Below are 263,087 nucleotides of genomic sequence, written 5' to 3'. Positions count from 1 at the left end.
AATGCATAGAAACAATATGAAGATCCCTTACGAACTAACAAATGGTTCTAATACGATGAATTTTAAGCAGAAACTTAAAACAATGTATAAAACCAGGTGTACCTGCGAGCGATATCGGTGGCGACGGATAAGGTTCAGTAGACAGGAACAATGCGTACTGGTGTCAGAGAGCCGACTAAGCTGAATATTGTCGATGGAGTAATAGGCGGCGTGGTTTCGGAACGACAGACGAACAGACGGGCAGACGGGGCGAGGTGCGCTTAGCCAGAATGATAGAGCGTGGGCTGACAACTTTATTGAGTTCCCGCTCACCGCACTGCCCGCCCAGCCTCCCCCAGGCGCTACATTCATATTCCACTATTTCAACAAGCCTGTAAATTCACCGTTGCAATTTATTTGTTTCCTCATAATTATTCGGAAGTCCGTGCGATACGATTTTTTCAAAGCGTTTTAATAACGTTTTAAAAAAGTTTGACTCTTAATAGATAAATAATGCATTTTGTTTAGCTTATTAATTACACACACATCATCAAGGATCCCCAAAACAATCCTTTTCAGGACTCAACCACAAACAGCCTTTTGCCATACGCAATGATAATGATAGTAAGTGTATTCAGTTCAAAAGGCTATCCATGTAGTGTGATGTATTCGTCGACTCGGGTACAAAACTATTGAATTTGACTTTGAGTTTGCATTCATGTTGGGATCATAGAAAATTGACATTAGGTGATTTCCAGGATTTTTTCCCACTCTAATATAGCTGGCGAGTGGGTGGGTATACACCACTGCCTACCCCTGTCGACAGCAGGAATGCAGATGTGTTATTACGTTACGTTATGTTCACTCCTGATACAGACGGCACGAATGTTGTTAACATTTAATTGTGAGGAGGTTTGTTTGAGTGTCTTGTCCTACTTAATGAAATCTGGGATTAGTGCGTGGTGTTGTGTGTTTGAAGTGGCGTAATAACAAGTGCGGCGACGTTATTAGGTGGCGCTCGCGCCCTCCACACGTGCTAGACACGGATATTGTCTGCTCCACGGAAACCTTGCTATATTACGTTCTAGGAACGCAAAATAAACAACGATTCAATTTCATGAAAAAAATTAGTAAGGTAACTGTCATTACGATTAATATAATTGTTATATATATCTATCTTTATTTATAATTCATTATCAACATTAATTTCAGTTGTTAGTATAATTATTGTTGTAATTTTTGTTGTTTATTATTGTTGTATTATTATTTTATAATTAACAATTTCAATTGTATACTTTATTCAAAATATTTCGTGTAACCATGGGATACACTTACCTACACATATAATTTATAGTAAAAGAGAGCCACGATAAAATAATATTTAACAAGCACACATTCGGTTTGAAACGTACCTACTCACAAAAGACTATTTTGACAGCTGTCAATCTCATAGTAAACAGAAGCCGGCAAGGAAAATTAAACCATAACTACGGCATTGAGAATACGTTAAAATTGACTTCTCTGCAGAGTTAGTTATTTACTAGAATCGTGTATTTAAAGGAAACAATGTTTAGCAACCGTAGCAGACGCAGACATAACAGTAGGTACCTAGACTAGACTAGAGAGCTAAGTAAGCAATTACGGAGAAAGTTTGGATCAGAGCAGTTAAGGTTGGTTACATCGGACGGGTAAGGTTGGAGAGCAGCCAACAATGCACCAGAGTACCAGAAACACACCCACCAATATTCATTCCCAATAAGCACTTATTAGCCATGCTTTTTTCCTTTGGCTTGACTTATTGTAGATTTGCACGAAGCGTTGAAAGACAGGATTATATTTGTTAAAACTGCTACCACGTTGAGGTTACGTCGAAGTGTTTGCCGCGAGCTGACTGGCCGCATCTATGGCTAGGAATAATCGGGTCGTCCGGATCGTATTATTAGCAATGCAATATGCCCCGAACAATGATATTACATATATGCCAGCCACATCAACGGCACATGCAACTCGGAATAAAATTAGAACACAATAATTAAGTAGTTAACGCAATTGTTGGTTTCACAAAAACTTAATAATAAAGCTGTATAATTTGAATGACCTATTATAAAAGTATCAGAGAAATGATCAGAATTACATCTATACGATACGTTAGCAGAACTGTGGAGGAGACAAAACTTAAAGATAATGGCAAGCGTAGGGGCAGTGCTACGTCGTAGCAGACGTAGCAGAAGTCAAAGTAAGTTTGCTACGCAGGACGAGTTATGTATTAAATTATATTAAAATGAGTTATGGTATATACTTATAAAATATAATAATTAATAATATTATTATATTATAATATATTATCCTACATGCAGGTTTAGGCACAATAAAGAAAAAGTTGATTCGAATTTTGCATTTCGGTATGCAAAGAAAAAAGTTAAGTACGCTAATTCTCAAACCATTTCGAGATGTAATTAGCTTTGTCTCTCTATTTTTAGCCGGATAGTGATTATTTTAGCAATAATCGAGTATTTATTTGACCTTAAGTGACCTCTCAAGGCAGTATGTTTACCCAAATTGTTGCCAAATGCCGTTTATAATAAATAATAAAATTTAATATAATCTGGTCATCACTAGGGTAAGGTGTCCCACGAGTGTGCGGTTAGCAAACTTAATGAAATAACTTCAATAATAATGAGGATCACTAAGTCCGAAATGAAAAATCTATCTATGAGAGCGGACCGTGACATATCCTACGTCATTGACTACCACGATGGGACCAGTTTATAGTTGTCACTGTTTGAATAGGCTTTCGAAAAAAATAGGGTTGCCTCACTTAATCCTGGAGCGTTTTGTGTAGGAGGATACGTGACATTTTTTGGTGAAATTTACGTCATCGAATACTACCTGGAGACCTGGCCCATTCGGTAACGGTTATCAAGAAGTGCAAAAGAACTGGATTGTTTCGTCCTACCCTGGAGCATTCAGCAATCGGTCAAATATAAGAGTGGCAAAAAATATAATTTACGTCCTCGACTACTCTTACTATGGGATATTTTACGTACTTACCGTTATTTTACTGTATCTGCACCGTTCTGCCAATTTTATACCAATGTAGTTTTAATTTCGTACTAATGTCCTGTATTATTAAAATGTCAAACAACACCAGTTCTCATCACGGAAAAGCGTCAGCATTATTTGACGGGAAACTGACATGGAGAAATTCAAAGAATTTTTCAATTTTCATTTGTGAATCAATCCGGAGAAGAAGCGTTCGTCAGCCGGCTACTAGAATCAAACATTCATAGGGCTGTCACTTGCAGATTGCCGCTGTCTGAATTATTAAAGACTCCGACTTCAACATTTACTTTGTACGGGCTCCCAGGGCTACAATATTTTACTTCACCCACACAACACATCTCCATTGCACGGTGATGGTGTTTACCTTATCGCGCCCGTAACCTATATTGGGGTAGGCCGAGCCACTAATTCAAATTCAAATTAAAAAATATCTTTATTCAGTAGGTAACATAGTTATACTTTGAATCGTCAATTTTTGTAAATGAACGTCACTACTGCAGCTTCTCACAACCTTTACAGCCGGCAAGACGTTCTTTAAAAAAAAACATAAAATATTGTTATACAATATAGTAGTTTGGCTGCCTAATGTCAGTTCTAAATAATCCCTAACCTTTTTTACAAACTTTCTGTTCAATTACTATTACTATGTTACTACCACTTATGTTATTGGTACATAGTATACTATAAGGTAAAGGTATATCATTACGTCCAGCTGCCGATTAAACATTATTATTATTGTAAGTACTTACTTATATCAATCTGCTGCATTACCGCTGTCACAGTCAGACCCCGAGGGTGGCGTGGTAAATTTAATATTGCTACTCAGTGTTCCCGGATATCATCGCTTTATAGTGAAAACCGCGTAAGCGCCTTTTTGAAAAATCACATTCTGATATGTGATGTTCTTTAACAAAACCTCGATTTCTATCACTTATCTTCTTTCCAGGAAAAAAATGAGACGACAAAATATACCTTAATACCATTGGAACTAGCGTGTCTATTGTGAAAGTTGACAAAAATCACATCCAAATGTGTGTTTTAAAAAGGCGCTTACGTGTTTTTAAGGCATATGTCATGTAAGTAATGCCTGTTCTCGTCGTACAAAGCTAAGTGTCCTAATTTTCCGAGCTGATGAGCCTAGGATACCTAAGTGTACAGGCAATGAATAGGCAGATATTATTTTAAATGAGTATGACTTTATAAATGAATTATTCAGGCAATTTAATCAACTGTATTGAAACACAATTTACGTTTTTAATTGACAAGCTCCATTGTACTTACTTAAATTTGTACTTTTAAATTATACGGAAGTTGGAGATTTGAAGAATTTTTATATTTTATATGACTGAAATTACACTACCTCCATTGTTTAAATGCTGTAGACGGAGATCCGTGTCTTACGAGAACGATAATATTATCATCCTCTCATATTTTTATGCTCCGCATTTTACAGGATTTTTTAATTTCACTTGTATGTAAGTGACTGAATTTTTAACCAGATTTATTTGATTAAGTATGTTTTGTCATGCCACACCAGAATTCTTAAAAAGGAACCCGTCATTAAACATATCTTAATCTTAGTTTATGCTTGGCATAAAAAGTTACACCAGGTTTATTTGTAAAGCCGATTATTAAGTACAAAGAGCAACACGGGAAAGGACAAGACATACGCAGGCTTTCCCCTCTGCGAACCTATATGTCCCCGGGACAGGTAGTTCTATAAAAACTAGTTGCAGTCGATGCGCGCTAGACTAAATCCAGGAGCGTGGCTGAAACTGACGTACTCGAAAAATACGGTTTTTTGTTGCAAAAAAGGATTGGGATTGTCAAATTTACAATAAGAGAGCGTTGGCTTCATATTTTAAACCTGATATCCCTGAACGCATTTTTGAATTTATCGATATTGAATATTGAATGGTCCTTTTATCGACAATAGGTACAACCATAATGTGACGTCTCACACCTTCTCGCCCCGTAAAAGTGGCAGAAAAAACTGTATTGACAACTAACGCTATGGCTACTCCCCTCCGGTCCGCGGAGGTCCTCTATGATTAAGTACTTAAAAATTATTGCTACATAAATTAAAATTTGATTTTAGAAACCTTCGTTTCTTTGGCACTATGTCTATCTAATATTGATAGTTCATTCGTATGACTTCTTAAATGTAATCCTAGGTAGTAAATAAATCCCAACAGTTGGATTATGTTTTTTAATGTTCTATTTTTGTAATGAAACTATGGCACGGAGTTTGATTACGTTTCAAATAATATGTAGTGAGAAGAATCTCTGGAGTACAACGTTGAAGGTTTTATTACGATACGTTATGAGGCTGAGCTAAGTATATCAAGAAAACGTATTTCAACAACATCTCGTGGGAGATTGAGAAAACTAATTTATTTAGAAAATCTCATCATAAAGTTGTAGTTCAGTTTTAAATCAGTTTTTAATAAATTTTTGCCCTCTTGTGTTGTTTTAATTCCTTGTATGTGCAATAAGGTATTGATATGTTATGTTTATGTAATTTGTGTGAATTGTGTTATGTGTTGGTATATTTATACAGCTAAGAGTAGAGTTGGTTGAACATATGGCCCTAAACTTGCAAAACTTTTTGTATGGAAATAAACGTGGTAATCTGATATTTACTAATATTAGGTTTAAACAGTAATTAGTGCTTAAGGATATTTAATGAAAAACCTTTTATATTGTAGCTAAGCAAGATGATTTTTTGTTCTCCATAGCATATAATGAAGCATAATTCGTAATTACTGCATTGCTTAATGGTGAGTCCTACAGTGGGACTAATCAGTAGGACTACTAAGAATAAAGGGACTCTCCTCTCCGTCCCGCACCAAATCGTATCAGGCGTCAAACTAGATTTACCTCACCTTCTCTGGGTCTTCTCTGGGTAAGGTCACCGAATATGTTCAGGATGACTATCCTGATAGTCTTATCAGACAGCTATCTGTCTAGCTTGCTCTTCGAGATTACACTAATAATTAATGTTAAGACATCCGGGAAGTACGTCTGGAGCACTGGTGATCCCGAAACACAGGCTCTGGCTTATCTCGGGCGCCAGTCACCACTCGTACATACCCTTCAATTGTGCATTGTTTTATGTAACCCACCTATGTACATTGTGGAGAACAAATAAAAAGATTTTATTATTATTACACTCGGACCACGGTAAACAAGCACAAGATTTATGTATGCAATGTCCGAGCTGTGCTATTATTGTTTGCTTTTATCTCATACCATTTTAATAAAATTAAGTTTTCATTATTTCGTGCCTATTATGTTTTAATGGACAGGATTTCATAAAAGCGCACGTAGTGCGGGGGACAAGTTCTCAGAACACCGACCGCAGCGTGCTGTGCCGTGCAATATTTAATGGGTGAATTTACGCCACCGAAAATCATATAAATTATACGAACAGTTTTGACACACTTATGTAGGTACTTTTACTTACCTCTGTATTTTTAGTAACTAGATAATCAGGTGTTCGATGGTATACGTAATAACATGAATCATTATCTTGTTTTATGCTTAGTTATTTTCGACTGATATATTAAATACTTTCTTAATATGGTGAATACGGACTTTCATAGATTTGGGCATACATTTTTTGAGCTCATTCGTTATGGGTTCGCAAAGAGAACTTGGTAATGTTTTCATGTTTTTGGTGGGATTGTACGCAATATCAGTAGCCTCGAGCGTTTATACGTATTTTAATTAGAGATTACAATAATTTATCCTCAGTGGTCCACTGGATATTGAGCACTGAGTATTGAGCTCAGTATCCGGAAGTGCCGGGTTCGAATCCCACAACGAGATTCTCATTCAGGATACATCACAAATATCACTTTGTGATCCCTAGTTTTCTTACAATGCAGGCTGATTGCTCGATTGTATGAAAACAGTTTTACTTAAGTAGGTAAGTATGTAGTTGATACATACTTATACGTCTCATGTCGTACAACTCAATAAATCATTAAGATTTCTTCAACATAATTTGTACCCGTAATCGACCCATATAAATTATTCTCATTATTCCAGGACAAACACTAAGCGTACAACATTCACGGGCTCGATATCTCACTTTAATTAATATTACACAATGACATGGTATAATAAGACCAGGTGTGCTCAAAATTGACAGCATTATTGATAGCATTTCAAAGTTAGCCCAGCTGATGTCATCCGACAATGCGCTGCCATTTCGTAAAAAATAAATTACCCCGTCCAATGTTTTTTTCTTTTAGTAAAAGATTTACGTACAGTTTTAATGATTTTTGTATATGTGACAAATAATAGTAATTGAATACATTAGACTAATTCTCTTAATTTTCAATAATAAAATTTACGTCTTTGGAATGTTGGAGATACCAATTGAATGGTAAAACTTCACCAATGGGCTAGCAATGGCCGCTTGTCATAGGGTTAAACATACCTGGTTTTCTTGTACCATGATATTACATACTTACATCCAAACATAAACTTGCGCTTAATCTCTAATGGGGTGGGCGAGCCACAAGTAATCAGAAGACAACTTGCAGCTAGGTACTAAGTAAGTATTATGAAGTTCTATGATCGATACGATAAATCGTGTGGTGAAAGGTAAACGGGTTAATCTATCAATCAATAATTGGGTCGTGTACTAGGTTGAAGAAACATTATGAAATTCAGACTACTAAATAAAGACAGATGTACAATCTAAACCCAAGGAGAAACATTTTCTTTTTTCTATCTTTAACTTTTTTATGAATTTTTCACCAAGAAAAACGTAATAATTCCGATATTTTATCACGTTTTTCTATGACGCCAAAAGTGTGCTTTTTCATACCAATTCCATATAGTAATTCCTTATGGTTGTCTGGAAGAAATCGCTTTAATCTTTAATTAAATTTGCCATGTACTTAGTTAAAAGTCTTTTTGTAATTATTTCTTATTATTTCGGTGCAATAAAGTGTATTTGTATTGTATTATAATTTCGTGTTTTGACGTTTAGTAAAAAGGCGGTAAAAAGCGTAAAAGGTAACTGATTTGACTAGTTGGAAAATAGCCTATTCTTTATTCCACAAAATATAAACTCAGGACATATACAGACGAATAAAGTAAGCACAATAGGCGGCCCTGTTGCTAAACAGCAATTTCTTCCAGGTAACATTACGGTGAAAGAAGTTTATGCATTGGGCTTATCGCTCAATAATAATATCATAATACCTGTTAATGAAGAAATCTTAAATACGAGCTTTAATTATAGTTTCGCGTGTTCATACGCATCTGAGAACTGAGAGATCACATCAAACGTTACCTGTGTAAGGGAACAATCCCGATGACCTACATAACAAACATTCCAATGTTACGCTTCAGTGTCTTTGAACCAGTAGTATCTACCCCTTCGAAGCCTACAGAGTTTCGTACGTTCGTTCTTTAGCAACATATCCATAAATTGTATTGATTGCATCACACCTGTTATCTGTAACAGAAGCGTGTGTAAGAAGTACAGTCCTATCTATTTTTATGTGTTGAAATGGAACTAAAAGAAAAAAATAGAAAATTACTAATAATAAATCAATCTGTTTTCAAGATTCGCGGCTGAAAGATTGCATCATAAATATGGCGCGCTACTGGTGATTCTAACACAAATTCATAAGTTGGGAGCGCAAATAACCAAGTCCAAACTCCATTTTACGAGCGCCTGTAAAGAATGTCAGTAGTGATTGGCAATGTTCGCAAAAATGCAATGTCTCGGAAATGAGGCATCAAGTTTTACAGCCGTTAGAGGGTTATAGCCCGCCATGTCAAGTCATCAAGCCAAATTACGCTCACGTAGGCAACGTGCGCAAAAGGCCCTCGACGGGAATTTTGATAAGATTTGCTTCACGATAAACTGCAAAAATGTGGTAATTGAATTGTTATAATACACCCGGTTTTGTGAGCATTTCACGTAATACGTACCGCAGCATGTAATACTTACAATACTTTTTCCTGAGAAGAAATCTTATGTTTAAGCAAACAGAAACTGTCTGTTACCTACCCACGTCTTTACCACAAAACAGTGTTTAGCATTAATACTTGCTGCATACAAAGCTAGCACCAAGACTGTTCCTGGCCTGGGAATTTTACGGAAGTTCGAGTTTGTATGCACGAATTCACACAGAAATCCGTCGCGACGCGGTTTTATTCATACATAACCCCGTTCTCCGCCCACCACATGGCACTACCCCTGTTTGTCAGTTTTAGATACTTATGTTTAAAAGAATTACTGCAATGAAAAAATAATTAATTAAATAAGGCCTTTGGTGGTTTGATAATGGCTTATTTATAGACACGCAACCTGCGCGCAGATGAAGACAACACACGAGCGCAACTACACGATCAACTAAGTTATTTAATGCAGTTGTTATTTAAACTAAAGCTAACATTACGGCTGCGCTAGAGAGCGGCGCATATTCATGATCAATGGGCATTAAGTGCAACTCACTAGATATGTCGGTACATGTCGCTAATACAATTACAACCTCCGCTGCCAACATATTTACGTCTGCGCTCGACAACGGCGCATATTCATAGTCAATTTCCTTAACAATTGTTCTGTAACATAGTTTAAAGTTTGGCGCACGAGACGAGAAACTTTTGACAAGTTTGATTGAAATAGAGCTAACGTGTTTTGCTAAATTTATTGCCGGCCTCTTTTGACTAATGTTCGGGTTCCATTCTAACAGGTTGCTACACAAATAAAAACAGTATAATATTTGTGTCCACTACTGCCGCCGATGAGAGCCCTGAGCGCTCCTCATAATTCTGTTGAAACAACTACTCAAATAAAGGGCAAACTAACCAAAATCTTAGCAAACGAGGTACTAACACCTAAGTCATCTCAAAACTCCCTCTATAAGTCCGTATGTACTAAATTCTCCCTGGAGTATTATTCCTTTAAAATATTTTTTTCGTCCAACAGCTATCAATCATATCAAATTGAGTTTACAAAAAATGGTCATCATTTTCGATTTGGTGAACAAATAGACCGAATTCCCATAATTAGCGCGAGACGTTAGCACCGCAAAGGTGGGAAGTTGCTAAATTAATGGCGCACAGTTCGCCGAGATTAGCGCTCTTATTCAACTTGCGAAAAGATTCTCCATCGCCCCGACCATTAGCTCAACATGGCAGCCCCTAGCTCACCCCGCTTGCTAATAATAACACGAAGTTCACATTACAAACTTGTGCACAACAATCCTTATGCTTAATTGGCTTGTTATACTGAAGATACTTCAGTGAAAAAGTTAAAACCAGATGAGCACGAGTTGTACGAGTGTTTTATTGTGTGATGTTATCCGACGGTTCGGAGGAATCGATTTGAAAGTTACTTATAAAAAACTGCACGCCCAAGATGCACGTGGGTACGTATACACTTTTTGTGCAGATACAAAGGGATACACGATATAAAGAGACACTTACTTTGTTTGGACCGAGCAAGTTTACCGAGCTCCTCATTATGAGATAACGTATTCCGTCGTTGTCGTCCTTGATGTCAGGTAAAATTAATTTGCAGCACCTTTTAACAGAGAGTCACTGGAACCGGTCCCTCCGGGTGAGGGAAATTTATACGCCACATTGCCTATTCAAAAAGGTCTCCTGACAAAAATAAATGAGGAGGCCGTAGTGAAGGATAAAAACATAAATGATGCAGTGTTCAGACGTGCTGCACGCTCGCATCGATTGCCGTCTGGGAGTTCTGAATTCAAAATTAGATTTAAAAAAATTCAAGTGCATTTTGTGTACTCGGAAATACTAAATTTAATTCGACGTGGAGATGGAATATTGAAATATACTCACTGGAAATATCAAATCGAGAATAAACGATTAAGTAATGCGCTCTACTAGATGTATATCTAGTAGAGCGCATCTTAATTTAGGGGTGCGACTAGTGATTTTTATGTGAGATGAAGAAGTCTGTTAATAAATCTCGGAAATATTTTAGCTACTATGTTATGCGGGATTAGAGGCATCTCGGGTCGCGCGAGCCAAGCGGGACTTTAAATTAAGGGTGTTTGCGTCGCTCCGACGCTGCGGTTAATGTATTACAGAGGACAAACTTAATAAGGGCGAGACACGGTGCTGGTGCCCCGTACAGCTGGTACCCTTGCAAATATTGCCTAAATTGACCCATAACTGTAGGAGACGTACTTACCCTGTTAATTTTTGTTAACAATATGCCTACTATTTTGCTGACCTTGCTGAAAAAATATTGAATAATAATATTGAATTCAATGCATTTGTAAACTGCGCTCCACCTAGTCAAAGTCGACAGAGTAATTAGGCGAGCTCATCTGGCGGGTATAATTGCGAGAGGGCCTGCGCCCCACTGGGCGCAGGCCCTCTCGCAATTATAGAGCGCTGTAGAGCGCTGCCCAACGCTGCACGACGCTGCATGATGATGTTGACCAACGCAACCCGAGGTTGTACGACGCGGCACGATGTTGCCCGACACCGCCGCGATATGCCACCGCAGCCGGTTGCCGCCCTCCGTCGACATCCGTAGCCGTGCACCATCGCCCGTCGCCCGGTGGAATAGAATGCGGAACAATATTTCACGATTCAGTGACTGCCCCTTCCCGGAAATCCTCCTCCTTCAATTATTTCCGGGGCTTTTTGCGGTATTGCTGCACCTTAACATAGCTTGGCGTTGGACTTGACCACTGCTGTTGCAAAATTAACTTAAGTGAACGAAATGGAAGTTAGTTGTATCTAACAATTTTAGCCCTTAAGTAGGTACCTATCAACTAAAAAAATTGCCATTTTATAATTTGTTACGCCAACAATTGGCACCTGTGTCGGTAGGATTTATAGCAAAAGTTTGTACTCAAGTATTCCTAGTTACCCACTTCCCGGGGCAGTGGGTACACTAACGATCTTTATTTTTTTTATTTATCTCCAGTCCCATCTATGTTTTCAAAAGAACCTACTTACCTAAATAATATGTAAGTACCTACTTACTTCTTATTGTGTATTGAAATCTAATTCAATAGAGGTATTATATTGAACTTCCTCTAGATATAACAACGGGGTACGAGAAATCAAAAGATTATTCTTAGGTTTTTTTAAGTAAGTATATTAGAAGTTTCTTAAACATGTTCTAGAACAATCATAATATAACATACTTATGGTCATTTGTGGTTAATTTACCGGCCAAGTGATAAAAATGCAAAACAAAATTTACTTTTGAGGTGTTATCTTGGGATACGGTGGATCTACTTTTTGAACCTGTATCTACCTCTATTAGTGGATGTCAAATAACACTTTCACTTGCAAAAGGTCAGCTTACCTAACTTGATTTGGACAGGTCAGGTTTTTTACAACGCGGAGCACATGAATTCTGTAAGATCCAAACATGAATTCGAATACAAATTCGAAAATCATTGGTAAAGGCCAGTGCTGGATTTGAACCTGCGACCTAACAGTGGAAATCAAGCGTTCTTCCAACCAGTTTGATAAGTACTTACCTACAATATTTATATAGTACTTATTATAAGGTTTGTAATTCGTGGTGAATATCAAACAAATCTTGAATAACCCACGTTTAGAGAACGAAGGGATATTAATACTTTCTTATCCGTGCTGTAGTTGGATAACAGTGCGCAGAAGTTAGTTCAGTTTGCGTCCAGCTCTTATTTCCTCGAAGTCTTATAAAAGAACATCCTCTTCCAGAGCTTCAATCTTAATACTATTTAAAATTACAATAAACATCTTCAATAGGATGGTAAAATTCTTCTTAATAATCAAAATCATGGGGATGAAAGTGCAACATTGGCACAATGATTTTATGAATGAAGAATTGGGGATACAATTGCATGCCCGATATAATTACTATTGTGGTGAAAACTAACGCAATGATGTAATACGTATCGGAATATAAGGCGGCATCCCTTCTTTTTGATAACATGTATTTCTTGCGATAATCAACCGAATTGGCGTAAACTTTTATTTCTCCCACGCGTGTGTACATCTTCGTCACAAATCTTGATCGATCAATCCTTAGAAGTATATCACAAGTATAAAAAACAAGTTAAGTACGTTAGATATTGTAAGTGACGTAAAGTAATGGCAAGTCAAGTGGCAAGTAATGGCGTAGTGGTTATATCCTCTTTGGTACTGGCAACAAACTTAGCGGAACACGGACCTCCGCAGAGTGATTATATTCTCTTTGATGGCAACGACAAAAAGAAGATGATGATGTTGCTATATAATTATTTATCTTTTCGAAAACGGCAAATGAATTGAGCCATACAGTTACAACAACGATGAGGAATCGCCTGCAATCGCGAATACAATATGTAATTTTATTCCAGTGCTTTATTCACATAATGTTTTTTGATCCTTTTGTTGAAGGTCATAATCGGTAGCATCCGATGTTGCTATATGCACGTAGCCCATATTTCTTTTTTCATAACTAAACAGTCACTACTAGTAAACAGTCAATAATACTGACGTCATTTGTATATTCATAGTTGGGTAGTTTCTTAGATCGAAGATAAATTATGAAATTTTGATTTTATTAAATAAAAACAGATCTAAAGGTGACAAAAAACGTATTCTTTTTTTCTATTTAAATTATTTAAGAATTTTAATTAAAAAAATGTAATAAAAAGTGCGACATTTTGTGACGTTTCTCTATGACAGGTTGCTTTTTCATACAAATTCCATAGTAATTTCGTGTTTAGACGTTTAATAAAAAGTAACTGATTTGACTAGTTGAAAACTTTAGACTAGATAATAGAACACTTTTTACACGTGTTGTTGTCTTGTCATAAACATAAATCCTTTGATACAATAATTATCTTGATATCTGTCGATAGTGATAAACACTGAAGGAGGGAAACTTCGACCCTGCCTGCGGCATTACAATTTGGCAACTGAAGTGTTTGCTGTAGCGAGCTTATTGCCCGCCTTATGGCTAGAGTAATCGGGTAGTAACGATTGTACTTACTTGGGAATTTCCATAAAAAAGGTTTATACGATCTTCTCTCAACCGGCGTGCATGTATGTAACGATTGAAGAATGCAGAGGAAGCAAGAGAAAGAGAAGTACCTATGTCAGGATCGAAGCAAATGAAATTCTATAGTCTCTGCTGCTTACCCCGGTGGGAAATAGGCGTGAGTTTATATATGTATTTTAATTTATAACGAATAGAACAAACCGGTAACGAAAAATCTGGGTACTTATTTATTCTACTGCGGACAATATTTTATGTAGGACAAAGACAAACTATATTACTATAATTGTGTATTGAGTACGATTTATGAAGTAAGTATACATACAAAATATTTTTATGGAAGGTATTTTAGTTCATTTTTAAAATCCCATTAAATACGGGGTGACTGGGCGGCAGCACGTATGAATTTTATAATTTATGTGCCAAGTAAATATCGGCGCGGCAGTGTGCTGCCACAGTCAAATATAGTCAGTGGGGTCGCTCGTTTAAGCCTGATTTTTCACATTTATTCGTAAAGTGGATTCCGGCTTCTAGAGCGAGATTCTAGTGACGGTGTGCGACGCGATGCGATGCGCCACGGCACCAGCGATACATACTTAAAGCGACTGAAAAGTTTGTGACGAGCCGGCACTGCTCTTGTCGAGCTACGAGTAAGTATACTCCTATTTCCATCTACCTACACCAGGCAACAAAATAAACTAACAATCCCGACGACAACAAACAAACAAAGTGTCGACGGGTCTACTGTGACTGTAGGTACACTGTGGCGAGGAACGTGCGAACGCACAACACGGATGCCTTACCGGCCGAGTCCGGATTATATATTAGCGACGGTTCATCTGTTTGCTTCCAATAATTGCTCTCCCTTGGCATTTCCTCCAACATATTGAAGACTCCCTTTTCGATCTAAAATCCGAAATTTCATTTATTTGGAAGCTTGCAGACACCGGTTTATTTGGCGAACGAGCGTCGCCAAATAAACCAGTGTCTGAAAAATATTTTCATTAATTAATATTCCAAAATTAATTAATGGAGAAACACATTTTAAAATATTGGATTGGTTCGTACTACACGTACGATTATGAATTTTACGATCGTAATAGTAAGTATACTTAGTAAGTAGGTAGTACGGACAAATATCGTTAATAACAATAAAAAATGATTTGTGAATTGTGACTAATACGATGTTAACTCTGTTTAATATGATCGAGGTAAACAAAAAGTTTGAAAATGATTATTTTTCCAACTAAATTGCGTTTCCTCAAAATATAACGATGACTTGAATTTTGCCGGAGGGATAACGTTGAAAGTTTGGCAGCCCGCGCGCGGAAAACAAAAAATATTACAAGAAAATTTTGCGGCGAACTGGCCTGGAAGTAGGCGAGTATTGAAATATTTTTGTACCTACCTCAAACTCCTTTAGCGGGAATATCGCCCTCTGCTACTATACGTATGGTAATACGCGCCCCCACACGCCCCGCGGGGTGGCTGCGGTATAATGAAGTTACGAGAAGAATTCTCATCCCGCAGAACACTTCCCCTGCAGGGAAAGAGGTAAGACATTAATAAAATAATACACTTTGAAATTGTTGATACGTTGATCATCAATTTGACAATAAAGGTGTTAGCACATATTACATAATACGACGATCTAAGCGTTGTTTCTCGTTGTTCTTAGTAAAATCATATTTTATGTTTAAGCTGACCCGCCTAAATATATCGCGTTTGATCTTAATGAGCGAGCAGTCGACGGAATTGTTTCGGATCCCTCGGCTGTCACACCCCGTGATGAGGGAACAAGGGCCCGTCGCAAAAAAGGGTAACTTGTTCGGAAATGTTCACAATATATCAGCTCAAAGTGACGATCCTTTTGCAATTCCAATCGGAAATATACCGACCCCCGATATCAGCCGCCGCTACGTTCGCTTGATAAGGGACGCTTAGCAAATTCTTATTTACCCGATACAGGGTATTTCGCCGATACCACCAGGAAAATCTTACACAAAAAATTAAACACGATTTTTGGTATGCTGTTTGGACCTCTTAGGGTAGTGTAAAACTAATTTTGCATAAAATGAAAGTTGTACTACCTGCGTAACACGTAACTGCAAAATTATCGGACTGTTTTCAGTTTTCGTAAATTTTTGCTACCAAGGACTTATTTTATGACAAAAGTCTCTGCAGTTTGATGTTACTTCCTTTTGTCTCTTACTCGGTGGGAAATAAGCGTGAGTTTATGTATGTATGTTACTTTGATTCTCCAAATGACGACGATGAAAAAAGCAACCGAAAATAGACAGTACTTTACTAATTCCTTTGTAAAAAAAGATTTAAAACTTTAAATTTTTTTGCCGTACTTACAGACAAATAAATAAATGTTGGATGTTCAATTGATGTTCAACGGTATTCTTCCTGAGAATGTAAATCGGAGTCAGTTGAAAACGAGCAATTAAACAACTTGCTATCTAAATGGTTTTCCTCCGTTATTTATTTATTCATGGAAATTCTTTTAGCGGATGTTGAGTAGGGATTCAACGACTAATTGAAAAATCAGATCAAGGACTGGCAAATAAATATTAATGTCTGTTTGGAAAAAAGTTGTTATACTTAACTAATTGTTTTGCATTTTTCCCTCTCCTGCTGATATAGGACTTTCAATGAGAATTAATTGAAGAGCTCAAGTGGATAGTTTGTATAACGAGATCACTACACTCACTCAAGTAAAATAGTCTGACAAAATGGCTTGCAGCGAGTTATCTACTTACTCAGTGATTGACGCTGCCAAATGACTTCGTTCCCTTTCTCCTATAAAGTAGCGGTTCTAAAACACCTGAGGTTAATTGACTTATAAAGAGTTCGATTCCATAACAGTATAATGTGCAGAATAATCAAGTATTTAAGCAGTATGTTACACTTTAAATCAAGAGATAAAGAGGGAAGTACAATAAAAAAAACAGTATAAGTATTAAGATCCACCACAGCACTCATACTTCCTCACAAACAGACATTCTGGGCATGGGGCGTAGGCGCTCATAAGGAATAAATATTCACCTACTTGTTCAAAATTGAAAGAAAGCTAATTTCCCTAAATCTAAAAATGTAATTCATATAAAACTAGCCGTACTTATGTTTCAGTTGGAGAAGATTGGAGGAGTTTTAATTTTACAGCAAACTGCAGAATAGCCATCTCACTGGTCGTTAGCTTTGAACAGCAGACAACAAGATGTTGCAAGTTTCTTGCGTTGGTTTGTTCCCTAAAATTTCTGCCGAATACCCGTCGACCATTACAAGTTTCAGCGAGTACGATACATCTACAAATACATAAAAGTATAATAGTATGCATAATGCTATAATACGTCACATTACTATTATATTGGCCCCTTATACATATTGGCCCCGATTCCTACAGAGACGCTCCTTTGAAAAGTAAAGGGACTGATGATTGACAACTGGTAATTTTAACACGAATGAATAATCCCGGCGAATCATCATCATCGTGCTGTCATCTTAATTCTGTCGGGTTATATTGATCAATATAGGATTTTGTGTGAGTTTTTTTTTTAGTTTCTGCCTAAAATTGACGTGGGTTGTTAAAATGTATGCTTGTCGATTACCCGTCCCTTTTCTTTTCGGCGGATAAGATAATGACAGGCATAACTTAAAATAAAATTTGATGGTGTGTACTGGAATCAGCCACATTATAAAATGTAACCTTAATATCTACCCATCATGATTCTCTTTCAGTATTTGGTGATAAAACATTACCTATTACTTCTTAAAATTCGTGATAATTACGGGCTCGGAGGCAATCAAATTAACCTTAATGAGATTGAAAGATCCCCGATTAGTCTTCGTTAGCGACCGGCGACTGTCTCTAATAAAAATGCGGCTAATCGCTAACAAAAAATACTCTTAAAACAAACAAACATTTATTGCACAGCTATTGTATCAATTGACGAAAAAGTCAATAGTTTGCATACAGAAAAAATCACAATCAACATATATTTCCAATAGAACAAGCACGTGAAATGAAGCAAATTCGTGCAGCGAAAAATAACAATCCTTTGTGCAATAATAATAATTTACACCTAAAAGTTTGCTCTGTGCCGTGAGCTCACACGTTTTTTGCATTGTTATGTATTCTGTGGTTGTACGTTTAGTATAATCTGTTAAATTAAAAATAATGATTGTTTACTTTGTAGCACTATGTTTTGTATTTGGTGTGTCATAGCACGTGAGGTTGAAATACGGCGCGGATTTGAAGCAGGATATAAGTTTAGTGGGCAGTCGCTCGTTTGCGCTGCAGAAACCTCGTAATGCCCGCACCTGCTACCATCGACTTGTGCTTTCATATATAACTGTCCACTCAGCTATCCAACTTAAGCCAGGAGCTATAAACTTGTTGTTACTTCTCATATAACAACGTTACGTATTACACTATGACATATTATTTAGTAAATTTTGTCTGCCTTGTACTTAATTGAACAACTCAAGGTATAATGCTCAATAATCCTCATTCTTTCCTTTAGAAATTATATAAACTACCATATTTTACGAGGAAGTAAATGTACCTAAGAAGGAAAATAACAATTTACTTATGATATTTTTGTATCATCAGTCGTGCGTCAGCCCACACAAAGTTTATTTTTTTAATAGTTTTGCCCTCTGGAAATCATTATAAAGACGGTGTACCTGGGCGAAGGTGATACATTCGTCATCATATTGTCAGGGTCTAGTTTTGTAAATATTTTCTATGAAACCAGAAAATCTTTTAAAGTAGAATAGGTAAGTACTTATTATTTTTCATAAATGAATTACTTAAGTAATATTTTAGTTATGTTTTGCAATAAAAAATACACTAAAAATGCCTACATGTACCTATAAAATTTGAGAGCAGACCTCGATTTCTCTGGGATCCCATCATCAGATCATGATCTGAATATCATCATCATCATGTCATGACATGCTGACAATGGGCCACCAGGAAACCATACTTTTTGAATAAAAAAAATAATTCTCCAAATCGGTTGAGGCGTCTTCGAGTAATCGGGAAACTTATATAAAAAGTAAATCCTGTAGAATTGAGAACCTCTTCCTTTTTTTGAAGTCGGTTAAAAATACGTTGTGAAAGAGAGCCAATAAAAAAGGCAATCAGAGGGAAGGCGGAGGCGCCGGTGCCTCAGGGCAGATTTCTGCGGATGAGACACGTCCTAACGTATTTATTGAGTTCGCTAAGCACTTGATTGGATGTTGCTTGAGAGAAGGTGCTGTCTACTCCGGGTACATTGTTTTACTTACGATTTACTGCATTATTACGTCTAGATGGATAGCTTCACCAATATACTCAGTAGCCAGATCTTAGAATTGATCAATCATGATGTGCTCGATCGTTTCATGAAATGGACATATTTCATGAAATAGAATGTCACTCTTTCCCCACATCATGATGTAGTTTGGCCAGATCAATGAATACCAAAACATTTAACGATATGAGCAATTAAATATATGATTACTTCATGATATGGCCAAACGTTGGCAATCACATCCTAAAATTAGTAACATTATCCACTGGTAGTTGCGCTGGTGTCAATTATACTTAATACTTAATTGATATTATAATCGATGAATTAATGTAATTGTACAATTTTCCACATCGATAGTATGGATTAGGTAAATAACCTAAGAAATTAATCGATCATTCGCATTTTTATTACACCACCAGCACCGCCTACATTAATGATATGGCCAAACGTGGATTGAAATATCATTAAACGTTGACGTTTCAACGGCATGGTCAAAATAAGTTGGCTATTTCATGAAATGGTCAAATAAATAATCAATTCTAAGATTTGGCCACGACATATCCATAACACAAGTGTCGTTACCCTTTTGTTTTTGCATTATGTATTCTGTGGTTCTACGTAAGTACAGTATAATTTGTTTGAGGCAATATCCATATTTATATTAAATAGGTAGTCAAAGGGTACTGTAGTAGATAATACAAAACTTGTTATTGAACTCAGCTTACAAATAAATATTCACTTGAATAATTGGTTTTCACGTAAGCTTTTGTTGCCAAGTAAATTTGAAATACGGGAACGATATGAATACTACGAGTATTAATAGATTGGAAATTTTCCTTCATACTCTTCCTCGTATTCTTCAGGTTACATTTAAAAATGTTGATCGGAGGGCTTCCTCTACCTAGCTGCTTGATCTTTACTCTCTGTGTGTGTGTGATTATTTAAGTAACGCGTGTTTTAATCAGCGTGAAGCTATATAAGAATTGTGGAGTATAAATAAATAATAATAAATAATAAATAAATAAGTATAGTAAGTATATAAACATATCTCACATCATATTATATCTCTTTTATCTCTTTGTGTAGAGATAAGCTTACCTGTACTAATTGTTATACAAAATACTACAAAAAGACAAAATACTTTATTTGTAGAAAACCAATACACTATTATAGGTGATTGGAGCCTCCTTTTAAGCGTAGCGCCTGTATCAGGAGACACCGCTCTTCCCGAAAAACACATTGTAGGTACTACAAATAAGTAAAATAAACAACCAAATGTAACTTACATACTATAGGTAACAAATGCGTGAAAAAATTATAGGTGATTGTGTGTGTGTGTGTTTGTGTGTGTGTATGCTTGAAATAATCCTACCCTTTTATTCTATTATTTTTAAGAAAGCCTCTATCTGTTCGTAATTTTTAGATTTAAGCCATTTAGAAATAATGATTTTACATTCATAATATATTTTATCATATATATACACTTCTTTATTAATTTTATTATACAGGTATGCCGATCTGACATAAAATTGTCTCCGCGCAAAACAAGTTTTAACTCTTGGAACATTAACGATAACGTCTTTTCTGCGTTTATTTTGTATTAAAGGGTTGTAAGTTATACTATTATGTTTTTTCAAAATGCAATGCAAAATGTACAACTGCCGAATAGTAAGAAGGTTACATTCCTTATATAAAGATTCTGTAGAAAATCTCTTTTGCTTAAAATACATGACTTTAATTAGGGACCTCTGTGCTCTCTCTAGGTCAAGAAGACGAGACTTGACTGCACCTCCCCATACTGGAATGCAATAGACTATTACAGACTGTACAAGAGATATATAAATATAGTTTAGAAGGTTATAGGAGGTATTGGTATTTTTTAAGCATGATCTTCTGGGCACAACGTGTCGTAAGGATTTAAATAACCAAGATAGTTTTCTTACTCTAGTAATCAGGTGTTCAAGGTGAGGATACCAGGACAGTCTGTAGTCAACCATTACTCCCAGGTACTTTACCTCAGAGACTCTGTCAATGATTGGACAGCAGCAGATCGAGTTACCTACAGTTTGTCCGCAGGAATGTATTTTTATGCAGAGGTCTGCCTTAGGTAGAGTGCGAGCATCAATACCAAAGCAGACGTAATTTGTTTTGGACGTGTTCAAGGTAAGTAGATTACCTCTCAGCCATCGAGCCACCTTAGCCAAACCCCTCTCCAAATTAGTTTTAACTTCGTCCCAAGTATTACCATTAAAGACAATGGCAGTATCATCTGCATAGGCAAAAGTTTTTGCATTTTTGATGGTCATGTTACAAAGGTCGTTAATGTATACTAGAAATAGGGTAGGGCCCAAGACGCTCCCCTGAGGCACACCATATGTAACTTCTTCGTATCCACTAACGCAATTTTCGATTTTGACGGCTTGTTTTCTGTTACTTAAATAGTCTCTAAACAAATCCAACGCTACACCTCTGATCCCAAGCCTCTCCAACTTTGCAATAAGTATGGGAATAGAGACGGTGTCAAACGCGTTTTTCAGGTCAAGAAACACTGAAATACACCTGCCGCCACATTCCAGATATTGCGCTACAAGAGTACTCAATGCGACCACTGCATCCTCAGTTGATTTTCCCCGTCTAAAGCCATATTGTGAGGAGGAGAGTATGTCATACTTGTTCATGTAACTTATTAATCTAGAGTTGAGTAATTTCTCTATGATCTTTGAAATGGCTGGTAGAACCGAGATTGGTCTATAATTGTTGACACTGTCTCTATCCCCCTTCTTAAAGACTGGTGTTATAATAGAGCGTTTCAGTGGCAATGGAAAAATCCCTTTGGAGAAACAGAGGTTTGCGAGGTGTGTAAGTATTGGAATTGTCTCGTTTTTAACCAATTTCAAGAAAGTTATGGGTATATTATCCCATCCAGCGGCGCTATCTGATTTGAGACCCATAAGAACATTATTCACTTTGTCACAGTCCGTTGGTAATAGCACAAATGTATTAGGTTGTAACGGGATGTTATCGAAAATCACATTTGGATCTATATTGTGGTTCGTCTGTATGCATGACGCTAGCTGATACCCAACATTAGCAAAATAATTATTGATGTAAGCTGCTGACTCTTTAGAAGACGGTTTTAGGTGTAGTAATTCTGAGTTTTGACTATTTATTTTGTTAGTGTAGGTTATCGTTTTAATGTTTTTCCACAAAAGTTTATTATTATTTAATGATTTTGTAAGCAATTCTTGTTCATAATTACGTTTTAATTTTTTGATAAGATTGTTACAATAGTTTCTGTATCTAATATAGGTTCTTTTATTTATCTCATTATTAGGGTCAATCTTTAGTTTCTTTTGTAGTTTATTACGATTTTTTATGCATCGCAGTATACCTGGGGTGATCCATGGTTTGATGATTTTTGCCCTTGGTACTCTAACAGTCAAAGAGTTTCGTTCAAGAGTTTCAATTAGCTTACTGATTAAACTTTCAGCTACCATAGTAGGATCGTCACAAGCTAATAATTCCTGTGAATATCACTGTTTTGTAGATATGTTACGGCCTTTTCATAGTCGATTTTGATTCTAGTTTTAGTCACAGATGGACGTTGTTTTATTTTGGTAACTGAGAGAAATACCGTTTTGTGATCTGTGATACTAGTCTCTAAAATAGCAATAGTTGCAGACAATTTTATTTTATTTAATTTAAGCATCACGTGATCCAAACAATTCTTATCGTTGGTTTTAAATGAGTGCCCCGCTAGTATTCCGTAGTTCGACAACATATTTAGGTACATGATTCGGTTTTTATGTTCATATGGATATTCATCGCGTTTAAGTTTTATATTAATACTAGATGTCGCGTGGTTCGCTCGCAGCAAGCTGCTCGCGTGTCCTGTATTAGTTCGAAGCTTTGTATGGCGGCCATTTTGTTTTCGTGAAATCAAAAAAGTTCTAGGTGCTATAGTTTTGCCAGGCCGTAGGGTGTCTCCCTGATGCGGAGCAGTTTTCCAAGATGACGTTCCGATCACACCCCTATACATCATTTTTACACCCGAGACATTTTCTGGAAAAACAAAACTTTGTATGGCGGCCATCTTGTTTTTCCGCCATTTTGGTTTTTTTTCACCGGCGATTGGATTTGACCAAGATTTAAATAGGTTTCGTGAAAACAAAAAAGTTCCAGGTGCGATAGTTTTGCCAGGCCGTAGGGTGTCTTCCTGATGCGGAGCAGCTATCGAAAACCCAGATGTATTGTCATACTTGACATGACGTTCCGATTACACTCCTATACATCATTTTTACCCCCGAGGCATTTTCAGGAAAAACGAAAAATTTGTATGGGGGCCATCTTGTTTTTGCGCCATTTTGTTTTTTTTTCACCCACGATAAAATTTGACCAAGTTTTAAATAGGTTTTGTGAAAAAAGAATCGATCCAGGTGCGATAGTTTTGACAGGCCATAGGGTGCCGCCCTGATGCGGAGCAGTTTTCGAAGATCAAGCAGTATTTAAATACTCGACATGACGTTCCGATCAAAACCCTCGTACATAATTTTTACTCCCGAGGCATTTTCGGGAAAAACGAAAATTTTGTATGGCGGCCATCTTGTTTTTCCGCCATTTTGAATTTTTTTCACCGGCGATTGGATTTGACCAAGATTTAAATATGTTATGCGAAAAAAAAAATGCTCCAGGTATTATAGTTTTGCCAGGCCGCAGGGTATCTCCCTGATGCGGAGCAGTTTCTGAAGATCTAAAAGTATTTCTATACTCAAAAAGACGTTCCGAATACAACCCCATACACAGTTTTTACCCACGAGACATTTTGTGGAAAAATAAAATTTTGTATGGCGGCCATCTTGTTTTTCCGCCATTTTGTTTTTTTTTCACCCACAATAGAATTTGACCAAGATTTAAATAGGTATCGTGAAAAAAGAATCGTTCCAGGTGCGATAGTTCCGCCAGGCCGTAGGGTCTCTCCCTGATGCGGAGCAGTTTTCCAAGATCTGGAAGTTTTCCTATACTCATCGGAAAATTTGGATCACACCCCCCATACATCATTTTCACCCCCCGACGCTCCTTCTGGGAGAACAATTATGTCAGTGAGTGAGTGAGTCAGTCAGTCAGTCAGTGGGTTTGCAGCTATATATAATATAACTAGATGTCGCGTGGTTCGCTCGCAGCAAGCTGCTCGCGTGTCCTGTATTAGTTCGAAGCTTTGTATGGCGATAGAATTTGATAGGTCTCGAAGTTCTAGGTGCTGATAGTTTTGCCTGGCCGTAGGGTGTCTCCCTGATGCGGAGCAGTTTTCCAAGATGACGTTCCGATCACACCCCTATACATCAATTTTACCTCTGAAACATTTTCTGGAAAAACAAAATTTTGTATGGCGGCCATCTTGTTTTCCGCCATTTTGATTTTTATTCACTGGCAATTAAATTTGACCAAGATTTAAATAGGTATCGTGAAAACTAAAAAGTTCCACGTGCGATAGTTTCACCAGGCCGTAGGGTGTCTCCCTGATGCGGAGCAGTTTTTCAAGATCGAACAGTTTTTCCATAGTCAGCTTGACGTTTCGATCACACCTCCCATACATCATTTTTACCTCCGAGACATTTTCTGGAAAAACTAAATTTTGTACGGCGGCCATCTTGTTTTTCGCCATTTTGTTTTTTTCTCACCGGCGATTAAATTTGACTAAGAATTTAATAGATTTCGTGAAAACAAAAAAGTTCCAGGTGCGATAGTTTCGCCAGGCAGTAGGGTGTTTCCCTGATGCGGAGCAGACATCGGAAACCCAGACGTATTTTCATACTCGATATGACGTTTCGATCACACCCCTATACATTATTTTTACCCCCGAGGCATTTTAAATCTTGATTTTCCGCCATTTTGATTATTTTTCACCAGCGATTGGATTTGACCAAGATTTAAATAGGTTCTGTGAAAAAAGAACCGTTCCAGGTGCGATAGTTTCGCCAGACCGTAGGGTGTCTCCCTGATGCGGAGCAGTTTTCCAAGATTTGAAAGTATTTCCATACTCAACAAGACGTTCCGATCAAACCCTCATACATAACTTTTATCCCTGAAGCTTTTACTGGAAAAAAGAAAATTTAGTATGGCGGCCATCTTGTTTTTCCGCCATTTTGTTTTTTTTTCACCGGGGATTGGATTTGACCAAGCTTTAAATATGTTACGCGAAAAAAAAATTGCTCCAGGTTTTATACTTTTGCCAGGCTGTAGGGTGCCGCCCTGATGCGGAGCAGTTTTCAAAGATGAAGAAATATTTTCATACTCATCAAGACGTTTCAATTACAACCCCATACATAATTTTTACCTCCGGGACATTTTCTGGAAAAACGAAATTTTGTATGGCGGCCATCTTGTTTTTCCGCCATTTTGTTTTTTTTTCACCCACAATAAAATTTGACCAAGATTTAAATAGGTTTTGTGAAAAAATAATCGTTCCAGGTGCGATAGTTGCGCCAGGCCGTAGGGTCTCTCCCTGATGCGGAGCAGTTTTCCAAGATCTGGAAGTTTTCCCATACTCATCGGAAGATCTTGATCACACGCCCCATACACCATTTTTACCCCCCGACACTCCTTCTGGGAGAACAACCCTGTCAGTGAGTCAGTGAGTGAGTCAGTCAGTCAATGGGTTTGTAGCTATATATAATATAACTAGATGTCGCGTGGTTCGCTCGCAGCAAGCTGCTCGCGTGTCTTGTTTTCCCGCCATTTTTTTACCGCGATAGAATTTGACCAAGACTTGAATAGGTCTCGTGAAATCAAAAAAGTTCTAGGTGCTATAGTTTTGGCAGGCCGTAGGGTGTCTCCCTGATGCGGAGCAGTTTTCCAAGATGACGTTCCGATAACACCCCTATACATCGTTTTTACACCCGAGACATTTTCTAGACAAAAAAAAATTTTGTATGGCGGCCATCTTGTTTTTCCGCCATTTTGTTTTTTTCTGCCTGCGATTGAGTTTGACCAAGATTCAAATAGGTCTTGTGAAAGAAAAATTGGTTTAGGTACGATAGTTTTGCCAGGCCATAGGGTGCCGCCCTGATGCGGAGCAGCTTTCCAAGATCGAGAATTATATCCATACTCAACAAGACGTTCCGATTACATCCCCATACATAATTTTTACCCCCGAGACATTTTCTTTAAAAGCAAAATTTTGTATGGCGGCCATCTTGTTTTTCCGCCATTTTGATTTTTTTCACCCACAATAGAATTTGACCAAGATTTAAGTAGGTTTTGCGAAAAAAAACTTGATCCAGGTGTAATAGTTTTGCCAGGCCGTAGGATGCCGCCCTGATGCGGAGCAGTTTTCGGAAACTTGGAAGTATACTCGTACTCTACATGATGTTTCGATCACATCCCTCATACATCATTTTTACCTCCGAGGCATTTTCAGGAAAAACGAAAATTTTGTATGGCGGCCATCTTGAATTTCCGACATTTTGATTTTTTTTCAACTGCAATTAAATTTGACCAAAATATAAATAGGTTTCGTGAAAAAAATATTGCTCTAGGTTTTATAGTTTAGCCAGGCCGTAGGGTGTCTCCCTGATGCGGAGCAGCTATCGAAAACCCAGACGTATTTTCATACTCGACACGACGTTCCGATCACATTCCTATACGTCATTTTTACCCCCGAGGCATTTTCAGGAAAAACGAAAAATTTGTATGGCGGCCATCTTGATTTTCCGCCATTTTGATTTTTTTTCACTCATGATAGAATTTGACCAAGATTTAAATATGTTTCGCGAAAGAAAAATTGCTCCAGGTTTTATAGTTTTGCCAGGCCGTAGGGTGTCTCCCTGATGCGGAGCAGTTTTTCAAGATCGAGCAGTATTGAAATACTCAACATGACGATCCGATCACATCCCTATACATCATTTTTACCCTCGAGGCATTTTCAGGAAAAACGAAAATTTTGTATGGCGGCCATCTTGTTTTTCCGCCATTTTGGTTCTTTTTCACCGGGGATTGGATTTGACCAAGATTTAAATATGTTTCGCGAAAGAAAAATTGCTCCAGGTTTTATAGTTTTGCCAGGCCGTAGGGTGTCTCCCTGATGCGGAGCAGATTTTGAAGATAGAGAAGTGTTTTCATACTCCACAAGACGTTCCGATTACATCTCCATACACAGTTTTTACTCCCGATGCATTTTCTGAAAAAACAAAATTTTGTATGGCGGCCATCTTGTTTTTCCGCCATTTTGATTTTTTTCACCCACAATAGAATTTGACCAAGATTTAAGTAGGTTTTGCGAAAAAAAACTTGATCCAGGTGTAATAGTTTTGCCAGGCCGTAGGATGCCGCCCTGATGCGGAGCAGTTTTCGGAAACTTGGAAGTATACTCGTACTCTACATGATGTTTCGATCACATCCCTCATACATCATTTTTACCTCCGAGGCATTTTCAGGAAAAACGAAAATTTTGTATGGCGGCCATCTTGAATTTCCGACATTTTGATTTTTTTTCAACTGCAATTAAATTTGACCAAGATATAAATAGGTTTCGTGAAAAAAATATTGCTCTAGGTTTTATAGTTTTGCCAGGCCGTAGGGTGTCTCCCTGATGCGGAGCAGTTTTTCAAGATCAAGCAGTATTGAAATACTCAACATGACGATCCGATCACATCCCTATACATCATTTTTACCCCTCGAGGCATTTTCGGGAAAAACTAAAATTTTGTATGGCGGCCATCTTGTTTTTCCGCCATTTTGGTTTTTTTTCACCGGGGATTGAATTTGACCAAGATATAAATAGGTTTCGTGAAAAAAATATTGCTCTAGGTTTTATAGTTTTGCCAGGCCGTAGGGTGTCTCCCTGATGCGGAGCAGTTTTTCAAGATCGAGCAGTATTGAAATACTCAACATGACGATCCGATCACATCCCTATACATCATTTTTACCCTCGAGGCATTTTCAGGAAAAACGAAAATTTTGTATGGCGGCCATCTTGTTTTTCCGCCATTTTGGTTCTTTTTCACCGGGGATTGGATTTGACCAAGATTTAAATATGTTTCGCGAAAGAAAAATTGCTCCAGGTTTTATAGTTTCGCCAGGCCGTAGGGTGCCGCCCTGATGCGGAGCAGTTTTCGAAGATCGAGAAATATTTTCATACTCAACCAGTCGTTCCGATTACAACCCCATACACAGATTTTACCCCCGAGACATTTTCTGGAAAAACGAAATTTTGTATGGCGGCCATCTTGTTTTTCCGCCATTTTGATTTTTTTTCACCGACAATAAAATTTGACCAAGATTTAAGAAGGTTTTGTGAAAAAAGAATCTTTCTAGGTGCGATAGTTTCGCCAGACTGTAGGGTGTCTCCCTGATGCGGAGCAGTTTTCCAAGATTTGGGATTTTTCCCATACTCACCGGGAGGTCCCGATCACACCCCCCATACATCATTTTGACCCCCCGACGCTCCTTCTGGGAGAACAATTATGTCAGTGAGTGAGTCAGTCAGTGGGTTTGTAGCTATATATAATATAACTAGATGTCGCGTGGTTCGCTCGCAGCAAGCTGCTCGCGTGTCTTGTTTTCCCGCCATTTTTTTACCGCGATAGAATTTGACCAAGACTTAAATAGGTCTCGTGAAATCAAAAAAGTTCTAGGTGCTATAGTTTTGCCAGGCCGTAGGGTGTCTCCCTGATGCGGAGCAATTTTCCAAGATGACGTTCCGATCACACCCCTATACATAATTTTTTCACCCGAGACATTTTCTGGAAAAACAAAAATTTATATGGCGGCCATCTTGTTTTTCGGCCATTTTGTTTTTTTTTCACCGGCGATAAAATTTGACCAAGATTAAAATAGGTTACGTGAAAACAAAAAAGTTCCAGGGGCGATAGTTTCGCCAGGCCGTATGATGTCTCCCTGATGCGGAGCAGCTATCGAAAACCCAGACGTATTTTCATACTTGACATGACGTTTCAATCACATTTCTATACATAATTTTTTCCTCCGAGGCATTTTCAGGAAAAACTAAAAATTTGTATGGCGGCCATCTTGTTTTTCCGCCATTTTGGTTTTTTTTCACCGGGGATTGAATTTGACCAAAATTTAAATATGTTTCGCGAAAGAAAAATTGTACCAGGTTTTATAGTTTTGCCAGGCCGTAGGGTGTCTCCCTGATGCGGAGCAGTTTTTCAAGATCGAGAAAAATTTCCATAGTCAACGGGATGTTCTGATTACAACCCCATACACAGTTTTTACCAACGAGACATTTTTTGAAAAAACAAAATTTTGTATGGCGGCCATCTTGTTTTTCCGCCATTTTGATTTTTTTTCACCGACGATAAAATTTGACCAAGATTTAAGAAGGTTTTGTGAAAAAAGAATCGTTCCAGGTGCGATAGTTGCGCCAGGCCGTAGGGTCTCTCCCTGATGCGGAGCAGTTTTCCAAGATCTTGAAGTTTTCCCATACTCACCGGAAGGTCCCGATCACACCCCCCATACATCATTTTGACCCCCCGACGCTCCTTCTGGGAGAACAATTATGTCAGTGAGTGAGTCAGTCAGTCAGTCAGTGGGTTTGCAGCTATATATAGTATAATAATATAATTTATATCTCCTGTGATTATGAGATTTTTCGTCGCAATTAAAGTGGCTAGATGAGCATCAAGTGAGTCTACAAATGGTTCTGCATTTTGGTTAGAGGGAGATCTATAAATACCTAGTACGATAGTGTCCAATACTTCGAGTTGAAGACAAGAAGCATGTGTAATTCTAATTTCCTTTACCTTGTGTTTCAAACTACTTTTAATATAAATGACAACCCCATCATTTTGATTCTGCTGCCACTTTGTGCAATATACGAGGTAATTATGTAATGTCGGTAAAGGTTTATTCCCATTCAGTCTACATTCCGTTAGTATTATGATGTCAGTTTCAAAAGTGAAGTTAGCTAATGTAAGAGTAAAGTCATCAAAGTTACAATAAATACTTCTTATGTTTTGTGTAATTAGAGTAAGGTCAGTGTTTTTTATTTGTATTTGTTTATTAAGATCTGTCGGACAACAGACAATTGAGGTTGCTACTTCCATCTGATCCAAGTCATTTACAGTTTGTAGTCGGTCATCCATTAGAATGCGGTAAAGATAGGTATACTCGTCATAATTTCAGGGCCATAATTTATAAAGTAAAGGCAATTTAAATAGCTTAATAATGTTGGGGAGGCATGTTTGTTTCTTTCTGTGTGTGAGTATATATGTGAGGGTATATGTGAGGTTACATGTGAGGCTATATGTGAGTGTATATGTAAGTGTGTATTTGAGTGTATTCCATTATTTTTAACAATGTTTTCTTTATATATTCCTTGTGTCTATTTTATTGTGTACTTACAATATAACGGTGCTAATTCCTGTAAAACAGTGTCATTTTCTCAAAAGGAAAGGGACGGATGATTGACAGCTGTTAATTTTTAAATTTATGAGGGAATGAATGAATAACCCGGGCAAATCAAATGGGCATCACGCTGATATATGCAACCCGTTTGCTGTTTCCGTCGAGTTATTGGCCAGTATACAATTTTATACAATTTTAACAGCCTCCGTGGTCTAGTGGTTAGAGCGTTAGGCTCACGATCCGGAGGTCTGGGTTCGATTCCCGATGGGGACATTGTCGAAATCACTTTGTGAGACTGTCCTTTGTTTGGTAAGGACTCACCTGATTGTCCCAAAAAAGTAAGATGATTCCGTGCTTCGGAGGGTACGTTAAGCCGTTGGTCCCGGCTATTAGCCGTAAAAACACCTCCACCAACCCGCATTGGAGCAGCGTGGTGGAGTATGCTCCATACCCCCTCCGGTTGGTTGAGGGGAGGCCTGTGCCCAGCAGTGGGACGTATATAGACTGTTTATGTTATGTGTATACAATTTTGGGATGGTTTTTTAAATTTCTGCCTAAAATAGAGGTGTGTTCCATAAATTTTCTGTCGATTACCCGTCCCTTTCCTTTTCGGATAAGTAAATGACAGGACCTGTAACTTAAACTAAAATTAGATGGTGTGTACTGGGGGGTTAAAATGGCCACATCGAAGCTATTCATCTAAGAAAGCAATATTGCAATTTGACATTTGTTTGCATTGCGCACTTACTTTTACATGTGCAAAAGTCAAATTGCAATATTGCTTTCTTAGAGGCTTCGTGGGATTGATGGTTATTATAACGACTGCTAATGCAGCCGGGACCACCGGCTTAACGTGCCTTCCGAAGCACGGAGGAGCTCGAAATGAAAACTTTTTTTTGTGGTCACCCATCCTATGACCGCTATAGGCACAATGGCTTCGGTGTGGCCATTTTAACCCCCCTGGAATCAGCACCAATATCACTATTTAGGTATTGTCGGTCAGTTATTCTCGGTCACGAGACCAACGTTACGTTTTGATTGGATTTGGCTTTATTTTTAAGATCGTTAGTTCAAAAATAAAACGCTGTATTGTTTGGCTGACATGCCGTCTGTTCCGTTTTATATTTGGTAAAAATCAGTGGGATAGGGTTTCAACGATATACAATTTCAACCGAACGCTTCAACACCAGCAACGAAAAATTGGTAGGTACATACCTAAAAATTACGGATAGCTTTGATTGCTTTTGCTGAAGATACCTACCTACTTAGTATTTACCATGATAGAATTCACATCCCGTAATTTAAAAAAAGTCCATGTCGTTAACCAACAACGAAAAGGAGAAGTCCTTAAGCATAAGAAATATCTTAAGAAAATCTATACTTATAATAAATCTGTAGAGAGGTCAATTCTGTACATTAAATATTTTTTCAAAATAACTATCAGGGGGTGATAAGTGATCGATACTGATGCCAAAAATGCAATCAGTAAAATTTTTGTCTGTCTGTCTGTCTGTCTGTCTGTCTGTCTGTCTGTCTGTCTGTCTGTCTGTCTGTCTGTCTGTCTGTCTGTCTGTCTGTCTGTCGGTCTGTATGTTCCTTATAGAAACAAAAACTACTGGACGGATTTTAATGAAACTTGGTACAATTATTCTTCACACTCCTGGACAGGTCATAGTATACTTTTCATCACGCTACAATCAATAGGAGCAGAGTAGTGAAGGGAAATCCTTTTGTATGAAAAATCTAAACCACTCAAGTTAGACGTTTGAAATTTGACATGCAGGTACCTTAGATACCGTAGAGGTGCACTAAGAAAGGAATTCCCGAAATTCCTACGGGAACGAGAATTCGCGGGAAAATCCTTTTGTATGAAAAATCTAAACCACTCAAGTTAGACTTTTGAAATTTGGCATGCAGGTACCTTAGATAACGTAGAGGTGCACTAAGAAAGGAATTCCCGAAATTCCCACGGGAACGGGAATTAGCGGAAAAATATTTTTGTATGAAAAATCTAAACCATTCAAGTTAGATGTTTGAAATTTGTCATGCAGGTACCTTAGATACCGTAGAGGTGTACTAAGAAAGGAATTCCCGAAATTCCCACGGGAACGGGAATTAGCGGGAAAATCCTTTTGTATGAAAAATCTAAACCACTCAAGTTAGACGTTTGAAATTTGGCATGCAGGTACCATAGGTACCGTAGAGGTGCACTAAGAAAGGAATTCCCAAAATTCTCACGGGAACGGGAATTAGCGGGAAATACCTTTTGTATGAAAAATCTAAACCACTCAAGTTAGACATTTGAAATTTAGCATGCAGATACCTTAGGTACCGTGGAGGTGCACTAAGAAAGGAATTCACGAAATTCTCACGAGAACGGGAATTAGCGGGAAAATCCTTTTGTATGAAAAATCTAAACCACTCAAGTTAGACGTTTGAAATTTGTCATGCAGGTACCTTAGGTACCGTGGAGGTGCACTAAGAAAGGAATTCCCGAAATTCCCACGGGAACGGGAATTAACGGGAAAATCCTTTTGTATGAAAAATCTAAACCATTCAAGTAAGATGTTTAAAATTTGGCACGCAGGTACCTTAGACACCGTAGAGGTGTACTAAGAAAGGAATTCCCGAAATTCCCACGGGAACGGGAATTAGCGGGAAAATCCTTTTGTATGAAAAATCTAAACCACTCAAGTTAGACGTTTGAAATTTGGCATGCAGGTACTTTAGTAAACTTAAAGCTTAGTTGCAACAGGATATTACAAAATTCCCACGGGAACGGTAGTTAGCGGGAAAAAACATTTGTATGAAAAAATCAAATCTCAATAAAAGGAGAAACTGACTGACTCAGTGACTGACATATCAACGCATAGCCTGAACGGCTAAATGTAGGCATTTGAAATTTGGAAGGGACATAGCTTAGGTACCGTAGAGGTGCACTAAGAAAGGAATTCCCGGAATTCCCACGGGAACGGAAATTAGCGGGAAAATCCTTTTGTATGAAAAATCTAAATCGCTTAAGTTAGACGCTTGAAATTTGGCATGCAGGTACCTTAGTTAACTTAAACCTTAGTTGCAACAGGATATTGCAAAATTCCCACGGAAACGGGAGTTAGCGGGAAAAAAACATTTGTATGAAAAAATCGAAACCGCGTAAGATAGATGTTTTCAATTCAATTCAATTAAATTATTTATTGCATTCCATGTAGTACAATGGGGTGTTACATAGGCATAGGAACTAAAACGTGGACCCTGTAGGGCACAGCAACGTTGAAGGGAAGAGAGGAAGTGTGTATTAAAATTAAAACTCAATGAACAATCAATTAAAAAAAAATCAATTCAATCAATTGATTCAATCTAGCATGCATGCATACCTTAGTAAATATAAAGTTTATTTTTGGCTGTATTTTGAAAAATGGGAGTTATTGGGAAAAAAATTGTATGAAAAAATCTAAACTGCATAAGTTAGATGCTTGAAATTTGATATGCACTCCCACACACACAAAGATCTCTCTCTTATATAACACGCCACGCGGACGAAGTCGCGGGCAAAAGCTAGTCATATATAAGTAGTTAGGTAGGTAATGGCATAATATATCTTACTTTCGCTTTTGGTAGGTATAAATTGTAATAGAAACGTTTTTAGAGCAATAGAATAGCAGTCTGAATTTTTAATTGTAAAATCCGCAATGACTTGGTACAACTGATCAGTATCAGACGTACTTAGATATTACGGAGTGCGAAATAAGTAAGTCTTTTTGAAACTTTGTATGTCAGAGACGACTTTGATGAGAGCGAACAGGGGGGTTAAAATGGCCACATCGAAGCAATTAATCCAAGAAAGCAATATTGCTATTTGACATTTGGTTGCATTGTGCACTTACCGTTACATGCGCGAATGTCAAATTGCAATATTGCTTTTTTACCTGGTCGTAACTTGTATGGCACTAGGATCTCGTGACGTCACATATTCCTAGAGTCCTTTCTTTCTAACTCTATGATTTGAAATGGTACTTTTTCTCGTCATTACGATATTAATCGATGACTTCTGAAAATGTTATCATCATCAACCCATTAACGTCCCCACTGCTGGGGCACGGGCCTTCCCTATGGATGGATAGGGCGATCGGGCCTTAAACCATCACGCGGGCCCAGTGCGGATTGATAGTTATTATAACGACTGCTAATGCAGCCGGGACCACCGGCTTAACGTGCCTTCCGAAGCAGGGAGGAGCTCGAAATGAGAACTTTTTTTTGTGGTCAGCCATCCTATGACCGGTCTTTGCGAAAGTTGCTTTACTTCAACAATCGCAGACCGAGCGCGTTTGCCGCTGCGCCACTGAGCTCCTCGCTGAAAATGTTAAATAGGCACAAAGTAGTAAAATACCTAATTATGCCTTTACTATTATTTGAACAGCACTGAAAATCTTTCTGTACGTTGACAAAAATAACTCTTTAAGAGTTATTTTAGAAAAGACATCAACGAGAACACTTTTTCAACGCTACACGAGCGACCATTTAAAAATATCCCTTGGTTTACATCACATTAATTAATACATGCCACCGCTAATGGGCATTAGGAACTCATCTCATTAAGAGGAGGGGGCAATGGAGCTGGAGCCTCATTTACCACGCCCCAGGCTGGAGAAGGCTAAGTAGCTAATTGTGTTATTTATTAGGTAGCCCATTATCAGCACATATTGAATTAGATTGCGAAGCGTAAGAGAATTATTACGCGCGTCAACGGATTGATCAGAAACAGCCTTAGGGCTAGCGCCGCGGGTAGGTACCCGTCTTATTACTACCTCACGTCTATTCAAACTGATGCACTTTTACAAAGTGCTATAAGTACCTACGTGGATTTTTTGCCGGTTCAAGAGTTTCATAAAGTTGTGCCTGATGCAGACGCGATTGCGTCGTCTTTGATAAAATAAGAAGCTTAAAATGAGTGAGCAACAAAATAGTTGTGGAATTGTGAAAAGACACCGCATCTCGCACGCGAGTCGCGAGTCGAGAACTCCCAAAGCAGTTTACATCATCGTCTTCCCTTTGATAATATTTCTCGTAAGTATGTGACAATTCCTTATTTACCAATGAGTACTTTCAAAAACAATCTTTTGGGAGACAAAATTCTTCAGTTTTAAAAATTACGGTTTTGTCCGATACTAAGTAGTTTCTTTTACAAAAATAACTATTTATTTGAATTAGTACCTACTTAGATAAGTAATTTACAAGTAGTAGTAGGTAAGTAGCGTAGATAAGTATGTATCTATCGTCCATTTGTGTAAATTTGTTTTGTATGTTGTGTGCAATAAAGTATATTTGATTTGATTTTGATAAGTAGTAGTAACCTACCTAACTACCTATTTTTGTTTTCGATGTCACAGCAGCTTTGTGAACAATGCATTAACCAACGATTAACCACTTAAATAATTCATGCATGCAGTTCCTACTTCTGTGCCTGTGAGTTGGACAGCTTTATTTTGTTTTGTTAATTTATTTATTTGTGTCCAATAGCTAAGATTTTTCGCCTGATTGAAATAAAGACAATTTTATTTCCTATAAAATATTTTCGAAAGTAAGTAGTTATCTATAACTCTACTGTTTTGTGACTTTACTGACGTAAGTGCCGCTGTTGGCTTGGTACAGGCCGCCCATTTTACTCTACCACGCTGCTCCATAGAAGATGCCAGTCATCAGATAGAAATCCGAATGGCGTTAATGATGTCACCAACAGAACCCATAGAAGCCAAATTAGAAGGAATGCAGGTCAAGCAACCTACTCTAAATTTATTACAGTTATCGTCAGCCGAGCCTGTCATAAAGTCTAACAGAATCAGCATTTGAAAACCTCTGCCTTCGAGAAAATTGAGCCGATAACAGCGTCTTATACTGGCTTGGAAGAAGTGATTCGTGCTAAAAACGAGATGGCCATTGCTTGGGCGATCTTTTTACTAATCATTCTCGCTCCGTAAGTGACAAGTTGAAACTATGATGAGCTAGACACATAAATATTACCTCAGTCTATTTTATCTTTCAATCATGAGCTACCCAAAACTAGTTATCTAAAAATGGTGTCAGAGGGGTGTACCCAGGCCCAGCTAGGTAGCTCGACGAGGTATTCTTTTTTTTTTATTAAGTTTAGCAGTAATTTGGCACAGACTTATACCCTTATTCCAAGATGTTAACTGGCTAGTGGGGTGCCCAAGGAATTTTGCAACAGCACACATCCTTTATCCCAGCTCTGTGAGCATCAAAATTTACTCCTACGTTATTTTATTAGAAGTGGAAAATATAATTTTTAAACAATAATTTTCATTAATATTTCATAACTTCTGTATAATTTGTATAGGTAGATATTTTAAAATAAACTGTACATCGTGATGGTTCTGACATTGTCTTATAGCAAATATGTAGGTAACATAAAAATACCGGGTTTTAGTTTTTAAACTTTTATTTAAGTATATTATTTTGGGGTCTTATTTATGCAAGATTTGGAGATAAAATCTATCCGGATATATCTGAATAGTCATGTTATTTAATGTTATAAATACAAGGAAACCCGCAAATAACAAATTGTAATATATAATATTTGAAATTCACAAATTAAGCCCTTTCATTTGATACCCAACACACTAATGAACGTCAGGACCGCCTATGTAGTATCACATATAATATTATGTTAATAAAATATCCTTGATGATATACGTATCGTATGATGACGAAAAAAGATTGAAATGCGATGAAAATGTAACACTAATCAATAAACAAATGACTACTTTTGGAAAAGTATTCCATATTTTTTTTAATAAAATCAATTTGAAATTAGAATTCTTAGCCTAACATAAATTATTTTGATTTGAAATGGCCAGTACTTACTGTAGAACGGTAATTTCATAGGTAGACCTAATAACATTGTAGAGGTAGTATTATTTAATTGTATTATACGCATTATATTGAGTATTTATTATATTAACTTTAATTTACTACTTCTTATTTATTTCTTGTTGCACCATCCCGCATCCAAGTTTAGTAAATATTTGTTTCCTGGTAGTGGTTGTCTGGAATAAATTGTTCTAGAGCAATAAGGCCGCCCAAGTTGTACTGTATTCATGTCTGCGAATATGTAAAATGCTGCGAATATAATATAGAACTGTGAATGTCAATTATCCGTATAAAGTGCATCTGTAATATTATTTTTCACAATTTCGTCGCCTGATCTTTTTGCGTCTTTAGATAGTAGATACATTCATTACAATACGATATTCACGACGAGGTGACATTAAAAACAGCTCGTGGCGTAAAAATCCTTTAAACCGCTGCGTAATCTGGCTCATTTAAAATATGATTTACCCGGTGCTGCTAGGTTGGTGTCCCTCATTATAGTGGCTCTACAACTTTACAATGAAATGAAAAGCCAGGTTGCTTATTGTATACCAGGCGGATATATATAACAGGCGAGAAGGATAGCAAAAACTTTTAAACAAATTTCACCTAAGATTAGACGCTTAATTTCATCACAGGTTTAATTTCCTCGAGCATCGACTTACCGGCAAGTTTTGCGAGAAATCCCGCTGACTGTTGCAGTAAATATCTTTCCGCATGCTAGAAACGGATTCGCGTTTTTATAATTCCACTCCATTACGAAAATGTAATCCATTAGTAGTTTTAACAGACAGACTTTCACGGAGAGAGCTTCAGTTTAATCCGATATAAGAAGTAGTGGCTCGGTATTTGATTCCAGTCCATAAATACACTTCAGTACCTACAGACATTCTCATATTGCCGATAAACATGATCGTGCTGTTGGAATGACTCATGTTTGAATTCTATTGCGATGGATTCCAAAGAGATATCAGTCGTTTACAATTTGATTTATTCGTATTGATTCCTTACCCAACTGAAATGAAATAGATATGACAATGCGCGACACTGACATAACAATCCAAAGAACACCAAGATAATTAAAGCACATAATAACGGGTTCTTACCGCGTTTAAATGGGGATATGAGACTCCCGATATTTCGACACTGTTGCAAGTGCCATGATCACGGGATGACCCGTTATTATGTGCTTTAATTATGATAATAGCCGCGTAAACTTAAAACACCAAGATAGCCAGCCAAGAAGAAAATAAATAAAACAATAGTTTAGATCAAATCATCTAATTGATGTATAATATGTTACTATAGTTAGACAGGCATATCGTAAATCGTTTCATCTGAATAGAATTAAACTAGTGCATTGAATAGAGGCCTAAAGTGAGTACGTAGTGTGGAACATCACTTAAGAGCGCAAGGGCGGCGCGATTTCCAAGAGTACTTCACTTTGCTTTTATGAAGGCACTTTGCAAATAAGAAATGTCCTTTCACCAGCAACTTTAGTTTCCTTGGAAAGCTTAGGTTAGTTGTAAAGCATCTTCGTGCCTCTTATTTGACGTCACATGTAAAGTTACAAGGATCTCAATTTATTTTCCACACAGCACCCTTACCAGTGTAAAATAAACAAGCAATGAACTAAGTACTTAACAGTTAATCACAGTGCAATCGAATAATCTTTTTCTTATCGTGTCGATGGCAAACTAAACGTCATTTAATTTTATTTTAAGTTATACTTACCTGTCATTTTCTTATCCGCCAAAAAGGAAAGAGACGAGTATTTGACAGGCATAAAAATGGAACACACGAATAATTATAATTTGATAGTTTCAGTTTTCACCGCATATTCGCCTAAGTCTCCCTACGTATCCTTTGCCCGGATAAAGTACTTATTGTGTTCTATAAAATAGGTAATCGCCTAAGAATATACATGTATAGTGTTCTGAATTACCTACCTAATTACGTACACGCTAAATGACCATCGACTAAAAAGCTTAAAACTATAATGGTTTAGTTAGACTTGATAAGTACTGAAGCTTTTCGTAATCTTTTGCAACTGGACTAAGGCCCCTGAATAGTTTTAAATAGGGTCTAAATCTAACTAAACCTTGACAAAAGGATACAACAGCGAATCTAGATCTAGAGCACACGTACGTGCATCGTAATAGACGCAGATCAAGGTCAGCCCGCGCGTCTTACGTCCACGTCCGACGTCCTTTCCCGCGGGAGCTGCGCGACAGATTACCATGCACCATTGACGATACAACCAAATGGACGCTTAGCGATTGTTTTTTCACATACTTAAATCATTGTGTCAACTACCTGAGATAAGGGAGGAATTGTAACTGGCTCACTCAAGATTTTAGACACACCGAAAGACCACGGAAGCGGTTGCGATTGGCTGAACATTGTCAGGGCAGTATCTTATATCTGACATATTTGTCATAATGTTGACAGACCTTGCCTGTTTTAGGAGTCTAGAGGACGTATCCTCTATGCCATGCACTTAATGCATGCACCGGAAACGGATCCTTCGTGACGTATGGTGAACATTGTCTCTGAAAGTATGCCACATCAACGCGCATGAGAAAGCCCTTGTGAAAAACAAAAGAGAACACTAGCCCTTTTTTATTTTTGACTTTACACTTTAAAACAAATAATATATATTATTAGTGCCGATTCCAGTAAACATAATTTAATTTTATTTTAAGTTATACCTGTCATTTTCTTATCCGCCAAAAAGGAAAGCCTGTTACCTAAAACTGTAAGTAATAAAACAATGGCCCCGATTCCTGAATAACTACGAATATAATTTGTAATTATCAATTATTAATTAACATTACTTACGACATAGCAGCACTTATTTTGCTTCCTCCACAGTCATCAATCGGTATCGGTAAGTACTTACTTACTTTCATAATATTGTTAATAAAAGAGATGTTTTCATTTAATTTAAAAACATGAACATTACAAAGTTTGTGGGCGCAAGCTTTTATCTTACGGGTCAATAAAATGTTTAAACCAAAGATACAATTCATATTACTTTCCAGGATTGCAAAGGTAGAGAAACGACATAGGGTACAGTCATGAGCAATATAATGTACCCACTTTAGGACTCTGTCGCACTAATATATTTGACATTTAGTGAGACTTACAGTTCAATTTGTCAAAAAAGTTAATGTGACTATGGTACCAAAGTGTATACATATTAATGCTCGTGACCGTACGTACACGCTAACGAAGTCGCAGAAAACAGCAATTAGGTAGAGGGAGCTTTCATTACATACATAACATAAACTGCCTATATACGTCCCACTGCTGGGCACAGGCCTCCCATCAATCAACCGGAGGGGGTATGGAGCATACTCCACCACGCTGCTCCACTGCGGGTTGGTGGAGGTGTTTTTACGGCTAATAGCCGGGACCAACGGCTTAACGTGCCCTCCGAAGCACGGAATCATCTTACTTTTTCGGACAATCAGGTGATTCAAGCCTGAAAAGTCCCTACCAAACAAAGGACAGTCTCACAAAGTGATTTCGACAATGTCCCTATCGGGAATCGAACCCGGACCTCCAGATCGTGAGCCTAACGCTCTAACCACTAGACCACGGAGGCTGTTACTAGACCACGGAGGCTGTTCATGGAGCTTTCATTAAAATGCGACAATAATAGTGGAATGAGACGTTTGGTAAGGTTGGGCATACCACTCACCTGCTGTTGCATGGACAAATTGGAGCGGAATACATAATGCAGCCGTCGGATATGCTTCACGGCCGTTCCATTTACGGCACACAACCATCCTCTACACACGGTACACGGCCATTCTACACAGCCACAATATACCATCTATTGACACTTCGTCCAAGATGCGTGACACCACACAAACAGGATGCTCGACTTGCATGTAACTAAACCAGCATCCAACTCCTTCACTCCAGTACACGAACATATCAAGACCGTCCAACTTGGAAATTATTGGAAAACTCTCAACCGTAAGTTACTGCCTTATTCTAGACAACTGCTTACAAAGATACTGACACTAAGTACCAACAGATAGAATACTTTATTCATACTTTTTTTAGCCGTTAAAGCACCTCCACCAACCCGCAGTGGATCAGCGTAATGGAGTATGCTCCATACTCCCTCCGGTGGATTGAGGAGAGGTCTGTGCCCAGCAGTGGAACGTATATAGGCTGTTACTTTATTGTTAACTTAGTTACTTATTTTCTTTTTTGTGTTAAATGATATACGTAGTTTCCAGTATTTGTACCCGGTTAATGACAATAGGCTCACCGAAGAGTGGATGTAATACACGTCTGCAACCCTTCGGAGATGCAGGCGTGATGCTATGTTACATTATTTTTTTAACTAGGTTACTAAGTCGTCTCAGCCTGTACAAATAATATTAAACAATATTTTAAATCGGCCGACCAACTGGCTCAATAAGGGGCGAAAAGTGGGCCAGTGCAGCTCTCGTAAATACGATAATGGCACGCACGGTCAACGATAAGTTCACGGGCGATACAATCTGCGCCGGATCTGCGCACTGCACAATTTTATTATTAACACCGCCTCTTTCATACACCGCGCTCAAACGCACAACAAAGTCGCGCGGCCTGCTACATACAGCACGATGCAATTTATCCATAAGCTTTCACTTCTTAGAGTATTTCCCTCATTCAGCGCTTATCGCTATCGACCCACTAGGGTCGATTAATTCTTTCAAATATTTTTCCTCTCAGACGACGCCCTGAGCCGAGGTTCGTGCCCAACTGGGCACCCTCAGGCCTGTTGTCTTAAACGTTGTACCGGGTGAGAGCCTTCAGCGCTCCCCATTTGTCCGGCCAAGTAGTTAATGCCATCTGCGGCAAATCTACAATAAGTCACGTCAAAAAAAAAAAAAAAAAAAAAAAAAAAAAAAAAAAAAAAAAGTTCTTAGAGTCGTAGTACTTATAAAGTAACATAAGCTTAAGCACGTCTATTTTTCGAAATTGTTCTATGGATTTCCATTTGTTCCGATGTTGACAGTATTTTCCTACTTTCTCTACATTAATTGATTGCTTTTTATCGCACTATCATTTGATATCATTCAACACCGCGTCAGGTGGTCAGTGTCGCATTTACAGCAAAACACTTTTCAGCTTGAAGTGTTGATTTAGTTTCTTCTCATTTGTGTGTAAACTGTTTAGGTAATTTACTTCAGTGTTTCAATTTTCACCGAAATTAATTAAACTGTCACGAGCATGCAACGCTGATACTCGTATTGCACATAATGAGACGACGCGCGACGTCGGGACTGTCAAGACTGTCTCCGTTTAAAACAGCCCTAAGTACGTAACCTAACGTTACCCAAGCATGCCAATGCACTTATTCCACAATCTTGGATCTTAGAAGTTAGATTTTTTATATTTTGCACCGTCGCAAACTTGCTCATGAGTAAAATTGACATAGGTATTGATAACAAAGGTCTGAATTTTACAAGATAAAGGCACTAAGGTTACTAAATATACACCTTACACTAGTAACAGATCAATGGAACGACCGGCGACGGGCGTGGGCGAACTAATATTTTTAGACCATTTAAATAATATAAAGTTTAGGTACTTACTTACATCTAATTAAAAATAAAGAATACCTACTTAGCTGTAGCCAATTTTTGCGACAAAATATCGTGTCGTACGAAATATTTAATGTAAATAATTAAAAATGTGTCTTTAATAATTGCGAGTTGAGTGTGGAACGGGCAGCCGGGCTGTTGCAGGGCGCAAATTTGTACAAATAGTGTAAGTAATTTGTCGCGAGAGCCACACCGGGTGTCGGTTCGCCCAAATGAAGACAAAAAGCCCTTTCGACCCTTTAAATAAATCTTGTCATACAAATACAAATGTCACTTAAGTAATGTCGCCCTTAGCGCTCGCAAGGTTTCCCGTTGAACCCGTTATCATGGCAGTCATGTAGCTGTCAGACAATCGCTGTCTGGATCTGAAGACTCCCGACAAAGCTGGTGCGAGGATAAACCAAGTTTACAAACATATTTACCTGCTAACATTGCAGTTTATACTTTGTACAGGGGGGTTGAAAAGGCCACATCAAAGCAATTCATCTAAAAAAGCAATATTGCAATTTGACATTTGTGTGCATTGCGCACTTACTTTTATATGCGCAAATGTCTAATTGCAATATTGCTTTTTTTCCCACCTCATCTTACGTGACTTTGAACAGAAAAGGTCAATTTCTCTTTGAATAGAACGGCTTTGAAACGGGGCAGGCGTCACCGAGAATTTCACCACACAAATCTCAAAACAACATCAAAGCTTGTAATAAAATCCATATAAGTTCCGTAGTTTTTGCCTAATAAAATTTTGTCATCAGACGTTAAACCGGTGCCAACAACGGTTTTCATACAAAATTGACTCGATACTTTCTTATTCATATTACACCAAGAACAGAAACATAAACACGAACCAGAAAAGGTCTAACAGAAAGCTCGGTAAGGTCTACGAATAAATAATGGTAAGGTCTTCTTCTATCGTGTGGGTCGTGAGGTGGATTACCAACCCCATCAACCCTGGTGTCAGCGTTACGTTGAGCCGCCAAAGGCCCCTGACATGGCTTATGTACATGTACATACATGTCATGTACATGGCACGTTAAACCGTTGGTGAAGTAGTCACCGGGACCAACGGCTTAACGTGCCTTCCGAAGCACGGATCATCTTTCTTTCAGACAATCAGGTGTTTAGCCTGTAATGTCCTATAACCAAACTAGGGATCACAAAGTGATTTTCGTGATGTGTCCCCATCGGGATTTGAACCCGGGACCTCCGCATCCGGAGGCCGTTCGGGCCGATACTATTATGTAAGTACTTATTGCAGTACAATGTTTAGAATCGCATTATCCCTAAAAGAATCACAAATTTGTTCAAATTGCTGTAATTGATGAAGAGATGGACTCCTACATGGGCGACGGGCAGATAACTTATCAATAGAATAGAATAGAATAGAAATAGTTTATTATGAAAGGACGCCACACACAAAAAGAAAGACAACAATATCATATCTTATTTCCACTAAAACAATTACAAAAAAGCAAGAAGGATGTTAGTCGAAATGATCATAAGGTGGTGGTGGACGTCCTGAGATAAAAGGGCCTCACTCAGCACAAGATCACTATGCAATTAATCAATCCCGACGACCCGATTACTCCAGCTATAGAGGCAGCCAATCAGCTCGCGACAAAAAACACTTCAGGACCCCGATACCGACCCCGCCGTCGTGGTCGACGATTTCCCTCATGCGTCATGGATCATTTGTTGTTAGTTAGATATTCGTATAGAAAAGGACATCATTTATTGGAATGCATAAAGTCACGTCCATAGTCACTAACGGGGTGGAGAGAGCCACAAGCCATCAATAAGGGAATCCGCAGCGGCTCAGGGCGTGGCGTCGTCAGAGAGCGTCATTAATATTTTTTAACGATAACAAATATACCTTTCTTAAAAGTGTGCAAAAAATGCGCTCCCTAAAAAAAGCATCCATTATTAACTTCTGATGCGATGCTCCTAGAAAAAATGAAAAAAGTGCGCTACTCAAATGACGTACCTAACTAGCTATATGCAATTTCAAAAATGTAAAAAGAACGTATGTTGTATGTCGGCAAACTCACTCAATTACTTTTGAACGGTATTTTTTATGGAAGGTGTAGGGTTAACAAACAGTATACTCGCAAACAGGGTGTTTGTCAATGACACCGAATTCCACTGAGGGGGACATCCCCCCGAATGACATGAATCAGCTGACTCACATGAATCAGCTCATGATCCTGAGTTAATAATTATCAAGTGGAATTTTCCATCGCAAAAGCATGAAATTGAAAATAATTAAAAATAAAAACCGGCCAAGTGCGAGTCGGACTCACGCACAAAGGGTTCCGTACCATTGACTAGGTAACCAACGGTAGGTACACACATTTGTTACTAACACATTGTATACACAGACAGCATTGCGGTGTCTAGAAATTTATGCAAAAAATACGCAACTCAAATTATGTACCCAGAAATGCAGTTCGAAAAATTCATCCTATTACTTATTAATTTTTAGAGACGTCGTCGCGTCGTGTCTTATAAGAAAGTGAACGAATTGGTCTTTGATAGACAAGAATGGAGAATGCTACACCGACAAGAATGTGGCTCTTAAATTAGTGATGTGATGAATTTTTGGAGGGCATTTTTGTGCTGAGGGTAAGAGTAGTTATATCGGAGGCTGAGTCGTGCCGCAGTGCAGACTGCCACGCGCCGCCACGATGACCTACATTCGACAATGCAAGCGCTATGTTATTCATCCCCTGTACCATCACCACCCCCCACAATACGTTTGAAACACATCTCCTACACGAGGAATGGCGTACCGACGGCATAATGTTATTACATCATTACGACTTTATTACGGCATTAGATGAGGAGTAAATTATTCAACTAAGTGATTAAGTAGTTATTTTTAGTGTGTATTTAGTGTATTTTAGTGGATGTTTTAGTGTATTCGTATTAGTTGTTTTTAGTGTATTTGTTGTAGTATTTTTTGTGTTACTACTTCCTATCGTGTAGGTTGTGAGGTGGAATACCAACCTCATCAAACCTGGTGTCAGGGTTATTACTGAGCCGCCAAAGGCCTCTGACATAGCTCATGTAACGACTACATACTTACATCAGTAAGTAGTAACCTGGACCAACGGCTTAACGTGCCTTCCGAAGCACAGATCATTTTACTTTCGGACAATCAGGTGACTGTAACGCCCTAACCAAACTAGGGATCACAAAGTGATTTTTGCGTTGGTCTCACAATCCGGAGGCCCCGGGTTCGAATCCCGGTGGGGAGATATCAGTTTGGTCAGGACATTTCGGGCTGATCACCTGATTGTCCGACAGTAAGATGATCCGTGCTTCGGAAGGCACGTTAAGCCGTTGGTCCCGGTTGCTACTTACTGATGTAAGTATGTAGTCGTTACATGAGTCATACCAGGGGCCTTTGGCGTCTCAATAATAACCCCACCAGGGTTGATAAGGTTGGTAATCCACCTCATAACCCACACGATAAGAAGATTCTATACAATCGTCAAATTTGGCACTTATGCTTATAGTGCAAACTATAAAGTAAAACAACAAATAAAGAATCGGCCAAGTGTGAGACGGACAACACACCAATAAGATAAACATAAACTGTGTTTTATACTTACTAGAATCATGACCATTATACTATTGTTTTAAAATAACACCCATTCTAAAAATTCATTCACAAAAAAATGTAATTTATAAAATTATTTCAACAAATAATACCGCGACCTGAAATCATGATCAACATTGGGGGTAGGCAGAGTACTATGTGAACCTTTATTTAAGTGAGTTTCAATTAAAAATTAAAAGGTCACTGTGGTTCACTGGCTTGCTTCACAAACGAGGAGAGCCGGTTAGAAATCCGGTACCCGACTTGCACCAAGGAGTTATGAAATTAATTTATCTTAAGTGCAGTTTTCACACAGTTGGCTCGACCATTATAGACGGCGATACGGCTCATCACCTATCACGCTGGTCTAACAGAAAGCTCGGTGAGGTGTGGGCACTTAGTACATCTTGTGATGAATGTACCTCTGACTACCCCATTTGGCATATAGTCGTGAGTTTATGCTATGTTAATTAAAGTTAAGTGCTTCGTAATATCTCGAAATGTACATACTTACATACACATAAACTCAGGCCTAGTTCCCACCGGGGTAAGCAGAGGCTATGGAATTCCATTTGCTTCGATCTTAACAAACTTCTCTTACTTCCTCCACATTCATTAATTGTTTCATACACGCAGGCCGGTTCTAGTAGATCGCATCATACTGAACCTTTTCTAAGGACATCTACAATTTGGTCAATGTACAGCCTTCTAGATCTTCTTCAGGCAGCCACCAACCTTCGCTTTATATACTGCAACTCGAAACGTCTTCAAAATATTTTATAACGACGCATTGCGCTACGCTATTTTTTTTAAGTTACAGAGGGTATTATGGTATTATAGAGGGAATGAGAAGAATGATTCAGACCATGATTCTGAATTGATATCAAGAGGATTTTCCTGTCGGAAAATTTATGAAAATTTTAGTGTCTTTTTTAATTATTTTCCGTTCCATACTTTTGCTACTGAAAATTCCACTTGATATCAAGTATCAACTTATAATCATGACCTGAATCATCCCTCAAAGTTTTCGTTACGATGTCACTAACACCCTGTACACGGCACTCTTGGTACGCGAGTCCAACTCACACTTTAATTTATTTCCTCAAATGCTGACCACCACCACCACGTACCGAGAGTAGTGATGGGCAGGGAAAGAAAAAATTGGGTGGGAAAGAAAAAATATCGGGAAAATATGGGAAAATAAAATAAACACCCGAAAAATTCCCGAATCATGGGAAAATATTTTTTATTTAATTATTTTTAATCTTATTATTATTTGTATCTCGTTTCCATGTCTCGGGTCGGGTCTGTCATGGAGTCCCGGACTTTTGGAAGGCGTGCGTGGGGCCGAAGCCAACACGTAGAGGCCCCTTAAGACAATTTACTCTAAATGTGTTGTGACACCAACCGGCGATTATCCCTGTATGCACTATGGGAGTGCACCCAAAGACAATCCCTGGTTCGTGTAGGACTATTGCAGATTATGGGAACAAAAGGAACTGGGCTATTGGGTTGGGGGTTAGTGAACCGGGATACTGGGGCTATGGGGGACTATGGCGCCTGCTCGACCAATGTTAATAACAGAGATATATTGGGCAGGCGGTGACTCGTCACTCACTGGTTGGGCCACCTATCTAGCCGACGCGACTGGACGGCAAGGCAGCAACATGGTTGTGAGCATCTCTGGGTGTCAAGAGGTGTACACCGCTTTCTGCGAGGCGGTTTACCCGCCTTATCAACTCGCGACTTATGCATCTTTCACTTCCACCCTGCGAGCGTATAGCTCTAACGCCCCACTCTGGCTGGCCAATGAAGGCAAGCCAGAGGTGAGAGTCCTGCGGCCCCCGCTAAGGTCCACTCCGGCCAGCCAGTACTGTCACCATCTTTGTTGCTCTTCTTTGGACTCTCTCTAGTAGTGCAATGTCCTTCCTATAGTAAAGTCTCCATATTTGAAACCCATGTTCTAACAGCCATCTGACGTAAGTAAGTTTTGTAAAGCCTAAGAAACAATTCCGTATCTATATGATAAAAAGCTTTTCTAATTATGTATAAGAGGGAGTTATCCTTCTTAGTGATTCCAATAATGTGTTCGTCCCACTTTAGATTATGTGTTATCGTTATGCCAAGGTCATTTTGTTTTTTAACACACTCGAGAGGTTTTGAGTCAATGGTGTAACTCAACGTGGGGTGGTTACTGCCAACATGCAACACAGTGCATTTGTCTACGTTTAATGTGATTAGCCAATCTCGGGTCCAAGCAATTACTCTATCAAGATCATCTTGGATTATATTATGGCTAATAAGTGGATTCCCCGTTATTTTCGTATCATCTGCAAAGAGTGATATATCAGACATGATACCATGTTTAAGATCTGTAAGGTAGATACTGAATAAAATAGGTCCTAACACCGATCCCTGCGGCACACAGCTGAGGACTTTTCTGGGAACAGAGTATGATTCTCCGATGCGCACAGAGAATATGCGATTTGACAGGAAGTCTAATCCACTTCACGACATTGCCTCTGATTCCAAAGGGCTCTAATTTAGCAATCAATCGTGTGACAGGAACTCGATCAAAAGCTTGTTCATAGTCCAAGTAAATAATATCTGTAGGTATTCGTGCCTCCCAATTTCTTGCACAAAACCATGTTGCTCCTCGATGATGACATTCTCTCGTGCCAAAAGCATCCTATATATCCTATAATATGTAGATATCTTTGCATGGAATTATTAAAATTGAACATTCCATTCAAAATATATTACAAAGGAGATCGTCGGCTTTCCATACTTTGGCCGGCCCAAATTTGAAAGTGCCGGTCAGAGAAAAAAAATGTGTCAAACTTTTCGAGTAGATTGTTCTGAACATTTTTTACTATGACACCAGACGTGTATGACCATTAGTTTGGCTTTAATTGGATTTTAAAAATCTCGATTTTTCATACATTTTGTAAAAAATAATATTATGTCCGTTGGGAAAAGGAGGTATACAGGCGTATTACAAAGGACCGTTAGAACATTTATTAGTATAGCGCCAAACTTCTATGACCATTATTTTGACTTTTATTGGAATTTACGTTTTAGTTCAAATGTGAAAAATGCCGACCAGCAAAAATATCATGTTGAGAGTATCGAGTAGATGCCTGTTAACATTTTTTTCTATAGCGCCAAACTTGTATGACCATTAGTTTGGCTTTTAGTGTATTTTAAAAATCTTCATTTCTTATTTATTTTGTATGAAAATAAAGTGCTTTGGGTAAAAAATGCGGTACGGCGGATTAAAAAGGGCCTTTAGAACATTTAATAATCTGGCGCAAAACATTTTTGACCGTTATCTTGACTTTTTATTCGTCTCTCTTTCCGTTTTGGTTCAAATGGGAAAATGTCAGCCAGCGAAACAAAATAAGTCAAATCTTTTGGTAAACGACTTGAAACGTATTTTTACTATACTACCAAATGTCGACTTTGGCTTTTATTGGACTTTTTAAAAAAACTTTTTTCTATACATTTTAACAATGACAACAAGCAGAGCTTTCCCAATGACTAGTTATTAGTCAGATAAATACTTTGTGTTTTTGTTTTGAGTGTTGTTAGGTGAACTTCTATATTAATACTATCTGATTTTAGATATGACGTTGGCTGTAGTTTTTGCATTCGACTCAACGTTACGGCCTAAGTTTAGGTTGAATTATGGTATTGATTCACCTTGACCGTAAATGGTTACCACCCTCCAAAGATAAGCTTGCCATCTAGTGACGAAACTCGTATTTTGGCATGACGTCTGAAGTATCTGTTAGGGAAAACAGGAGTCGGGTAGTTGTACTTTGCAAGTATGCCTATCACAATGTCCTAGCTTCTTAAGCGTGTATCACCATCAGGTAATGTAGTGGTCAAACGCAAACCTATTTTTCAAAAGACGACCACCATATTACGCCTTTAGCAAGATAGTTCCATTATCACTAGATAAAACTTTTTTTTTATTTTTGAAAAATCGAATTAAGTTCAAAATATTGGTCATAGTCGTTTAATGCCATAGTAATAAACATTCTGACGATCCTTTAAATAACGCGCCTGTTATATTTTATTTTGAATTATACAAAATGAAACAAAATTCAAGTTTTTTTTTAAATCCAACAAAAGCCAAACTAATTAATGGTCATACATGTTTTTGTCATAGTGAATAATGTTTACAGGTATCTTCTCGATAGCTTTGACATGTGTTTTTTGCTGACCGGCACTTTTCACACAGAAACTATAACGTAAAGTCCAAAAAAAGTCAAAATAATGGTCATAGACGTTTGGTGCCCTAATAATAAATGGTCAAATGGATAAGTTCTAACGGGATATACAAATATTGTTCCATGGCCGGCACTTCACATTTTCACCAAAAATGTATGAAAATTCAGTTTTTTTTTAATTCGAATAAAACCGAAAATATTGACCCTACAGCTTTGGTGCCATAGTAATAAATGCTCAGACGGATAAGTTCTAAGGATAATACCATTATTGTTACTTGGCCGGCACTTTACATTTTCACCATAAATGTATGAAAAATACAGTTTTTTAAAATCGAATAAAACCGAAGATATTGACCCTACAGCTTTGGTGCCATAGTAATAAATGCTCATACGGATAAGATCTAACGGAATATAGCAATATTATTTTTTGGCCGGCACTTTGACTTCTGGGCCGAAATCCGATGATCTCCTTTTAGTTTTTTAAGAGTTCATACGACACTACGACAGAAAATAAATTGGGCATAAGTAGGCATACATTATATTTAAATGGTCTTTGTTGGAAATCCTTACTTTTAATACAAATATATGCGATAAAAAATATTTTCCCTTGAAATGGGAATTTTTCGGGTTTTTTCCCTCAGAATTGGGAAAATTCCCAAAACGCGGGAATTTTCCGGGTAAGAACCCAACACTAACCGAGAGACATTAAAATTTGAGTGACACTTAAGTAGGTACTTAATTCATTCCTTTTAAAATTGTACGTAAAATCGACACTAAAAAACAATGATGTCTCAAACGGTGGTACGTCAAGATTAATTGTTGGCACGTAATAACGTGTTATAATGTAGCAAAGGGCACGTTGAACATTTGGAAAGTGGCATGTAGATGTATCTATTAAGGGTTTGCCTCCCCTGTCCTATACTGTCGGGTCGAGACGCTGATTACTGCGCCACCCTATTGATTGCGCTTCCTATTTCTCATCGAGTATAATTTATGATTTGTTGAAACACCTCGCAACCGTTCTGATTCTGCTTAAAACCTATACAGTGACAATCAGCAAGAAACGAACTTTGTGTATTGATCGGAATAACATAATGATAGATAGCGTGCGGTGTAGCGCCTGAAAGCAGATATTTTAATGAAGCTGTCACGACCATTATTTTTACATTATCATACGTAACAAACAAAACAGCCTTTGTACGAGTAAACTCTGAAATGCCCACGCTGCTTCACTGCTGGTTAGTGGAGGTATTTGTAGCTACCGTTTTGAAAAATCGCTAGAGATTTCAAGGCCTCCGACTTGGTTTAATGGTTTATTCACCTAATTAACATTTACTGCGGCGATAACAAGTATTAAGTATTAAATAAAACAAAGAGTTCGCTCGAGATTAACATTATATCCGCATAAAATATAAACACTGGGAGCAGTGTGTAATGTAAATCCTCGTGGTGGCGGCGGCGCGGCGGGTAATCTATTTCCTTGAGTGTTTATTCATGCTTCAATTTATTGTCCCCGTACGATCGTACTTCTAAAGAGGATCTGTATTTTCTGGATAAATATAAAAGGAAATGATAATATGATGTACATTCTCATAAATCCATACATACCATAATCATAATCATATAATTTATTGAGTTACACATGGAAGAAAGTTGGTAACATACGGTGAGTAAACATAATATGAACCCGGAACGGGCACAGCAATTTAAAAGAGTTACAGTTTCATATTTTTTAAGCTTAAACATAATAAATAAGAATAAGTACTTATATAATTTAGACATAAAAGTAACTTAAAAGAAAACTACGTATCATTAAAAATAGGAGTAAGTATAAAAGCTTTTGTCAATTAGGTACTGTTATAAGCTTCTTTTGAAATTATTTAAATCGGTGATGTCTTGCAAGGCTTTCGGAATCTTATTATATATTTTTACAGAAATATGTATTTTAGAAGTAACTTTGTCTGTCTATCTGTCTGGCCAGCTTAACCGATTTCAGTTCAAAATTGGTATGAATATAAATCGAGATCCAGGCAAATGCAGGGTAGTTTTTATTCCGGATAACCATTTAGGGAATGAAGTGGGGTGGAAAAAAAAACGTGCCGCGCGCGATAACCGAACTTCACGCGGACGGAGCGATGAGTGAAAAGTTAGTATGAAATAAGTCCCTCATCTGTACATCTGCATCGAATTAACATGTTACTTAATGTGGTGGTTGATTGACTTTTAAAGGATTAATTTCTAGTTCTACATAATTATACTTACCTACTTTATAAGTTTTTAAAGTTTCGTAGCGGGAATTTACAAAATGTGAGTCGGTACTGCGCTAAGAATCCAACTATTTTCCTCAGCATCAGGTACATAATAAGACTGACACAAGTTTCTTCTTAGTACATGAATTATTATTTGATTTCTGTATAATAATAATACTGATTGTCGGATTACAACACAACTGTCTCATTATATCACACGCCGTTTTTATTTAAAGCAAAGTTTATACAGGGTGTTAGTGACATCGTAACGAAAACTTTGAGGGATGATTCAGACCATGATTCTGAGTTGATATCAAGTGGAATTTTCCGTCGCAATAGTATGAAACTGAAAATAATTAAAAAAAACACAAAAGTTCTCATGAATTTTCCGACAGCAAATTCCACTTCATATCAACTCAGAATCATGGTCTGAATCATCCCTCTTAGTATTCGTTACGGTGTCACTAACACCCATACCTACTTGTATAGCTACCTGTATGTACTTGTATGGGAGGTAAGTGACATCGTAACGAATACTGAGAGGGATGATTCAGCTCATTATTCTGAGTTAAAAGCAAGTGAAATTTTCCATTGCAAAAGTACAGAATTGAAAATAATTTTAAAAAACTAAAAACAAATCATGAATTTTGCGACGGAAAATTCCACTTGATATTAACTCAGAATCATGGTCCGAATCATCCCTCTCAGTATTCGTTACGATGTCACTAACACCCTGTATACACATTTTCATTAAAGGTTCAGCCCCCAACTCAGAAGCAAACGTTGCTATTTTTTCAATCGCTAACGTAGGTATAACCCGATCGCATACTTTACTAACCGTGGTTGCTAGACAATTAGCACGATTTATAGAATCCTTTGCAAATTGGCGCAGCCCTCTGAAAAGAAAGCAGATGTTCGACAACTAATACTGTGTAAGTAGATCCTATATATTATATACGTATATTTAGATCACAGTACATATCACTCAATGATTGTTATTAAATATCTTACGCCTACATGGTAACGTAATGATCTAATGATACATGTGAGATAACTTATTTCTCTTCCCCATTTCCTTATTATGTGGCCAGCATATCGGGAGCCATCCGAAAATATCGCGATCCCTCCTTAGAAACAGGAACTGAGTGTCGTAATGTAATTGGATGTGTACGAGACTTTATACGGGGTAATGCTCCAAGGTCCGGCGGCGGCGGCCCGGGCGGAGCGCGGAGCGGCGGCGGGCAGTGCGCGCGGACTCCTACTCGCCGCGACACCATCACTCGACCGACCAGCCCTCGACGAGGCACTGCCTGCGCGACTCAAAGGTACCAAAACTTATTCATTTATTTTAAAAATTATTTAAAATAAAAAATATTTCCTTTGCAAAACTTTTTAAAAGCAAATACCTACAAAATGTTTCAAGCCGAAGCGAATGCAACTATTTAAAGTTAGTTTTGTGAAATTTCATTAGTTTCCACTTAATACGACTCCTTCATTACGCTAGAAGTTTAATTTTGTACGGAACGGGTGCGCACTAAACATAAAATTTTGTGACTCAGATGGCGGCGACACTACTGAAGTTTAGCCTTTCACCGGCGAGGGTGCTGCTCGCGAGCTCTGCGGTTTTCATTATGTTGAGTGGTGAGTGGATGAATCCAGCTCTTCACATTATCTCACCAATTTTCCTCACACCCACTTCTGTTCAAAGTTCCGTGACAAATGTTCTCAAGTTCACAATGTATATCCCAAACGGAAACATTTTATTATTTTACTTTCTAAACTCTGGTAATACTAAAATATTAGCTACACTTTTTCATCTTCCTTTCTTTCTCGTGCATGAAAAAATAAATGTACTTACTTAAGTATTTTCTGATTTCAAACAGGTTGAACAGATATTCGACGCGAAATTAATTAAAACTGAGTAATAAAATTAGTTTTTATTGAAAGTGTTTTAGTTTGTGTGATAGTAAAAAAACAGCTTTATATTGCCAAACTTCCTTCGCGCTACCACAGACATCTATCGGTTAGTGTGATGTTAGTAAATAAGTAATTGCGAAATTGTTGATGACATATTTAAACAAAGGTTGATAATTGTGGGACCTCATCAAATCATAAAATCCTAACAAAGAGGCACATAGGTTACCTAGTTACATGTATTTTGTTGCAATACTAGAGCCCGTAACTATTAGTACTTACATTATCAACTTATAATGTACATACTTATTGTTGGTGAGCTTGTATTTTTTATAATACTTACTTATTATTATTTTTTTTACTATAAGTACCTACCTCTCTGAAGCTTCAAAATTTCATATACTATGGCGAATTTCTTATGTACTTACTTACTTGTAAAACATGTTATGTACATAAGTATCTTATTTACTAAAAGAAACATCCTTTTTTAATATTCTTACTTATTTATATTCCATAGTTCGTAGACATGAAAGTATAATATAAAACGCTACTTTTTACGCAGGTGGATCAAAAAATATTTGCTACCTACTTAAGTCTTTGAAGAATTCATGAGCCACGTACCTACGTCCCAACCTTGGCCACACTTGCCGGTTCTCATAACCGAACCAACTTTTAAACTTGATAAATACAATCAAATGTATAATATAATATACACACTACTTCTTATAACATATTATACATATTATAAGAAGTACTTACACATTATTTTATATAAATACACATTACTTCTTAAAAATGACTTGAACAGCTTGGGAATATGGAGCATGCTCCTGATTCAGATAGGCATTTGAAATCTTTTCAGGGTTCGCAGGTGTCCCCGTGATTGACGTGGTATTTGATATGATCTTTAAACCCTCTCTGGTTATCCTTTCAATCATTCGGAAATTACACGCGCTTTGCATTTTTGTCAGATTAGTCGGTATTTGGAAACTGAAATAGGTTCATACGGATAAAGTATATACGAAAAAATACTTAGTTGAACAATAAAAGACCTAATAATAAAAGCTTTATTTCGGACATAATAGATACAGGCATATAAAGGCATTTCGTACGTAAATGATTATAATATCTAGTAGTATCTGTCTATATTGGGTAACCACGAGTAACAAAATGAAACAAATGAAAAAATCGGTCAATAACCGAGTTATAATTTGACATATTCGGACACCAATTTACTCGAAAAAGCTATGGTATTGATCGAAATGTAACGGGTACTTACTTACTTTTTAATAGTACTGTTTGAAGCCTTTGCGACACAATGAAAAAAATATATACGTAATACAGCAACTTTGGTTTGAGACAAAAAGCGTACTTACCTATTCGTTTCTTGGATGGAATGGAATGATACGATAAAGGTCGCTATTTTCGCTTGATGCATCGGGATGTTCCGGTTGCAAAAACTGTAATTTTGCTCTTCTAGAAGACCGTTTGAACATAGAGTCCCACTTCACTATCCTGTCGAAATACTGACTAGTGTTAGCTGTCTGCCGGCTCCCGGAGACTCGAGTGGGGGAGATCCGGGCTCTGGTCGTGTCCCATGTTCCAGGATGCGGGGCGACAGGCATTGTTTCAATATTTGCACAGCGGCCGCAGGTACGCGCCAAATATGTACTTACCTATATGTACTTGGGGTGAGTAATCAACACTCCGCGGCTAGCTGACTGCAGTCCCTGAATAAATGATCGTGTGCCAGCCACACCGCTCATAGCTGTCTGAATAATTTACCAACGAATTGTAGGACGGAACACGGTGGGCTCCTTGCCCCTCTATAAGCAGCTTTTGAGGCTAAATAAACAAGTCAAGTTTCAACGAAAACTTAATTTGGCTCCAGCTTTTCACAACGTTATAATATTTTTTTTCGGTTTTCGAATGCCCGTCATGTGGATTAACTGAGGGATTAACGGTAGTCTGAGTCGCGAAAGATAAGCAGCCATATTCGTTAACAATTTTAAACTCTACACAGCTGCCAAGCGATTTTCTAGTGTTATGTTAGTGTTAAATGCAGCATTATTAAGGCACGTATCATTGTATTTATATTGATAGAACTGTCTCTTTGAGCGATTTGATGAATCGTTACTATGCGTTCTATCATAATATTCATCTTGGGACAAATATCTTATTAATGTCCACTTCGATAGGTAAACAGGTAGGTATGTATACTATTGCATAAACTTAATTTAATTTAGAAAACTACCCCTCTTTGACTCGGATCTGAGCGTCTCTCCACCAACCCGTAGTAGAGAAGCGTATAAGTTTCGTAACTTCTCCGGTTACCAAGGGGAGGGCTATTCCAAACTGTGGGATGTATAATTAAGACTATTTATTACAGAAGATGCTACAGAAGATCCCGTTCCCACAACTGATCAAACTTAGAAATACTTACTAATACTTCTAATGATTCTGTAAGCTCTCGATCTACTTTCATTTTAGATACCTACCAGTATAATAATAAATAATCACAGTTCCACCAAATTAATACTAATAGGTAGGTACTTGCCATGCACTATAACCTGAGTCCACACGGAAGTAGTCGCGGCGGCCATTCAGTTGCTGTGTTACATTTAGCAAGCCATGTTGAAGAACGTAACACGCCAAATACATTTCGACACACTTTCATTCAGCCGTATTCAATCCGGCTAACTGTTGACCCGCCGAAATACAAAACGGCCCGGTTTTAGAAAATGGCTAGCCAAATAGCAATATGGCGGATTATTCATCCGTATTAATTTACTTTTAATTACATGAATACCAATAAGTTATTATTATAAAAGGAAATTGTATAGGGAAGAGGACGGAGCCTTTTGGGACTCGGAAAAATAATCCATCATGAGAATTCCTGATCGATTACGTGCAACACTTTTGTTGAATATTTCCTAGAAAGTTTGGCAATATTATTACGTAGTAAAGGATCCTTCGTTACGAGTAACGCCGGATCTAAGTATCAAAAGCACAGCAAATAAATTGATATTGCTACTGTTACCTAATTGCATCACGATAAAAATAATGTTGGATAGGTAATTTGTCCGGAAAATCTGTTGAAAATTGCTACAAAGTTGCTCGTAGACATGACGCAATTAAAAGTCGAAGCAACTTTCTATTTTCTACATTTACCTAGTTAGACTTTAGATAGCAAACTGATATCGATTATTAGGGGAAGGCGGGGCAGTCGGCTTAAATCACGAAGTAATTAACCAATCAAGGTGTGTGTTACCTGACGCACAGTATTGCCTTTTACCCTTCTAAGTGCAAAAACAACGTACGTACAATATATCAATATTGTATTCAATTGTGTGTTGTTTTTTTATTGTGTTGTATTGTGTTTCATCAGAAAAGTTCAAGTAATTTTAAACAAATACGTCAACATGTTGCGCGCATAAGTTAAAGTCGTGTTTTGACAAAATAAAATGTGACCGCGATCTGTTTTTCTTTTTTTTATAATGTAGGATATTAGCCGAAGTATGTTTGAGTAGGTACTTTAGTTTATAATCATACAACACCCCGACATACAAAACATCTCGTTTTACACATACACTACACATTAGACGTTATCGTACACGCGCATCTGTGTGTATGACGTCAGACGCCCTTATAATTAAAGACATGAAGACTAAAAATAAGACCAAGTTGTAAGATAAAACCTAGCTCAGTCGCTGGAGGGGAGCGGAGAGTTGCCATTCTATATGTATGTAAGTAGTATTATTTGTTATTCTTTGATAATATTGTACTTACTTCTTCTGCAGTGGGTTTGGTGGAGGGTCGCCAGTGCTTCTGGTGCGGGCCGCTAGCGGAGCAAGTGCACCGCAGCCGCCGCGCGCCGCCCTGCGCCGGCGGCGTGCGTCACGTCACCGCCTGCGACCCCGGATACAGCTACTGCGCCATAGTCGCCACCTCCCCCCGTCAGTTTACCTAATATAATAATGACGACCTCCGTGGTCCAGTGGTTGAACGTTGCGCTCACGATCCGGAAGTCCCGGGTTCGAATCCCCGTGGGGACATATCACAAAAATCACTTTGTAACCCCTGGTTTGGTTAGATCATTACAGGCTGATCACCCGATTGTCCGAAAGTAAGATGATCCATGCTTCGGAAGGCAAGTCAACCTGTTGGTCCCGGTACCTACTTACTGATATAAGTATGTAGTCATTACATGAGCCATGCCAGAAGCCTATAGTGGCTCAAAAATAATCCTGACACCAGGGTTGCTGAAGTTGGTCATCCACCTCACAACCCACACTTTAGAAGAAGTTTTTAATTCACAACACATACAAAAATCCTCAGTTCTTGGAGGCCAAGTGGCCATACGGAAATTAAATTTATGACCTAGTGGTTTGTTTGGCCACTACAAATTAGTAATGGTTCTACCTCCGAGTACTTATCACTATTTACGAATACCTATTTCGTTATCTAGCATAGCAAAGAACAGCAATATTAGGTATGATCTGAACACCTCCGAAATAACTTTAGATAGGTATATGCCTAACATAATCAGGACATAAACACCGAAGTATGTGACGATATGTGTTTCATTTACAGTTTTGTCCCAACTAACTACTACTTATGTAAAGTAGTTGCGAAATCACCATTAATTGCTTACATTACCTAACTGTTTTCCAAAAGTTGGAAGCTTCTTTTACATGTGTAAACAGAATATTTATACTAAATCAAACAACAACTAGGTACTACTACTATCGTGTGGGTTGTGAGGTGGATTACCAACCCCATCAACCCTGGTGACATGGCTAACAACGACGTGATTAGCTGTACAATTGAAATAATCATTCAATCAGTCGTCTACCACCTTTTTTTATAAAAATATCCCTCTAATCGTAAACATATTGGTTACAGCGTATGTGGAGTCTAGATACTGCGTGAAAATATATCAAGACGAGTGTTACCCGCTTTACTGCAACTCGACAAGAACTTGGAAGATGACTTGCCCGTGCCGCGGTGACCTGTGCAACGGAGGCAACACCGAGCGAGAGAAGGAAGCATTTGACGTGTTGCCCAGACTCGTCGCTAAGACGTCACGGATACAGAGGAGAAACGCATCACCACCTACCATGATGAAGCAGAAAAACGCCAAAATGATCGACCCAAATAACGAAGAGGTTCCCGACAATTCGCTTCAACGAGACGCCGTGACGACATCCAAGGACAATGTCCGTACCGCAAGCGATATCGACGTTACTGTTAATTATACATCTAGCGAAGAGTCTGGAACAGACATAAATAAAACTATGGAAATGGTCACCAATTCTACTACTAGTCACAACTCTGCTACATCAATCGACTATGTATCCTCACGGGATGATATACAAACTTCCACCAACATGATAGAGATTGATTTAAATAAATGGTATGAAACTGCTGGCAAAGATAGCGATGAAATTGATGACGACGGCATTACTATACTGTCTGAACATCCTAGTCATAAACACAGCCAAGACAAATCTAACCATGACATTCTCAAACATGACGACTCAGCAATCATACACGAAGCCAATCATAAGAAAGAAAGACCTATTGTACACGTAGATCCAGATACTAAAGAAGTTAAATGGACTCCAGCCCAAACCATGGTGACAACAGAAATACCCAACATAATGACGTCGGAATCTGGATCTCCCGCGAGTTTAGAAGAAGGTATCTCTTTAAAAGAAAACCATCTACAACCTAGTATGCCATCACCAATCGAAGCATTTCAACAAGACGAATCGGCTGTAGGAAAGGCTACCGAAGCGACTGCAGATAAAATTGTCGAAACGAGTGTAGATAAAATTGCCGAAGTGCCTGTAGAAAAGATTGCTGAAACGCCTGTAAATAAAATTGCCGAATTGCATGTAGATAAAATTGCTGAATCGCCTCTAGAAAAGGTTTCCGAGTCGCCTGTAAAAACGGTTGCCGAAGATAATCAAAACAAAATTAACCCAACGAAAGAACCTACTGAACAGAGTACAATCAAACAAACTTCTGCTACGCCATCTGTGGTTTCTAAAAATGCGACCGTACCAGGACAATCGGCACATACGCCGAAACAAATAAACAAAAATTATGCTACTGCAATATCCGCTAATGTTATTACTATAGTTCATTGCTTTATTTTCAACAGCTTTGTTTAAAATTATATATTAGTCACATTGTGGGGTATTACGTAATGTAGCGTTTAGATAATTATTAAAATCGTGATTGATCTCTTCTAAACTAGCTTTAAAATTAAACCAAATTGGCATTTTAAAACTTACCCACATCAGTAGTGTTCAGTAATTGTGATATTAGTTTAGACAGATTGTAAATGTAAATATTCAAAACAAAAAAGTGCCTTGACAGAAATAAAATACACGTTGAATTTCCATATTGTTTGTATTTCCTTTACAAATAACTTTAATATGTTACACTCAGAGAAATAATAGACGGGCCTTTGGGCTATTTACACTACTTACATTTTTTTGCCATTTTATGTGGTAGGTGTAGGTATATAATTAATTACACGTAAAGCACACATCTACTCCCTGCCGCACACTCATATGAAAAACAACAATGTATCTGTAAATGCATACCAAAACAAAACCATCACACAAATAACAAAACACGAACAACCGTTCATGTACTTTCGGCAGGCGGGAGTTCCCGTCTCCCCGTCTGTAATTTCTCTGATTTATTACATAAGTAATTGAAATATGAAGCTGGAATAATCACAGGCAGTAAAAGGGAAAGCTGTCAATAATATATTTACTCTTGCTGCATAGAATAAAGTATAACTACATGTTATTGGTTAAATTAGATGAAAGTTACACACGATGCTCTGCCCAGCAGTGGCACAGCTACATTATTAATGCGCTGGTGATACGACACACAATACTTTATTGCGTACAAATTAAACGAAAGTACAAAAGGCAGCCTTATTGCTAACCATAATAATATACTTACACAAAACGATTAATTACCTACCTTATTATTATAAATACAGGATCTTAGTGACATCGTAACGAAAACTTTGAGGTATGATGCAAAAGTATGGAACTGAAACTTAAAAAACACCAACCTTTTCAATAATTTTCTGACAGAAAATTCCACTTGATATCAACTCAGAATAATCGTCTGAACCATCCCCCTCAGTATTCGTTACGGTGTCACTAACACCCATACCTATTTGTATGGCTACCAGTATGTACTTGCACGGAGTGTAGGTGACATCGTAACGAATACTGAGAGGGATGATTGCTCATTATTCTAAGCTAATATCAAGTGGAATTTTCCATCGCAAAAGTATATAGAATTGAAAATAATTTTAAAACATCTTAAAAAACCGCGAAAATTCCACTTGGTCTGAATCATCCCCCTTAGTATTCGTTACAACGGCGATGTCACTAACACCCTGTATATTTTGTGACTCCAGTTTGGTTAGGAAAGTAAAGTAAAGGTGTTCGGAGGGCACGTTAAGCAGTCGGCATAGATCAAGAAATAATACTATGAACGGCAACTCCGCTCCCCACCAGCGGCTGAGCTAGATTTACCTCAATTGGTCTTACTTTGGTTCAGTTTTTAACTTTCGTCAGTATATTTTATTACCTATGTTCGAATTTTGAAATTGGATCCTTAATTTTTCATGGCGATTGTTTATCAAAATATGCTAATAATTTGCAATAAAATTTTACCTAGGCTAAGTGCGTCATGTAAAAATAATGTGAGTGCAATTAGTTTGTTCAGTAAAAATTCACTGAACAAAATAAATGTAGAGCCTGTTTGGTGCCTATTCGATCGGTTAGTGCCGTCCTTCACTTACAATGCGTACAAGAAAGAGATGCGGCTAGTTTTTGTCCTGTTAAATTAGGTTGGTGGTCGCCGGTATCCACACCAATGGCCCCAGACTCCTCCTAATTTTAACCTCTCATCTGCCGAGATACCAGACACAATAGATTTTACATTGTGTCTGGTCGAGATCCGCGTTCCGGCAGATGAGAGGTTAAGGTGATGTGTTTCAGTCAGCTAGGTAACGCTGCGTCAGTAGATGGCGTTACTTCTGCAGTTTTCGTATTTTTTTCCATTTATTCGTTTAGTGTTGAGTTCTGACCCAGTGAAATGTTAGGTGGCGAAATCTTACATACATTATCTTTAAGTTAAGCTACAATTTTGAAGTATTTACTGAAGATATCATATTGAAACATTGCATCAAAAGTTGGTGTCATTTCAATTTGTGTACAAACACGAAGCTGTCACACACACATGCGAACTAGGTTAGCTATTAAAAGAGATGCATAATTTGAAGTCTACTTCTAACTTCTAAATGGCGCATTTGGTAAAGCAGTAGCCGCCATTCTTAAGGTTCACGGTTCAAACCCAACTGCATGTTTTAATTGTTTTTACTTTTTGTATTTTTTTTTACAATTGAATTTGGCGAACCCGTCTATTTGTTACGGAATTTTCAAAAATTATCACTTTTACCAATAATATTATAATTAAGTATACAATAATTTACTTTGCACTAAAGTACCTTCCGTAATTTCCGTATTTTTTATTTTGTAAAATTCTAACAGGCATTAATCGCATCAGTGAACATGCGGCTAACTAAAAAACTACTGAACGGATTTTCATACGGTTTTCACCAATGAGTAGAGTGATTCATGGGCGTGCTTTAGGGTTTATAATTTATACAAGTATTTTTTTTGTATAAAATGGTTCAAAAATGATGATGAATGTCAAACATAATTATCGTTACAAATATAGCCGACTTGGAGCTTTCGGCGAAAACGCTGCCTGAGCCCATTGAGATATAACAAAACAACGTATGGTTGAATTGTTACTTTTTTGTAGGTATACCGAAAAGTCCACAATATGTCATAATAATTATATTGTGTATAAAGAATTGTGTATATGTATTGTATGATTTTACAAATAACGATCACAGTACAGTAATAATAAGGTAGATTTTTCCTAAATTGCGTAGGTTCAAACTTTGTCGCATCGCGTTTGAAAGATGTAATAGCGCTTCAGGACGTCCCGCAAGCACGGCGCTGATGTCGCAGTATCCGCATATAATTATTATGACTTGTCATTTAGTTCCAATAAAATCCGCGGGACTTCATACGTATTTCAGTGACAGCTGGTGATAGCATGCGGGACACTTAGCACCTAATCGAATTCTATGTTGTTTTCGCGCCCAGTCCAGACGACTCACAGCGCATTTCTGGACATATATTTACGTGTGGTGTTTATTGTTAGGTTAGTTAGTTCAGGTTAGGACGTCTTTTTATAACGAGGACGTTAAAAAAAGACGAGGCTGGGACGTATTGAAGTAGTATTTCCATATATACGCGGCCTGAAATGGGCTGTTTCGGGGACCTGAACTGGTTGCTGTCGAACTTATTATCACGTTTTCTTGATTAAAATTCATAAATAAGTCAAATAGAAAAAAGAAAAAAGATTTTATTTAGTATTAGATCCGTCATGATGTCTGTGATGTTTGTTTATTTTTTTTTTTTGGTTTGGTTTTCCCCGAAGGGTAAGGCAAAGGGAACTATGCCCATACAGCCATGTCTGACGTATTTTTTTTCTTGATGATTAATGAAATGATGAAAGGTGATGATGATGAAACCTAAGCCCCCACCCTCGGAGTAGACTCCTACTCCGAACCCCAAACGAATTAACTCAAAAGTCCGCATAAACTTTTGAGTTATGAAGCGGCTTCCTGACACGAAGCGAAAATAGGCAGATACACTTTGTTTATTGAATACTCCAATATAATAACACTCGCGAATGTCTTCCGACTAACTTAATGCGATCATTAACCACAAAACACCACTTCGTATTAATTATTTAGATTATTCAATGAAGAAAGCAACTGTCCCGTTCCCGCCTCCCGCCAAAAAGCCTGTTTGTTTATTATACATAAGAATTTTTTTTTTTTTGGTTTGGTTTTCCCCGAAGGGTAAGGCAAAGGGAACTATGCCCATACAGCCATGTCTTACGTATTTTTTTTCTTGATGATTAATGAAATGATGAAAGGTGATGGATGATGATGATGAAACCTAAGCCCCCACCCTCGGAGTAGACTCCTACTCCGAACCCCAAACGAATTAACTCAAAAGTCCGCATAAACTTTTGAGTTATGAAGCGGCTTCCCGGCACGAAGCGAAAATAGGCAGATACACTTTGTTCATTGAATACTCCAATATAATAACACTCGCGAATGTCTTCTGACTAACTTAATGCGATCATTAACCACAAAACACCACTTCGTATTAATTATTTAGATTACTCAACGAAGAAAGCAACTGTCCCGTTCCCGTCTCCCGCCGAAAAGCCTTATACATAAGAATTTCAAAATTTATCTTATTTTTTTTCCCAAAGGGCAAGGCAAAGGGAACTATGAACATACAGCCATGTCTTGTGTTTTTTTTTCTTGATGATGATTAATGAAATGATGAAACCTAAGCCCCCACCCCACCCTTGGAGCAGACTCCTACTCCGAACCCCAAACGAAGTAAGCGGCTTGTTGGCGCAAAGCGAAAATAGATAGGTACACTTTGTTTATTGAATATTCCGATTTAATAATACTATCGGGAATGTTTTCCGACTAATGTGATCATTAACCACAAAACACCACTTCGTATTGATTATTTAGATTATTCAATGAAGAAAGCAACCTTCCCGTTCCCGGTCCCACCAAAAAGTCCGCGGCAAAGAGAATATAAATAAATCTGTATGTTGGATGGAAAAACAATTAATTATAAATGACTACTATTTAGGCCGGCAAATGCAACAACTTCTTTTTTGATTTGGTTTTCCCCGAAGGATAAGGCAAAGGGAACTATGCCCATACAGCCATTTCATTTTATGTATTGATTTTTTTTTATAATATATGTCCTCTTTTAAAACACGGTATTTACCCATTATTTAAAAATGTTTAAATAAGATACGTTATTACAAAAATATTTTTCCAATATTCCTTTTCTCAGATTGTAGTATTTTTATTTTTTATTTATATTTATTCTCTTCATACAAAATCTCTTTATAAATTGTCACTGACATTCTATTACACTTGTCAAGTAGTCAAAGCCTTTAGAAAAAAAAAAACTATCACGCACACAAACTAACATTGACACCTCTACACGCTCAGCAAATACACTGTAATCTGCACCACTACAAATGTAGAATTGATCAAAATTGAGGGTCTGAAATATGGTACTTCTCGTATTCGGACCCTAAATTTTTGTTAGTTTGCGAAAATAATACACCAAAATATTACTATTTATCGGTTTTATAACAATATTCCTCTATCCGTTTTCCTGTAGCACTGCATCAACTTTTGTATGGAAAACGAATCACCTTAAGTTATGTCTGTCATTTTCTTATCCACGGAAAAGAAGAGGGACGGACCTACCTGATAGCGTTTTTGGTACGGCGCTTTTGGTATATTGTACCTTACTCTAAATAAAAATCATACTTCTGTAATAGTTTCCATTTATTACCGTTACTTTATTATTCAGTATATTATTTGTATAAATGTATATTTACTTATTTTTATACATTATCTCATCATACATATTTTTTTATAAATAATGTCTCCCTATCCATCCATAGGGAAGGCCCGTGCCCCAGCAGTGGGGACGTTAATGGGCTGTTGATGATGATGATAAAACTTATCTATGTCTATATGCGTGTATTTGCCCACTATGCTGCAATCTATTCATGTGTCGAAGGTTGTCTGGAAGAGATTGATTTTAACTATAAGGCCGCCTTTGCCCACCTTAGTATATGTTTTCGTATAAATATGTGTGCAACAATGTTTTGTATTATTATTATTAGTTGTTCTTGATGCCTCATCAGAGGTGAGTATCGTTCAAATCAGATTCCATTGGCTGGTGAGGTTTGCCATTTTACTAACAATTTAGTATTACGGTTTAGTATAATTTTATCTTATCCTAACGAAAAATCATACTGCTGTGGCAGGCGACGATTACTAGCTTTGGGTTCTAAATTTTTAGTTCCTTGGGCAAAAGCTTCCCTGATGTCGGACTCAAAAGGCTTGTGGGACTTCGCTTTTTTGGCCTGCGGACCATAATACTCGTAAGTTGGAGGAGGAGGTATTTCTGCGTGATCAGATTCCAATTGCCTCTTTTCTGATTTACTTTCACCATCAGATTCCCCGTCACTCAATTCATTAATTATAGCTGTTGGCTCTTGCGCTTTAACAAAGTTTTTATATTGTATATTATGTTGTGATTTTTTGAAAGTAGAAAAGTAAAGACCCTTTTTATTTTCTGTATCACTTGTAAAGTCGCAAATAACAGGAGGAGGGGGAGTTTTCGGTTTTGGGAGTACATCTGACCATGTCTTGGTACATACTGGAGTTTTCTTCGGTATTAATCTGACCTTGTCATTCATTGTAGAATCCGTGTTACTACTTGACGTTGTCGGCAGAGGTGCAAATTCATCTATTCTTTTAGATCTTTGTTGTTCTACATACTCTTCTTGGGTCATTTCTTTAAACTTCTTTACTTTTTCATCCACGCCATCCTTGCCGCGATCCCATTCGCGAACATGAGCCTCACGTAACTTCTGTCTCTCTTTTTCTAATTCTTCTTTTATTTGTTGTTCCTTCTCCTTCGCTCTTTTATCCTGGTCGGCCTTAATCTGATTTAGAGCATCTATTATAAGTTCCTTGTACTGTAGTTTAGCTGCAACAAAAAAAGCGTTTCATCATACTCCTGCCCTTGACCCACTCCGTCAGTCGTCATCTCAGTACCTTTCATACACTTATCTTTCTTCACACAATTCATCTACACTTTACTCTACTCATACTCATAATTTTCCACATAATAACCTTTCATCCCTCCTAATTACATGCCTTTATTTTCCAGTCTGCTCTGGATTTCGGAAGCATTTTCTCTGACAAGGACAATGTCGTCGAAGAATAACATGCACTGAGATGCCCTTCCTGTATATCTAACGTCAAAGCATCTATGAGGAGAAACAAGTAAGACCCTTATTTGGGGCTACGCCGACTGACACACTGAACTTGTCGGTAACACCACCAGGCTCACACCGGACGTGAGTATTGACCTGGCTGTCGCTCACAAGCCGATTCTATTTTCCTGTCACTATTTTTCCTTCTAGTCCTAACCCATTTCGGGGCAAGAAATCACGTAAGTAAATAAATATCAATCAACCACAATCACACATCAATGATAAATGCGATTGGTAGGGTAGATCCTTTCGCCGCCAAGCAAGGCAAATTCTAAAGCAAATGAATGAAAAAGATTGGTAGGTATGTTTCCATGATTTAAATTTTATGAATCTACCTAACCTATTATATAAATAAGAGTTTATATAAAAAAGACAGTTTTCATACCATCATCTGGTGGCAGTCCGGCGCGGATCCGCTGACGCATACGGGCTGCTTTCACTCTAGCGGCGAGCATCTCGTCACGTTGCTTCGTCTTCTCTTCCATAGCCGCCTGTTCCCGCAAGGTCTCCTCGCGGCGTTTCATCAGCTCGTCCATTTGTCTCTGACGCTCTGCCGCATCCGTGCTGAATGAGAAGTAACCCACGCCATGCATACGGGCCTCTGGAAATTGATACATAATACCACAATTAGTTTTTTGTCAACGGTATTCAGAGTTCTGTAATTTTAGAGTGAAAGAATATCATAAGCATGGTTTTTACCGACTTCAAAAAACGAGGAGGTTCCCAATTCGACCGTATATTTTTTTTAAAATAATTATGATTGAACTCTTACCATCAAAAAGAAGGTCTTGGTAATGTATGTCTTCATAATTCTTGGCCAATATTTCCCTTTCTTTTTCTTCCCATTTCTCTCGAAGTGATTTTAAATAATCATTCGTCTTTTGCACCAGGAAAGGCTTTTCAGAAATCTGTAAAATATTGGATTACTGAATTCCTTCATTTCACAACAACATAAACAGCCTCCGCAAATGCCTCCTCGTCGGTTAATCTGTGAGGGATGGGTTTATAACGACATAAACAATAATACGTAGTATTATTCCTTCAACTTCCATCAACTTATGCAGTAGACTCCAGGGTCAGTAAATGAACTCCTCATGTTGCGCATAAGTGCGAGAAATTAACCAATGGAATTGGTTTATTTCTCGCTTAACCAATGACGTTACTTCATTCAATCGCATCGCGCGCGATATGCTTGCAACCTGCTATGTGGGTATCTCCCCTTAAGTTAACAAAGGTGACAATATATGGACAAAAGAATGCAATAAATCCTGTAATAAGATTGATTCCTTGTAATTTATAATGAAATAATAATTCTATTACAAGTGATATATCCTTGCATATCTTACCTCCTCTTTACTTGTACTCGGTTGGTGTACATCCTCTTCTTCTTCAAAAATTTCCTTTTTTAGATTCTTATCTTTTTCCAAAAGGTATTGTAAATCGGTTTTAGGGCAGGTCCGAGTTCGACCCAGGCAATCAACATATTCTGTCCTGAACAGAAAAGTATTAAATTAGTCAAGAGTTATTTTTCTTCAAGAACTACTATTACTACTTATAACATTATTACATTATTTATACCAGAATAAAATCGTTAATTTGCAAACTAAAATTTGTACTGATTCCAGTTTAAAGTTATACCTATCATTTTCTTATCTGCCAAAAAGGAAAGGGACGGTTAACTGACAGGCTTTTATTTTAAGGAACACACATGAATTTTAGGCAAAAATTTAAAAAGCTCTACCTAAATTTTATATTGGCCAATAAGCTATGTATCTATTTAGATCATAACTAGGAGATTTGTTATCTAAGGAACCCTAAATCTTTTTTTTGTTACTATATCAGGTAGTTACCATTCATCTTCATCGCTTGAATTCTCCATAGTGCAACTATTATCCAGAACTATAGGAAGAGGAGGTTCAGGCTTCTTTTCGCTATTACACTTTCTTATTTTATCACTTTCAATATCCCTCCTCTTTCCAAAGTCCACAAGAAAACGACCAGCCATTTGAGATTCTCCCATAGGGTTTGAAAGATGTTCATATAGCTCTGCTTTTTTTTCCAATACTGCCCTGTAAATCAGAAAAACATTACTTATTTCTTTTTGTTCAGCACATCTCTAAAGTTGATTATAGGTATTCAAATTTTATAATAACCTTGTAAGACTGAGATTTTCAGCTACAATAGTTAAACAATGGGTTTTGGAGTTCAAAAGAATATTTGGTCTTACAACTTAAGCATTTTTGTCACATTAGCACTTACTTAGCCTTCTTGATAGCTTCTACTTCTTCAATGTCCACAGCCCGGAGACTGTCTTTAAAGGTTTTCTTGGTTTTTTCCTTGGTTTTGCAATCATTCTCACTAGACTTTGCTGGTGGTGGTTTAAAGTTCTCTATCTTGTATTCCGGCAAACGTTTCTTATTCTTAATCTCTTCCTGCTTCTTTAAAACTTCTGCCTTCAGATTGAAAAGCTACAAAAAAGTATAATTGTTGTATCTACTTTAGAGTATATGTATATTACTTCATTTTTTATTGTACAACAGAAACACGCGTCATATTATGTATGTGACATTAACAACATTTACCAACTTATTTTAATAATAAATATTTTAGATTTTAAACTTACTGTAGATTTGTCGAAGAGAATCCTCTTCGCTGGTTGCTCATCCATTTCAAATATCTATAGATATGGCTCTAGGTAAAATATGTAAGCTTGTTATCGTTAATGCAGAATAATGTTAACTTTCGCAACAGATTCATGTAAGAGCTATTTAATTAATACTATTTTAGAAAACGTAAACTCTGCCTTAGCTGTCAAAAGTCAAAACAACCAAAAAAACAAAAAATTAAGAAAGACAACTCGACTACTCGAGCCGAGAGTTCCGAGCAACGAGAGTATCAAACACAGACCAAGTAGAGATGATACGGTATCAAATATCGATATTCATATTATTCATTCGAGTGATTCGAGAGATCTTTGAGATACATTCAGGCAGTGCTGCCACCTGGCTGCCACACACTAACATCTACAACATCGAACATGACATGACTTTACATGTATACCAACCTAAAAGTCCACATTTTTGTAGGGTTTGGATGGAAGGATGGATGGAAGCAGGGTGGAAACTATTTCTAATACTACTAATAACAAGACAATCAATGACCAATGACTATCTTCAAACACGGCAGCATTCACGGGACACCGTGGTTGATAAAAATACTTACCCCGGTTGAATAACAAGTATTACTAACATTATTACTAACTGGTTTCCTTTACATCACCGCCCATACATTTCAATACGAGCTCGTACACAACCAGAAACGAAAAGGTCCCTACTCTGTGATTACCGGTTGTCCTTGCTTCGTGACTACCCGATATATTGGGACCAAAGACCTTGTATAGAATAGACGGAGCATATTTAAGACGAAAGAAAAACATAGGTTTGGTTTTTCGCACTCATGTGAGCCGTCATAAGTTAAAAAGAGATAAATATACTATCGTCGTAACGCCTTTTGTACTTGCGTAGCGGGTTTGTTATAGAAACGTACTTATTTGTATATATTTTGTGTCACGACCACTAGGGATGTTCTATGTCTTTATCGATATTATTTTAGGCCAAGATCTAAAACTTTGTACATACAAATTGAGTGATTAAATGCAGAAACAAGGCCCTTGTATCCATATCGGAGTGGATAACAAGTATTTTAATCAAAACAATACCTATTCGTTCCCAAATAGATAGATACCTATGAAGAACCGTACGAAACACTTAACAATTCCGATTTTTGGTGGTAAAAAAATTTTTCCTCATGTTCACTTTCTTTAGAAGTGTACAGTGTCGGCTCTGGTCGTTATAACTTTACCTGCAAGAATGGCACATATTAACGTGGAGCACACAAATACACAAGAATTACATGTTTACACATTGCACATAGAAGGAATAATCACAGGTACTTACAAAAATAGTTATTCATACTAATTATTTTGTGCAATAGAGAATATTTGTATTGTATTGAATTATTTTTTCCATGCTAATGTAGAATACAAAAACGAAATAGCTGCAAATTCATCTATAAACTTATAACTAAACTTACTTATGTGAGATATGTGAGTGAATATTGTTGGTACTGCATCTCTATGTAATATTTTTGTTTGGTATCCTGCTCGATAGAAAGCAAGATACATCGAAATGTAATTAGCACAGGCTTAAATAAGGAGAAGGCGTCCTTCAGAAGAGAGAATCATCTCGTTTCATGGTCTGAATCCAATTGTTTCTTAATTTCTGGTTTCGTAAATTAGGATATTTAGAAAATCTGGAAAATACAATATATTTATGTAATCTTCATACAAATCGGAAACAGGTCGAAAAATAAATTAAACGAGAATAGAATAGCACATGTAGATGATACATTAAAACATAATATTATGTTATCGACATCAAAGGACAACACTACTTATAATACTTTGGGTACATGATCTGTCAAAGCTGATTAACGTAAAATGTGAAATCAATTATTTGTACAAATGGGACGGCTTTGCTGAAAATATGCGTCTGCATCGTGTTTAGGGCTCAATAAACTTTACAAAAACCAGACCAGGTAATGTATTTCTTGCACACAAACATGTATTATGTGGTCGATAACTTACCCATGGTGAGACATTGTTTGATCGTTCTCCATTATAACACCCATTCTACTCTCACAACCAATAGCTACGCAAGCCATGGTTCATAATGAATAACTATTTCACAGATTGTTTATATAAAAAGTTAAAATAATGTCCCAAAACACCAAAAAACTAACGGCAGGTTTGGTATCCAGCTGACTACCACAACATCTCAAAACGGTAAACACCTCAGAACAATAACTAAAGCATAGAAGGAAGGCTAAAATAAGAATTCAGAAACTATAAACCGGCTCTCTTCTAGCTTACGACACAAACTATGAGTGAGAAAAGGACAAATGATTCGCTCTTTGCTTCATTTTTTCCGAGGTTGTCACATCATGAAATGTCATTTGGACCTATTGGACTCATTTTAACTCGGCCAAATACATAGTAACATACATAAGAAGATTTTACTTATATTTACCGAACTATTTGACACGGTCGCGTCAACTGTGTTTACGAGTGTCTTGTGTTCAGATTGTTTTAAGTGATAATTTAACAATATTTTTCCAAATAAATGGAAAGAAACTTTTATTTATATCAAATAATTGAGTGTCTCGACTGTGTGACATTATGTCTTGTGTGGTATGGGGCTGCAGCTCACATTCAGGAAGAAAAGAAAATAGCCAACAACTTCTGTCGTTTCATCGGTAAGTTTTTTGTAATTTTCTAGTGAAATGTGAACTGCTGAACAATTTTAGGAAAGTAATATGTTTTGCTGAATAGATTTGTAGCATAAAATATTTGAGATATCCATTATATTATACGTTTCATCGATGAATACGGAATTGATTTGAGGTTATGTTGATTGTCCATAGTGATGTACTAAAATTATCGATACTTTTAATTTTTAGATTTCCTGTAGACGATAACAAAGAGAAAGAATGGATAATTCGCATTAATAGACGAAATTGGATTCCAAATAAGTACAGCCGTATTTGCTCGAAACATTTTACTGCGGATTCATTTATGTGTGTTCCTAATTCAAAGTGGAGGCGTCTTCGAGACGATGCTATTCCTACATTGAACATTATAGATCAGACAGATGAAATGGTGTTTAAATTTAAATTTCAGCCTAGCCTGCATCATCTCACTGCTGGATAGATAGATAAGATATTTGTATCATGTTATCACAACACGTTTATACTATCTATCATTCAACTACATATTATTATGTACTTAATAAACTTAGTATATACTAAGTCTGTAGTTGTTTTATGTCTAAACAATTATGAGTTGTACACGTTTTATATAAGTAAATTATTATTATCTTTGATTTCAGATATTAAATCCAAAAGTGTCGACTGGATTTACATGAAAAGGTATATCAAATAATTTTCTTTTTTTATATTTTTAACATGATATACATATATAGAGTGTATAATTCAACCAGCTGCACAATGCACTTAAATCAGATATATTTTACTTTTATTTTTATAGATTATTTTGTACATATACTATTTTAACATTATTATTAAACTTTATTTCAGTCAGTTCAAGAAGACGAGATGAAAAATTTAAAAGAAAAGCTGAACAAGTCCCGCCTCAAGATCAAACGACTTAATGAAAAAAAAAACAATGTGTCAGGGTGTCACAAAGACAGTTTCTAAGCAAATTGACACTGTTTAGAAATTAATAAATTTGTATTTATTGTAAATATAATGTACATAATTAATAACGTGTGAAATAAATACTTGCTAATGAAAATGAACAGATTTATGATCTAATTTATATTTCATTTTACCTCCTGTTCTTATTTACTCCTACTCCAACACTCCAGGTTGATACGAACTGCGCCCAATAAAGAATGTAATGAATGTTATAGATTTGTGTAAGCGACTTAGATAAATCTTGACTAAACCTTCCTTTACAAATACAAATATACTTTATTGCACACAACATACAATACTTACAAGTTTTACACGAAAGATACAGTACACCACCTACCTACCTTTTACTTTCCCTTTCTGTTCTCTTATGAATACTTGTATGCCGTATTTTTTTAAGTATAATGCTATATCTAGTAGGTACGAGTATGGTAATCCTAGTATTGAAACAGCTTGTAGCCCTAGTAAAGACCGCCATTTTATGTTTACAGAGTGGCACGTTTTTTCTGTAGGTATTTCCAGTCCATACTCTTTTCTATGTCTATGGCGTGACCCCATCGGGCCTCTTACCGTCTGTGCGGCTTAGACCCGGCGGCGGCGGTTCCAATTTGCACGGCACGTCGATCGACACCAGTGCACGGCGGATGACATCATAAATAAATTCGAATATTACAAAATACTTACCGATGAAACGATAACAGTTGGCTATTTTCTTTCCTTCCTGAATGTGAGCTGCAGCTCCAAACTAATATAAACCAGACAATATAATCCAAAAATGGTTAGATACTTACCTATCAGAGACAGAGTCTCCTTTCATCAAGAAGAAGATAATTGCATCCTACAAAAAGAAATCTTGTAAAAAAAATTTATCGACATTAATTGTAAGTAAATTTAATTTTATCGACATATTACTAAAGTGAAACCCAACACTAGGCAATGAAAAACTTGTGACAACCTACGAAATTACGAAACAATTTTTGTATATGCGTCTTTGTCTAACATTACGCCGGTTCCGTAAGATAAAGTAGAGCAGAATTATAGAGTTCTGTTGCTATTTTAGCCTTCCTTCTATGCTTTAGTTATTGTTCTGAGGTAAACACTGACGTTCTAGACAGCGGTGTTTGTCTATGTTTGTTTCTTTTTTCCACAGAGATTGTCGCCATAGGGAAGAAAGAGAGCTGTGATAGTTTGATCGTCACTCTAAAATATTATCCGTCTATTCTATACAAGGTCTTTGATTGGGACACCCAAAATACCGGGTAGATGGCATGGCGGAACTAGAAACTACCAGTGTTGCCACTTAAAAACAGCATTCAAAAATCGGCTATTAAACTGAAGTTAGTTGCGCATGTATACGAATAAAAAGTAATAAAAAACATCCACTTAAGTTGGTAGTCCTGTCTTATCGGACCTAAAAAAATTGCTAATTTCATGGTCATCTGGCAACCATCTCACTGGCCGTGACGACAAAAATTCTAACACAGTATTGACAAAGGAATAATCTTTTGTGTGCAAGTTAAACTTATTGTAAATCATCTAAATCACAAAATAATAAAGCATACTAGTGTTACCAAGAGTGAGTGCTTAAAATCAAAATGTCAACTCCAGCCAGAAGACGCCTGATGAGGGATTTCAAACGGTCTGTATCTAGATTATTCTCATATATACATTTTAAACTGTCCCAAATATTCTGTATAAATTGAAACAATCTGTTTTTAGTTTGGTTTTTAGGTCAAAATAGGTTTGGTTATGCTGAATCATCAAAATTACATCACTGTCATTTTCATCGATTTCTATTCTGTTCTACCTACATACGTTTCATTGTATACGTCGAAAAACAGATTTACAGAGAAAGGTTTTCTTTGTGTACCGTCCTATAAGTAGTATAAGCTACGTCACGTCTCACGCCACTATGCCTTTACGACGTTGCGTTGGTACGCTATCTAGGTTACCTAAACGGATTTCAACTTTTCGCAACCCAAATATTCATACACAACAAGTTGCTAGTCACCTCTTTTCAGATACTCAATGTAAACACTAGCGTTTTGTTTTCTTTGTTTGAACTGTTTATTTTTAGATTACAGTACCTAACTACTCAATTAAAGTACCTATATTGCGAAATATGTCCAACCTAATACATTTTAATACAATGACACCAGACTATGGTTATTATCATTATCATAGTTGTCATAAGTGGTTTGTAGTTATAACTTCTCCATAAAGTACTGAAATGTGGTTTATTGGCTTTGCTTTTTATGGCAAATTTCTCTTAAAACACACTTCTATATTCCATGGCCCTAATGGATTTTCTGCACTACCTCCGATTCTTATCCAATCACAGTCAGTTTAGTAAAAAAATACTTAGAGATATATGTAGTGCATCTAGTAGTAGTAATAGTTCTACAACCATTTCAGATCGTCCCTTGGCAGAATCTGATTGAATTTGAATTATGTGAAAACACCCTAATTATGTTTGTAATATAGTCATAAATATTGGAAATATACCTATACTATGTCAATGATACAAATACTTATATTGAGGATATTAAATCCATAGTTTTATTGTAACGCTAACTAGACCATATGCATGAAAACTAAGTTTAGTTTTGATTGTTAGTGGTTAGTAACAATCCAAAAACAATAAACATACCCACTACTTACAATTCATATTTGTCAATTAAGTTAAATTAAGTCAAACCTACCTACTAGCTATTCAAAAATTCTTATTTTTACAACAGATAAAGCTATTGGTCTCAGTAATATCTTTCCAATGTATGATGAAGAATTTTATTGTATTTCTTCTACGTATTACAAAAATCCAAGATCAAAATCAAAAATGTAAAGAATGGTCTTCAGAATGAAATTACCTACTAAAAACTAAACCAAGTATTGAACATCAAAAAAATTTGTATGTCAGGCCTGTTTGAATTGCCTTGAATCTATCAATGCCCAGTGGAACAACATGGTGGAAAATGTTTCATACCCCCCCCCCCCCCCCCCATCAGATCAATGGGATCAGACTTGTGCCCTGCAGCGGGACTTAACATACACGCTTTTTTACCTTGGGTCTGTTGAGCATGCAATACTGATTATTTTTTGTTATGGCTGTTCATATTCTGATCAGTTTCTCAAACACTATTTCTTTGACTAATATTGGACATCATCACATAATTAAAATTCAAAACAATGAAATTTAACGATTGGCCAAGAAGTGCTATTTGCACGTTGTGAAGTTTGGTTTATTATAGGTACAACATGACAGATGAAATCCAATTAATAAATCCAGATTTCATTGGCTTCTTCAGTTCCACCTATAACTTATTTTCTGAATTTCTAAAAATATTGCTGTTAAAAATAATGCTTGAGAAAATTCATTAAATTTTTCTTTGCATTGTCCATGTGTATTATGTACCTACTTTGTAAATTATCTTGAAATAGTTTCTTAATAATGTTATATTAGTTAAGTTTTTGCCTTCATTTTTCGACAAGATTTCTTCAGAAGCACACCCAGGACACTTGATACAAACAACCTCATTTTACAAGACACTACACAATGATGTTACCATACACACGCATCTGTGTATGTGACATTTAAGGGCTGCCAATTGCAGTACCTAATTTAACTGTCATTACTTACTTAGGTAGGTAGCACTACATATGAAGCTTTTATAATCATCAGTTAATATTGATTTATTTACCACACAAATCAAAAACAAAAATAATTAACAATGAAAGTTCAGAATATAAATAAATAGACTTTACAATTGGCTCAAAAAATCACTGAACTAATTTTATTGCAAATGATTAGCATGTTTTGGTCAACAATCACCATGAAAAATAAATACCTACTTATAGGCACCACCCAGGCGCGCCGGCGCGGGCAATTACTGGAGTCCAAATATTCGAATCAGACAACAGAGCGTCTAATTTCTAAATTAGAACATATGAACTAAACTGATAAAAAATAGAAACAACGATCCGCGTGCAACCTTCACGATTGAGGACTAAAGTAAAGGGGCGAGGTAAACCTAGCTGACACGCTGGTAGGGAGCGGAGATTTTCCATTATATAAATGTCTATATAATATCTAGATACTACCTAAAAAAGCAACAGCCTAAAAGGGTTGCCAAACTGTCTGTTAGAAGAGGCTCACTAATTATAAAATAAAAATTGAGAGATTTCACCAATTTGCATCCTGTGCCGACGCACCCCTCTGGATTTTACTTTAGTCGTGATTGGCCTTAAGCCACGTACACGTCGGGTCAGGCGGCACACGGTAAGTATAAGATATATGTATGGATGGATGTCCAAGGTGTGGCTAGGCTACACAACAGGCGAAAACCCTGACCCCTAACGCTTTCTATGTTTTTAATAGAAATAGTAAAGTACAAAAATTTTAATTCAGCTGGAATGGGCGTGAATAAAAAATATAGAAAGTTTTCGTCTGCCTATTCTCCCAACTGCGGATGTTTATCTTGCCCAGGTGGGAATGTCGTTAAAACCGACAGTACGCTGGATCATTGTAATGGACAATAGGCCGATCACCTGTAACCATACTGCTTATCATATCCATCTTAAGATTTTGTATTGAAGTGGCAGCAACTTGTCTTCTAACTACTTGTGTTACTGTCTATCACGTTAGGAATTAAGGGCGTGAGTTTATCTATGTATTTTAAATAGAAAAGGATTTAGGGTAAGATAAGAGGAGTAAAAAGATATGAGTTACTAAGGCTGTCATAATTTATCTTCCACAGTTTACAAGAGGATCCACCCACTGGCGTCTCGGGAGCTCCGACTGATAACAACATCATGATCTGGAATGCTGTTATATTTGGGCCTCATGACACTCCATTTGAGGATGGAACATTCAAACTCACCATAGAATTCACAGAGGAATACCCAAACAAACCGCCGACTGTCCGGTTTGTTTCGAAAATGTTTCATCCAAATGTTTACGCTGATGGCGGCATTTGCTTAGACATTTTGCAAAATCGATGGAGCCCGACGTACGACGTGTCAGCCATTTTGACTTCTATACAGGTATTTTCCCCAAACCCACTTCGACTCTTGATTACATCTCTTGTTTATGTTAATTATTATCTTATTTTATGATCATCATCTTGATTATGTCGAATTCAGCCGATTCCAGTGCATATTCTTTTAAAATTTGTTTATTTTTTATTATAGTACATTCAATCAGTATAAGATTTTATTCATCGTCGTTTTAGCGAATATACCTGCTACCTAATAATAACTGCTTCATTTTGTTTGTTTCAGTCTCTACTTAGTGACCCCAACCCCAATTCTCCAGCGAACTCAATGGCTGCACAACTATATAAGGAGAATCGTCGAGAATATGAGAAACGGGTGAAAGCTTGTGTAGAACAATCATTTATCGATTAGCTGAGGGCAGCTGGATCTCGACATCAGTGATTTATGCACGACCACACCTGCCGATCACCGGCCAATACCTCCATTTTATATTCATTGGGACAACAAAATGGCCGTACTAACTCAGTTTGTAGGCTCTGCCGAATAGAGCTAAATGCTGGTTTAACTTTTGAAATCATAAACCAATAGCTTGTAGTTTAAATATGATAGTAACAATTTATAAATGTATCATTACTCAGACATATATATGTATAATATATATATCTATTTAGAAAATTCATAAACACATACCTACTTAATTAACAATTTGTGCAAATTAAGCATGACTCAATATTATACAAAATGCAGGCACATTTACTAAGAAAATCGTCAAGCCAAACAAACTACACGTCTTTTTGTTCACACGCATGTTAAAAGATATTAATTTATGACCATACTCTATGAACATTTTTAGATCTCCCTTATTTGCAAGGTGATTGGATGATTATATAATGCTCTAATGTAACGCTTAATTATCACTATAGCAAATTGTGTAATGATGATTATCATATAAATCATAGAAACATAAATTTACCAAAATTATTGTCATTATTTGCCCTCTAATGAACTAACTTAAAAATGTCTTAAATCGTCCATTTGTACTTTAAAGGAACAATAAAGCTTCATTTGGAAGATGGAGAACCATTTTAATAGTAGGTTCTCAAATACTCGTATTGTTCCTTGTACCCAATTAAAGCTTAAGCTTGTATGTTATATTTTTTCAGTAATTACTTTCTAACCACCCCATCGTCTCATGCATGCTGATGTGAAATTATATGGGTAAATTAAATACCATCATGTCCATAATATTAGATTCTCTAATTAATTGTTTTATTTCATGTAACATTATTTTATAGGTAATAATAAATAAGGTATATTCAAGATTTGCAAGAAGTTAATCAGCAACAGACCTGTAATAAAATGTTGAGATTGAGACTCACCTGAACAATAATTCTTAAATGTGTGTAAGATCTGTAAAATTAATCAATAATCAATATACCTACTACTTAAAACTTCCAGGAGTTCTGAGTGTTGCTATATGTTAAATTGTAATTAATTTTAGAGTTAATATACTTCAAGTAGTATTTACATTCTAATCAGATAAATGTTACTCAACTTATAGGTGTTTTACTGTTTTTTTTGCCACCTACTTTTTACTTGTTTTTTTGTTTACTTAAAATAATACAAGTTTTGGTTCGCTTCTATTTACTTTCTTTAAATGTAACGTTTACGATCTACCAAATGTCCCAATGGATGTTTTCTGAAACACTGTAGCAGTTTTATTACTATTTTTAAAATGTCTTTAAAGCTAAAAGTTTCAATGACGTGACATAATTGTATGTACCTATCTAGTAAATATTATTTTCGGTTTTACAAGTGTGTTTTAATTATCTCTATCCCTTGTGTATATAATAGACTCACTTCAGTACAGATTCCCTAAGTTGGTGATCGTTTGGTGTCCGAATATTACAAAGACCTGCACAGTTTCGATAATCATTAGTAGGCTCTTTTGGGAGTTCATAAACTGCCTATATACGTCCCACTGCTGGGCACAGGCCTCCTCTCAATCAACCGGAGAGGGTATAACGTACGGAGGGAGTATAATATACTCTACCCCGCTGCTTGTTAGCCTCCATTGCGGATTTGTGGCGTTGGGGCTAGTAGCCGCCCAACCAACGGCTTGATGAGTCTTCCGAAACGAGGAATCATCTCACTTTTTCCGACAAGTCATTCAGCCTGCAATGTACCTACTAGTCAAATAAAGGAGTCTCACAAAGTCTGATTTAAATTGAATAACTATACTAGATAATAAAAATACCTTGGTAATATAAAAAAAAAGTTTAATACAAAAGGTACATACATCGGTATTGATTGAATATCATTTTAACTAGAAATAATAATAATAATGCTAATTATTGTAACCTAGATCCTACCTAATTTTATTGCAATTAGATATAACAGTCACAAAAGTCAATTGATACCTAAGTATATTAAAAAAGACGACTACTGACATTCAGATGATAAAAAAGAGACAGTAACATGTTTACCAAGGCAATCTAACAAATAACCATACAATAAAAATATAGTACTGTATCTCTACCACAACAAGTGCAATAAATTACATTTCAATCTATTACTTTAATTTAAATACACGTTATTATGTAACTAAACTTTTGATACACATTATCATCTTGTTTTCAAATCTTCTTTTAGTTTATAAATAATTAATTCCATGCAAACCATAGCATCTTCAGCACTGTCGTGGCCATCTACCGAGTTCTGAATAATTTTCTTTAAATATTCTGAACTTAAATTTCTAAGTGCTCTTTTGTAGGGTGGGCCCATTTTGTGAGGAAACAAAACACTTGTGTCCACTACAGTGTCATGGATTAACTTTAGAGCCTTAAAATCTGACTCCAGACTATGTCCAACTAATATAGTTCTGCTATTAAACATGGAAAGAAGTGTTGCTTGGACGTCCAATAATGTGGTTTTAACATTTGCCATATGCTCTTCTGTTATGCCAGAATATCTTGTATTATAGTCGATGATTGGATGCAGAGGCCTGATAAGGGTCTCATAAACAACCTTGCAAGCAGAATTAATAACCGTAACCCTTGTCAAATCTAAACCTTGTGTTGTGTAACACATTTCACAGTCTAAGGAATACACTCCATAATCTTCAATATTTGTATCTGGTGGCATTGTTCTAATATACCCTCTTAAATTTTCAAAGTCTACATATTCATACACATGACATGGTGCAATGCAACACCCATCAGAGCTGCTTTCTTGACTGCAGCACTGGTATTTAACCTCTCCACGAACTCTGTATTTATTGTTAGGATGGTAAATACATTCTTCTTTAACAACAGCAAAACCTTTTTTATCAACAGTATACTCTTTTTTGCAACGGCAACATGTTCTCAGCAGTCCTTTTGGTGGGGTTTGTCTTTTATTTTGACCATATATAATTGCTCTACCTTTTTCACCAGACATGTGTGGCCTTGGAAAGCCATTTTCTTGCAATTGCTCTTCTGTGAGAATCCATTTCTTTATGTTATTGTAAAATTTGACTCCTGTAAATTCTTGCGAGTTGTCTACTATTCTTCTATTTTTAGTTTCTATGCTCCATGAACCGACACTACTAATGTTTCCAGACAAAGTTGGAGTCATTTTCTGTAATGTAGAACATTCAGATCCAGATTTCTTTACCCCGTTGCATTCCTGTAACTCCTTCCTCAAGCGGCTCACAGAAAGCACGGCAGAGTTTTTATAAATCTGTACAGTAGAGCATTTCTTACTAGTTGCGAGTTCTTCATGTTGAGCTCTGGCATAGGCATCTGTTGCAGATAGATAGATTTTCAGACATTCATCTATCATCATATTTAGATATGTAGATCTTATATTTGCAGGAATTTTTGATGCTAATGGCTCCAAAACACCAGGCCTGTCAATAAATTTTTCGTTTGGTATATGTGCAATTCTTTGTGCGCCCTTTTTAACAGTTTGTATTGTGGTAGAGCTAGTAGATGGCTCTTCATTTTTTAATCGCGGTTGAGGTGCTATAGTTCTCTTAGCACTAAGCAATGTTGATGCATATGGCACATGAGCGATGCGAATTTTAGAGTTGGTGGAGTTTGAAACATTAGGTGGATTTTTAGCAACTTCAGGCTTTATTACTAAATTGTTATTGCTGGAAGTTTCCAACACATTTTTTGTAGTATGGTACTCTTTTATTTTTGTTAATCTATTGGCCATAGCCTGTGCTGCACTTACTTTATAATCTGGTTTTAATGGAGGTTTTTGGATGATCTTAATATTTTTATCTGTAGTTCGAGATATTCGTTTCTTACTAGGCACATATTCATTGTCATTGCTGTTTTCTAACAATTGATTATTACTTTTCGTTTCCTCTACATTTAAAGTTGTTTTTTCAGTGGGAACATATTCTTCAAATATTCTTTTGCATTCCAGGGCTATTGTTTCTTCATCAGATTCAGAAAGATCTATTAATTCATCATCTTTTTGGCAAAATTCTGTGTCATCAGCAAGAAAATTATTATCATTGTCAGACATGTCATTATAAACTGATTCTTTAACCCTCAGCTTCTTATCTTCAGATTCATTTGTGTTTTTATTGCGGTCATTCTTTCTGTCTTTTCTTTTCTTATCATGTTTGGAGCTTGAGCTACTAGAATGTTTAGAATGTTTTTCTGAACTCTTAGATGAATCATTTTCAGAATGTCTGGATTTTTTATCTGATCCTTTAGAACTAGAATATTTTTTCTTCTCAGGAGATTTATCTTTTCTTTCTTCTTTGCTCTTATCTCTACTGGAACTCTTGTGACTCTTTTTAATAGACTCTTTTGATTTTTCCTCTTCGCTCTTCTTAGTGGGCTCTTTTGGTTTTGCCTCATTTCTGCTGCGAGATGATGATTTTTCTTTCTTTTCAGATTTTAGTTTATCATGTGATTTTTTATTGTCATGAGATTTTTTATCATCATGTTTGTTAGTTGAGCTTTTATGTCTTTTTGAGTTTTCATTACTATGTTTTCTACTGGACTCTTTTTTTTCATCACTGTGTTTTTTGGAAGAATCTACACTTGGACTGCTTATTTTAGAGGTTTCATCATTGTCTTTGTAATTTTGAGCTTTTTCTTCATCCAATATTTGATCAAGTATATCAAATTCTGGTCCTAAATCGTCTAATCCATTAAGGTCATTCACAAGTTTAGCTTTTTTAGATTCTGGTTCATCTTCATCACTTGAAAAGCAGGGCACCAGTGATTTTGGTGTAGGCTCATAGGTCACTGTGGGCATTTCATTTTTACTGCTTACTTTTGCTGGTTTATATTCTAGCACTTTCTTTTTACTGTTATTTCTATCAGATGGAATATAGTTATGCTTACTTGGATGCTGTGTGTCTTTGGGAGTATATTTCTGTAATTCAGTTTCAGTTCCCGGCATATATTTTTCATTTGACTCTGTTGATCCTTTTGGTGTATAAAGATCTAATGGGACAGTTTCAGGACAACCAGGTGTGTACTTTGCTGGGGGTGGTACATATATAAAAGGTTTGGAAGAACCGTTTGTTTCTACTGGCCTTTTAACAGGCAAATTTGAAGGTTTTCTAGGTGTATATGGCACCGGTATATGCCTCTTTCTTTGTTCAGCGGTATCATCATTGTTTTCCGTCTCTACACTGACTATTTTATTTAGCTCAGCAATAGGTGTCGGGTTGTATGTGGCTTTAGTTTGAGTGTTGTTTACTTTACAAATGTCATTGGTATCTTCAGGGGCCAATAGTTGCGGAGCAATCGTCGACGAAGACGAGGCTTCGGTTTGCTGAAGAACTTTCTGCACTGCTGCTGTTACAAGTTTTTGTAGTATTGTCCCACTTTCCATAGCTTCATTTGTTGTGTTCGCTAAAGTATCTTTCTTTACATGACGAAAATGACAATAGGGTCTTTCACACAAGCCACTGTCGTAAAATGGACAGGTAATTCCTTTAAAATAACCCGTTGAAGGTAGCATTACTTATGATAAATTATACCGTAATAAATTGTTACACAAAAAGCTAAAACAGGAGGCGATCTCGCCTCGACCATTCCTTGACAAAATTTGTGACGTCACTAAACTAACTTTTTATATTCAAGAATATAAAGCAAAGATAGATTATAAATTCAGCCAAAATAAGTGATAGTCGTACGTGCACCTATGAGGCTTCCGGTATTTTCTATACAAAAAAGTCTGAAAAGTCCGTCTTTTAATAAATACACTAGAATTCGTTTTGTAAAACAAACAATAATAATAAGAGTGTGAAAAATAAATTGTGATAGATGCAGTCTATAATGGTGGGTAACGGTAACCCATACACACACGAACTGAATCAATCACCGATGATGTATGGAAAATGTCGTGACCATCATATCAAATATCTCTATAATTCATCACATAAATATATTAGTGTTAGTTTTGAAGGGTTCAATAATATACCGACTTTAAATCAATATTTTAATACAGAACTACTCCAGAATATGCTCCAGACTCAAACTATAATTTTTGTGTATCTCCGCATGAGACGGGCCTTACAATTTTAAAAAAGTATGTATGAATAAACCTGGCAACATTGCGAGTTGTAAAAAAAAGTACAAAAGTACTTTGCGTTTTGCCTTTGATTTCGAATTGTAATTTCACAATAGTAAAACATGACATTATTTGGTCCAAGGCTACATACAACATATTTTACTAACATAATGTACGTTTTGGAGTACTACAGAATACCTATATAAAATTATGGAATTAATTTTACCAATTCTTCATCTGGTGCCGTTTACTGCGAGAGAGTTGTCAAAACTCGTGACAGATTTGCTAAATAAATTTGTGAGTCTCTTTGAATATTTGTACCCGGATTTTGGAGTTTAGCACAGTTGAAACAACAAAGTTGATCAAGATGTTGGAAGAAGTAGTCAAGGACTATTCTGCATATTTCAAATTGGACGTTTCAAGTGGATTCCAGACAGTTCAGGACGTAATTGATAATATGTTAACGAGACTTGAAGAGCTCACTAGCGTATTGCAAATGATAAAATTAAAAAATGGGGACTGCGTTATAGCGGTGACTGAAGACATCAGCAAGTACCGTAGTGAAATAACTACACTTTCTAAGAAGGTAACTACCATCAATGAAGTAATTACAAAGTTGCAAAGCAATGTGGATATCATTGAAAAGCAAGTAGAAAGGGCTGAAATTGATTTTGGTGTCAACAATGATAACAAAATAAAAAGTCTTTTAAAGCCATTTTTAATGAGAAGTAAAACTCCTGATAACATTCAGCCTATTATTCCTCCTGATAAAATAAAATTCCAAAGTGTTTTACATAATTTTGAAGATAACCAATAATTGTGTACATACTGCTCTTCTTCTTATCGTGTCAATGGCAACCTAAATAGTATCGGCCCAAGACTTGGCAACAAGTATGATAGGTATAGTCATAAACATTTTATAATATTTATATGAGTTAATAAATAAGTTACTTTAATGTCTTTTTTTATTAAAATGTTAACATAATATATTGTCTACTATTAATTTCATATTTCCAGTTAATAATAATGGTGCTAATTTGTGCAGACACCATCTAATTTTATTTTGTTACACCTGTCATTTTCGTCCACCACCACCAAAAAGGAAAGGGATGAGTAATAGACAGGCATAAAATTTCAGTGAAAAGCTTTTAATGAAAGAAAATTTCAGCTTTATTCTCATAAAAAAAATATTTTTTACACTGCTCAATAATCCAATAGAATTAAGTTGACAGCAGATGTCTATTTTATTTGCCTGGGTTATTCATTCATTTTGAAATGAACCAACCGTCCCTTTAATATATAGGTAGCTAGAACTTAAAAATAAAATTAGAGGTGCCTGCAGGAATTGGGGCCAATGTATATGTAATTATGTTAAGTGCCTTAAAAATGTATGTATATATAGTTATATGTTTAATATAGATGAAGAACATTCAAATGGACCAATAAGTAAACATTCTCTAATGAGTGAAGTCATATTTTTAGATAGCTACTCTGCTATTTCTAGCTACTTTTATTTTGTAATATTGTGATTATCAAATTAATAATACATAAACTGATTTTGAGTACCTAAACAGTCTGGTAAATATCTAAATGTATTACTACTGTTAAAATTAAGACTAATAAACAAAATAAATCAATAAATATTTTATTTGACTATTTATTTGTTTAAATTTAAGACTATCGTAGAGAAGAGATCAAGCTCATCTATACCTACCTGCATGGTAAAAAAGCCTGTGAAATATCCACTTGTCACACCTCAGCATAACACTCTTCTTGTGATGAATTACGTTTTTGTAGATACATGCAATTGTAAATGTATAATTTCACATGTTCAACGCCACACGGCCCACAGGTGGGCCACTCATTCAGGCCAAAGCAAAATCATGATTTCCGTATTTTTTTACGTTGTGTTGTATTGTTGTCGTAATGAAACTATGATTCATTTGCGACCAAAACCATCAAAATTGATAACGCACATGGGTGTCCCCCATGGCCTCACCCCGCGCACCTCATTAAATGTAAAACTAATAAAAAACAAAATAATTCATCTTCTTTTTTCGTGTCGACAGCAAATCTTTGATATCGGTCCAAAACTCCGCTATTTTCCAGCGTGCAGTTATTTGGGCACGCTGGACACGACATCGAGTGGTTCGCACTACACCTGCACTCCCCACTTGGACGGATTCTCTTTACTTCCGCCTACCTGTGTACGAATTCTACAAAACTTCCAGGTAAGCCGCTGTAGATCAAGTCCAGGTGGAGGACGGCTAGGTAAAGGGGAAAGGAACCTTAAAACGCTCCCGTCTTATCTCTCTATATCAATCGTTGTCGCGAAGAGGGGACACGCACCTTACGATATAATAGGGATGCCGAGTGTCATCTAGCATTTCAGCTATTTCAGAAGAGCTTGCCACGGCTCTACAAACCGTTGCAGGCGCAATTCTAGTTAGCGGATACAGCATTTATACCGGGGTCAGTTTTAGGCAATCAGTAATCCCGCAAATTTCGTTCAATGCTTGACCTCGAAACAACAAATCGGCGCAGGAAATTGTTTCTTGTGTGCACTTTCTGCCTGGTGTTTTCGCACCTTATAAATATTAGCAGTGTGTCCAGGATCACACCCAGGTACCTAGGATAGTAGCTATTGGCATCTCGCGCAATTGAATGTTTAGCTTGCAGCCCGCGTCTTTATTACGTAAGTGGAATAGGTCGCACGATTGGGTCTTGTTCAGGTTTGGCCTAACAGATTTGGCACTATTTTATATAATATGCTTTTGCCATTACATTATATTTTTGAATAATTAAAAAACCTATTTACCCGACATAAACAGCCTATATACGGTTCTCTGCTGGGCACAGGCCTACCCTCAAACCCGATGTAACCGAACAAAGAGAAAATAGGTAATTATCACGTTAAATCTGTACAACACCATTTATATTGTTTTTGGGGTACATAGCTTGGAATGTCCCTCATTGTATATAGGTACTTGTACTTATAAATTAAATAGTTATTTTTGTGGTAGCTATACAGGGTGTTAGTGACATCGTAACAAATACTCAGAGGGATGATTCAGACCATGATTCTGAGTTAATATCAAGTGGAATTTTCCGTCGCAAAATTCATGTTATTATTTTAGTTTTTTTAAATTATTTTCAATTCTATACTTTTGCGATGGAAAATTCCACTTGATATTAACTTAGAATAATCAGCTGAATCATCCCTCTCAGTATTCGTTACGATGTCACTTACACCCCATACAAGTACATACAGTAGCCATACAAGTAGGTATGGGTGTTAGTGACACTGTAACGAATACTGAAGGGGATGATTCAGACCATGATTCTGAGTCGATATCAAGTGGAATTTCCTTTCGGAGAAGTCATGAAAATTTTAGAGCTTATTTAAATTATTTTCCGTTCCATACTTTTGCGACGGAAAATTCCACTTGATATCAACTCAGAATCATGGCCTGAATCATCCCTCAAAGTTTTCGTTAAGATGTCACTAACACCCTGTATATTTTAAAAATATATTAGGTAATTTCCAAGGTACACATGAGAACATATCCACTATAAATAAATGCCAAGAATTACAAATAGGTATTATTTTGAACTTTATTTATTACTGAGTAGTTGCTATTTTACCTTACTGTTTACAATTACACCAAGTTTGACGCTTATATTATAGAGAAGATGTTAGTATTTTTTTGTTTTTATAAACATCACTCTCAAAATTGTATTCTTTTCATTATTTATTATTTTATATTTAAGAATATACTATGCTACAATGTTTGACGCTAAGATGTATTATCGCTTTTCTACAAAATAAGAAAAAGTCATTGAAAACAATCGTTTCATGTATGTCACGCGAGGTTGACGAGTAGAATGAGGGTTTCTAGCACATTTTATATCAAATATTTTATTTCAAACCTAGAAATCCTGCTCCAGTTCGCTGTCTGGGACGTATTGATGTAGGGTTTACGGGGGTTTACCGCCTGGAAATCCTACACCAGTTCGTCTCGGCTAGCTGAGACGTATCGAACTAGCATTTTCTAATTACTCTACCAGGATATCAATCGGTCATAAGACAAAGTATTACAATATATACAGTATAGTGTAGCGAAGGTTCTTACGCAGGAGCAAATGGGTAAGTCATCACTAATTTAAAAGGGACCTTACGGGGTATAACGTAAAACCCTTGCCCAAGGATACGAGTGAAGACCTCAACGGTTACAGATGCGGAGGTGGGAGCCATCGGTACGGCAATGCAGGGCGGAAGAAGCGAGTCACAGTAACCTGGAACCTGACAGAGGGCAGCAGTGACAGAGGGCAGCAGTCCTAGTACGGCTTTGAAATAGACTACTCTGGGCGCCATCCCACTCGCGTCAGACAGAGCACTGCGCGGCGGAAGGCAAGAGGGATACTACTGCCTTATTTTTCCTTAAAAGTAGCATGGAGAATGCTACAACGACAAAAGCGTGGCTCTAAAATTAGTGATGATGATGAACTATTGTAATAATATCGGCCGTGGGCTGATCCTTTATCACAGGACGGTTCGTCTTAGGATTTCTTATTGAAAGTGGCTGCAGTGGTCTTCTGATTACTTGTGGGTCTGCCCTACTATAAAGGATTATGTAGGTAGGTATGTATGTATGTGGTTGGAAAGCATAGACATAAACACAACTATCAATCTGGTCGCGTGCACGTCGACCACTGGTCAGCAAGCTGCACCAATGGCAGGTGTACAGTGACATAAAAGAGCCCCTTTGGTCCCCTGTGAGCAGCAAGATACATTGCAAAACTTACAAGTTTTACTACCTCAACAATACCACTAAGTATTCTTTCGAAGGTCACAATAAAGCGGAGCTTCTTTTGTAAGAGTGACCCAAGTTAAAACAGAACTTCTCACAATCTTAGCTAGGTTATTCAGTTCAAAGATCAAAACAAAAACAGCACCCTTACAATACGTTCGCGGTCCGTACGCAGCGTAGGTAGGTACCTATTTCCGGTCGCGGTACTTGGGGCGAGGTTCCCTGTTTCCTTTGAGAAAGGAAGTCTAAACATTTCAAAATAAAAGTTACTACCTAAACACTCACTTTTTATTCAGTAAAGTTAACTGCATCCGACAATGTAATAATAATATTTACAATTATCAATATTAAAAATAAAATAAACCACAACACAGTCTACAATCAAACAAATTAAAGTCTTCTGAGTCATGTTTTACCTACATGCAATTCAGATCAGACCCGCCTGCGACCCAACCGCTACAAAAAAATCTACCTGCTACAGTGAATGGGCCTAAACACGTGAACAATGCTATGCGGATCTGATAGGGAAGGACTGATTTCTGCTTCATACATGGTCCCCGTTGAATAATCGCCGTCTGACGGCGGCTGGGGCCGCGTCGATCAATATTTTGTTAAGGGCTACACGGAAGTTTACACCATCCAGTGATGAAACCCGCTTAAATTTGAATCGCGAACTTTACGTACATTCAAGTGCAACGAATTCGCTCACAATTCCCATATTGGCCGTTCTACCAAAATAGTAAAACAAGTTAGAGATTCGTGCATCATTGTGATTCATTCGGGAGAGTCTCGAAGGGGAGTTTGTCCATTTTTATATATACCCGTATCCCTCGCGGCATGCGCGACGCTTCTCCGCCAGTCTTGTTACTACGGTTTCACGCACGAACACCAGTGCAAGGAAAGTGATGTAAATATTACTCATACCACTATATTTCCACATGGATTGTTATTTAAAAAAATACTACGTCAAGAACTACTAAAGTGAAGAATAAAAATGATATAAAGTGATAAGTTTTCTGTGAAAATTTGTTTTATATGTGATTGTGAGCTGTTTCACTTCGATCCAAGTGCGAGAGCGAGGAATTAGCGTACTCAGTGTATTTCAGGAAACACTTTCAGTGAAGAACTTTTTGTTCTCATATCTCACGCTAGAGGTCAGTATACATTTAACTAAATAACTTTAATAAAGTTTCAAATCCTTTTCTATGTTATGGTTACGTATAGTTAAGTGTGTATATAGACTCGGGTTCAACCACCGACAGCTCTTCCCTTTTTAGCATCCCTTCTCCGCCCTTTACGCATGATCGACCGGTGGCGTTTTGGGGTTGACTGTTAGGGTGCGGGTAGAGATATACAAATACGTATAAATATATACCATGCCCGAACTGTGCTATGCGAGTATAGTTGTATTACTGCAATAGGGACTCTGCCGTTATTCGTCGAACTTGGAGCTAATGGAGTACCAGTAAAGTTCATATTGGCATGGGTGGTTACGTCTATACTCAAGTAGGTAAAAAAATGTTCTTAAGTTCGCTGCATTTATAGAAATGTAAAATCATTATAGGTAGGTGGTTAATTAACAAACAAACATACATATTTTTTCTTTAATAGGTATTTAGTTGATTTAGTAGGTAGGTTCCTTGGTAGATTAGGAAATTATATCACTTAAACTACACATAGGTAGGTACGCACCTATATATCGAAATAAAGTAATATTACAGTAATAGGTAGAAAATAAGGCATAATAAAATATTGATAACATTGCGTTTGCGTGGGTAACCTACCTACTGACTATATTTTGGAACTTGGGACCATTTACCTAGGTTTGAAACATTAATTCGCGATTTTAATAACATACCTAAACAATGCGCACTAATATTCAATTACCTCAAGCGACTAGATATTACAACTCCATGTTGACTCCATGCAACACACAATAGGGTTCTAATAATTATACCTACCTACCTACAAGGTCTTTTCAACTCTATGGAAGTAGTAGTAGAGTCGCAGTCCTAACAATTTTTACTGACTTTTGGATTTGATTCTTAGAAATTTGATTCATTAAGTAGGTACCTACCTATTAGATATTTATCTGCAAACAATCTGCCTTCAATGATAAAACAATAGTTATCTCTAAGTGCATATCTAATTATATAATACGACATGTACCTACCTACCTACCTATCTATTACGAAAATGAATGAAGGACATTAGGTACGAATTAGATTTGGGAAGTCAAACTAATAGAAACCAAGAATCATTTATTATATTCTCCAATCCTTATGCTAATAAATATTCAAATTACAACAAAGAAAATAATTTTATTCTGTAATATTCAGTTGATTGAACGTAGAGAATTGATAGATGTGTGAGTGAGTAAGCGTATTCATTCGCTGGATAGATAGATAGAGAGCGAGGCTGGCACAGCAAGCGACATGTTTGTTTTCATACCGGTCCGAATTAACGTCGCGATTGGTTCAAAATCCATAACTGCCCTCCGAGAACCAGGTGTCGTTCACACCGCGGCCTCGCGCCTCGTCTCGTTAATCACCCGTACTCGCTATTGTTAAGTTCAGCCATCTTTGTCAAATTACGAGCGATTCATTTCAATAAATCGAGTTTGTGTGTGATATCAAATGGAACAAAACGCAGTCTCTGTGTTAGCGACGCGTCGTGTGTGCAGTGGAATCGTGAATACGTTCTCTTTTGTTTTACTAACGTCGCTGACGCTCTGCTGAATGGAAGCGTTACGACTTACAGCGTTAACGACCAGTCGACCATTAATATGATGGATGATGTCGTCTTTTGCAAAAAGAGTGCAAAGTGATCGTTTTAGTAAATAATGTGAAGGGTTGTGGTAGTGTTTATGTCCGGGCGTGCATGCGATGAGAACTGCGTCGTAATTTGTCGTACACATTGCATAAATGAGTGGAATGGCGTTGCGGAGCGCGCGGGCCGGAGCATGCGCGCCAGTTTCCTCGCGACCGCTGGGAACGCACTGAGTGTCCTTCGTTTACGTGCAAATCAAAATGGGAAGGTCGAGATTCCCAGGGAAACCACTCAAGTTTCAGAACAGAAAACGTGTTAGTGTTTTATCGGGCGCTGTTTATCATGAAACTAATTCAGAAAATCACCCGCCCATCAGTGGCGGGGCTGTCAACGATTTTACTGGGGATAAAGAGGTATGGCTTTTCTTAACAATGTTGTGCTTTGTATAAGATAATAACATCTTTTTTTTTGTATACATACGGAAATATCGTGTTTACGTAATAATCACAAGCTAAACGACGCGCCAATCATACAGAAGCGTCAAGCTAGTAGGAATGTACGACTATACGTACTTTGACATTTCCAAGCCAAGTTCCATTATGTTCATGTTATGTCCTATTCTATAAGATGTCAACAAAGCTATATCCGATCTTTTATAGATCACAAACCTGCGCAATCCACATTCTCAATCGTGAAATTAATTTGCTTTTTACATGTATGTAGTTCATAACCTTCAATGGTTAAATGTTTGGGTACGCATTCTATTGCAGAATCAGGAAATATTTTCCTTCTGTTTCTAACACACAAATTTAACTTTTCAATCAATTGCTTATCATAAAATAGTTAATCTCTGTGTAGACAAAAATCTGTTTATTTATGTATGTTTTTTGTTTACCTACAATGGTTAAATGATCTTTTAGCATACTACTTAAACCCCTATTTATGTTTTCTATATTTGAATACCATTGAATAATAGTCTATATACCTAATATAACAGTTTTATTGAACTAATGTGGTTTAACCTATTTGCTTTGTTGTGAACAATACTTATGAAATACTAAGTACTATTGAATGATTCAACAACTATAAGTTAATAATAATAATCAAAAATAAGTGAAAGAGATAGTGGTATCATATGTCCTAAAATATCATAGAATTTGAATAGTACACCACAAAAGTGTGTGTTATATTAGCTAAAATCTTTCATGTTTCACTTGTGATGGACGAACAAAGATACAGATGAGAGTAAAGAACTGTTCCCATGTTCCCATTGACTTATCCCATGTAAATTATCCAAAATATGTGACGTTTTTATAAATTCAAGTGCTTAGTAACATGCTAACATCTAGTCACTAGTGTCCTGGCATCACGGTAATTTAAGGGGAATGAGTAATATCTAGTTTATATAATTAAACAAAATATTTTTCCTGAAAATTTTAACCTATTTATGCTTAAACTGACAATCGGTCAACTGACCATAAGCAGTTAACATGACTTTGTTTAGTGGCATAAAAGACAGGCCGTCATTACTGGGCTGTCTTCGTTGTGGTGTGTTTTTAGTTTTATAACAATAGCAATATTTTATTAATAAAACCAGTTCAAATGATTTTCAGTAGTGGCACTGATTCTTGCGGACATTTCGTAATTTCCAGTTACACTTATTATTTTCTTATCTGCCAAAAAGGAAAGGTACGGATGATTGATAAGTGTTAATTTTAAATTAAATGAGATATGAATGTCTAACCTGGAAGAGTCCAATAGCCATCTGCTGTCAAGTTAAATCTGTTGGGTTATTGGCCAAGATAAAATGATTATAATTATAATTAAGATTTCTGCCTGTAATTGATGTTGTATCATAAATTTTATACCTGTTGATTACTGATCCCTTTCTTTTGTGGCAGATAAGAAAATGGTATGACAGTTATTACATAAATAAAACTAGATGGTATTTACATGAATCAGCACCAGTTACATTAAATAATACATTAATAATTATGTAATTATTTTACAGGAAGAAGAAAAGAAAGAAAATAATAATGAAAATGAGAAGTTCCTAACTAGTGAAAATAAACTGACTGTCAGTATTGAAAACATCAAAGAGGATAATTCAGAAAAAACTGACAGTGACTCATCTAAATCTCCAGTGCGAACTAGGTCACAGAACAAAATGGATCCACCGAAAAGTGATAAACCTAAACCTTTAAAGAAAACAGTAACATTTGGCACTGTTGAGAGCTGTGAAGATATCTTTCTGCCATTAAAGAAAATCCCACTAAAACATCATGCTCCTCTAGTGCCTATCATTAAAAAGAAGTCTTCCCTCAAACAAACAGAATACTCTACCTTCAACAGCATCCTCAAACCAGCCAAACTAACAGATTTGAGTTCTAAATCTACATCTGAACATCAAGAAGGTTACATGAGGAAAAATTTAAATCCTTTATCCAAACCTATGAATAAATTTTCAAATGTAAATGATAATCGTTGCATATCACCACCTCCCAGAAATGCTTCACCTATAGAAAAGGAAGGTGGATCATCTTCCAAGTTTATTCTGCCAGTGCGGAGTGCACACTCCTCCAGAGTTATTAAACCTAATAAGAGATTTATTGATGGAGAAGACCAAACTACTGCATCTAATGGTGTGGGATCTAGTAAGGTCCTCAAAAAACCTAAACTAAAGAGGGTTGTTTTTAACAACTTACCAGATGATGACACCCCAGAGGAGGAATCTAATGAAAATGAGAAGGTTAAAGACAAACATACTTCCAGTTTGTTCAAGGATAAAACAACAAATTCATTCTCAGGACTAGGTTCTGGATCTAGAAATTCACATGATCTATTTAAATATGAAAAAGAGGAAGAATTGTCACAGGATGAAAATTCAAATGTAGAAGATCCTGAGAATTTAAAGTCTACTGATAATAAAGAAGAGAAAGGTGGACATGCAATGAGAAAATTGATGGATATCTCAGATGCAAGCAGCTCAAGTAGCACAAGTAGCGGCTCCGAATCTGAAGACAGCTGGGAAAGCGATAGTCCTACGCCGAGCGGTGACGAGGAAGAAAAATCTCCTCCACAGAGTCCTGAGAAAGAAAAGACATCTGCATCACAACTCCTAAGAGGTAAAGTGATAATAAGGGAAGCAAGACTACAGTTGACCCCTCCGGCGCCACCTCCACCTGGTCCACCGGTGCCAGTAGGACCACCTGGGCCATTTTCTACAGCTCCTCCTCCTCCAGCAAAGGAACCGCGTAAGTATTTATTTTTTAACCACAACTCTTTTAGAACTAACTGTACAGGATGGAATTTATAAGCATGTTTATTTTTTTAAATTATAGCTCCCAATTTACCAACGACAGTAACGTGTGGCGTGTGTGGAGCCGTACGTTTCTACAGATTCGTCAAACAAGCGCGAAAATTTGGAATATATTCTTGTGAATCGTGCCGTAAATTCATATCCAAAATGGTGAGGAAAGAGAAACTATGTCAGCGGCCGAATGGCGTGATGCAGTGCTTAAAAGGAGAAGGTCAGTGTGATAATTTTATGGATTATATATATATTTATACATATCTTAGTTATATTGTATTTTATAAAGATAAAATATTGAACCACAATTTATGTTTCAGGAAATTGTATTGTGCCTCCTGTAGTTCGATCTCAACAATGGAAGTTAATGCGGTGCACTAATAAGACCCGATGCCCAGCCTGCTGGCTAAAGATGTGTCTAAAGGCTTTCAAAGTTCCACCACACATTAGGACTAGCTTGACTACCATGCTGCCACCATACATGAGAGCGTCATCGGCGCCATCCGGACCGATGTCTCAAGCGAATCCATTAAGGATAGCAAGCAATACATCCTCTGGCCAGCCTATGTTTACTTCTCTAAGTAATAATGAGAATGAAAACAAAATCTTTGGCTCTCTGAAGTCAACTAAGAAGACCGGTGATGGAATTGAAAAAGTTGAGGTGTGTATTATATAAATTGCAAAAATGAGTGTTTATGAATATCACATGATCTGTTTATATTTGTTACCTATTTATTTTTAATTTTGTACCTTTTTGGTTACAGGGAAAGACACCTAAAGATCGCCCCGCTGATCAAGAACCAAATGAAGATTTCAGCGCCAATAGAAAGCGGCGTTTGACAAGAATTAAAGTCCGAAAGAAAGATAAGGGCGAATCCAAACAAGTTGAGGATCCCAAACGACAGAAGGTGGAGCTGAAGGGGCCTAGAGTCAAACACGTGTGTAGGAGTGCTTCTATTGTGCTAGGACAACCCATTGCAACCTTCCCAACAACAGAAGAAAAAGAGAAACCAGAGAAAATACTTGATGACGAAGACAAGGAAGTACCTGTCATTGAAAAAGAAATACCTACACCTGATTTATCCAGTGGTGAATCAGAAGTGGATATTGAAAACAAAGCACCCATTCAAGAGCCAGTGGTTATTAAAGAGATCGATGCTGATATTCCTGTAGAGAAGAAGAGAAAGTCAGAACCATTAACTACAGTAAAGCTACAGAACAAGTCTGAATCAAGTGAAGATGAAATAGTGATGGATCTTGTTCCTAAGAAAACTGTAATGAAACCTTTGTCCACCATTACAAATGTAAGTTTTATGTAAAATGTTTTAATAATAGTAGCATGTTTTAGTTTTTGTTTTCCCTGTCCCATTATTTACTTCTTTATTTACTTGCAGATTCGTGGAAGATCGCAAAAATATGGTCAAAATCGGCCTGAGCTTATTTGTGTCGACTTTTGGGAGAGTTACGATCCTGATGAAGTATGCAATTCTGGTTTTGGTCTCATTGGCACATCGTCCTTTACTGTAGCAAAAGTTTGCTTCCTTTGCGGCAGTGCTGGCAGAGAAAAGGTGCAGTACTTGTCTCAATTGCAGGGAGATGGAGAGCTTATTCAGAATGAAGTTTCTAATGTAGGCATGTTTGTGTGTCAATATTTAACTTTTAATTGGAACTGTTACAGATGTTGGTGTGCACGAGTTGTTGCGAGTGGTATCACAGCTGGTGCGCTGAGGACGCTCCAGGCGGGGGCGGATGGACATGCGCGCGCTGCGTGTCCTGCGCTGCATGCTCCCGCGCCGCTGCACGGCTTCGTTGCCGCAGCTGCACCCGACATTACCACGCTGCTTGTCTTCCCGCTGCGCCACCTGATCATCGCAGCGATTGGCCTCAAGTACGTTATTTTAATAGTAATACTTTAAAAATGTATGTTGTGTGTCATACCCACCCGTTACAGAGTTGAGCAGGCATAACCACTATTTCTAGGCAATGAGACAGTACTATACAGTACAGACAGAGCAATTATGATCTCCGCATTGCGCCACTGGGCAACTCGCAACTAGCTGTTTCCATATAGCGTAAAGATTCTGCGCATACTCAGCAACTCTACCCATAATTGCAAGTTTTGACGATCAACGACAATTTTCAATTACTGCACTTGACAATAGAATCACTTTCAAATTGCAGCAAATAGCAACTGTTCAAGTGTTCAAGTTGGTTGTTTCCAACGGGCAATTTGCAATGCATCAAACGATTTCACTCCCTTCTCGTCTACCTTAGCGCCATTTACACTGAGTTTATATAGGATCACAGCAACCGTACAATGAGCCTTTTTGTTGCTTCAACTGGTAAATTTTAAAGAAATTTTTAAATGGTCGATAGTTTCTTCAATTATTCCTTCCGTCTTGCGGAACAACTATAATGGGCGGTTTTTTGCAAACCACAGAATCCCAAAAATAAATAACGTATTTTATATACATTTTCGTTTTGAGAGTTCACTTTAATCTTTCACATTTATTTACAAGTAATTTCTTTTTTTTTATAAAGACTATATTGATAGTGAACATTTCAAAATAGTCTTCTCTTAATAGTTTTTTTAAAACAGCATATTAATTACTTTGTTATTTTGGAATTATTTTATAATATGTAATGCTGCGCGATATTGTACCAGCTTCGCTGCGTGACGTGTGTATATTATACTTTGCTTTAGTTTATTTCTAAGTGGCATTATTTGTAGACCCAGCATAATAATTAGGTACCTATCGAAGTTCAAAGAAGGACTACCTGACTAACATATCAACGAAAGCAGCTAGGAAACAGAGAATTGAAATTGTGCACGGCGGTTCATTTTATTTTGTAATAAAGTAAGGATTTTTGGGAGTTTTGACCCCTAGACCGAAAGAGATTATCCAAGTTATGTTGAAAGGTGAAAAGTTTTATAAAAGAAGATATGCTTTGTCCAGCAGTGGTTTGCAAAAACAATTGAATTGAATTGCTCTTGCGATGGTAATATCAATATCATGTAGAAATAAAAGTTTAAAGCTGTTCGGATGTTTGATTATTTATATTATCATAAAATGCTAAAGCGTTTGTTTCGTAATGAAATGTAAGTCGTGGTGATTGAAGAACACACGAAAGCCTAAAATTGCGCTGCTCCGCTGTGCCGTTGATAGAAGCTTCGTAGACATACCGACATAATTGGGCTTTATGTCCAACATGGTGTAGTTTACTATTACAGTACTACAATTATGTGGTACTACAACAGGCTGGTATAGGGACTACTACTGTACATCATTTAAGCTTTGAGAAGCACATACATATAACCATGTTTGGCTTATAAATAACCTACGATAGCCAACCTCTATAGGAATCATGTTGAAAGTATATAATATACAAAGATGTCAAATAATTTATTAGTAAGATCATGAAGTTAGTAAGATCATGTAAGATGAATTCGGCGGCGAGGCGAATGTAATTAAGTCATACAATTTTATACCAAGTAAATTTCTACTTAGTATTTTAGTTATATGTGTAGGACTTTTTGTCGTATTTGTCTATATAAGAACTTCACATAAAAGTCCAAAATCGGGTGCAAGATATTTATTTATTTGGGACTAATTAAGGACTAACACCCGATTAGGTCCCTGAGTTTATGTTTAAGTATGTGTGTTTTCCATGAAACGTGTCCTAAATCTTTCTTAAATGTGTGTATAGCTAAGTAGGTTGGTACCAAAACAAGCTTGGTAGCTTGTTTTGGAACGATGCGTTACCACCCGTATTCATTTGCAAATACTTTAAAAGCGAAATTGACAATTATATTACATATTTGTGTAATTCGTTGCGAATTTGTTATAAATATATGCCATTGTTTTTTGTTTTGAATTGTGTTATTTATTTTGTTAGTGATATTGAGAAAGACGATTTTGGAATGTTGAATTATCAGGTTAAATCCTTGATGATGTTTTTAATGTCATGTATTCGTAAGTTTCTATTATGGTTTGACTATATTTGATTTTATTGCCAAGTTAACGTATGTTTCCCTATTTTAACACTTTAATTTATTTTCGTTTCGCTTATACTTGGGAACGTTGTGATTTCAGATATGCAGTGCCTGCTTAAAATGTAAGAGCTGTGACAGCAGCCGCGTTAGCAAGTTTGTTGGCAGCCTGCCTTTCTGCGGACCCTGCTTCAAATTGCGCCAGAAGGGCAACTACTGCCCGCTGTGCCAGGCGTGCTACAGAGATAACGATTTTGACAGCAAGGTATACATATATTCAACACATTATACTTTATTGTTAATAAGGTGGGATAAAGGCAGGAAGATGATGTTTGTAGATAAAAAAAATAATCCATGAAAGTATTGACACATAAACATTTTTGTATATTTCAGATGATGGAATGTGGTTGGTGCGGAAGATGGGTACATGCAAGCTGCGAGGGTCTCTCTGGTGAGGGGTATCAACTCCTTTCAGCGTTACCGCCATCTATTGAGTACATCTGCTGCAAATGCATGCCACATGATCCGCCATGGAGAACGATGCTCACAGAACATCTGAAAGGGCGACTACTGCATTTGCTCAAGTTACTTGCTAAAAATAGAAATGCTTGTGCGTTACTGAAACTTACACCTCACAAAAATACGCCGGTACCGAACAAACCATACCGGATAACATCACCACAAGCTATCAGAAAGTTGGATTTCGACAGTGCTGACGAATCCATGAAGACATCTGAAACAAAAGTTTACAGAAACACTGCTAGAGGCCGCAGAAACAACAACTTAGCGGCAAATAAGATTAACGAGTCTGATGCATCACAGATATGGCATTGCTCATCATTACTTACGGACGTAGAAATGGAGAAAGAGGACATTCCTCACACGTCACATAAAGTAGTGAATCTCCAGGAACCTCTGATGCAAAACAAGGAGATATGCTTTTCTACTGGACTTTACGGAACAAAGACAGAGTTCGATGCCCCGTGTATTGAAGTGCACGAGAATTATCCTCCACAGAACAAATCTGAGAAGGCTACTACAATGCTGCCAACTACGGTACATGACGATAAATATGAAGCTATCTCAGATGATGATGAACCAATGAAAGTATTCCCGCAAGCTCGAAGTGAACAGGATCTCAGTCCAGCTGTGGTAAGAGAACCATGTCTGGATGATAACATGGATGATTTGAACAGGATTGTGTCGCCGTCTTTATTGGACATAAAGAAAAGAGTAAACAGTGACGAATATGTCTCACTAAAAGATTTTAACCATGATATGAAAGATGTGATTGATAGAACATCTAGTGACGAACTAAAAGTAATTTATAAAGATCTGTTCTCTGAGACATTTCCATGGTTTGACTGTGAAAATAATTGCCTCCAACCTAATCTAGAGGTCGAAGGAGAACAAGACGATACAGACTCTCTAAAAGACCTCGAAATTGCTGACGATGAGAGCATCAAGGCGGCAGTACTATCCATTGAGAGACCCCTAGACCAAATTGTCACAAAATTGGAGTCTGTTGGAGAAAAATTCGAAGAAGACCTTTTGGAATACTATCCCATGGTCGATTCTAGGACTTGTGTTTTATGCAAGGTGGTAGGCGATGGTTTGTCAGCTATGGAGGGTCGCTTGCTGTATTGCGGTCAGAATGATTGGATCCATGCAAACTGCGCTCTTTGGTCAGCTGAAGTGTTTGAAGAAATCGACGGGTCGTTGCAAAATGTGCATTCAGCAATATCTAGAGGTAAAATGATCAAATGCGCTGCTTGTGAAGTAAAAGGCGCCAGCGTCGGGTGTTGTGCAAAAAATTGCAGTGAAACCTATCACTATGCTTGTGCTAGAAAGGAAAATTGTGCTTTTATGGACGACAAAAGAGTTTTCTGTCCCACTCACGGAAAAGATGTCCCTAGAAAAAGCTTACAGAAAGATACAGATTTTGAGTTAACTAGACCTGTATATGTGGAGCTTGATAAAAAGAAGAAAAGATATAGTGAAATTAATAAAGTGCAGTTTTTAATGGGTTCCTTGACTGTCCACAGTCTAGGCAAAATAGTTCCATCTGTGTCAGATTTCGAGGAATTTTTGATGCCTGTGGACTTTTCATGCACTCGTCTCTTCTGGTCCTCCAAAAAACCTTCTAAAATTGTCAGATACACAATAAAGACGAAGTTAATATTGGCAGAACCATTGCCGGGATTCGATTTAGGTGTGAACATAACCGTAGACCACACCATGGATGTGCAGGTTGTTGAAAGAGTAATAGCAGAAATTGGAGCTTGGCATGAAAGTTTCGAGACAGGTTCATGTAAAACTGCACTTATGCTTAAAAATGATAAGTCCCCTATCAAGTTGGGAAATACAGTAACACTGGAAGATCTTGCAGTCAAGCAGGTTGTGGAATATTTACTTGATAATGTTTGTAAGCAAGAACAGCAAGATGAAGAAGAACCTCAGAATACTGCAGATTTATTACCACCCGAATTGAAGGACGCTATTTTTGAAGACCTCAATCATGACTTACTGGATGGTATATCTATGCAAGACATATTCCCTAACCCATATGATGACCTTGTTGCAATGGACTTGAAGAGTGAATTCTACAGTGCAATGAGTCAGTCTGATGATAAGAGCAATGACAAATCAGATTTTATAGATGAGTTATTGAATGCTCGACTAGAATCCGGAAACAAGGAGATGAAGAGGAGTAAATCAGAAATGCTTTTGCAAAACCATAATTTGAAATCGTTAACAACTGGGCGTGGTCAACAAAGATCTACAAGTCTAACTTGGAATAGTAAATTTGACACAAGCTTGTTGTCGTCTACATTCAAGCGTTGCAAGATGGGAAGAACTTCCACAATGACTGGAAAGTTAAGTCCTGTGCAAAGGACTATATTAATTGAAAATCCTTTGGAGACTATGAAAATACCTGATACCAATGTAGACAAAAAGCTTAAGGTGGAGGCCAGCGCAGTCAGTATCAACACCGACGAATCACCTCACACATCGGGAATGAACTACCCTGCGTCATCCCCTAAACGAAAGGAAGAACTAAATACAGAAAAATCTGATAAAACAGAGGGACAGTACGACTTTATTGATTTCTATACCAAAATACAGTGCAGCCCTATATCTCAATTGGATGGCGCTGCAGATTGGTCTGAATCTGAAAGCGGCTGTAGCTCTCGATCTAACAGTCCTCGAGAAAATGACACTCACTTCACACCTATTCAACAGTTAGATGGTGCAGACGATAATACAGGAGGGGATAATACAATGAGAAACCCAAATAATCAATTTATGTACAGAGCGAGTGGCAGTGAAAGTACTTACACTGTTACAATTGCTGGAAATACAATCAATGGCCAGCCTGAACTGGTGATGCGGCAGATAGATAGTGATGGTACATCTGGCCAGATTGAGCAGTTGGTAAGGTGTGACAGATGTCAATGCACATACCGAAACAAAGAATCATACGATAGACATGTTCCGTCATGTGATATGATGTCTACAAGTGAAAGCGAAAGTGAAAATCCGAAATCTCCAGAAAACAGAACTCTGACAACTCTACAAAACGCTTTTCAAAGTGCGTTTGCCCAACCAATGATAATCCACGCAGGAGTTGTAAGTGGAAATGAAAATAATGTCAAAGCCGATGGAATCGCTGCTAGGCGAACATCCATCAACACTCGGCAGATAACAATCAACGGAACCATTGTTGAAACGCCATCCCCAGGACCGTCCAATGAAATGACTATGACCATTACTGAGCAGATGAAATCTGGTACTGTTATTTTTGACCAAAGCAAAACTACAAATGTTCAAGTATCGGCAAACCAGAATCTATTGTCGTCACCGCAAATTGTTGTGACGCCACAAATGTTACTCCCTCCTAAGACTAGTTCAGCAAATAATCAGAAACTAATGGCTCCACAAATCATAACACAACCTGGCATCTTACCTTACAATATTTGTGTAAAACCTGGAAACGGGACTGGCAACATTCAGCACATTCAAGGAGGGGCCGATATGGCACAACTATTATCTGGACCTGGAGGCATACAAGTTATATCATCAAACTCTAATCAAGTCCTAACTATACCATCAAATAATGCTGGAAACATTACACCTATGATTCAAGGTAAAAACCAAGTTACAAATTTCCCAAACTTGGCTAGTGCATCTTCCATCACTTTGCCAGTTAATTCAATCCAAGGTATGCCTAGCACATCAATAATACAAAATATTCAGCCAATGATTAGACCGCAGATACAAGGAAACCCTACTATAGTTGTTCCTGCTATGACTACTCAAAGACTTGCATCACCAAATTCTCAACATAAACAGCAACTGATACTTCCTGGTGGCAATCAAAAATCTCCCAAGAAGCAACCTGCGCCTGTGCAACCCAAACCAATGTTCCAGACGACCAACAGGGGCAGAGGACGACCGATGCCAAAGCCAACAACAATTAAGCGTCACACAAAATTAGAGAAGACATTTACAGCAATTAATCAGTCCCCACTAGGTGCAGGTAACACTGTAATACAACTGCAGACAAATAATCAGGCTGGACAACCCTCGATAATTGTACAACCAGTGGCAAATCAAAACATAATGTCTGCTTATGTGGAAGCTCTTTCTCAACAACAGAATCAAAATATGCAATACATCGCAACAATCGCCCCGCAAGGAGACTTTAAAACAGGTCCAACTCAATTTATATCTCAAGGTGGTCTTGTGCCTCAAACCTTCCAAATTCAACAAACTGAATCTGGTGGTTTAGTTGCTGTGCCAAGCGGCGGGATCCCTGTATTGTTGCCACAAGGGAATGTTGGCATTTTGCCCCAGGCTCTGCAACAAGGAGCTACAATCTTACCACAGGGGACTATACAAACTCAAGGAATTATCTCTCAAGGTCCAAACGGCCCTACCATTCTGCCACAAGCGATTCATACCCAGAACGGGACTACTATAATACCGCAAGGAACTATACAAGGATTGACTCCCGGGAATATCACTTCTCAAACTGCGACACTACTGCCTAATAATACACTACAAACGGCAGGTGCCACGGTAGTGCCTCAGAGCGGTATCGGAAATGGCCAAACTGCAATCATACCAAATACCGGTTTACAATCACAAGGTAACACACTGATATCTCCCGCATCTGGAGCTACGATTTTGCCACAAGGAACGCTCTTGCCGCAATTTTGCAATGATCAAGTGCTTTTAGGCTCGACGCCAACGTTAGAAATGGTTACTGACCCATCAGGGTGCATGTATTTGACTACAACCCAGCCTGTTTATTATGGTTTAGAGACTATAGTGCAGAATACAGTGATGTCTTCGCAACAGTTCGTGTCGACCGCAATGCAAGGCGTACTTGCCCAAAACAGTAGCTTTTCCGCCACAACAACTCAAGTATTCCAGGCCAGCAAAATAGAACCCATAGTAGAGGTACCTACAGGATATGTAGTTGTCAACAACGTCGGAGATGGAGTAGCTGCTTCAACACCAAACGTAGTGTCAGCCCAGACAGTACAGTCATCACCACAAACTATGAAACCCAAGCCAAATGTTCCTAACTTGACGTTGCAACCTCTTCCTGACAAGACTTCTGGAAATAGTACTAGCAGACAAACACCTAAAGTAATACAAATGAGTTCCACACCAGCTTCAATTGCTGCACAATCTGTTCCAGCGACTATAATAACAGGAAGACAGAACATGAATCCCATAACATCTCAGATACACAACATGACGCTATCGAGCACATCTCAGAACTTGCAGAGATCGAATATGTCTAAATCTAACACTGTATCGATGTCACCAAATGTAACTTTTGTATCTTCTATGGGACAGCCAGTGATGGCAATCTCTCAATCTATCCCAAATTCGGTGTCGTCCTTCACCATGCAGTCGATACCTTTGTCTCAGCCAATAGTATCTAGTTCTATTGCACCATCTGCTAGCAAAAACAATATGAAGATAGAAAATTCACATGTGATTGAAATAAGTGGAAATCTACAAGATAATCACAATTCTTCAATGCCAACTATAAGTGTTACACAAAGTATTAAATCGCCGACTCCATGGCGACAAATAAATACTCCAACAAGTAGCGGCGACATGAAATTGGAACTACAGGGCTTAACTCCGAAAACAAGCACCTCCATTAATACGCCTTCAATTAGTATTCAAAGTACTGTAATACCTGCTAGATCAATGACTCTAAATGACCCTGAGAAAGGAAATCAAAGTTGCCTACTCTCAAATAGTAACAGCCAAATATCCGGAGTGAATTTGCACTCTCATCAATTTGATTCAAATTTAAATGTAAGCCACCATTCATCAGCCCATACTACTTCCAACAATGTGATACAAATTACCGCAGGAAATATCTACCCTCCTTCGTCAGTCATGAACAGCAATTTTGATATTGACACATCAATGAAGTTGAGCAAAATTAATTCGCTGACGAAATCTGAAGCTGGCCATTTGAGCTTCTCTCCAGAGTTGCTGATTCCCCATTCTCAGCATAACGAAAAATCGTTCCAGAATATCGGCAGTAATGACAATAAGCATAATATTGATAGCATGAGCAATCAATTAAGCATGCACAACAAGCTGAATAGTTGCCAAGTTGCAGGCAACATCGGAACTACGCAGGCTATTAGCATTATACCCCATAACGTGATGCGTCCACAAATCCAAAACAATCAGAACACAATTTCAGTACCAAACAACCAAAATCCGATGTGTTCTATTAGCAACTCTACCCATGGACAAGTACAATTACTGAATTCTGGAAATAATTCACTACAAAATGTAAACGTATCTTGTCAAGAGGTATCGAACAGTAGAATAAACATTACTGTTTCAAGTGACAACAACATACAAACGAGCCAGCAACATGAAATTATCAGCAATCCAATGAGTACTACAAACATGAGTCATGGGAATATGCAAATGATGTCACACGATAATAGCCAACACTCCACTTCGAACCAAATCCACATCATGAATGGTCAGATTCAACATAACCGCCAAGTGGATAACAGCAGCCAGTTGCAACAGATTAACACCGTATCAACTAACAGATCTTTTCACGAGAATGTGGTTAGTGGGCAGCAACAAGCCCACAATCAAACTGGTATTCTTTCCAACAGAAATACGCCTGATAACAGTAATTTAATTAACCAAACCATGAGCATGCACAATTTGGGCAGCAACCACAGCATAAGTAGGTCTGACATGAACGATATCAGCCATATGCACATGCAACAACCAATATCTAATATAAACAACGTGCAAAATAACAGAATGATAATGGAGAATTTACAATCACATGCCATTAACAACATGAGCCATCAAATACATTCTAATAGGTCAATTGACAATATGCATAGTACGCAGTTGCATGGTATGCAACAGATGAACCACCACATGAATAGTAGCAGGCAACAGATAGACAACAATATGCATGTCAATCAAATATCGATGCAGAACAGGCAACTTGACAATGTCAGCCATCACCACCAACATCAGATGTCTAATGGCATGCAAATGCAAAACAACCGCCCGCTTATGGATAACAACATGATGGGCATACACCACAATGTAACGAATCAAATGCACAATCGTCAACAGATGGATAACAGTATACACATGCATCATATGACAGCAAGTAGTTCAAACTTGAACTTAGGTAATCCTATTGATAATACTGGTACCATGACCGGTATACATGGCAACAGACACGATAACAGCGCCATGTCTATGCAAAATGCCATTAACCAGATGCAAAATAACAGAAATTCTTTAGATTCTCATACATCTATGATGCAACATCAAATTAATAATATGAATAACTTGAATAATATGAACATGCACAGCAACATCAATAATTCCTTGCAAATGAATAACTCTAATCATCAATCTATGAGTAGCTCATTGATGCATGTTCCCAATATTCCGGATATTAAAAATGACATTCAAAGTTCGTGTAGCGGCAGTTGCTCCAACAACACATCACAATTTACTGGTAATCAGAATACCTTTGAAGTGTGTTCGAATATGAGTTCCAGCAACAACATCAATATGAGCACGGGCAATATCATGCACGGCATGAACGTTACCAACACAAATATGTCTAACAACATGATGATGAATGCTGTCAACAGCAGTGCTATGTATGGAGCCAGTGGTCAGAGCAATATGTCTGGACACGATATACTAATGAGCTGCAATACTTCCTCAGATCACGGCATTACTAACCTTATTTCCGGCAACTCAAATCATATGATGATGACCAACACACAACCTCATACGAATAATAACCAAAATCAAATCCTAGGCGGTCCAGTTCCGAATACAACACAAATAAATATTAACAGTAGTAATATGACCACAAACAGTACAGCGCAAAACCAAATTACTAACATGGAAAATCAAATTAATAGAACCAGTATGCAAGTAAATGAAACCAAATTCACTCAAGATTCACTTAGAAGCAAAAGTATGATGGGGCCAGCCACCAATGCCAATCTATCCATGTCAAACAATGATTGTGCCAAAGTAAATATTGTTGGTAATGATAAACAGAACCATACTATATCAGTGAGTAATCAAATTGGATACATGCAAATGAATTCACAAAACAACAGAGTAATTAATCTTCCGGAGCGAAATAGGTTAACCAATACGAATTTGGAAAATAATATGAATCAACATGTTTCACAGCAGCATAACATTCGAGTCGTCACCAATAATACAAATAATAGTGTGCCGGACCCCATAACATTCCAACAAAAAAGTGAAACCACCAGCACTATGATCAATGTGCCCTTCCAAGCTATACCAAATAGTGCACCAATGAATATAAATGTGAATTCAAGCAACAACACTGTCAACATAACCGTCCAGAACAATCTAGTAGATCCCAAAATAGCTTCAAAAGCTGCCGCTGATATTAGCTTTCCTCTTCAAACAAATACTAACATGTTACAGAATCAAAACAGCACTGGTAATATGATATGCATACCTGTACAGAATAATACTATCAGTTTACCTACACAAAATAGCTCCAGTATTACGTTGCCTAAGGCTCCGCCCACTCAGCAATCTGGCATTCCTACGAATGTCGTGAACCCGATGTCAATGAGACCAATGAACAGGGTGTTGCCCTTACACAGAGATAGTCAAAGTAAAACTGCAAAAGGTCCAAACGCTACAAAAACTACTGTTCCTAGACAAAGGGCGGTGGGCCACGATATGCCAGATCTCAACATAAAGGACGAAACTATTGACAGTGATTTGGAAAAAGCTATTGAAGAATCCAAGCGAATGATGGAGTTGGAAAGAACCAAGCGTGAAAAGGAAGAACGTGATGCCACTCGAGCTATTCAACTGTCGGCAGAAATACATTCAAATACAAACGATGCTGCGACTAACAATACAGAGAGCACAGAAAGCGAACATATTGAGAATGCCCCAAAAATGACTTCTTTACCAGATCTAGATGCAGACATTATTGTGGTCGAACCTCCAAAAGTATTGATTGAAAAAGAGCAGAATAAAATGTCTGTAACACCCAAAGCGCCAAGCTCTATACCTAAAGTTATCAAACGTCCCTTGTGTGACAAAAAGAGCGAAAACGAACCAGTGATCTTAAAGAAACAAAGTAAAATCTCGAAAGAGAATAAAACATCCCTACCAAAGCAAGGTACTGAACCACCAAAAGATGATGGACCCAAGTTAATCTACGAAGTCACTTCTGAAGATGGCTTTAGTTATTCATCGTCGTCTCTGACTGACCTGTGGGCAAAAGTGGTAGAAGCAGTTCAGAATGCGAGAAAACAATCGGGATTGCCGCTGATTCAGTACAATTTGCCTTCTTGTCTAGCAGGAGCTCACTTACTTGGCCTTAACAATAATGCACTAAGATATCTTGTTGAGCAGTTGCCAGGGGTAAGTGTCGTGTCTATTTTTTAACAGGAAATTAGATTTGTGTAAAAACGCAGGTTTTGTAACAGTATTTTTATTTTTAGGCAAGTCGGTGCACCAAGTATAAAATACGTCAGGGTCGTCAACTTAACAGTTGGGACAATGATTTGGACCTGAGTGAAGGCTTCAAGGAGAGTCCTTGGGGTAGTGCTCGGACAGGGCCCGTTGCTCGAAAACTGACTCACGATATGTTCAGTTGGATGGCGTCGCCATTCAGAGAAGAACCTCCGCCGTACGGCGGTCAGGATGGGGAGAGCTCCATTTCAAGGTAAACCCTCATTTCTTTTAACAATTTTTCTCTAGAAATCTTTTACTTTTCTAGAACAAATACTTAACCTAGCTCTTTTTCAGGCGTCTAGCAACTTTACCCCCAGCTATGAGATTCAGGCAACTGAAGGAGACAGCAAAGGCATCGGTGGGTGTCTACAGGTCTCACATTCACGGACGCGGCTTGTTTTGCAAACGAGAAATTGAAGAAGGTTAAAAGACTTATTTTATTTTGTTTTTAATGACACTGCTCTGGATTTACTAAGATTACTTACATAATTTTCTTTTATATAGGTGATATGGTGATTGAATACGCAGGCGAAGTGATTCGCGCTGTCTTAGCGGATCAACGCGAGAAGAAGTACGAAGCAATGAGCGGTCGTCGTGGTGTAGGCGGTTGCTATATGTTCCGCATCGACGACAACCTAGTGGTTGATGCCACTCTCAAGGGAAACGCTGCACGATTCATCAACCATTCTTGCGATGTGAGTTGTTCATACATACATACATACATACATAAACTCACGCCCGTAATCCCTAATGGGGTGGGCAGAGCCACAAGTAATCAAAGACAACTTGCAGCCACTGTTGATACGAAGTCCAAAGATGGATATGATGAACCTTATGGTGATAAGGGATCAGCCTATCGCCCATAACATTAGTCCATCATGTTAGAGGACACAATCCCTCTGTCGGTTTGTGGTAGTTGTTCATAAGTGCTTATTTTTCTCTTTAGTTATCATTTGATGCTGAAAAAAGATAAACCATTTTAGCTAGAAGGCAGAAGTTGTTTAAAAATAATCAGTCAATTACCCTATTGTGTACTTAGCTTACTGATCGTAGTCTGATCGTTGGTGAGACCCCCTATATAATTCTCTTTGGTGAGACCTATAGCTAAATAAAAAAGAACCATCTCCCAAACATATTTTTAGATATAACAAAACGCATTACAATCGTACCAGCAGTTAATACTTTATGAAGCCACAAACATGATAACACACAAACACCTCGCCAACCGAATAATATCCCTCGGATTTCGCCAGACATAAAAAGTTTTGCATTGGTTTCCAGTAACTAATAATATTGATTTTCTTCCAGCCCAACTGCTACTCTCGCGTGGTGGACATCCATGGCCACAAACACATTTTGATCTTCGCATTGCGTCGCATCACTGTAGGAGAGGAACTTACCTACGACTACAAGTTTCCATTTGAAGAGGTTAAAATACCCTGTACTTGTGGAGCGAAGAAGTGTCGCAAATACCTCAACTAAATGAGAATAGTACAAGTGAATATCTAAGCTTGTGTTAAAACCATGATATTTTGAGGTCTATTATGTTTTAACTAATTGACATTGTGTAAAAAGTGATACGAATTAGCTATTGCAATGAGGGCACCGTAATACAAAGTAATGGCAGACTTTTAAAGACACCTTCATTCCAATACCTAACATCAATTGAAGCAATTTAAGCCTCAGCGGCTTCGATAGCATAATCTTAGAAGTACATAACAGGATTAGGCCTATAACTATAGATTATACATGTATGAAGAATAAGATTGTGAAATCGGAATGTGGGAATGAAAACTGATGGATCTCCAGAATTATCAATTCTAAATATATTTTTAGGATTTAGTGTGGGGAAATGAATGCATGAGGGGGAAATACTGGGTCGAGCACAATTTTTATATGTACATAATTTTATATGTAAGAAGATAAGTCAAAATCACATATCGCGCTTTTCCCACCACCTATTTTGACGTTGAAATATATACCTCTCGAGTGTTGAGACATTGAAAAGTTATACGTGAATCTTGTAATGATCTCTTTCTTGAATCTGCCCAGTGTTTAGAGATGTTGGACTGTAACATAATTCGACTTTACTTAAAATAATCTTATTTTGTGATAAGCTTATATTTTATACTTTTTGTAAATATTTTAGTTGTATTGTTTTTGAAGTTATTTGATGAATAAGATTAGTGGTGAGCGGTTTAAGTGTGAGCACTTAATTCGATGTGATATGTGTTAGCCCCAGCGGCAGTAGACAAGATGGTTAGTGCGTAGTAGTGTATGTTGTTGTTCCTCATTTGTATCCTTATTTCTCTTCATTTGTGATCAGTTAAGTCTCGACTAACATAGCGGCGTACGTGTACATATTGATGGAGATTTAGACGAGTAATAACGCAATTAGTACATTCGAAAAGGGTAGGAAAGTTACAAGTACAATGTTACTTTTTAGTAATTTTAACAAGTATTGTATAGCTAATTTGTAAATAAGAGGAAAAATATGTCATAATAATGAGGTTAAGCGACAAATCGTTTATTGTAGTCATAGTGGTAGATTGTACTTTATAGAGTATATTAAAGTGTTGTTCTAAGTTATTCGATGTATGGTACGTCTCGCGGCGAGTAGTGTCCGGCTATTCCACGGAAATGCACATGCGACAAAGTATCCACGGCTCCAGCTATCACAATTGTTCGTTACAGAAATGCACATTATTTAGCTTTAATATTTTAGCACTGTTTCATTGACATAACTACGCTCCGTTATAACAAACCCCGTGTATAATATAGTTAAAGCAATTGCCATTTCTGTATATAAAGGTTTTAATTAAAATTGATCATCACATTATTAACATCACGCTAAGCTACTAGTGATAGATGTTCTCTTCTACGATTTTAGGAATGAATGGATTTAAATAATTAATAAATATAACGCGCAATATAGAAAATGGTTGTATTAACCAAATGATAAAGAGTTAAATGGTACATTATATATGCCGTAGGCTGAAACGCTGTAAAATTAGTCACTGCGTCTTACGGTAGCAGTATTAAAGAATAATTCCTTGTCCCAAGTATTTTATAAATAAATCTATAGACCAGATTTAAACTATGTAGTGGGAGTTTACACAGGGTGAAAAATTTTAAGCGAGCTTCCTATCCTAAGAGTTAGGTATCAACAGCAACTTGTTTTTAGGAAATTATACTGACGAATTGCAAAACAGGAAGTACGTAACTTTTCCAATTATTGGGTCTGCATTATTTCCAAAAAACAGGGGGTTAAATGTTTGGTTAGCAATGGCTTATGATGGTTGCCGTAGAAGCGCTACTTAACTGCGGACGGGTAACAATGAAGCCGCGTAAAATTTTTACCTTTGTTATCGTTTTTCATTCAAACTTAGTAATTGATAATATATGGTGCACTTTAACATCTATCTGTGTGTGTAGTATTTTGTTTGTTAACTTATGCTGAATTGTATTCAAAGTTATGGTATTAATTGTCATAGGTAATATTAATTGAAATTTATAACAGTAGATATTCCGCGATTTTATCAATTCAAGATTAATTATTATTAATGAAAAATGTGACATGTAAATAATCAAATTGGGATTCTGACATAATAATATTTATAATTAGTATATTACCCTAGAAAATTTTCTTATGTATGTAATGAGAATTATTACAATAACTTTGACATGTGACATAGAATTTAATATAACTAAATCCATGTCAAACTTAACGCTTAACTCCCTGATAACTTCGTGAAATCTTGAGTATTCGTTACGACGTGGATTTAGTTATGGCATAGTGTTACAATTTCCTTTTAAAAACGTTTGTTGTTCTGTTTATGAAAGTTAGTCAATGTTGTAGCATACATCGAGTTATGATAATAAAAGTACAGGTAATTTTAATCATCTAAAATTACGATAATAATTATAATTCTCTATTTTTGAACACTAATTTTGTATTTGCATAAGGTTAACTAGAAATCATTTTTCTTTCCTCCTTTTTTATTATTGTGTTTTTAAACGGAGTATTATTAGGATCCGATGGACAGTTGTTAGTTACTTTGATTCAATGTTTGTATTCGATTCATGCTGAAACTCACCAACTATAATTGTAAAAGTAAACGTCTATGTACTAGGACTAGGGTGTAAAGTTTCATAGCACTCGTTTTTCAAGAAATCATGCGTCTGTTCAAAAGAACGTATGATAAAATAAAAATACGCTTTTAAATTATAATAAGCATGTGCATTTTATTAGTCCTGTATTACAAACACAAGTTGAAAAAAAAAAAAAACAACATCACTAAGTGATGAAAGATTTTGTGTTAATTAAGTGCAAGCATCTGCTCTTGATATTATTTTGTGTTTTAAATAATGCTTTTATTTCTTAATGTACACAATGCCATTTTGCCTAATGTTATTATAAATCATTATATTAATTGCTTTAAAAGCACCAACTTTACAATGCATAGTTCTATGACCTGTCTATACATTTTATTACTTTATTTATTTCTATAATTATTTTGTATTGTGGTAAATTTTACCAAAAATAAAAATACTAAAATGTGCTTCACATATTGTTTAATTTAAAATATTATTTTAATAACCCATCGAAAAAAGAATCTTAATGGCCTCCGTAGTCCAGTTCAGCTTAAGATTCAGAGGTCACAGATCCGAATCCTGGTGTTTTTGTGATATGTCCCTTATCTCATTACACCGACGACATTCTCATTACACGGACGACATTCTCATTACACGGACGACATTCTCATTACACGAACGACATTCTCATTACACGGACGACATTCTCATTACACTGACGACATTCTCTTTACACTGACGACATTCCCATAACATGGACAACGTTTTGATTACACGGACGACATTCTCATTACATGGAAGACATTCTCATTACACGGACAACGTTTTGATTACACGGACGACATTCTCATTACGTGGAAGACACTCTCATTACACGGACAACATTCTCATTGCAAGGATGACATCCTGATTACACGGACGACATTCTCATTACATGGAAGACATTCTCATTGCACGGATGACATTCTCATTACACTGACGACATTCTCATTACATTGACGACATTCTCTTTACACGGTCGACATTCTCATTGCACGGACGACATTGTTATTACACGGACGACATTTCAGTTCACGGACGACATTGTCATTACACGGACGACGTTCCCAATAAACCTACGGACAACATTATCATACACATCCAATACTTATACAATAATAAGGTTTTTCTTTCACATTTCATTTTATTATAAAATAAAGCAACATATTAGTGTTTAAAAAATAACATTAGGTACCTAATCAGATTTATTTAAATGAGTTTTTAGAAAAGTTATATCTGTAAGGCAAGTCCCCATACACTGACGATGCAATACATGAACTTGTTTTCCCAGCGTACGGTGCAAGTGCCGTCAGTGAGGGTATCCCAAAAGTACGCAGCTGCCGTATGCAGCGCCGAACCGTTTTTCTGTGTTATCGTTATTCTCACTGTAAACCAATGGCACTTAGGTACTTTAAAAACTTCATTAAGTATGTAAACTTAAGGCTATAAGTCTTAACCAGGCGGCAAACTGCTGCTGGGGACCGGCCTCCCCTCAATCAATTGGAGAAAGTATGGAGTACTCCAACACGCTGCTTCACTGGTTAGTGAAGGTGTTTGGGCTCGCTAGCAGTCAACCCATTTGTCTGAATTTTCAAGCCAACTACTGTTAAAATCAATAGCTAGATTTTGGCGTTGATCGCTGTCCAAAATGGATAAATGTTGGGTTGCTTGGTAGTTCAGAGGGAACGTAATATTGTCAGTTTGCTCCTGTTATAGTGACTCTCTGAATCTAAGCCACTAAAACAGTCATCCAGCCAAAGGCTGACCACTTTCAGACATTGCTTAACTTTGTTGATCGGTATCAATAACAATCTTAAACATATCCAGGTGGTCTTTCTGTCATGATGATTAAATTAAATTAATTTTCTCTTATTAGATACAGCTGTAGGATATTTTTGCCTAGTCAAGTTGAATAAACATTTTCTCTCTCTCTCTGTCTCTCACTCTCTCATGTCGACGAATATTAATGTTAAGGAGTTAGAATGTAACTAACTTTAGTAATTATTAATACTTACAAATATATTTGAAAGGTTTGTTTAATTTATTGAGTCTCGTAAGTGTTTTGTCAGTAATCAAAGAAATCCATTGTGGTGTTCTGCTATGACTATAGGTATTTCCTCCAAGGCATAATTCGATAGTATCCCTTACTATCTTTTGGACATCTTCTATATTAAAAACCAGCTCCTACACAGAGAAAATATAATATAACAACAACGTAGTGTATAAAAATATACACTTTAATTATGACTACGGACGATTAGTACTTAGTAAGCTACTCGCTAAAATAAAGTAAGTAACTACGTTACAGGACTATATTATCTTTGGAACTTACCTCTTCTTCGTCTTCTTGAGTTGGCTGTTGTTGTTGAGACATTATAGTTTAAATCAAATATAATCTTGGGTAAAAATATTTTTCTTAAACAAATAAATGATAGTCGACATGCAGCATCTAGAAAATACTCATGAAATGTTTGACTTTCTGTTGTGAGCTGACAATGTTTTGTTGTCAAAACCTGAAGTCAAAACAAACAAAATATGAATTAAGTCATATTTAACGTATTTATTTTCTGCCAGTTTATTAGATCCAACAGCCTCCGTGGTCTAGTGGTTAAAGCGTTAGGCTCACGATCTGGAGGTCCGGGTTCGATTCCCGATGGGGACATTGTCGAAATCACTTTGTGAGACTGTCCTTTGTATGGTAAGGACTTTTCAGGCTTGAATCACCTGATTGTCCGAAAAAGTGAGATGATTCCGTGCTTCGGAGGGCACGTTAAGCGGTTGGTCCCGGCTACTAGCCGTAAAAACACCTTCACCAACCCGCATTGGAGCAGCGTGGCGGGGTATGCTCCATACCCCCTCCGATTGATTGAGGGGAGGCCTGTGTCCAGCAGTGGGACGTATATAGGCTGTTTCTGTTATTAGATCCAGTTAAAATTCCCGCGTTCTATTCTAGTCAGACCGGAAATAACTATAATAGAGCAGAAAGTCTATGCATTGATCATAGAGTTATTCCATAGAGAATTAGAAACGCTTTACGTTTCTTAACACGCAAAATAAATATTACTGAACGTAGAATTAGCTGTCAAACTGAATTTCCTTTCCATTTTTCGGAACGAAAATTACTTTAGAATTTTGCTTGCTTATTTTCTATTGTAGTCATTGGTATGTTTTTGTCGTATTTTATTTTGTTTTGTGTGTGAAAAACAGTTAAAGTGAGACTGAATAATAATAATAATAAGTTTATAATTATGTCGTAGATTAATAAATGTGTGAAAATTTGGTCGCAATTGTGTCGAATTAATGGAGTTGAAGGTCTGGGTCGAGGGGATACAAAGGATTGTTTGTGGGGTCACAGAAACGACTACTTGCCAGGTCAGTACGGAAATTCTCATAATCATTCTATCAACATGTGAAGTATGTTATGGGAACTTAGTTTCACTTTTAGATTGTTCGTTTGAGCTTGTATTTCTTATAATATTTTATCGATTTTCGTATCCAGGATGTAGTATTTGCATTAGCTCATGCCACGGGAAAAGTGGGCAGATTCACTCTTATCGAACGATGGCGGAATAATGAACGATTGCTGGCTCCACAAGAGTTTCCCTTGAAGGTAATTGTTTTATTTTATGTGGTGTTATAAAAGTGTGGTGTATATAATGATTCCATATGTCATAATACTACCATAATATAATCCTGTACTGCAAGCATAATCATTGAGATGACCTGAATAATCTGCTGCTTTATTAATATCCACAAGGTGTAATGTATTAACATAATTTCCAGATTCTTATGAAATGGGGTGAATATTCAAATGACATACAATTCATTCTCCGGCGATCAGACTCTGGGAACAATCAGAAACCATCTCAAGTTTCTAATAATTCCAGATCTCCTATTGGAAATGGGTTTGTTAATTTGTTTTATTAATTTGTGAAATATGTAATAACAGGCTTATTCTTTTGAGTAATGTATAGCTTTAGTAATAGGTTTATTTTTCTAATATTATGTCATCAAAATTCAATTATTTTTTTGCTAGGGGTCACATTACCTCAAACCCTAATATATTGGACAGTCAATGTTCACCAAATAGAATGAATGTAACTCCAACACATAACAATGGCAATGTTAATAATAACACATCCCCTGGGAACCCGGTTGGAGTGGTGAAGGGTGTGCAACAGGCTAAATCCTCTGAATCTGACAGCCCCATAATGAAAGATGTCCCACCTTATAGGTAAGACTAGATTAGATGTCTAATACTTCAATTTATGATCTTCAAGGTTATAATATTTATGTTTGAGTTTAGTTTTGTTATTTTGTGTTAATAAAAACAATATAGAATAGGAGATAAAGGTGCTCATTCCAGTAGAAACCACCTAGTTTTATTTTAAAATATACCTGTAATTTTAAATATATAAATGTAATTCACAGAAAAATGTATGGAATCTATAAATTTTAGGCAGAAAAACAACTGTCTCAAAATTTTACATTGGCCAATAATCCAACAGGTATAACTTAAAATAAAATTAGGAATCTGCAGGAACTAAGGCAAGGTAAGTAAAGCAAAATCGTCAGGTGATCAGGTGTGAGTTGCTTTTTGTTTTGTTGTTGAGTTTGATGCCTGGTTATGAGTTTCAGATGTGAAGTTGTTATTATACTTTGCTGCTTTATGTAGTTGTGATAATACTTCTTTGGTATACAAGTTAATATCATACAAAACATGATGATGTTAACTTGTTTTAAATACAATCTTATATTTGCACCAGAGAGCCACCTCCACCATACCGCTCTCCCCCGCCACCATCACAAGCCTTACGGAAGTCACCCAGTCGTTCCCGTGGCAACCGATCTGCTCACATGTCGCCGGTCAACTTGCCTGATGAGAATACTGACAGTCGAAGCCCCGAAGCTGTTAGTTACAACAACCAATATCGGGAGCTAGTGTCCTTAGTCAACTACCAGAGAGAAAAATTGTCTAGCCAGCAAGTTGACCTCATTAAGGTTAGTATACTACCATTGCCAATATAAATCTGTATAGGTAGTATTTAGGGAGACATAATTTGCAACACTAACTGCGCTATTTATTCAACTGTGCCTAAATTTAAATTTTGTGCCTGTGTATAAATATCTACCTTTATATGTATAGGTATAGAGCATTGGGCTCATAATACGTAATTCACAATGATTTGTTACCTAATTAACTTATGTTATTATTCCTAGTTAACTTATGTTATTAACTGACTATTAGATATAAGTTCATATTATTAGTAGAGACTCTTTCCTGCAGACAAACTGTTTAAACAGTTTTGCAGGGCATTGATAATTGTATTTTTAGTATTAAGATTTAATAAATAAATAAATAAAAAAAAATATCTATGTTATGTTTATTCCGTTGACAGTATGATGCAGAAATTGGTTACTGGGAGAACAAGGGTCGTGAACAGGAACGGCAAGTGGAACTTCTACAACAGCAGATCAGCTCTGCAGACAACCAACTACGTATTAATTCCGAGCAGGTGAATCCTTGCAAGCCTAACGTTCTATTTTGATTTTAGGCTTTTAGTGACCTGTGCATGACACATAATATTGTTTAAAATAAGTTAATCCCTTGCACTTTAGCGATTTATTGATTTTTTTGTTGCCAATACGCGAATCCGTTGCAGTTATACGATTTATTTAAAGGTAATATATATTCAGAATGTCCACTTTTTTCTTATTTTTCTTATTTACTCTAAGCACGAAGTACTAATGCGTAAAATCCAGCAACAATATGTGCGAACAAAAAAAAACATTTATTTAAAACATTTCTTGGTCAGTTTTAGTACTCAATTTGTATTAGACATTAGGATTACACTACAGTTAGGAAATCTCCTTGATAATTATTATTTGATTTATTATGTTCCGTAGACCCAGCTAACCAAGATGTATTGATTATGTAATGACCAATGATACTACTGATACAGGTGCAAGCACTTACGTACGTAGAAGAAGAGAGTGAAATAGTGAAGCAGAATGAGAAGACTTTAAGATCTGAGATAGTGCTTGTGCGCTCCAAGCTGGCCAACTGCGAAACTGAGCTGCTGCAATGCAAGAACAAGATCCGAAAGTTGATGGAAGAGATTCAGAATGAGCAGAGACTCATTAACAGTCGTCAGCATGAGAACCGGTGAGAATAAACGCGCATTCAGTAGCGGAGTATTCTACTTCCCATTCAGTAGTGGATTTATTAGGAGGGTTAGTGGGCTAAGGGCGAAAGCCCCTCACCTAAAGCGTCGGAGTCCCTCCGTGAACAATTTTAGGGCCTACAATTATTGGGTTCAAACCAACCTAACCAAACTCCTGGATCCCCGCCACTGTACCTATTTGACTGCACATACACTTTCCGCAAATGACGTAAAAAATTGTAGCGTTAATTTTTGACATATTCGGTTCTTTTAGCATGATTGTTAATACATATTAATAATTGAATATTCGATAACTAAAATAAATGAATTACCTTCAAATTCGTCTACAATTTATATTCAAAATTACTAATTACACGAGTTTTTTTAGCCACGCTTTAGAAAGATCGATGCTAGCTGAAATGGAGAACTTGCAGAGTCAAATACAGCAAGCGAAACATGCCACCGAAATCAATCATCTCACAGCCGAAAATTTGAAACGTGAGGTATGCATTCGAGTTTCTTTTTTTCCAGTTGTTCGTTATTTGACCGGACCCTGTTAAATTCGGAACATTCTTACGTGTTTTGGATTCGAATAGACTAGAATATTTATTTAACAGTATGTATTACTGGCGGACCCTGTATTACGGAGATATGTCAATCCCCGGCTATACAGGTTGTGAGAAGCTGGAGTAGTTTTAGGCGGATGAGACGTTCGTTATATAAAAATTGACGATTCAAAGTGTAACTATGTTACCTACTGAATAAAGATATTTTTCAATTTGAATCTGAAAATTGAATAGAATGGATAGTTTAATATTTGTATTCGAATCAGATCAGATTTCAAAGGTTAGTTTCTATAATGACGTTGTATACTTAAACGCAGGTATCCAACCGCGCCTGAGTCGCGTATACATTTATTTTTTTGGAGTAATTGATAGTCCACAAGGCGATTAAACTATCACTTTCTGTGATAAGGGAAATGTTCAATGCATTAGCGACACCCGTGAATAAGTTCGACTCATTTCAGCTCACGCACTAAAACATCTACCATTTGGGTTCCACAGAGAAAGCGTATGTGGCTTTGTTTGCGTAGAGTTTCTATTGTTTGTCTAGGCATCGTGATCGAGTCAGCGGTTAACAAATGTTAGCATACATGTATTGACATAATTCTAACACAGGTTGGAGTACTGGAGAGTGCTATAATGGAGAAGAAGCGGCAGGTGGAGCGACTGGTGCAAGAGATGAAGGAGGCGAACCTGCAGAGCCTCACCGGCAGCGTCGACGAGCTACGACACCCGCTAGATGGTGCGTGACCCTTTTCTCTTTAAATTATTTAAAAATTATTTATTACCGTATATGTACATGGTCATCTCAACGCCAGATTGTCCGAAAGCAAGATGATGCGTGCTTCGCAAGGCACATTAAGCTGTTGGTCCCGGTTACTATTTACTGATGTAAGTAAGTAGTCGTTACATGAGCCATGTCAGGAGCCTTTGGCGGCCTTTGGAATAGTAACCCTGACACCAGGGTTGATGAGGTTGGTACTCCACCTCACAACCCACAGGATATAAGAAGATTTCAACGTCTTATTGCGAAATTCCAAGATTTTTGTTAACAAAACCTCGCAATCTTTAAAAACAGGTGAAAACGAACAGTTAAACGTTCGTATTTTATACAACGCAGTTTCTTGTTAAAACATCAATAAACCTCTTTTCACCCCGTACAGATTTTATTATATATAAACATTAAATAACAGCCATTTGTTTTTGATAACGAAAAATTCATTTTAACATAACGACGTGTTTTTTTACCATTATGTCGTCGTCGCATTTTTCATTTTCTATTCAGATAATTTATCATATGTTATTTTTTAAGAGAAGCACGCACGTGTCTGTTTTATCTGATGATATTGTAGATAACGATTTAATTTTATTGTAGTGTAGTATTACTTAATAGTATTTTATGTGGTGGTTTTTTCTCTAAGTAGGTAGGTATAAAATTGTATATTTATTCTTAGCCGATGTATAACTTATAAAATTAAATCTTCTTTTCTCAGAGCATTCATTACGTCAATGTACACAAGGGACAGGGCGCGGTCGCGACCATGGCGTCCCTTCATTAGAGCGTCTCTTGTGTTTGACTTGCGCCTTACAATTAGTTCGCTTGAGTCTGTTAAAATTCTTACTAAACATAATATGTTGAAGCGAGGGATAAATATATGAGATAAAAGTTTTCGTAACTCCAACCTTCCTCTTTAGCTTGTCGAGCCGCCATGCACCACCAAACGTCAGATTAATTTTACTTACGAGAACATTTCCTCCAAAGTGGCCCAAGCTTAAGTTATATTCACACAACCGGGAAAACAACAGCGAGACTTTGCTTGCGGGATTTTTTTTTACGGCTTCATACAAAATCCTCGGCCCGTTTATCCTGGTGTCCCGATTCTGAGTTCAGCAAACATTATAGTTAAAATGTTTGTAAAGTAAGCGATGCTGGACCGCATTAGAAACACCCCTGCGCTCCTAAACCCTGAATTAGTCGATACTCTTGAACTGATACCATATGTGACTGGACCGCACAACCATCGACCTTTCAGCAGACAACCGATCCCACAGATATCTGGAAAATAGCCTATGCCCAGCGGGGGGCAATAAAGGGCTGTTAAAAAATCTTTTGACCGTTTTATGTCCTTCAGCCTGAAGAAGCGTTTTTAGTGAAAGTAAAGAATAGGTAATTTATTTTCAGGGCTATGCAAGGCAGGCAGCGCACGCCGGATCATAGGATCCCCGCGGCAGCTGGAGAACGCCGCCCCCACCAACAAGAATCCTCACGGAGTATGGGTATAGGATACGTCCTCTACGGAAGGCCATTTTAAAGTTCCCCCTAATTAAGACGCGTGGATCTGACTTTAAGTATATAACTGAACGATTTCTGATCAAATTAAACACATTTGATAAATTGATAATATTTCAGTAAATACTGCTTTATATTATTGTTTGATATTAAATAAGTAAAACATTTAGCAGTATTAGGTAGTTACTTGAATTTTTGATTTACTAATTTTAGTTTAATGTAATAGAGTAACTTATTAGACTTGTGTTCAAAATAGTGTCATATTTTAAAAGTAAGTAAATACGATAACAAATTAAGCATTGGAAATTAATATCTTGCTTGGTTTTATATCGTGGGTGACGACAGCTCTAATACCTAATTATGAAAGTATTATTGTATCTTGCCGCATTTACATACATAAATACTTTGGTATTTTGAAGTATAGGATAATTTATTGAATTTTGACAAATAGGTATATATTGTTCTAATAGTAACTTTGTAAGGGATCAATCAAATAACATAAATGTGTACTTATTAATGAAGAACATAGAACACCAATAGTCCTGTGATGATACATTTTTATATACTATATTGTTGCTAACAATATGAGTACAGTACCACTAAACACAACACTAGGTAAACGTAGGTTTTAATATTCAAATGCAATATAGATGGTTAGTTATAGCGAGTCAATGTTTCAGATATCTGAGGGGCACGGAGTTGTGAAATCGAAGGGAGACTACACTATTTATTTACATTACTGTCTTTTCTCTATATGCTAAACGTTTTACTATTAAAAGGCGATTATATGTAGCCTGCCTGTTAATCAACTTCTTTATTTTATACAGTGCACTGTCGTGTATAAACTTTATTATATCATACTCGTATTTACCAGTGTTTAGGTGCTTTTCTGCTGTATACATACATTTTAAAATGGTAGATGGTATAGCACCAATTTCAAACGTTTGGATAGATCTACGTTATTTTGGATTAAGGAATGTTAGCCTCCGGGGTGTTGCGTTGGTACAACAATACTGAATATATAATCTAGGCATCACCATGTATCTTAAGGTTCCGTATTTCAAATATCATTTAACCCCTAAAAGATCACATGACTGTTCCTCTGTACCGCCGTTTCCATTGCTGGGCACCGTTAATTAAATAATTAACTGCGTTAATTCGATAACAAAATGGTTAATTTTGTTAAAAGTTAAAACGTAAAATTTTGTTTTAAAGCAATCGTTAACTTGTGATAGAAATTGCATTTTATGTTGGTATGGGCTTTGGTACTTTAGACAATACCTTCAACTACTTAATATTAATAAAAAAACAATAAGAGAAGGGTGTTTATTAGTTTGTAATATTATTAAATTTTAGTTCTTGTCAGTGTTAGAACCTGTTTTAGCGCGGCCCGGTGCGCGGGGTACTCTTTTGGGAAGTAGTAGGTGAATAATTAATGAACTTATGGAAAATTAACGAAAGTTAATTAATCCGTAAACAATGTTTAAAGTCAACTTAAAACTTAACCCGTTATATGACATATTAACTTCACTAATTAACGGATTAACGATCTTGTGCCCAGCTTTGATCGTTTCTAGGAATTTTAAACTCTAAATAATCCGCTTTAACTATACAATTAGGACTTCATGACGAGGTTCCAATTTGTTTTAGTGGCGCGGAACCCATTTTGCGGTTGTCGGTTTTAATTAATGATCGCTAAGATTGTAGAAGCAATTTTATAAGTACATGTTTGCCGATTGTGTCTTAAAATAATTTGATATTTGAAAAAGTTAAACTTTTATGTTAAATCGCTATAATCGTAGAAGTAATTTTATGAATAAAATAATAAATCTAGTCGAATGTACGAGCCATTGCAATATTATAAACCAATTTTATTCTCATTAGCGACATTTCAATTTTATGGCATTTATGAAAAAGAAACATATTATATCAGAATGAAACTAGTATAATAGATTATTATTGTATTTCAAAATTACATTTATAAGACTTATTATTTTAGAAAAAAGTATTTCATATTTTGCATGGTTACTAATGATAACTTAGACAATGTGTATAATTGACGTATGAAATAAAGTGTATTTATAAAACACACGTACATTTTATTTTGATAGGGACTCAACAATATGTCAGATCAAGCAATTGTGTTTTGCTTAATTTATAAACTTATATAAGGAACTTAAACATGTGTTAAACATAGAATACTCAATTTGATTCGGTACAAATGAAAAAACAGAACATAAAAGTGATACTATGTAAATTAAAGCCAATTTATATTTGCGTCAGGAAAGATAATGCATTATGTATATTAACTAGAAAGTGTACAAAGTTTTATAATAATTTTGATAATTGTATAAAAAAAAACAAATGAGTATCTCGTCCGTCACACATGACTATGATATAGGTATAATAATTTAGAATTTCATTATGTATAAATCTAATTTGTGCTCTAAAGGGATCCCACGCTTGATGGAAATGTATGCTCCATGTTTGCTTCTTAATTAATTTTAAATTCAAGTAGATTCAGTGATAGTTTTAGTACGGCTTGGTATTTATTGTGCTATCAAGATTTAACACGTAGACAGTCCAGTGATCCATATACGGGTCATGCCGGACTAGCTCCATACGTCCGTGACCCATATAGGTCACCCACCCATATGGGTCACTAAGAAACGACCAGATCACTCCACTTGGATCCGGGTTAACTTAAAACGGTTTTTATTACAGTATGTTTGATGAATGCTACTCTTCACCTGGTTGAAGGCTGAAGTGACTGAAATTTTAGTAAAAATATTCAATTAATCAAAAATTTAAGTGAAATAAATATGCGGGACTTACAAGGAAGTCAAAACATTTTGTATGGGCACTGTCAACGTGTTAGCTCTATAAAATACACTCGAGTACATACTAAAATTTATGTACACAAACTTCCTCATATCGTGGGATCTTCTAAGTGTAGGTTAACATACTCTATAGAAACATACGTCATATAGGTCATGATTATCTGCATTGTTAGTCAAAATATTTACTGATACCTTATAGTGTGGACAAAAATCCTATTGCTTTTATGTTGTCTAAATATAACGACTAGCAAGAACTATAGGGTCTACGGGTCGACCAGGTCTACTAAGGCAAATTTATGTCACTAAGCTAGTATACATGTAAACATATACATATCACAACTTCTGTTTGACGTGACGGGGTAATTTTTGGCGTTGATCTGGTGGTCATTGAAACCAGATAAACAGTCCTACTTATCTGAGACCAACGTCAGGAGTGGCTGCAAGTTGTCTTCTAGCAACGCGTGTCTCTCCCTAATTCAATATGGGATTTGTTCCTGATATTACTTTCATCTTAAGTTTGTCCGACCAAGTAGTTAAAGCCATCTGCGGCAAATCTAAAATAAGTCACGTCAAAAGAAAGAAGTGCATCTTAAGTAGAAAACGCTATTCTTAATGTGTAGTTCGGAAGGCGTGTAATACAAACATTAACTACATTACTTGTTATCATCAATTGTAAATCTAATTAAATAAGGGCAGTTGACAGTTATCTATCACAGGTAAGGTGTCACCTGGATTGACATAAGTTGAAGACATCGACACTGGTCATTGGTTATAAGTTCATTGTCGAGTTGCACTACACCCAGGAAACCCACATTATAGGGACAAGGTAAGTTTTACAACTTTAGGCAAATATAATGTACTATTTACTCTACAACCATGTTTGGCCCCTTCCGTACATTTTAGATTTAGTGCCAACTCTCGCCGCCGGCACTCATTTTTCGTAGTATGGTTAGGGGCCATGCTGTATTAATACTTTATTGAGCTATGGTAAGCTTACATATGGAGATAAGTGTCATCTAGTAACAGCGTGCTGTGCGTATCATTATAAACACTGGTTAGTACAAATTCCACAGCCACTCCATTTGCGCGCGCTTTATCGTCAACTATTCTGGTAAGGCTAGGGACACTCCGTTTTCATTAGTAACTCCATGCTAATGCTATAACATATCTACTCTAGCTGAATTATCTAAAGAACACTTTATTTTGTATAAATATACTATTATTACATGGCTATTTTTAATAGAATATAAATCTTTTTTTAGCTATCATGTGGGCGATTATTAGTTTGTTGAGCAATCACGCCTTATACACGGTAACCCCACAGGTGTATGTACCCCGGGCGCTAGACAACAAACATTTAGGTCAACCAACCCCTATTGCAACTTTATAAATATGAAATACTATTTATTACTACCAAGCTAAATACTTCTATATACTAATTTTAAATATACAATGGCCCCGATTCCTGCAGACATCTCTTAATTTTACTTTAAGTTATACCTGTCATTTTCTTATCCGCCGAAAAGGAAAGGGACGGATGATTGACAGCTCTTAATTTTAGGAAGAATGAGTAAATAAATGAATAACCCGGGCGAATTTTTAGACGGTTGTTTTAGATTTGTGCTTAAAATTGACGTGTGTTCCATAAATTTTATGCTTGTCGATTACCCGTCCCTTTCCTTTTCGGCGGATAAGAAAATGACAGATATAACTCAAAATAAAATTAGATGGTATTTACAGGAATTAGCACCAATGAAAGCCAACATAAAGACTTACAATTAATATCGTGGTTGCATGGTGGCATTCTTTCAGATGCAGTAGTTATTAAAAGTTGTGTCATAATAATTTCATGTTACTGTCTATGGTCAAGCTACATTATATAATATGAATTATCTGAATATTTATATAAAGTATTTATAACCTATACGTGAAACATTATGCACTTTTAAGTTCCTGCCGGTCATTGTCTTTACGTCCATTTCATATATCAGTTTCTTGTTATACTCATCTGTCACTGAGAACATCATGTTTAACTATCAGAGTCACTTTGCGCAAGCGCTCTTGCAACAGACCTCAGTCTTCTTAAACACTAGGCTTTCTCTTCTTTCTCTCTATTGTACCGCTCGAGCTCCTTGAGGAACTGGCCCTTGGGTTTCATGACGTTGGGCCGGTCGCCGCGGCACTTGGGGCAGAACCATTTGCCTTTGGGCTTGGTGGTCAGAGAGACGCAAGAGAAGTGGAACCACTCGATGGGGCAGAGGTCGTTGTCGCAGAGGATCATCTCGCCGAAGGAGATCTGGTCGCAGAGGCAGTAGCGCGGCTCGTCGGGGTCGATGGCGTCCGTCTCCTCGGGTGGCGTCTCCGACCGCTGCGCCGCTTGCCGTGCCTTGCGCTTTTTCTTCTTGCCGATACCTATTCAAACAAAAAAAAAAACTATTTAATATAGGTAAAAACCTAATAGCAAGTCAGTTATATAAACAGAATGAAGTAAATTAAAGTATATTATTTGAAGTATGTTCTTAGTCTAATTATATGAGGCCTAGGTATGTATTTGTTCCCATAGTGTGTTAATTTATATAGTTATTATTATTTTATGTAGACATCTACATTACATTTCATATATTGCACCTCTTTATTCTCCCGCAGCTATTCTTGTATTACCGGGTTGGCTGGAAGATATCTCTCTTAGAGATAAGTCCTATCTTGTTAACGTCAATTAAATAAATTTCATGTTTGTGATGTAACTAGTTGCTAAGTGCAATAAAGTGTAAAGTAAAAAGCCACAGTAGCTTTTTGCAATGCAGCGTAAACTCACCCATGGTACAAGAAGACCAGGTATGCTCAATCCTGTGACAAGCCGCCATTGCTAGCCCATTTAATTGGTAACTCCAACATTCCAAGGACGTAAATTTTATTATTGAAAATTAAGTGAAATACTATTATAATGGCCCCGATTCCTGCAGACACCGCCTAATTTTATTTTAGGTTATATCCGTCATTTTCGTATCCGTCGAAAAGGAAAGGGACGGATGATACACAGCTCTTAATTTTAGGAAGAATGAGTAAATTAATGTGTCGGGTTATTGACTGACGTAAAATTTTTAGACGGTTGGTTTAGATTTGTGCTTAAAATTGACGTGTGTTCCATAAATTTTATGCTTGTCGATTACCCGTCCCTTTCCTTTTCGGCGGATAAGAAAAGGACAGATATAACTTAAAATAAAATTAGATGGTATTTACAGGAATTAGCACCATTATTTACTATATTTGTCACATATACAAAAATCATTAAAACTGTACGTAAATCTTACTAAAAGTACAAAATTTCCTTGCAAAGTAAATTAAAAACATTGGACGTGGGTAATTTATTTTTTACGAAATGGCAACACAGGGCCGAGTGACGTCAGCTGGGCTAACCTTGACATGCTAGCTGTCAGTTTTGACCATACCTGGGGGATTAAAATGGCCACATCGAAGTAATTCATCTAAGAAAGCAATATTGCTATTTGACAGTTGTTTGCATTGCGCACTTACTTTTAACAGCGCAAATGTCAAATTGCAGTATTGCTTTCTTAGATGAATTGCTTCGATGTGGCTATTTTAACCCCTCTGGTGTTCTTATACTATGAACTTACCTTTCTTGTGAGTGTGGTTGTTGGTGACGCGTTCGCTGTCTCGCTCGCTGCTGTCAGCGCCGTCAGTGTTCCCTCCGGCGTTGTTTCGGGAGCGACGCGCCCGCTTCGACCACCTCTCTCCTGCTACCAAATGTATATCAACTGAAGGCGGTTTGTTATATCTGCAGTCTCAATACAACATCTCAAGACAAACATAGTTTAACTTCAATACCTGTCCTTACCAAACTTATCTACTTTCTAGATTGTTTCAGGAAATGATCCATCTCTAAAATAGACACACATAATGGAGTAATTATTAATGCATGAGAAAGGAACATTTCGAAGATAGAGTTAACCAACTTTTATTAAGTTGCACTGTCGGTTTGGCATCAGTCACTATTCTCATGCATTCATGATTATCGTCAGAATCGTCGTGTGTTGATTATAGTGGAGTCAATAAAGCCGGAGCTTCCTAACTAACTTCTAATTTGGCAGGGACATGTCCGACTTTAATGTTTTTTTTCTTTTGTAGAGGTAGTTTCTATCATTTAAAATCAAATACATCTGAGTGGGGCAAATAAATATTTCGATCATATGAAAAAGTTTGTTTTGTTTTATTTTAACGATCATCAGAATCAACCGGTCCCTGGCAAGTTAGAAGTGAAACCCATCATTGATTCCACTAATAGTTCCTTCTGGATATTTGAATACGTGTTTATCAGTCTATGGAAAAGGCGCAAAGCTTTTAAAGCAACAAAAATCGTGTCGCACCACACCTATGGTCCATGTAAGGGTTAAAGAATCTTTCCTACACATTTAATAAATCTGATAGCCTGACTAAACCTCTTCGTCAATCCATTGTTGTCAGTTTAATTGTGACCAAACAGCTGATGCCAAACTGACCGCACACCCTACATCTATGTAGTGTCAGTACAAATTGTTACAATACCCAATTTTCAAGGTTTGTAGACAGATGAGGGTAGCTTAAATGTAACATTCATTAAAGTTAAAATACCTTTCACGTGATGTGAAAAGTACATGCTGATTGTCGGACAGAGTCTGCCGAGACAGAAGTGGACTGTGGAGAACATCGCTCTCCAGCGCCTTTACCTACCCTGGAAGGGATATATATGTAGAATATGCACATATATAACATATTGAGAATGTACTGACAATACATTATACTATCAGCTATCACCATGTTTCGTTTGTTTCACTACTTAAGGGACACAAAAAATATCAATTGGCAAATACGAGTACTATGCAAACACATGTTAAGTTACAATACCGTCAAAGCCTTTCGAAAACCCATGAGGAAATTACGCTTTGTATGATTTTATCAATACGTATATGCATTTCTACTATTGTATTTAGTAGTTGAGTAACAACGCTAGAGTTAATTTGACCCATGAAGCAATTCGCGTATTTTGTGCTAAAAATATGTATTTAACAAAATGCCTGTGTTAATGATGATATTGTTATGTTGTAGGCTGCATCGATGTAGTGTCAGTACAAATAAGCTACCACTCCCAATTTAAAGGTCTTTAAAAGGGGATGGATAGCTTAAAATTACTATTGCTAAACAATACCTTTCACTTGATGTGAAAAGTAAAGATCCCTCTATGTCGGGGAATGTGATTCCAATCAGTGGAGGAGTGTGGAGAACTTGGCTCTCCACCGCCCTGACCTAGCCTGGAAGGGATATTATAAGTTCAACATATTATCAAATATAATTGAACTGACAATACATATACAGCGGGGGTCAGAAAAAGTTGATAAGTTGAAAAGAGACTGCAATGAGGATAAAAACCGCATATTTCTCCCATCAGGTGTCGCTACTGTTGAGTGTACTTAAACTTTGACAGTTCTCTATGCTATTTGAGTGAACAAACATGTTCGGTAATACAATAAAAATATAATAAATGTGTATATTTTTTCAGCTATGCGTAGCATTTAACTGCAAAATCATAGTGTTACATTTATTCTCTTAAGATCGGAAAAAAGAAAACTTTATTTGAATCAAAACTGTCTTTTTCCAACTGGCTGCTTTTCTTTTTCGTAACTCATCCTTCAGACGGGATACACTCCACGTTGCTCCACATGTTATAGCAATCAATTTATCACGAATTTTTGCTGGACAGTATGGAGAACTGTAAAAATTTAGAACTGTCAAAATTTAAGAACACTCGACAGTAGCGACACCTGATGGGAGAAATAGGCACTTTTTACCTCATTGACTTCAGTTCTGAGCTAAGAATTACACCATTCTGTTTTTAACTTTTTCTGAAATAATTCTACTTTCAAATATGTAAGAGCTGTTAAAATTAGACCATATCTAATTCAAGTTACTCGATTCAGTTACTTGTTAATAATGTTTAATGAGAATTATCACTGAATATGTTAGTGCTGATATGTATAATCATACAATATAAATTAATTATGTCATATGACAGAGACATTTTCCAGTACAATTATTTCATTTAATAGAGAGTGATGTCACTGTATAAAGACCCTTTTCTGACCCTTATTGTATAAAAATAAAGGCAACATGCTCAGCTTTTGTAATGATTTGAAAATTAGCAACTGACTATGGCCGAATTAGTTGATGTAAAGTTAGTATTGTCTATACTATATATAACTTATTCTTTGTGGTCTGATCCAAAATCACAATTGTTCCCAGCTATCATCTGTAACTATAATATATTATTATATATGTATAGTGCAAAGTTTTCAGCTCTCTTCATTACTACATGATGTTGGTTTACCAACAGTAATTCAATTCTTATTAAATGTAGGCGTTAGTGATGTAACATATATTTGTATTCACATACGCATATATTCGCACTTCGCACAAATATTGGTCAATTTTTATGTTGTAAATACTTAAGTATTCGTAATTACTAAGAAAAGTAAGAACAAATTGCTTAGAAATCGGTAATTTCGAAGAAAATGGATTTCCGTTTTTCTATGAGGCTTTTTAAACTATATATAAAAGTGTACACAGTATTCTTTTCCATAGGATATACATTTTACACGCTAAATTGGAAAATTAAGAATCCTAACACCACACAGTTATAACAGGTCTTTCAAAGCTTGGTTTTGAACTATAAGTACAGGGTATTTTTGCGACATGATTAGTTAGAATTTTGTGTTTATGACGGAAGGTGTACTTCTAATTTCAAAATTTTAGTCCATAGGCTGGCAAGTAAGCTGTCAAACGATACATAAATGGCACCAGATGAACTGAATATTCCAGATATTAATATACACATATGCAAATGTTGAAAAATCGACTCTTGTTACATCACTAATCCTCATACATCTCATCATCAGGCCTCATACATCTTTTCTAGGTGGCACGTAACTTTCATGATTATTAAGCCAATTTCGTCTCTAGTAGGAGTGTGTACATGAATGAAAATGTTTTGATTTTTTTTTGTAAAATATTGCTTTTTAAACTATGATGGTAGAAACAAATTTACTTGTGCGCCATATGGCAAATGGGAACAATTGTACAGGTTTAAAATACTAACATTCCAAAGTTGTCAGAAATTAGTTTGTTTCCTTAAAAATGATCAGAAGACAGTAGGTAAAACAAATTTATGTAGTGTTTCATGCAAAGAAACAAATCAAAGAAAAAAAAAACACTAAATTGAAAAAAATAAGCTATTATTAAAAGTATTACTAGCTGAAAACTAGACTCAAAGATTTGAAACACATCCACTTTTAAAACATCATCTGCATTGCATACATCTCCACTCCAATTATACTTTGTGTGTCACTTAAAGAAAGAAGAAAACTAAAAACAAAACAATGAAAAGTAATGCTTCTTACGGTTAAATAGAGATCAATCAAAATTTGATTAATCAGACTGTGGATCAGACCACTGGTAAAATTTGATACAATAGACATACCACCAGACTTGTCCCGTTCGCTTTTATCTTTTTCTTTTTCAACTGTGCGTTCCGGTGGTGGTGGAGTGGGGGTTTGTTGCTCAGGAGGAGTGGTGGCTTCCTTTTCCAAGCGCACAGGCTCAGCAGGTGGTGATGGATCTTTTTTGCTAGTCCCGCCATTTGTGTTCACGTCTAAACAGGTAACTAAGAATACAAAAATTTTGTTAGAAATGTGTGTAGCAGGTCAAGATTCTTTTCGGCCCATAGCACCGAAGAGAATTAAGTAATTTATTTATATGTGACTACAAAACGTGTATAAAAATATACATACCAAGTTTCTTGTGATCGCCATCCAAACCACGTTGTTTGTTGTCAATTAGGTCCTGAAGTACCTGCACGACCTGCAGCTTCTCATCTCCAATCTCTTGAGCAGTGACCAACGAAGTCTGTAGACGTATGGCAGCTCGTTGTCTGCGCTTCTCCTCAGTGTGTGGAGCAATACACAAAGCAAGGTAGGATTCAGCGTCACGGACACATTCTAAATGGAAAAGACATTTTATTTTCTTCTATACATGACAGAGAACAAATAGAACACAGCTGTTTATTATCCCAGGATTACCAGGCATGTTATAAAAAGTGTCAGAAAAATTGTGTTTTTTTAACATGGATGGATTATATGTTGGGGATTTCACAATGAACTGATCATTATGACACCATAAAACTGGCTGCAAGCTGTCTTCTGATAACTAGTGCCTTTGTCCACCCCATTGGGGACTGGAGGCTTGATATAATGTATGTATTATTTTATTGAAACATAATAGGCACCAGAGAGGTTGATGGGAGGTGTGAGCCCAGCAGTAATGTGGGATGTATACAATATGTATGTATAGAATAACAAACCTCACATTTATAAGAAGTTTATTAAGAGGTTAAAAAGGCTTAGTAACATTTAGTTGATAATGTCGGTACGTAGCGATCGATATCAAGCCACTAAGCGGGTCAATCCACAATTACACAGTGCGAATTTAATTATATTATTAATATCCGAATCGAAAGATAGGTTAGTTTTAAATTAGTATATAATATAAAGGTTTTCCCAAAAAGTGACTCATTTTTGGAGTGTATACTTAGTTTTTAGGATGTTTATGTGGGCAAATCGATAACACTATGGCTGTTATGATGTTAGTCAAAAACAAACAGGTAGAAACAGAAACTTCAAAACGTCTGTAAAATGTTGTTACTTTGCAGTTTGCAGACATCAATTGGGATTTATAGTACGAAAATAAATGAAGACGTTTGTGATATTAGTTTGAAAACCTGTAATATATAATATAATATAAATTACCTCTATACGTTACGTCAAGCTCCCGCATACGCGATAAATGTCGTTGCAGGTCATTTGGTAGATTTTCTACGCAGTCCAAGTAATTTTCTACGTATGTTGCAGAAAGCAATGCTTCGGTTGCAGTTTGGTTCAACATTGTTACTGATTTATTGCAGTTTTCATTAACATAACGCGAGATTACTTTCAAACGCGAAAACAAGTTTGCTGGCTATTGGTTACATACAAATGTCAACGAAGAAGCAGCATTTTTTTTTGTAAAGTTATGTTGCCAGCGCTATTGCCATTTAAAAGGGAAAAAATAGCTTGTATACTTGTAGTAAAAAAAAACAGAGCAAATAAAAAGTAAATTCAAGAATTATTGAAATATTCATTAACCCCGTACCATATTGTTCCATTAAATCATTAACATTTAAACATTATCCTAATCGTTTAAAATTTTAAAATATTTTTGGAATGAGTTTTTTTCTGAGCTGGCAACACTTATCATATTTATGAACGTTCTTATAAACGAGTTTTGAGAATAGAATAGATTAATTATTATAATACTATATTTATTGATTATAATATCGAAGTATCAGAAATAGTTTATTTAAACCTTTAACTGGAAAACCCTGGATTATTCTTTATATCAGAATAATAACGTTTTTGAACGCATCTATAACGTTCCGTTCTAGGCACGTTTTATTCGAGTAAAACTGCCATGCTTCCCTTGTCAAGAGGCCCGGACCCGGATATTAGGGATTATAAAAATAGTTTTTTTACTTATAGGTCAAATTATTATAGCCTATACCTACATCCCACTTCCGGGCACAGACGTCCCTTCAATAAACTGTAGGCAATATGGAGTTGTAGGGTCTCTACCACGCTCAGCATGCTGCTCCACTGGGGGTTGATTTAAGAGTATGGGCTAGTAACCAGTAACTAATTTAATTTTCCCAAGCTTGCTTTAATTGCTCCAAGACTGCAGGCCAAGTTACAGTGCTGGGACCGACGATGTTGCTTGCCCTCACAATTTGAAATAGATACAGAGGATTGCAAAATGAAAGTTACTAAACGGTCACCTGCCTATTGAATGACCGCTCCCGACAAAGTATATTAGTTGAGCATGGCATACGCTTCAATTCCATTTGCTTTGCTGATATACTTTCCTTGCTTCCTCTACATTGATCAATCGTTTCATACACACGCGCCGGTTCAGAGTAAATCGTACTAAACACTTTGGTCAATGTACCTACATCGTCCTTCAATCAACCAACAGCTTTCGCCTTATATACTGCTTTCGTAATCCTAATAACCTGCATCCGGACTTGAGCATGATCTTGAGGGCAGTCTCAGCTGATTAGTTTATTAATACCACCTTTAGTTTAGTCACTACATCTGTACCACATCTCTCAAAAATACTTATAAATAAATAATAGGCAGGTTATTCGAAATGTATCGTTAGTGAAGGGAAATATGTAATTGTGATAAATAACATTGAGTGGGGGCTGAGCCTGCCTCGGTAGCACACCTACAAGGATCACCCACGCGGCTTTTGTAATAAAATTTCAAATCAGAGCCGACAGTCTACAATAATAACGCGAAATACTGGCACGTAAATATCACCTCGTATGATCACTTATGTCATATTAGTTTAATCAACTTTGACATATTTTTGATATGATAAGTTAATTGTATTTTCTGGTTATTTGTCGTTTTTCCAAGAGGCGTTTGGCCTTAGCAAAATTTTCAGTAAATTCAGTGTATTTCGTACGGGCACCGATTCGCCAATGTCATCCACTGAGATCTTCGTTGGGCTACCGGAGGATTCGAAGAGTTCGATTACAAAGTAAGTGTGACGCCAAAGTATACCTACATCCTACTGATTTCAAGTTTACAACACCTTATCTTGGAACTGATCCATTTTCTGTCTGATCTGCAAGAATTTATAATAAAGTTGCTTTTCTTTAAACTGCTCACAAACAAAAGCTTCAGCCCTCTTTTATTATTGTGGTATAAGACAGCAGCTATGTATACGCGAATTCATTATTGTGGAGTTATAGTAGGTACATACCTATTATTATTTATTCTATTATTCCTTACGTTCTAATTTCTAGTCATATAAACTACTTACCTACTTACAGACTTTATTTATAAACAACGATGGGATTAATCTAATTATTACACTCGCGAACATTATACCGGGATCACATCATCCCTCGTTTCTAAAAAAAAAAGAATACTATTTCTCTATGAAATGATCTAGGATTTCGGTACGTATACCATTTAAAATGTAATTTCGTTAGCTTTATTGGCGATGATTTCTTGTTATGTACGATAATGTCCGTTGCCACACCGCTGCAGTGACCACACAGCAGGTAGGTACTTGGACGTCGGGATTCCCACATTAGACTGGCCAGCTAGATTGAACATATGTGGGACGAACTGAAAATCCAGCTTCGGCGTCGATTAAGAGACTGAATTTGTATTTCTTTATTCGAAGAGTGGTAGGAAATTCGTTTACTTATAGGCAGTTATTTTACTAGGGGCAGGGTGGGTGCTTTTTTAGACTTCACAATTTCGACCTATTAATTGATGGAAAAATATTGATTTTCAATGTTTTTTGATATCTTGCAACTATTTAGCATATATAATTGCACAGAATATGAAAAAGAAGAAGTTTTAAGCTTATCGCTCGCGAGTGTGGTTTGTTCCGTTTGTGGCCATTAATGCATTATGAGCAGAGTGTAGGTAAAAATGTATAGTTTGTCTATAGCGGGTTTTACGTTTGCTTCCATCCATAATTGCTTGTATTCCGGGAGTTCTTTGTATGTCTTGAGCATAAAATTAAGTGTAGGATGTAGCTACCTACATAGGTAATAGGTTTCTTGGCGGCGCCAGAATTTGCTAAGCTGCATAAGTAATGCGCAGAGCTTGTATGAACATAAGTTAATTGAAGGTGTAGGTTGGTCCAGATTTATTCTAGTTCGTTCGTACCTGTAGGCGGGCGCTTGCGCTTTTGCCTTGACTTCCAATTAAGGTAAACGACAGCCTTGTTTATGTTTTAATGGTTTATTTGTTCAAATTAGGATTTGTTGTGCAATATTTTGTTCGCGTCGTGAGGAACGAGAGATCCAACAAAGCTTTTCCTGACCTCGTATGCTCGGAGTGAAGTTGGGTTTTATGAGTTAAATTGCAGAGAGCATTGTTCTGTTGTGGTCCTAAAAGGGTCGCAGTTCCAGGTGTTTGCAGGCTGCTATTATGATTGCGACACTCTCCTCGGTGGTATTGCAACAATCGTTCTGTTTTCTTTGATAATTTGCCTCGCTTACGTGTGCAATTACCGAAGGAACTACACTGCAAAACAATAGAATTATATATCCTTTGCGCATAAGACGATACGGTTCCGTAACTTTGTACCTACCTACTTGGATTCTCGTTTGTAGATATATTAAAGCCTAGCTTGTTTCTGGAATTAACGCGAAAGTTTGTGATAGACCAAGGACCAGTGTTTCCTTTGGTTTCTACGGATTATTTTGTCGATTCTGTCCCTTGACAGGTATCATAGTGGCTGCTTAGTCGCAGGATAGTGTTTCGAGCTTATGAAATTACAAGCTGGTGGCTCCCGGTGGACAGTGGTAATGGGATTAGAAGCAGGCGCGACACTGCGTAACAGGATAGCTCGGGAGCCGGCTCGTGTTGCGGGAAGCCCTGCGCCTGCACACCGCCGCCGACAGGCGACAGATGCGTTGACTTGAATGCGTCTGCCATATGTATTTAAGGATTTCGTATGTTTTAGACCGGAAATTTCTCATTCAGTAAAATAATCAAAGTTATGATGCGTCTCAACCATCTCGATGTAGATTTCATTAGATACATAAGTAAGTCCTTTTTATGCAGATTCTATAAGTATCTATTCAACTTAACGGACTTTGTATTAAAAGCTTCCGCGTTTTATCTTACCAATTACCTATAACCAGCTTCATCGACGACTAAACATCCATCGGTACCTACTTTTAGTAGCAGTACTAGACCCAGTCGTCGGGATTCGCTTCGCTGATTTCTCATAAAACGAAATGTCTTTGGTTTCTGAATATTCCTGTTCGATTTTCGAATTCCATAAAACAAACGCGTGGTCTGAGCGCGGTGGCGCGGGCGCGGTCACGCACGAGTCGCGCCGCTGACAATGGCGACACACCCTCGCGGAAGCTGCTCGCTATTACATGCTCCGCTACACTGCTCTGCCGTTCTGTCAGCAAGGAACTCAAGCTAAAATTTACAAGTTTAATCAAACTCTTCTCCTTGTACTTATCAACTTCGAGGATATTGTGCAAACAAAGACTACAAAGTTTAAATCATACTCCATCGAATAGTAATGAAAAGCTGTGGTTGATATTTACGGAGTATTTATTTTTGACACGACTTGAGGTAATTCAACGTCACAGAACTGCATGTAAAGTTTTCATGACTTAATGGTTGACGGTCAAAGCGAAATACTAAATTATTTACCAGTAAGTAGCAACTAAGCTTTTAAATTAGTATCCGAATCGATAATGTTGACGTTGAAAAAATGGGTGTAATCACAATCGATCGTTTATATAAATAAATTAGAAATCAATCGTTTCAGGTAAGCAGACCAACAAGGCAATACGGCTCCCTGGAGTCATTTCCAGACGATTGAGATAACATTGACAGTATCTAGTCGGTCAACATCATTTTCTAGGATTTTCTTGTGCCAGCACCTCGTTGAGAAAATTACTTTTTGTATTAATTGGTTTGGTAACGAACCAATTCACTCTGTGTATTTGTGTCTGAGCCGGAGGCCGGAACGCAAACTGAGGAGTCGTCAAGTGTTTGATATTCCATTATCACAGCTTAGTGCTCCTAAGGCGCACTAAGGCTTGTCAGTAATTGTATGTGTGGGTGCAAGAGAATGCTCTTTTGATTGTTTGTTGTTTGCCCGTCGCGGGTAGATATCTGTTAATTAGAGGGTTCGATACAATGGGTATAAAACCAGATAGTGTCAATTAGTGGATAGATAGAAGGCCAGTTTGTTTAGGGCCGCGAGAATGAAATTGTGGGTTATGGCTATTGGTCAGGCTATAAACCCATGGTGTACAAATTGCTTTATGTCTTTTACTACTTATCACAATTATAAATTATGCTTTTGGTCTTTATTAATAGGTTATTGAGACCGAAAGAAGCGCGTGTAACATCTAAATTGTTTTACGGTAGGTACCTAGGTAAGTAAGTACCTGTTATCAGTCTGGATTTTCCTGTAAATTCAAAGGTCGGATGTTTATAGTTACTTCTGGAAAATTCCCTTCCACTTTAATTTCTCCATGTGAGAAACGAGTTACAAAGTTAGTGAAGTTACCCTGTGTTATTCAATAGATATAGTTGTTACGAGAAGAGAGGGTTAAATAATTAAGGAGAATTTAGCTAGTAAATAAGTGCATAACCTAGCCAGTTGTTTAGACTCAAGCAATTTTACGGCTTTCTAGTTTCATATCCTGTTGAATGCGTGGTTTGCAGTTTATATGACTCGACGAGCTTTGATGCAGACGGTAAGGCAAAGTGACACGTGGCCAGTACGTTTACCAGTAATTTTCAACCACTTTCAATCTGCATAATGTGGTTGTTTTAGTTTTAGCACCGGTTTAATTCTTGATAGAGTCAATGAAGAATTCAAACTTAAATAATTCCCTAACGATACGCCATATTAATTATAAAAAAAACATGATTAAGTACCAGGTTTAAACCGAGTTTAAACTAGGTTTGTTACGGAATTCAAAGTTAGTTCTAGGACGTTAAACTGTTTTTTATAATACCTACCGTTTATTTTAGTCCATAAATCTACTTACTTAGTACTTTTACTACCTCCTCCTCCTCCGACGGACGACCTCTGTGGTCCAGTGGTGGAGCGTTGGGCTCACGATCCGGAGGTCCTGGGTTCGATTCCCGGTGGGGACATATCACAAAAATTACTTTGTGATCCCTAGCTTGGAAATGACAGATGTAAATTAAAATAAAATTAGATGCAGTTTATTGTAATAAACACCATTGCCTACTTATTTTTTGACCGCCATTTTCACTTTTGACGATTTTATGGTGGAGTATTGGAACGCGCTTGTCCGAAGTACTGGTACAAAGTGCTTATTCACTGTAATCCTTTCTTTCCGACTAGCTATTATACGTAGTGAATAAATTTTCATTAATCGTAGCTTTCATACCAGATACATATGAGTATAGGCAAGTGCGAAAACATCGTAGAAGCTTTCTATCTTTCGTTTCGTTATTGGCTCATTTATTCCGTGTTTGCAAAGAATATTACGCTTGGTTAGAGCTAAAAATATATTAACAAAATTATTTTCATAATTTAAAACATAAACTCGGCCTCTTCTCATCGGTCGGTTTGGGGAACATACTCCATGCTGCTTCTTTGCGGGTTGGTGGAGAAACTTATAGAACTGATTTTTAAAGTTTTTAAAGTTAGTAAAGTGTCACTTCTATTAATGTGGAAATGGAAGGTAAGATGATGAACGTATGGAACGAGAAAGTATGAGTGAGAGAGAGACGGCAAGAGGAAGCGGAAGTGGATTTAGTTTGTAATTTAGATTGATTAGAAGATGGCGATGAGGATTACCTGTTGTGTATTGTTGGTTTGGAAAAATAAAAGACGAATAAGTAATCAAGACGGTGTTTTAATTGAAGACGAAGAAGTCCCTTCCTACATTAATGTACTTACCTACTTACCTATTATCTAATCATTTCTTATTATTAAGTGCATATTTCTATAAAAGCTGTCGTTATCTTTGGCGCGATAAAGTAGATTCGATCGGAAACTGTTGTCAGTATTGAGTGTAATGTGCACTCGTAATTGGTCTTATTATATAGCTGATCATCTCCTGCTATTATCGGCGACCACGGGAGGTTGATCCGCTCCGCGTCGCTCGAGATATTGACTTGAAGGAGTGAAAGGGGATATGCATGATGTTCTAGGGTTCTTGCTAGAGTGGTCGCGGCAGGTGGGGGCGGGGAAATGAGTAAGTTTCACCTGCTAATGAGCTGTAATAGTGATGCGGTTTCATGCCGCGTGCAGCCGACGACGGCCGACCACCCCGCCCGGCCGCGTCCAACCATTTGCTAAATGTACCCGGTGATTGGTTTTCCTATTGTGCTTGAACGACTCGAGTAATTTTTATGATGTCGCAATCAGCGGCTATTTTTAGACAGCGCTACAATGATCTCCGCTAGGAGTGGAATACTGCTGTTCGAGCCCTACGTCCCAGCAGAGGTTAATAGGATTAGATGATGAAGACAATGATCTTCATTATACTTTTTATAATGCTATAATATAGGGGCCTCTTTATTGCGAGGATAGGATAAATATTTAAGTTCCCTGGCTTCGGGAGTTGCGTAGTGTCTGATTATGACTGATTTGAACTGAAAATGATATATAAACAGTAAAAAAAAACACGTTTGCGTTTCTCTTCTACATAAATAAACATAAACAGCCTATGCACGTCCCACTGCTGGGTACAGGCCTTCCTGGAGGAGCATACCACGCTGCTCCACTGCCGGTTGGTGGAGGTGTTTTTTACGGCTAACAGCCGGGGCCAACGGTTTAACGTGTCCTCCGAAGCACGGAATCATCTTACTTTTTCGGACAATCAGGTGATTCAAGTTTCCAATGTCCTTGCCAAACAAAGGACAGTCTCACAAAGTGATTTCGACAATGTCACCATCGGGAATCGAATTCTCGTGATCGTGAGCCCAACGCTCTAACCACTAGACCATAGAGGCTTTTACATCTAACATAAATAAATATATACATAATATATGTCGATGATTATCGTAATGTATAGGTACCATACTCCTAGGTAGGTAAATTGGCAGGTACAGGACACCTACCTTGCTATACACCTACCAGACCTACCTACTATTTATCTGGTTATATTATCTAAAAAATAAAACACCCAGGTAATTCCAATCCCTCGAGCCTCTACTTCTAATCTTTCACGTGCTTCTGTTAACCTGGTTCTAGGACCGTCTGGGAGAACACTCAGCTCAAAGCGCAGACCCTCCCAGGACCTTCTGACGACAGCCCTCTGGTGTCGCAACATGAACTCAATAAGGAAGAGAGTGAACAGAGGTACCTTCAGTACTCCTTGTGTAGAATTTTGTAGGGTTCCAGGATTTCTATAGATAAATGTAGGCTTTGGCTGTAGTATTTGTAGTATAGAAGTAGATATGTCAAAAATATGAAGTTCTCGTCATATATGTCAGGTCACATAAGTGTTATTTTATTATAGCTCCTATATTTATACGCATTTCTTCGGAATATGGGTATCCTCGCGGGTGCGGGTGCTTTAATAAACATTTATGATCCACACATAAATTCGAAAATCATTGGTTGAGGCCTGTCCTAGGATTCAAACCTGCGACCTCACCATGAGAGTTAAGCGATCTTCCAACTGAGCTACCACAGCAACTTTATCAACTTCAGTAATGTTCTTAGTTTCAATAAGTTGACGGCCTCCCGGGTTCGAATCCCGGTGGGGACATATATCACAAAAATTACTTTGTGATCCCTAGTTTGGTTAGGACATTACAGGCTGATCACCTGATTGTCCAAAAGTAAGATGATCCGTGCTTCAGAAGGCACGTTAAGCCGTTGGTCCCGGTCTTACTGATGTAAGTAAGTAGTCGTTACATAAGCCATGTCAAGGGCTTTTGGCGGCTCAATAATAAGTTTGACACCAGGGTTGATGAGGTCGGTAATACACCTCATAACCACACGATAGAAGAAGAAGAATAAGTTGCCAAATTGCAGAACTTGTAGACGTTTTATTTACTCGTAGTTGACACATTTACGTCATGACAAAGTTGCCCTTTGTTGCGCAAGTACCATACGACGCTAGTTTAGAGGTACGAGTGACATGGTTTGCTCGCGACGGCCCAAAGCGGTCCAAAGCACAGAATAGAGGATGTCGTGCCGTCTCCGCTTGGCACGCGTGCCATCCCTATTTACGAGCGAAGCGATTGCGACTCGATCAATAAAACAAATAATGTCGGTGTGATTGATGATCGCGATGTACGGGGAACGTCGATTGTTGCCGATTCTTTGCTCCTTCTGACCTGATTCTAAAACCTACTTAGCATTTGGGCCGGTGTAAGCACTGTGCCGCGAAACGTAATTGTACACAATAAGTTGAGTTGAGAACGACAATACGGCCTCTTCTTGGTAAATTAACATACTTAAATTATGACTTTATACTTTTTTCTGTCTGTGCTCTGTAGCATTTTAAAAATTACCATATGTTTACTCATTATAATTACCTACATCTTTGATAAACCGAGTTATTAGAAGCAAAATTATACATAATGTTTTGAGCCCTCAGGCCAACCAATGACAGTGGACGTAATCTTAATTCATTGCTATTAATTGGATAATTCCTTCCTGTGCAATTAAAAAGTCGTTAATTGACGAGAGTAAAAGTCAATTAGATATTAGTCGCATACGAGCATTTAGGGCTCGCGGCAGACATTTATTACACTTACGGATATACGAGAGTACCAGTAGAATGCTGCAGTTTCTTCCTTGTAAAGCAATAAAAAGTTTTACATTCTTGAACATTTTAAATGTTTCAACTGGGTATCTGACTGAGGTAAAAAGTCGCTTGCTACTGCGGTTGTTTTTTTACGATTTAACGCAGTTGGAGTTTTATTTTCGTAACGGTTGTGGGGGCTGCGCTGTGTGCGCGAGCGTGGAGGAGCACGACTGCATCAACAGCCGGGGCCGGTCGTGACCGATCCTCGGCACGTGCTACACTCTCGATCGCACCTGCGAGCTGTACGCATTCTTAACTAAATCTGTCCCACAATTTGAGTCCGCAGCCCGCTACAAATTGTACGAGCACCTCAACTCACTTCCTCGTCTAAGTAGTATCTAACGACCATTGTACAGCGGACAAATAATGCATGTAGCCCCTTTTTAGTCAGATAAACCCTTGAGGGACGCTTTACGAGTTGTCTGGTGGTGTCCGGGCACACTCGTGCGCACTGCGTGATGTCACGATTGTCGAGAGTCGATGTAAATTGTTGTCTTAAAGAAGCGAACAACATTGTGATGGATTGGTTGCGATTGTAAGTACTTGAGGAATGGAAACAAAAACACAGAATAACAGACAATACTCGTTTTACGTATATATTCACTTGAGTCGTATAACTTGAAACTAGTTTTCGTGTCAAGCGTCCATGCTATATTATTGTATTAATAATTAAACCAGCCTGAAGGCTTAATTAAGATGCTTGTAAGTGCCCGTTGAGAAGCATAGACAGATATATTGCGATTTCTAATCGCAAATGTATATGTATGATATGTCGATAATTCGAACGGGAAGATGTGCGTGGGAGTGATTGGATGTTTTCCCAAGCAATTAAATATTTTACAATGAATTTATGTAGATATACTTACTTAGATTCAATTAAGTTTGGTGTCTCGACGTTTACGAATCTATACTATGTTTCTACGGTTTTAAATACCTACCTAGGACTAAAGAGGTTTTTATTACTAATTAAATTACCGTAAAATTGTTTATGGTTAGGTTAATTTGGATGTGTCGATATTAATTACATAGGCAGATATAACATAATAAATTATTGGGATGCAAAGTAATATTTTTAAGTACGTATACCCACACACACATACATCACAGTACCTACCTAATGAGATAAAAGTAATAGATCACTTTTAAAGTAAAAAAGAGCTTTTCCGTAACTAATGTTCTTTATATACGGCAATGATTATCGTTTTCGAGTTGCGTACGTAACGAACACGATTCCTACATCGGCAAGCAACTGCTCTATGACAGTCGGGTTGGACGGTGATGTATTTACGAGGCGGCGGGCGGCGGCGCGCGCTTTTCTCGTGTGATTGCGAATTGCGCCCGCGCACCCCTGCAGCGCGCCTTATGGCTCCGGCGAATCCTCGTTTTTCAGTTGGTTGGATAGCGGAAGTACCAACAGACCGGTAGAACAAGTAGCTGATAATTTATATCTAGTTCCAAAATTCAAAATTGTATCAATAAGTTCGCATTTTGAATTTGTTTAGTACTTCATCTGGATTCTATTGTTAGTGTTTTAATTCTAAGCCTTTAAAGGCTAGATTGCATTGCAGGTCTATTTTATTTAGTTAGTAAGGTATAATAAAATAAATGAAAAATATTCTAGTTATCGTTATTTATATGTAATAAAGATTCTTTACAGATAAGTAGTACGGTCACGAGCATTAATATGTATACACTTTGGTACCATGTCACATTAACTTTTTTGACAAATTGAACTGTAAGTCTCACTAAATGTCCAATATGTTAGTGCGAAAGAGTCCTAAAGTGGGTACATTATATTGCTCTTGACTGTACGAGGAGAAAATTAACAGAAAAGTACTAAAAGTTTATTTACGAGTTAATAAAGTCGGTAACTAGATGTGATTTAGCTCAAATGTCTATTAAAGCTTAGTTAGGCATGTCAGTAAGGCGGTGCACACACCCGTAGTTCATTTATTATTCCGATGTCCAGTTCCGTAAGTCACTGTCCTATTTGTTCTGCTAATATAGCCGTAAAGCCTCCCACTACCACACCACACTTCGTACAAACAACCTCGTTTTACTCAGACACTACACTTTGACGTTATCGTACACGCGCATCTGTGTGTGTGACGTCTGACACCATACGATTCAAGTTTAAAAAACTATGTTCGAGGGGGATTGAGGTAAACCTAGCTCAGACGCAGGTGGAGAGCGGAGATTTGCCGTTTTATACGTAGTATTATTCCTTATTCTATGCCCCTACCTCAAAATATAACAACAATAGCGTTTATTGAAATATTTTTTTCGAACAAAATTCAGCTAATAAACGAAAATTCAATATTACGAAAGTAATCCGGACGATTATTTAAAAACATATTTAATATCTATAATGTACATTATAAAAAAGAAACGTCATTTTGCAGAGGTCGGTATAGGAATTACGTGTTTAGAAAAAATATTTTATACAACTAGGCCTTTCTAATAGCTCGTAATTAGGTTTTTTAATAGTTAAGCATTCGTATTGAGTAGGGTAGTTTCCAACTAGTCAAATCAGTTACTTTTTACTTAACGTAAAACACGAAAATATTATGGAACTTGTATGAAAAAGTAACCTGTAACTGCATAGAAAAACGTGACAAAAAGGACATGCTTTATTATTACATTTAAGTATTTTTCTTTTTTTAAATTCATAAATAAGTAAAATAGAAAAAATAAAACTTTTCTTGTCACCTTTTGATGTCTTTATTTAGTACTTAATCAGAATTTCATCATTTATCTTTGACCTAGGAAACTTCCCAATAATAAGTAGCTTTAGAAATATATTTCGGAAAAAAATATATATCATGAACCTTCTTTAGAACCCTGTCGCACTATCATATTTGACATTAAATGAGACTTACGCTGTAATTTGTCAAAAAAGTTAATGTGACATGGTTTCAAAGTGTATATACTAGTACTCGTGGCCGTAGTTATTTACAAGTATCGTATAGAATAGAGTCGACTCCTAAATACGAGTAGTAACGAGATTCAATAGTATTGACATTCGCGAGGTAACAACTGCTAGTTATTTAGTGTCTGTCAGTAACATTGATAGAGGAAGCCAATAAATAAACCAGCGTTAAACATGGGCAGGGGTCACGACGTAATTTACCTAGTTTAAAGTAAAAGCAATCTCTTATCTAAATAGCTTTCACGTTCATCTAGTAGGTTTATTAATATCGTGCAACAGTAAAATGTCAGTACATTACATTTGCATCATTATTCCGGGCACGTGCTATATCTAAGGTACGATTGGTGTTGTAAAATAATTCTGAATGTCTTGGATTTGATGGAGCGCAGCACAGATATACCACCTGTTCGAAAGTCAATTGCTATCAGACGTTATGGTCTCTGTCAGACCGTAGCGAACGGAATTAAAAAGAAAATAACATTATGAATCGGCAACTTTCGCACGACCTCGTAGTACAGTACTCGTAGGGATACTCTATGAATTTGTGTAATCGAAATTAATGTATTTTTTTTAAGAAAAAGTATTTTTTTTCTTCAAACAGGGGTTTAAGGCCGCATTGAAGAAATTAATATGTCGCTATCTTTAGACCCCCAGGTTTAGTTATTAGTGGCTCTGCACATCCCATTGCGGATTACAAAGGTGAAGTTATATATCTATTTAATATGTATTTAGTTTAGTACGAGGAGAAACAACAAGTACCTCAGGTATCTAATACACTGATAGGTACCTATATCGCGGGGACATTACCTACTCTACAACCAACTGTACGTAGAGGTATACGTTACCACTTTTTTCTGGAGAGCGGTTTAAAGTTTTAATTCATTGTCACGTGAACCATATACCTTATAACTGCGACAAAGCAAAAAGCAGGGTTATGTGTCTAACCGCTATGCATGTACGTATATATGTATGTGTGTAAGCACGTTTGTTCTCACCTAACTTCTAAACTACCTCTCAGATTTTAACAAATGAGGTGTCAATAGAAGCGTCTCTATTGCCCGGTGGTTAAAGGCTATGTGATTTCACGCTAAATTCAATGTGACGCCTTCTAGAGGACATAAACTGACGACGAAAAAAAATGTGTTGGGTATCAAATAAATGACTTAATTTTCACATTTCAAATATGTGTGTATTACTCTTACTACCTTTTACTTGCGGGTTCGCTTGTATTTACTCGATAATTACGTTTAATTCAAAACTTCTGTTCCGGATAGGTTATATCTCTAAAACTTGCATAAAACACATAATGGAAGTACGTTATTTTTATAAATAAGACCCCAAAATAATTGTACTTAAAAAATATTATTTAAAAACCTAGATTTTAAAGCCCGTAGATGGATAGAGTGATATACTTACATACCAGCCTATTGCCCTTACAAATATTACCGCATGTACACGAAAACGTAATCCCTAATTTGACTTTTCATCATCATCAATTTAAGAGCCACGCTCTTGTCGGTGCAGCATTTTCCATGCTACTTTTTTAGGGAAAAATAGGGCAGTAGTCCCTCTTGCCTTCCGCCCCGCAGTACTGTGTCTGACGCAAGTGGGATGGATGGTGGTTGACTTTTACCACAGATTAGTTACCTTTTAACTAAGTTCGGGTCCAGGACGATGCAGTTGAATGCGCGTTAAATAGTTCTTTATTAACAATCCAAGATTGTGTGATTCTTATAATTTTCCTTTAATATTTAAAGAATTTAACTGTTGCCAATTAGTAAGGGATTTCCCGGCTACGTTCCCCGAAAATAATATAGATGGCGCAGTCGAGAGTTGACGTGATAATTACCTATTTTCTCATTACTCGGGTGCATAATTATCCAAAAATACAATGTAACGGCCTTTGTGGTCCAGTGGTTGAGCGTTGGGCTCACGATCCGGAGGTCCCGGCTTCGAATCCCGGTGGGGACATATCACAAAAATCACTTTGTGATCCGTACTTTGGTTAGGAAATTACAGGCTGATCACCTGATTGTCCAAAAAGTAAGATGATCCGTGCTTCGGAAGGCACGTTAAGCCGTTGGTCCCGGTTACTACTTACTGATGTGAGTAAGTAGTCGTTTCATGAGCCATGTCAGGGGCCTTTGGCGGCTCAACAATAACCCTGATACCAGGGTTGATAAGGTTGGTAATTCACCTTACAACCCATATGATAGAAGAAGAATACAATGTAAATAAATAATGTGTGTAATGTAAGTATTATTGATTGATTGATTGATTGATTGATGTAATGACAGAAGCATATATAAAAATAATTGTTGCTTGATCACATTATGTATAGAATTATGTTGCTACCTATATTGCCTCTCTTTATTTTGATCGGAATAATAATGGCTGGAAGATTAATTGTGCCTGGGTGTAATAAAAAGGGTCATAATTTTATACCCAAAAACAAAGATAAGATGCATAATACGTCTGTTATCCATGAAATTAGAAGGATAAACGAAGAAAATCTGTACAGCGCCATCTATTTTGTTTTTGAGGAACGTAGCCTAGAAAGTTCCTCATTAATTGTATTGTTGTATTCTTACAAATTACATTAATAATATTACTATTATTATACTTACATACGTGCGCGCGACGTCTGCGTAGGTGTCTTTATAAAAAAGCCTGTGCGCCGTTCTGACGTACAAATTATGTTATTGCGAAGTTTCATCAAAACGTGTTCAGTAGTTTTTGCGTACAAACATCCATACATTGTCATAAACTTTCATGTTAATAGTTTTAGTAGGAAGTAGGGTTCTATCCTACGCGTCGGTATATGGTTGTGTCTAGTATCCAACCGTTCGAAAGCTGCAATCCATCATGTTATGAATATGTTTTTATTTTTTGTTTGCAAGAGATACCGTTTTCACCTCGTCAGTCACGGTGGCAAGTCGCACGTTGGCTGAACACTGTGTCATTTCGCATCGGACGGACAGAGAGACGGAGACTGCTGTTCTGTTACTGTTACATAAAGCTCTATGCGACGATTACTCCACCGACAAGAGCGCAGCTCTTAAATAGAGAGAGAGAGAGAAAGCTCTATGCCATTCGGTCTGGTGCCTACACCTCTCGATAAAGTCAATTCTTGTTGCAATCTCTTGTTTCATTTCTATGTATGTCTACTATTATTTCTCTACGTATCAGGTTCAAGGATACGACAGAGAAGTAAGTAACAGTAGTAATCGTTCACGATTAATAATGTATTGAGCTTTTTTAGGTAAATCGAAGATAGAAAATAGATGTTGTTTATTCTACTTAGGCCTTAATTGGTTTCAAAAGAATTATACATGGAAAAACATACTTTGTTTTCCAATTTTAATCTTCTTATCGTGTGGGTTATGAGGTGGAATACCAACCTCATCAACCCTGGTGTCAGGAGGTTGTCAATTTTAATGAAAAAACTGGACAACTATTCAATGTAACAATGTTCTGTTAGTAGCAGGAATGGGTACTTACATGGTTTTGTGAATCAAGACGAAATTGACGGTTGAACGACTGGCGATAAGTACTTACTTGTTTCAATTGTGATGCAATATCTAATGCAACATCGAAATTCCTTGATTTTACCTTTCTTCGTGAGTATGACATGTATTTATAAAAAAAAAAGCACGCCCACTATATATGAGAAGACGATTTGCAGCCTTGTCTTTGTGTCTCTAGAAGCCTAGTCTAGCGTATACAAAATTTCAACAAGCGCAACTTAGTAAGTTGCCAATACCATATTCAGAATATCGAAACGCCTACCGACTATAACCAAATTCAAATCTATATAGCGCACATGAAATCGAAAACTTTAATAACTCAAAGACTTAGAAGGTTTCAAAAATGAGGGACTCAGGGGACTCAGGTAATTTTTGAAACGCGTTTTATTTTTATTTTTTACTTCAATAGTTAGGTCGATTTGTATTACAACTCTAAATACGTATTTATTTACCTATTATAGAGATAAAACCTACAGTGTATTTTTATAGTTTATTGGTTACTTTAGCTTATCCTGAGTTATATATCGAGCAATAATACGTAATTCACAGACAAGTTTTGCTGATGATATAAATTGCTATGAGTTACGTATCCACACAATCTCGATTGAGAGCAGTAAACACATATACCATGGTGGGAAATTAGTTATTGGCTTAGGCCAAAATATGACGCCATTAAACTTAGAAGTGCATTATAATTTAACTGTCAAATATACCTCAGAAGCTCGGCGTAAATCTATGACAATCAATATTGATTTATGCTCGGCGTGATGGGAAATCTCTTAATAATTTTCTACTCGTAAATCTAGATATGTTAAGACTAGTTATGGTTTCATCTTTAACTAAGCTACATACAAATGGACTGTGGTATTCTAGAGATCAGGATCGCGGCCACGAGACTTGAGACCAATAAAGTGTAGCATTTATCTATGAGCTAGAAGCAGATTAAGCACTAAATTGCCATATTAGCTACAATGAATCTCATTGAGAGCTCTCAGGGACTTAAGATGAGAAACAGATGATAAGGAGTTACATTCTAACATCAATTGCACTAACAAGTATGTATTTTGCTTGTAACCGAAATACTTATTGAAAGCATTTAAGGAATATGTAATTAGCAATCGCATGATGAACTTAGCAGAGTGGGAAGCAGATAATTGTTTTCTAAACCAGTAAGATTTTGTTTAGTAAAATGGATAATGCATACATAAACACATGCCTATTTCCCACCAGGGTAAGCAGAGACTGTGGAATTCCATTTGCTTCGAACCTGACTCACTTTAAAATGGACAATCTAATTATTATAATTAAACACATAATAACGGGTTCTTACCGCGTTTCCGCGTTTGCGTTTTTCTGCGTTAATCTAATTATTAATTAAATTTTAGACTTAGACTGTTGCTAATGAGTAATGGTTTTCATTTTTACAGAGGAAAGGATTACTAACTTAAACTAGGTTCTTAAGTAGTTATAAAATATTTTTCTATTAAAAATCTTTTCGTGTGTATTACCGTTAGAATAAATAGGTTATTCAGACGTATCTATTCACCCATGAAGCACCCATGTATTTTTTTAAACACGACGATTTCCGAGAATTAGCTTTTCTGGAATGGAGTGTACTCGGGTACTTCACTTGCCGCATAGTCGAACGGTCAATTCAATTTGCGACATGTATGTATATAGACTAAATTACTTGTTCCTCGCGACGACAACAGGCTGGATGACTTTAATATGTGTTTACAAATAGGTATACTTCATTAGGTTGTACTTATGTCCGTGTCTTCGTTTGTTCCGTTGCTGATCTTGACTAGAATCTAAAATAAGGTAATTATACGTAAAACTAACATAGTGGTACCTATTCTGAAAGTGATCGTCGAGAGTATACTTAAGTGTATTTCTGTTTGTTTTTGACATTAATATAATCTAAAAGTTAGATTTTTAGTTGTTTTCAATTGTTAATTTGTTAATGTTGTATATAATGTGATATTGATATTATTATGTTGAATCAAAATGTTAAATACAACCGTACAGACTCTCTCCTGAAGCATATCTTTGTACAAGTCCTTCAAAATGAAATATAATAAAAAAGTAATAGTAGAACAGTTATGTTTGTCTATAAAGACTGAATCTTTATGTACCTACTAACATTAGTAATAATAATAAATTATAGTAGAAATCATACATTTTATGTGTTTAGTAGATAATTAAATAAATAATTGTGTCAATCTATTGAAAGCCGGAGAGAAAATGTTCCAATTAAAACTAAGTGCAGGTAAGATAAAACATTATGTTGAATTTATATGACTATGCACCTATTTATCTACAATGATAACTTTTTAACAACAACCATAAACTTACGTTCTTATGTCCCTATTATGGTACAAATTAATTTTAAGTTTTTTTTCACAATTATAACTGTAGAGTTGTTTTGAGTCGCTGTGACAGACTGGGGTGGATCGGGATGACAGACAGGCGGATTCGACGATCTGATAAGAGTTTCTTGTGAGCCGTGTTAGCCCAGTTGGTAGGTTTTACGCTTGCCTCTCACTTTGAGGTCGCAGGTTCGAATCCAGCACAGGCCTAGCCCAATGATAACCGAAATTGGTTTCGAATTCATGTTTGGATCATAAATGATTATCACGTGCTCAGCGGTGAAGGAAAACCTCTAGAGGAAACCCACATTGCGCTGTATTGGACTGGGTTTCTGGTCGCGGGTTGGAAGGTCAGACAGGCAATATACATTCTTGATTTAGCTTTACTAAAAAGTACCTTTAGTTGATATGACTATATGTATAGGTAATTGGGTAGTTTCCTAGGTCAAATATAAATAATAAAATTCTGACTAAGTAATTAAAAACAAATCTAAAGGTGACAAAAAACGTTTTTTTTTCTATTTAACCTATTTATCCATTTTAATAAAGAAAAATGTAATAATAAGCGCGGCATTTTGTCTCATTTTTCTATGACGTCACGGGTTGCTTTTTCATACAAATTCCATAGTAATTTCATGTTTTGACTTTTAGTAAAAAGTACCTAGTTGACTAGTTGAAAACTGCCCTATTATCATATTGTATTTATTATATATACGTATTTAAACGTAAGTTTATACATATTTTCATGAAATAAGCAGCGTGCAGTTTACTTTTTACTTACATACATACATACATAAACTCACGCCTATTAGGTACTTTAACGTAAGTTTTACTCATATGGCATTAATTACTCTCCTTCTTCTATCGTGTGGGATGTGAGGTGGATTACCAACTTCATCAACTCTGGTGTCAGGGTTACTATTGAGCCGCCAAAGGCCCCTTACTTAATCATCATCACCAGCCCATTAACGTCCCCACTGCTGGGGCACGGGCCTTCCCTATGGATGGATAGGGAGATCGGGCCTTAAACCACCACGCGGGCCCAGTGCGGATTGGTGGTTATTAACGACTGCTAATGCAGCCGGGACCAACGGCTTAACGTGCCTTCCGAAGCACGGAGGAGCTCGAGATGAAAACTTTTTTTTTGTGGTCACCCATCCTATGACCGGCCTCTGCGAAAGTTGCTTTACTTCAACAATCGCAGACCGAGCGCGTTTACCGCTGCGCCACCGAGCTCCTCAACTTACTTAATACTATTTATTAATTACTTGTAAAATATAATAAGCCCCTCGGATTACCGGGTGAGAGCTCTCAGCGCTCCACATTTTGTCCGGCTAAATACTTAGTTAATGCCTTCTGCAGCAAATCTACAATAAGTCACGTCAAAAAAAGCCCATTCTCACCCGGTGAAGATTGTATACTCTATTGTATCTACATTTGTACGTTAAGTAAGTATATCAGGGAAAATTCCGTGAAAAAAGTAATAAGTATTGCAATTTGACATTTGCGCGTACAAAAGTAAGTGCGCAATGCAAACAAATGTCAAGTAGCAATATTGCTTATTGCAAGTGTATTTGTATTGTATTGTATTGCTTTTTTAGATGAATTGCTTTGATGTGGCCTTTTTAACCCCCCTGTCCGGGAATGCGTGACTAACGCCGTAATGTCCTTGGTTCGAGCACTTTTTTTTGGCGTGACTTATTGTAGATTTGCCGCTGATGGCATTAACATTACTTGGCCGGATAAAAGGGGAGCGCTGAAGGCTCTCACCCGGTACAACGTTTAAAACAACAGGCCTGAGGGTGTCCAGTTGGGCGCGAACCTCGGCTCAGGGCGTCGACTGACAGGAAAAATTTTAATGTTCGACCACAGAATTCGACTTTGTGACTTTGAATTCTTGGATATTGATACCACGTGGTTTCTAGGACTTGTGCCCAGATAATGGCAATCCATATTCTCTATAACATACGGCTTAAACATTTCTGGCGAGGAGTGGGTGCAGTATACACCTCTGCCTACCCTTTTAGGTATAAAGGCGTGATAATATGTTATATAAGGAAAAACTTTCGACGGACTAATGATCCTTCCTGGGCTAGACGTATCCAGGTCCAAGTGGTTAACGTTGGCGAATCAAATCTTATAGCGTCAAGTTTACTGCAGTGTACTTATATGCTAGGAGTAGTTGATAAAAGGCACGCGCAAGGACCATTATTATTTAATCTATGGCATATTTCTGCACTGAAAAGGTGACGATGAGCCAAATGATCCGCGAGATGGGTTTTAATGTCGATGTACGGTCAATAGCATTAATATGTATACACTTTGGTACCATGTCACATTAACTTTTTTGACAAATTGAACTGTAAGTCTCACTAAATGTCAAATATGTTAGTGCGACAGAGTCCTAAAGTGGGTACATTATATTGCTCATGACTGTAAGTAGGTACATTTTTTAAGTTGCAAGTTTGATGAACGATAACTTGGAAACGAGATGAAACTAGAAAATTCGATTGTAAACCGATCCATTAGGCGTTCATCCGCAGCGTGCGGCTTCCGTGCGCGAGCGCATTCGCGGAACAATGCGCGGCTGCAAGGAGGTTGATGACCCCGCTGCCTCACCACCCCGCCCCCCATCGGTCAGTTCCGCACTGTTCCCGCCTGAAGACAACCGACCTCTGTTACCTGAAACATATGGCGTAATTATCATCTACTCAATCAGTTTTCCCGCTCTTGGCTTTGTTACTTATTATCTGTCTGTACAAGATATTAAATCAGTCGGAATATCTAATTACAAAATTATCTGTAAGTAATACTTTTGACCGGCCCGATTGGTACTATATAAAATGAATAAAAAAAGGTTATTAATAATAAATAACTGTTTAAACAAGTGTCCGTTCCACAAATGATGTAAAAACGTAGTTATAGCTCAGTAATACATAATATAAACCACGGGAGTATTTCAGGATTGCGCGAACGGCAGGTAGTTAAAGCGCATCGTGGCTACCGGCCACAAATCATAATAATCTACGCAGCATCTTTAAGCCTCGCAGACGGGGATGACCAGCGGCTAATGCATAACGAACCTCATTGATTTATCGGGTCGCCGCCGTCGCCGCGCCTTCCACGCTCTCTAGTCGCAAGATCCCACTCTCATCGGCATTGGTACCTAGCTAAATACGTGGCTATGGCCATGCTCGTTATGGCATACAGAAGACTGATACTGGCGCCATTTATACAAGCTCCCAATTCTTAATTCCCAACACGTCTTATCACTATGATGATCTTACACGGCGACACGAGTCGTTCTCCAGAGCAGGCGTATGCAGAAACATTTTTTAAATATTTAATTACGGTAAATGCAATAGCTACCACACATGCATTTTTAAAATGACTCCATTATGCATGTTTCGTCGTTCCGTGCTCTCCGGCGCGTGCATAATATTGACTAAATTAGCATTCTGCTAGATTCCTCTCTCGAGATCGCTTTTATTGTTTTTATAAGCGATAGTCGGAGAAGATGAATCGCGCCCGGATACACTTCAATGGATATGGAAGACTTTTTAAAAATACAAACTCGGTCAAGTGAGCTATCTTGTTTCACGCAACTTTGATTAATAGCATCGTATGTAGCGGTACACTGCATACATGCGTTTTGCAATACAATCTTTATAGAGTACTTACTCAACAAATATGTATCAATACATTTGCGTTTAATGGAACTGTATTTTTTTCAGGTAAGTAATGTGTTCTCCAGACAGTGGATATGCATGTGGAAATGCCAGGTAAGTGGTAGCCTGCATACCCGGTTGATCCGCCGGCAAATGATGCGAGTGCGCAATATTTTATAGGAATAATACGGCGCTCTGTTATCCTTTCTAGTTCTATGAAGTGGGCCCCGTAGCGGCATGAAACTGCAGCAAATATAGAATTGATTGCGAAAGTCACAAAGAGGTTCGCGGAAGCCGCGCCGGGGCATGGGACTGACGCAAATCTAGTTATGTGTGTTCGCCGGTTAATTTTAGGGCGTCGTGCTCTCGGATCCACTAGGAAGCGTGCCGGCCTATTTCAGCGCAGCCCTTTGTTGCCGCTCGCGTTTATTTCTGTTTACGTCTCGTTTCGTAACTTTACGAGCGCGTCTTGGATGCGCTGGCGCACGCCTCTGATGCAACCGTAAAGTTATTAACGGCTGCCCGCGGCGATACCAATGAGATAAGCCGTTTACTATCATAATTATATAATCATTTTCCTGTCAACATGTTGTTTTTGAGGTTTAAATATTTCCGCTAATGGTTCTATAATAAAAAAGGCGTGAACGCATAAGTAATGTATCGCTCATACGAGTATGTAATGTTTAATGTTTGGACTAAATTTATGTCGTAATTTATCTTATTCGCCGCTAATGTAAATGCATCAATTAGATAAACGCTCCACCTAGTACAGGAGCATATCGGCGACCTTTGCCCTTTTCCCACATTTGATTCGCGTTCATCGAGAGGCGTTAGAAAGCTCTTATTGCTTTCCGGCGCACGCGCACCGGTAAACGAGAGGTTTCAAATGAAGTGTCGTGATTTTTATCGATAACGTCTGCGGTTTGATTAATCGCCGAGGCTCCGTGCCACCGTCCCGGATCGGGACTGAGGTCGTGTTGTCGATCTTTACACCCGCCAAACGCCGTACGCGCGCCGACTGCGGAGCGCACGTCGACGATGGCTCTCTTATCTCCCATTATCTTATTTATGCGCGCATAGTGCTAATCGTTTTAATCAGGAGTGTCATAAATATATTGTGATGTTTTGACAGACAGACATAAAAACACCCGCTATCCCATTCGGATGGACAAATCCACATGTCGCCAACAGACTAACTGCTACCACAATTGGTAGGTGCGCAGTAATATGTTGGATATGTGAACGAATTGCGTGAAAGAAAACACTACTTATGAATAAATTAACAATGAAATTGACATATCTACACGTTTTTAGCCCAAGACGATGCTGTGACCGTCTTAGGCGCTGTCTGTAAGATAATGTATGCTAAGTTGTTCGTAATGCGATATGTCTTGTCCAGTCCAGTTTTCGCATCGAAATGATTTATGTCAGTTGTTTCAACGGTGAAATGATTTTAATGCTTTCAATCTTGATTGTTGCCTCTGCGTGTCGAAATAATAACAGATACTGAATGAAACTTTTCTCACAGGATAGAAATAAATAATGAACGTAATTTCTAATGTTATGTACCGATTTCAACACAGTTAATAATTAGAATCTCAACGAAAGGCGTCCGTTGAAAATTGCAATTTAGTAGTCGCAATTGCATGTATCTTTGATGCCTCGCTTTCACAAGTAAGTACCAATAATAACGCATGATAGTGCCGATTATTCATTCATAAACAATTTCCAAGGAAAAGCTCGCACATGAATGGTCAGTCTGTGAGTGAACGGTTAGATCTACAGTTAGGCGAAAATGGCAATCAAGGCACTACTGCTGGATTGAGAAATCCATTTTCTTTAAGCATGTGTTCATGTAACTTGAGAAAAGCGGAAGCAATTACTCCGAGATTGCATATTTACTTGCCCTCGGCAGTAATTGGGTGTTAACATCAACGAGCGTGTAACGCTTTGGCAGTGTTTTTAACTTTTCATTATCGTTATTACTCGCACTTAAACAGATTTCTATTAAGTACTTATATGTAGCAGGGATTACACAATGGTTGCGTGATCTGGTACTCAATTATTTTGTTTGGTTGATCCGCTTTTGTATGAGTATCGCTGTTCCTGCCTCAATGGAGGCGCATGCTGGGTGCAAGTGGGTAACTGAATCTCTTGATTGATGTGCCACAATGGCATTCCGATGACATAACTGAGCTTGGGCCTCCTCCGTTACTTACAGCTTTATCGTGTTATTGCAAAATTGTGAGAAAATGCATCGATGTTATGTTACATAAATATTTTATATTACATTGCGTTACAATAGCCTATATATTTATTATAGTGAGGCTGTATACATAGCGCTTGAGAAAGTAATCCGCTGTTAAAACTCGATAATGTTTTAACTACATTAAGGTTATATCTATGCAGATCTATGTCTGGCAGGATGACGTATCGGCATTACAGAGCTTAATAAATCATTGTCTTCCGAATCATTTCACTGTTTAAAGCGTCGTGCACTTTCCTATAAAAATATTTACTAATTGCGGTCGTTACGATAGCGAGGCGGATCGGCTTATCTGATCTAAGACCATTATATCTAAAGCGTTTGGCTGTAATCCTTACTTTTAATGCCGTTACCTACCGCGCACTGCGAACCGGTATCCGAGACTTTCATCTAAAAGGAGCATCATTTAAAAATGTTTATTATCTGTCTTTATTGGCAAATATTTTGTCCGTGGGGAAAAATGCGGATGCGTAGGTCGCCTAAGTATTACCTGTGGTTATGTGGACTGTCGGTTGTGGACGGGTGGTATCCACGTAAGGAAATGTCGCGGAGATTGAGTGCGGAGTGGAAGTGAGAGCAATGTCGTGTGAGATAAAGTGTCGGTGCGCAAGAGCACTCTATCGGTAACAAAGGTTTTTTATGTGAGTCTCGGGTGTCGTGCCGGGGCGCGGGAAGCGGGGGCCGGGGGCCGTGAGCGATGGTGATGGTGACCATTACCCGCCGATAGCGCAGCTTGTTGGCTGTTCGCGGGGCTACACACGTACGTACATACTGATTGATCCCAAAAACTATTTTCGCTGAACACCGACATAGACACCCTGATAGGAAGCCAACTTGGTTACTTTTCAATGCACTACTTACATTTCATAGCCATGCGCACGGAATTGCATGCGGTCAACTAAGTACCTAGTATTAGGTATACTATATCAATGACTACACCACTCACATTTTTACTAGCCAAGTATTAATTTATAAGTTGTGACATTCTAATAGTAAACTTTTGAAATGCAATAATAACGTTGTTTCTTAGAATACATAAAAGTGGTCTAGACGTTAAAGCGTTGGACTCACGATCCGGTCGCGGTCCGGGTTCGATTCTCGACGGGGACATTGTCGAAATAACTTTGTGGGACATGTTCGGCTGAATCACCGGTGAAAAAGTAAGATCAAGTAAAATGTAAGATTCCGTGCTTTCAGAAGGCATGTTAAGCCGTCCCACTACTAATTTAGTAGCCCACTACTGACCAAGACACCTCTACCTACCAGCAGTGCAGCAGCGTGGTGGAATATGCTCCGGAATATGTCCCTTTGATTGATGGGAGGTCTATTCCTAGCAGTGCGAATGGAAAGTGGTTACAATCATATTTTATTTGGAATGTAATATATTTTACAGACATATTTTACATGGAACGGATCGAGTTTGATTCCAGAACTATTTGAATGCTCTGAGTTTAATCTAATATCGTAACAAATATTATAAGATTATTATTATTGATTTGCATAAGGCAACATTAAGTGACATGTCAATTCTATATATTGGTGATAATTTATGGAACACACGTCAATTTTAAGTACAAATCTAAAACAACCGTCTAAAAATTTAACACTGGGCAATAACCCGACAGAATTATGTTGACAGCACATGCCAAACGGTTTGCATACCAGCGAGATACCTTTTTGATTCGCCCGGGTTAACCATTCATTTACTCGTTCTTCCTAAAATTAAGAGCTGTCAATCATCCGTTCCTTTCCTATTCGGTGGATAAGAAAATGACAGGTACTTATAACTTAAAGTAAAATTAGGAGGTGTCTGCAGGAATCGGGGCCATTATCAATGTTAGCGTCGATTGCCATAATTTTAGATGGAATATCTACCCGGTGTTTTGAGAAAATTCCTAATTTAAAAAATCGGGAGATTGTCGATGAACAGGGAGGGTAAATGAATGGGAACTTACTTATCCAAAATACTGAGTAGATTTTTCAACTGTAGTCATAATGGTTTCCACTTGGCTAAGGCCCCTGATCAGATCGTGTGTAGAATAGCAAGACGTATGCTTAGTGCGCGAAAGATGTACGTACGCTTTACACAGTCAGTCGAAAGTACGACAAGTAATGGTCTGACTGTGTGGGGAGTGCTTTACTATGTGTGATGATTTTTACTATAAGTTTAGATGTAGATATATGTTTACCCATGGACGTTTTGCGGCAGTAGTGTAACTAATAATTGGTAGTAAGTACTTAAAAGAAAACAGAGGAAAGGACGGGAAATGCCGTACGTAAAGAAGTTTAATTACTTTCATAAATAATTTTCTTAATTTCCATTAATTAAATATTATAGATGTCTATATATTTACGATATCAGGTCAGTATTTTATTGACTAACAGTTAAAGCTTTGCTTTCTTTAGGACATTTCTATCGAACTCTATTCAATGAGCTTGTTTGACCCAAATAATTGCCACTAGCATCGATTAAAATCAATCTATCGCGGACAATCGGGTACAATCGATGTTATCTAATCGCATAAACATTTGGACGGCAGCGTGCGCGCCGCTCACGACGGCGCTTTGTGTCGCATTTCACGCCTGCGCGGTGCGGCCGCGATCGAAAGCAGCCCTTGCCGCGAAAAAAAACATTCCAAATACTACCGACGTGATTATGACTCGAAAATGTTCTTATATTGTAATAAGTGAATGTACTTACCTATATTTTTTATGTAACACGCAATTGCAAAACCGGACTTTTCAATATCAATATTGTTTTACACACAATCATATAACCCGTAATCGGATCATTATAAAAAAAAATCTACTGACTGCTAATTTCTGAAAGATAATTAGAGAAAATGTAAACTAATTACTAAACACATGTTCCTAAAAAACCTAGTTTGGCCATAGAAATAAATAAAATATAAAATTAAGTAGCTTGCGCATGGCCGCTCTGCCATTTGTAATGGTCGTTCATAATTTATAGTTGTTTTATTTAGCTGTCATAAGTCATTGATTAATGTATTGTTTCGCGCTCAGAACAATAACTAAAGCATAGAAGGAAGGCTAAAATAGCAACAGAACTCTATAATTCTGCTCTACTTTATCTTACGGAACCGGCGTAATGTTAGACAAAGACGCATATACAAAAATTGTTTCGTAATTTCGTAGGTTGTCACAAGTTTTTCATTGCCTAGTGTTGGGTTTCACTTTAGTAATATGTCGATAAAATTAAATTTACTTACAATTAATGTCGATAATTTTTTTTTACAAGATTTCTTTTTGTAGGATGCAATTATCTTCTTCTTGATGAAAGGAGACTCTGTCTCTGATAGGTAAGTATCTAACCATTTTTGGATTATATTGTCTGGTTTATATTAGTTTGGAGCTGCAGCTCACATTCAGGAAGGAAAGAAAATAGCCAACTGTTATCGTTTCATCGGTAAGTATTTTGTAATATTCGAATTTATTTATGATGTCATCCGCCGTGCACTGGTGTCGATCGACGTGCCGTGCAAATTGGAACCGCCGCCGCCGGGTCTAAGCCGCACAGACGGTAAGAGGCCCGATGGGGTCACGCCATAGACATAGAAAAGAGTATGGACTGGAAATACCTACAGAAAAAACGTGCTACTCTGTAAACATAAAATGGTGGTCTTTACTAGGGCTACAAGCTGTTTCAATACTAGGATTACCATACTCGTACCTACTAGATATAGCATTATACTTAAAAAAATACGGCATACAAGTATTCATAAGAGAACAGAAAGGGAAAGTAAAAGGTAGGTAGGTGGTGTACTGTATCTTTCGTGTAAAACTTGTAAGTATTGTATGTTGTGTGCAATAAAGTATATTTGTATTTGTAAAGGAAGGTTTAGTCAAGATTTATCTAAGTCGCTTACACAAATCTATAACATTCATTACATTCTTTATTGGGCGCAGTTCGTATCAACCTGGAGTGTTGGAGTAGGAGTAAATAAGAACAGGAGGTAAAATGAAATATAAATTAGATCGTAAATCTGTTCATTTTCATTAGCAAGTATTTATTTCACACGTTATTAATTATGTACATTATATTTACAATAAATACAAATTTATTAATTTCTAAACAGTGTCAATTTGCTTAGAAACTGTCTTTGTGACACCCTGTCACATTGTTTTTTTTTTTTCATTAAGTCGTTTGATCTTGAGGCGGGACTTGTTCAGCTTTTCTTTTAAATTTTTCATCTCGTCTTCTTGAACTGACTGAAATAAAGTTTAATAATAATGTTAAAATAGTATATGTACAAAATAATCTATAAAAATAAAAGTAAAATATATCTGATTTAAGTGCATTGTGCAGCTGGTTGAATTATACACTCTATATATGTATATCATGTTAAAAATATAAAAAAAGAAAATTATTTGATATACCTTTTCATGTAAATCCAGTCGACACTTTTGGATTTAATATCTGAAATCAAAGATAATAATAATTTACTTATATAAAACGTGTACAACTCATAATTGTTTAGACATAAAACAACTACAGACTTAGTATATATACTAAGTTTATTAAGTACATAATAATATGTAGTTGAATGATAGATAGTATAAACGTGTTGTGATAACATGATACAAATATCTTATCTATCTATCCAGCAGTGAGATGATGCAGGCTAGGCTGAAATTTAAATTTAAACACCATTTCATCTGTCTGATCTATAATGTTCAATGTAGGAATAGCATCGTCTCGAAGACGCCTCCACTTTGAATTAGGAACACACATAAATGAATCCGCAGTAAAATGTTTCGAGCAAATACGGCTGTACTTATTTGGAATCCAATTTCGTCTATTAATGCGAATTATCCATTCTTTCTCTTTGTTATCGTCTACAGGAAATCTAAAAATTAAAAGTATCGATAATTTTAGTACATCACTATGGACAATCAACATAACCTCAAATCAATTCCGTATTCATCGATGAAACGTATAATATAATGGATATCTCAAATATTTTATGCTACAAATCTATTCAGCAAAACATATTACTTTCCTAAAATTGTTCAGCAGTTCACATTTCACTAGAAAATTACAAAAAACTTACCGATGAAACGACAGAAGTTGTTGGCTATTTTCTTTTCTTCCTGAATGTGAGCTGCAGCCCCATACCACACAAGACATAATGTCACACAGTCGAGACACTCAATTATTTGATATAATTAAATAAAAGTTTCTTTCCATTTATTTGGAAAAATATTGTTAAATTATCACTTAAAACAATCTGAACACAAGACACTCGTAAACACAGTTGACGCGATCGTGTCAAATAGTTCGGTAAATATAAGTAAAATCTTCTTATGTATGTTACTATGTATTTGGCCGAGTTAAAATGAGTCCAATAGGTCCAAATGACATTTCATGTTGTGACAACCTCGGAAAAAATGAAGCAAAGAGCGAATCATTTGTCCTTTTCTCACTCATAGTTTGTGTCGTAAGCTAGAAGAGAGCCGGTTTATAGTTTCTGAATTCTTATTTTAGCCTTCCTTCTATGCTTTAGTTATTGTTCTGAGGTTTCGCGGCATGTCTGTGAATTGCTGACAAGTGGTCCTACTGCATACATACTGTTGGTACTGTTGTTTCAGAACTCTCGCACGCCCTCGATTTTTCTAATGCAGATGCGTTTGTCCAAATTATAGCGTCTTGATGACATATTAAAATTATACATTTGTCGTTGTAATTGTGAATACCGTGTGTACCTGTAATTGGGACAAATATACAAAAAAAAATATTTGAGACTTGAATTTTATAAACTACAATATTATGTTTACTGCTGGTATAACTATTTAAATAAATAAATATTTACATTCATGAGGAACAAAAAAATCAGTGATTGAGGGGATAGATCTGTGCGGTGTATCAGGATATTTATACGTGTGGATATTATAATTAAGTTATATAACTTACACAAACGCGTAATCGTACTCGTTAATCTTTATCGGGCTCGAAATGTCGCTATAAAGTGCAGCAGGTGATTTTATTTACACTTGTTAACAGCGTGAAGAATGGGATCCCACGATATGTCAATGAAACAATCGTCTGCTTATGATTAGTTTAAGTACGACATTCCGTTCCCTACAGCAGTGTCGAAATTAATGATTATGTGTATGAAAACAATTACTTAGCCTGTAAAACGATGTTACCAACCAGCGACATAATTGTCATCATAGCAGGTAAAAGAATTGATGTCTACCGGTACTGCTAGATGTTGCAATAGCCATCTTGTTGACCGTTATGGTGGAAAAATAAGTATTACTCTATTTATGGCGTTATCTTCCGACACCCACAGGAAGACTCAAGATAGTGTTAATCCATTCCGGGGCCAAACGGAACACCATAAAGAATTATAATAAACCAAAGGATGCGAGTAGCGTTGTAGCTTCATATCGCGACAGTAATTGCGGGAAGCGAGGTAGTTGCACTCAAATGTGCATTAGAAGTGTACATTTAGATTTCCTTTTTCACATCCGAAACTCATTAACGTAAATCTCGCGGAGTACAGTCGCTCCGCAGTTTGTTCTCGGTTAATAGTGTCTGGATTCCAAACAATTATAACAAGTGAGATGTACACAGGCATCACTAACTACCACCATTAATCCTGTTTCCCTTGACCGCGTTCTGCTAGTTTCTCCTGCGTTAGAACATTTTTTGTCGCCTACTATATAATTTAATTAAAGTACCAGACTCATAATGATTCTACCTCGCCTCTATACTTACATATAATTAGGTTTGTTCACGAAAATAATATTGCAAGTCACTTTCTTGGTGGATCTGATGTTAGATTGATGAGATTTTAATTTGGATCGATTGTTCACAAATGTGTAAAACCCTGTGAACGAGGCTGTAATTATGTAAGTTAAGCTTATAATGCGGATGGATGATGAGATCTTATTGTATATCTGTTGTATACTTACTAAGCAAGTTGGTGGCTCATTCAATCCAGTTTTGCTCAACAAATCGATTGCCAGTCAACAAAATACACGGCAGTAAGTGTTAGAAGAAATACCACCAAGATTCTGATCTTTAATTTTATTGCGCACAGCCTCTTGAGGCATGTTTTCACTTAATCCATTTAGATAAAAATCAGTACAACTATCTGCTTAATGGTTTTCGAAAACGCAATTAATAAATATGTAGTGCGATGTCCGCGCAGCGTCAGGTGTATTATATTGCTGTCTCCGGGGTGCACTCGCGACACTCGCTACTCATTCATTAAACATCTGTTAATAACTGCGCCACTAAACAAGAATCGATACCAAACGTTTTTTGCTTTCAATTTACCCCGTGGCGAACTTTTGTTCACTCACAGATTTATTCATAACATCGCAAATCAATTATGAACCGCTGCATGAATTAGCACTTCATTTGTGTCTGGCGAGAGATAGAAATATTGTAACATTACATTACGCAATAGAAAACATTGGAGCAGGTAAATCAGTATTGAATTGAGTCGAAATGGCACTACGTTTTATAATAGCCAATTTTCCATTTTAAGTTACGTCACAGAAAAGGGCAAGTCGTCGTCAGCGTTTGAGATTACAAGTCTTCAATTTATGATAAGGTGGATACAAACGGATTTGCGAATGTGTTTGGAGATATTTAAATACCACAAGGTACTGTGCTAAAGGTTTTCTTGCGCCAGTATATTGCGTTAATCTTGCAGTTGTGGTTAAGGGAAGGTTTCATTCAAACACGTGTTATCGGATAACGTTCTGACAGCAGTTCTTAGTACCACCACGTTTAGTTTTATCGGTGTGTTTCGTGACTCTGTCACCTAGAAAGAGATTTACGTTTAAAAGCTGTTTATGTGCTGTATTCGATAATATTCTTGTAAACGTTACGTATTTACGTCTCACGTATTTCGAAGACCACCTACTACTATAGATGTACTATAAGATGTACTATATCTTATAAATTGCGAGATGCGCTACTGTCACAAACTAAACCAACTGGACACACCAGACGCGGAGGTTTTCTTTACGCAAGGCACGGGACGTGAACACTATGACGTATCGTGAGAGAAAATATTTGCTAACACCATAAATGTCCATTATTTATATTATTGTAATCAGATAACATCCGATTGTTCGACATTTTATAGTTCGCACGGCGCGGCGCGGGCGCAACTGCTATTCAACCGAGAGAGATCCATTGCGCAACAAGTTATGCTTGCTATTCGGGGAGGTTATTTTTTCCTTTGTCAGAGAACGTAAAAAAGTAATGCATAGGCATTAGCCGGGCTTCCATGTAGCCGTTCACTTTGAATGGTATCTTATTGTGCATCGAACGAATAGAAAATTATATAAATTACTTCTCGAAATACGCGCGAGGGCCGCTCCTCCGTTATGGGCTGATCGTGGACAATTATTGCAGCCAATGAGTTTCTTATATTAATCGTTTCCATGTAAGAAGATTTATAGTAAATTTCCAATGAATTTCTAGACTGATCTACTTAAACCTGAATTATTTTTCAGTCAAATATTTCCTCGCCTATGAGAGATTCAGCCAGCACGGTGAAATTGATAAAACGTTAGATTTATTTGAAAGGCACGTAAACTGTTAAGTTGATTTCGTGATAATTAATTCATTAATAACTACTTATCACAAAATTAAACGTTTTACGAAGTTAGTGTTCGTGTTAAAATCTCGTTAACGCTATAGGCCCGGAACAGAAATATTATCTGCATCCACCTGTTAACCTGGTTGATAGTCCACATCGATCATAGCACATCCTCGGGACACCTATTCTGTCTTCCTTGTAACAGTAAATAATAGCTTATTTCTGGATAAAATAAATATTTCTAATCGTGTGGATTGTGAGGTGAATTACCAACCCCATCAACCCTGGTATCATGGTTATTATATTATTAAGCCGCCATAGGCCCCTGACATGACTCATGTAACGACTACGTACTTACATCAGTAAGTAATAACCGGGACCAACGGCTTAACGTGCCTTCCGAAGCACGGATCTTTTTACTTTTTGGGCAATCAGGTGATCAGTCTGTAATGTCCTAACCAAACTAGGGATCACAAAGTGATTTTTGTGATTTGTCCCCACCGGGATTCGCACCCGGGACCTCCGGATCGTGAGCACAACGCTCAACCACTGGACCATGGAGGCCGTTGCTGTTTAGATGTTGCCCATTTAAAAAACCTGGTAGTTGGCGGGTCTTAGCCACGCGAAAGTCTTGTACTTGACTTAACTAGTACTGGCATTTACTCGTACATGCTGCTTGGGACTGAAGTTTTTGTGTCATCTAAGACAAGGAGGTGTCCAAAATGTAACCTATTTTACGGTGACCTATCCAACGACTGACCGCATTGATGTCGAGGCATTTATTTGGAATTTAGCGAAAAACATGAAGTGTAACAAAACAAGAGGGCCTAGTCCACCCCGGGGCCGGTGCGGTGCGCACATTCCCATTAATCAGCCTCGACGGCCATGTTACAGACAATTAATGCTCAATAAGTCATCGCAGCCATTCCACTCGCTATCATTTAAACCTATTATTGGTTTCGCTAACTTTTAGAAAGTGTGATTTATTAACGCCAATATAAAGAAGAGTAATTATTACGTGTTCTCTAATAACATCATGTACTAACGTGAAAAGCTATAAAACAAGAAGAAGTTGGCTATTAGATGTTAAATAAATTATTCGCATTCGGAAATAAATAATTATATAGTAATTTATGCTTGTGGTGCCTTCGTCTTGAATGTTTTTATCTGTTTCTGTAGGTACTCGTAAGTACATGTGTTTCTGTTTCTATAAGTAAGTACATAAGCTTTGTTTTGTCTGTATGAAGTGCACAGTGCATGCTGGATGTTACTTTTTGTTATTACACGACACTGATCGTCTCGGAAATTCAAAACATCATCGTTTAAATATAGTGACGTTTATAATATCAGTTACCGCTGTCGTCCGTGATCGCCACTCAATGTTTGCTTCCTGGTGTTATGTACTCGTACACTACAAAACTAAATTGCAATGTTAATAAGTAATTGTAAATTAATACGATTGTTTCTTTTGGTCCTTATTGAAACTGATGGTTTAATTGAACAAAATATCGCCTCAGATGATGAAGTTACCTATGACATGACATGTTTTCTAATTCCACTCGGTCGAGAGGTGGTAAAAGGGAGGATTTTTAATTGAGCCTATAGTTACTTGCGTGTACTTTTGTTTCTTTTTGTTTTTACTTTTAGTAGTCTTAGTTTTATATGTTAATATTAAGATTAAGAATATTTAATTGTTAAGTTTATACTTGTACTATGAGTTATTTCACTATATACACATACATTGTATAAATGTATTTACAATCAATATAAGTATTCAAAAGTGTTTAGAATTTAAACTATTAATTATTTATTAATTTATTTTACCCTTTGTTATTAACTTATTATGTTACATTGTGAACGGATCCGGATATTTGTATAATATTGATGGCAATAAAACATTAAAGAGCAGCGAGCCAATCAGAGGTTTATTCTCATTCAGATTAATACTATTTGATTAATGAAATGTGCGGTGAAAGTGGCGGCGCTACCGCATCCGACGCCTTTGTTTCATTCTGCAATTTGAGATCAGATTAACTTTCAGTTTTGCTTATAGATAATCAATATTACCAGTATATTACTAACCAGTGAAACTATACAATTCAAAAAGGAATATTTAATAAAATATATACTTTTTAAGCACATAAAATAAAGTTGCCGTAACGCATGTGTATGATGAAGGACCTACCTTCATCATTTACATGTACCTACATGTAAGGAGGTAATTCCGCAGTGTATCGTATTATTAAAATGAAAGTAAGTATGGAAAGTATTTTATTTTGTGAATAGGTAGAGAAAAGCTGCTGTCTGGTATTTAAATTACAACAATGGGCTTGTCCACAATCATTTGCAATTGCGACCGCCAATTTCGTCCAAACTGTTTAATCCCGCCATTTGTCATTAACTGTCATTTTGGAGCATTTCACAAACCGTTAGTCAGCTACCTGTCAACCGATCGGTAGACGAGGTTGCGGTTCCAATAACAATTCTTGAGACAAATTTTTGTGACAGCATGTGAGCATGGTTATGTCATGGTAGTGGTTCACTTCGTAGTAAATTAATAATCCTGTCAATACATAATATTTGAAGACCGCATAGTGTTCTTTCATGTCTGAAGTGGGTCGTGTGTCATGCTCTTCCTTTTTTCGACTTACGTCATGAAATAGAATTTCGAATACGCATGTAACAAATAGTTGCACCTTAATTTGTTCTGTGTGGTGTACCAAGATCAGAGTTTCACTTTCCCGCCCGAATCGCTGTCATTGTCAGCGCAGTGTCATGGCGGCCGCGCGCCCTCAATGCGTTGCCACTGATGAATCCGTGCAATTAGAGTAAAACGGCACTAAACTGTAATTTGGGCAAATTTCCGTGTTTAACGCAGCATGTAACTTTCTTTTCGGCGAGCGCCGGCCAAAAGGTTAAATAGACTGTAAATACTGTGGCAATAATTGTCGAATGGCATTACTAATTTCTGACAACTCAACTTTGTTGGTTGGACATTCAATAATAAAATTCATAGCTGTGAGAAGCTGCAGTAGTTTTAGGCGGGTGAGACGTTGATTTTTTTAAATTTGGATTTGAATTTGAATTAAAATTGATATATTACTACGTAATTTAAGGTTCTCCTTGTATAAAACTAAAATAGATCAGGGTGGTGAAATCAGCTCCATATCTTTTCTCGCGCCCTGTAAAGGGAGGTACCTGCACTATTTACACTCATGGTATTCGTGTTATTCTCGTAACAACAATATATTTGGGCTTTATGTGTGCAATGTAACGTTATTGTAGGAAACAATAAATGGTAACATAAGGTGTGTCTACAACTGCTGAAACAGGCATCTCTTTATGCGAAAACCGTTGCCCGCAGAACAATAAACTCGTCAAGAATGTTCCGTGTTTACTAGAGCTTAGTAAGAAACTATTAAATCTCTAATTCTCTACATTTGTATCTGTTACACTAATACTGATGTTCGAATATTCGTATAATTTCCATTTAATCGACTCGTCGCTTCGATAATAGGTACGTCTGTATATAATTAATCAAATCAAATCAAATATACTTTATTGCATAGAAGTAAATTTCAACAATCTGACATAACACATGAATACTTAAATGTAATATCAGTTACACTAATGTTTGAGTATTCAAATAATTTCTTTACAAACTACTTTAAAAGTAACATGACTTCGATAATACTGTTCTATAGCCTTCAGATGACTTGGGACCCAGCCTACCCCTGTACGATGAGGAATATAAGTATATAGCATCATAATAATTCGCGAACAAAAATCTCTATCTATTTTTTACGTATTAAGCGAGATTTAAATATAAATGCGATATGGTTTTGAAATCAACGCGTGAATGTACTTTTTCTCATAACTTTCGTCTGCTAATGAGTATAGAATGTAGCTGTAGAATGTCGACTCATACTCATACTATATGACATGCTTTGAAAGTGAGATTAAAATAAAATTAATTCTGTAACGCTATGTGCTAATACATGTACGGTTGCTAGACATACATTTCGTCTTCCCTTTTGCTTTGACCATTGGTGTGAAGTCATTCATTTGTTATTATTATATATTTTTTAAACATTAATTTTGTATTTTATAAAATGTTTAATAAACTATGGAGATCATTCTGAAATAAATATATTTTTTAAATTACAGTATATCGTATGAAATTTAAACCTCTGAGGGCTTTCACTTAATGATAATGTATAAGAAGTAGTACAAGTTATTACATTATAAGTATTCTACAATCTGATTCTACTTATTGTATTACATATCTAAGGCTTAGATTTCTTAAGGGAATAGGTAGACTTAAGTCGGGAGAGTGAGAGACCTACTGTTGTTGGCATGATTAGAACTGCTCGATTCATTTTCGAGAATGGCTTTTCCAGCTATCTTCTTTCACTTGCATTTGCTTGTATTCTATTAATGTGGTTTAATTAGTTTTGTGGTCTATTCTAGGAGGGACTGCAGGTGTGTGTTTTTATTTATATATCTTACAATACACATGTCCTGATATGATTGGTATGCGAATAATCGGCAGCCCTCGCGTCGAAGTCGCGTGTGTTACGACCATTCGCTGTGCCGCAGCGATATCGCGAGCCGCTGTAGAGCTGTAGTGTTCTATGCTCCAAACCATTACTCATTCATTACAAATATTATATACTAGGTACATTCTGATAGCGAACGAATGCATCGCTTTTAGAGTGTAGCCTCAAACATGCTCTATAGGATTAGCAAGTTGGTGAGGGGCGATTCTGCAGGTCGCAGAGAGATAGAATGCTTTTTAGTTTTAGTAATATGCTTAGTCGAATTCTCATTTAAAATCATTGTTGATATTTAATTAATACCCGTGAATGGATTTCAAATCTTTAAGATATTGGTTTAGAAATTACCATGTTGCTTATAATGAATTAGAAGATAAACCATAAAATATCACGCTAGAGAAGAAATTTATGTGACAATTACCGAAAATGACTGCAAGTATAATATGTATATATATATATATATATATATATATATATATATATATATATATATATATATATATATATATATATATATATATATATATATATATATATATATATATATATAATTGTTTAGATATTATTCCTTATGTACGAACTTTGTCTGTTAATCGGTTGTGATTTCAAACCTCCACAAGTGATGCAATCAATCAATTGTTGGTTTAACATTATATCAATTTTGCTACGCGAAATCTAAAATTAGTTTGTTATATGAAATATACATTTATTTAATAACTTGAAGCGCAGCTGTAGCGAGAGCGTAATAATTGGCGACAGCATAGTCTCTTAAGTAAATTAAGCTAGGTTTAAAGCGATGCGAATGACATATAAACTAGCGCCTATTTCAGAAAAATACTTTTTAAAACAATTAACTTCATATTGTGTGAAAGTGTCTTGAAAGTATTGATGTGTAAGTACCTAATATCATTCCTTCTTGGTCTATTTTCTCTTGAATAGTATCTTCATTTTTTAAAATCGTATTTAACGAAAACACATACATAAACTCACGCCAGTAATTCCTAATGGGGTGGGCAGAGCCACAAGTAATCAAAGAAAACTTGCAGCCACTGTTGATATGATGTCGTAAGCTGGGTATGATGATAAGGGGAAAAGAAGCACCCTATCCTCCTCCTACTCGGTTTCCTTATGGGGCAAGGGGTTTTTAACGAAAAAATCCTAAATAAATTGTAAGTTGCTATTATTAATTAATTTAGATCATCAGCTTAATATGGAAGATGTCATTTGAGAGTTTACTACACGTTTTGCACGTAGTTGGTGTAAATAAGCTTTATGTAAGAGTAGCACCAATTTTATGTTTCCTTTACTTTCTTAGCGTGTTGGCGATAGTACAAAACTTTCGAGCACTGATTGCGGTGTCTTGTTCAGCTGGATTATTGTTGTTAATTTGTATCGCCTCTGTTTATCAACGTTCATTTGCTCGTATTTAGGCCGCTGTGTTCGTTCTATCCGCTGACTCGCTTAGATATAGATATCGTTGAAGGTACGACAAATTATTTCCTATCCCATCTTGTGTTTTCCTGTGGGAGCGAGTCTGAGCTGGACAGTGTGTCGTTAAGACACACCTTGTTGTAAATATACTGTTTAGATTAAAGCAAGTGTAAGAAAAGATCGAAATTAGCATTACGAAACGGTCTCAGTTATACTTACCTATTACGCGTAATTATTCAGACGCGTCGTACTTTGTCAGCGAAATATAGTTAAGAGAATACAGAATCAACTCCATTACATGACATAAGCTTGGGGTGTTTTCGTAGATTCGGCGCTAAACATAAAACATAAACAGCCTATATACCACTGCTGGGCACAGGCCTGCCCTCAATCAACCGGAGGGGATATAGCCTACTCCACCACGCTGCTCTACTGCGGGTTGGTGGAGGTGTTCTAACGGCTAATAGCCGGGACCAACGGCTTAACGTGCCCTCCGAAGCACGGAATCATCTTTTTTTTCATATTATTTATAAAGTCCTTACCAAACAAATATCAGCACTAAACTTTCAACAGAATTTAATCCAACTAAGTAAATCGAAAGTATGTCATTTTGTTGGTAGCGATTTTGAAGGCAGGTACGCGCGTCCTCGCTGGTTATATAACCAAAATTTTAACATAAAATAAACGTTCGATTCCGATTTGTTCAACACAAAGCAAATCTTAGATAATAATTGCCATGTACAATCTATGTCGGTTCGGTTTGGATTGTGAGTTAATTGTTATTGTTAGTTGTTACGCCAACTGTTGTAGGCTACGCCAATATTTTGCAGACTGTAATTAGTTTATGTGTTGTAAACAAGAAATTTCCTAGATTAAGACTAGAAAAAAGTTTGCACAGTTAATACATATAAATGCTCATATCGAATATGCCATACAAAAGACATCAACGATAGCACATTTCGTAAGATCTTTTTTTTGTTTTGCCGCAGATGGCATTATCTACTTGGCCGGACAAAAGTCGTAAGATCGAATGTTCTGTTTAACTATTGCGTCTGGACATCTCGGTCTAACGAGGTAAAAGTATTTAATATACAGGGTGTTAGTGACATCGTTAGTGAAAACTTTGGGGGACAGATTCAGACCATGATTCTGAGCTGGTATCAAGTGAAATTTTCCGTCGCAAAAGTATGGACCTAAAAAATAAATTAATAAAACACTATTTTCATGAATTTTCCGACAGGAAATTCCACTTGATATCGATTCATCCCCCTCAGTATTTGTTACGATGTCACTAACACATTGTATAGTAAAAGTATTTGATTTAAACTGTTAAAAAGTGAAGATTTTACGAATTGATCTAATATTGCTGAGAATACCTATCGTTCCTAGTTTATTGTTTTGGAATTGCTTGTTCTAAATCCTAATTGTAATGCTAAGTATTATCGCTGTTCTGTGATACGTTGTAATTTAGCTTTCGCTTCGGTTCGTATTTATGAATTAAATGGTAGCGACTATGCGCTGGCGCGGATTTAGAGTAGAGTCGCCTTAAACCTCGATATAATATAAGTAGGTACATGTTCTTTGTTTTTTTTTGCCATGATATGGTAGATTTGCCGCAAATGACATTAACTACGTGGCTGGAATATCCTACATGGATATACCTAATAAATACACGATGGTCAATATTTTTGTCATTTTTATTGAAATTGTATAGAATATCAAAGCGAACTAATATTTATATTCTTATTTGTAATAAATCATATTAAATATACAACTACTTACTTTACTTACTTACTTTTATTATTATTTTTATGATTTTGGTTTGTTTTTCATTTTATTTTTTTTAGTGATTGTATTGATTTGATTTCCGTGTGGTTCCTGTCCTGTGTTGAATGTAATGTACCTGTATGTCTGTGTCTGTGGTGTCCGGAAGTAATAAATGTTTCTTTCTTTCTTTTCTTTCTTTACTAACAAGAATTTCAAGGGGTGAAATAAGTATATAGAATAGAAGCAACATATCGATTGTAGGGTAAGTAAAGTGCATAGTTAATGCGATCCGAGGCAGATCTACGATAAGTCATGGCAAAAAAAAACATTATTGTATGTAAATTGCGAGTGCTTTCTACCATAACGAGTGTTAGGTTAGTATAAATGCTCGTAAGCTCTTGATTCGCCCCGAGTGCCCCGTTAATACTAAGTGGATTACGCAGTTAGTAATTCTGTAATTTCAGGGCAGCATCGATTGTAATTACGCGCACTATCGAAAGGCGCACGAGTGGAATGCGTACCTGCGCATGCGCCTCTTTACGCGGTACGCCCTTGTAATTGCCCAGATAATTATCATCTCAAAGATTTACAACCTTTATTATTTTCCTAACCATTAACAGTTTAGTTTCGGACATAAAATTGTAAAAGAAAGTCGTAGATTGAGTCCACGTGATTATTGTTGGAGGCGCGGGCGGCGGTCGGTGACAGAGGTCGTTAAACACTGCATTGTGCAAAAATATTAATATATGTGTACCTGTCTCTGTCGGATTCATCTACGTTCTAACGACAGTTTAAGTGGAGGTTCCGATTCTAAACCTGCAATTTGGCACGATATTTTGTCCCATGTTTTCCGCCACGAACAATAAGTAAAGATGATTCTCGTCATAATATAATTGGCAGTAGTTAAGGCTTATTGTTCATTATTACAGCTCTAAGCAAGGTTACTTTAATGTAAGAGCTTGATTACGAAAAAGTGAAGATATCAAACACGTAGACTATAGCGCTGTTCGACACCTTCGAAACCGCTAGGATTTCCAAACCTCAAACTGTCTGTCTGTCTGTCGTTGATATAATGAGTCTTTATAAATAAACCGCAGCGCTATATAGTTAGGGGATTACCAGGGTTTTACAGAGTGCTTGCAGTAGTTGGCGAGCGTGTGGTTTGGTGGTTTGCGCCGCTATCCGAGGGAACACTCTCCGATTCGAAATGAAAATTTCACCGGAGAGCAAATTGAATATGAACTTTCGATTGCGGTGAAATGCGCGGGAGGGGGTGCAGTGGTTGGTGACTCTCTAAGGAGATAAATACCGCCTTAACATAATCATTTAAATTAATGTTTTATGTAATTTGACATGTTGAATCCACAGGTGATGATAAATAGGGTAATTTACAACTAGTCAAATCGAATTCTATAGTTTTGTAAGGTCAAAATGAATAGTTCCCATGTAGTTATGATCCACAGATTACGATCTGGTCACTGCCCTTTAAAAAAGTTTGCGTTTCTTATGAAAAAAAAAAAACGATTCGCCTAATTATAATCTGTGTGGCCATAGATGATGTTCAGCATATTCTGATGGAGTGCAAAAAGATTAAAGATGAATGGAAGATTGTTCACAATATGCTGAAAATCAGTTTTATGGACACATGCATATTACAGAACATTCTAGCAGACCCTTCCTCGGACTCCGTTGGAAAAATTTATTTATCAAAACAAATTAATAAGTTACTTAAATAGAAAAACAAAGTTTTTTGTCACCTTTAGATCTGTCTTTATTTAGTACTCAGAATTTCATAATTTGTCTTTGACCTAGGAAACTACCCAATTTGTCAATTGATTAAGTAACTACTAATAAAATGAAAATATGCTACAATACTTAGTAATTCTTTACGCGGGTCTAGTAGATTATCCGCGGTACACTACATACTTATACGCCATTAAAGTATAATATCAAAAAGAAATAACTTGTCTGAATTTCGATTTTAGATTCGACACTTAAGTAGTTCATCAATATGCGATCAAATGACAAAACTTGTGGCTTAAAAACAATAAGTCTCTACGGTATTCAAATAGCTGGAATTTAAAAATAGAATCAAATGTTGGATTTAAAATTAAAGGCTCGTCACTTGCTATCCAATTAGACTGTCCCAAGGTGACGATATTATAAAAAATACTTACGTATATATACAGTAAGCCATCCGCTCTACAATATCTTACGAAAGTTAAGTTGTATATTGCGCAGTACTCGTATGTATTTAACATGAAATGGTGGCCATTATAATCAATACACGACTTGGGTTTGAGTTATTACCTAGGTTCAACTGAAATCTAGGTGAAATACCGAAACAATAGCCGTATTCTTTAATGTACTTACCTAGAATAATAGTACTTTTAGATAAATCCAATCCATTTCCTTCATGCACTAAATCTGAGCAAAATTTTAAAACTAATTTTGCTTGAATTTTTTTATTGCTAACGGGAGATCTCGTCAAATTTTTCGGGATCAATACCGAAGCATAATATGACGAGATCCCATTCCAGATTGACGATATTGGGCGAATCTCTTTGAGTTTTATACTTTTTGTTTTGATTATGCTGGTCCCCAAACAAAACTAAATTATTTAGTTAGTAATACTGAACAATGAAGTTTTTTCTTTTCTTTAAAAAGAAGTTTTCAGCAACAAGTAGTTTTCATCCTTTTAAGCCATCTATCTTTACATTTTTTTTTTATGAACAAGACGAGATCCCGTAATTTTCGGGATCTCGCGGGATTGACATTTCCAAAACCGCGGGATCTCGAATTTGCGATCTCGAGTCGGGACTGCATTCCCTAATTGCGATTCAGAGCGAATATTTTTTTATCCCTTGGGCATATTGTAAAAACCCACTAAGGGAATGTGTCCTTCCTTAACATGGTGGACATTATAATATGGGCGATGAGTTGATCACAAGATTATTCATTATATCCATCTTACTTTGTTCAATAACTACTAATATCTGCATCTGACAGGTTTCGTAATTATTAAGTAGTAAAGAAGAAGAAACAATTAAAAAAAAAACATTTATTTTTATTAAGTGCCTGGGTAATAATCGGAACCGATGAAAAAAATATTTTGTCGTTCGGTATACGGTTACGACGTCGTAACGAACGTTCCAAGTTTATTTCAGCGTAAAATGAGAAAAAATAAAAAATTAACAGTAAAAGCTCGATTGCTTCACGTTAATTTTTATTCTGTAAGTAATTACCTTTCACCTGGTCACAGACCGCGATTGCTCCAATTTTGATCAACTGTTATTTTAATTAGTTGTGATTTTCTACAAATTCTACGCTTAACTTTATTATTTATTTAACGCAGATATACAAATTCACTTCGAAATGAAACTCGTATCGACATGAATATCTTAAACTATAAAATATCCTATTATGATTGTCGTCCTTCTTTGAATGTTTCATCTTAGACATCCACTCAATAGAGCTATTGTTGGTTTTATTAATAACCTGACAACTTAATTAATTCTCATTCATTTTTTTTTTGGTATATTAGAAAGTAATAAAATGATGTTAGATGAAAGGATGCTCAAGTTCGTTTTACAATTGCGACATTCTTTATAGTGGATTCAGTACACGCATATCTTATTATATACTATACAGGGTGTTAGTGATACCGTAACGAATAATCAGGGGGATGATTCAGTCCATGATTCTGAGTTAATATCAAGCGGAATTTTCCGTCGCAAAATTCATGACTTTTTAGTTTTTTTTAATTATTTTCAATTATATACTTTTGCGACGGGAAATTTCACTCGATATCAACTCAGAATCATGGCCTGAATCATCCCATAGAATTTGCGTTACGATGTCACTAACACCCTGTATATAATCAGATATTTGTGTAAATGAATATACTTATGAAAGACAGTCGTCAGGAGACACAATGAAGGTTAAAGTATAGGACTTTCTAATACGATAATTAAAACACATAATAACGGGTTCTTACCGCGTTTAAATGGGGATATGAGACTTCGATGGTTCCGAACATTCCGATATCAAAAACATAAACAAGCGGCAAAGAAAGAGGGTAGACAGATATGTCTGCCCGTAGAAAATTATGGATCTACTTACTCCACTCCAATCTCATCAGTCATCCCGTGATCATGGCACTTGCAACAGTGTCGAAATATCGGGAGTCTCATATCCCCATTTAAACGCGGTAAGAACCCGTTATTATGTGTTTTAATTATGATAATAACCGCGTAAACTTAAAACAATTTCTAATACGATGTTTTGGAATGGAATATTTAAATCTTTTTTGACGTTACTTACGTATATTCGATATGGGATAGCAATCACTGCTTGGTCGGAGAAAATATTCTTGCATCTTAGTATATAAAACGTGTTTAACCCTTTCAGGGGCAGAGACCATGGGTCATTGATGGTTCATAATAGATAGTATGACACCTTGGAATCGGAACGTCATTAGACGTTCTGTCCTTGAAAGTGTTCAGCATTTATTTCAAATGTTTGCAATTTTACAGTATGCTACTTAAAAATGCATGTACTTATATTATAATGTACAATAGGTCCCAAGAAACAATTTTGCATGTGGAGCAGGCGCATTAGAGAGGGACTTGCCTGAGCCATAAAATAAAGAATAAGTAATGCAATAAGGTATTTCACTGGGTCAATGATGAATTGTAAAATGCTAATGTAGAAATTTAGGATGATCAAAAACCAATCTCATTTTACTTTTCGACTTATTTTCAAATTTTATTTATGAATTAATTAACAATGAGTACTATGTTTGACCGCTTTTGTTGATGACGTCAAAGTACAGTGTTTCCATACAAACTTGAAAGAAAACTTTCGTTTTGACGTTTCGTAAAAAGAATCTAATTTGACTAGGCTGTAGCCTATTATGAGCATGTTACATAATTGTTATTTATTCTTTTTTATTATCTAATTGTAAAGTATGTATACGGGTCACGGGTTAGGCTGTCAAGTGGTCGTCAGCGGTATGAAAAGTGTTCGTTACAAAGAGCCGAGAAGCATTGTTGATTGAATCGGAGAGAGTCCTATTCAAACACCACCATTGTCTTTCTCTTCCTTAAACATCCAGCGGCGACCCCAGGTTGCCTGACATTAACCAAATTTTGATCAATCAAGCTTTTGAACGGAAAGGTCAAGAAACTATGTTTATATAAAACGGTAGGTAGGTAAATACACAATATAACATTTACAGAAAGGACAACATAATTACTGTCTTGCAATTTCTCACGAGAGACTACCTAAGTCAAGACAATTTTTATTACACATCAATGTAGCTAAGTATTAATTTGAAATGAAACTTTAATCTACAATTATGTTAAGTTTCTGCATGTGAAACCAAATGCAGCGCTTATCCAGAATTTAAAAATAAAATAAAACAGTACAGGAATTTACGAATTTGTCATCTTTAACTTTCTTTACAAGTAAGTACAGTTTGCATTATTCCGAAGATGACGCATATCAGACGTCGCATTGTGGTAACAGAACGTCAAGCTGACTGTCGGACGGACAGACAGGCAGATGGACTGGCGGTGCAGACTTCAGAATATGATATCCCTCCATTTTACTTTGTTTCGGACATTAACGGTATTCTTTCTGATTACAATCAGAAGACTTTTGAAATATTAAGTACAAATATTGACTGCGGCACGTTGTAACAAATTGAATTCGTAGCCCGATAATAGCCACATAATGCCATTCCATTATGCTTCTACTTCAGGACGTGACGTTAATAGAAGCGAGAGTATGGTTTTATAAGTCACGCTGAGTACTCGTAGCGTCCGTTGGAACAATAGACAGCAAAAATGCCAATCGGAATGGCCGTGCACTATGTTTTACATAACTTTATCCGGAAAAAATGGATGGAAAGAAAAGTTTCTCCTTAATGGATAGTACGCACCTAAGATGCACGATGACAAGGCGCCGTGCAGGTAGAAAGGTAGAATGCGTAACCTAATGGGTCGTGTAATGGACACTTGTCAACGCGCAGCCAGGGATTATAGGGGCTACACACGATTACTTAAATTGGACAACGTTTGCGGGCTTCTCTACGAGTATTTGGGTAATCGCTGACAGTTGAGCGATGTTTGTGTAAAATCGATAATGCCCGTGTCGCCCTGGTGAAGCTTTTGGGCGTGAGAACATTAGTACGTATCTATTAGTGAAGCCAGATTGCGAGTGAGAGACGTACTCTTGTGATATAATTGGAATGATTTGTTCAAGAATATTTATGTAACAATATTTTTCATTTTGTTAGTGAAAGTTGGTCACTGGTACAATATTGTAATGAGCCGATGCTTTCATTGATTTGGCAAATGGTAGTTTCCACCAATTCAATTGTTTTGTAAGGGTTGTTTTAATAACTTACAAAGTCACACCCACACACTCACACATCATCACATCATACATCACAGTCATCAGTCTTTCACGTCATCTTTTCACAGGGTTCGCTTCCCTGACCTGAAGATTTGACATATCCGGTATTTTACAGATACGACTGCTTGGTGGTCTGACCTCCCAACACGTGAAGGGAAAACCAGCCCAATACAGGTCAGGTCACATACCTCCGAAATGCATTTCTCGGGAATGTGGGTTTCCTCACGATGTTTCCCTTAATGAATGTACTTAATAACTTTATAATTTACTAATGAACAGTAAACTTATAAAGTGACTAAGTAAACAAATCAAATATTCTACATTTAAGTACCCATACTCGGTGTTTTTGGAGAGTTCAGTCTATCCAGGTTGTATACAGAATTTTGATTTATGTGAATGTTACGATGTCTTTTAATATCTGTACGGGTATTGCATTTCCTTTCTAGAATCATCTAAAGAACATTTTGTTTCCCGGCTGACAGTGAGGTGTGTAGTAACATACGTAGTGCTCTCGGTGATTAACTGTCGTGCGCACGCGCATAGATAACGTCGCAGTCCACGTTCGCCCTACCGCATGCGTGGGAATGTCACACTCCACGTGGCTTAGCATTTTACTTATCTAAATTTGTTTTATGTGTTCTGGGGGAAATAAATCCTTATTTCAATGTTTTATTGTCGTTTCGGGCAATATATTCTGCCGAGATTTGCGTTTAACGTGATATAACTACTTACCGTAGACGATTCGTCACTTGACAAAGTAGAAGTATTTTTTCACTCAAATACCATCAGTACATAATTTACATACTAATTCATTATATTATGCTCTAAACACTTATTTAATATATCTGAACCCCATTCCAAAAATAGAGAATTTAATGTCGCTTTCTTCGCCCGTTGTAATTTATCTGCTGTGAATGAACCACTGATATGACCAATTAAATGCCGTCTTAGATGAAACTCGCGTCGACGTACTCTTCGAACGGTTTGGCTTGGCTTTCCAAGAATAGTAAAAGTGCTCTGTAGTTTGAAAGGCTGCCTGAAACGTGGCGCGTTCTTTGCGTTCGCATACGGATTTAGAAGCCAGTTCAATCCAGGCAAAGCAAGTGAACGACTTTGTACGGTTTGTAGCATTGCTTGGCAGGCAGGAAGCTAATGGTAAACACAAAATTCTGTGAAAGCCAGCGTCGATAAGGCACATTTCAGATTTCTTAGCGAGTGTAGAGGCCAGCTTCCTACAACTAAAAGTAATACGCTTTTAATACAGACGATGTACGGTCACGAGCATTAATATGTATACACTTTGATACCATGTCACATTAACTTTTTTGACAAATTAAATCGTAAGTCCTCACTAAATGTCAAATATGATAGTGCGACAGGGTTCTAAAGTGGGTACATGATATTGCTCATGACTGTACTCAGAATGTTTACATTAGGTTTGTGCAACGGCAAGTCGGTTAAGTATAGTTGTTTGATTTCTTAAACTTATCTTCAGAAGTAAGTGGGTTTATGTAAATTTGATAAAAAACAATGAATTTGTGATACGAAAATATTAATAGTTATTTATAGTCCTAGAACAGTGATAAATAAATAAATAGTTATCCACCTTTATATTATACAGGATGTTAGTGACATCGTAACGAAAACTTTGAGAGATGATTCAAACTATGATTCTGAGTTGATATCAAGTGGAATTTTCCATCGCAAAACTATAGAATTGAAAATAAGTTAAAAACACTAAAACAAAACGGGAAGTTCCACTTGATGTTAACTCAGAATCGTGGTCTGAATCATCCCTCTCAGTATTCGTTACGATGTCACTAACACCCTGTATATCAAAAGCTAAAATCTTCGCAGATGCTTAACAATAATATACCCGATTGCGTTTAAGGGACAAAATGTCCCATAAATAACGTAACGTGAGCGTTGGTGACGCAAAGTCGCGTTGCCACCGTATAGGTAGTTCACAGTGATGTCGGAATGGGATGGTGGTGTTGAAATAGCGAAGCTTTCGTATTTTGACTTCGGAGATGCATGCACCACTGCATCTGCCTAACATTAGAATATTTACGGCTTCAATGCGTTAGTGTATACAGGGATTAAGGAAGGGGAGGTCCTGTATACACTGAATAGCGGACCGTTTCATTATATTTTTACACATTATACTTTATATTAAATTGTTTGTTTGTATACTCTTTATTGCTTTAAAATACAAAGAAAATTTACATATAATTTATCGTTAGATAAAGCATAGGCGAGCTTATCCCTAATTGGGATTTCTTCCAGCTAACCTTGGACAACCTGAAAGAAACTCAGTGGGCCGGTGTTATCACGCAATAAATGAGTTGATATCTATGAATTACAAGTAAACTACTTAAATGTATAGTTATTACTAATATTACTAAACATGTACATAGACTACTTATTAATAATTACTTACATTAATATGTACCTTCTTATATTACAAGATATATACATACCATAAATTCATATAATAAACCATCTATAGTTACCTCACAGGAAGTAAGCCCTATAAGTAGCCATTTAGAGTTATTTTAAATCCTCAGCCTTCAAATATCTAGGACAAAGGAAAACATCCATTACACTATGTCGATGACCAGCTCCGTCAGTGATGATTTGATTCATAGATTTTGAGAGGAGCAGTTAATGGTGTGCGATATTTAGTACATAGGTAACCTAAACTATGACGAACACGGTCATCATCGGTCTGTGTCTATTCCTTGGATTTAAAAGTATTTGTGTCGAATTTAATCTCGATCTTTCCTAAGCCGATTAAATAGAAATTAGACCGTAAACTTGATGTACCATGCGTGATATGCAGTGATCGTTTGAACAAGCTAATGCGTGCTCTCCACATGTAGGTGTGTGTAACGCCAGTGCATAAAATTTGCATTGTTGTACCGTTAAAATCATTTTGCATAGAGAGTGCGCATGAGGTGGATAAAAGTATGAAAAGAAGCAGACAATAAATCTTCTGAATAGGCATTCGCAGGGCGAGCTATGAATACACATGTAGCGAACATCTCGAATGTGTTTTCGTGAAGTTATTAACTTAAAATACTAAATTATGTAAAAATCTATTGAGAAATTTATAATTGTCAGTAAAATATTACTAACTGACATATTCATATTCTCTTGCAGTACCTATAGGTGTATTGTTTTCTGACTGATACTATTTTTTACAGTAACCTGTTTAATATTGTGACCTGAGATTTAGTGTGATTAAAAATAAACATATGAACGCACTAATAGTTATTTAGAGTGGTTATATAAATCATACATATATTTTTATTTGTAGTCTTAGCATCTTTAATAAGTAAGTATATTCAAGGAAAGTAGTAAATACAACTAATATTCTAAAATATGCATATGAATATTCATGTTTTTAGTTGACGTATTACATATTTAGGTAAAGCTCCGCGTAACCAAAATAAAACTCAAGCATGTGGTGCTATCAATCTACGGTCGTCTAATTATGGTACGTTAGTGTACGTATATAGATATTATGTGTTGTGGGACAGTTCCTACATAAGTATCAGGTTTCAGTTCATTCATCAAACTTCAGCGGAATGCTTCAGCGCGTATATCGACGTGCGTCATTGAACTTGTGACGTCACAACAAGTAATTGTTCATTCAACGCCCCCAGGCCTTTCTCAGGCCTTTAGCGAACTAGTTGTACAAGTATGCCAAGAATTTATTACCACTAATTAAGTTGCCAGCATTTTATGACTTTGAAAAACTTTATTAATTATCTATATTTATAGTTAACTAGGTGTTAAGAGATAACACTTATGTAGATTTGTACAGCTTTTAAAAGTAATCTGACTTTGTTTTAGCCTTCGATAGCGGCGTGAAGAAAGTTTAGGACTCGCAAGGTATTTATGTTTCGATTAATTTAGTTACCAAACTTTATCGGTGCAGTTATTGAACTTCTAAATATTATAGTGCTGTTGTACATCTTTCATCTGCGGCTCCATTTCTTTTTAAGTTAGATGTTGTTTATGACCATATGTTGAAAGCAGTTGGTGCGAAGGAATACCTCTGTCACGGGCACCAGGACTGGTCACCAGGTGGCTGGTGGAAGAAAAAATAAAACAAGAGGTGCGGAAGTGGCGCGCACGCGCGGTTCTCTTTTGACGCGCGGGCGGAGGGTGGCCGCATCGACTTAAGCGAGGGTACTCGCCGCGCGCGCTCAGTCAGCTGACAACAGCCGCTGCGCTTACACGACTTCTAACCCCATCGCGCCGGGTCGCTCTCGAGTGTTAACATCTTCGTGTTTTTACATCAACAATGGCAACCTACGCTCAGTTCAAGCACGTCGAGCTCTACAAAATCGGCCATGGAAAGAACAGGTGAGCACTCAGAAATATGCATTGCGCTGCTTTGCGGTTGCGTAGGGATGCTGCTCGTTGAGGGATTTTCGAGGATTCTCTTCTCCTTGTTTTTGGAAAGGTCAAGGGTTGATTTTCGGCTACTATTTTATTTTTCCCGTAATTAACACTTAATTTTAAGAATGTTTTAATACATCATTTTCATGTTATAAAACTTTTTCAGTTATCCCTTTGAGCTCAGCGTTTTTAATTTCAAAGGTGTCGACTTTTACACGATGAGTTCATTTGGTTTACGAAACATGTTTTATGTTTTAATTTAAACACATATTTCTAAATTGAGATATATCTGATTGGTCTAATTAGAATTGTTAGTCAGTTTTAGGTAAAAAATACTGCTCTCGTAAAAATCTGCATACTAATTTGGGATAATAAATGCATGTTCTTGTGGCTCATTAACCTAGATCCTTGGGAATATATTTGGCAGCGGAAAGGCCAGGCTGTGATAGAGGAGCGTTGAACCCGCTTGCTCTAATGCGGGGTCACGCGTTCCACACTACTTTCAGTAATTTTCAGCCACAGCTTTTTTTTGGCTAAGATGTTTGTGTATTTTTTAACCGCTGTTAATATTATACTGGAATACTTACTCAATAAAAACTTACTTTTAATTTTTGGTTACTTACCACATTACTTAAATAGATAATTTAATGAAATATAAAATTCATTCTGTGGTTATTAATTACGTGACTATATGATCATTATTTTAGTTTATTAAATAATTTATATTAGATTCTATTTCTGAAATCGAAACTTATTATTTGTATGATCTCGGTAATACATAAATTATCATAATATACTTAACTGCTTTTCCGGGTACAATCGGGTACAAATATATGCAAACATCATTACAAAAAACATCACTGGAAATAAAACGATTACTCTCCTGTCGCTACATTTTATCGAATGATTACCTATGTTATAATATAAATTATGTAAACGTTACTAATCATATTATAAAATCAAAAGTAAACCGTTGCAAAAAAATGGCAAAATCGTGATCTAATCTAGTTACGGCTATAAAATAAACGAATTCCAAATCATGAAATCGAGACGGATTAACCAAACGCACGCAATACGGTTGCGCGTTTATTAAAAGTAAAGAAACTAAATGAATGCTAATAAAATACAATTGTTGGGATATCTATTATAAAATCATATTTTTTATAGTAAGTATATGGACATAGGTATTTAATTTCTATATTATATATCACTAGCGATTCGAGCCTGTGTACAAATATTAATCCATTTAGTGGTCCTCGATATTACGAACAGCACAAACGTCGTACCTAAATACATAGGACAGAGTTTTGTTCGATGATGATAGGGAAACAAAATGGGGTATGGATTTCTGGGGGGTCAATATGGCCACATCGAAGCAATTAATCAAAGAAAGCAATATTGCTATTTGACATTTGCTTGCATTGCACACTTACTTTTACATGCGCAAATTTCAAATTGCAATATTGCTTTCTTAGATGAATTGCTTCGATTTGGCCATTTTAACACCCCTGGTCCAGCACAAGTTTTGAAGTAACATTATATATTAATTTCTGTTTTCACTTTTGTTTAGTTCACATCACTTTCTGTCATTCTGCATTCTAAAATAAAAGGGCAATTATGCGAAAGATATGTCGTAGCGATTGCGAAGGCGAAATAAACGAATTTTGTTTGTCTATCATATCTATAATTATATCTGAAAGATATTTTGAGTTTGATTGAGATGTAAAGTTAGAAACTTCGCGTCCCGAGAAATTCTATGTCAATCCAGAATATACGACGAGGAAGTAGATATGAAGATATTCTAGAATATGTAAAACTAATAACAGGAAAAAATACAGTAACTATGTCGCTAACGTCATTTTGGGTAAATTTTCTACATCTAGATTGTATTCATAATGTACTTAGTAATTTTATTCTTGTATGTAATTTTAGATTTTATAAATATTTTAGTTTGGGAAAAGACAAAATCAACTGTAAGTACTTACTAAATATTCAGAATTGATGAGGTCGATCATTGACCTCACAACCCACACAAGATAAGAAGAGATTATATAATATATGGCATGTATGTCATTTTCTGTCGGTTAGGCACCTGAGTGGACGCCGGAATAAATGGATATATATCCAAGATTTGTTTTCAGTGTACTGAAACCTTAGAACTACTCTCAAAAATGCGAACCACCGGACTCGGTAATTTGTGTAAATTAATTTCATTATTCACTCAACGGACCGCTTAAACATAATTTTATTCTGAAATAGTCCCGTCACAGTACATTTTATAATCGTTTCATCAAAGTCTTGCTTCCAAGGACATACGTCTCGTCACGGGTTTTAAAGACCAGCCCACTAGACCAATGTTCATTTTAACTTTAATTTTCTATGTATCGTAAATTAAGTCCCGGTAAAGTGTTACACGGCTGGAATAAAAGGCTTAGAAATGCAGAACATGTTATGTAGAACATCGAACGTCTTTGATTTGAAAAATGTACAATATTCAGTCAACTGGTAAATATTTTTTATTGGCGTTTAGCAGAAGTTCATAAAAACAGTTTCACCATACCATGCCCTTAAGACAGGGGGTCGCGTGCCAACTGCCGACATTAGCATTTCCATAGGAAGTGTGCGATTACTCGGAACGGACAGACAGACGCACACCGACGCCTTTACGTCCTTTGACGTACAATATCTCCAGATGTAAAACGGGGGCCCGACCTTGCTCCACCTTTACTACCCGAAAATTAGTGGGCAATAAATATTTATACTTCCTACTGCTTATTTGCATACACCGCACCGATTTAGGTGACGAGCCTAGTACGGATCAAAATAGAACACAGCTTTCACGACTACTAAATGTTTCAAAGTATCTCCTACTGAAATCAGCAGCAATAAATAATGTGAGTGGTTTTATCGGTAAACCGCAAGAAAGTCGTAAATTGTCGCATTATCCGGTTACCAAACTGTCTCCGCGACAACGCTGCTTCAGAAAACCATTAAAATATCATAAACTTTCAGCATCATTTTCAATTCATCGAGTGTCACCCGTAAATCGTAAGAATGATCACATTTTTACGAGGAGGACCTTTGATACATTTTAAAGCTTTTCCAATATGTTATGGTCGCAATCTTTGGTGTGATTTTTTAAATAGCATCGCGATTATTTATAGCCAAGGTATAGTAATAATAAATTGTTTCAAGTAGTAGCTGTGTAATTAACCTACTTTGGCTTTCTAAAGCCCCTCCAAATCCCTCAAATCCCAAAAAGGGACCAGATTCAGCGTGTACCTACCGTTTAGATCCCTACGTGAAACCTCATTGGTAAACAGTTGTTTGGCTTCTAAATCCTGCACCGTATTGAAATGCGATCAATGAATGTATGTGACTGTACATGTTGCATCTAATCTACGAAGACACTTTTTTGCAAGCATGTCTCTGTTGACGGTTGTTTAGACAGCAATCGAATGGTGGCAAAAAACCCAATTGAGCCGTTCGACCGCATTTAAACTATAATCGTTGGACAGAAAAAACTTGCAGCGATAATTCTACGACTACGGATCGACACTGTTCGATATATTATGTATCTTGTCATAGCGCAATTACAGATTCAGAAAACATTGACTTAGGTATCTATGATTATTAACAGGATGGATGAATAGCACTGAATCCGTGAAAGCCCTGTTCAAATTCAAATTCAAGTTCTAAGAATGTGTAACTTATATCTTAGTGTCACGGCCAGCATCGTGCTTTAAACAACTGAATTCCACTTTGTAAGTTTGAATTCATGTTTGGGTCATAGATAATTGATATCACGTGGTTTCCAAAATTTGTGCCCGGTTAATGGCAATAGACTTGCCCCCTATTACATGAGACTTCATCATCAGCCCATTAACGTCCCCACTGCTGGGGCACGGGCCTTCCCTATGGATGGATAGGGAGATCAGGCCTTAAACCATCACGCGGGCCCAGTGCGGATTGATGGTTATTAACGACTGCTAATGCAGCCGGGACCAACGGCTTAACGTGTCTTCCGAAGCACGGAGGAGCTCGAGATGAAAACTTTTTTTTTGTGGTCACCCATCCTATGACCGGCCTTTGCGAAAGTTGCTTAACTTCAACAATCGCAGACCGAGCGCGTTTACCGCTGCGCCACCGAGCTCCTCACATGAGACTTAAACGTAAGTATATATATACTATACACCTCTGTGAAAGACTTTTCGTTTCAAAAGCAAGGGGTGGATAAATAGAAAATACATACGAAAAAGGCTTGCTCCCATTTTTATATTAAAAATTCTTTCTTTGGGACGTGGCTTTTATCGTAAAGGGCTTGCTATATAAAAATGGCGGTAATATATTCTTAATTCGTATAACAAACTAAGCCACAGTAATAAAAAGCGTGTATCAAAAAACAAGGTCGTCAGTTGCGTGCGCCCGCAAAATTTATACAGAAACAAGCAGATGGTCTTACCGCATTACTGTTATATGGTGGATTCGTGACGTTCTGCCAAATAGGATAATGTCGCGGAATGATAAACGACGACCGAAACCGTCCCAGCAATGATGACGGATTTCTTTTTAATACGAATTACCTGGGACCTTAGACCGCTAATAGCTTACGTGTGATAGTGCCGCGGCCACAAGCGTAGGTAAAAAAGACCCTAATGGGAAAAGTCTGGACTTTCTCCCTGCATCAATCAACGAGCGAATGCAGTATGTCCGTCCTACAAAGGGCCTATTATAAGTCTCTCCTTACAAAGAAATGGTTAAGCTGGTTCTGAGCTGTTAACCCATTATGAATGCAGCAAAACATTTAATATAAAACCACGACTCTTGTGATGATGAATGCAACTATAACGAGGGCGTTTACGACACATCACACGACATACCTTCAATCTTTTACTGTTGAGATGTTAGTAACGACTTCTTTGTACATACACGCCTGGCAATTTACTTCGAGAGTTAAATAATGTAATATAAACAACACAATACTTATGTTATTGTTGGTTCTCCGAAGATTATATTATCTTTGTATATCACATCTGGTGAAATTGATACGTTTTAAAACTTCGCGACGAAAACCAGTTATTTAAGCGTGTGTAATTTATAACTGACGTGAGTATTAGTAGACTACTGTTTTTTTTGTTTTATTGCTAGGTCCTGTGCACGTACCTAGCAATAAAACAAAAAAAACAGTAAAGAAGGAAGTTATGGTGCATGGTCTTTGGTAGCCATTTGTGGCGTATGTTACGTATGCAATTATTTATCTGTTTATCTAAAACAAGGAATATTGTGGCTTGCGTCAAGTAATGGGGCGATGGCTAGCGCGGGCGCGATCGCGATGACGGGCGAAGCGCATCGTAATCCGTTATGCGCTCGCGATGAGTTTTTTATCGCGCCGCGATTATCGTCGGCCCGTTATTGCGGCGCACGCGCACAATTTGTGCACTCGCTCGGCGGAATCACTAGAATCCATCTAAGATCACCACCTCCTATGTCATCATGAGCAATTAAATGTAAAAGCTACTCGTACCACATGCAAGTAATAAACCGCAAACATAAAGTGAGCAGCACTTTATCGGCGCCAGTAATTGTACTTTCGTAACCAATAAGTATAAAATAAAAAGAAACAAAAGGTGAAGGGAAAGTACTCGTAATGTCATAGTAATAAAATTTGTAGTGAACGCTTTACTTGAACGCATTTTAAATAAATGTTTCCGAGGTAGGTAGGTAGTTTAAATGCACAAATGCTTGATTGTAATTTCCATTTTGGCCAGTTTACACATCAGGGGTTCTAATTTAAAGCGCAAACTGAATTTCCGATAAAACGGTACACGAACGGAATTAGATCGCTAGGTGTCGAATGCGAGTGGTGGCAATTGCTAGTAATTTTCCAATTTGGAATTGGGACAGGCAGTTGCGGTTAATTAATCTCTCGCAGACTCATCACATTCAGTGGTACTCCGGATGCGCTAGCATTTCAGCGCCGATGGCTGTTGTCGACAAAACGCATCGAAACGAACGCCATCAATTGCGAATATCTGAAACGGCTGACTTTGCACAAAATCGGTTAAACGCCGTGCTACAATGTTTTTGTTTCAATAGTACCTTTTTATTATCTGACACGTAGGTTTATGTAAAAATACAATTAAGTAGGTACTAATTACCCAAGTATTATTTTTCTTGGGTTGTGAGGTGGATTACCAACCGCATCAACCATCGCGTCAGGGTTATTAATGAGCCGCCAAAGGCCCGTGACATGGCTCATATAACCAATTACATCAGTAAGGAGAAACCGGGACCAAATAGGTTAACGTGCCTTCCAAAGCACAGATCATCTTACTTTCGGACAATCAGGTGATTAGCCTTTTTTGTAAGATTTTTTGTGATATGTCCCCACCGGGATTCGAACCTGGGACCTCCGGATTGTGAGCCCAACACTCAACCACTGCACCACGGAGGTCGTTAAGTATTAATAGCTCTATTAGGTACCAAGATTTCAGGAGCGCCTTAGATTACCTATTTGGTAAAACAGTAAAGTCGAGAATCCGTCAGATATTTTCGCTACTTACCTAAAAACTATAAATATTTTATTACAATTGATGCAGTTTAAAATAGAGCTTTCTACCTCATTTACGTACAGAAAATTATTATAATTTCACGTTAGGTAGGTAATTTAATTCGCGTCAGATAGCATTTTCAATGAAGTTTTATCGCGGACTTATCTACATTGTTGTGTTCCATGTAACGCTTTATTGTTGCTTAGATACTACGTATAGTGGTCGGGAATTATGATCACTTACTAAGTACCTATATATTTGTGGGACAAAATTACTAGATAAAGCTACAGATTTTGTTTTCCCGTGTCTAAAAGCAAAGTACCTGAGATATATAACATAAACATCCATAAACAGCCTATATACGTCCCACTGCTGATCAACCATATGGAGCATACTCCACCGCGCTGCTCCAATGCGGGTTGGTGGAGGTGTTTTTACGGCTAAGTGCCCTCCGAAGCACGAAATAATTTTACTTTTTCGGACAATCAGGTGATTCAAGCGTGAAAGTCCTTACCAAACAAAGAACAGTCTCACAAAGTGATTTCGACAATGTTCCCATAGGGAATCGAACCCGCACCTCCGGACCTGAGATATATTTTTTATATTAACACGAATATTTTTCCGCTCTGTTACTGTTTTTTCTCGCGACACACGAGAAAATGCTACGCGGCAGTCCACGTCCTGTATGCTATGTCGCTGAAATCGCTAACTGACGTATCTGAATTTTTTGCCGAATCTGATTTTCACCCTTTGCTATTGTCAATAAAAAAACATTTTAGCAAACAATTGCAGACGATTATGGTCGTAACGCTCAGATGCCTTTTAAAATCCAAATCCTATTGTGTAAGTATCCGGAAATCAGGGGGTTAAAAACGCCACATCGAAGCAATTCATCTCATCATCATCAGCCGTACGACGCCCACTGCTGGGCATAGGCCTCCCCCAAAGATCTCCACGACGATCGGTCCTGCGCTGACCGCATCCAGCGGCTTCTCGTAACCTTCACCAGATCGTCGGTCCACCTTGTAGCGGGCCTACCCACTGAGCTTCGTCCGATATTCATCTAAAAAAGCAATATTGCAATTTGACATTTGCACATTTTTTAAGTAGATGAATTGCTTTGATGTGGCTTTTTTAACCCCCTGTTCCTTACGAGGATAACTAATGATATGAACTGTCATTAAGTCCTAATATATACCAATTCAAACACTCGCAGAAATAAATTATAATATTTCCTCTTAACCCAACAGACTTTCTCAAAATAAAGCGGTACATTTTTCTGCTGCCTACTTCTTCACAGTTTTAATGAAACATTACCTAGAGTATTTATTACTTACGGATGGAATACAAATTAAGATGGTTGTATACAAAAGCGAAATGGAAAGTGAATACCTCATTATCGTTGGGTTTTAAAACTAAGAGTTTCCATAGCACAGATAATGAGAAATAAGTCATTAAATACTGCAACTGATCTCTAATTTCGCTAAAGAAAGTTTAATTTTGCTCCAAGTATTACACAATGCTTTTAGTTAACAACGATTTTCTCGTCCCAATGAATAAATACTTATTAAATCAACAATTTCATCATTTAAAAATGATTCTTGTAGATTACGAATAAAATCGAAACTTATTAAAAACTTTATATAGTTTATTTTTTGTTATTGTTTTTTATTCCACCAACTAATAATTATTACAAATAATAGTTGGCAATAATACCGATCTATAAAAGATATTGTCTCAACCGGAATATTTTACCACACTGGTCTATTCCGGGTGACTAAGGGTTGATTTTTCAATAAACGGAGAAATTAAATTTGTCAATGGAATAGTAACATTTTGCGTGTCAAAAATTCAAATTTGGAACACTATTGTTGTCTGACTGTTGAGAAATCGCTCTTAAGTAGAATTATTAGAGCTTTTTTGGCGTGATTTAAAACAGCTTCTTTCGGATGGCATGACTATTTGGTCGGATATAGCTTTGTTCCTAAGCAAACAGCCCTGAATCCTACCTTATGAAGGGAAAGTGGTCGTGTCGGTGTAAATGGGATGTAACGGTTGGCGTCGTGAGTTGACCGACGCGTGTTCATGCGACGTCTAAATTTACAGGTGCGCTTGCGCACGAAACGATGATCCACGGAGATAGCCGCGGTTATTGCAACACTGAGTTATGAATACCGGTCGCAGCCTCTGTCGAATACCAAGAAAGATCTACTTATCTCTTTGTTGTGTCACGTTCTTATCACGCGAATCAAATAGGTTGTACTTACTAGGGTAAATAAAACGGTATATAGAAATAAAACCAAGTTTATTGACATTAAATCCCTAGCAAGTACATAGATCGGATCTCTGGGTCGCAGGTAATTTGATACTGGCTGAGCACCCTTGGTGCAGTAGGAAAACTACCACTTCCCTGTAACTCTTCCCACGACGACACGGGGTACACCGGCGCGCGCAGCAGGGCAGCAGAAACGGTGGGGTAAGTACAGGACCGAAAGTGGATCCAGCGGGTTGTAGAACCCGAAAGGTGAAGCGGTAGAGGTAAGTACAGGACCGGTAGTGGGTCCTGCGGTTGTAGAACTCGAAGGGTGAACCCTGGAACCCGGAATTAGTCATTTCAAGAATTGTCCGAATTCCCCGTCTGACTGCCACATGCCGATCCCTTAGCTTGATTGAAGATGGGAAGTGGATAGCAAGCAAGCTTAGCAATCTAAGATGTGGCTGTCAGCAAATTACACACAATAAAAGTGAATTTAGCAAAATAAATTTAGAAAAAGAACAAAGAACAAGATAAATTTATGGTAGGTAGTTGTTTTAAAAAACTATCTAACAAAATAGTAAAATTGAATATTTTAAACTGAATAATTTTAATAGCAACGATATTAAACGTATTTTGTACATTATTATTGTTCCATTTAAGAATTATTTAAACAAGGAAAGTACTTAGGTACAAAGATAACTTTAAGTTGGTTAAGTAGAATTAATTTAGAAAAATTGACAATTTAAATGTTGTTTTGAACATAAAAGATTGCTAATTATGATATAAAATAAGCACTAAAGCGTGAAAAAACATTTACACGATGATTATGAAAAATGACAGTCATGCAATGAACAAAGAAAGCATGTACTAGTCTACGTTAATATTTAAACTAATAAAAATGGTAATTGCTACACTTACCCAATCAATGGGGATAACACAACACTATAAATTATTATATCGTAGACAAAATTAGTAAAAAAACGTATTTAAAAAAATATACGAGTAATCGAGGTGTTCTCGCTACAAAGGCAGAAGGATTGTGTCGAACATCCGATCGGAAGAGTAACGGCTCGGCTGTGGAATGTAGGTACGGCTACCTACGCAATGTGATAATTATTAAAGTCGTACAATATTAACGGAATTATTTTGTAAATAGATATGTTTTGTTAAATTAATTAGTATATGTTTATTTATGTAATAATATTTTAGTTTTAAGCAGTAGTTTTTAAGTGTTTTCAATGATAACTTTTTGATAGTTCCTAACAGAAAAACAAGAGCAATTACACTCAGTAGTAAAACGCGGCAGGCGTTACATACCCCCCTTTTTTGGGTAGGATTTTCGCTAAGAAAATCCGCTGACTAAAATGTAACCTAGTCTGTCCTTCTTACTATTGACCATTCTAAAAATTACGTGGTACACATTCATTTCAACCCTTCCATTCACCCCCCTACTTTCTTTCATCCCTTTCACACACAAACAGTTATCTTATTTCGTTTTAAGTGACTGCGTCCTTTCCAAAAAGAGTACTAGACTTTTAACCGCAGCTTAGTACTCACACGTAATCAATAGGAGATTTAAGGTAACCGTTTTTTTTTTTTTCTTTTTATAGTATAATTTTCTTATCTTCGGGGTAGGGCCGAAGATAAAATAAATAGAATGTCCTAGGGGTAGGGCCTGGAGATTCAATATTTTTTTTTTGTAAAAAAAAAATTAGAAATACTATATATAAGTAAATATATTTAAGACGGTAGGTAGTTTTAGTAAGTAAGACATTGTTTTAGGCTAGTTTTGGATTTTTTAGTATAGTTTTAGTAAGTGTAGTTTTAGTTTTTTTTTTTTTTTAAGGTAGTATGTAAGGTATTTTTAGAGAATATTAGAAGATATTAGAAGACGCATGCCATGCTCAAGATTTAAGTTTTTGGCAGGCCTAAGGCGTTTGATGGTATTACACATCAATCTCTTGACTGACTCTTACAGTCTGCTCGAGAATTAGTAAGCAGCTGGGGGATTCTATGTTTTTCTCTCACTTCCATCCCAGCAAGGAAGTTTTGTAAATATAGAAAGTTTTATTTTAGTTAGGTAAAAGTTTAGATATAATTATTTAGAATAGTTTGTAAGTTTAATATCCTTGACATGCCATGTACCTCTTCATAAAGGAGTTCATCTTTCTGAAGTGATAAATATTTAATTGGACGAGACATCTCTATTACTTTATGTTTAAATTGTAATTAGTTTAGTTGAATAGTTATTTTTTTGAGTAAGTGTTGCAAGTACCTGAAGTCTTAATAACTAAAACACAACAAACGGCAGAAGGAAAATAACAAGAAAACAAATGCTACTATCAAAAGTACACAACAATTAAAACACAGGGGTAGACAGAGGTTGGCAGTGCAAAATCAAATATTTCCTTCTGTGCGATGTGGTAGGTTCGATTTTGAGTTTTTAATTGTATGCAATCACCTTGAAAGAGAATTAGTTAGGTATTCCCACAAAGCAACCACAGCACACAAAAGTTGCAGTTACAATTCACTTAAAGCTAGACAAAATAATCAGACCAACACCAAAGATGACCAAAAATGCTAAAACCAGCAAAAAGGATACTCAGCTCAGTATTTCCTTAGTTGGGCGCCATTGTCGCTGTTCTTATCACGCGAATCAAATAGGTTGTACTTACTAGGGTAAATAAAACGGTATATAGAAATAAAACCAAGTTTATTGACATTAAATCCCTAGCAAGTACATAGATCGGATCTCTGGGTCGCAGGTAATTTGATACTGGCTGAGCACCCTTGGTGCAGTAGGAAAACTACCACTTCCCTGTAACTCTTCCCACGACGACACGGGGTACACCGGCGCGCGCAGCAGGGCAGCAGAAACGGTGGGGTAAGTACAGGACCGAAAGTGGATCCAGCGGGTTGTAGAACCCGAAAGGTGAAGCGGTAGAGGTAAGTACAGGACCGGTAGTGGGTCCTGCGGTTGTAGAACTCGAAGGGTGAACCCTGGAACCCGGAATTAGTCATTTCAAGAATTGTCCGAATTCCCCGTCTGACTGCCACATGCCGATCCCTTAGCTTGATTGAAGATGGGAAGTGGATAGCAAGCAAGCTTAGCAATCTAAGATGTGGCTGTCAGCAAATTACACACAATAAAAGTGAATTTAGCAAAATAAATTTAGAAAAAGAACAAAGAACAAGATAAATTTATGGTAGGTAGTTGTTTTAAAAAACTATCTAACAAAATAGTAAAATTGAATATTTTAAACTGAATAATTTTAATAGCAACGATATTAAACGTATTTTGTACATTATTATTGTTCCATTTAAGAATTATTTAAACAAGGAAAGTACTTAGGTACAAAGATAACTTTAAGTTGGTTAAGTAGAATTAATTTAGAAAAATTGACAATTTAAATGTTGTTTTGAACATAAAAGATTGCTAATTATGATATAAAATAAGCACTAAAGCGTGAAAAAACATTTACACGATGATTATGAAAAATGACAGTCATGCAATGAACAAAGAAAGCATGTACTAGTCTACGTTAATATTTAAACTAATAAAAATGGTAATTGCTACACTTACCCAATCAATGGGGATAACACAACACTATAAATTATTATATCGTAGACAAAATTAGTAAAAAAACGTATTTAAAAAAATATACGAGTAATCGAGGTGTTCTCGCTACAAAGGCAGAAGGATTGTGTCGAACATCCGATCGGAAGAGTAACGGCTCGGCTGTGGAATGTAGGTACGGCTACCTACGCAATGTGATAATTATTAAAGTCGTACAATATTAACGGAATTATTTTGTAAATAGATATGTTTTGTTAAATTAATTAGTATATGTTTATTTATGTAATAATATTTTAGTTTTAAGCAGTAGTTTTTAAGTGTTTTCAATGATAACTTTTTGATAGTTCCTAACAGAAAAACAAGAGCAATTACACTCAGTAGTAAAACGCGGCAGGCGTTACAGTTGACAGCCTTATAGCTAGAAGCCTCGTATTGTTAGTTATAATGGTGCAAAAATAATTCTGACTAACTTTTCCATTTACGCTCACATCCAATTAATAGTAATCAGTAAATAAAACACATCTATTAATTAAATAATAATGAGTAACGTCTTCAATTATACATGGGAAAGCAGTGTGTATGCAATCATTTATGAAATATAAAAGTTTTTGAAATGAATTGTACGTTGTTGATGGTAAGTAGGTACGTAATGTAAACAGTCATAAAGTGAATTGCGTGTTGAACTGCGGCAGAGAGCTCAGAGTGTGAGTGTCTGCCGACAGACAGCGTCGATCGCAGACACCTCGCCACTAAGATTGATGCGCTCACTAAGAAAACGCAAACAGCGCACCGCCAAATGAGATGTTATTTTTTACATGCAACTATACTCGCAATTCGTCAAATGAAAGCCAAGAGAATGGTCTGACATCTTTATGAGTCGCGGGTAGAGAGGACCGTTTATCACAAGTCACGGCTGTGCATACTTTTTCGCGTATTTCACTCTCGTTTGACATTAAGTTAATGTGATTTTACTTGAGTTTGGCAATCACTGACTGTATTTCTGGATGTTAATAGTGTTATTACAAAAGCACGACTGTAGATAAATGATTTTAATGAAAATAATTAACTAGTCATAATAATTATAATGCAGAATTTGCGACACTAGCGCGGGCCGCGAGACATCTTTCGTAACACGGCCTATTTTAAACCTACTTTATCGTTTAGTCTTCGTTTTGTACTTATGATTGTCTATGTATTATTAGTAGCATTTTCACAAACGACCTTAAATGTTTGTTACTACGAAAGTAGTACTAAAATGTTGGATTATAAAACCTGTAATATCCCATTTGATAAGTTCTCAGTTGCTTTGAGAATGAAGCTCGTCCCGGTAGCGACCACCCAAGGATAAAACCCAGTGCAATATTAATAAATCGCTTGAGTGTTCCGAGAGGCGAACATGAGCGGGGCCCTAGAACTACTTGGAGAATAGATAAAACTAGTGGGTGCTTGAGTTTTATTGGAAAGAAAGCGTGATACAATCTCTTTCTGAAATAATTTACTCTATTTAAAGTAGAATATAAGTATTAAGCCGTGTACGCGGGCGGGCAGCTCGTATATACGAATTGCTCGAACTTGCTTTACCAACGTCCGCGAATTTTTCGATATCAAGTGACCGCCGCTTTAAAGGAGTACTTACACCGATTGAAATCCTCAGACTCCGTCTGCACCGATTTCGCTCAAACGGATGCGCAGATTTAAGTTGCGAACGTTACTGATCCCATATTGAAGTTTTTAAAGTTTTGAAGTAGGTGCATTAAACTTTATTCATATAATTCTTATATCTGTTTGAGGATTTTACGTTCGCTACATTTCTGTTCACGATGGCATCTGTACTACACTTCTAATCTGTAATTTGACTCAAATATTCCTAATATAAAAGTTGAAATTAAATACAAAACACATCAAGGAACGCCACGCAATATGATCTAACGAAATTAAACTTAATTCATTGTAATTGTAGTACCTTCAAACTGATGTTCCATACGTGCTCTTGTTAAATGGTGTCTTTCGTTATAAGAAAATTGTTTAATTGTGTAATGGGATCCAATTGTCCAATTGCACAACTTCCTCTTCCAAATTATTTGTTTTCGTGGAATCGTCGTGAGTAAGCGTCTGACTAACGACAATGAAGGCTTTGTTGGTGCTCTTTGGAACTGATTCATGTGTCACAGGTAACTGTAATTGCTGAATGATAAACACTAATGGTTCTTTCTTTTTACTTATTTTTAGATATTTTACGCTTAGGTAATTAAGGCGTTCGTGACCATCGTGAGAAACCCACATTCCCGAGAAATGCATTTTCGGAGGTATGTGGCCTAACCTGTATTGGAATGGTTTTCCCTTCGCGGGTTGGGAGGTCAGACAGGCAGTCGCAGGTAGATTCAGATTAGGTAAGCGGACCCTGTGAAAAACAGGATACTTAATGCTGGAGATGATGATGAATTAGGGCGTTCGTTTCGTTTCTCTAATATATAAGTATATAAGTATTTTTTTTAATATTCTGCCTGCATCTTGATCAGGGGTAAACAATAACACCAACATAACATAAGCTCACAACTGTATTATCAATTGGTCAAAGGTACATCAATCGCAAGACGAACCCACTCGTCAGCTCCAAAACAACAAACTTGACAATATTTTTTTGTAATACCTATATAGTTATAATAATTATAACTACTTGGATCGTGTAATGGGTTCAAGATAAATTATAAAATTCTGATTAATAAATAAAGAGATCTACAACTGACGAAAAACATTTTCATTTTTCTATTTAACTTATTTAAGAATTTTAATCAAGAAAAACGTAATAATAAGTCCGACATTTTATCACGTTTTTCTATGACGTCACAGTGTGCTTTTTCACACAAATTCCATTGTAATTTCGTGTTTTGACGTTTAGTAAAAAGTAACTAATTTTTCTAGTTGGAAACGAGCCGTTTAAAAATTAAGATAGCACATTCTTGTGACGTCGTTTGGTATGTCTGTGCCTAGAGCAGGTATTTTTCATTACGATCCATCTACGAAGATTAAGAGTAGTAGGAACGTTGAAAGGAATTGAGCGCTGAGAAAACTTATTAAGTATACAGGGTGTTAGTGACATCATAACGAAAACTTTGAGTGATGATTCAAACCATGATTCTGAGCTGATATCAAGTGGAATATTCCGTAGCAAAAGTGTGGAACTGAAAATAAAAAATTCCACTTGATATCAATTCAGAATCATGGTCTGAACTATCCCCTTCAGTATTCGTTGTCACTAACACCCCATACCTTCTTGTACCCCATATTCCCATGACATCGTAATGAATACTGAAAGGGATGAGTCGGCTCTGAGTTAATAACAACTGAAATTTTCAATCGCAAAAGTATAGAATTTAAAATAATTTAAAAAAATCATGAATTTTGCGTCGTAAAATTCTACTTGATATTAACTCAGAATCATGGTCTGAATCAGACCCCTCAGTATTCGTTACGATGTCACTAACACCCTGTATGAAATAGCGAAAGGCGAGTAGAGTATTATTGAAGTCCATTGAGTTCTATGAGACACATTTTCTTGGTTTCGCTCCATTGCACTTACAAAGGATATGATATGAACGTGAACAATGTACCGAGCAGGCAATAATGCAAACGGTGTAAGTACACTGTACAAAGATACACATACAACGTCGCTCACCACTGGTCGAAACTGAATAGAACAGACGTAATAAGCTGTGAGAAGGACTGTACGCATAACTTGTGATTGACATCTATTCATCGGTACGGTTCATAGAGTTCGACCTTCATTCATTAGTATAGGTATTTAGATAGGTAATTGTTTTAGGATGCGCCGATCCTATTTTTCCAGAAGCGTCTTTAAGTTCGCGATTGATCGCTAGACCCACTAGGGTCGATTAATTCTTTTAAATATTCATCCTCTCAGACGACGCCCTGAGCCGAGGTTCGCGCCCAACTGGGCACCCTCAGGCTTGTTGTCTTAAATTTTGTACTGGGTGAGACCCCTCAGCGCTCCCCATTTGTCCGGCCAAGTAGATAATGCCATCTGCGGCAAATCTAAAGGAAGCCTCGTAAAAAAAAGATTGATCGCTACTTAGCTAAAATAATAGTAATAACATTAATCGCTCATGTAGGTAATTGAAATGTTACTTTACAATAAATTCTTTTGTGATTTTTTACTGCTAGGTATTGTTCTTATCGTGTGGGTTGTGAGATGGAATATTAGCCTCATCACCCTGGTGTCAGGGTCATTATTAAGCCGCCAAAGGCCCCTGACATGGCACATGTAACGATTACTCACTTACATCAGTAAGCAGTAACCGGGACCAACGGCTTAACGTGTCATCCGAAGCACGGATCATCCTACTTTCGGACAATCAGGTGATTAGCCTGTAATATCCTAATCAAATTAGGGATCACAATGTGTGTCCCCCCACCGGTATTCGAACCAGGGGCCTCCAGATCGTGAGCCCAACGCTCAACCACTGGACCATGGCGGCCGTTGTGATTGAATTGCTTTTCAAATTAGTAGTATATTACCATAAAACAATATTGGTTCTATTTGTTTGCTGAACAAATACAAAAATCATCACGTAGACGAAGATGGGACTTGCATGGTGTCGTTATCACGTATGATGGTATGAATCGCGCTCGGTATGAGAACGGTACCCCTACCGTTAGGTAAACAATGGCCTTTTGATATCATCGATACTACGAGATCAATGTCACCTAGCGAAATGTAATCCCTGTAATAATATACTCGTATGTGATATAAAACGTGGCGCCCGCGCAAACGGAATGCTATGCCGTATCGCTTTCAACCGGGTTTTGTGTTTGAGCATTACTCGCTACGGGCTAAAAAAATATTAATAACTAAGTATAAATAATAAATATGTTTAGAAACATAATCAAGGAATCCCGAAACTTTTTTAATACCAAAACCCGTGGGATACATTTTCGTCAAACCAGGAACTTTCCGAATATCAAGTATTTACGAATTTAAAACTAGGTATTTTTGTGCATATACAAGAGATGCAATATTACAAGATAAGTAATTAAAATATTTTGCGATGTAAGTACCTTTAGTAGACAGTGATTTATTTGAATAACGTGAATCTTTTTTATAATAGTATTTATTTAAGTACTTATATCTAACAGTACACACACATCAACATTGCAGGCGCACCCAATGCGGTGAAGGAAAACTAAGGTTCCTTAATATTAATACAAAAAAGAGAAAGAATCAAAAATCTTACTAATTTAGCTCGAGTTTAAGGCTATAATGTACAGCGGGCGTCATTATAATTGATTGTGTGCTAAGAGTCATTTCGATATAATGTGGTGGTGTCGACAAATTACTTACCATGTTATGGACATTGTAAGACATCGCAGCGATTGAAGTTATGCATCCTAGATTAGTGGTAAACAAAAAATCACACATGTCTTTTATATGCATGAATTGATTGTAGCTTATAACCAGCCATTATTAGCAAACCAAATTCGGATTTTCCAACGATGATACTAATACGTACCAATCAACATTAAGAAAAACATATCAATTACAAATATGCGCATAGCAACTCTATGTATTTATACGATTGCATGTCGATTCAAAGAATTACGGTCGCCCGCTCGACAGGCGGAACGGGCGATATACCAAGAAGAATATAATAAACACATTATAAATGCTATTAAATTCAGAAAATTACTATCCTCCCGCTAAAAAAGCGACGGTGCGATACATCAAGAAAGTTCTTAGATACCTACTTAAAAAACTTGTTCCGAAGAATTTCCACATATTTTATCGTTTCAATGCAAACTATGCTGAACACATAGAAGGTTGCTTTTATGAATCAATTGAAAATATTCTGCTGATCCACTCAGTTTTATTTATACCGGACGACCACTTTCGAATTCTCGAATGGTCCGTAAATGGGTATTTGTATAAAGTTAGATATTTACTGAAATATCAATAACGAATCCATCAGGTGATTCACAGTTATATTCGTTTTTGCCATGTCATTGATTGGCAATTGAGATGTGGCTGTTTTTATTCACTTCACTTTCTCAAATACTTCGCTATGAAATTCGATACGATGACAAGCTATTATATCGTCATTCTCCGTTGTCTTGTGAAACGGCTGAATAAATATAAGTAAGTATTTAGTTCTTTTTATCGCGTTTTATAATCCATTCAACTTTCTTAAAAGATTGTTTAGGCAGTTAAACGTTACCTACTTGTTTCACGTCGTGATGAATTCACAACCTAGTTGCACGTTTCGTACACAATTTAAGTAGGTACCTAATTGGCTTTTTATTTTTTTGATACTATATCTATCGTTATTCAAATCGGAGTGTATGCAGAATTATTGTCGTCTCTTGCACACTTTGACAAGTTCCACTATGCCGCATTATGACGTGTGAGTTGCAAAGATGCAACTCTTGGGGAGGTCCTGAAGTAACTCTTCTGTTTTATAGCGTACTTTACTACTTAAAGTATGTAATTAGACTCAACATAATGAATATCTATTAATTGTTTCTAAATTGTATGAGTTTCTAAGCTGCACAATTACCTAGTCATGAACGGTTTCATTTAAATGTTCCCAACATAAAATCAACTTTATTGCGATTCCATATAGTTAATTTGTATACTGATTACCCGTAATCATTTAAAACTGCCCAGGAATGCAGTCATAGCACCAAGTAAGACTGAAAGTTCATCAACACGTCGTTTTTTGTTGAGTTTATTTCTATAAACACGAGTTAACACTTTTATTTTATATTTATGAGTACTCATAATAAATTAACTCAAATTAAATTGCATTATTTTTACGATTTTAACAGCGAGAGAGGTTATTAAATATAAAAGTGTTCCTTTTTATTTAGCTTTTTGTTATCGGTTTATTAAAAGCTTAAATGATTATAGCCGTTTCTTTGTAGGTACAAGAACGCGAACGGAAACGGCGTCGTAACCCAACAAAAGATGAATCGAAAGTTTTATTTTCACGTTAGTTCCGAAGGGCTATTAACATATAATACTTGGACGTACTTCCCTATGACAACAAATTGCTTTGATTGTAGTTAATGAGACGTTTTCAAACCGTAGAAATGGTCCGAGTGATGGGGAATTAACCAATAAACGGTGAAACTGTGTGGTCGCCGGGATAGCTGGTAATTGCCGTCCACCTTGGTTGCTCGGTGCTCGCGTAAACGTTTTACACGCCCACACTGCTGACTATTAAAGCTTCAATGAAGTTTTATTCCAGGTTATTATTATTGTTGCCACCGCCCACAGCTCCTCTCGCATGCTCCCCACTGAATAGACTGGACATTATGCCTTGATCCGGCCAATAAAACGCAAGATTCAGTAAAGGTACAACGATTCCTTATATGGATTTTACAGTCTTACTTAAAATAGGTACTAAGTACTTAAACTAATTTATATATTTGCCTACTCCACTGTTTTTGTTTACCACTCTTGTGTAGGAATTGCTGGCGTGTGTACTTATATATGTAGGTATTAGTCTATTTCCTTCCGTGACATATTATTATGGCATCAAAAACACGCTGTCTGTCATGTCACATGGGATCAATGAATAAAGTGTCTTGAAGAATTTCTGTCTTACAATAGTCACTAATAAAGCGTTTTCGCGCAGGCAAGGTTTTTGTGTGGATCTACAAGATATTTTTTAACATACTTACCTAGTACTTAGTTCCTTATGAATTTCCCAATAATAACAATAATTTAAAAGTAAGTAGGTATGTATATCGATAGTATACGATGCAATGATTTTCCATCTATAACATGTTATGACCCTGAAGCTTTAATAACAGCGCGCAGGCGATGATACAAAGTTATTGCCATAAAATAGATAATCGGGCATTCGGATAATTTCTTACGCCTTCGCGTGGGGTTTAGCTCTTGACGTAGGCTGTGGTCTGCCACGGGAAGGCTGGCTTTATCGGCCGTAATGCCGCGGTGCACCGAGGAAGATTCCAGCCTACTCGCTTATAGTGTGCAATTGAACGCAATTTCCCTTTGGTGGTGTCGAAAACCATTACTTTTGTAACCATTGACTGTATTTACGACTTTTCCTTTAGTCTTGCCGTATATTCATTTATTATCATTATGATGGAAATCTATTTTTAGAAATCAGGAAAGCGACGGTTTTGACGTATGTATTCACGTGAAAGCTTTAAAATCGTAAAATATTTAACGCTGCGTGCGGTGAATAATATTTCCAGTGCGTATGAAAGAGGCTGGCCTAGTGCGGGATGGACAAAGACGTATTCTTATGACGCTACACTCGTGCTTCTACAATAATGAGTGGGATATCAGGCGGGGTAGTAAGAGCGCGGGCGCGGGCGAGCTGTGCGGAATTTTGTTTCTATTTACGTGCATGTTCACGTGACGGCGCCCCGCACTGGTGCAGCCCTGCAATTTGCGTTTATGGCCCCATTGACTCTCAAGTATGAATGGAGACGCCCCCCGCCGCCCCGCGACCGCTTGCGCCCTACCTTCAACTGAAACTTTAACTGGAAATACCGCCCACGGTGCTTATTGCATGAGAAATGTATACTCTACTTAATACAGAAACAGTCTCAAAGTTTATCCTTTCTGCTCAACAACAATGATCTTTTGTGCTCAATGTGTCCAAAGCCGTCCCTTGATACATGTACCGATCGGTTTTACAAGAATAGTTCACCGAGTCTTCAACAATAGGATAAGAGATTTACCCGATTCTTCTACCACTATTGGTCCTTTGAGATCTTGAGATCAAAGGCGATAGAATGTAGAGGAGTTTATTGAAAAGTAGTCTCCTACACGTGTATTCACTTTACAATAGGTAAATAAAATTATATAAATAAAAAAGATATATTATGTATATACGATAATTTTGCATAGTCATGGCTTTTGAGCTTGTCACAAAGAGAATATATTACGAGGGCCGTATAATTAAAAATGTATTCACAGGTACGTTTATTTTTTATTTATTTAATGGTCGTTTAACGAGCGTGATTCTCGGCATTCAGTCCTCTAGTAGCCTTTCTTTAACAAACTTCGACCTGGATTTAAATACAAGTCTTTCTTTTTAAATGTGGGTCGAGACTTCGAGAACCAAAATTATGCCGCATTAACTGTTAAACTAATTGTTCGGCGCGAATAAACGGAGCCCGACGAATGGAGGTGTCTCGTATCGACGTAGCTGCGGCTTAAAGGAAAGGTTATTAATGGGCGATGCTTTATACCTGCTAATACTGTGTATTGAATAGAAACTGGTAGATATCTTATAGATGCGCAGTCATCGTAACATGTAGCTTGTGAACAAATACTTTAGTGTCTATATCTTCTTCTTTAATAAAAATCAATAGCCGCGTGAGACTTCCACAAAAACTCAAAAATAAAAACTCCCACCGATTTTAATGATTTTTTCGTGCATTTCAGTGTGCCAGCCAGATTGTGCCTATTTAAATCATATCAATAACGCTATGCAAACGTCAATTTTAGATATATTTCTATTAGGATCTAGAAAGAAAATCAAATGGTACCTTTTATTAATGATATTTTTATTCTATTACTGCTTTGTTGACATATTTTATGTACTTAAATACCGCATTCGAATTGAATTACGCAAGCAAGCTTAGGCACTTACTTCCAATTGCTTACATTGCGTTCCTGAACATTAACTACACATGTAGTTATTAGATATCGTTACTTTTTTTTGTAACAGATAATTTGCTTTTGAGTTAAAACACCAAACGGTTGGATACACGGGTGAAAGCCGAAATTACATCCATCAGAGCATTGTTAGGGCACGGGCAGACAGGCGCCCGTCAAACAATCCTCCAAAGATAGCATCTCGACGGAAGAGAACTATTACCTATGGCAAATATCGTATTAAATCAAACCCAGATCTGGCATTAATCAATGAAAGTACACGGCTCTTCCGCTCATTGTTCGGGGGTATCGCGACCGCGCCATTGTCTTACCGCGCGCATTCCAAATCTGAATTTGATTTAAACACATTAATTGGGATGGTCGTTTATTCGTCACTCACTATACGAGTACCAACATTGCAAACCCTGGCCTGAATATGAATTTGACGGATCAAAATTCACTGTTTTCTCTCCCATTCTCGTCAATTAAAAGGTATCCACGCGAGCGCTTTTGAACGTTAAAAGGCTTTTAAATATCAAACCAGTGTAGGTATATCGATTTCTACTAGCTTTTATACACTATTGGATTTTCCACACCTTCCATTCACGTTAATCCTACAAAAAAATATTAAAAGGTTTAAAATATTCTTTTGTTTATTTTCTATCGGTCACTTGTAATGTTTAACCAATTTCCTTAAAGCTCGTGTCATACTTACTTAGATTATTACGAAAAATGCATAACCTGTTTCATAAAAAGTTTTATTAACATTAAAGTGTGAGATTAAACACTCAATTTTATATGAATGTCTAAATATGCGTGTATTTGAAGGTTTAAAACTAAATTTTATTTTATTCTTTACAGGTAAGCGAATCGTATTGGTATACAAGTTTTTGCTTTTAGATAAGTACACTATATTCGGTAAGTATTTTTTAAATATAGACATTTGTAGAAACTGCAAGTTGTTCTGCTGCTAAATGTTAATGGATTTATTTATATATAATTAAATTTTCAAACAAAATAAAAAGACATAATAAAAAAGGTAGTCGCAGTCGGTCCCAATCCCAAGTCGATAAAACTAGCGAACGTTAATTATTCTTAATTATAGAAGCCACTTTGACATGACAATTAATGAATACTACTAGGCAATTTAATGAGATGACAACGGTATATTCAAAATATTTATAAAGTATTCGGCCAGTTATCAGTGCACGTGCTTAATCTAGCGTATCTATCATGCGACCAGATATATGCCTCGGAAAGAAGTATGCATACTAAAGTGTTACGTATGGGTGTATATCAAGCCACAGTACGATTGACGTATGATCTGATATGCAGTGATATGATCGGATGAGGATTATTAACGTGGGTATATAAGTAGACAGGCTAAGCATAATTCAGTAAAGTATAACGGGCTTAAAATATACCTATAGTAGGGAAGGGTCAATCGGACCGCTATTTTTTGTATTTTGCTGTACGTGTTTCTCTTTAGGTCTACCTACCAGAAAAGATTTTCGGTGGCCCTATTTGTATTTCACGATAACCTATAATATTTCTGCAAGTAGTTTCAGTCCTCAAAAAGCAATATTTCTAATTGACATTTGTTAGCATTGCGCACTTACTTTTATATGCACAAATGTCAAATTGCAATATTGCTGTTTTAGATGAATTCATTCGATGTGCCCTTTTTAACCCCCACGTGTAACAAACTCAGAAGTATAGTGTTAAAGGCACACATAATTTTAGCTATTATATTATGCATTTTAATACTGCGAATTTTGTTCTCCATATCGTAATACTAGCAGATTCACGACTCATAAATGCAAGTCGCATCTGTCATTATACGCTGCAAACTTTAAAATATATTGTTGTTTTTAGAATACCCCGATCGTAGGCTGTAATTATTCAAACAAGTACTGCTATCTACTAGGCACTTAACCTGTGCTCTTTCCTATTATTAATATTAATATTCGTAGTAACTGCCAAACAATTACGTTCACCGAAGATTTCCCTTCGAGAAATACGGAGTGAAGGGAAGGGTCGTCGCCTAAAGTATGTGTTCGTTTAACGAACTGAAATATTGGAAAACGCTTATCATGGGAACAAGATATATATTTCTGAGAAAGGCGTAATCCAATATTGTACATTATTTACTGTACATAGACTCTTTAATACGCGCGATGCGTCAAGTGAAGTCATAGCATTTACACTCTGATGTCGTCTAGCACATTTCGCATTGCTTGCATCGTTCTGTGGCACTTTCTAACCGTTAAATAACCAGGGCCCAATGGGAATATAAACCTAACATAGCATAATAGGGCGTTGTTTTCAATATTTAATAGCTGCCAACACTGTTAGTCAATTCGGTCACGTATGAATTGCATCCTTTACACGAAGTAACGGGCTGGGTTTATAGGTCGAGCAATATTGGTTCACTGGGTCTGTCGTCGAAAATTGGTGTCGATGTTTGGACGTCTTTCTCATTGTTCCGTTCGTGGAAGCCGCGATTGTGTTTTCACAAACCTAATCCGATGATTCTGCAATTATTTACTTGACTCGTTTTAGTTTATTGTTTTCCCTCACTACTTGAATATTTGGACAGCTATTAAAATCATTTTTCTACTCTACTGTATTTCATCAACAGTAAATGAAATCTGTTGGAAAATTCATTAGTATTTTTCAAATCCAGTATATATCACACCACAAAATAGCTAATGAATTTCCATTTTGTCATTTTGTTGGAATTCATTCTGCGTATTTAAAAAGTTTCCCTCGCATGTGTCAATGTTTCCTTGTTTTGTTCACATATTAAAACGTTTGCGTCATTCTGAAATATAACAACTCCTATCCTGTATCGATTAGAGCCAATAATATTTATATTAAGTATATATAACTATTATGTTGAACAGGAAAATCCAGTGATGTTCTGTTATCTGTTTAGCATGGATCCTTCCTGTGGGTTACTATTTATTGTTATCACGAGCATATTTTAATTGTCTATGTCAATGTTACTGACGAATTGCGCAATACGTATTTATATAGGGTTGAAGATAAGCAGCTTGGTGTGTTCAGCTGTATCTCCGTCGTGCTGCGTAGTAAAGTCGTCGTAGTAGCTACATGCGCTGCAACTTTTAATATTCCATGTGAGCGCGCAGAGTGGTGCTCTGGCGCCGGCTGACATCGATACATAAATTCAATCTCACGATTCGATTCGATCACCGTAATTACGAACAACTTCGTCTTGTACTTAATTCGACGACTTCCGACGATTACCCATAGACTGCGGCTTGTTATTATGGGAATTGATTTTATTGAGACATATTCCGTGCAGTCTACGAGACTGTTCTCTAACAAAGCGGTCAAAGACGAAAATGAAATGTTATGGACTTGATATTTTTTAATAATGTGTATAGTATGATTGTAATAGGAAGCACCAACAATAATTAATTTAAAACAAAAGGGGGAACGCGAGGGCGAGTGGTAGTATCACGTATGTCCATCGATGTATCGCATTCGAAGCCCAATTAGGGCGGGCGCAGACGCGACTCGGCACAATCGCACAATCTGGAGAGCGTGTGCGGCTGCTGGGAGGAGGCGGCGCGGCGGCGGCCCGTTACTGGCTGCACTCCCGCCTGCACGCTTTCCAACGATGATAAATAACCCCAGAGTCATGAGCCGGCTCGTCTCTAGCAGGCGATGCAATCCTCTGACAAGCGCTGTAACATTTCTACCGAGATATCGCAATGAAAGTTCGGCTCGCGAACGTCTCCGCGGTTATCGTGATCGGTCGACGGCTCGCTCCGCTTATTGGCAATCACGTTCCACCATTAGCCGTGCCTCTAATAAAGATATAAATTACGAAAAGTTAATTAAATCGCTTATCTACCCGACGCGACACTCTAAGTTACCCCGCGGTAGTTTATTTTAGAAAATTGAATGATTTATTGGGGAAAGCATGAAGTGTCTGCCTTGTGTCTTGATTGATTCACTGATTTCAAAGATAGAACTAAGTATATACGTATCATTTTTAAGAACAAACAAAATTTGTCGTGATAAAATACCTGAGGTAACTAACTCATAGTAAAACTAAGTACAATCTTAGTAGTATTGCATATGGGACTGTTAGATTTGAGAGAACAATAGATAAATGATGGAAATTCTATGGCAAGCCGTGTTTAGGATATGCTTTAGTACAATAACTGTCGCTTCCGCCACCGGCTTGACGTGGATAAGGTGGCGTGATGCGCATTCGGCGCAAATGGAAGCGATTCTCACGGGGCCCGGACCCGCTGCGTCGACGAGCGTTCGTCGTGCTGTCACGTCACCCGGATTGGCGGAAAACGATGATATGCGGCCGATAGCTGGCGACTGTCGCAACCTCGTGAGAAATGCGAGATGATTCTGTAACGAGAATATCCCGATATTACATGAATAGGAATTTATCATTATAGATATTATTCTGAAAGTACGCGACAAATTGAGGAAATCATTGATTATATTTGTCATGCATCTTTGGTAGACGTGTTAATTGTTGAATTGTATTATAATATTCCACTTAGGTAGAATTTCGGTAAGATGTTAAAAACGAAAAGTTAATTTGAACAATTGAAAAGTTATTGCGTCCTATATCCATGATAACGCCTCCTCCTTTATTTTGCACAACCCTAGTTAATTGTGATGGAGGCATCATGCACCGCTGGTCACTGCATACCGTTGACGCAACAGAGGTGAAAGGAGCAAGGGACGCCTTCGCAATCCTAGGAACTGATGCCATAATTAATTGTTCCACGATCAGACCTCACAACTTTGCAACTACAAACTAGCTGTTTCAAAACACAGCTATAGTATCCAGTTACTGTTCTATGCACGATGTTCACGTTGCAGTTGCAATTTCAATTTGCAGGTTTAGACACGTAATATCACGGAGAAAGTTCAGGTTCTGTTATAATTTTTGATTTGGTTTCCTCTAGTTCAGCCCAGTTGTTAGGCGTCATGATCGCGAGTAGAACAGTGCCCAAGTGCATCCATCCGAATTTTACACTCACTTGATTCTATTAGGGAAGTTTAAAATGGTCCGAATTCAAAATTTAGTTAAGCGCTTTGCTTACGCAATCCAAATGTTTGAAATAAACAATTTAGTTTATCTTTGTTTAGAGAGGCATTTTAAAAGTTCCCGTTTGTGAACTGAAATTGAGCGGTCGGAATGGGAGTAGATAAATGTTGTCGACAGCCTGCCCCTATGAGTGATAGGTCTTGAGTGCTGACAGTGGCCCATTAGTTACACGGTTAATAGTGAACACAGACGGTTCAGTTAGATTTATGATACATGCTTTGTAATAATTTTTACTGTGGGAGCTTTGTGGATTCGCTTTCGCCTATAATTGATTGGGTCGCTGCACTGCCATAATCATTTTTGCCACACCGGGGACGTTTATCAATATCTGAAACGGAACTGGTACTACTAACTAGCGGCAACTCGCGAACAGATGTGCATCATCTTACCCGTAATCGAATTAAAACTAGTTGCAAGTTGACTCCACTGGTTCTCAATCACCGGCCAGCTAGTTCATATGCATCATTTTCTTTAACATGCTATTACTGCGTTCTTAGAATACTTTCATGTTATAAAAGTAAAATAATTGAGTGTGAAAATTCCGTTCGACTAGCTAGTAAACCTGTTGATTAGTTAAAGGCTATCCGTGTATTACCTCCCATCGGGGTAACGCATGTAATTGCAGTTTTCATTGGGAGACTGCAACCGCATTCTTAATAATTATATTGATTGTTAATCACACCGCGTGTTCGTCTTAAGTTAGATCAGTTATTAATCTTGTACATTCACCACACTCGCTCGTAAACTAAACATAAATCTATCTGCTGGATGCTTTAATTGAATCACTAGGTTAATTGAGCTCTTTTGTCTTGATTAAATCTGTCTTTGTTCAGTAAAACAGTTGTTCATATGGCCTGAGAACGGCGTGTTCCTGGGAATCACGATACAGATAGAGTTAAATGTCAATTCCGTGATTGCTTGTTGTTGATGAAACTATCACGTTCACACAAACGTTGTTCACTCGGCGGTGAGCAGTTGACGCATTGGCATTATGTATGACGTGACGGCAGACACGTCCGCGGATGATTTGCACGATAACGAAACATTTAGGTTTTAGGTGTGTTTAATTCAACAGGGTTAAGTTAGTAAAATCTCTCTAAACATCGGAACACATTCTCATAAAGTGTTGTTTCAACAAGAAAAGCTGTGAAGAGTGAGTCGGTCTCACACATTTAGGATTCCGCTCCAAAAACTACAAACCCTTTTTAAAATCTAAATTCTTTTAGTAGTACGAAAATGAGAGTGATGTTATAACAGCTTAGTTTTTCCTTTTAAGTTACGGAACCATAGGAAAGCCTAATTCTGTGCACTATTGTAGGCCTGTCAGATGATGAGAAAGTTTCAAGTTACAAGTGGGGTCGCCGGGTTACCTGTCACATGTTTTTAAGCCTTTTTCATTGCTATTTACTTCCATCTGCGTTTTTTGTTGTCTTGATGAATTGACAGTCGTTTTGATTTTTCTTAGAAAGCGTTGAGGTTAGTGTGGTCAGCAATTGAGTTCGTGCAACCGAACGTTGTTTAACTTATGTAAAGGTTTTACTTTTGCGATGGTTATTTTTGTGATATACAAACCGATGCGCGTGTTTATTTGAAGTAATTGACTGTAGGGGAAGATGAGCTTGGTAATGTATTTCTCCGAAGACGAGCACGTTAGATAGGGTTGTTAGTTAGTTAGGGAGCGGCAGATTGGAGTGAAGCGCAGTCGGGGTCGACAACACTTCCTGAAATATACTAGGGACGCGTCGCTATGTTATTAGTTTCTAATTATAGTGGCGACATGTATGTTCGCATCGGGGAAGCGCATAAGCTGAAACAGTTCTAATCTAAAGCCACTAGATTGTGGGTTGTGCATGACGGCCGCGATACGCGCTAATGTCCTTGCCGTTCGAAGGAAGATATAAAAACGACGCAACGACTGACTCCAGATTAGGTTCTTGTTACGTATTAACATTATCTTACTAATTGAGCTAGCCATGTAGCCAGCCAGTCGAATTGGAATCTAGCTTTCAAGTTTTGAAAAACAGAATTGATAAAAGCTTAGTCAGCCATGCAACGTAAGACGATATGTTTTTTGATCTATGTGACATTGGAACACTATTGTACTGCATGCACTTATACTGCATGATATTAAAAGTTTATAGGATGGCTCATTTTATATTTCTTTTTTAGTTTCTCTCTCCCTCTCTCTTTATTTAAGAGCTACGATCTTGTCGGTGGAGTAATCGCCATTACTCCATAGTAGTATAGTAGTAGTAGTGTGTTTTTAGTTTACAGTCACAATAATTATTATTGTGTCATAATGGTATACCTATTTATTATTTTTTCTTTGAATGCTTTGAACTATCAAGATAATTATGAAATCTTATAAATCACTTGTCGGCCGGATTGTACAATCCATTGTATTTTTGAATGTACTTAAGTAATATTGCGTAGATAGATATGTTTCAAGACTAAATTTAATTATAATTGGCATTCGCTTGCTCCAAGTGTGTGCCAGATGTTACCATGTAAGCACCTATCCATACATGGATGCTATAGTTACTGAAATATTACAGAGTGGTCTCATGTTGCCTATAAACAGTACCTAAATATAGGTAATAGCATGCGAAGCAGGAAGAATCATACAAAGATAAATATTATGAAGTGTAAGAATGGCTACAATGTGTGCGTGATCCCTCCGTTGGGTCGGCTTTACGATATCTCCAGGATGTAAAACACCATGAAACAATTTTATTTTCACCTTTAACCTTGCATAAGTTTGTTGTTTTTGACGTAACTTATTGTAGGTTTACCGCAAATGACATTAACTATATGGCCGGACAAATGGGAAGCGCTGAGGGCTCTCATCCGGTACAAAATTTAAACATAAAGACAACAGGTCTGAGGGTGCCCAGTTGGGCGTGAATCTCGGCTCATGGCGTCGTCTGAAAGGAAAATATTTGAAAGAATTAAACGACCCTAGTGGATCGATAGCGATAAGCGCTGAATGAGGGAAATCGTCGACCAACCAAATTAATGCTATGAAGCAGCGTGGTGGAGTATGTAGTATTCTCCATCCCTATCTAGTTACAAAATATAAACTCCCGACTATATCCAAAGCCAAAGGTACATCCATCGCAAGATGAACTAAGTACCCACACCTCACCGAGCTGTCTGTGTTAGGTGGTGAGCCGTATCGCCGAATGTAAAAGTCGAGGCAACTGTGTTCGTGAAAACTGCACTTAAGATAAATTAATAAGTCATTGGTGCAAGTCCAGTGCCGAAGGTTACAACCGGCGCTTCCCAATTGAGAAGCAAGCCGGCGTACGATCACGAGCATTAATATGTATACACTTTGGTACCATGTCACATTAACTTTTTTGACTAATTGAACTGTAAGTCTCACTAAATGTTAAATATGTTAGTGCGACAGAGTCGTAAAGTAGGTACATTATATTGCTCATGACTGTACCACAGGACCACTTGACTTAATAAAAAATACTAAAAATAATAATATTTATTCAGAAAAAAAGCGCTGTATTTTTTTACATACTTAATCAGAATTACATTTTTAGTGTAAGTTTACAATTTTTACTGAGTTTACGTTTTTCGGAGACAATATCTATGATTCTTACACTAGGCAAAGCCTGTATCGTAAGAATCATGTTCATTACGATTATTAACAACAGTACATACTATCTAAATCTCCATTTAGGACAAAAACGGAGAACTACTGAAAACGTTAAAACTAACTTGAAATTAACAAAATATAATTAAAATAGATAATAACAAAAATACAATCTGTGAGACTCCACTTAGAACGAAAGTAAGGGTGACGTGTAGGTACTTAGAAATGAAATAAAATTTAAATGTTAAACAAAACTACACTTATGAGTAACAAATGTGAGAAGTGTCTTTCTGCCTACAATGTTTGCTTTGAACTTTTTGTAGGTATCGACTTGCTACTATTCGTTATCGCCATGACATAACTACCGAACTTTTTTATCGCATTTTACTGGAGTCAGTGCGCGAAGTGCTTTCTACAATAAACGTAATAGCTTGTATAACAAGTGACAAAACCGAGAAAAGTAGTCTAATAATGAAAGCAAAAGTCAACGCTGTTTTATAATTTTCAACACGTTTTTTTTGCAAGCCCGAGTAAATTGATTTTATACAGTTACACAACATCGGCTCAGTTTGTTTATAACTACCTACCTTAAATTGACACCAATAGACTTATGCACGTGTAGCTATCACTTCATAGTATAAAACAAAACCGCTTTTTCTGTCCCTATATCCCTATGTACGCTTAAATCTTTAAAACTACGCAACGGATTTCGATGCGGTTTTTTTTAAATAGATAGAGTGATTCAAGAAGAAGGTTTATATATATAATAACATCCATTAAGTAGTGGAGAAATACTGTTATTTTTGAGGTTTTTAATGTGATGTCGTAAATAATTTTATTTTTTCCTCAGCATTGCACCCGAGCGAAGCCGGGGCGGGTCGCTAGTTGTTATATACAATTAATTGGAGGTGTCATGTTGGAGCGGCGATTTTGATGTTAGCTTTTTGGCATTTATGCGATAGGTACAGATCCTAATTGAACCTATGCGTGTACGTGTTATGTGGTTGCATGTACAGAATTTGATAGTCCTTAATATCGACAAAACGCGGTGTCGTCAGGCAGACACCGTGCCTGGCCCGGTTATCACGGACGCTGAAAAATGCTGTAAAAACCACGAACCCTTTGCATGAGTAGGTATTTCGAGATTATTACCATAGTGATCGATACTATATTAGGTATATACGTACCTACTGTCTAAATCAATCGAGGTAAACACAATACAATGAAAACTATCTATACTTACTCTTCTTCTTCTATCGTGTGGGTTGTAAGGTGGAGTACCAACCTCATTAACCCTGAAATGGCTCACGTAACTACTACTTACTTACATCAGCAAGTAGTAACCGGGACCAATGGCTTAACGTGCCTTCCGAAGCACGGATCATCTTACTTTCGGACAATCAATTTATACTTACTTATTATAAGTACTCAGGTACTTTAGTTACTTACTCTGTACCTTCATCCTACATATTTGACTAAACGTTTCCATTAAAACGATTTTATGGATTTCCTTAATAAATTGCACAGATTTATTAGGCAATTTCTACTGGGCTTTAGAGCTGACATTACTTGTGCAATTTACGAGGTCGGCACGGCTGCATCCTGGTGCCAAGGTGATTCATAAGACTGGTCTAGTGGAACTGTTGGAGACAGAGTGCAGACCATCGAAGCTGCATCAATCACGCGCCACCACGTCACCCGACGCCATGCCCGCACTGCAGATGCTAAACAGATGAACTACAAATTTAAATATATTACAACTTATAAACTCGATGCAAAGAAATACAACTACCCAACTCTGTGTAGGTACCTAATAGAAAACCCCAAAGCGTAAGTTGATAAATAAACGTGATCTCTCTCGGCACAACTGTGGCTAATGGAAATAAAAGTTAAAAACAGGAACACTATTAGAAGTTTTGAAATTATCAGGAACTAAGTAATTCCAATGTTTTAATGAAATGTCAGCAAGCGTAAGCGGATTGCCAGTTGGCTGGTTTTTATAACTGCTTTAAGAAATGTGGCTACTTGGTTTCCTTATTTTTTGCAAACGGATGCGAAAATGTGGTTGTGCTTTCAAAAACATCTCCCTGGTGTAAGGGCGTAATTACACGTTTCCGCGCACGCGCGACCGCGCGACACATATACGCGGGCCACTGCGACACGGAACCGTTTGATAATTACCGCGCGAAGACATGTGACGCGCGCGTGTATTTAATGCACCTAGTTATGTATCCCGATGTCGCTATGCTGTTCTCACAGCTTTGCCACCCTTTATTACTCCACGCGCTTTATAAAGATAGACGCGCTTTATTCCTGTTAAAACTTGAATTTAACTAACGACAGTCTTTAAATAGTCGCTTGTCGGTAGTCACTGAAATTAACCGCAATAGTCAATGTAAATCAATCGTCTTTTCCAGCAAATAGCATGTTACGGCTATCTGAGCGGCGCGGAGTTGCTCAACTATAATTATTTCACACTTTCGTATCAGAAGAGGAGCATCGTAATCGATGATTGTCTTGTTGGCTTCCGTTGGTCGTGTGATTGATTCCACCGTATTTGACGCTCTCGCTCCTCGCGCGCCACTTGTATGCACCCAGTTTTTGCCGATGCGAAAATGTTAAGCAATTCATACCATCTCGTTTACAAACAATGGGCTTTGTATCATACAATCGACGATTTCGTTTGCATCTTACATTGCCTGATAGATAGATCTATGATATCTGCATATCGAATTAAGATCTTCACCACAATGTTTTGGTAAATTATAGTATGTAAATAAGGAGTTTACACTAAACGCTCTGACGAATTGACAACGAGTATAAACATGCGGTTAGCTCGGCTTAGGTATATTTAATCAAGTGTCTGAGTATTTAGTTAACACATTTGCGTTCACACACAAGGTTTTGTTAATAAACATTGTGTCGCTTTGACAAACTACTTACCGTATTATTAGTGAAAGTTTTATTTGAGTCTTTCTTTTATGAGTGACATGACGTTAATAACTCGTATCTTGTCTATCGACGTGGAGTCGGCAATCCTATAATTAACTGATAACTATGTACATGTAAATGGATCTGCAATTTTTCAGCGACTCGTCGACGGCAATTAGTCTTTCTAACTTTTCTCTCAGCTGTCGCTTGTCACGTAGCCACACCGTGACTGAAGCGAGTCATCGGCTCCTTTTGTCCGGTACTTTTTGCCGGATGAGATTCAGAGCGCGACCAGTACGGTACCGTTTCTTGCATTGGGTACACCCCCGCCCCCGCCGCTCGCGACGCTCCATGCTCACCCACTGATTAGCCGCCTCCGAGTGACCGGAACGGTCTAATGAGTTCATTATAATTGCTACATTGTGCGATATCTGCCGGCTCAGCGGACACCGCCCGCCATTTTTCAATTGATTCGATATTGAAATGGCCGGGTGACAAAAATATGTCCCTAACACAGTGACTCCGTTAAGCACTGGCTTACTTAAATTAGAATGGTACACACGACCTTGCTTCCCATAAAAGTAGTTAATAACTCCTTAATTTAGACCATTTGGAAATAGCCTTATTCTAACATTGTTGCTTTCCTTTTACAGGTACGTCTGCAATTAAGTATACCTACTGAAGTAGGCATCCGACCATTTTGGTATGTAGATCGTCTACTTGATTATACGATTTAGAGCCTGAACAGTCTGAACATGCGTGGGAGGATGACATATGCAACGTCAAGAAGGCTAATTCTTACGTGGCCTGCGGCGATTACGATATCGTAAATTAGCGGTTGGCGTTTAATTTGCGATAGCTCAGTAGTAGGTCTTCGTCGACGTCGTAAACTATCGCCAGCTTTTCTTATCGAATTATCCAATACATTAATTAGTTTTCGACGATATAAAACTCAAGTATCCGAGGATTCGCACGTTCAAACTTCCGCAATTTCTTCTCTAAATTGCTGTTTTTTGGGAGATAATCAGGAGTTATTGCTGTCTTTATTGTATTCATAATATTATGTGTGTCTCATTTAAATACTCCACATAGTTATAATGTATATATTATAATCCAACTGGTTTAAGTAAGTAGGTTATATTTTGTTAATACTATTGTAGTCCAGGTTTCGTGTAGGCGGAACCACAGCATATTATCATGGTAGGTAATTTTCACGTCAGGCATGCAAAGTATATCATCAATCAAGATTTTTTTTTTAATAAAATATTACACATTTTATGTCATGCGATAACATACATGCGAATGTGAAATAATTTGGCGTGTGTTAGTGTCTTTAGAGTTCCCGATGATTCGGTACAGCCGATGTTTAGGTATGTCTCGGGAATTTATATTACGCTAAAGTTATTGTGTAGGTACGCCTACACAATAACTTTAGCGTACACCTCTGTGTATATACGCCTAGGTAAATAAAATACATATACAAATGGTGTCAATAAACGTTACCTGTTACAGAGTAAAAGCGCGTGTGTTACGATTTCTCAGTATCTTACTTAGGTATCTTCAAGACTTTTACTTTTTCAAAGATTTTTTTTTGTGAAGCCTAGATGAAAGTAGGGTTTGATGCGGGGTCGCGTGGATGTGTTGCGGTCACTCGCGCCGGTCAGAGGTCGCAGGCGAGCACACGCGGCTGTACGTTAGGTCTCGCGGTAATCTTGCAATTTGCGAGTAATTTCGCAAGTCGACACGTTAGCGGGTTCCCACGCAGTGCAGCCGACATGTTAATCATAATCCGGGGCAGAGGTGACCGCGGACGGACGTGCCCACCGAGATCCTTACACCGACGTCGCTGGCACCAGTAATTTATAGCGAAACTCGCCCGCGCCCGACACTTCGTACCTACTCCGTATTCTAAAAGGCAGTGTATAAGTCTTCCGGCGCTATTTGTGTTTTACGATGAAGTTAAGTTATAAGCTTCAGTTGGCGTATTTCGAATTGCCCACGCTTTCTAATATCGAACAAATGATGTACACGGTGAGCAATATTTCCGGCATCATCGCTGTCCGTTCTCGACCCCATCGTGTCTTTCGATCATGTCGGACGGCGGTTGAACTCAAACTTTAAAACAGTAAGCTCTGCTCAAATCTATTTACGTAATGTATGCAAAGGAAACATTTAAAGTCTGCTTTCTAGAATCAGCAGAGTAAATGTAATAGCATAATATTAACATTGTGTATAAGAGATTAAGGCAACCGACAACTGACATAATGCGTTTGAAGTCGCAGGAAAGTTGACTACTTACGGGGTAAAAGTGTGTAGATAGTTGCAATACCTATATAATGTAATAGCTGCAGTAATTACGACACGTTAATATCTGTGGTTCATAAATTGATATTCTGTTGTTTCTGCTACTTTGATATTAATGTCTGTTTATTTTCTCCTCGTTCAATAATGCCGTATCAAAATAAAGAATAAATTAAATCGAGGTAAGGATCGTCGGGCAGTGAAGGAATAAATTGGTCGAAATAACCTGTTAATTCAATAAACAGCAGAATGGTAATATCACTTAATTAGCCAATGATTTATAGCAGACAAAATTGGCAAACCGTTTAGTTTTCACCTTCATTTCTTACTTTTACATAATTTCCTCAATTAATGATTCCGATGGAGAATAATAATGTCGTAGGAAGCTCTAAACGTTTTATAGTCCATATTTTATAATTTATTATAACGGCTTTTGCGTTATTTTACAGTTGCGTATGTTATGATTTACTGGAACACAATTCGAGAGCAGTGTTTTGCGCACTTTCTAGTAGTTCTTTGAATGCGGAGGCTATTAAGTGATTTTACCTATAAATCAAGGTTATAGTTATAAAGTGTTTAAATAGGTATCGATCGGCAGTAACTTTGGTATTTTTGAAAGTAACCATTGCTGAACACAAGCATAGGTAAGTGCAATGTGTTTATATGATAAGTGAGATCAGTTTGTGTAAAAAGAGAAAACTAATGCGGTGTCTAGAACATGAAATAGGAATCATACCTAGAAAATAAAGGTAATTTAAATCGCTGCGGTCGCTTAGTGATTCCTACTGACTTTCTCTACGATGAATTAGTTACGTAAATATATTAAACCACATATTAATCAGATCCAGCCCACACGAATTAGGTTAATTAGTAAACTAATAAAGGCACTCAATCATAATATATTCTATTTGTTATTTTCGATCACGAGTTGTAGGTAGGTAAGTAGTGTTCTCTCTGCGCCGGCGCACATAAATCTCGCGCGGTGTTATCTCCATCATATTTCCACAGCAGTAGGAGCCACTCGCGAATTGCCGGCGGAAGCCATTTTAAAATATCACCTAATTAAAGTTGACATGACCGCTTATTGGCTTTCTATTAAATTATCGTTTTGACACTCGACAAGAGTCTGTCAGTTTTTGTACCTGACGACCGCAGAACAAGCATTTCAATTAATTAAGACTGTTTAAGAAACAACCACATCAATTAATGTCACAATCGGCTATCAATCGAATAAAATAAGAGCCAATCTTGTTTGTTTATCTTCCCACGCGGTCGTTACATCAAATAGGGGGCAATACAAAAACAAATTGTTGCTATTTACATTTAAACTTATTACTTTAATTAAGCATACACACTCGACATGGACACAATTCTCGTTGTAGATACTACTTGTCGGTATAATATTTTTAAATCAAATGGGTTGTAGGTAGACGGTGTTTAAGAGAATTTAATTTTAACCGAGGTTGTGACCGCGACCTTATTAAAGTCTGCAAGAAATTCACTTACTTATAATTATTATTAATAGACATCCTGATTATCCTAACAAGTGAATTTCTAGAATATGGTGCCAATTCCTATCATCATCATCAGCCGTATGACGCCCACTGCTGGGCATAGGCCTCCCCCAAGGATCTCCACGACGATCGGTCCTGCGCTGCCCGCATCCAGCGGCTTCCCGCGACCTTCACCAGATCGTCGGTCCACCTTGTAGCGGGCCTACCCACTGAGCGTCGTCCGACACGTGGTCGCCACTCCAGAACCTTTCCGCCCCATCGGCCATCGGTTCTCCTCGCTATGTGTCCTGCCCACTGCCACTTCAGCTTTGCAATTCTCCGAGCTATGTCGGTGACTTTAGTTCTCCTGCGGATCTCCTCATTTCTGATTCGATCCAGCAGGGAAATACCGAGCATAGCTCTCTCCATTGCCCGCTGAGCGACACCGAGCCTCCTCACGAGACCCATAGTAAGCGGCCACGTCTCACTGCCGTAGGTCATCACTGGCAACACGCACTGGTCAAAGACTTTCGTCTTGAGACACTGAGGTATTCTGGACGAGAAGATATTCCGCAGCTTCCCGAACGCTGCCCATCCGAGTTGGATCCGACGAGAGATCTCTTTCTCGAAGTTGGACTTACCTAACTGGATTATTTGTCCTAGGTAAATGTACTGGTCTACAACTTCGAGTGTAACGTTCCCAACCTGAACTGGAGTGGGTGCGACATGGTCGTTGGACATAATTTTTGTCTTTGCCATGTTCATGCTAAGACCCACTCGTTGGGATGCGTTACTGAGATGCTCGAGCATGGTGTTCAGGTCTTCCAGGGTCTCAGCCATTAGGACTATATCATCGGCAAATCGAAGGTGCGTCAGGTACTCGCCGTTGATGTTGATGCCAAATCCTTTCCAGTCCAGAAGCTTAAAAATATCCTCCAATGCAGCAGTGAAAAGTTTCGGAGAGATGACATCTCCCTGTCTCACTCCTCGCTGCAGTTGGATCGGATTAGAGCTCTGGTTCTGTACTCGAACTGACATAGTGGCATTTTGGTAGAGGTCCCTTAGCACTTCGATGTACCTATGGTCCACTTGGCACCTCTGAAGAGACTGCAACACAGCCCAGGTCTCGATCGAATCAAAGGCTTTCTCATAGTCCACAAACGCCAAGCAAAGTGGCAAATTATACTCTTCGGTCTTCTGTATAACCTGCCGCAGCGTATGGATGTGGTCTATGGTGCTAAAGCCTTTTCGGAAACCGGCTTGTTCGGGAGGCTGGAAGTCGTCAAACCTGCAAGCGAGACGATTCGTAATGACCCTCGAAAACAACTTGTAGACATGGCTCAGAAGCGAGATAGGTCTGTAGTTCTTCAGTAGGGCTTTATCCCCTTTCTTGAAGAACAAGATCACCTCGCTTCCGCTCCATGCCCTCGGCGTTTTGCCCTGAAATATGACGGAATTGAAGAGCCTCTGGAGGACTTTAAGTATTGGCGTTCCGCCCGCTCTCAGAAGTTCTGCTGTGATTCCGTCATCTCCTGCCGCTTTGTTGTTTTTGAGTTGTTTGAGGGCCATCCTAATCTCGTACAGGCTGACGTCCAATTCCTATAGATACCATCTAATTTTAAGTTATACCTTGCATAATCATGGTTGCATACCAGCGAGATACCTATTTGATTCACCAGGGTTATTCACTCATTAATTTAAAAAAATTGTCTAATAGAAACCTCGGTGAGGTGTGGGTAGGTACTTAATTCGTTTTGCTACGGATGTACCTCTGACTACCCCAATTGGGATGTAGTTGTGAACTTATGTTTTGTGTTGCCCTAAGGTTCATCATTAGTAATCTATCTTGGAACGAATATCAGGTACGGCTCTGTTATCTAATTATTGATGGCTTAAATTGTGGCTTTTCGACTCCGATACAAATACCTACCTACGAGTGTGACCACAAGGTGTGTTATATGTACGAAAAAAAAAATATTCTTCAAAATTGGTTAAAAAGTACATAGTTAATGCTTTTTAACGTCAAAAAATAAATTACGTATAATTTAACTGGGCTGTAAAACTATTACTACATCGGAAGCTGTATCGCAGTGGGAAAGAGGTGGCCAGAAAACCTCTCAGCACAGTATGTATGTATTTAATTTATATGTTATTATCCAGATCAGTGATGTGCAGTAAATGTTCCCGTTGTAAAATCACTTTTAAAGGAAGGTTCTTTCTTGTACTCTGGTCTTATCTGTCTAAAGGTCGAGCAATAAAGCTCTTTTGACATAACTTTTTCGCCATTTTACAACCGGGAAAAAACCGCGCTTTGTTTTTGAAAAGACAAGCTAGCCACATTATTTGCATTTGCGCTTTGTCGTAGAATTCGCTTGTCGTGTAAGTTCACATATTCTGGTACAAGCGCATATATCAGCTGCGTCTGGCATCTTGCCAATGAAGCCTATTGCGGCTTATTGATTGATGACATTTTAAAGAACCAGGGCAACCGATAGATCAATGCCTAATAGGGCCATCGTAGCATCATAAATTTAATGATTAGATGTAAAAAGAGCGTGGGATATTGCACATGTTGCATAGGAAAATTGCAAATCTTGAAAAGGGTATGTGGTAACTACCACTCGCGGTGTCCTCTACGGAGGGAAAGTGCCTTGCAGTTAACGACATAAGACTGTTACCTTACTCTATGCATTAATAATTTGAAATTGAAATTATCTTCTTGTTACGTATAACAAGTGCCGAATTGGGTAGTTTCCTAGGTCAAAGATCAATTATGAAATTTTGATAAATAAAGAAAGATCTAAAACTGAAAAAGAAATGGTTTTATTTTTTTCTATTCAACTTATTTTTGAATTCTAATCAAGAAAAACACAATAATACTCGTAAGTGCGACATTTCATCACGTTTTTCTATGACGTCACAGTGTTTTTCATACAAATTCCATAGTAATTTCCTATTTTGACGTTTAGTGTTTTTACTAGTTGGAAACTAGCCTATTCTGAAACTATCACTGAAAACAATTTTTAATTTAAAAACATACCCACATGCCTGTATGTAAATACATCACGGAAATGTCGAAATATTTTTATATTAAAAGCCATATAAACAACTCGATAGTGAATGTCAAGAGGTTATAATCAAGACTGACATTATTATTAGTAAGCGAGAATGGTTTGATGAATGAAAGCTCCCAAATGGTCAGGTCACACCATTAACCTCGGAAATCATCGGAGTCACTTCAATGAGATTGTTGTATTAAACATCTTCATGTTCGTTATACGTATTTGAAAGGAGAGGGTTATATGTTATGGTTTATGCAATCGTATTTTCGTTTTCGATTACCGTTTACCTCTTTACTTAGCTAGTTTATATGTCTGCCTATCGTGTAATACACCATACTGTAAAGTAAAAAATAATCTGTGCTAAGCGAAGATCTAATCATTTCTAAGAGTTACAAAGCATGATCTACTTTAAGTTGAAGTAAAGCAACTTTCGCAAAGGCCGGTGATTGGATGGGTGACCACAAAAAAAAGTTTTCATCTCGAGCTCCTCCGTGCTGCGGAAGGCACGTTAAGCCGTTGGTACAGCTGCATTAGCAGTCGTTAATAACCATCAATCCGCACTGGGCCCGCGTGATGGTTTAAGGCCCGATCTCCTTATTCATCCGTAGGGAAGGCCCGTGCCCCAGCAGTGGGGATGTTAATGGGCTGATGATGATGATGATGATGGTATTCTCTGCCTTAAGACAACACGAGAAGTAGATAATATAGAAATATGAGCCAGTCATTAAAAAATCAGTCAGTAAATTTTAATTATTAATTTCATTTGAATTATTTATTACATTTAACAAAGAGTACGACTACGTTTATTATTGATGTCATTATTTAAAATTTATTCAGAAAAGAAGTACAGAATTCTACATAATAAGTATGTTTTTTTTAGTGTAAGTTTACAATTGTTTATATCTACTAATAAACGATTTTTAGAGACAATATCTATAACTCTTCATCGTACGTGTGTGTAGTTCTATACAAATATAAAATATTAATAAGAGATCTACAATTAAAGAGAAAAAATTCAGTCAGGGAGCCAAGCGAATTATTTGTAAACAGTGGTGAAAGTATGAACCATTAGTTGTCATAATTATAAAATGTTTTTGGTCTATTACAGAAACGACATAAGTATAACCTTAGGTCTTAAATGCAACCAGTTAATTTATTACTTTGCAGAAACTGATTGGACTTTTGCAGCTTATAGTACTTACCTATTATTTTGACGTTTCCTAAAAAGTATTTCATTTGACTGGGTTATCCTCACGTATTGTGAAATCGAAACGCGAATAAAACAATTGAGGGCTTTTACTATTGCACCGAAGCTTTTATTGTGTATCGGGTCGGCAATCGTTTACACAACCGGTGAGATTGAAACGTTATTTCCGTGTGGAACAGCGAACAGCATACAACGTTTTCCTACTTTATGTCACCTGTACTTAGAGATGTGTTTTCACATTTAGGGTATATTATGTTTTGACATGCTTGAAATTGGTTGCAAATGTACTTCACGGTTTAGAAAATAAGACATTTTCTATGCATTTGTTATGTATTTCATATTTATTATTACATACTTACTTTGTTATTTATTGTAGCTCCATTTATAGCAAATTTAATATTTAAATAGGTAGATATTAATTGACGTAAGTACTTACTTACTTAGTTAAATAAATACCCTAAGTGCGAATTTCTTAGAAAATTCAAATTCAAATTCAAATGTATTTATTGCATTGCTACAGGTCAAGAAGGTCTTAAACAATATTACATACATCCACTGCAGCACCACCAGTCTAGGTGTACAATTTTAATTCTAATATATTTAAAATTACAATTAGATTTGATTTGATACATGGTAATAGGTATATATCTACCTATCTATCTATCTGTACACCTCTTCCGGGGATACAAGCGTGATGCTACATGTTATTCTCAAGATTACCTATCTATTCTCAATTTTGATAGGTACCGCTTCTTTTAATAAGAATTTCGTTTAATTCAATAAGAGAAACTTAATAATACCTATTCGAAGGATCGACAGTCGACACAAAGTCCGACCTGCTTTCTGACAGTGATTGATTAGTCTGACGCTAGTCCAGATTTTACAACAATATTTTCGACGGTAGATATGATTATGCCTACAAAATCCTATGCGTGCCTTTCACAATCCATGCAATCAATGTTGTCGTCTGCGATATTGATCTAACATGTCTTCGACTTCACTTCACTTCTTAGCCTCTACGGTGCTATAGATTTATAAGTCATGTTCATTTCTATAACTATTTACTTCGCCGATAAGATTTCAGATTAGAGTCCATTAAATAATATTGCATCGAGTCAGTGGTTACGTCTTTATGTGAACATTTCAAGTCGATATTTCATGCATTTTCTTTCATATTCGTAATTACAGTAGGCGATTCTTACACGACGATTTTCTAACGGTGCACTAAAAAGGCCACATCAAAAGAATACATAAATTTGAACAATATTGGAGTTTGTCGTGTGCGAGGCACGGCCCCACCGCGTGATGTTCCAAGTTCCGAATACATCCCGCTCAGGGTCGGTACCGAAAATTATCGGCGCCCGAAGGACGTAATGTAAACAGCAGCCGAATAGTTCGCGAGAACATACACTTCAGAACCCCGATACCGATCCCGTTCGCGTGGTCGACGATTTTCCTCATTCATCGCTTACCGCTATCGACCCACTAGGGTCGATTAATTCTTTCAAATATATATCCTCTTAGACGACGCCGTGAGCCGAGGTTCGCGCCCTACTGGGCACCCTCAGGCATGTTGTCTTAAATTTTGTACCGAGTGAGAGCCCTCAGCGGTCCGCATTTGTTCGGCCAAGTAGTTAATGCCATTTGCGGCAAATCTATAATAAATCACGTTAAAAAAATCGCTCCACAGCCAACCGCGTCGGTGCGGGGTGTCGTGTGAGTCTTACCTCAAATCAAACTGATGGATCGTCAGTCATAATGCACAAAGTAAACATATTGATTGTTGGCCATTACCACCGCCCTTTTTAAGCGTCGCACACGATCGAAATTACGACACGAGTGCACCGCTGGGACCGTTTGCATTACCCCTTTCATGACTATGGTTCCGACACACGCCTGTCAGGAAGCCGGTGGAATGAAAACTATGTTCATTTCCTTCTACATTAGAGTGTTGTGGGGAGTATAATGGTGAGGTAAGGTCACAGACGCCTACCAGACGGTGTGCGGGTTAATGGCCGCGTTTCGTGGCTCGTGCAGATCTATAAAACCTAGAATGTTTGAAGGTAATTCCTAAGCTGACAAGGAGATCGTTCGATATACTTACAAGCGAGCTTTATAGATTAACCCAGATTGTATTGATTTAATATGAATGAACATGCACTAGCTGATATTTGTAACACGGATCTCTGTGTGCCTATTATTTGTGACGTTAATGACATTTATTTTTAGTTCAAACTAGGTAACACGACTGGACGTTGCGTTGTTAGGCAACGCCACCTAATTGTCTAATTATTAATGTATACCATCCAGGGTCTTTTTCAAACATAAACTAAACACTAAAATCGGTCGAACCATTTTCAAGTTTTTACGAGAATTGATTATATTACTAAGTACATCAATTTTCATTTATATCTTAAATATTTTTACCATATTTTTTTTTGTATTTATCATATGGCTTTTATAAGTTAGTTTATTTTAAATAAATAAAAATAAATATCTTTACGTGATAAGTCAGCTTTGCAAATTAATGTTATGTGTTTAAGACTGTGTAAGCAAAGCGTCGTCGCCGTCATTAGGGAAATTGCTACAGAGACCGTTAACTGAAGAGGCTTTTGAAATTTTCCCTGTGGTTTTCGCGTGGATTTTTCCGTCAAGTTTTTCAACTCCAAGTTTAAAATGTAGTTACGTTTGTTACACCTATTATAAAATACATATTTTCTTAAGTATAAAATATTCATAGAACGCTAATAATTATAAAGTATTTGTAAACTATTGTTCGAACAAGTTTGTGAGAGTTTGGAATATTTACTCGCTCATTTGTAGTTGCTTAGTGCGTTCAATTAACAAATACTTAGTGCCAGAAACAAAGAGTCTCGCTCATAAAGAATGTGAGGTACAATGGTCGGGTTTTGCCACGACGTGGAAGCCCTACTTTCATGCATTTTGGACCTTAAGGTGGACAGATTAAGAAAAGACGTGGTACTAATATAATTTGGCACGGAGATATAGCGGTGCAGGTGCAAAATGAGAGAAATATGAAGGAATCCGTTGGAACAAAAGGCCTACTGTACCCTACTGCTTAACACCTGGCGGGCGTTCTGGTGGCTGCAAACCTTCCCACTAATGAAAACTGCAATTTCATACCCCTTACTTTACTTAACAGTCACTTTCCTTACCAAAACATATATTTTTTTACTTTGCTTTCCTAACAAGATTAACCTGACAAGGCACTTTTTAAATTCCTCGCAATCTTGATTATCTACGTAAGTATTTTAGTTTTATAATAAGAATAATTCTTTATTGGTCAGACGCGAAATTAAAAAAATTTAATGTTCCATGAATCTTTCAAGATGCTCATAATTCCGGAGATTGTTCCTAATAGAGATTAGAGGCGTGTGTTTTCGTATTTACGTATGTAATAAAGATGCCAACGTGAAACGCTTACATGTTTTATGGAAACAGTATTGAAGTTGCTTTTATGATAAAACGTTTTCGAACCCATTTTGCTATTCGAGATAAGTTTTAGAACGGTAGAGATACCAAATTATGATCTATTACTGTCACGAAACAACAATATTATAACTCCTCCACGCCTGACGAAATGACTCTACAAACATAATGTTTGCAGTTTTAAAAATTATTTTGTATGATGTTAAGTATGGACTGTGCTGTTGGCTACAAGCAAAGTTATGATGGTAAGACGTTCGAAATGAAAACGGCGGTGAAAGAAGATAAGCTGCTTGTAATTTGAGCTTCGCTGGACAGAGAATGTGTAATTTCATCCAATTTGTTTTTTATTAGACGCCTAGCGCCCGAGCGTGCAGTTATTTGGATCTCGCTCACAATCGAAAGGTGAGGATAGTGCGGAGATTGCTCAATTATGAAATTACTATGTAGCCTGATTTCCGTGCTGGTTTCTACGTTTCCGCGAACAAAGAGTGCAACGGGAAGACCGGCGGCATTTCTGCGTAGGTACCTAGTAGGTATACTTACTAGCGATCGCTTTCCGCTCAAGTGAGATGACTCGTAAACCTAACCATACCTCACAACTCAAAGATAACGAATACCGTTGAAGATTATATTATTTAAAGTCATATTTTATAACAATATAGAATTGCAGAGGTAATGTTGCATTCCATTTGGAATTAAATTTCTAAGAACGTAATTGACTGTTCGCGTTGGCCAGCTCAGCATACCCTTCAGTTACACGTAACACTTGCTAATCGGTAATTTGTTTATTTCGTCGTGCTAAGTAGATGATAGTTCTATATTAAGCAGTGTCTTGACAGCAGAAATTAGCGAAGCAAATGTCAAATAAGTATACAATACACGGTATTGGTGGGACCCGGGGAGCTTTTAATCCCCATTTGTCAATCTTTTATGACGCATACTTAACTGTGCATAATATAACGAAAAACTAGCGAAACGTAAACGTTTGTCATTGACGCCATTAGATTTAAATTGCCGAGAAAGTGTACAATCGCTGCTCTCCACAAGAACGTAATGTATTGCCTTTCATTTGCAAACGAAGAACAGTTTCTCCTGTCGTTCCGCATATGATAAAGTTACGCGGTCTCTCATTACTGTGGATATCATTAACGTGGTCTCATTATCTCTGGCAGTTGTAGAGCAAAACCGCACGCTGCAGAGGCGTAAAACTATTACCCGGACAACTTCTTTTGATATCTCACACCGACTCATACGACCAGCGACTCAGATTGCACTTCGCTATGGCCTGAATACGTAATACGTTTATTTTCCACTTTAATAAATAAACCGTGTAGGCGGGTAATTGTCATCGGAAATATTTCTTGTGTTTGATGTTGATATTTAACAAAATGCAGGATATGACGGCTCATTTCAGATGTCCACCTCTCGTTCAAAGGGAACGAGCTCACCAGATGCTGCTGTTATTGATAAACCAAACCTTCCCTGTCATAATATTCTCTTTAAGAATATGGAATTTATTATTACCTTCCGGTGACTGTTTTCTCCATCGCCGTCCCTTTGACAGCTGTTTATTTTGGTATCAGTGCCCTGTCGGCGACGTGTTTCGTTGCATGTGGCGCGCACGCAGCGCCTGCTACGCATATTACAATTAAACAATTTACTCTCGTACATTTTCTTCCCTGTCTAATTATAGAACGGCTCGTAAACGTAGTTTATTTTCAAGTTGTAATTACGGGTACGCGTAGCAAAGTTACAAAACGGTCGGGCGAGATTAACTGTTGTTTCTTAAATACAACGGCACGTGTGTAATGGACAGTTGGTATTCAATCAGAGCTGTTATCATTTCCGTGGTAGGCCGCGGGAGTTGATTATGCGGGCGTCGGCTGCGATGATGCGTAATTTACGCGATGCGCCTGCGGGCATCCGTCACCGGCGACGCGAACCACGCGTGCGGCTTGCACCCGCCGCCCGCGCCGCCGCGGGCCAAGGGCTGTGTGCTAATGCGTGCTCTAGCTATTACACCAGTGTGCACTCACTACACACCTGTACTTCACTACTTGAAACTGATGCAGAAACCTCGGTAGGTAATCACTGCTGTCAGTGAAGGCGTTATCTTAATACACAACATATACTTTATTTATCGCCAAGGCTCAATCAGGCCGTGAGAATCGGCGACGTGTTTCATGCGTTGCCTTTTGATTCTGATGTTTGGTTGACGTTACGTACTACTAAAAAGGACAAAAAAGGATAAAGATATTTGTTTTTGATTCAAGCTAGTATGAAGTTATTTGAGACGGGTTGGTAGATAGTGCGCGTAATGTGGCAGGCGGAAGCCGCACTGGCGCGATATCGATTCATCTGCGCTGCGGACCACAATGCCTGCCCGACTCACTGCCACCTTTGTCCTCCTTCCTCCTATTGAAAGCACTTTACAAACAGTCTTTAGTCAGTGCTGTCGTTAAAATAACAGTGAGGCTTCTCTTTAAATAAGTATATTTCCTATTATTGTTGCTAGCGCCACTTATGCAAGAGTTTAAACGGGAGTAAAAGTCTCGGTGTTTTTTTATAGGTAAGTACTGCCTTTGTTACATGAAGAATGAAACTTGTGGTTTTTTTACGGCAATGGGCTATTATGTAATGTTTATAACGTGTTTAATGTTGAAGATTTGTTTAAGGAGCAATTCGCCGTGTAGGTAAATAATCTATCCTCTGGATGTAGGTACATTTGCTTGTTGATAATAGGACCCATGAAATATAAATAAAAAAACAAACCGAGAGGATGAGTCAATAAACGAATCGAAGAATAACTTACGAGTGCAAGACAAATCAGCCTGTGTTGCAATTTTTTTTTACAAAAAAATGCTTTAGGTACCATACTATACTTTAACGGTCCAGAACTAAAGCTATAAGAACTACTACTACTACACTTACTATACTTAATATACTTATATATATACTTTTATATATGTATATAAAAGACGATATTTTCACATCAAAGTAGCTAATCCAGCTAGCCGCAAGATTTCTAGATAACGTTACGAAGCGCAAATATGCGGTTTTATAAGTACTTTGGAGTAGATACTATCAGTTTTGAATCTTGGCAGCGATACATCGTGGCTAGTGATGTACGTTTTCCAACATTGAAGAACTCACACAGACGGAAATAGGGGCGATTTGCTCGCCACCCAGGGGACATGAATATATTAATGTCCGATATTTAATGGCACTGGTTTTAGTCTAGCCATTTAACGTCTGGTCTTTTATCGATATACTTAGCTTGGAAAAAGGAGTAGTAATAAAGAGGTTGCCACAAAAGCTCTGTACCTACTTTTAAACAGAACGACCAACTCAGTACAATTAGTAATCATATTTCAATAAAGGTAACACTTTACAATAGCTTCAATGCACGCGGTAAGAATTAAGATCCGTCAGCTAGTGTTGTGATGTATTAGTCGATATTGCGTCGATCGATTCTTTTTTATCGAACTACTTACAAGTTTTTTTTTATATTCCGTAAGTTTCGTTTTGTGTTTTCACTTGTTCGTTTGTAGATCAAATCTTACAACTAAAGTAATTAAGTGAACAGCAGTTAAAGGTTTCTCTGTTTCTTTCTATTATAATTTTTTTTTCTGTACCTAACTTTTTCGTAAAAGTAAGATGATTAGGCATATTTCAATATGTTTATGTTTAAAAAAAACCCATAAACTTACATTCAGTATCGCTCCCAATTAGGCAGAACAGGGGGGTTAAAAAGGCCACATCGAAGCAATTCATCTAAGAAGCAATTCATCTAAGAAGCAATTCATCTAAGAAGCAATTCATCTAAGAAGCAATTCATCTAAGAAGCAATTCATCTAAGAAGCAATTCATCTAAGAAGCAATTCATCTAAGGTACTGAACCAAAACATCAATCTGAGAGGACACTCGCTAAAACTCTCACGATCCAAACTCTCAACCCTCGATATCACTTTTTGCCCAACCGTGTAGTGGACGCGTGGAATGAACTGCCAGAATCTGTGATCAGTGCTCCCAGCACAAAGTGCTGCCTGTGCTTCCAATAATAATAATAAAGCAACATTGCAATCATTTGCGCATATAAAATAAGGTGTGCAATGCAAATAAATGTCAAATAGCAATATTGCTTTCTTAGATGAATTGCTTCGATGTGGCCATTTTAACCCCCCTGGCCCTCTTTTTTCTCAATCCATTTCGCCATGTAGGCTAGGTAGTTCACAAGTTATTAGGTACGCTATAAGAGTCAGGTATAAAGATCGGTAAGTTGCAGAAAGTGGTTGTCACCTCGCAGCCTCATAACGCGGTGTTATCAACCTTTTTACATAAACACGTCGGTCGTCTAGTAAACAGAGTGCATTACGGTAAAAGTTAAAAGAACCACTTTCTTTCTGGCGTACCCTTTCGGTCGTGTCAACAAATACACCGTGTAGGATATGTATATGTTGGTAATTTAAAACTTTCCCGTCATTACAATTTTTACGGCTTTTTAACTCGAATGGAGCTATTGATTTGTGGTGTATTGACCAAGCTTCCCCTACGGAAGTGCGGCCCCTCCTGCACGCAGGTAATGATGTCCATGCGTGTCCACTCCGGGGGCGACTTACTCATGTCTATTTAATCACTATCATGTGGAATTTCAATATGGGATGGGTACTTAAAAGATTGGTAACGCGCGCGATGGCTGCAATTTTAAATGACGCATGCCCCTTAAGCCCATCGTTTATTGAGGGGACCACTGTGCCCAGGAGTGGGACGTACGTAGACTGCTTAGGAATGTTGGGTTAGAATCAGTATTTAGTAGAGTACTTAACCTACTTATTGAAACTTTTGTAGGACTATTGTGCCCATTCAGTTCACTAAGCAGGCGAAAAACACAATTCTTACTGTAATCTAAGATCAAAACCGTAACTTCCGGTTCCTTCCGTGGCATTTACTATTGAGTTAAAGAAAGACCCGTGATTAGGTTAAGTAAGTAGGTATAGGATGTTTTTGGCAGGTAGGTATCAAGTTTTCGACCTTATTTTAAAGTCGAAGTTTTTTTTTATTATGAAAGGAATGTATGTAACCTTCAATGCGTACAAATACATACCTATCACCGCTTGGATAAGCATAAACTTGGGTAGATGACTGAGTTTAAGATAAATTATAGAATGCCAATATTTAAATGTAAGCCAGTCTAAAATGATCTAAAACCAATCCTATTTTTTCTAGGTAACATTTGACATACTTACAGATTTTTATTAAGACTCATATTGATGATGGCATGCTTTCGTTTTTCTAGTATTTCCATGTCTTCTTTTTTAACGTTTCGTTGCGTAAGACTGCTGTCAGGTTTTGTCTCATTCGCACCTATACTACTCTATCTTTTGTCTTGCTGTCATACGCACCATGCTAGAGCGCAAATACCTGGTAAACCTACCAGGTCTGGGAAGTGTGGAATTTATGGCTGATATGTGCATTTGTCGGCAGGGTGCCGAACGCTCCGAAGAGTTGCATCGGCGAGATCTTCAGCGCGGAGAAGACGGAGAGCTCCCCGGTGAAGAACGGGACGTCCCGCCCGCGCGTCATCCGAGACACGCCCACCCGCCCCCGGGACACCCACTCTCGCCTCTTCGGACAGGTACCGACACCTCTAAAGTAGTAACGTTGAAGTCATAGGTACATTATAGGTTCGAAACTTCCCGGTGAAAAACGGCGCAACACACAGCACCGCATTGCTTAGGTTCACAGAGATTTTGATTCGAACCCTTGCCTCTTCGGACAGGAAAGTATAAACTAACAGTTGAGTTTTACATCATAAGTAACTATAGGATCAAGGGAAATGTTTAATTTTGCGAATGTCGTATAGGACATGATGGATCATACGTGGGATTGGCTGGTCAGGTCACCGTAGGTACGGTTCATTATAATCTCAGGACGTATCTATCAAAAGTGTCTGCAAGTTGTCGTCTGTCCCGTCTGCGTTAGTTATGTAGGTATGTCTACCTATATTTTACATTCAGTAAAATACTAGATACTCCATGAAGCCATTTCAAATTTAGTTTCAGTACCTACCTACTTAAACAAGTAATTTAGAACTTAGGTGCTCTGCAAGAGATGTGTTACTGACACCGTAATAATCGTTATTTGTTATGGCATTTCAGCAGATCGTCGCTAACCCAGTCGTTCCCATGGTGACTGACACCATCCGGAGCCACATCCAGTTCGGCGACTCGCAGCCAAATGGCACCAGTCCCTCTCATTCTCCATCGAAGATGACGAACGGCAGCGCTTCGTCGACGCCCAGCCGAGGTGAGAAGGACCTCGCTGAACACTGTGAGTCGGTTTTCGATGTAGGCACGAACCGCACGGCTAGCAACGCTATCTAACAGAGTGACTGCGACTCGCGGACAGGGCGAACAAAGAATGGTGTCAATATGAAATACTGATGCTAATACGTAAAAAGACTGCCACTATCAACGGGAAACATTCTCGGAAGTGATTGTCGAAGCGGCCATTCCGTGTTCGCACCATCTGTAGCCGCGCCCGACGCCCGCGCCGCTGCGGCCGCGCGAGCTCGGGCCGGCCTGCGATCGTCTGATCAGCTCCATACTATCTGGCACTCGTGCACGCTACGAGGATTACTATGCTTACTCGTTTACGCTCTAATACTCTCTTTCACCTGTCAAACATACACTTACGTCTCATATACTGAATACATACTAAAGACGATAATATCTACTTACATTCAAATTGAAGTCTCTCATTGTATCATTACTAAAATAGGACTAATGTTTGAAATCTGAATTACACGAATTTGATCAAAGTCATGCTTTGCTTAGAATAGAGCATGATGACACACAATTTAGGTATATTTAGGAAATATATCTACTTACTGATAATAATAAGCAAATAATAGACATTGTGTTTTTGAACCTAACAATATGACTATACTCAAATCCCTGTAGGGTATTTTAGTTTCAAAGATAGGTTCTTAGTAAAGACTAAAACGGGTCAAATTTTCAAAAGCCTAAAATGAGAGCTTATTAAAAACCTAAATACCTACTGAAGTAAGCACTTGAAAGTTTGACCCCACTGTACGCTAGTGGTTCCAATGAAAACCGTTTATTCTGTGGATGGTCAGCGTCGTACATGCCACCGAGGAGGAACCCGGTGACCGGCGACGGAGTGTCGGTGCCGCCGCCACGCCGGCGCCACCCGGCCGCCAGCCTGCGAGGTGCCGACCCTAACTTCCCACCCGACTCCCCGCGACCCCTCTCCGCCCAGCTCGAGCCCCAGCCCACCCATCGTTACTATACCCAAGACTGGCCACCTCGTCCCGCCGACTACTATGTCCATTCCACTGTCAAACCAACCCTCAATATTCGACAGTCCCCATACACTATACTCGGTCTCAAAACCGACGATCCGGAGAAAGTACACCCCGCGATCGATCCCGACTCGCTGTCTCCTCAGTTGGTTCTGGACCGTCACTGGCCTCCGTTCCCCGCTCAGCACTACCTCGAGCAGACAGAACGCAAGACTCCTCATCACCCATTACCACCTTACGCCTTTGTTAGTTTAACATCAGCACTCGGCGACAGGCCTAAGCCAGATTACAAGTATGACCCAGTACCGTCCTTAGATGGGCCGATTGATCCTTATCTGATCGCAAATTGTGATCCCCCTCCGACCCTCTTTAAATACGAGCGTGACGGTCCAATCCCTGACGTGAGCCTCCTTGAGACCCCAGTGACCCGTGGGCCGAATACGCTAGCCGGCTTTCCTCCTATATTTCACAAGCACGTTCCAGGATACCTATTTAGTCTCAATCGGCATGCGGAGGACTTCAACCCAAAGACGTACTATGTAGACTATGTCCGCCGACGGGAGATGGGTGGGTGTTTAATTTGACTGAAGGAATGCTATGCACCACTCTTTGTCGGTGAAATATTACAGTATCAGTAATATTTCTCCATATAGTAAGCAAGCTTGTAGGATTTTTGCAATTATTGTACGTATTTTGTTATAAAGGACATTAAGACGATTCCTTCAAGTCGTTAAATTAAGCACTCATTACCATTTTATAAGTTGCTTATCCGTACAGAGGTACCTAGCTAGAATTTTGTTTAACTTCTGTATTATTATAATGTAACGCTTGAAATTGGCTCGGATGTCATGTCATTTTATTAGCTTCACCTTGATAAAGGCATACTCTTTGCGATGGTGTATCTTTTTATTATTTATTATGATATATTTGTCTTATGTTTTCTACCTTACACAAGTTTACATTTGCACTTTTGTAATTTATGTATATACCTACTAAATGTTTCGTAACACTCAATAATCACACAGCAAATACATGTTGTGTAAGAGTTATTGAAAAAGAACTCACTATAGTTGTAGTATTTATGCTTACAAATTATTATATTTGTTGTGTGCGAAGAGTGGTAAAGTTTTCAATGAAGAAAAGGAAAAAGCTTCTTGGCAGTTGATTGTACCTCATGTGTAATATCATAGCAAATTCTATACCTATTGCACGTTAGAATACTTTTTATACTATCTTCATTATTGTATGATTAGCCGTGACCAATCAGACTTAAATGTTATTTAGTGTTTCTATTAGGAAGTGTAGATTTATTTCACAGTTGATAGTAATTTCCATCTCAACATTAGTGAATCAGTTATCATGTGGTTATAGCGTACTTGTTAGTGTCTGCAGCATTGTGGGGTACAAATGATCTGATATAATGTATACTTGAATTGCAGAAGGCAACCCAATTACCGGTGACGGCTACAAATCGATGAACGGTCAGATCAACACAGTGACGTCAGTGAACGGCAACAGCTTCATCAGCCACAACCGCGTGCCGCCGGGCGGGTTCTCGTCGGGCCTGTGGTAGAGCCGCACACCAGCACCGCCGGCGCCCGCGCACCGGCCCCTCCACCCGCCGCGCGCCACCCGACACCCGCGACATACTACCGCATACCGCTAATACTCTAGGATAAACAATTCCTCTATTTATTCCACCCTAAAGTATTACCAGTCTGCGACACGGATGCATTTATTTCGCAACCCATTATTTCATTAATCAACTAAATTCGCAATTCGAAAAATCCTAGTAACGCAATTTGCACAGACCTAATACAATGTCCTATAAAATTTCAAAGGGTATTGTTGTTAATTAAATCCTTAGCCTGTCCCAGTAACATTTCATTCAAAATAATTTAGCATAGATTATAGATATTTTTGTAATAGTAATATTTCGATAGATATTGTAAAGGCGGTAAATTTATGCTGCAGATGATTGAAGTATAACGACGGAAAACAATTAACAGTTTGGTTCCAGTTATGCTTCAGTGCTCTGCGGATGTAATGTAAGAAGTCTAAATTATACTCTTTCACGTCTTACGAATATGTTAACGCATTGATATTGTGAGTTAGGAGTGAGGATACGTATCAGCAATATACCAAAATGAATAGTGCCTTGATCGGTGATGAGATAAATTATATGAGAGCAGGACTACGCTTGCGTAAGCATATTGTTGAGAACATGATTATATATCTATATTTCACGGTATAGAAATAGTAATCATATGGCACTCGGGATAATTATACATTAAATTAACCTAACTTTAATAATAATGGACATTATTTAAGTCCTAACTTCGTTTGTTGAATTTAATTACAGTAATTATTTGATAGAGGGTTTATAGATTGCATTTATTTTGTCTTTTTATACATGTTTATTTTGTTTAGTTTATTTTCGTCTCATTTAGTAATAATTGTGGAACGGATTTGAATTTTGGTAGATTATCTGTTAACATGAACTAAGAGTATATTGGACCCATGGTAATGTACCTACCTGCGCGGTTAAATGGTACGTTTCTCTGTGTAACTATTTATCACTCGAGTAGCGTAGGCATATCATCTTTGTAAAAATGTTTTAATATTCTAACAGTAAACCACATAATCACTGGCCTAACTATAACAACTGTTAATAGATAATAACCTAACTTCAAAATAAAGTTTTTCTATTAATAATATGACTGCTGTTATTATTTCGCACTTCGCCACCCCCACGTATCATGCAGATGAAGGATTCGCAAAGCAATTAAACGAACGATTACAACATTAATAGCAGAGTCGTTACGACAATATATTACCTCGAGGCCTGCCTGAGTCGGCTACATTACATTGATAGACAACACATAGATTAAGTATATCATTTGAGTAAATATTTAAACCCTAGTTTCCTCTTCCATCTTCTCGTTGACACCGTCCTGCGACGCCGCCGGTGTTTCCTTGGCATCGTTGTTGCGCGGCTTGGTATCGGCAGCTGTCTCAGAGGAGCCGCCCTGTGCCTGTTCCTCCTGAGTATCACCTTTGTCGTCTGGCTTGGCGCCATCGCTGGCAGAGGCACCGCTTACCGGAACCTTCTTAGCGTCGTTTGTACTAAGTGCACAAGCCTCCATAGCGGCGTTAAGCTCAGCCTGCATGCGTTTTTGCTGCAAGGCTTCTTGAGCGGCCTGTGTGCGTAGGAACGCCTCCCTGGCTGCACGGATGCCAGCAGCCTGACGAGAATTCTTAGCGGGATCTGGTGGCGGAAGCGGCTCAGTAGTACCGCGTCGGAGGCGATCTAAGTCGCTGTCCTTTGAGCTGGACTCCCTGCGTGTCTCAGTCAACTCACACACACCAAACTCCTCCTCAGTCGCATTATATGGGTCGTATAAAGTGTGGAATGTGTGGACTACTGGGCAAACGGGTATAACCCTCGCCATTTCAGGCGTACCGTGTTCAGGCTGAGGCCGCGGCGGCTTAGTTTCAATTTCGAAGGTGACCGGCCCGTCGTTTGTAAGCGAAACTTGCATGTACGCCCCGAATTGGCCGTCTAGAATGAAAATTTTTCGTGAACGTACTTGTATTGGACTGCGTGTGTGAAGCAACCATGTCACAAGCAGTTATAGATTTATAAATTACAAAACATTGATTAATTAAGGCACTACTCATAAAGACAACATCAATAATAACACTTTCAAGCACACTTATATCAATATCCAGCCTCTATTCAGCCAAGTGAACAATAAATAAGTGTCCTATTACTTCAGGTGAAAACTTGAGAGGCAGATTAACGGAGATGCCTTCTGCGACCGCATGTGCTCAACATTATCGTTGTTATGTGGTTGTCATGGTGATAAAGTATTATGTAGAATGGGATTGAGCCTCCCTCTTTATTAAAGTCAATCAGATCAAGTTGCGCGTTAACGCGATAATAGGTAAGGTCAAGTTTGTTTGACTTGAAAAATAGTAATCCTAAGAAGTAGGACTTCCATCCAAATTAAGGTAGGACCAAATTAAAAGATAAATAAGCTAATGAATGAAGTTTTGAACACGTGACCGATGCCTATGATTCAAATAGTCATTTAATTGAAAACACATTCATACATAATGATCACGCCTATATATTTATGAATACAGTCTTTGCTGCCAGTCCAACGCGCCAGTAGGTACAGAACTGTTATTAACGCGTAGCATAGAAAGCGTGAAATGGAATGCGAAAGACGCGACGTTAGAGGTCAATGCGCAAAAAACCCCAAGCCCGGCGCAAACAAAATGTACCTTTTACAGGTAATAACAAGAAGGAAAACTTTACAAACAACGTCATCGAAATAGATGGCTAAATATATGAAATAGTTATTCGAAATTTTACAGGGGCCATACTCATGAATTAGTGAAAGGACCATTCGATATATGGTAACAGTATGAGAATATATAACAACATGACATAAGCCCAGGCGAGTCAGAGATAAGTGCATTTTTCGCTAACGCAGTTGGCTATCGACCTTTAAATACGACGATGCGGCTCACCACCTATCATGTTGGTCTAACAAAAAGCTCGGGGTAGCGTGGGTACTTCTTCACATCTGACTGGGATTTTATCATGTTATACTTATGTTGAGTGGCCATATAAAACCATAATTTTCTGATACTAACGCTCCTTTCATTATTGTATTTGCATTAGTCTTACACCTCTAAAACTTCGAACTGATACTGTAACTTCATATATTTAACATCGATTTCAATATAATATTCAGTATTTTATTTCTCATTGTTTCCTTTAATTTGAATAACATTTCGTTTGCGCCAGGTATGGATGTGTCTACACTCAGCGGGATCCCCTGTCTGGGAGACATAAGAGTGATGCAGAGAATTAGATCTGAATTTGTTCTACTGAATTATCCTAAAAACAGAATTTGTTCCGTTAAAAAAACGGAAATACAAAGTTTTCTAACCGACCTCCAGCCAGCGGGATATTTCCCAAAGTTAAGTCTGATGAAGTATAAATTGGTATTAACTTTTAGATCTGTATTTATTCTGTTCAACAAAACAAAAAAACTACTTCTGACGTCCTTACTTCAGCTACAATCAAGCTGCAATGAAACCTCCAGTCAGCGGACTTTTTCTCTCAATGACATTCTTTTGTAACTTTTACACTAATCTAATAAAAATTTACCTATTTACGACTATAATTTCACTTAAATTACCTGTTCGTACATCTAGTGCTTAAATTAAAAAGTATAGAATTTGAACGATATTATTTTAGTGTAAAAGTTACAAAAGATTGTCATTGAGAGAAAAAGTCCGCTGACTGGAGGTTTCATTGCAGCTTGATTGTAGCTGAAGTAAGGACGTCAGAAGTAGTTTTTTTGTTTTGTTGAACAGAATAAATACAGATCTAAAAGTTAATATCAATTTTTAGTTCATCAGACTTAACTTTGGAAAATATCCCGCTGACTGGAGGTTTCATTGCAGCTTGATTGTAGCTGAAGTAAGGACGTCAGAAGTAGTTTTTTTGTTTTGTTGAACAGAATAAATACAGATCTAAAAGTTAATACCAATTTATACTTCATCAGACTTAACTTTGGGAAATATCCCGCTGGCTGGAGGTCGGTTAGAAAACTTTGTATTTCCGTTTTTTTAACGGAACAAATTCTGTTTTCAGGATAATTCAGTAGAACAAATTCAGATCTAATTCTCTGCATCACTCTTATGTCTCCCAGACAGGGGATCCCGCTGAGTGTAGACACATCAGGTATGGGTATTCCCCACGTATGGGAAGGACAATGTTAGGTCTTTATTTCTGATGTATGCCAACCAAATATATAGCACCTAACAATAAATTCACCTTTTATTGTCGTGACTTATTCTTGATTTGTCGCAAATGACATTGACTACTTGGCCGGACAAATGGGGAGCGCTAAGCGCTCACCCGGTGCAAAATTTAAGACAACAGGCCTGAGGGTGCCTAGTTGGGCTCAAACCTCGGCTCAGGGCGTCGTCTGGGAGGATAATATTTGAAATATTTAATCGACTCTAGTGGGTCCATAGCGATAAGCGCTGAATGAGGGAACTGGAATCAATAATCAGCTATCTATGTAATAAAAATGTGTAAACGAAAGAGTAAGTGAATACATAAGTAGTATATATTCAACTACACATCAATAACACATCAACTAGAGAAAACGACAAGACCTACGAAGATAGAGAATAGGTTAGGTAACATCTGCGTCAAACTTAGTAAACGTCAAAGTTACTACAATAGCGCATTTCATACAACTGTCCTATCCACATACAGTTTTAATAAATATAATTGAATAATTTGTATAATTCCTCCTAATGTGGCAAATGGCAAGTATGTGATCAATCATCAATCCGTCATAACAGTTACAAGCTGGATTGTGCTTGTATTTCTTATTAACACTTTGATTAATAACAAAAGGCATAATAATTTGTCCAAAAAGTGCGATAAAGACTGTTTGAACGTGTAAAGCCAATTTTTTTAATCTCCTATATTCGCTAACTTATATCGAGTACTAACAGTAACGCCATAGGAGAAGAATAAGGAAGATAACATTCAACATTCCAGAAAACGAAAGGGCAAACCAATAATAGGATAGGGTTAGAATGAACCATAAAACACCACATAGAACATTCAAACAGGTCTTAATACCTTTTATTTTCTCAGGCCTGTATTGCAATTTCAGTTGAGTAAGGAACTGCTCGTAGAATCCCCTAGCCTCCTCGCCAGACATGGCATTGTGGAAATCCGGCTTGTTTCCCTGAAATAAAACATGTTTAGATGATGTAAATTGAATACAACAAAGATTCGCTGAGCAATAGTGGTAAAATACATTGTTTTAAGTTTACGCGGTTATTATCATAATTAAAACACATAATAACGGGTTCTTACCGCCCATATCCCCATTCCCCATTTAAACGCGGTAAGAACCCGTTATTATGTGTTTTAATTAGTGTTAAAATGTCATTCGCGCAGCTTAATACTTTTAATAATAATTCATATCAGCTCATTTTTTTAATACCAAGACATTAATTTACTAGTATTTATTAATAATAATAATAAAACACTATTGCACACAAATTTACAAAACATTTACAGGATAAACTTATTCTAAGGTGGGCAAAGGCGGCCTTATCACTAGGAGCGATCTCTTCCAGACAACCTTTGGCAGAGGATATACCTAGTACGTTTGTACAGCTGCAGTGTAGTGCGCAAATAAGTAAGTTAAAATAATAGACACATTTTATATTTATTATACACATACTATAAATATATTATACATACAATGGTGCTAATTCCTGTAAATACCATCTAACTTTATTTTAAGTTATATCTGTCATTTTCTTATCCGCCGAAAAGGAAAGGGACGGGTAAGCGACAAGCATAAATTTTATGGAACACACGTCAATTTTAAGCACAAATCTAAAACAACCGTCTAAAAAATTTACATTGGCCAATAACCCGACATAATTAAGTTGACAGCACACGTCAAACGGTTTGCATAGCAGCGAAATACCTTTTTGATTCGCGCGGGTTATTCATTCATTTACTCATTCATCCTAAAATTAAGAGCTGTTAATCATCCCTTTCCTTTTCGGCGGATAAGAAAAAGACAGGTATAACTTAAAGTAAAATTAGGAGGTGTCTGCAGGAATCGGGGCCAATGATGATTTAGCCCAGAAATAATAGTGAAGTTTAATAATTAAATATGTTAAATATTTTTTTGTTAAGGCAAAGCAATATAATTATGATGTGTCCACAGTCTTGTAGTGTCACAATAACTTTCGCTAGCAGGATGTCGCATTTACAGTATATTTATGTTACCTTCCAGGTATTGTACAGGGTGAACTGGCTGACGCACAGTATCTCCAGCCTCTTCTCCACCACATTCTTCTTCCACTTCCTGTGACGTTCGTCGTCAAACACCTTGGCGCCTAGTATCTTGCGTACTCTAAAACAAGATTATAAAAAAATTATAAAGACTTTTGGTTTCTATTATAGTAGTCATAGATATAACAACAGATAATTGTTTACACAAGACTTAAGAGAAACAGTGTTTCATCTTTAATAAACAGATTTCCTACTGAAAAGTGAGACCGATCAGTGGATTATTTCTCATCGCTACAAAGACCAAATACAGGAGAAACCAAACAAAGAAGCAGCTAAATGTCCATGATGACAAATTGCTGTGTTAAACAGGATACATAAAAGAGAGAGAAAAAGAAGATAAGTGTTTAACATATCTCTGGCTGGAGGTCTGTGCTCTGTTTATTTTTGGTATTATACTTTATTAGGCATTTTAAATAAAATGGCATGTTCGTGTGGAGGAAGCACGAGAAGTGTGTCAGGATCGAAGCAAATGGAATTCCATAGCAGAAACCTGCGTACCTCAGTGGGAAATAGACGTGAGTTTGTATGTATGCATGATCGTGTTTTGTTACTTACATGCGGTCCATATCCCTATGGGTATCATGTACAGAAATACCAATAAATATGCATAGGCCTTGCTCGATGCTGCTGATAACTTCATCATTTACTGAAAAAAAAAAAAATAGTCATTCCACTTTATATCTCATACTTGTGGAAGAAAAATTATTTTCATAATGTCCAATTAGCCTCGAGCCTGTTATTAAGGTAGACTCGGGAGCTATGACCACTCTAAGATGGGCTATCTGTACATAAGCTACCCGATTTAGGTAGGTAACTAGGTAATTGGTCACTGTATGGTTCATTATATTCCTCTTAGGATTGAATACCAACTGCAGGATATCTTCTAGATTTTTGCATCCCATACCAAGATTCCACTATAGGTAAGCCACCATCTACAGGGCCAATACCTATCTACCATCATCATCAGCCGTATGACGCCCACTGCTATCTACCTATCTACTTATATTTTATAGATATGGTACTGCTGTAATAAGCATTAGATTACTTCTACATCCTTTATTTTATAAGTAAAGAAGTCTTGTGTAAGTTTCAGCAGTTAAACTAAAAGAAATATTAGTCCTGGGTTTGGGCAATAGAATTTGCGCCGCAATAGGGCAGGGCGGGGCTCATTGCGCGTTCCAGGATACTTTCAAAATAAGTTTTTCAGCTTAATAATCATAGTATTTATGTAAGAGGTTACTTACCGGTAACCTGAGCGTGCAGAACACGCTGGACTAACGCCCTCATGGTTGTGGGTAAGCTGCTGCTTTTCTTGAAGCCAATAAAATCCAAGCTAAAACTTATGTTAACTCACCAACTTATAAAACTGTTAATAGATAAAATCAATAACATGTTTTTGACAATTCAGTGTCATGTGCAGTGCAGATGAACTTTCGTTTTCGATGCACTTTCGTTTAAAAACTAACAAAAGGTTGTTTTCTATTAAAGTTGATATGTCAATGATATTTTACCACTAAAATTGTGTAATATTTAATTGTAATTATTTTATAATTGATAATAATGAAATCCTCCATCTAATAGCATTTATTGCAGGAAATAACTTCTTTCTAAATAAATGTGGGTTATAATATTTCTGAACGATAATAATTTATAAATAAGTTTAGCTACTCGACGGTAGATGGCGCTGTAGTATTATAAAATTACAGTAGGTAGTTCAAATATAAGACATCCATTTCGTAATATATTATAGGCTATTCATTGTCTACACAAGATCTATAATGTATGTTAAGAGATAATCCATTCTGCATTTTTATGTAACTATTCAGTAATTTGTGTTTTTGTCGCTAAGTTGTAGGAGGTCTCATTTTTTTGTGACGACTGGAGTAGGTTTACCACACGTTTGTGACACTAACTACTTATTTTGCTTGTTTTTATTTTTTAATTCTTTTTCGTAGGTGGATATTTCATACCTTTTCTTTACAAAATAGGCAAAAAAATTAAAAGCAGTTTCAGGCTTAGGTAACTTTACGTTGCTTGGTGGTACCTATGGCTTTAGAATAGTTTTACATACTTAACCACTCTACTTAGCAAAACCACTCTACATGAGTAGTAGGTAGATGTCGTCGATCTAAGCTATGACCGTAGACTTCGATATTTTTGTTATGACTGACTGCTAAAACGTACGCATGTCTAGACAATAGTAGGAGGTAGGTACACCTAGTTTATAATATATAAGTAGAGCATGCAGCGGTAATTTCGAAAACTTTCGTGCGAGTCGCTGTAAAAGCAGTGTCTAACATGATAATATGCTGCAATGCATTGCGTTTGCAATTATCTAAGTGGATACTAATATTATTATCATTCGCTAAGTACCTGTATAAATATTTAGCTAAGCAAGGATGATAAAAAATATCGTCATTATGCATGTTGTAGGTACTTACTGTAATCGACACACAAACATTTTTATATGGATTTTAAACTTTTTATAAATTATATACAATCTCCTTAGTTTATAAGAATTTCAATGACCTATTCTTCTATATAGTTTGATTGTCTTTTGTCTTTTTTCTCTTCATTTTCGCTCTCACTAAGAACGGTTGTTCTTTTTAAGTTATTTTTATTAACACTTTTATTTATGTATTTTCCTTTTCCTTTAATTTTATTTAGTAAATAGTGATATTTGTTTAGTTTTCTTTTAATTTGCGCCCTCTCTCTGCTGACCATTTACACCGCGACTATGAGGTAAATGAAACATTAGAATAAATATTAAAGAAAGACTAGTTTATTTAATGAAATCAAGTAAAGTGATTATCAATTACTACAAATATTCACCTCGAGACGGGAGTCTTATGCAATAAATAACAATTATTCCAGTCTAAAGTTAATACTTATTCAGGACATTACATTAAAAACGCCAAATGTGCTCCCGATTACTCACAAAACATGATTTTGTTTATTTAGGTTACTTATGTCTATTTATCTTTAAATGAAGATAGTTATATTTAAAGATTACAAAGTAATTTAGCCAATACATGTAGCCATATTATACGTAGGCATAAAATTAAATGTTTTTAAAGTATTAACTACATCTATTCAGCGTTTAAAATACACACTACACACATGACTCGCACTTTAACAACAATAGTGATGCAACTGAAAATGTGGAATTATTCACCCTTAGATGAAAAAAAAACTACCTAAAATAGCATGTTCTCCAATCTAAAATTAAACCAAAACCAAATTTTTGGTAGCGCCGCTAATGTTTTCAAAGTGCGATGTATTTCTATACTTATTTAAAATGAATACAGCTTTTGGCAATATCTGTGCAAATGATACATCTTATTCTAAACCTATAAATATAGTACGTGTACGAAACAAACTGGATCATTCAGTGTTCGTGTATATTTAAGAATCAATAGCAAAGCGATTCGTATTTCTTCATGAATATTTACACTATTCTCTATTAAATGCAAACAAAATCGGCACAAAATAAAATGACAAATATAAGGACAATCGTCAAAAAATATATTCCAAAGAGATCTGTTCCATGTCTATACTAAATAATTTAAACGAACACACAGGAATACAAATCTGTAATTATATGTTAAAAATGTGAAATAGGCTAGACAACCTAGTCAAATGAACTACTTTTTACGAAACGCCAAAACGGAAGTTTTCTTTGGAGTTTGTATTGAAACACTGTCCTATGACGTCATCAATAAAAGCGGTCAAACGTCGTACTCGTTGTTACTTAATTCATAAATAAAATTCGAAAATAAGTCGAAATGTAAGATGAGATTGATTTTTTATTATCTTAGACTGGCTTCTATGTCTTTTTACAATTTATCTTTGACTCAGTCCCCTATTGCGATAGTTTCAGTAAGGCAGTGTTACACGCAACGTTGAGCTGTAGGACTACCCACATTATACAAATAACATTGATGTATAAATGTTAGGTACTATTGGCAAAAAAGCCCTTGATTAGATGGCGCGAGTTACTTATGTGCCACAGAGTATTTTTGTTTGGTGGATACAGACCTACCCTAAACGCACTTAAACACACGAAAAAGTATTCTGTGGTTTGAATATGCGCGTAACTCGCGCCACTTAGACTAGTGCATAGCACATGCGGAAGTCACCCACAAAAAGCTAATTACTTACATCAAACTTTTAAGAAATGAAGACAACGATTTCCTTCCTTTTGTGACACCCAGTTGTTGTAAACTGTATTTCAAGAATCAAAGATTCACACATCACATCCTTACAGGCAACATAATTGTACTGATTTAACCCGAACTCACACCTAAACTCTTCATCATCATCATCATCAGCCGTATGACGCCCACTGCTGGGCATAGGCCTCCCCCAAGGATCTCCACGACGATCGGTCCTGCGCTGCCCGCATCCAGCGGCTTCCCGCGACCTTCACCAGATCGTCGGTCCACCTTGTAGCGGGCCTACCCACTGAGCGTCGTCCGACACGTGGTCGCCACTCCAGAACCTTTCCGCCCCATCGGCCATCGGTTCTCCTCGCTATGTGTCCTGCCCACTGCCACTTCAGCTTTGCAATTCTTCGAGCTATGTCGGTGACTTTAGTTCTCCTGCGGCTCTCCTCATTTCTGATTCGATCGAGCAGGGAAATACCGAGCATAGCTCTCTCCATTGCCCGCTGAGCGACACCGAGCCTCCTCACGAGACCCATAGTAAGCGGCCACGTCTCACTGCCGTAGGTCATCACTGGCAACACGCACTGGTCAAAGACTTTCGTCTTGAGACACTGAGGTATTTTGGACGAGAAGATATTCCGCAGCTTCCCGAACGCTGCCCATCCGAGTTGGATCCGACGAGAGATCTCTTTCTCCTAACCTAACCTAACCTAAACTCTTAAGAACTTTAAATTATAACGTTATAACATTGTGATGTTTATCATGCATACTTATAATCTACAGTATATTTTAAACTTTTGCTTTCTAGCAATGTTAGTATGTAAACATGAAACAAATTCAGTTACTGTATGTTATTACAGCAAAACTGAAACTTATATTAAGATATACCAAGCGATAAAAAGTACGCTAGCAATTAACCGTATTTACAACCGCTACCTTTACTGTCGCAATTACCTATAGTTAGAATGTTAAAAGCCTTTACAAAATCATCATTATCTCCCTAGGCGTTAGCCCTTTTTCAAGGGGTTATCTAATCGAGGATTTGACAGGTCAGCTTTCACAGCAGCGACTGCCTGTCTAACCTTCCAATCTGCGAAGGGAAAACTAGCCCATACAGATTTTTTTTAAAATCTTTATAAAATAAGCTTCTTACAATATTAGGTAATTATTTTTTATGGCAAAAGCCGACAGGTAACGACTTGAGCCATCACTACCTACGTCTAAAAGATAAAGGAGAACAATAGGCTACTTGACAACCTAGTCAAATGATACTTTTTACGAAACGTCAAAACGAAAATTTTCTTTGGAGTTTGTATGGAAATACTGTCCTGTGACGTCATCAATAAAAGCAGTCAATCGTCGTACTTACTCATTATTACTTAATTCATAAATAAAATCCGATAATAAGTTATAAAGTAAAACGAAGTTGATTTTTGATCATCTTAGACCGGATAGAATTTTTGTTGACGCAGTCAAATACCCTATTCTTCATGACGCACCTAAAAAATTTCAGATGAACGACTTGGCACTGGTCTCATAATTTAAAAAATGAAAATGTCATGGTTCCAGCTTCTTTATTTCCGCAAAATGCGTTTTAAACTTTATCGTTTTAATCCAAAATGTACATTACAGACAAACTTACAATCGCTATATTAGTCAATGGAATTCAATTTAAAGACAATTTAAAATTTTAACAATAAGGGGCCTTTGGCGGCTCGATAATAATCCTGAGACCAAGGGTGATGAGGTTGGTTATCCACCTCACATAGAAGAAAAAGATAGTAGAAATAACCATGAAATAAGCAACGACTTGAAAAATAAATAATATAAAAGGCCAATATAGTTCTCAGTGTCACCGTGAAAACTAACTTAGCCTTTTGTAGGAGGTAGGTACTTACAGGTAGAACTTTAGGTAGTAATATACTTAGCGAATTTCTTACAAATAGGTAACGTTCTACGCATTTCAAATTACTTACCCTAATTACACGCGATAATAAGCTTCATCAACATTTTCAGCGCTTGTGCATTTATCTTCTGTTCATTATTACTAACTATAAAGCCAGACGCATGGCGATACTAAAGAATAACTTAACTAACATCACCCGTCCATTAATGTTTCAGTCAGTGTCGCGCTTCAACCCAAACGCATGGTGTTCGTATGTTTAGGCTCCAGGCTCTAGATTGGCGGTGGCGGGGAGGAAGCTGACCTGCGCGTGCACCGGCTGCGCGGCCGCCGATCCGTGTAAGCGGAGGTGCTCCAGGTACCGCTTCTTGTTCTCAGGGTTGCTCATCACTTGCGCAACGAAATCTGAAGTTTCCTTCTGTAGTGCGATAATTTTCTGCTGAATCATGCTGTTCTTCTGCATTAAGTTAATGGTCTTTAGGGCTAGTTCGAGGATGAGGCGGCATTGGGCGGTCTTGTCGACGGCGGGCTCCGGGCAAGGCGCCAGGGGCTCCTCCGGCGGGGGCGGAGTCGTCACGATGCGCTGCAGTCTTTGCAGGCGCCGTGTCTCACGCAGCCTGGTCATGTGGGACCCTGGAAAAATCAGACAGATTTTATGGTTAGTTAAATAATACGCGAATGTGCCTATTTAATGCATAAGTAACGCTGAATATATCATCGCAATATATATCTAAACATTAAACACTTTCGCAGAAGCACCTACCTGAATTATTTTATTCGATTTGTAGTATTTTACGCTCATGCTTTTACTTCTAGACAGCGATAGTCGTGTATTCCCGGAATCGGATAGATAATTAGATTTTTTTTACATGCGTTTTACCAATCCCACCTGACGATAAGCGAATACCGTAGTTTTGACCAGCATTGTGTACACCAGGGCCTTGTGATCGGCACACATGTATAGTACAAATGCCCGGACCTCTTTCACCTAACAGCTTCTTCAGACATCGTGCCGGAACACGAGATTAATCAATAGAAACCTACATTTTCACTTCAACATGCGTTACCCATTATAGCGACGAATGTTACGCAACTGTTGACTACCGATCGACGGTTTGTTACGGTTCAATGCCCGTGAGAGACTACCTATGATTGTCACGTGGCGTCGCCAAGATACGAGCCTAAATTCACATGCACACAATAGGCTATTTGACTACTTTTTGAAAATCATCTTATTTCATTTATTTATTCATTTGTTTGCCTCTCTGTGACGTGTCGGGGGATTCAACCAATCACAAGCGTTTTCGATCACATGACCGGACACCGAAAAAATATTAAATTTCTTTTATAAGTTTTGATTAAAATATTGCATATTTTTACCGAAAAATCATAGAAAACGGTTTCTAAATATAAAATCTATTAGGATGACCAAAATTCGAGGTATATTTTCATACCAGTCAAACACCCTATAACTGGGTACTCGTATACGTCCTTCGACCGCCCATTGTCTCAGTTCGAAGTCAGTCGACCGTGAACACAATGAAATGTATTAAATAAATGCAAATCGTCGGCTATCCTGCCTATAGGTAGGCAAGCACGAATGTTTCCGATAGCAATGGATAAAATATTCTATACATCTAAGTACCTCTGTTCCTATAACGTTCGCTTAATAAATTAAGGAAAAACAGTAAGTATTTGAGAAGTCGGTATTATTATTAATTGAATTGTAATTGACATGTTAGAGATAAAAGAAAGGTATTGACTAAAAATATCAAATTCATGTAGGTATTATCTTCCGGTGTTTCGACTTGTACTCGGTCACGGCCGCTTGCCGCGTGTTTTATTCATCAATATTCAGTTGGCATACAATAATTCATTCAAACAAGCGAACAACCGCGATCGGCACGTGATTTGATACGAACGACGAGATTATTTTAGCTTTTAATAATGAGAGCTTCTCAGGGTTAGTCAGATCTCTATTACATTAAGCTCCGATAAAAGAAGGACCAACAAAATGTTCTCGCAGGCGTTTCTTACTTGTTTATAAAATGTTAGACGAAGAAGACTCAGCTTGTACTTGGCGGATAGGTGAGGTACCCTTCAAATCACCATGAACAATGATTTTAGCGAGTATATAGTCACGTTGGAGGGGGCGTGCAATCAAAAAGCCGCCAACAAAAACAGCGATGCGCGTGTCACGAACACGTGCGCGTGCAAACCGCTCCGGGCGCGCGGCGCGGGCGCAGCGGTGGGCGGTAGCGGCGCAGGCGCTTTCGCAAAAGCTTGTTCTCAGTACATACTCAGATCCAAAATTTAATATTAGTAAGGACACAACTGATCTGCCGATTTTAACGAATGCCCGGAGAGATCTGTTGTTCTCAGACCAAGCGACGGGCTCTCTGACCTTCTATCCCATGACTGGAAAACCAGCCCAATACAGGTTAGGTCACATACCTCCGAAACGCATTTCTTGGAAATGTGGGTTTCCTCGTGATGTTTTCCTTTACCGCTGAGCACGTGAACCAAACATGAATTCGAAAAAAGACTCGAAAATCATTGATTTAGGCCTGGGCTGGGTTTTGAACCTGCGTCCACGACTTACCTAATCAAATTGTTACTACTTATACGAAGGAGTGTTAATTCAAAAAGCCAATGACTAAACGCATTAATATTTCCAGTTTCGTTTGATAAACTTAAACTACGTTAATACACAGGTTATGTTGCAATGATAATTACTTATACGTAAAATGATAAATTGGAATGTGACGTTTACAGATTAAGAATCAGAATCAGAATCATTTATTCAACGTAATTATCATGGATAAACTTGTTGAAGGTCAATGTAACATTTTTGAATTTACCGTCATTTCGCAAGGTGTTATGGCTGACGAGAAGAAATGACAAGAAACTGCAACAGCGACACATCTTTTAAATCAATGAGGGTACTTACATTACAAGTTATTTAATAACTAGAGGAACACATTCAATACAAGACATTTTTATCATTTAGGTAATCATTAATCTTATAATACGCTTTTTTTTACATAAAGTAAGCTTCACGTGAGCTTTACATTTATTCTCTGGCAAATTTAAAATATTATCTGGTGTTTTATTGTAAAAACGTATACATGACATAACCCCAAAAAAGATGAATTTATTTTACTTAATCTAGAATTTTGAATAGCAATTTTATTTTTATTCCTTGTATTGTAAGTATGCCTTTCACAGTTTCTCGGATGGATAAGTAGATACATTTATCATAAGACACTTGAGTGTACCTGTAATAAAGATTGGTGAGGGTGTACAACCTCATAAACTTTATGCTGCGTTTATTATTACAGCTTGGTATGCGAATATAGAGTGCGAAGTTATAGTAACTATTGTTAGTTTTTAATGTGGCTACGGTTATAATCGAGTGGTGTGATTTAACCAAGTGTAAGGTATAATTATATATAAGGTATAGTTGTTTACGGTGCAAGCTGTTCGGTTATGGAATTCCTTGCCTGAATTCATTCGAAGGGCACCGTCGTTAGATGTTTATAAGGGAAAGTCAAGCAGCACTTTCTCAATTCTCTCTCCTCCTCTATATAACGTTTTTCTTCTTATCTCGCTGTCGGGTTATTGGGCAATATACAATTTTAGAATGGTTTTTGTTTCTGCCTAAAATTGACGTATGTTCTATAAAATTTTTGCCTGACGATTGCTCGTCCCTTTCCTATTCGACAGATAAGAAAATGACAGGTATAACTTAAAATAAAATTAGATGGTGTGTACTGGAATCGGCACCATTGTTTGATTAATTAGCTTAGTATATACCGTGCCGTTATAGCGCGATTAATAAAACTAATGGATCTTCTAAATATCCCTGTTTGGGTGTGTATAGTCACAAGTATTGGGCCCCAAGACCAGGCCCGATTTAGGGCATGGCAGGCGGGGCATCAACCCCGGGGCCACCAGTAGAGGGGGCTAGAGGGGGTTTAGTTAACCACATGCAGTTAGTGTGCTTCCATTTCCACGTCCACTTTTACACTGAGCTCTTGGACTAGATGCGTGTAGTCAACTGTACCGCGCTTAGTCGGATCAACAACCGCGCGTAGTCGCTTTATTCATAGGTACAATATGTGCGGTTACTGCGGTGCAGTCCATCTGATGGCAGCCATGTTGATTGAGATATTGTTCTAAGATCTTTCAAGTTAATCACGCTAGTTTCTCAATGTAAAGTGTTTTAAATTATTTTATTACATCTTGCGACTTCCCACGTGAGTCTTTGTGTTACTTTAATGATTATTTTAGCTCGTTTACTTGTTACTTTAGTGTATATGCACGTGTTTAAAACAATATTAGTAATAGTATCATTTATCACATTATGAAGTCGAAAATAGAATAGTAACTACCCACGTATATAAATTACTTTATATTAATTTAAAACATGCGTTGTTGCGGTTTCTTGTCATATCATCTCCTCACCCATAACACCTTGGGAAAGGACGTATACTCAAAAATGATAAATTGACCTTCAACGAGTTTATCCATGATTACGTTGAATAAACGTTTTACGATAATTAGTTGATGTCATGGGTTAAATGGTTATAATGAGAGTGGTATATGTATGGGTAATTAGAAATTTTATAAAATATACGGGGTTATAATCGTGTAACAGTATGAGTCGGCGATATGACCATCAGGGGGGTTAAAAAGGCCACATCGAAGCAATATTGCTTTTTTAGATGAATTGTATCTATTCTAAAAGCTCCCCCTGCCTACAGTAATGACATGTCCTTGTCATTTTGTCGTAGCAATGACATATTTATAGGATACTAGTACTACTTAGCGTGATAAGGCAATGTATAAGTGTTATCAGTCACGTGAATCGCTACAAAAACAACTGAGTACGTACCTATCTATACTAACACGCCCCCATATTGACGAAAATAACAAACGAAAGCGTATTTGATATGATAAGGAATGAACGTGTACAAAAAAATTAAAAGCACACGTGTAAAGTTTTAGGGTTCAGTGATTTAAATAAAAATTAAAGATGTGCAGGTAAACGTTGTGATCCGAGAGAAGCGCACATTTATAAAAACATACTTTTCCATTTGTCTTTAATAAATAAATAATAGATATTAAGTTAGAACATACTTTTGTTCCTTGATGAAACTGATTTTATCAAAACGAGGAGACAAAAGAAGTACTTAAACAACTAAAGATGTAAGCAAATGATTAACAGAAAATATGTAAAGTAATTGAATTTGAATCGGTACGGAGTTATTGCCATGTTAATACCTAATTCATTGAATTTAATGTATAATGTATGATAAAGATAAGTGTTGCTCTGAGGATAATATTAGGCACGTGACTGTGAGGTCGTTTGTAGTCTCAATGAGGTTAAACATTCTGTATGGCGGGTCATTTGGGGCTAGGACAGTTCAAGAGTAGCAATGTTCTGTAATTTATAAGATCAAACACTTTAAGAAGGTAGGTATTATGTTTTGTATTTCAATGAAGTTAGAGCTCGAATTTTCGAAACTAGAAATTTGAATAATAGAATAAATATATTACTTTTTTTCTTAATAACATTTAAATTAGTTTTACTAAACATTTAGCAACCAGCATGAACCGTGCTACCCGTATTGTGTAGCTAACAGTTTGTTGTGAGGTGAACAATATATTCCTATGACACCCGCCTGGTATTTTTTTACACACACATGGTATCACGCACAGGTACAATGCGCATACCTATACGGAACGCTACGGTGCGGTGGGGTGCTAGGGGAGGCTATTTTAATAAATTAAATACATGCATTAATTAAATTAAAAATTAATTTAATGTATTAATTAAATTAATGCAATAAATAAATAAATTAATTAAATTAATGCATGTATATAGGGCACATTGCCATCCTGACAATCGAATCGATTCTGAAACAGAATCCTATGGAAATAATAGGTATGAGATGGAACCCTGGACGATAATAAACAAGACAAAGAATAGGTATGAATATTACTTAATAATAATCATCAGTCTATGGATAATACTTAGATGTGTCGAAATGTGTCCAATACGCATTGTATTTTTTTTATACAATAAATGGAAATATGGAATGCCTTGACGGGGCGAAAGTTACGTAGAATTTACATAATATTAGTCACAATGCCTTGGCCTAGTATTAGTATTAATATCAGTGCTGTGTTTATCAAAACTACACCTCCACTAAGCTACAAGTTAGTACTGTACGTGTAAATTACATAAGTACGTGTAAATTACATTTAGCAAAAGAAATAGAGGGATTGAAAAATATACTTGTGAAATAAATATTGACACTTGTAACATGTAATTTACATGTGTAGTTTTGATAAACACAATCTTGTCATCATCATCATCAACAGCCCATTAACGTCCCCACTGCTGGGGCCTTCCCCAATGATGGATAGGGAGATCGGGCCTTAAACCACCACGCGGGCCCAGTGCGGATTGATGGTTATTAACGACTGCTAATGCAGCCGGGACCAACGGCTTAACGTGCCTTCCGAAGCACGGATAATAATGAATATTTTAACAAGAAAATTTCTTGTAACATAGGGTTTGTAAGTTTTGATAAACAGAGCACAGGTCTTCAAATGATACCACGTGTATTTTCTCGGTCGAGTAGTTTTATTTTTCGCCTTCAATTTATCCGTCAAGTTTAAAATTATGCAACGTGCGTGAAGGTACAGTCATGAGCAATATCATGTACCCACTGTAGAACCCTGTCGCACTATGATATTTCACATTTAACGAGACTTACGGTTTAATTTGTGAAAAAACTTAATGTGACATGGTTTCAAAGTGTATACATATTAGTACTCGTGACCGTACTCTCAGCTTACTCTCATCACATGATCTTCAAATTTAAACCTTACAGACACCCTTACCGAACCCAGGTGACTTGGTGTCCTCTTTGCATTAACAACGAGTTGAGAGTTCACACAATGGAGTTGGGCAATCCGCGTGAGATTTTAAAAACAAACTGTTGTACAATATATTCCTTCAGGTCTCTTTACTAATACTAATAAAAGTATAGTTTATTAACAAATTTAAAAATTGGCTTCAGAGGATTGAGTTGTTATTGTTGTTGTCACATTTCTAAAATAGTTCTACAATTCGTTAGTTTTAAGTGTTACATTTCTATGAATAAGTAGGGCCGTTCTTCGCTTACCTAAGCATAGAGAAAAATATTTAAAAAAATATATTTTTGGATAGTACTAAAGTTTAGCAATGCTACTATTAGTGGTACGTAAGCAACCTATGGTCATTTATTGTGTGAATAGGTCACTCCTTTGTTTATTTCTTCAAAAGGGTACGTACCTACAAATCATTGGCAAGCTAACGGTTTTTACTATAACGGTATGTTGTGTATGTAGTAGGGTGGGATGTGAGTGCCCGGGTTAACTCGAGACGTCACCAGCCACAGGTGAACGAACTTTCCCCGCCTATGCGTCCGCGCATCTTCTCCGTGAACGTGCTATTGTATTCAAGAAGAAATAAACACAAACGCCTACAATGAGGAAGAAGTAAACGCGAGTCCTAAAAATAGGGCCCAAATTGTAAAGCTTAATTGCCACTTTTTCAACGTTGTTATTCATCACCTAAGTAGGTGTAAGATTCAGAACATGCCAAGCAAGCAGATAGGTAATACTTCCTGTATGTAGAGCCAAGAAGAAACGGGAATTTGTAGGCATGTAATTGACACCACTTTGACAGCCACACAAAATGTCTATCACAGCTACAATTTTGCAGCAGGCTTGCGCAGTTCAAATATCTCTCGCTATAACGGCCCGTAGCTTGATAGAATGTTGTTTTGTTATCATGTAGGTGTAAAGAGTTGTAACTCTTCGTGTGTAAAATAAACAATTAAAAGTTTGGCGATAAGATGTGACGTGTAGTGTTGCTAACGATCGCATGCCAGTATCGGCGCTTCATATTAAAAAGATACTCTCGCAAAACAGTCAAAAATTGTGTTATTGTGAAGCATGTCTGAAGACTTTAACAAATTTTTTTACATAGCAACTTGGTAATGAGCTACATCGACGGTTTTTGACCGACTTTAAAAAGTAGGTCGCACTCGTACTTGGTAAGTTCATTAGGAGAATGCGTTTAACTAACATTTTCAGTCAGGTTCCTATATTTTTGTTTTCAAAATTAAGTAAGTATGTAGATCATAATAGGTAAACCAAAGTGCAGCACAGCGATACGATATAAAGCTTATATATCTACTTACTTACTAATAAGTCATGTAATATTTTTCCAATAGGAAAACCTACTTAATTAAAAAATAAACGCATTACCTACGTACCAGTAATGTGACATCATAACACACCATGACATAAACAATGATAACAAAAAGTCTAAACAAAGCACAGACAACGAAAACAGAATGACGGATAGGTGACGAATCGGTGAATAGAACATAGACAGAGCTTTATAGCAAAAGTTTGTAAATTTCGATAAAGAAAACTTTAATTAGGAAGTAAATTTTATTTGTATATAAACTTGCCGAGTTACCGACTCTGTTTCCTTAGAACACTGCGCAAAAGTATTGTTTTAAAAATAAAATATTTATGCAGTAGTAGGTCAGTAACCGCACCTCGGCAAGGCATTAGCAAGACAAAAGAAAGAAACAGATTACAAAACATACCTTTTTTGATTTTCCTTATCCTTCTTTCGCACATTGTGTTATCACTGATGATCACTTTCGAGTAATATAGCACTGGTAGTAAGTTGTGACGGTCGGGAGCGAGCGATGGACGTGAGTGATCGAGGCGAGAGCTCGGCGTAGAGTGGCGTACTAGTGAGGTGCTTGTAGTAGCGTGTAACGCAGGCGGATTGAGGCGAACGTTAGAGTCCGCTAGACACAACTCAGACACTCACCACTCGTGTCTATTTTCTCCGACATCGAGACTTTAAATTTTGTATTGGGTAAAAAAGTTGTAAAAACCTTCACCGCGCTCTCCAGTTAGACAAATGGTAGGTAATTAATGCCATCCGACCATATAATAACAATAATTACTACCTAAGAAAAAAGAACTACTTACTTAAAAGTATCAAAACTGATAGAAAGCTGCACAGAAGTTAATAAAAATACTGTAGAAACGCTTATAACTACCGTATCGCTCGCAAATATGCTATCACAAAAAATGCCGTGTTTAGAAAATCGATTTTTAAGTTACCTACTTATTTTCAATCCTGCCTACTATAG

General features: G+C 37.3%; 11 protein-coding genes and 1 long non-coding RNA gene across 16 annotated transcripts; 6 read left to right on the top strand and 6 right to left on the bottom strand.

The window, feature by feature from the left end:
* Window positions 1-54,542: 54,542 nt before the first annotated feature.
* Window positions 54,543-61,611, top strand: LOC126380636 (uncharacterized). Its single transcript, XM_050030183.1, has 4 exons — window positions 54,543-54,612; window positions 54,847-54,928; window positions 59,002-59,157; window positions 60,107-61,611. The coding sequence occupies exons 2-4, from the start codon at window positions 54,847-54,849 to the stop codon at window positions 61,378-61,380; spliced, it is 1,512 nt and encodes a 503-aa protein (XP_049886140.1). The 5' UTR covers window positions 54,543-54,612; the 3' UTR covers window positions 61,381-61,611.
* A 3,139-nt stretch (window positions 61,612-64,750) lies between these two features.
* LOC126380628 (coiled-coil domain-containing protein 174) lies at window positions 64,751-71,349 on the bottom strand. Its single transcript, XM_050030169.1, has 7 exons — window positions 70,851-71,349; window positions 70,487-70,695; window positions 70,078-70,296; window positions 69,574-69,718; window positions 69,000-69,135; window positions 68,613-68,828; window positions 64,751-67,938 (listed from the first exon to the last, which is right to left on the bottom strand). The coding sequence occupies exons 1-7, from the start codon at window positions 70,893-70,895 to the stop codon at window positions 67,178-67,180; spliced, it is 1,731 nt and encodes a 576-aa protein (XP_049886126.1). The 5' UTR covers window positions 70,896-71,349; the 3' UTR covers window positions 64,751-67,177.
* A 2,001-nt stretch (window positions 71,350-73,350) lies between these two features.
* On the top strand, window positions 73,351-74,980 carry LOC126380674 (uncharacterized). Its single transcript, XR_007568505.1, has 3 exons — window positions 73,351-73,540; window positions 74,173-74,212; window positions 74,381-74,980. It is a non-coding gene; the product is annotated as an uncharacterized LOC126380674 (long non-coding RNA).
* Window positions 74,981-75,897: 917 nt separating this feature from the next.
* Window positions 75,898-81,304, top strand: LOC126380663 (ubiquitin-conjugating enzyme E2-17 kDa). The gene is made up of 3 exons (XM_050030230.1): window positions 75,898-76,136; window positions 79,252-79,537; window positions 79,775-81,304. Exons 1-3 carry the CDS (start codon window positions 76,093-76,095, stop codon window positions 79,898-79,900), a joined length of 456 nt encoding a protein of 151 aa, XP_049886187.1. The 5' UTR covers window positions 75,898-76,092; the 3' UTR covers window positions 79,901-81,304.
* Window positions 81,305-81,758: 454 nt separating this feature from the next.
* On the bottom strand, window positions 81,759-85,546 carry LOC126380621 (RNA exonuclease 1 homolog). The gene has a single exon (XM_050030152.1). The coding sequence runs from the start codon at window positions 85,463-85,465 to the stop codon at window positions 82,115-82,117; it is 3,351 nt and encodes a 1,116-aa protein (XP_049886109.1). The 5' UTR covers window positions 85,466-85,546; the 3' UTR covers window positions 81,759-82,114.
* A 7,766-nt stretch (window positions 85,547-93,312) lies between these two features.
* Window positions 93,313-115,536, top strand: LOC126380619 (histone-lysine N-methyltransferase trithorax). The gene is made up of 13 exons (XM_050030149.1): window positions 93,313-94,010; window positions 95,609-96,851; window positions 96,939-97,127; window positions 97,228-97,568; window positions 97,672-98,211; window positions 98,302-98,475; window positions 98,586-98,795; window positions 101,002-101,163; window positions 101,292-110,876; window positions 110,957-111,180; window positions 111,264-111,391; window positions 111,474-111,664; window positions 112,278-115,536. Exons 1-13 carry the CDS (start codon window positions 93,858-93,860, stop codon window positions 112,449-112,451), a joined length of 13,314 nt encoding a protein of 4,437 aa, XP_049886106.1. The 5' UTR covers window positions 93,313-93,857; the 3' UTR covers window positions 112,452-115,536.
* Window positions 115,537-116,333: 797 nt separating this feature from the next.
* On the bottom strand, window positions 116,334-117,477 carry LOC126379743 (dynein light chain Tctex-type 1-like). The gene is made up of 3 exons (XM_050028559.1): window positions 117,436-117,477; window positions 117,119-117,287; window positions 116,334-116,488 (listed from the first exon to the last, which is right to left on the bottom strand). The coding sequence occupies exons 1-3, from the start codon at window positions 117,475-117,477 to the stop codon at window positions 116,334-116,336; spliced, it is 366 nt and encodes a 121-aa protein (XP_049884516.1).
* A 700-nt stretch (window positions 117,478-118,177) lies between these two features.
* On the top strand, window positions 118,178-125,686 carry LOC126380639 (ras association domain-containing protein 8). Its single transcript, XM_050030187.1, has 11 exons — window positions 118,178-118,265; window positions 118,361-118,475; window positions 118,603-118,713; window positions 118,887-119,008; window positions 119,140-119,337; window positions 119,870-120,104; window positions 120,503-120,619; window positions 121,067-121,269; window positions 121,656-121,770; window positions 122,446-122,572; window positions 124,013-125,686. Exons 2-11 carry the CDS (start codon window positions 118,404-118,406, stop codon window positions 124,111-124,113), a joined length of 1,401 nt encoding a protein of 466 aa, XP_049886144.1. The 5' UTR covers window positions 118,178-118,265; window positions 118,361-118,403; the 3' UTR covers window positions 124,114-125,686.
* Window positions 125,678-136,042, bottom strand: LOC126380652 (inhibitor of growth protein 1). Of its 2 annotated transcripts, none has more exons than XM_050030214.1 (5): window positions 135,813-136,042; window positions 134,799-135,005; window positions 134,489-134,671; window positions 130,596-130,718; window positions 125,678-129,372 (listed from the first exon to the last, which is right to left on the bottom strand). In XM_050030214.1, exons 1-5 carry the CDS (start codon window positions 135,946-135,948, stop codon window positions 129,050-129,052), a joined length of 972 nt encoding a protein of 323 aa, XP_049886171.1. In that variant the 5' UTR covers window positions 135,949-136,042; the 3' UTR covers window positions 125,678-129,049. The 2 variants fall into 2 exon arrangements, with proteins under 2 accessions (XP_049886171.1, XP_049886172.1); XM_050030215.1 differs by having other exon boundaries at window positions 130,596-130,715.
* Window positions 136,043-137,419: 1,377 nt separating this feature from the next.
* On the top strand, window positions 137,420-242,575 carry LOC126380661 (microtubule-associated protein Jupiter). Of its 3 annotated transcripts, none has more exons than XM_050030228.1 (4): window positions 137,420-137,640; window positions 238,019-238,169; window positions 238,693-238,840; window positions 241,298-242,575. In XM_050030228.1, the coding sequence occupies exons 1-4, from the start codon at window positions 137,582-137,584 to the stop codon at window positions 241,429-241,431; spliced, it is 492 nt and encodes a 163-aa protein (XP_049886185.1). In that variant the 5' UTR covers window positions 137,420-137,581; the 3' UTR covers window positions 241,432-242,575. The 3 variants fall into 3 exon arrangements, with proteins under 3 accessions (XP_049886185.1, XP_049886186.1, XP_049886184.1); XM_050030229.1 differs by lacking the exon at window positions 137,420-137,640 and adding an exon at window positions 187,128-187,297 and having other exon boundaries at window positions 238,696-238,840; XM_050030227.1 differs by lacking the exon at window positions 137,420-137,640 and adding an exon at window positions 187,129-187,297.
* Window positions 242,576-242,655: 80 nt separating this feature from the next.
* Window positions 242,656-249,209, bottom strand: LOC126380650 (uncharacterized). The gene is made up of 5 exons (XM_050030212.1): window positions 249,024-249,209; window positions 248,335-248,425; window positions 247,714-247,840; window positions 246,541-246,649; window positions 242,656-243,420 (listed from the first exon to the last, which is right to left on the bottom strand). Exons 1-5 carry the CDS (start codon window positions 249,064-249,066, stop codon window positions 242,771-242,773), a joined length of 1,020 nt encoding a protein of 339 aa, XP_049886169.1. The 5' UTR covers window positions 249,067-249,209; the 3' UTR covers window positions 242,656-242,770.
* Window positions 249,210-250,539: 1,330 nt separating this feature from the next.
* LOC126380666 (uncharacterized) lies at window positions 250,540-262,692 on the bottom strand. Of its 2 annotated transcripts, XR_007568496.1 has the most exons (3): window positions 262,527-262,692; window positions 252,656-254,481; window positions 250,540-252,082 (listed from the first exon to the last, which is right to left on the bottom strand). XR_007568496.1 is itself a non-coding variant. In XM_050030236.1 (2 exons), exons 1-2 carry the CDS (start codon window positions 262,558-262,560, stop codon window positions 254,108-254,110), a joined length of 408 nt encoding a protein of 135 aa, XP_049886193.1. In that variant the 5' UTR covers window positions 262,561-262,692; the 3' UTR covers window positions 250,540-254,107. The 2 variants fall into 2 exon arrangements, 1 of the variants encoding a protein (XP_049886193.1); XM_050030236.1 differs by having other exon boundaries at window positions 250,540-254,481.
* Window positions 262,693-263,087: the final 395 nt, after the last annotated feature.

Source organism: Pectinophora gossypiella, chromosome Z (genome assembly GCF_024362695.1).
Source record: "Pectinophora gossypiella chromosome Z, ilPecGoss1.1, whole genome shotgun sequence".
NCBI lineage: Eukaryota > Metazoa > Arthropoda > Insecta > Lepidoptera > Gelechiidae > Pectinophora > Pectinophora gossypiella.
The sequence above is the reverse complement of the archived record's forward strand: the minus strand, read 5'-3'. Positions and strand labels throughout refer to the sequence as shown.

What these genes read in the sequence shown, in the direction of transcription:
- LOC126380636 (XM_050030183.1), top strand. Translation starts at nt 54,847, where the DNA reads ATGGCGGCGACACTACTGAAGTTTAGCCTTTCACCGGCGAGGGTGCTG. An exon ending in GGTTTTCATTATGTTGAGTG is followed by an intron (nt 54,929 to 59,001) that starts GTGAGTGGATGA and finishes CTTCTTCTGCAG; the next exon opens with TGGGTTTGGTGGAGGGTCGC. An exon ending in CATAGTCGCCACCTCCCCCC is followed by an intron (nt 59,158 to 60,106) that starts GTCAGTTTACCT and finishes TATTGGTTACAG; the next exon opens with CGTATGTGGAGTCTAGATAC.
- LOC126380628 (XM_050030169.1), bottom strand. Translation starts at nt 70,895, where the DNA reads ATGGATGAGCAACCAGCGAAGAGGATTCTCTTCGACAAATCTACA. An exon ending in GAAGCTATCAAGAAGGCTAA is followed by an intron (nt 70,297 to 70,486) that starts GTAAGTGCTAAT and finishes TCTGATTTACAG; the next exon opens with GGCAGTATTGGAAAAAAAAG. An exon ending in CCAAGACCTTCTTTTTGATG is followed by an intron (nt 68,829 to 68,999) that starts GTAAGAGTTCAA and finishes ATCAATTTCCAG; the next exon opens with AGGCCCGTATGCATGGCGTG.
- LOC126380663 (XM_050030230.1), top strand. Translation starts at nt 76,093, where the DNA reads ATGTCAACTCCAGCCAGAAGACGCCTGATGAGGGATTTCAAACG. An exon ending in CTGATGAGGGATTTCAAACG is followed by an intron (nt 76,137 to 79,251) that starts GTCTGTATCTAG and finishes TATCTTCCACAG; the next exon opens with TTTACAAGAGGATCCACCCA. An exon ending in CCATTTTGACTTCTATACAG is followed by an intron (nt 79,538 to 79,774) that starts GTATTTTCCCCA and finishes TGTTTGTTTCAG; the next exon opens with TCTCTACTTAGTGACCCCAA.
- LOC126380621 (XM_050030152.1), bottom strand. Translation starts at nt 85,465, where the DNA reads ATGCTACCTTCAACGGGTTATTTTAAAGGAATTACCTGTCCATTTTAC.
- LOC126380619 (XM_050030149.1), top strand. Translation starts at nt 93,858, where the DNA reads ATGGGAAGGTCGAGATTCCCAGGGAAACCACTCAAGTTTCAGAACAGA. An exon ending in GCAGTGCTGGCAGAGAAAAG is followed by an intron (nt 98,476 to 98,585) that starts GTGCAGTACTTG and finishes GAACTGTTACAG; the next exon opens with ATGTTGGTGTGCACGAGTTG. An exon ending in TCATCAACCATTCTTGCGAT is followed by an intron (nt 111,665 to 112,277) that starts GTGAGTTGTTCA and finishes ATTTTCTTCCAG; the next exon opens with CCCAACTGCTACTCTCGCGT.
- LOC126379743 (XM_050028559.1), bottom strand. Translation starts at nt 117,477, where the DNA reads ATGTCTCAACAACAACAGCCAACTCAAGAAGACGAAGAAGAG. An exon ending in CTCAAGAAGACGAAGAAGAG is followed by an intron (nt 117,288 to 117,435) that starts GTAAGTTCCAAA and finishes TTCTCTGTGTAG; the next exon opens with GAGCTGGTTTTTAATATAGA. An exon ending in CAAACCTTTCAAATATATTT is followed by an intron (nt 116,489 to 117,118) that starts GTAAGTATTAAT and finishes ATTGGTTTACAG; the next exon opens with TGAGAATAACGATAACACAG.
- LOC126380639 (XM_050030187.1), top strand. Translation starts at nt 118,404, where the DNA reads ATGGAGTTGAAGGTCTGGGTCGAGGGGATACAAAGGATTGTTTGTGGG. An exon ending in CAGAAACGACTACTTGCCAG is followed by an intron (nt 118,476 to 118,602) that starts GTCAGTACGGAA and finishes TTTCGTATCCAG; the next exon opens with GATGTAGTATTTGCATTAGC. An exon ending in TACGTATTAATTCCGAGCAG is followed by an intron (nt 120,620 to 121,066) that starts GTGAATCCTTGC and finishes CTACTGATACAG; the next exon opens with GTGCAAGCACTTACGTACGT.
- LOC126380652 (XM_050030214.1), bottom strand. Translation starts at nt 135,948, where the DNA reads ATGTTGAACCAAACTGCAACCGAAGCATTGCTTTCTGCAACATACGTA. An exon ending in CGAACGGGACAAGTCTGGTG is followed by an intron (nt 130,719 to 134,488) that starts GTATGTCTATTG and finishes TACATTTGGTAG; the next exon opens with CAGGAGAGAGGTGGTCGAAG. An exon ending in CAACCACACTCACAAGAAAG is followed by an intron (nt 129,373 to 130,595) that starts GTAAGTTCATAG and finishes TTGTTTGAATAG; the next exon opens with GTATCGGCAAGAAGAAAAAG.
- LOC126380661 (XM_050030227.1), top strand. Translation starts at nt 187,236, where the DNA reads ATGGCAACCTACGCTCAGTTCAAGCACGTCGAGCTCTACAAAATCGGC. An exon ending in ATCGGCCATGGAAAGAACAG is followed by an intron (nt 187,298 to 238,018) that starts GTGAGCACTCAG and finishes ATTTGTCGGCAG; the next exon opens with GGTGCCGAACGCTCCGAAGA. An exon ending in TTCGTCGACGCCCAGCCGAG is followed by an intron (nt 238,841 to 241,297) that starts GTGAGAAGGACC and finishes CTTGAATTGCAG; the next exon opens with AAGGCAACCCAATTACCGGT.
- LOC126380650 (XM_050030212.1), bottom strand. Translation starts at nt 249,066, where the DNA reads ATGAGGGCGTTAGTCCAGCGTGTTCTGCACGCTCAGGTTACCG. An exon ending in TCTGCACGCTCAGGTTACCG is followed by an intron (nt 248,426 to 249,023) that starts GTAAGTAACCTC and finishes TTTTTTTTTCAG; the next exon opens with TAAATGATGAAGTTATCAGC. An exon ending in CCCTGTACAATACCTGGAAG is followed by an intron (nt 246,650 to 247,713) that starts GTAACATAAATA and finishes GTTTTATTTCAG; the next exon opens with GGAAACAAGCCGGATTTCCA.
- LOC126380666 (XM_050030236.1), bottom strand. Translation starts at nt 262,560, where the DNA reads ATGTGCGAAAGAAGGATAAGGAAAATCAAAAAAG. An exon ending in GATAAGGAAAATCAAAAAAG is followed by an intron (nt 254,482 to 262,526) that starts GTATGTTTTGTA and finishes TGATTTTTCCAG; the next exon opens with GGTCCCACATGACCAGGCTG.